At 35.1% G+C, this 218,895-nt stretch overlaps 39 protein-coding genes, 3 long non-coding RNA genes, 2 other non-coding genes and 5 pseudogenes across 52 annotated transcripts; 32 read left to right on the top strand and 17 right to left on the bottom strand.

The window, feature by feature from the left end:
* The first annotated feature begins 1,085 nt into the window (after nt 1-1,085).
* LOC106412065 (plasma membrane-associated cation-binding protein 2-like) lies at nt 1,086-1,983 on the top strand. Its single transcript, XM_013852953.3, has 2 exons — nt 1,086-1,246; nt 1,429-1,983. The coding sequence occupies exons 1-2, from the start codon at nt 1,232-1,234 to the stop codon at nt 1,831-1,833; spliced, it is 420 nt and encodes a 139-aa protein (XP_013708407.2). The 5' UTR covers nt 1,086-1,231; the 3' UTR covers nt 1,834-1,983.
* Nucleotides 1,984-16,030: 14,047 nt separating this feature from the next.
* LOC106415591 (protein NRT1/ PTR FAMILY 6.3-like) lies at nt 16,031-20,596 on the top strand. Its single transcript, XM_013856343.3, has 5 exons — nt 16,031-16,325; nt 16,520-16,697; nt 16,787-16,826; nt 17,001-17,575; nt 19,507-20,596. Exons 1-5 carry the CDS (start codon nt 16,214-16,216, stop codon nt 20,369-20,371), a joined length of 1,770 nt encoding a protein of 589 aa, XP_013711797.2. The 5' UTR covers nt 16,031-16,213; the 3' UTR covers nt 20,372-20,596.
* Nucleotides 20,597-23,961: 3,365 nt separating this feature from the next.
* Nucleotides 23,962-26,543, bottom strand: BNAC08G41550D. Of its 2 annotated transcripts, none has more exons than XM_013852719.3 (3): nt 26,268-26,543; nt 25,460-25,607; nt 23,962-25,325 (listed from the first exon to the last, which is right to left on the bottom strand). In XM_013852719.3, the coding sequence occupies exons 2-3, from the start codon at nt 25,562-25,564 to the stop codon at nt 24,201-24,203; spliced, it is 1,230 nt and encodes a 409-aa protein (XP_013708173.2). In that variant the 5' UTR covers nt 25,565-25,607; nt 26,268-26,543; the 3' UTR covers nt 23,962-24,200. The 2 variants fall into 2 exon arrangements, with proteins under 2 accessions (XP_013708173.2, XP_022563281.2); XM_022707560.2 differs by having other exon boundaries at nt 25,460-25,601; nt 26,268-26,539.
* A 4,255-nt stretch (nt 26,544-30,798) lies between these two features.
* On the top strand, nt 30,799-32,796 carry LOC106415065 (flavin-containing monooxygenase FMO GS-OX5). Its single transcript, XM_013855681.3, has 5 exons — nt 30,799-31,437; nt 31,525-31,595; nt 31,660-31,812; nt 31,982-32,200; nt 32,289-32,796. Exons 1-5 carry the CDS (start codon nt 30,891-30,893, stop codon nt 32,676-32,678), a joined length of 1,380 nt encoding a protein of 459 aa, XP_013711135.2. The 5' UTR covers nt 30,799-30,890; the 3' UTR covers nt 32,679-32,796.
* Nucleotides 32,797-33,024: 228 nt separating this feature from the next.
* On the bottom strand, nt 33,025-35,690 carry LOC125591318 (annotated as a pseudogene).
* Nucleotides 35,691-35,868: 178 nt separating this feature from the next.
* Nucleotides 35,869-37,877, bottom strand: LOC106414709 (WEB family protein At1g12150). The gene is made up of 3 exons (XM_013855314.3): nt 37,852-37,877; nt 37,510-37,677; nt 35,869-37,423 (listed from the first exon to the last, which is right to left on the bottom strand). The coding sequence occupies exons 2-3, from the start codon at nt 37,672-37,674 to the stop codon at nt 35,948-35,950; spliced, it is 1,641 nt and encodes a 546-aa protein (XP_013710768.2). The 5' UTR covers nt 37,675-37,677; nt 37,852-37,877; the 3' UTR covers nt 35,869-35,947.
* Nucleotides 37,878-40,850: 2,973 nt separating this feature from the next.
* Nucleotides 40,851-43,868, top strand: LOC106412148 (flavin-containing monooxygenase FMO GS-OX-like 2). The gene is made up of 7 exons (XM_013853042.3): nt 40,851-41,505; nt 42,353-42,423; nt 42,512-42,664; nt 42,743-42,825; nt 42,911-43,046; nt 43,161-43,337; nt 43,431-43,868. The coding sequence occupies exons 1-7, from the start codon at nt 40,947-40,949 to the stop codon at nt 43,644-43,646; spliced, it is 1,395 nt and encodes a 464-aa protein (XP_013708496.2). The 5' UTR covers nt 40,851-40,946; the 3' UTR covers nt 43,647-43,868.
* Nucleotides 43,869-44,529: 661 nt separating this feature from the next.
* On the top strand, nt 44,530-46,791 carry LOC125591317. The gene is made up of 4 exons (XR_007327264.1): nt 44,530-44,900; nt 46,028-46,101; nt 46,204-46,293; nt 46,597-46,791. It is a non-coding gene; the product is annotated as an uncharacterized LOC125591317 (long non-coding RNA).
* A 5,036-nt stretch (nt 46,792-51,827) lies between these two features.
* On the top strand, nt 51,828-54,534 carry LOC106413624. The gene is made up of 2 exons (XR_007327265.1): nt 51,828-54,091; nt 54,187-54,534. It is a non-coding gene; the product is annotated as an uncharacterized LOC106413624 (long non-coding RNA).
* Nucleotides 54,535-57,185: 2,651 nt separating this feature from the next.
* On the top strand, nt 57,186-60,825 carry LOC106415815 (annotated as a pseudogene).
* A 2,337-nt stretch (nt 60,826-63,162) lies between these two features.
* Nucleotides 63,163-66,708, top strand: LOC106415855 (annotated as a pseudogene).
* Nucleotides 66,709-71,995: 5,287 nt separating this feature from the next.
* LOC106415017 (acid beta-fructofuranosidase 4, vacuolar) lies at nt 71,996-75,890 on the top strand. 2 transcript variants are annotated; one of them, XM_013855616.3, is made up of 7 exons: nt 71,997-72,454; nt 72,869-72,877; nt 73,393-73,637; nt 74,130-74,747; nt 74,854-75,266; nt 75,356-75,443; nt 75,538-75,890. In XM_013855616.3, exons 1-7 carry the CDS (start codon nt 72,055-72,057, stop codon nt 75,754-75,756), a joined length of 1,992 nt encoding a protein of 663 aa, XP_013711070.2. In that variant the 5' UTR covers nt 71,997-72,054; the 3' UTR covers nt 75,757-75,890. The 2 variants fall into 2 exon arrangements, with proteins under 2 accessions (XP_048621298.1, XP_013711070.2); XM_048765341.1 differs by lacking the exon at nt 72,869-72,877 and having other exon boundaries at nt 71,996-72,454.
* A 1,677-nt stretch (nt 75,891-77,567) lies between these two features.
* LOC106414972 lies at nt 77,568-78,967 on the top strand. Its single transcript, XM_048767038.1, has 7 exons — nt 77,568-77,576; nt 77,656-78,024; nt 78,113-78,172; nt 78,236-78,348; nt 78,418-78,486; nt 78,568-78,619; nt 78,690-78,967. The coding sequence occupies exons 1-7, from the start codon at nt 77,568-77,570 to the stop codon at nt 78,837-78,839; spliced, it is 822 nt and encodes a 273-aa protein (XP_048622995.1). The 3' UTR covers nt 78,840-78,967.
* LOC106414971 (thylakoid lumenal protein TL20.3, chloroplastic-like) lies at nt 78,912-80,918 on the top strand. The gene is made up of 7 exons (XM_013855559.3): nt 78,912-79,316; nt 79,424-79,609; nt 79,687-79,716; nt 79,824-79,930; nt 80,202-80,236; nt 80,333-80,461; nt 80,551-80,918. Exons 1-7 carry the CDS (start codon nt 79,156-79,158, stop codon nt 80,740-80,742), a joined length of 840 nt encoding a protein of 279 aa, XP_013711013.2. The 5' UTR covers nt 78,912-79,155; the 3' UTR covers nt 80,743-80,918.
* Nucleotides 80,919-81,314: 396 nt separating this feature from the next.
* On the bottom strand, nt 81,315-84,045 carry LOC106414968 (NAC domain-containing protein 7). Its single transcript, XM_022708010.2, has 5 exons — nt 83,600-84,045; nt 82,583-82,770; nt 82,237-82,508; nt 81,843-82,118; nt 81,315-81,682 (listed from the first exon to the last, which is right to left on the bottom strand). The coding sequence occupies exons 2-5, from the start codon at nt 82,740-82,742 to the stop codon at nt 81,371-81,373; spliced, it is 1,020 nt and encodes a 339-aa protein (XP_022563731.2). The 5' UTR covers nt 82,743-82,770; nt 83,600-84,045; the 3' UTR covers nt 81,315-81,370.
* Nucleotides 84,046-92,635: 8,590 nt separating this feature from the next.
* On the top strand, nt 92,636-94,911 carry LOC106414507 (hsp70-Hsp90 organizing protein 1). Its single transcript, XM_013855152.3, has 7 exons — nt 92,636-93,339; nt 93,425-93,716; nt 93,782-93,867; nt 93,941-94,164; nt 94,257-94,323; nt 94,416-94,475; nt 94,608-94,911. Exons 1-7 carry the CDS (start codon nt 92,821-92,823, stop codon nt 94,719-94,721), a joined length of 1,362 nt encoding a protein of 453 aa, XP_013710606.2. The 5' UTR covers nt 92,636-92,820; the 3' UTR covers nt 94,722-94,911.
* On the bottom strand, nt 94,841-99,007 carry LOC106412468 (probable disease resistance protein At1g12290). Its single transcript, XM_048765340.1, has 2 exons — nt 95,192-99,007; nt 94,841-95,063 (listed from the first exon to the last, which is right to left on the bottom strand). Exon 1 carries the CDS (start codon nt 98,318-98,320, stop codon nt 95,648-95,650), a length of 2,673 nt encoding a protein of 890 aa, XP_048621297.1. The 5' UTR covers nt 98,321-99,007; the 3' UTR covers nt 94,841-95,063; nt 95,192-95,647.
* Nucleotides 99,008-100,185: 1,178 nt separating this feature from the next.
* LOC106412162 (disease resistance protein RFL1-like) lies at nt 100,186-104,177 on the bottom strand. The gene has a single exon (XM_013853054.3). The coding sequence runs from the start codon at nt 103,069-103,071 to the stop codon at nt 100,417-100,419; it is 2,655 nt and encodes an 884-aa protein (XP_013708508.2). The 5' UTR covers nt 103,072-104,177; the 3' UTR covers nt 100,186-100,416.
* Nucleotides 104,178-104,376: 199 nt separating this feature from the next.
* LOC106411942 (probable calcium-binding protein CML13) lies at nt 104,377-105,203 on the bottom strand. Its single transcript, XM_013852811.3, has one exon. It carries the CDS (start codon nt 105,087-105,089, stop codon nt 104,511-104,513), a length of 579 nt encoding a protein of 192 aa, XP_013708265.2. The 5' UTR covers nt 105,090-105,203; the 3' UTR covers nt 104,377-104,510.
* Nucleotides 105,204-107,399: 2,196 nt separating this feature from the next.
* On the top strand, nt 107,400-108,354 carry LOC106413622. The gene is made up of 2 exons (XM_048765339.1): nt 107,400-107,565; nt 107,660-108,354. Exons 1-2 carry the CDS (start codon nt 107,506-107,508, stop codon nt 108,254-108,256), a joined length of 657 nt encoding a protein of 218 aa, XP_048621296.1. The 5' UTR covers nt 107,400-107,505; the 3' UTR covers nt 108,257-108,354.
* A 1,288-nt stretch (nt 108,355-109,642) lies between these two features.
* On the top strand, nt 109,643-114,922 carry LOC106453373 (SNARE-interacting protein KEULE-like). Its single transcript, XM_048765338.1, has 21 exons — nt 109,643-109,902; nt 110,643-110,701; nt 110,794-110,875; nt 110,967-111,045; nt 111,135-111,185; nt 111,281-111,377; nt 111,509-111,541; nt 111,659-111,784; nt 111,867-112,058; nt 112,171-112,254; nt 112,345-112,443; nt 112,520-112,596; nt 112,801-112,897; nt 113,183-113,308; nt 113,400-113,495; nt 113,580-113,699; nt 113,773-113,847; nt 113,939-114,138; nt 114,233-114,323; nt 114,434-114,523; nt 114,618-114,922. Exons 1-21 carry the CDS (start codon nt 109,830-109,832, stop codon nt 114,669-114,671), a joined length of 2,001 nt encoding a protein of 666 aa, XP_048621295.1. The 5' UTR covers nt 109,643-109,829; the 3' UTR covers nt 114,672-114,922.
* Nucleotides 114,923-120,065: 5,143 nt separating this feature from the next.
* Nucleotides 120,066-122,994, bottom strand: LOC106412236. Its single transcript, XM_013853143.3, has one exon. The coding sequence runs from the start codon at nt 122,527-122,529 to the stop codon at nt 120,259-120,261; it is 2,271 nt and encodes a 756-aa protein (XP_013708597.2). The 5' UTR covers nt 122,530-122,994; the 3' UTR covers nt 120,066-120,258.
* Nucleotides 122,995-125,449: 2,455 nt separating this feature from the next.
* LOC106413791 (protein cornichon homolog 4) lies at nt 125,450-126,776 on the top strand. Its single transcript, XM_013854534.3, has 4 exons — nt 125,450-125,726; nt 126,052-126,233; nt 126,323-126,445; nt 126,533-126,776. Exons 1-4 carry the CDS (start codon nt 125,655-125,657, stop codon nt 126,567-126,569), a joined length of 414 nt encoding a protein of 137 aa, XP_013709988.1. The 5' UTR covers nt 125,450-125,654; the 3' UTR covers nt 126,570-126,776.
* Nucleotides 126,777-126,853: 77 nt separating this feature from the next.
* LOC106416284 (ATP-dependent Clp protease proteolytic subunit-related protein 2, chloroplastic) lies at nt 126,854-128,789 on the top strand. Of its 2 annotated transcripts, none has more exons than XM_013857142.3 (9): nt 126,854-127,001; nt 127,098-127,141; nt 127,258-127,330; nt 127,574-127,691; nt 127,776-127,913; nt 127,991-128,107; nt 128,217-128,285; nt 128,358-128,453; nt 128,546-128,789. In XM_013857142.3, the coding sequence occupies exons 1-9, from the start codon at nt 126,952-126,954 to the stop codon at nt 128,681-128,683; spliced, it is 843 nt and encodes a 280-aa protein (XP_013712596.1). In that variant the 5' UTR covers nt 126,854-126,951; the 3' UTR covers nt 128,684-128,789. The 2 variants fall into 2 exon arrangements, with proteins under 2 accessions (XP_013712596.1, XP_013712597.1); XM_013857143.3 differs by having other exon boundaries at nt 126,869-127,001; nt 127,577-127,691.
* An 893-nt stretch (nt 128,790-129,682) lies between these two features.
* Nucleotides 129,683-136,225, top strand: LOC125591316. Its single transcript, XR_007327263.1, has 2 exons — nt 129,683-130,073; nt 136,015-136,225. It is a non-coding gene; the product is annotated as an uncharacterized LOC125591316 (long non-coding RNA).
* LOC106415207 (pentatricopeptide repeat-containing protein At1g12620-like) lies at nt 133,559-136,172 on the top strand. The gene has a single exon (XM_048765337.1). The coding sequence runs from the start codon at nt 134,100-134,102 to the stop codon at nt 135,987-135,989; it is 1,890 nt and encodes a 629-aa protein (XP_048621294.1). The 5' UTR covers nt 133,559-134,099; the 3' UTR covers nt 135,990-136,172.
* A 1,809-nt stretch (nt 136,226-138,034) lies between the features above and the next one.
* Nucleotides 138,035-140,370, top strand: LOC111208528 (pentatricopeptide repeat-containing protein At1g12300, mitochondrial-like). The gene has a single exon (XM_022707605.2). The coding sequence runs from the start codon at nt 138,309-138,311 to the stop codon at nt 140,172-140,174; it is 1,866 nt and encodes a 621-aa protein (XP_022563326.1). The 5' UTR covers nt 138,035-138,308; the 3' UTR covers nt 140,175-140,370.
* A 666-nt stretch (nt 140,371-141,036) lies between these two features.
* LOC106415209 (zinc finger A20 and AN1 domain-containing stress-associated protein 1) lies at nt 141,037-142,185 on the bottom strand. The gene has a single exon (XM_013855847.3). The coding sequence runs from the start codon at nt 141,746-141,748 to the stop codon at nt 141,269-141,271; it is 480 nt and encodes a 159-aa protein (XP_013711301.1). The 5' UTR covers nt 141,749-142,185; the 3' UTR covers nt 141,037-141,268.
* A 2,284-nt stretch (nt 142,186-144,469) lies between these two features.
* Nucleotides 144,470-148,069, top strand: LOC106415208 (transmembrane protein 64). Of its 2 annotated transcripts, XM_013855846.3 has the most exons (6): nt 144,470-144,729; nt 144,943-145,060; nt 146,006-146,685; nt 147,048-147,284; nt 147,374-147,591; nt 147,671-148,069. In XM_013855846.3, exons 3-6 carry the CDS (start codon nt 146,437-146,439, stop codon nt 147,843-147,845), a joined length of 879 nt encoding a protein of 292 aa, XP_013711300.1. In that variant the 5' UTR covers nt 144,470-144,729; nt 144,943-145,060; nt 146,006-146,436; the 3' UTR covers nt 147,846-148,069. The 2 variants fall into 2 exon arrangements, with proteins under 2 accessions (XP_013711300.1, XP_048621293.1); XM_048765336.1 differs by lacking the exon at nt 144,470-144,729 and having other exon boundaries at nt 144,741-145,060.
* Nucleotides 148,070-150,970: 2,901 nt separating this feature from the next.
* Nucleotides 150,971-151,044, bottom strand: TRNAV-AAC. The gene has a single exon. It is a non-coding gene; the product is annotated as a tRNA-Val (tRNA).
* A 120-nt stretch (nt 151,045-151,164) lies between these two features.
* LOC106411727 (copper chaperone for superoxide dismutase, chloroplastic/cytosolic) lies at nt 151,165-152,963 on the bottom strand. 3 transcript variants are annotated; one of them, XM_013852538.3, is made up of 6 exons: nt 152,576-152,963; nt 152,469-152,495; nt 152,282-152,354; nt 152,050-152,184; nt 151,608-151,831; nt 151,165-151,525 (listed from the first exon to the last, which is right to left on the bottom strand). In XM_013852538.3, the coding sequence occupies exons 1-6, from the start codon at nt 152,804-152,806 to the stop codon at nt 151,259-151,261; spliced, it is 957 nt and encodes a 318-aa protein (XP_013707992.1). In that variant the 5' UTR covers nt 152,807-152,963; the 3' UTR covers nt 151,165-151,258. The 3 variants fall into 3 exon arrangements, with proteins under 3 accessions (XP_013707992.1, XP_022564638.1, XP_048621292.1); XM_022708917.2 differs by lacking the exon at nt 152,469-152,495 and having other exon boundaries at nt 152,531-152,963; XM_048765335.1 differs by lacking the exon at nt 152,469-152,495.
* On the bottom strand, nt 152,874-154,282 carry BNAC08G41140D. The gene is made up of 3 exons (XM_013852539.3): nt 154,003-154,282; nt 153,502-153,617; nt 152,874-153,401 (listed from the first exon to the last, which is right to left on the bottom strand). The coding sequence occupies exons 1-3, from the start codon at nt 154,108-154,110 to the stop codon at nt 153,020-153,022; spliced, it is 606 nt and encodes a 201-aa protein (XP_013707993.1). The 5' UTR covers nt 154,111-154,282; the 3' UTR covers nt 152,874-153,019.
* Nucleotides 154,283-155,881: 1,599 nt separating this feature from the next.
* On the top strand, nt 155,882-157,447 carry LOC106401701 (transcription factor bHLH55-like). The gene is made up of 3 exons (XM_048765334.1): nt 155,882-156,304; nt 156,377-156,745; nt 156,841-157,447. Exons 1-3 carry the CDS (start codon nt 155,981-155,983, stop codon nt 156,919-156,921), a joined length of 774 nt encoding a protein of 257 aa, XP_048621291.1. The 5' UTR covers nt 155,882-155,980; the 3' UTR covers nt 156,922-157,447.
* Nucleotides 157,448-158,132: 685 nt separating this feature from the next.
* On the top strand, nt 158,133-159,627 carry LOC106413620 (glyoxylate/hydroxypyruvate reductase HPR3-like). The gene is made up of 2 exons (XM_013854361.3): nt 158,133-158,646; nt 158,877-159,627. The coding sequence occupies exons 1-2, from the start codon at nt 158,209-158,211 to the stop codon at nt 159,399-159,401; spliced, it is 963 nt and encodes a 320-aa protein (XP_013709815.2). The 5' UTR covers nt 158,133-158,208; the 3' UTR covers nt 159,402-159,627.
* Nucleotides 159,628-160,535: 908 nt separating this feature from the next.
* LOC106411998 lies at nt 160,536-162,376 on the top strand (annotated as a pseudogene).
* A 7,786-nt stretch (nt 162,377-170,162) lies between these two features.
* LOC106411999 lies at nt 170,163-171,537 on the top strand (annotated as a pseudogene).
* Nucleotides 171,538-172,309: 772 nt separating this feature from the next.
* On the top strand, nt 172,310-173,746 carry LOC106414565 (expansin-A7). The gene is made up of 3 exons (XM_013855201.3): nt 172,310-172,544; nt 172,786-173,101; nt 173,228-173,746. The coding sequence occupies exons 1-3, from the start codon at nt 172,382-172,384 to the stop codon at nt 173,538-173,540; spliced, it is 792 nt and encodes a 263-aa protein (XP_013710655.1). The 5' UTR covers nt 172,310-172,381; the 3' UTR covers nt 173,541-173,746.
* Nucleotides 173,747-176,790: 3,044 nt separating this feature from the next.
* Nucleotides 176,791-179,347, top strand: LOC106413619 (calcium-dependent protein kinase 26-like). Its single transcript, XM_013854360.3, has 5 exons — nt 176,791-177,046; nt 177,307-177,975; nt 178,054-178,350; nt 178,419-178,775; nt 178,959-179,347. The coding sequence occupies exons 2-5, from the start codon at nt 177,381-177,383 to the stop codon at nt 179,246-179,248; spliced, it is 1,539 nt and encodes a 512-aa protein (XP_013709814.2). The 5' UTR covers nt 176,791-177,046; nt 177,307-177,380; the 3' UTR covers nt 179,249-179,347.
* A 121-nt stretch (nt 179,348-179,468) lies between these two features.
* TRNAG-UCC lies at nt 179,469-179,540 on the bottom strand. Its single transcript has one exon. It is a non-coding gene; the product is annotated as a tRNA-Gly (tRNA).
* A 346-nt stretch (nt 179,541-179,886) lies between these two features.
* Nucleotides 179,887-180,895, bottom strand: LOC106413930 (dehydration-responsive element-binding protein 1F-like). Its single transcript, XM_013854660.3, has one exon. It carries the CDS (start codon nt 180,677-180,679, stop codon nt 180,074-180,076), a length of 606 nt encoding a protein of 201 aa, XP_013710114.2. The 5' UTR covers nt 180,680-180,895; the 3' UTR covers nt 179,887-180,073.
* A 3,581-nt stretch (nt 180,896-184,476) lies between these two features.
* LOC125592039 lies at nt 184,477-186,311 on the top strand. The gene is made up of 5 exons (XM_048767037.1): nt 184,477-184,740; nt 184,838-185,077; nt 185,180-185,839; nt 185,887-186,144; nt 186,300-186,311. Exons 1-5 carry the CDS (start codon nt 184,477-184,479, stop codon nt 186,309-186,311), a joined length of 1,434 nt encoding a protein of 477 aa, XP_048622994.1.
* Nucleotides 186,312-187,069: 758 nt separating this feature from the next.
* LOC106413715 (ribosomal RNA processing protein 36 homolog) lies at nt 187,070-188,956 on the top strand. The gene is made up of 10 exons (XM_013854462.3): nt 187,070-187,182; nt 187,260-187,385; nt 187,473-187,672; nt 187,768-187,834; nt 187,913-187,965; nt 188,062-188,116; nt 188,195-188,269; nt 188,360-188,480; nt 188,595-188,641; nt 188,720-188,956. The coding sequence occupies exons 2-10, from the start codon at nt 187,278-187,280 to the stop codon at nt 188,813-188,815; spliced, it is 822 nt and encodes a 273-aa protein (XP_013709916.1). The 5' UTR covers nt 187,070-187,182; nt 187,260-187,277; the 3' UTR covers nt 188,816-188,956.
* A 946-nt stretch (nt 188,957-189,902) lies between these two features.
* LOC106413618 (thionin-like protein 1) lies at nt 189,903-190,371 on the top strand. Its single transcript, XM_013854357.3, has 2 exons — nt 189,903-190,182; nt 190,307-190,371. Exons 1-2 carry the CDS (start codon nt 189,903-189,905, stop codon nt 190,369-190,371), a joined length of 345 nt encoding a protein of 114 aa, XP_013709811.2.
* A 2,984-nt stretch (nt 190,372-193,355) lies between these two features.
* LOC106414825 (thionin-like protein 1) lies at nt 193,356-193,828 on the top strand. The gene is made up of 2 exons (XM_013855408.3): nt 193,356-193,635; nt 193,764-193,828. Exons 1-2 carry the CDS (start codon nt 193,356-193,358, stop codon nt 193,826-193,828), a joined length of 345 nt encoding a protein of 114 aa, XP_013710862.2.
* A 2,785-nt stretch (nt 193,829-196,613) lies between these two features.
* Nucleotides 196,614-197,102, top strand: LOC106414924 (thionin-like protein 1). Its single transcript, XM_013855507.3, has 2 exons — nt 196,614-196,908; nt 197,038-197,102. The coding sequence occupies exons 1-2, from the start codon at nt 196,614-196,616 to the stop codon at nt 197,100-197,102; spliced, it is 360 nt and encodes a 119-aa protein (XP_013710961.1).
* Nucleotides 197,103-200,326: 3,224 nt separating this feature from the next.
* On the top strand, nt 200,327-201,787 carry LOC106414861 (thionin-like protein 2). The gene is made up of 2 exons (XM_022707834.2): nt 200,327-201,084; nt 201,282-201,787. The coding sequence occupies exons 1-2, from the start codon at nt 200,748-200,750 to the stop codon at nt 201,341-201,343; spliced, it is 399 nt and encodes a 132-aa protein (XP_022563555.1). The 5' UTR covers nt 200,327-200,747; the 3' UTR covers nt 201,344-201,787.
* Nucleotides 201,788-206,193: 4,406 nt separating this feature from the next.
* LOC106411581 (serine/threonine-protein kinase PEPKR2) lies at nt 206,194-208,761 on the bottom strand. Of its 2 annotated transcripts, none has more exons than XM_013852370.3 (4): nt 208,546-208,761; nt 207,465-208,297; nt 206,876-207,172; nt 206,194-206,785 (listed from the first exon to the last, which is right to left on the bottom strand). In XM_013852370.3, exons 2-4 carry the CDS (start codon nt 208,225-208,227, stop codon nt 206,421-206,423), a joined length of 1,425 nt encoding a protein of 474 aa, XP_013707824.1. In that variant the 5' UTR covers nt 208,228-208,297; nt 208,546-208,761; the 3' UTR covers nt 206,194-206,420. The 2 variants fall into 2 exon arrangements, with proteins under 2 accessions (XP_013707824.1, XP_022564695.1); XM_022708974.2 differs by having other exon boundaries at nt 207,465-208,248; nt 208,546-208,753.
* Nucleotides 208,762-208,982: 221 nt separating this feature from the next.
* Nucleotides 208,983-211,786, bottom strand: LOC106412080 (pentatricopeptide repeat-containing protein At1g12300, mitochondrial-like). Its single transcript, XM_048765329.1, has 2 exons — nt 209,645-211,786; nt 208,983-209,437 (listed from the first exon to the last, which is right to left on the bottom strand). Exon 1 carries the CDS (start codon nt 211,579-211,581, stop codon nt 209,659-209,661), a length of 1,923 nt encoding a protein of 640 aa, XP_048621286.1. The 5' UTR covers nt 211,582-211,786; the 3' UTR covers nt 208,983-209,437; nt 209,645-209,658.
* Nucleotides 211,787-211,992: 206 nt separating this feature from the next.
* On the bottom strand, nt 211,993-214,553 carry LOC106412542 (putative pentatricopeptide repeat-containing protein At1g12700, mitochondrial). Of its 2 annotated transcripts, XM_013853448.3 has the most exons (3): nt 214,291-214,427; nt 212,511-214,193; nt 211,993-212,422 (listed from the first exon to the last, which is right to left on the bottom strand). In XM_013853448.3, the coding sequence occupies exon 2, from the start codon at nt 214,127-214,129 to the stop codon at nt 212,555-212,557; it is 1,575 nt and encodes a 524-aa protein (XP_013708902.1). In that variant the 5' UTR covers nt 214,130-214,193; nt 214,291-214,427; the 3' UTR covers nt 211,993-212,422; nt 212,511-212,554. The 2 variants fall into 2 exon arrangements, with proteins under 2 accessions (XP_013708902.1, XP_013708901.1); XM_013853447.3 differs by having other exon boundaries at nt 212,511-214,553.
* Between the last annotated feature and the right edge of the window lie 4,342 nt (nt 214,554-218,895).

The raw sequence follows: 218,895 nt of genomic DNA, 5'->3' as shown, positions 1-218,895 counted from the left end.
TATTTTATCAATTATAATCAAAGATGTGGAAATTAAAATATTAAAGCTGAAAATATATTTATATGTATTGAGGAACTTGCATTTGTCCCTTTTCCCCTATAAAGAACTATAAATTTGATATACTTTCATCTACCATTTTTAGCTATTAATTCCACCATTCGTTAGAGGAAAAATCAAAGGGTTAATTACAATCCAAACATAACTTGGAATTAAAGTTTTTTTTTTTTTTTTTTTTTTTGATAATCCAGGTATCCGGACCTAAGTCCGACTATCCCACCGCGTCCAACCGGAGCTGGAGGGTCCTGGCGACCAAACGGAAACCATGTTAAATCCGCTGTGGCCGTTAGCATTATGCTGTCTTTATAGTTCATTCAAAATCTTTAGTTTCGATGCTTGGTTTAAATTCGAAACGACCACAATTAAATTTCACTGGACAATTTAGTCCCCACAACATCGACTCCAATAAAATTAAAACATGCTAGAGCTGCTAAAAAGTCAACATCCATAGTCTACGAAAACAAGGTTTTATATTATAGGGTTCATTGTCACACAAAGTGAAGAGAACATTGATCAATTGGCTAGCAATATACTAAAGCTACTTCCTCGCCGGCATTGATCAATGCAAATTTGACTGATAAATTTTATAAAAGACTTTAAGAACAGTAACATGAGAAGTTGTTTGTAACGTATAGTTTTATAAGAGTTTAACGTTAGTAAAACGAAAAGGTTTGTTGTAACGTTTACTGAGCCACAGCAGAAGCAAAACACACACTTCTCAAAATATTATACTTATATAATGTTTGTAAAGTAGAATTCCTTTTTATGAACATTGAATTAAAGTTCTTAAAAAAGAAGAAAAAAGAATTCAAGTTCTTAATTAGTCGAAAATATATAACAATTTAACTTTTTCTAATAAAAACAATTCACAACTTGACGACTATGATGAGGTTCAATATCTATGTGGCATGAGGTGGAAATTAGTACATAAACACTTTTATATATAAGGAAAAGATGCTTTCATGTGCAATATTCATCATCGTGATTCGTTAAAAACATTCTAGACAAAATAAATTATTTTTGACATATATATTAAAAATAATCGTAAAGCAATTGCTTTTACTATAAATAGCTCTCCTCGACTAAACATCTTCACTCACCAAAGCATCACATACACTATTACTTCTCTTCTCATTTTCTTTATAGTTTTCCTCTTTGCCTTTGTCATTTCGAAATGACCAACGTTGAGGTATGATACTTAACTTAGTCAGTTTTATTTTTATTAATCAGATTCCTATCTCTATCTTTAATTATTTGTTAAAGCTAGTTAGATTTGATTTAAAAACTAGTTATTTATAACTATATACATATCATGTATAATGTCTATCAACAGCAAAATGGTTTTAGTACTAAGCGTGTGTTTGCTTCCAGGTGGAACAAGTGATTGCTCCAGCAGCAGAGAAAGTTGAGGTACCAACCAAGACAGTGGAGGAGCCAGTTGTGGTTACCGAACAGGCGGAAGAAGTCGTGGCCTCTGCTCCTGCTCCAGCCGCCGTAACTGAACAAGAATCCGAAGCACCAGTCGAAGAAACGAGCAAAGAAGTGGTTGTGGAAGAGACAGAGAAAAAAGATGAAGAAACTGAGAAGAAACCAGAGGAGCCAAAGGTAGAGGAGGAAGAAGAGAAGACAGAGACTCCGGTCATTGTGGAGGAGGCAAAAACAGAAGAGAAGGAGGAGGTGACTGAAACTCCGGCGGTTGTGGAGGAGGAGAAGAAGGCTGAGGCAGAGGAAGTTGTGGCTGCTGGTGAAGTCGCCGCCGAGAAGACCGAGGAGTAAAGCGGAAGAAACTATATATTACCTTTGGTCTCATTTCGTTATCTTATTAAAATATTTTATTTTATCAACATTTCATAAGTTTCTATCTTTATTGTGTTTATTATGATGAAATCAGATGTTTGGATAATTTGATGGTTGCTATATTGTTTACATGCTTGGTCTAGCTTCTTCTTTTTTTGTCAGCAAGAAACTACTACTTGCCTACTTGGTCTTAGCTACAAAGTCCAAGCCAGGGCATGGAATATTAAAACCGTTTTTCGTTTACATGGAACCATTTACTCTTTAATTTCCCTCATTAAAATTACTAAGTTTTCGTAAAATATTCTTAGTAAATGACTTTCTGTGGCGTTTACTCTTACAATAACCAAAGCGAATTTGGCACAAGAAAAGGACATATTAACTGTATGTATAACACAATGACGCCTAAGAATCTAATCAACGAAACTGAGTGTGTGTTTTATTCTTCTAATCATTCAGCAAGAGGAGTGCAATGATACAATTCTTGAGTGCAACAAGACCTCTTCAATTCGTTTTGAAATTTGGAATAGAACGAAGATGCCAGCAACCTAATCATCCTTCGAATTAGTCAAAAGAGAATATAATTGATGATCCAAGTGATATACAAATCCTCAAATTTCTTTCCGTTTTTCAAAATGAAAACATAATCCGACATTTCCAAAAAGAACACCGACCATAAATGGATCATCACAGATGATTGTTCCCAGGAGTTTTTGAAAGAGTTATTCAAAAGTAAAGATAATAATTTCCAACATACCACTAACTAACAAAATATTCGTAGTATACATGAAAAAAACCATAGAACTAGGGCATTGATCAACAAAAAAATACTGAATAGTTTTAAAATAATGTTCGGCTCAGCTCACTTTACCGTATTGATCAGGCCTATCTCTTAACGAAATCTATGTGTTGCTTTTACTATAAAAGCCTAATTCCATTCATTAACTGAGCATGACTGGTGTTCAAAAAAAAAAAACTGAGCATGACTCGCGTTTAACTTAGAAAACTAGATTCATGACTCGGGTACATTTTTTGTTTTATATATTTTGTTAGAAATTTAATTTAACTTTTGTGATTTTTATATCATATTTGTGTTTTTTTTTGTAATCATATTTTTGTAAAATATTTAACTCCCTGATAACTGCTTCTGCCAGAAGAAGTTATAAATTACAACGTAGTTAGTGTTTTAATATAATTAGATGCAGTTATATAAAAATCAGTTTTTTTTTTTAAATGGACTCAACTAATATCAATGGAGCATGTTCCTCTTTTAATAGTATCGATAGCGCTTTACTAGGATATGGGTGCGGAACGTCATATTTGCCGGCAGTTGCGAAAGAACAAATTAAACCTTCGTTACAGACTGAATTGTGAACATAATATTTTACGTAAAATAAAATTTACGTAGGAAAAAAGGGTTACTTAGGGGTAGCGGACTTGATAAATTCAATCACCGAAAAGAACCAGATAGATTTCAACAAAGATAAATATTGGGCTCATTTGTTAATAACCGTAACAACTAGATTGATGTGGCCCATCAATAAGAGCGGACAGACTTATCAAAACAAGTTGAAATTCTTTAAAAGCAACTGCAAATCAAATCTTAGATGCGAAAACTCGATGGAGATTTTAAGTTGTAACATTTAAAGATCACACTACTGCAATAAAATATCCTAAAATATGAATCCCAATGTTTATTTAATAAATAATAAGTATATGTATTCATATCATGTTCATGTTTCATTGACGACAATTATTTTCTTGTGCGTCATTGTGAAGTGGAAAATCTAAAATTTCAACGACGCTGAAGTATTATGTAGTTGCGGGAAGTTTTAATTAATGGTAGAACGTTGAAATGTCCATGTAATGTGAGCTTCTAGCTAGTGTCTCTTGGATAACTCCTCGAAGCGCCAATGGAGCTACGCTACGCGGAAACTTGGGATTTCTATGAAAATTTGACTCACAAGTTTGATCTATTTCAACGCTATTATATGAAAGAGACTAGAGAGAATAGTTGCCGAATATTTAACGTTTAAAAAGTGTTTCTAACTATATTATTTTATTGAATAGAGAAGTTATTATTAAAGTGTAAAAGTTGAATCTTACAAACTAAGGTAAAAGTTCAGTACTTCTTGATTATAACAAAACGTAATGCATATGGTGTCTACTATTACCCATATATTTATATTAATAATTTTTTTGGTCTCCACAATTATACGTAGTTTACAAAAAACAATTAGAGGTATATTATATATTAAGTACGTAGAAAAGTTTGTAAGCTTTAATTCACTCTATATATGTAGTTTGTAGGTTAGAAATATATATTTCACAAGTCAATATTTTGATCAAAATGTATTTTCTGATTTAGTTATTCACTTATTCTACTGCTATCATCCAAGTGAACTTGAGTGAGTTATGGTAGTGGAGTGCATGCGATCCTCTGAGGTGAGAAGCTTCGGTTGTGTATTTATCAATTTTATCATTAGAAACTCACTAACACTCCTTTCTGCTTGAATTTTGTGGAGAGTGTCAAATGTAAAAATGTAGATTAAAAAGCTGCTAAGTTATGTTCGGGCAGTTGGAGGAAATCGTTTTTTGTTTGTTTCGTTTTCTTCGTGAACGCAATTTCGAGTGTTTCTTTGTTTGCTTGGCTCGGCTTGATCTCTCATCTATGTCTTTCAAGTTTGTATTGTTACTTTTAGTCATGTTCGATTCTAAGCTGAATGGTTAAAGTATCGATTGTTTTTGTTTTATGTTTTTATTTTATTTTTGCTGTGGACCAAACTTAGAAGTTCTACATTTTGTTTTTAACATTTTTTAAACTTCAATTTTCATTTCATGAAATGGTATTTCCATAACAAAAAACAAGAGTTGCTAAGTTTAAGCCGGTGTAAAATGAATTCACGACCCACTTGCTTAAAGTTTTCAGTTTATTCGGAGCATCCCCGAAAGACATTCTATAACTTCAAATATAAAGTTTTTTGCTCTCCAAAAAAAGAACTTCAAAACTTCAAATTTGAAGTTTTGAGGAGTGAAACTCTATATTTGAAGTTTCACTACTCAAAACTTCAAATATAGAGTTTCACTTCTCAAAACTTCAAATTTGAAGTTTCATATTTTTATTTGCATTTTGATCCCTATAATTACAAATCAGATCTATGATTCATAAATATTTTCTTGTTTATTGTTTTAATCCTTATAAAAATTATACCTCATAAATATTTTAAGTTTTGTTTACAAAATTTAAGTTTATACATAAAATTAAATAAAACTTTAAAATAAGATTTAAAATATTTAAAACTAGATTTAGATAACAAAAATATACAAAAAGACTAACAAAAAAGATTTTTAAAAATTGCATGAAGACATAACTATTACACAAATTTAAATATTACAACAACACCAATAGTGAGGTAAGATTGAACCGGAACCTTCAAAATTTCTAAATATTGTTCAATTTTTTTTTTTGTGTAACTGAAGATGGTTGTTGTTGTTGATGATGATATATTTTGTATTTCTTGTTTATATGAATATATTCACGAGTATTAATATCATCGATAAAAGTTAGTCTTTTAGCAATATTTTATGTTTATCTTTACTTTCTTGTTCTTAACTAATGTATTTACAAGTATTAATATCATCCAATTTCAACAATTTTTATCTCTAATCTACAAATTAAAAATGAGGATAACCATTTTTACTTCAAAATGCACTAGTGGATCATATATGCATTACGAAAATCACTTTATAGAATAATATGGTATTTGGATTGAAGTTTAATATTAATTAAGTTATTTTGTTTAAAATTTTATATTTTAATATAAAATTTTATTAATTAATACTGTTGTAAAATATGTTTATATATGTGCTAGTTATTTACAATTTTTTTATGAATTCAAATTAGTTATGATAAAAATAAGGACCATATTAGAAAATACAAATAGTTTTAAAGTTGAGTTTGAAGTTTTGCTTTTGAAGAAAAACACATTTAAACTTCAAATATAGAGTTTTGGAAACTTCAAAATATAGTTCATTTTTGGATTTTTGGAGATGCTCTTAAATGATACCATTTTGTAATTTTGAAAGCTAAAACAATGTAAACGTTAAATAAACTAAAATAAATAGTGACAACTTGATTTTAATTTCCATGAATACTTTTGACATTATTTAGGTGTCTTTTTGAATATTTCTAGCAAACCTATAAAATTGGCTATGTTTTGGGTTGATCAAGTCTCCTCCTACTTTTATAGGCTAGTTAGTATTTTCGTATTGGCTTTTCACAAATGGGTGTCTTCAGTTCTCTTGTATATACTTGAACCGAAACAAGACAATAAGATCGATCAAATATATGTTTTAGCATCACTTTTTTTTTTTTTGCATCAAACGGCTATTCTATTACTCAAACTTGAGGTGGTCTGGGAAGAGAACAACCAATAAAACATAAAGGTCTATGAAGAGAACGTATATAATTGAACCGAAACAAGACAATAAGATCGATCAAATATATGTTTTAGCATCATTAGCCTTTAGAAAAAAGGTATTACTTCAAGACGTGGAAACTTCATTGCAAGCTCGTACACATGAAATCCAGCTATAGGTTATCGGTTATGTCTCCTTTTTACGTGGGCTATAGGTTACATCTAACGCACAAAATTTGACTAATATATATATTAGCCTCAATATTTTAAAGAATTCTTTTTCAAAGAAAGAAAGAAATATCTTAAAGATGATTTGTAAGACAACTGTTCCCAGAAAAGACTAAGTATAAATACTTCACAAATTTTGAAAATAATCACAACTCTTTTAAAGTATACTAGATTTTAACTCGCCCTTAAAAGAGCGGGTATATTTTTTGTTTTACATTTTTTTAGAAATTTAATTTTTATATTTGTGTGTGTTTTAGTCATATTTATGTTTTTTTGTATAATATTTCTCTTAAATGATTAATAAAACGTTTTAATAATTGGATTAAATAGTTGGATCACACGTATATTAATAAGTCATGTTCTTATTTTAATAGAATAGATTGGCCCACCGTAGAACTATGCATCTATAATGACCAACAAAAAGTAGCAGTAGCTAAAAATCGTGACCTTGCTCAAAATAGTAGCTTCTCGACCACTAAATCATATTGGTAGGTTTATATGGAGACACATTAGTTGGGTAATTCTTCGGTTTCAAGGTTTTGGTTTCCTGATGTGGTAGTCAATTGATATAAGTTAAAAGTATGGTTTAAATCATATATAAGCATTCGTCTATATAAATTATGAACCATTATGTAATTTAATTCGAAAAAGTTTGACAACAAAAGAAATAAGGGATTGTTGATCTTGGAATTTTCCGCGTCTTAGATATCAATTTTTCGTATGTAATTCTTAATGCTGATGTGTTATAAGAAAGTTAAGGAGAGACAATAGTTTGCCTAAATAGCTCATGTTCTCTATACATAGTATTAAAAAGGCAGTGTAGATTCACAAGTTAAGGAGAGACAATACTTCTGCTTGGAGAAGCGAACCTTTTCATCCACTACCTCCTTGTTAAGGAGTGTTTCCCTTCCAAACATTAAATGGAAGTGTTCATCCATATCTATAACCGTTTTGCTATCTTGTGAGTAGCGGCTTGTTCGGGGCCTGAAGATGCAACGGATTTCGTTTCGACGATATTCCGAGGTGCGGATTGGGTGCTAACGCCACCTCTTTATGTGACTATTCCTCAGCTGTCCGACTTTGTCGTGAAAGCTTTATCGACGCATTCGAGCTTCGTCTTGAATTCGCTGTCATCTTCTCATGAAGAACTATCTTGTTTATTTACTTGTGTTATTGTATTTTATCTTTTGAATCAAAGAGGATGGTCCATTCACTCTTTTTATTGTAACTGAAAGAGTTGAGTTTGAATGAAGTAATTTGTGTTAAAAAAAAAAAAAAAAGATTCACAAGTTCACAACATAGGCAATAATAAGTTTTGAAGTGGGTAAGAATCTGTAACACTCAGCTTTCCAAAATTTAAATAATAAAAACTTCAAAGAGGATCTCTTTTGTCTGAATGTGTTGGCCAAATATTAAGGTGCTTATTTCCTGGTGATATCTGGATACCTATATAGAATCTTCTGTACCAGTTAAGGTGCTATTTGCTTACCCTCTTTTTATAAGCAACCCTTCAGTTGAGCATTTTGTCCGTTCATATATCAGATAGTATAATTGACAACTATGCAATATATAACAGTCTAATACCCTTTCTCTACTACTATTTTTCAAAATACAAGATATAATGATAATCATAACAGTTATATATATACAGGTTCACATGTTTACGAACGACGATATTACAGAAAATATATTTTATAACACCAATAAGAGAATGGGACCATTACCATTGTTTATAACTGGAACAATGCCTTGAATGTTTGTAAAGTGGATTAAGAATCGCTTCTGGTTTTCTTTTTCCGCCTAATTACCAATTCATGTAATAATACCATTTTCTTTTCAATTCATGCTTCTAACACTTGATTAGTTTTCACAATGTGAGTGTAGCCGTAAAATAAAATACGTACTGATTATTCTAATAGATCCAAAATGTTACACCGTTTAGATTTGGTGAAATAAAAATAGTTACGATAATTCATAATTCGACATGCTTGGAGAATTGATCTCTGACCTAAATCTATAGAGTAACTCCTCTGCAAGTAAAAATCAATAAATCATATTCACTACTTGGGTCTTTTCTGAAAATGTTGTTATTATTATTCATCAATATTGGACTCCCTACCATATTTCCTAATGTAATACTAACATTAACTTTCTCATATACTTCTCCAATTAAAAAAATTCAATGTTGATTTATTTTTGTTTACATGAGTAATATAATGCACATTCATTTTTATAATTTCACTCATATTTATGGTTTTTTAAAAAATTAAGAAAACCAAAATAAAAAAAATCATAGCATCTGTAGTTTTTTTCCTTAATATATACTAGGATCCAATCCGCATTGAAACGCGGCTAATATTTTTTCTTATTTTGTTTTACCAAATCAATACAAATGATTGTATGTTCTTATCTTATGTTAAATATGGTTCCAAAGATCAATTGAAGCAAATATCGAATTGTTAATATATTATGGTACTCCTAAATTAGATAAAAAAAATGTAAATGTTGATCGTGTATAGTCAAATATTTAATTACTATCGTTTTGTTTAGATTTAATTAATTGGTTTGGTTCTGTTGTGATTCAAGTTAGTTAGAGTAATCGGGCTGTTGTTATTATTGTTATGACATATGATATATCAATTTTAGTAAAACTATTTAAAATTTAAATAATTTTTTATCATATGAATAAAAATATGACTCTAATTTAGGTTGTGACTGTATGTCACTTTTAGAATAAATAAGAGAGTAAGAAAATCATTTACTCTAAATTTTACCAATCGGGTAAAAAAATTCCACCTATTTGTTCTAATTATTGTCAGAAGAAAGTAAAATACATAAACAATTTTACTCCGGGTCAAACAAGAGTAATATCTTTGTTGTAAAAAAAACAAGAGTAATATATTTACTCTATTTTATTTTCTCTTATTTTTTATTATTCTTTTCACCTTTTTATTTTTTTCTCATTTACTCTATATTTTCCAATCATACTCTTAATAGACTAGATTAACAGTTAATAACTAATAAGATTAGCCATCAGTGTTTTACCTTATAGGAAATTCCAATTTTCCATTGTGTGAACAAAATTATTTCATCAGCATCATCATAACTGTCGTAAAAAATACTAAAATAATATTATTAAGTCAATCATTCCGAGTGGTATTGCCAACTTATAGAAGAATAAGTTGTAAGAAATACTAAAATAATATTATTAATGAGATCATATGGACATTAACAAAAAAATAACACTCTCCTTTTAGAAGACTACTTTTGTTCCAAAATATTAATTATTTTCATATATCGATAAATTTTTTATATTTATTAGATATTGTGTAACCAATTAATTATGCACTTTTTCACTATTAGTTGAATTACATCTAATTTAAATATTAAATAATACTTTTAAAAATATAACTTTTTTTTTGTCAGTGACTTTTTCAAATATAACAACTTTCTTAATTGTTGTGCTTCCAAAACAACTTTTTTAAAAAGTTGGCTCTTCTAAAACAACTTACATTGTGAAACTGAAACATAGGGAGTAACGTTAGTTAACATGTACTTCTTAAACCTCTCTAAAATCCAACACGTCTTGCCCCTTTTCAACAAAATATATATATATATATTAGTTATTTTTGTTTTATGAAAAGTATTGTTTTAACTTCTAGATTTCTAATGTATATATCATACCCAATTCATATTTTCCCCCTTATTTTAAGCTAATAACTTACAGTTTAAACCGGGTATATTTATCCAATGGTATATTAAAGTATGTTTGTAAGACAATTGAATTCCATATAAAATACGTTCAAACAACACTTTTTACTAAATATATGAGAATAACAAACTATGGCATGTTGACAATAAACAAACAAACTATGGCATTTTTATTTTTATTTTTAAAACTAGGACATTTAAACTGCTATTACATTTATGAATCTGAAAAAATGCTAAAATCTGAATTACATTAATTAAACTGAAATGTTGAAGTATTATAAATCTTGTGCATATTCCATATTGTCTATTACTCGATCGAGATTTAATTTCTAAAAACAGTTGACGAACTTATTTTTTTCGTTTATGAGCATTGTAAACGTTTTTACAAACGACCCCAATTAAATTGTCTTTGCCTAATTAAATTCAGATATAATTAAATATAATTGTCTTTTGAGAGCATCAAAAAGACCATAATAATAAAGTGTTTGGTTCGTTTCCAAAAGTACGACGTACTTTTAATTTTATTTCCTTTTGCAGTGATGTAAGGCATCATTCACTTTCGATTCCTCTCTTCACATTATCTATTCGTAATCTTTCCTTCTCTTCTTTCATCCATTTTTAAACTAATCTGTATATATATAAATGTAATTTCAATGCGTCGGCTCTCAAAAAACATTTTCATGTACAAATGTGTGTTCGTTAGGTTCCAGACAGTTGCAATATTCGAATCTGAAACATGTAAACTGACACCATGTAATTCAATAAACTTTGTGGAGTAGAAAGAAACACAACAAACTTATTAATCCTACGTCACTACTTACACCTTAATCAATACATTCTCACATGTGAACTGACACCATGTAATTCAATAACCTTCTTTTGTATACATATACCATTAGTAATGGTAATACATCTAGTTCTCATAGATGCATTCAAACATGAACTAAATGTTTTCGTGATAATGTTGTTGATCCAGTGGTAAAGGAGTGGTTTGTAGGCACTATCTCACTCAAACTCAATTTCGTTTGCATGGACTATTAACCACATTTTCTTTTACCAAAAACAAAAATAAAATTACACCAAAAATTAATAATGCGGGGTAACTTAGTTTTGTCCCACAAAGTCAAAAACATTATTTCAAATTTTCGTTATTTAGGATTTGACTTTTTATTATGATGAGAGAGCTTGTGCCGCCCATCCGTCATCATCTAATCTAGTTAACAGATGTTTCTTTTATTTTCTTCGCTTTAAATATTGAGTCCGACTAGAGACACCTAGATTATAGAATAACTCAACTACGGTTCATTTAACTGGGTGAGTATCATTTTAATATTGTTAAATTTGAGTTCGAAGCTGGTACTATCTTGTTAAAGATTATCTGAAAATCACAAATGAGTTCGATATTTCTAAATGTGATTAATTTAACTAGATAAATTGTGTGTTTTGTTGCTGAGAGCTTCGCGTGCGAATATGAGTATATGACTAACATGATTATATTCATAAAACGATATTTTTGACTCCTCAATTTATCTTGATTTTACATTCAAATAAATCGGTAAGCAAAAAAAAGAATTAAATTAAATCTAAAGTGTAAATAGAAGTAAGTCATTCAGTAAGAAATTGTGCACTTTTTAAAAAACAAAATCTCGCAGAAGCGATCATATAGATACTTAATGTCATTTTGCTTGTGGTTTGCAAAGGCAAACCATAACTTCTCATTGTAATAGTTTGTTAACAACTTTATGACCTTGTTCTTTCTCAAAAAAAAAAGAAAAAACTTTATGACCTTGTCAAAAAATCAAAATCAATATGCAGTATATTTGAAATGTAGAATCTCTTATAATCCTTTCGCAAACTTGGTTAAAATCACTTTCACAACTGTCCCTTGAAATTATGAAATTCTTTTGTATTTGCAAGTGCCTACAATGATTTAACCGGGGGGTGGGGGAACGTTGTTGGTTAAAAATTACAAATCATACTTAATGAAAACAAAACGTTATGATTTAATTTTATTTATAAAAACCAAACTGAAATGTGACGTCAGACAGAAAAAATATAGTTATTGTTTCACCATTTTGTGACAAGTGGATGTCCTCCATACCATCCAAATGAGTCACATATTTCTCCTAAACACGTTGTTTACTAATTTCATAACGATGAAATCATCAATCCAAGACGCCGAACCGATAACTTTAACATAATCCTCTCTATAATAAGAAGAAACCAATTTCAAAACATACATATTCACAATATTGTTAAACATTCTATTATTGAGCAAGTTGTCATTCCAATGTTTAGTCAACCATGGCCTTTGGGATCCTCCGAAGGATTCATACCCATATATTTAATTCGATACTCTTCTGCTTTGTGATTCAATCAATCCGTTTATAAAATTGAATCTAAATATTTTTTTCTTCATTCGTCATCTGCTAGAATATAAATATCACATAGTTATTATCAGATCATTATGTTTGTCAATGTTACACATTAGACTCTACGGCTTTATTTAAATTATTTATCGAGTTAACACAATATTTTGCTAACAAAAATTATGTACCTTGGCTGACTTTGCCTCGAGATTGCAATGTTACTGCAAAAGTGTTGGTAGCAAATTATCTCTCTCCGTTTTTTCCGTTTCTGAATAAGTGTCACTTTGACATTTTTCACGCGGACTAAAAAAGTGGCGGAAGTATATGAAAATTGTTATTAATTATATCTTTCTGACTAATAGTATTTGAAATAAATAAAATTATTTATAAAACTAATGCAGTTTGCAATTAATTTTCAGCTGAAAATAAGTATAATTTGCATTAAAATTGTAGAGTGACATTTTTTGTATAACAAGAAAAAAAAAGTTAGAATGACACTTACTATGAAACAGTATCAATCACTTCAAATCATGTATTCACCTTTGAAAAGTCACTTGATTAAACGACTCATTTGGAGGTGAAGTTGAGTTTTTTTCTCCGACATGAGATTTTAGGAAGAATAATGATTTATGCTTTAATAAATATCATTGCATATTGCTGGTTGATTATTTATGAAAATTAATAAGAAAAAAATCTTCCCACTTCTGAGTAGTGACTGAATTATACGAATGTTATATAAATTATAAATCTTTAACTTTAATAGTTTATAAATAAATAATTTTTTTTTTGCAACAAACGACTATTCTATTACTTAAACTTGAGGTGGTTCGGGTAACCAGACCGGAATAAATAAATAATGTTTTGCTTACACAAATAACGTTTTATCATTTATCGTGACAAGTTAGATTAATTAACTAAAACTTAAGCTAAAATTAGTACTACTATATAGTTTTTCGTTTATTTATTTTTTGGGTGTTCGTGCTAATTTTATTATGGATTCATCCTCTTGAAATGACCGAGTCAACTCTGTGGGAGAATCTCTGGCTGTCCCACAACTCTCACGTGCCAAAAAAAAGCTGGGACCTGCCTGAGATATACCTATAAGTTAAAGTAGCTCCGCCCAAAAATTATGATCCATCAATTTACATCTTTATTTTCCATTTTAAAATTTAAGATTATTATAATCTATTTTTTTTAATTTTTTTAATTTTTCTTTTCCAGATCATATATTTATCAATTTAGTTCAATATAGAAGATAATAAATTTGGGTTCATTACTCGTTCTCCCTCTTCTTTTTGGATGGGACTCTTCATTGTCACTTGTCACCTTTGTTCGCTGTTCCGCAATCTTTGGATGTGTACAAACTAATGGACTGTTGGGAATATTTACATATATAGAATTATGAACGCTTTTGTCCAAAAGAAAAAAAAAGAATTATGAACGCTAAAAAGGTGCTTGTTTATGGGTTTTGAAAATTTGGCTGCCCGCTTATCGGTGATTCAGAGATTGAGAACACATAATTCACGACAAAGAATCTACAACAAAATTGTCTGAATTTTATATTAAAGTTTAAAGTTCATTTATTAGTTTTAGAAACTAAGATAAATTAATGTATATTTAGTTATTCTTTGTAATATAGTTTCTTACTTTTCTTGGAGTGTTTCAAAAAATTGTATTGGATATGTTACATAGACCTGAAGACTGATCAATAAAACCAGTTAACTTACTTTCTCTGCACAATTTTAAGATAAATTAATTATTTTATTCCTGTATTTGTTCTAAATATTGTGTTGTTCTCTGTTGTTTCTTTCTCTGTTTTATGCTGTTATTTTCTCACGAGAGAAAGAGAACCATTGAAGTTGCAAAGCTCAAAAGAAAAAATAAACACTTGTGATTATTATAAGACACTTTACATTAATTTATTTCTCTTTAAAGTTAGATAATTAAAAAGTTAATATTAATTATATTGCAACATGATTCATTTTAGTGGCGTTTAAGAAGCATACATTTTGAGCCATTAAATCTCAAGCTAGACTTTCCCATTAACACAAAGGAAAAAAAGTTGGTACATTAATGTAATAACAATTATACAAATATTTAGTTTCAGTGTTGTATCAAATACCTAAGTTAACTTTTATTAACTTCCGATAAGATATTTTGACAGATTTTCATACGATTTTATGGAATTCTCAAGTACTACTTGATAAAGGTATAATTTGAAAATGTGCAAGTATTTCTGAAAGTTCTTTGCATGTCATTTTTTTTTGTTTTACTTTGGATTAGAATCGTTTGTTTACCTGTGAAAGTGAAATTATTGCACATGAATTTAATTTGAGGGATATAAAATCAGAATAAAGATTTTAAGAAATTATTGCACATGAATTTCAATTGAGGAATATAAAATTAGAATAAAGATTTTAAAACAAAATAGTATCCATACACCAACATGATAATAAATGATATATATATCAACTAGGTTTTCACTTTTGTAAAACCTACCACCAGTTCTTTTAAAAAAAAACAATAAAATCATGTTAATAACTCTGTTTCCAAAAATAAGATTTTCTAGAGATTTCATGTTTATTAAGAACATAATAAATGTAGACAGCTTAATTTATTATTTATTTTTTACACATTTTTCAATTACTCTCTACCAATTAAATCTAATCAATTCAAATATTTGTAATTAATGTTTCTCAAAAGTATACAAAGTATCTTAAAAATATATAAAATATATCTTTGTGAAACAAGAAAAATATCTAGAAAATCTTAGTTTCGGGAACGAAGAGAATACTATGTTACAATTTTCAAAGGAGGAAAGAAACAAATCTAGCATTATCTAAAGACATGCTCTGAACAACAAAATGGACCTACAAGAGCTAGATATTTAGCAAACGAAAAAGAAATGTACAATAATGCAAATCAACAATAACTAAAATGTTATTTAGCATAATATGATAAACATGAATTTTACCGCCTCAGCCAATTATTTTGAATTATTATTCATATCTCAGCCGTAAAATAAAAAAAAATTGGTAAAAGAATATAAAAGACATATTTTATGAAAATAAAGAATACTCGAATAATGTTTTTTTTGTTTTTGTTTTTACATATTTATTGCCGCATTTTGTCAGAGACATAATAATGGCTCATGATGGTGAGTAAATTGATGCGTCTGACAAAATGATTTTTAACTAAAAAAATTCATTAAAACATCTCTAATGTACACCTGTATATTTTTTTCTAATAGGGGTGGGTCTTCTAATTCGTATAGAGTCAAACGAAGCGGTAATATTTGGCTTTGATCTGTCAGTTTTCTCTTTCTACCTATTTATTACTTTTATATGATAATTCTCTCCCCAATCAAACAACACTCATCAGAGTCACGCATGTCTCACTTTTTTTTTAATTTTGTAGTATAAAACTAAATAAAAAAAATGTTTTCTTAACTCGGGAAGTTTCCCAGTATAAATAGAGGTATCAAGAGTCCAAAGATGAACACCTTTAAAATCACCAAAGAAACCAAAAGCTCTAAAACAAAACAGCCTTTTCTCTTTGCTTGTAAACCACTGTCCCCAAAAGAACAGAAGTTCTAAGAAAATTTTTTTAAAAAAATCTTCCATCAATCTTCAAGATATGTCTCTACCTGAAACTAAAACACAAACCCTTCTCGATGCTTGGGACTTCCAAGGCCGCCCAGCCGATCGTTCTAAGACCGGTGGATGGGCCAGCGCCGCCATGATTCTCTGTAAGTATAATCACATACAATAAAAGTTGGAGAGCAAAATCTACCAACAGTATATATGCAAAAGACAAAAACAAAGGAACAGTTATGGCCGTTTAGTACGTTATATATGTTTATTCTAAATGGGTTGGAGTTTCTTCTTGTGGGCATCATTTTTTCCTGGATCTATCTAACTTCTTGTTGATAATTACTTGAAGGTATTGAGGCGGTGGAGCGGTTGACGACGTTAGGTATCGGCGTTAATCTAGTGACGTATTTGACGGGAACTATGCATTTAGGCAATGCAACGGCGGCTAACACCGTCACCAACTTCCTCGGAACTTCGTTCATGCTATGTCTCCTCGGTGGCTTCATAGCGGACACCTTTCTTGGAAGGTTAGTATATAAATTTAAATAAACTCATTACGTTTTATCTTTTCTTTTTAGCTCATGTTGATTGAGTTAATTAATTTTGTTTCATCTAGGTACCTAACCATTGCTATATTCGCCGCTATCCAAGCAACTGTAAGGACCTTACAAGTCCCTTTCGCCTTGCCAAAAATTATAGCCAAGAAAATCAAGAAATTGTAATTATTGACTAGTTTAATAATCGATCAAAATATAGTAAACGACATAAGTCTTTATTTTTGTTTAATTTTGCCAAAAAATTAATTTTTATGTGATGACTTTGACTATTAGGGTGTTTCGATCTTAACCCTCTCAACTATCATACCGGGACTGAGACCACCAAGATGCGATCCAACGACCTCGTCTCATTGCGTACAAGCGAGTGGAATACAACTTACGGTCCTATACTTAGCCTTATACCTTACGGCCCTAGGAACCGGAGGAGTGAAGGCAAGCGTCTCCGGTTTTGGGTCAGACCAATTCGACGAGACCGAACCGAAAGAACGGTCCCAAATGACATATTTCTTCAACCGTTTCTTCTTTTGTATCAACGTCGGCTCTCTTTTGGCCGTGACGGTCCTTGTCTACATACAAGATGATGTTGGACGTAAATGGGGCTATGGCATTTGCGCGCTGGCAATCGTGCTTTCACTAAGCATTTTCTTGGCCGGCACTAATCGCTACCGTTTCAAGAAGTTGATTGGTAGCCCGATGACGCAAGTTGCGACGGTTCTTGTGGCGGCGTGGAGGAATAGGCGGCTCGAGTTGCCATCGGACCCGTCGTTTCTATATGACTTGGACGATGTCATTGCGGCTGAAGGTTCGATGAAGAGTAAACAAAAGTTGCCGCATACCAATCAGTTCCGGTATGATTTCTATCTCTGATATATTAACCCTGTTCATTTCATTAAATTTTAAACAGAATACTAAAAGAAGCAAATCCCACCTAAGATGATATTTATTCGAAAGTTCTTAGGGTGGAGTTCTTATCGGAATATAAGAACTCGTCTTAACTTTTAACTAAAAAAGATAAAAATCGGTTCTTAAATAAGAGTTTTAAGAACCAGTTCTTAATTTTTTTTAGTTAAAAATTAAGAGACGGGTTCTTATATTCCGATAAGAACCTCACTCTAAAAACTCCCAATAATCATGCTCTAACATTCCTAAAGGTTGAAATATTTTTAACATTCAAATTTGACAATTTCTATTTTGTTAAAAAGGTTAGAGTCGAATAATTGAGATGTTGGTTAACTGAACGTGATAGTATAGACTCGGGAATGTGAAATTAAAAGTGGGGGCTGTGTGGGTATGAAATAACTCGAAAAGGTCGTGTCCTTTAATTAAAAGGGGACCACACATATTTTCATTACATGCCTACTTGGCATTAGAATCCAGTTTAAAGGGCTTGAATATTTTTATTATTATGGGGAAATAAATATTATCATAATAATATTAGAACTCGACCATACAACGAAACTGGTCCATGACATGAGTTTTACAGCTAATTACAATTTTTTTTTTGATTTTTTCCCTTGCACTTGTATCTGTGTGTGTACCTACGTTAGATAGCACGTCAAGTTCAATACACATAGGTAAGAAAATAAGAGAAGTCATTAGGGATGTGCAAGTGGAGTAGTATTCTCCATCTTTACTATTTACATAGAAATGGACAATCTTAGAAAATTTCAGACCTTCTGTTGAATTAATTGTTCACCACAAAAAGAGAGTAGCTTTAGCCACAAGTTGTGGTGACATCATATTTCAATTTGTTTGATTTTATCAGTATATTATTATTGTATTCAGTAGATTCTCTTGCTTTAAAGCTTAAACATATGGACTCATATACCTGACTCGTGATTCTTCCCCCCCTGAGTACAGTATTTTTTTTCTTTTCTGTTTTGCCAACCATGTACTCCCTCCGTTTCATATTGTAAGTAGTTTTAGAAAAATATTTTTGTTTCAAAATCTAAATAGTTTTCGTATTTCTAAGTAACTTTTACATTTATTGAATATAGTGTGACCAATCAAATTAAATATACTTATTTTTTATTGGTTAAATTATATCTAACCTATTTATTATAAAATACTTTTTAAAAACATAATAATTTTCTTAATCTTCGTGCTTTTATCCAAACCACTTATATTATGAAACAGAAAGTATCTTTTATGCATCAATCCCTATGCATGCCTAGGTAAACACACTAGAATCCAAAGGAATCAAATTACTTTTAATTCTAGACAATTTATGAAGAATCTTTTTACCATCTCTAGATATTTTTCTCCTAGTTTTGGAATAATAGGAAGAAAAAAAGAAACGACAAGTTAGGGAGACATTGTTTTGTCTTGTAGCAAGAACGATCATGTTTCGTGTTGTAAGACCTCCACTACTTTACACACCTCGACCGGGCCAGACCCATGTTAGGCTTCAGAATCCTATGGTCACGTGCTTTGCGTGCTCTTTGTTTCGTTCAATTTGTCTATTTTGAGAATTTCTAAGTTTACTGAAAATTTTAGAAAATCTATTACCTTTTAGACCTTTTCCTTATTTAAAAGATTTTTTTTCTTTTAAAAATAATTTGCATATAGGCGCATATTGCTGTTTCTTGCTACTTTCAAAAGATTCCACGTAACTATCTTATCTCTAGAAGTCCAGATTATTCACATCATGTTGATACGATGCTTAAGCAATATATTTTTTTTATTTTTCAAAAAGAAGATATGTTAGGCCTATTTTTAACCCAACAATCCACTTCCTGTTATGTTCTAATCATTCCTTGTATTATTTTTGATGCCATAGGTCGTTAGATAAAGCAGCGATAAAGGACCAAGAAATGGCAATGACCCAAAACGTACACAACAAATGGACACTATCAACAGTAACTGATATTGAGGAAGTGAAACAAATTGTACGGATGTTACCAATTTGGGCAACATGCATCCTCTTTTGGACTGTCCATGCTCAACTAACGACATTATCGGTCGCGCAGTCCGAGACCATGGACCGTCACATTGGGAGCTTTGAGATTCCTCCAGCCGCAATGGCCGTATTCTATATTGGTGGCCTCCTCCTAACCACCGCCGTCTACGACCGTCTCGCGATTCCCCTATGCAAAAAGCTATTCAACTACCCCCACGGTCTGAGACCGCTTCAACGCATTGGTTTGGGTCTCTTACTCGCAGCCACGGGTATGGCCGTAGCTGCTTTGGTCGAGATCAAACGTCTTAGAACAGCACATGCCCACGGTCCAACAGTCAAAACCCTTCCTCTAGGGTTTTCTCTACTCATCCCACAATACCTTATTGTGGGTATCGGCGAGGCGTTGATCTACACAGGACAGCTAGATTTTTTCTTGAGAGAGTGTCCTAAAGGTATGAAAACAATGAGCACGGGTTTATTGTTGAGCACATTGGCTTTAGGGTTTTTCTTCAGCTCGGTTCTCGTAACCATCGTTGAGAAAGTCACTGATAAAGCTCATCCGTGGATAGCTGATGATCTCAACAAGGGCCGTCTATACAATTTCTATTGGCTTGTGGCAATAATTGTTGCTTTGAACTTCCTCGTTTTCCTTGTTTTCTCCAAGTGGTACGTCTACAAGGAGAAGAGACTAGCTGACCTTGGGATTGAGTTGGAAGATGAGCCAGACATTCCAATGGGTCATTGATCTAATGAAGATGAATAATGTGTCTATGTTGATATGTTTGAATTTGATTTTAAATTTTGTCGTATATTCCATGATGTTTTTTTCAGTTATCTTTTATTTCTGAGTCCACAAATAATGCCCCGACCGATAAGGGATAAAGGTTAATGTTTTCCCATTTGGGTTTGTAAAAAAGCAGAAATTGTAAAATTTCTAAGATTTAACGCAATTAACGTCTTTTTGTTTGAATTTCAAGTTGTTTGATTCTTTCAAATAGTCCTTTTTGGTAACTTGGTGATTACTGGTCAAGTGACATTAATAATTAGGGAGATAGTCCAAAAATATCATTAAAACTCTGTGAGTCTGTGACAATGATCAAATATCATTTATTATGGTCCCTTACATTACACTAGTTCATTTTATATGATATTTCAACTATGCTGACGATCGATGGGATAAGAATTATTGGGGTCACACACGGCCAGTGTGTGCTATGCGGAGACATATATATTACTAAATATTTTACAATGATTACTTACCAGCATGGAAAATTCAATTTCTTCATATGCAACATAGAGTGAGCTAGCTTGTTATAATTTGGATTAGAACACCTAAACTAGTGGCGATATTTTAGTTTTAATTAAGATCTTATAATCAAAGCATTATAAATATTTATATTAGCAGTTAAGTTTTTAAAAAGTTTATATTTTATATAAATGGAGAAGAAACAAAGATTTTGATAATTTCCGCAAACTATTATGTATTCCCTCTGTTTCATAACAAAATATTATTTTACTTTTTATTTTATTTTAGAAAAATGTCATTCTACATTTCTAATGTAAATTTTCATATTAAATCTCTTTCTTGTTCTTTTAAATAACCAATAGCTGTTTAGTTAAAATATTTTTTAAAAAAATAGTTGTATGATAAATAAGGATATATTTATATATATATATATATATATATATTTGTCATCAAAGATATATTAATATATTTTATTATTTTTTTAATCTGTGTGAAATGTGTATAAGTGATATTTTTTTTTGAAACTAAGGGAGTATATTTTTAATGGGGAAATCACATTCAATTAGCACAAAAGAATCACAGCCAATATCAGCTAGGTCTTTCCCCACTAAAAAAGATCAACAAGAATAGTCTTCTATTTTCTTTAGTCTACAGTTTATTGTTGTGAGAAGTTAAGCAAATAACTCTGCTATAATTATCTTTTTCCGACCAATTAATGAGTGGAATTATTTGCGAACTGGCTTGATGTCCCTAAAAGATAGACCCATCATGCATTTGTTCCATAATTACAGAAGAGCTAAATATCTGGAACCTTGTTTTGCAATTTCTCCATGTGCTTACGATATAAAATAGTAAGGAATGCTCTGTGCACGTTTATTTGTCTCCCAACTCGAATCTAGTGTTCCGATATAAAATGATAATTTAATATTATGATTTCTCAAATATGCCCACCCTTAGTTCCCAAAAAAAAAAAAAAAAAATCCCCACCCAATCACGTAATTTATGATTTTTTAGTATACTTCCCTTTTAAATAAAGTAGGAAAAAAAATCATTAGGAACTTAAACAAAGATGAATATGTGAATGAGAAATAGAAGTGTTCTAAAAATCGAACGAACGAAACAATTTTTTTTCAAACCGATTTATTAAAAAATCAGTCTAGGCATTCAAAAATCAGCTTGGACGTCCGCCTAAACAAACTTTCTCTATAAGGCGCATAACCCGCCTAGCAATTTTTAGAACATTAAAAAATATAAATTTTCGACACTCACATAAACTAGTAAAATAATCTCAAATTGGTTTATTGAGTCAAATATTATTTGCTCGACACTACAAAAGGAAACAAAATATTAGATTGGATATCCTACTAATTAGTCCTTAGTCCAATAAGATGATTAAAGTTCCCTAAATAATTAATATAATATTTTAAAACTTTGGTCAGAATATACAAAAAAAATAAAATCATGGCAATAAAATACACATACAAAACAAATACAACATAAGAAAACTCTCAACCCAAAGTGGCATAATCAGCATGGCCGGTTAGAACACTTAACTACGGGTATGAATGGTGACCGCTAAGAAGGAATGAAACGAGAGGGAACACTGCATTCCTATTTATTCTTTTTTTTTTTTCACCATTCACAAGTAACTTTTGATATATAAGGAACACATACAATTCCTCTTCATTCCTCTTTATTTAGGGAATAATAGAAGAAAAATATTCTCTATCAATATTGGCAAAGAACAAAATGGAAAAAAAAAATGGCAAATCTCTATTAACGCGAGTTGAACTATACAGAAAATTAACATTTTTCTTGACTCTTTTCACGTCTTGCTTCCACTATATATGTGAGAATTATTCTATTCACATAACCTAATACAATCAACTAAAGTTCTACAGCAAGAGGTACACACTTTTTTCTTACAATTTTTAAGAGAAAGTTATATGTATATAATACACAGTATTAAGATAGAAAATAACATGAATATTTTATTTGTGCCTGTTAGATATCATGTCAGGTTCAAGAAACACTAGCGGATCACAACGTCGTGGACTTCAATCCAGTGGTGAGGCAAGAACCACGACTGATGGCGGAACAACTCGTGAAGGACAGGTATTTATATTCGCACTTTTTTTTTTCTTAAATCATTGTTGTATTACTATGAAACATGTGAATTAATTATAGGAATTGTGAAGTTATGCTTGAACTCGTCATTGCGGAGCTAAAAGTCGATGACTACCGTAGTAGAATGCCAGATGTGGCAGCAAGAAAAAGAATTGAAAAAATACTTCGAGCTGATAGGTGAAAAGATCTATTGGAATCCAGAGATAACTAGCAAAATTGGTTACTTGCGTAAACTTTGGAATATTCACGGTCAATTGGTAAACAATAGTTTTTAAATTACTTTAATTAAAAATACTCATTCCTTTTAGTGGTTACCATTCATTACAATATTTTGTTTCATTCTTTCTCTGCATTTATTCCTTTTAATTTGTTCCTATTCATTCCTTTTGATTCTTTTTCCCTATTGTTTCACTTGTTCCCGAAAAGATCACCAGTCGGACCCTACTTGAAAATTTAAACCGAAACTAATCCACACAAGTTTAAAACGGCAAGAAATTTTAGCACTAAGTAATACACATTAAATCATCATATAATCTTTAAATATATTAGATATGATGATCAGCTACCAGTAACATATGCGATATTGATGAACAACTCTACTGATAGTGATTCTACGATGAATCTCCCTCTGAAACTCTTGGATAGACGGACGGTTCTACATTTTCGATAAACAGACTCTCTCTGCAATAGACGATTACAACGAATGGTTCTGCCTACAATATTCTGGAATTCTCAATATGTTTTGGATCCTATAATCTGTAAAAAATGTGTAGTTTGGAATTCGAATACAAATCTAAACCTGCTTCTACAGTTTAAAAACGGAATTATGAAAATATTACAGGCCTCTGATACTAATGGGCCATGGCCCATAAACTATAGTTTAATGTTGGATTACGAACTATTGTGCGTTTCAAGATTCCAACAACATAGACTGTTCCAAACTCTTTTTTTTTTTTCCAAACTTCTAAGAACGCATTCAAATTTATTCCTATCAAAACGTTCATTTACAAACCAGTAGCTACTTAAGTAACATTTTGAGAAAGAATGAGAAACATAATGTCATCGGCTCACTAGCTTTTTCCTCATACAATAATCAATGTCCTTAGTTAAACAAAAAAAAGACTGTTAAAAGATTACACAATGAAGCAATTGAAAGATAGAATCTGAAACCCATGAAGATATATAAAACTCATTCATGTTTTCACCTTCTTTTACCGACGTACCTCTGCGACACCGAACGTTTGTTTCTTGTGTTTGCTCCGAGTTTGACATCTCTCGTTTTCCCCTGCATCTTCTTGTACTCTCTTGATCTCAAAACCGCTTCCAAGATGTTCATGTCTTCACGGATCTCGTGCCTTGAGAGGGACGCTAAGCTCGGGACAATCTCCTTCTGAAAGTTCTTCATTCTCCTTCCTCTCCTCAGCTTGAGTCCAAACTCTTTCTTGTCCTCTCTTGTGATGTTATTAAGCTTATCCATAGCCTTTGATGACACGCAGAACTCTTCTTCCGTGTTGGTTTCTCTTATTCCTAATGTGTGTAGCTCATATGAATCGCAGGAGCAGCATCTCGGTTCCACGTTACCCTTATCGACCTTATCTTGACAGTCTTGATTTTGATATGAAACTGCTGATATGTGGACTAAGGATTCAGCTGCCATTAGCATAACTTCAGAGAACTCTTCCTCCTCCTCCTCATTACAAAGTTCGTTCTCTAGTAAGACAGGAAACTCAAGCCGGGTACGGCAAGAAGGATCCAGTGAACCTCTTCTTAAGTTGTTTTCAGTGGTGCAGCAAGAAGTATCTGAAGCTGGAGACTCTGTACCGTCCTTTTCATGTACATTTTGGCATTTAGGAGAGCTATGTGACGTAGGACCATCATCTACTCCACTCTTCTCGCAGCTTGTTTCAGTCTCTTCGACGTAAGGACAGTTGAGATCTTGTAAGAAACAGAAATGAGGTTCGGGTTGGGAGACCAACTCATCATCCGGGGTTCTATTTAGATCTAGTAAACCTGCACTACCATCATTTACAAGAGGTTGATCCACCACCTTTAGACTGTATGAGCTGATCTGACCAGCTAAGCATGATGGTTCTGTTTCAGTACCATCCTCAGTTGTGGGAAGCTCTTCAAGATCAATAACAATTTTTGGGTCTCTCTTGCCACTCCAGTTTGTGGCCAACGCTTCTTTCTCCTTATTAGCTTCAAACGCTGAATGAAATCCAGTCTCTAAATGAGCATAGTGATCTCCAGGAAGACGAAGATCGATATCTTTCATCTTCATAGACCCATCAACAGACATGGAGGTCTTGCTATTCACCGGATACACCTGAAATAAAATCTTATCAAGATTTTATCAAATTAAATTTTATCAAGATCATATATTCTAACGTGTGTGTTTTTAACAAGAAACGTCAAAAAGGTCAAAAACTTTGGACTAGACTAGAATCTGAATAAGCTAACCTGTCTCCCAAACAGGGTGACTGGATTCTGATTAAAAGTCTCTTTATACGATACATCATGTTTCTGTGACAACACTTCTTCTTTGGACAAACCGAAGAAGTACATGGCTTTCTTCCTCTACGATCCAACTAACTGTTTGGTCCTGTCCCTATCAAATGCGAACAATGGAGACGCAGATGGCATAAATGAGGTGATCAATACCTTAAATCAAACTGCTCATAGCATCGACATTGACTAACACACACATTTAGAAACTAACAAGAAAATGAGCTACTAGAGCGTACACATGGAAGCTTTATTCTATAACTTATAACGTTTGAACCAAGGAAGTAAAAGTAGAACAACAAGAGCAATGTTCATCAAAATTAAAACACACAAAATTAGAGTTGATCTTAAAAACCTCTATTGAACGGAACCTTCCTAATTTGCATTTACTAATCATTACCACAATCAAAACAAAGCTTCCATAAACGGGTTTACAAGATTATATGATTTAAGTATTTATCTAAAAACATGCAAATAAGTAGGAATCCTATAATAGAAGATTCCATAAACGCTTTGATCAGAAAAAAGAACCATATATAGCAGAGGTTGGTTCGTTATTCACAAGAACAATACATATGTTTTCGTAATCCAGATTTAACAGTTAGAGAGAGCTATAAGGGGAAAAGGAAAAGCATCAACCAACTTCATGACGAACAAAAAGCATAGTACAACTTGGGACTTCGTATATATATATATAAAATTATATAAATAAGAATCTAATAATTCGATGAACTGTTTTTTTTTTCTCAAAATAAATAATTACCCTAAAAATGGCTTGAAGCTTTCCAATGGTAAGATTGAGGAAGCAGATCTGGGAGACGGGAAAAAAAAAGAGAAAGAAGAATAAAAAAAAGTATTACAAGAAGAAATGGTCAGGTACGAATGGTTAGATTATACATACACACATACACACATATATAACGTGTATCTGTCACTATCACATAATATTTATAAAAATTATTTAAAAAACTAGATCAAGAGGAGCCAGAGAGATAAGAGAGAGGAGACTCTCAAAAATCTGAAAGAGAGAAAGAGGGGTCTTTGGTTAGTGTGCAACATCAGAGGAGGTGTCTTTTTCTTAATTTATAAATAACTTTTTTGTTTGGTTATTATTATTTTCGACAAAGATTTTAGGATTCCTTACCTTTTTCCTTTGTTTTCTAATTGTGACCCAATGGGGTCTGTTTTAGTCATTTAGTGACAAGTGACGACAATAGCAGTATTTAAAAAAATATATACATATATATATATATAACTCGAATTATTCTAGTATGTACTATTAATAAAAGTGAAATGAGAACAATAATTAAAGTATACAGACTACAGTATAATTTTTGTTGCAGCTGTCGTGAAGTGGAGATTTTGGTCAGATCTGTATGAGTTGAGGTAAAGAGAGACAGTAGAGCATACATAGTTTGGAGACAGTAGAGGAGGCTTTGTAGGTTGTAGCTAGGCATGAGCACGGATCGGATATCCGGGTTTTTTTAAAGTATTTGTGATTTGCTTCGTATGTCACGGATATCTAATTTTCGATTTGGTTTGTTTCGGAAAAATACGGATATTCGGAAAAACGGATATCCGGAAAGTAAATAGATATTTACGGATATTTACGAATACTTACGGATATCTCATATGTTTTGATTAATACAAATAATCTTAAAAATTTGATACAAATTTGTTTTGTAAAATATTTTTTTGCATGATATATATGATAAAAATTAAAAGTAGTAGTGAATCTACATATTTTATAAATTTTTTTGAACTTAGTTAACAATTATAATAACATAAAATTTAAGAAAAAATTATAATTATCATAAATGTGTTCTCTTCTTTTTATGTAATACTTTTATATAAGTAATAATGTGAATAAAATTTATCAAATCATATGTTAGAATAATAATTATATAATTTTATACATTAAAAACTTTAAATATAATCAAGATATACATGTATTTATATATTGTCGGATCAGATCGGATATCCACTTCCTAAAATTTTAATATTTGTGATTTGCTTCAATTTTAACGGATATTAATTTTTAATATTTGCTTTGATTCGAAAGTTTACGGATATCTGGAATTTTCGGATAGAATCAAAATGAATAACGAATCAAATCAAATTTAACGGATAAAATGTTCATCCCTAGGTGTAGCCCACTCTCCAGCTTTTACCATTGCCCCACCATTTATTATTAATATCATCATCATAAATTATTATACTATCTCTCGTTACGATCTTAAATTTTTTAATAATAATTTGTAGAATTGGATAGGATCCATTTTGCTCGATTCTACCGTGTTACGCGTTGTGAGTACGTATAATTCGGAAACATTGTTACCATCTTATTTTGCGTTTTTTAAGTATTACAAAAGGGTATTTTACATCGTAAAAAAAAAAAAAACCGGGACAGAATAGCCTAGTAGTAAAACACTAGAGTGAACTGGATCCCAAGGCACACGGGTTCGACTCTTCCGGGATTTGAGAGAGCGCCCAGTGAACAAAAAAAAAAAAAGTATTACAAAAGGGTATTTATCTTGGCTCTTGTACGTTTTTATTGATATGTGGGTTTTTTTTAGTTGATTAGTAAAATCTAGATTGAATACTCATTGAGTTTTTTAGGAAACATTTTTTTTCCTTTTTTGTAAAAAGACTTTCAATTAAAATTAACAAGGTACAAGATGTGATTTGTTAGATCACATAGTTTGACAAAGTTTGATACACAAAGTAGATAAAGAAATAGCTATAACCTAAGAAAAACTTAGTACAACTCTTTAGTCCAACCAAACTAAGAAAGATATTAGTGCGCTTGATAGGAGCGTCGACTTCTATGGCCTCATTTTCCTCTTCTACGAACTGTCAACCATTCCATATCTTGGTACTTTTGTGTCGGTTTGATCAACCGACCCCCTCTTGTCATGCTTCCAAATTCATCCATTTGTTCAGTAATATGAAAATCACTCTCCATATTACTAACTTCTTGGATTGACTCGATTGAAAGAGGGGTCATGTTTAAGGGATCATTTCCTGAGAGTGTTGTACCCTCATTCATGATAATTTCTGATGGAACGTCGTCCATAACTTGTGGAGAAGTATGAGCAGATGACGTACCTGCTAGTGTAGAAGATAGAGCAAACTTTACATCCAAAAGTGATTGACCGAAAGTAGTAGAGCTATCTTTGTGAGAAATAGCTACCTGAAGAGACAAAGAGTCTGTAGTTGCTGGTAAAAAATCAGTGGTCGTTGAAGACGCTCCTGGATTCCCGAATTGTAGGGGAACATGTTGAGGTATAAGTACAGTTTTGTGAGGACCAAGTTCTTGTCCTAGAAATTGATCTACTGCCTGATCATGCATCTCACTCATGATATTATTAGCCTTGATACTCTCTACTGGCACCTTAGGAGTGACACAATCCTGTTGGACATCAGAATCAATATTAACCAAAAAAGAGTATATATCAACGACTGGAATATCCACATCCTTGTGCTCAGATCGTTTTTCATTTGTGGGAGGAGTCTTGTCTTCCTTTAATAAACACCTCTTTGCTTTGTGACCTAGACTCCCACATCTTTCACAAGTTGATGGAATCCAAGAATAGATCACATCAACTAAAAATATGTTACCAAGCTTGTCATCTAATGCAATCTGTTTGGGGAAGTTCTTGTCTAGCTCTATTTCCACCAAAATCTTAGCCTCTCCAATGTTGAAGGGATCCAGTCTTGGCTTATGCGTAAGCATGGGCTCTCCTAGACCTGAAGCAATGTGGGAGATTCTGAGTCTAGAGTAGCAACTGGTTGGGATATTTTGTAGAGTCACCTAAGCTGGTACAGTGGAGATTTCAGGGATCTTTAAAGATCCTACGGGATTCCAAGGAGCCACAAACATTAAGCAATCGTCTACATGCCAAACACATCGCTGAATAATCCACTGTCTGGTCTCTTTGTGTGGAACATGGAAGAGGTAAGAGGATTTTCCTAGTTTCCGACTAACAATTTTACGGCTTCTACCCCAAAGACGGTTTACAACAGCATGTGTTAGATCATCTGAGGGAGCATAACAGCGATGAAATTGCCCAATTACATATTCTCCTACGTTCTCAGGGCCAAGTTGAAGTACCTTAGTTGGAATGATGATCTCAGGGGTGCCATCGAGTCTGAAAGTTGGTCTGGAAGCCCGATACAGGTTCCTCGTAGCCGGGTTCATCCTTCCAGCCCATAGAAAGCATAGTGAGCCATCTTCCTTTAGTTCTGTAGGTGGCAATTTTGTAACTGGTAGGTTCGGTGAAGGAGTTACAGTCTGCAAAGATTTCTTCTTTTTATGGATGATACTTTCCTCTAGTGAAGGCCAAAAATTCTCAATCTGACCCTGCACCAACTGTGGATCATAGCTACGAGGCGTTGAAGGCTCAGGTGGTGTACAAGGAGGAGAAAACTTTAGAACAAGTGGCTTTGACCACGCTCCTATAGAAGGTACGAAAAGTGCAGGTTCTTCTTCCATGGTCTCTTCGGTTTGGTGAGGAACAACTGATTGGGTTTGAGGATCCGCTAGAGACTGACTCGCTTTTGGTACCTGGTCAGAGTTTGCAGGAACAATGCCAGAGAACCCAGTGAAGAGGCGGAGGAGCTGTGGTCGACGAAGGAGAAACAGAGTCATGGCTGTTATTACAGTGCGGTGGCGGAGGAGTTGTGGTCGATGAAAGAGTAGCAGAGTCGTGGTTGTTGTTGCAGTGAGACGGCGAATCTTTCTTACGGAAAGGAGATATTTCTGGCAGATCTATGCGTGAAGGTAAAGAAAAGAGAGATTGTTTTAGGAGATGTTTCAGCTATAATACTGGAGAAACCGGCGACGTCTCCGCCATTGCGGAACGTCGATTGAAGAAGACGATTTGATTAGGTTTCTAGAGCAAAAGTTGGGGACGCGTGTGTTTAGATACTATAATTCTCAAAAAAATTTACCTAAATTTTTTTTTAGGAAACATTTTGAAATCAGAATCTATTGAAGTATATGGAAATGTATCGGAAACGCATGTCTTTGAATATTTCATTTTGAAAACGTAAACACTGGCCAATTTGTCATTTGATGTAGTGATTACTTATTTTTAACTTTTTATATTTACCATGTTATTATTATTTGTCAACTAGTATTTTGATATTTGTTATCATTTTGGTATATAATGATTTGACTTACAGTGAAACTAGATCCATTGCTTTATCAAGTACAGTTTTATTCTTTCAACCCGTTTATACACATGAAAAAAATATTAAAGATAATGCTTTTTTTTGTCATCATTCATCAACATGCATTATTAAAAAAATAATAATCATTTATGATATAATGATTGCCGCCCCCTCAGACGATTGGAGCCTAACAATTTCTTAACCAACAACAATGGCACCCTCTTGCAGTCCAATCAACCCACTCCACGTGGCAGTGATCGGAGCAGGAGCCGCCGGACTCGTAGCTGCGCGAGAGCTACGCCGGGAATCACACTCCGTCGTCGTCTTCGAACGCAACACAGAAGTCGGAGGTCTCTGGGTGTACACACCTCAAAGCGAACCGGACCCGCTTAGTCTCGATCCGAACCGAACCGTAGTCCACTCTAGCGTCTACGACTCGCTACGGACCAATCTCCCGAGAGAGTGTATGGGTTACAGCGACTTCCCTTTCGTTCCCCGACCAGAACACGACGAGTCTAGAGACCCGAGAAGGTATCCTACACACAGGGAAGTCTTGGCGTATCTTCGAGACTTCGCGAGAGAGTTCAAACTCGTGGAGATGGTTCGGTTCGGGACAGAAGTGGTTCTTGTCGAGCAAGATGGTCGGAAGTGGAAGATCCGATCAAGAAACTCCGATGGGGTGTCCAGGGATGAGATCTTTGACTCTGTGGTCGTGTGTAATGGACACTACACAGAGCCTCGTGTTGCTCAAATTCCTGGTAATTGATTAAAAAGTCTTAAATCTTTCGTTGACTTTTGAAGTAATATATGTTTGACTTATGTGAAATGATTTTGAGTGTTTTTAGGTATAGATCTATGGCCAGGGAAGCAACTTCATAGTCACAACTACAGAGTTCCTGATCCATTCAAAGACCAGGTATGTTCTTACATAACTTATAAGCCTTTTACTGATTGTTTTATTGACCTGACATGTTCGAAAGGTTGTGGTAGTGATAGGAAACTTTGCTAGTGGATCAGATATCAGCAAGGACTTAACAGGAGTGGCTAAAGAAGTCCATATCGCAGCTAGGTCGAAACCGTCTGAGACATATGAGAAGCTTCCCGGGGCCGACAATCTATGGCTTCACCCTATGGTAAAGAAAATGAAAGAAAAAAATTATCATATCCAATGTTCAAGAAATCGCTAGGTTAGACGCTTTTTTAAAAAAAAAATATATTCTAAAAAAATATTTCGTTTAGGTCCGATATTTTTGAGAAACTGATCATATTAGAAGTGTCATGATTCAATATATGTTTGTGCAGATAGAAACCGCATGCAAAGATGGCTCCATTGTTTTCAAGAATGGTAAAGTTGTACAAGCAGATACTATTGTGCACTGCACCGGTTACATATATCACTTCCCATTTCTCAATACCAATGGCTATATCACCGTGGATGATAACTGTGTTGGACCGCTTTACAAACATGTGTTTCCTCCTGCACTTGCTCCGGGGCTTTCCTTCATCGGTTTACCCTGGATGGTGAAGTCTCTCACTCATTCTATTCTACTTACTCTAAGCTTCTTTGTGTGACTAATCATCGCCTAATGAGACTTTTTTCCTTATTCAGACATTACTATTCACTCTGTTTGAGCTTCAAAGCAAGTGGGTGGCTGCAGTTTTATCCGGTCGTGTCACACTTCCTTCAGAAGACAAAATGATGGAGGACACTAGCGCCCTCTATGCAAAGCGTGATGCTAACGGGTTTCCCAAGAGATACACGCATCGTCTTGGTGTCGTCGGTCAGGCTGAGTACCTCAACTGGATAGCTGATCAGATTGGTGAACCACCTGTTGAACAATGGAGAAACAAGGAATTAGAAGATGGCTATGTAAGACTTGCCACACAATCAGACACGTTCCGTGATAAGTGGGATGATGATCATCTCATTGCTGAGGCTTATGAGGACTTCTTGAGACAGAAGCTGATCAGTGCTATTCCCTCTCAGATATTTGGGTGATTGATGCCTTTACCAAATGATTGATCTATATCTATGTGTTGTTCATGTGATGTTCAACTTCACCATTTTCATTGTCTTTATACTTATTATATTGGAATAAAACAAACAATGTTTTATACAGATTGAATAAAAGCACTATTAGAGCATGATTATTGTGGGTTCTTAGAGTGAGGTTCTTAGCGGAATATAAGAACCCGTCTCTTAACTTTTAACTAAAAAGATAAGAACCGGTTCTTAAATAAGAGTTTTAAGAACCGGTTCTTAACCTTTTTAGTTAAAAGTTAAGAGACAGGTTCTTATATTCCGTTAAGAACCCCACTCTAAGAACCCCCAATAATCATGCTCAATCACATCAATCCTATTGTTATGTTTCATGTTGTAAATTTCAATCATATCGGAGCATCTTAGTATCCAAGTTTCTCGGCTAGTTCTTCGTGACCAATTAGCATTCAAAGGGTAGCTGATGAGAAAGATCTGCAAAATAAGATCAGTGGAGACCGACTTGACTGAACGAGAGAATTTGGAGTCATGGAGCATTCTCTACAGGTTCAGATTCTGAGAAAGTGTTTTCCGTATATATCATCATCCTATTGTCCACCCAAGAAAAGGACATGTAGAGCAGATCATGAAGGTTCGTTTCAGTGCAGAGACATGTACCGAAAAAACAATTTCCAAAACAAACTAGAGAGATAACAGATTTGTTCATAACATTACAAGTAAAACCTAAACAGCAAAAGTATACAGATGAGCATAGTGAGAAAGGGCTTAAAGAAGAGCTTGCTCAGTCGTGTTTAACATCTAAAAAATTTCCAAAACCTTTCGCATAGCAATGCCTATGTTGTAATTTAAGGGCAGTCCAGAGAAGCCACATTGCCCTTAGACATAAAAAAAACGTGTTTCAACTAAAAAAACCCAGTTAACTTGTAAACACTAACCGGCACTTAGTTGGATGAGGCATTTAAGAAAGCATGTCTAGAAAGCTTCTGTCCAATCTACCATCCGATAAAATATCCATAACCATCTTTACAGTGGAAGCATCTGCAGAGAAGCCACACCTCTTCATTTCTTCGATGAGTTCAACTGAAATGCTTACGTCACCATCTCGGAGATGTGCCCTGATGAGAGTGTTGTATGGACCACTATCTGGCGCAATCCCATCCTCTTCCATCTTCCTAAGCAACAGTCTCGCTTCAGACAGCGACCCTTTCTTACATAGTCCTCCAATCATTATAGTATATGTTATGACATTCGGCTTCACTCCTTTGAGAGGGAGGCTACCGAAGAGATCCCAAGCATCATCGACCTTACTAGCATTGCACATCCCGTGAATGATGATAGTATATATACCAATGTCAAGTTCCGTCTTACACTTGTGCATCTTTTCAAGTATTCCCAAAGCCTCTTCTACTTCTCCATTGTCACACAACCCATCCAGCAAAATTTTGTAGGTAACAATACCAGGATGAACACCTTGAGAGACCATCTCTTGGAAGAGTTCCTTAGCGACATTAAGTTTTCCTAATTGAAAAAATCCTTGGATGAGAGTGTTATAAGTGATTGTATTGGCAACCACTCCTCTCACAGACATTTTGCGGAAAAGTCTCATACCTTCATCAACCAGTTTAGCCTTGCAGTAGCCGTTTATAAGGATACTGTAAGTCACAATATCAGGATCGCATCCTTTGCTAACCATCAGATCCAGCATCTGGTTGGCTTCATCTAAGCGCTTTTCGTTGCACAGCCCATATATCAATGAGTTATATGTAATGGTGTCAGGATCGATGCCTCTTGTGATCATCTCATTGTACAACTCTTCAGCCTCGCTAAGCTTTCCCTCTTTCACAAAACTATCAATCAAAGCACTGAAAGTGACAATGTTTGAGGTGATTTCCTTGCTGATCATATCTCTCAGCAACTGTGCACCGTCATCCCATCTACCAGCACTACAGAAGCCTCCTATGATAGAGTTGTAGGTAAAGACATTTGGTTTGAAACCTTTGGTTTCCATTTCCTTGAAAAGGCTATCGATAATCGTACTGTATGTGACTACGTGAGGCTTGACCTTTCTATGCTCCATCTTTGTGAGCAGATCCAAGGCCAAGGCAGTGTTCCCAGACTTGCACATTCTGTTCACCATAGGTAAACTGATCGGCTTGACATCCTTTATCCATCATTCGATCTATTAAATCCACTGCTTCAGACACTCTATCTTGGAGACAAAGTCCATCGACAATAGTGTTGAGGGTGATGAGATCTGGTACATGTTGACTTTGGACCATACGATCAACTAACTCCACAGCTTCAGAAACTCGACCCTGGAGACATAAGCCATTGAGGAGTGTGTTAAACGTGACAGTGTTAGGCTCATGCACAAGTTTGAAGATCTTCCCCATAGCGGAAAAAGCAAAACCAAGTTTACGACGCCGGCAGAAGCAATTGATCATAATGTTGAGAGTGTAGATGTTATGAGCAATCCCATTTAGTTCCATTTGCTTTCAGAGAGCCAACACGAGATCATACTGTTTCGTTCTGGCTACTGCACTAAAAAATCTACTGAAATCGACGAGTGTAGGAAGAGGACGAGACCCAGTCATGGTTTGAAAGAGGGCAACAGCATCATCTTTCTTGATACCAACAATCCCACTTCTCAATTTCTCTTTGTAAGAGAGATTTCTATCGCTGGTGAGACCGCTAGAAAAGACACGTTCGCAGAAGAAAGCATTTCTCAGAGTACCTGTCTGAAATGAATGGGAACGAACCGATCTCAAAGTAGTAAGATGCTTCCATCTCTGTGTCCTCAACATCATCGCTGCTTCGGTTGAATCGTCCTCCTCTTAGGGCACACCAAGATAGATTTGTCCGAGTGAGGTCTGGAAATTTTCGGAGAAGAGAACAAAGAAAACCGGTTAGGTGAATAATTCCGGTTCAATTTAAATTTTGTGTCGTGTCGTTGTTTACGTGATTTTAATTTGTTTTTGGTAATGTCGACTAAATGAAACGACATCGCTTCAACAGATGATTACACCTTAATGAAACGACGTCGCTTCAACAGATGATTACACCTTTATATTTTGTTTACTTAATGAGGATTTCTCGAGACAGAAGCTGATTAGTGTTATCCCTCTCAGATATTTAGGTGATGCCTTTACTAAATGATTGATCTATATCTATGTGTTGTTGTTCATGTGATGTTGAACTTCACCTTTATAATTTTTATTTTGGAATAAAACAAATGTTTTTTTATACAAAGATTGAATCAAAGAAAGACACTAAGCATGTTGTACATTTTCTTTTTGACGCCATCTCTTCAACTCACTTTCCACTACGCTCTTTGCAGCTTCTGCTGAGTCTGCTGCCTTCTGAGCCAAGTCCGTTGCGTGCTTCATCTCCTCTATAGCTTTAAGGCTAGCTCCAAGCTTGTTATCCGCTTCTGCTTTTCTTTTATTGATCTCTTCAAGCTCAGCTGCTATATCTCCCAACTTCTTCTCCACTGCTTTCTCTGTCTCCCCTGCTCCTCGTTTCAAAGACTCAAACTCTTGCACTGTGATCTTTATCTTCGAACCGGACGATTCTTCGTCCTGTTTCTTGCTCTCTTGCTTCTGCGATATCATCTTCATCTCCTCCCTAACCTTCTCTTCAGCTGCTTTAGCCTCTTCCACTTCTTTTATAACAAGCTCTAGTCTCTTCTCTGCTTCCTCCGCAGCTATCATCGCGGAATCGGTTTCTTTCTTCAAGTTCTCTATCTTTCTATTCATCTCTTCAGCTTCGTTTCTTGCTACCAAAGCTTCTTGCTTCTTCTCCTCGAGTCTCAAGCTCTCTTCCTTGAGAGCTTCCACCTTCTTCCTCTCCTCAACCTCTAACCTCTCTGCTTCTCTCTGCTGCAGCTCTTCGCGCTCTCTTCTCATATCTTCAAGCTCCATCCTTAAGGAATTCACCAAGTTTCTTAGAGAGCCTTCCTCATCAGCAGCTTCTTGCAGTTTCATCGTAGCCTCGTTAAGCTCGTTTGTAATGATCTTGACCGTGTTCATCTCAGATTCATGAGCCTTCTTCATCTCTTCTCTCAAAACCTCGATCTCTGAGGTTGTTTCAATCAGTTTAGCTTCAAGATTCCTTGAGAGCTCAGGCTGATACTCTTTCCTCAACACTAGTAGCTTCTTCTCTGCCTCCTCAACTGCCGTTTTGTAACATTCTCTTAAGTCATCTTTCTCCTTAACGATATTAGCATACTCTTCAAGATTCTGAGTGGCTGCTAGCTTGAGCTGATGAATCGCGTCTTTCATATCACCAATCTCTTTGGAAAGCTCGTTGACCTTGGCTGAGTTTACTTGTAGCGCACGTTTCGCTTCTGCGGCTTGGTTTAGTGCCGTGGCTTTCAAGTCCATAGCGGAGTCAAAGCTCTGTTTGATTTTGTTGAGCTGCTGCTTTGCGGCGTCGAGTTCAATGGTGGTGGAGAGATATTGTTCTCTTGCAACGTCAAGCTCGTGGTGGTGAGGAGGAGAGCCATGTGACTTGTCATGCTCAAGCTGGTCTTCTCGCTGTTGGACTGTTTCTTTGGTGTCAATAGCGGATTGTTTAGACTTGTTAACAGCTTCGAGCTTGTTGGTAAGCTCCTCCATTGTCTTCTTGGCGTTTGAGAGATCGGAGAGAGCACGAGATCTTGTGATCTCAGCGTTGTCTAGCTTTTGTTTTATCTTGAGGAATTGCTTGTGGGCTAGCATTAGCTGTGTTTCTTTGTCGCAAACGCTCTGAAACATTTTTAAAAATGGTTTTCTTGCTATTCAAGGCATCTAGGAAAATGATACAACACGTTCTTGATTCTTGGATTAGTTACCTCAGAGGAGAGACGAGACCTTCTTGTAGTACTTCTTTGTCTTGAGACTACTTCACCAAACAAGCTCACCGCAGCTTTCACCGACTGAAACGGGGCTCTTGTGTCTATCTCTCCGACCTCGGTCCTCGGAGATTCTGGACCCTTTTGTACTCTAATGTTCGCCATTATCTACAACCAACACATGCACACCATTTTCAATCAATACATAAACTAAACAAAGGCCATAATCCTCACATGACCGTCATATTCAAGCCTTTCTTGTGTATCTAATCCAATAAAGAACCAAGAGTATTTTTATATAAACGATGAAGGTTGCATAGAATGAATGGAGGAGACATGTACCTTGTGATCAGTTTCTCTTTCTTGGTGTTCCTCGTTGGTGTTTTTGTTATCGTCTTCTTCTTTATATAATCCCTTCTCCTCTACAATTAGGGGGCTTTTGATTGGTTGGTATCATTTTTGTCTCTTCGGTCTATATTTAGAACCTTAGTTACTGGCACGACACCTTTCTTTCTTCTGTCTGCACCCACGTCTCTGCCTGTCTCAATGTCCTTTACTTGTTTATTTTGCTTCTGACTTTTAAGAGCCAAAGATTGACTTTCTATTTTATAAAAACCAAACTAACTACATTCTCTTCATGTTAATTCTCCACGTCGAATAGTAAAATTGAATATATATTAAAGTTATGCAGTATACTCGAAGTCTTTAAAAGTTATAAGTAATAGGGCACGATCAATCTAGTCTGTCTTAACCACGGGCTCCAAACAACGACTCTATTGATATTCCCCCAAAGAGGGACACAAAACAATAAGCCATCGCAAGGAAGGAAGTTGTAAGGTATAGGATAGTTATTATTCTTCAAATAAGGATTATCTACATGTAACTCGCGTATGTCTATCTTTGGATCATCTTTGAGATTGACGCCTACCGAATAAATCTTGGGACCAGTCCATATAGGGAGTTGAGGACGGACGAGAGACAAGTGGTTTAAAAGTGTGTTCCACTGTTTGCAAACGGTTTTGCATCGGAGAAGAGATAGAGGAGGAACACGGTAGAGTATCTCTTCCACCAATTCACATGGAAGCTTCATCTTCACAATTTGGTTTTCCACTGAGAAATTAACCTAACAACACATGATACAATCTATGTATAATTAATAAGTTTAAACATATCTTATAAAAGATAAGATAAGTTTAAAAATAGACTTGAAAAGAAAAAAAAAAGGAAGGGGAAGATAATTTATAAAAGATCCTTTACAAAAAGGTATTATTAAAAGAGAAATTAATTAAGTTACATATTTTAATAACATAAGATATGTTTAAACTTTTATTAATAGCGCTTATAATTGATTAGCTGCCTAGCATGACTGGTTGGGTTGTAAGAGTTGGTTTTAGCTTTAATATTAATCTACAGCTTTTAAATACGTATACGAGTCCAAAATGTTGGGAAAATATTTTGGTTTAGGGGACTAAAAAGGAAGAATCAAGATCTCTGAGGAGTTATATATGACTATGAATATCATAATATTTTTATTTTTGTATATAATAATTACATACTGTAAGCTAATTGGTGGATCAATCTTTGTGAAATTTCAAGAAAAAGCATGCGATCAGTGTGGTGGGTGTTAGTGTTTTGTCGAAAAAGACGAAAGTGTCGATAAAGGAAGATAAAAAGATAGACATCGATTCCAAATATTCAAACTTAATTACTTGGGTAATGGATTTGTTTGCAACTTGATGGCTGTTTGTTCATATTTGGCGTCTATCATTTTCAAAGTACAATGACGTAGACGGTTCATATTTGCCGTCTTCTGCATCGCAGTATGCTGAGCGTCTCTTATGTTGAGGGGGCCCACGAATTTTGACAAAACTGTCTTCAATTGTTGCAGAAGAAAAAAACTTATATTGGGTATATGCTGTACTGTTTTGTGGGCTCCACGACGCATGGCGACCCACAATTGGTTCTGTTTTTAATTTTTTTTTTATAAATCAGAAAGAATAAAATAAAAATTAAAAAACTAGAAACCCAACCACGTTTCTGGGATAAAGGTGCTATTATATTTTTTACTAATTTGATAATATATCTAGTCTAACCTTAAAAGACTGTAAAAGTAAGTTCTGTATATTTTATGTTAAAATTTATATTATTTATCGTTACAATAAAAATGGATCTTAGTTATCTAATCGGTCTTTCAAACTGAGAAAACTGAAATTTTCTTTTCGACTAATAAAATACATGCTATTTTTTTTTCCCGTAATTAAGATGTTATGAGAGAACGGAATGTAGTTTTTTAGAGAAAAACTAAGTATATAGTTTTCAAAAGACAATTAAACACTGATCGGGTACATTAACCGGAAAATGGTGTCTAATTTATGAATAAAAACAGTTCCTTTCTGTATGCAATGATATTGGTTAATACGTTGTGCATAGTGATAGTGGTGTGAATATTTTATTTCATGAATCTAATAGCAATTATTTAATACTGCATATATTTATATAGAAAGTTTCTTTGTTGGTATGCTATGTTGGATAGTACACATGATCCTGGACACTGTTAGGTGGTAGATACATTGGGCTGCATGCATTTTAAAAGAAGTAACCAAAAATCTATTTACATTGAATATTAAAAGCTTTTTATTACTTCTTTATTTTTTAAATCAAAGTATTGTGAAAGCAGATTCACTTGTTCAAGTGATTTAAGGTTTCTATACACTGTCTCTTGTGAAATCCCATAAAATGAATCATTGCAAGCTTTTATTAGTATACCGAAATTCTGAGTTACTGCATGTATGATTGCCTATCAATCTCTCATGATTATTCGTGCTGTTCCTAGCTAAGAATATCCATTTGAAAATTAATAGAACATTATTTCATATCATTTACAATACCAAGCCAGCCTACAATCGATGATGATAAAAAGAGAGCAAAATCAGCTAATCCAATTCTATCACAAAGAAACATTTTTTTTTTTTTACTTTAGAGCTTCAAATGCAAAAAAAAAAAAATCTACAACACAATACATATAAAGCAGGGAGAATAAATCATTAAATAACTAAATATGATATAATTCGTGATAAATTACATTTTTACTACTCCAGACTTCAAATTTGGTAATGATTAGCTAAAATTACTCCTTCATAATTTAACAAAAGTGTATATTCTCTTATAGACATGCATGGTTGAAGCATGCTCCATATTAATTGAATTTAATATCTGTTTTTTTGCTAAAAGATATAAAATGAATTTAATATTCACACGAGAGATTATGTAAGAATTGTCTACACTGAACTGGCACGTCTTCATTAGAGGCACCTTTTTCCTCGTCTATAAATTTGCACATCGTTAAAATCGAAACACACCATCACCTTTCTCTTCCTCATTATTATTACAAACGCTTCATCTTTTACTAGATCACAACACTTCACAATAGCCTAAACATGGCACCTGGTAGCAATCATCCAACCGCCTCTCGTCACGTGGCAGTGATCGGAGCAGGAGCCGCCGGGCTCGTGGCTGCTCGTGAGCTACGTCGTGAAGGCCACTCAGTGGTCGTGTTAGAGCGGGGGAGCCAAATCGGAGGCGTGTGGGCTTACACCTCTCAAGTGGAACCTGACCCGCTAAGCCTAGATCCGGCCCGACCCGTAGTTCACTCCAGCCTCTACAAATCCCTACGCACCAACATCCCCAGAGAGTGCATGGGTTTCACCGACTTCCCTTTTGCGACCCGACCACACGACGGGTCGAGGGATCCGAGAAGACATCCGGGTCATAGCGAGGTTCTTGCTTACCTACGAGACTTTGCTAAAGAATTCGATATAGAGGAGATGATAAGGTTCGAGACGGAGGTTGTTAGGGCGGAGCCAGTGGCGGATGAGGAGAATATTGGGAAGTGGATAGTTGAGTCGAGAAGCTCCGATGCTGTCTCCGACGAGATATACGACGCCGTCGTGGTTTGTAACGGACACTATACTGAGCCACGCCATGCTCTTGTCTCTGGTAAATAACAAACCTTATTCGTGTCCTCAGATGACGTGTTTTTTGACACTTGTTCATTTCTTTCTTTTGTTTACGACATCCAAATTTATGTTACGTTACATCATTTAATATGTTTAGTATTATTTGGTTTTTAATTTGTTCGTAATTCTTAAATATTTGCTTTTTATGCATATTGGCTATACGTAAACGAAAACATTTACAGCAAATGAATATATTTTTTTGAAAAGTAATGTACCAATTAATTTCTCACTACAAACATAGAGATTTTTGCTAATATATATATATATATATATATATATATATAGTTCTGTATTTTTTTTTATCAGACTTTTTTTGGAGAAATTTCATGTTTACTATTTTCATAATACCACTTTTCATTTTTATTACCTCTAAAGAGACATTTTCAAAAATATTTTTTTCATTAAGTGGCAAAAGACTCTTATACTCTTGTTTTCTACATATATAATAAATTTTTATTTAAATAAATTAATTTTTTTTATATTTTTGAATTATACTTTTTCAAATTGGAACTTTTTTATAAATTTTTTTTTTGATTTTGTTTCTTTTTTTTTTCAAAAATTCTTTTTAAAAATCAAAAAATTTGTTTGAAACTATTTTTGATTTCTTAAAATATGTTTTAAGTATTTATTTATATATTTATTAGAATTATAAATTTTACATTCCAAAAATCCTACCCCTTCAACTCTAAACAAGTCTAGATTAGTTAATTAGTCAGTGTAAACATGAAAATTGGTATATTAACGTAGTATGTGTGGCAATTTTCCAGTTTTTATTTGTGCAATATAGAAAACAGAAGTACAGAACAATTTATCTTTGGTTTTTGCAGGCATAGATTCATGGCCAGGCAAGCAAATTCATAGCCACAATTACCGTGTTCCTGATCCATTCAAAGATCAGGTATTTGCACAAGAATCTCATCACTATACTGAATCTTGTCACCTCAAATCAATGTTACTCCTCGCTCAGCTCTTGGATCGCCTTGCAGGTAGTAATAGTGATCGGAAGCTCAGCGAGTGGCGTTGATATATGCAGAGATATAGCAAAAGTCGCTAAAGAAGTCCACGTATCGTCTAGATCGACTTCACTGGAGACCTACGAGAAGCTTCCCGGTTACGACAACCTATGGCTTCACCCAACGGTACTAACTAGTTAACTAAACCAGCCAATCCCTTGGTCTATAAGACCATCATCTGATTCCTCGCTATGTCCATTACAGATTGAAACTGCCCGCGAAGATGGTTCAGTGGTTTTTAAAAATGGAAAGACGGTTTACGCAGATACCATTATGCACTGTACAGGGTAAGGCACACTTTGTAGCTCAATCATATAAGAGAGGTTAAAGATCGAAAGATATCATTGACCTTTTGGATTTTGTTATGGTCAGGTACAAGTATTACTTCCCGTTTCTTGACACGAAAGGTGAAATGACAGTGGACGATAATCGTGTTGGACCGTTGTATAAGCATGTATTTCCTCCGGCTCTTGCCCCCGGCCTTTCGTTCATCGGCCTACCATGGCAGGTTAATAATCTTATAATAATGTTTCTATTATATTCTTTGTTATTATGTGAAAATAAATATCTTTGTTGTTTTGCATATGATCTCATAATTTGGTTTATAACATATGGTTTCTAGATTACTCCTTTTCCGATGTTTGAGCTTCAAAGCAAATGGGTTGCAGCGGTTTTATCTGGACGGGTATCTCTTCCATCGCAAGACGAGATGATGGAAGACACTAAGGCTTTCTACGATAAGCTCGAAGCCTCGGGCATTCCCAAAAGATATACTCATTTGATGCCAGATGACTCCCAGGTACGCACAAGATTTTTACCCACTACTTTGTGCTATCTAGATAAAATGAAATGATTGAGACTAAACATTCGTTTGGTGAAACTCTTGTCGCAGTTTGAGTATGATAATTGGCTTGCGGATCAATGCGACTATCCACGGATAGAGAAATGGAGAGAAGAAATGTTTTACATCGGTTTCAAGAGAATTTATGCACAATCCGCTACATACAGGGATAATTGGGACGATGATCACCTCATCGTAGAAGCATACAATGATTTTGTTAAGTTTATGTCAAGTTATCCAGAACTTTTGCCGATGCTGAAAACCTAAAATTGATGATATGACTTTGGAGCTTTGTTGTGAAGACGCTGTTTGCGTATGTGTTTTGTAAGTGTGCGTCTTGTGGCTGTTTGTGTTCCGAGAATGCGAAAGGTAGAGCAATAAGCTCATAACATAGCCTAAAAAGAATGTATATATGGGGCTGCATGTAAAAGATTATAGTATGTTGCGTGATTTCGGGAATGTGTAATAATAAGGGGATCATTTATAAAACTCTGCCTACAGACGGAGGAAAAAAGTAGTTTGTCATTGCATGATTGCTCACTCATCACTCATGACATCAGTTTCCACTTATCACGAATGGACCCACTAAAACTAATACAGTTTTGACTTGTATGTGTTCCAATAATACAATTTTGCGTCATTATAAACAAATTTAACTATTTTTGAGTAAATTTATATGAAGTTTTGACTTATATTAGAACTCTTGGCTAATACGTGTCCTTTCTTTTTGTTGGTTTATACATTTCTGAAGGAGGTTGTTTATACATTTTTGAGTTGATTTGACTTGTGATCTATTTTGATAGTTTTTTTAATGTACGAGGAAATAAATGGGCAGAAGATATTTATTAGGGCCCAAACGTTATTTTTTCTTCGTGGATTTGGCGTGTTGGCCCACTGTTGAATTTGTTGTTGGAACAAAAACCCTCTACGCCAATATGAGGGTTTGGTTTAGTTTGTCTGTCTTAGTTTCTATCTTGATTTTTTTTCATTCGAATTAGGTATAAGCTTTTGGGTTTTGAGTGCATTTATCTGTCTTGTCCCTACATGTGATTGATGAGATTTGATCAAGTGGTGAATAAAAAACTGGGTCCCTTACGTTTTGTGGATATTTTTATTGAGTGGCCTTAATAATTACCTCTTTTCAATAAAGTGATCGAGACGACTTGGCGTTTACTGAATTCACGAGAATGACAAACAAAATTCAAACTCAATAGCATATTTCTTTATTAGCAAACTGTAAACTAAGCTTCCTTGGTTGCATAGTGGATCTCTCTTTGTGCGTGAGTCAAGTCAAGTGCAGGATGGGTAGTTGCTTCTCTATCCAAATATCAGGCGATTCAGTATTGGACCGTGTTGGTAGCTGCTTATGCGGAGAGGGCAATCATATTCTTAACCTTGAGAAGAATTTGGTGGCTCTGGAGAAAGCCATGGTAGAACTCAAGGCAAGGCGAGATGATGTGTTAACAAGGGTCCGATTTAGAGAAGCCAAAGGTCAACGAAGGCTAAGCGCGCGAAGTCCAGGTATGGCTTACTAGTGTTGAGACCATCGAAAACCACTTTGATGATCTAAATAATAATAGAACTATGGAACTCCAAAGGTTGTGTCTTTCTGGTCTTTGTTCAAAAAACTTAATATCTAGCTTCCATTATGGGAGAAGGGTTTCTATGATGCTGAGAGAGGTTAAGGATCTTCTCAAACCTAATGGAGATTTTAAAGCTGTTGCGGCTGAAGTTGTTGTGACTGGATGTGTGGTGGAGGAAAGGCCTCTACAACCAGTAATTTTTGGTCAAGAAACGATGCTGGAAAGGGCGTGGAAGCACCTTATGGATGATGAGACTGCAATTATGGGCCTCTGCGGTATGGGTGGAGTAGGAAAAACAACTCTTCTCACACAGATAAACAATAAGTTTCGTGAGGCAGTTGATGGTTTCCAGATTGTCATTTGGGTTGTGGTGTCCAGTGATCTACGGGTTCACAAGATTCAAGATGATATCGCTAAGAAGTTAGGCCTTCGCGGAGAGGAGTGGGACATGAAAGAGGAAATAGATAAGGTCACTGATATACATGCTAAGTTGAAGAATAAAAAATTTGTCTTGTTATTGGATGACATTTGGAGGAAAATCTATATATAATAGCAAACTCACAGTGATGTCAGCATTTTTTATAGGAAAATAAAATTGAAATCGCAGGGTGGAGATTGTTGCTGTGATTCAATCTAATGGATGAAATTTTAGATTCATTTAGACGTCTGACGTCATCAATACTAACGCAAATTGACGCAAACAGCATCTCTTCGTTTCCTTTTTCTGAATAGTCACTTCTCAGAAGACACAACTTTTCAGAATAAAATACTTTTAACAAATTTATTTATGGTTTCTTAATCTCATCAGATCATCATTGTGCTTAGTTTCCATTCAATTCATCTTCCTTTCTTCGAATTTTCTCTTCTTTGTGTAGATTTTTTTTATTTAGTATGGAATATCTCTTATCTGTCACCGCCAATAAACCTAACTGATGAGTCTTTGTTCCTGCCGTTGATCTGCATATGAACTTTGCTGAATTTTTCTCTTATTCTCTTTTTTTTTTCTGATTAACTACCACTCTTTTCTCTCCCCAACCCACTGATTATTTACTTTATCATTCTCAGAGGCAGAGAACATATCTTCTTTCTCAAAAACTCAGTGATCTCTTCTGGTAACGTTTTCCATCCATAAAATCAGAGTAAGTATACCTGTAAGATCCATGATTCAAAACGCAGTGGTTGTTTTTATGTAAAAAAAGAAAGAAAACACTTCAAATGTTCATTTTGATTCCTGTTTGCAGCCGGACAAGTGGAGGAGATACATATCGATGTGTTTCCTTCTCACCGAACAATCACGGTTTCGACTCGCCTTTGAGACCAGATTCAATCGGGTAAGTTACTCTTTCTTTTGGTATCATCTGTACATGCGAGAAAATCTGTCACAGTGAAATTTAGGAGAACTTTGTTCTGGTGTATTGGATACTCTCTCAAACTTTCAGTAAGTAGTTTGTTATACCAACAAAATTGCTCAGTCCGGAAGATTATAACCTTCCAGGCATGGGAGACCTCTTTTGTTCGTCTGTAATTCTATTAACAATAGTGCTATCATTTGTCCAAATACTGTGTTTTCTTTATTACTTCGTATGTGTTATCTGTTGTGATCTTTTGAAGTTAAATGAACATATTCTCAAAAGGTGTGAACTTCAAGTCCAAAGATAGGCGTCGGTAAACACAAGATGTGCATGGATATTGCGAAGCTGTGATAAAATCTCATCAATAATATTTGAATTTGCAAGGAGGCTTTTTTTGACAAGAATTTGATAGTGTGCAATTACACTTTTGTAAAGTGAAGCTTAAATAAATGACAAACGATCTAGAACTAACCGTCACATATATAGCCATTATATAAAATTTTGTCTGTTTATCAAGTAGCATGCGAAATTAAATTTTTGATAAGATGAATTTTTTTGATTAGAAATCTAATACCCATCTAAAATATACTAGATCTTGATCCGCGCAACCGCACAGGTTTTTGTTTTCATTTATTTTTATATAAATATTTTGTTTTCAATTCTAAATTGCTATATATTATAATATATGTGTCTATCAATTTTTAAAATATAATAAGTTTACTGTATATTTTTTCATTGAATAGAATGTTTCAAACTTTCACATGTATTTGTATATTCTTCTATAAATATATTTTTGGATTATTATTTCATTATTAAAATCATAACAATATATATAAAGATTAGTAAAATATTGTTTTATTGTCATATTCAAAGATATTGTAACATTTCACAAATTTATAAAGTTTTTAAAAAATTAAACTTTTCGCTTCATAGATTTATATTATCGAGTAAATAATTAAACATTTAATTTTTGTTTAATTTTTAAAATAAACTAGATAGTTTAAAATTTGTTTTCATTGGTTTAAGGTAGTAAAGATTAATCATTGTTAGATAATATGATTTTTGTTATTTAAAAAAAATCTTTCTAATTTTAAAAGTTAACATCGACAAATATTTAAATATTTAGCATATAGAGGTATAGTATTACAACATTAAATTATAACTATTTAATTTATATTATCTATGAATCCAATGGATCATCTATTCTTTAAATCCAATTATTGATAGCCCAATAAAAATTTCTGGTAGACCCAAAATTTAAATGATAAGATTAGATATTAAATGTAATATGACTTTCTAGGAATGAGTCCATTTTCTGAAAAAAAATCATACATAAATCAAAGTTGTGTCTTCTGTTTTAATATATGAGATGTAACAAGCAAGATAACTGGTCACGGTAAATCCAGCAAAATTAACCTGTGCAAATTGTAATTTTTAGGATAAAATTACATATAGGATATATACATATTTGTGTTGAATACTAAAATATTATTATTATCTTTTTGAAATCTAGAGTTAAAACTAACCGATATGAATAGAAAGACACACAGATTTTAGAAGGAAAAACATAGAAAGCGTCTAAACACTTACGAAGTAAATAAATTATAATAATTAATCAGTATCTGAATCAGATTTAAATTATAATTATAATAATTTTAAATAATATTATTTTATTTTTAGTTAGACAACTGATTTTATTGAAAATATTTAATCGGTTCGATTATCGTACATGATTGAGTTGGTTATTTTTAATATGTGTACATTAGATTTAGATTGTTGGAAACTTTTATTAAAACCAATTGTTTTAAAATATACTTAGATTACTGTTGTTAGTTATACTAAAATAATTGTCTTTCTATAATTTTCTTAGATTAATGTTGTTTAAATCTATATATACTAAAATTAGTATTTACTTTCTTTAATAAAAAATAGAAAATAAGATGGAAGTATGGATAGGTTCGAAATTGTATCATCAAACCAAACATAAAATCTACTATATTTTGTAAATACTTTTTATTTATTTATTCAATTCTATAGAACTATAAATAAAAATATTGGTGGGTAAAAATATTATTTTTAATAGTTTTAATTTTTTTAATATCTGTTATGTTCTTTGAGATTATATTTCAAAGGGATATTTTTGAAATACTATGTTTTTCTCTTTGTGATTTTTAAGGTATATATTATATCACATTTTGTTTTTTGTTTTTTAATTTCCATTTTATATATGTTATTTGGAAAGCAATTTATCAGAAAAATAATTAAAAATTAAAATTCAATTTTGAAACAAATTATCTTAATATATATATTATGTTGTTTGAATTTTGTTTTAAAACTAACTTTATATTTTCAAATATGAATCTTATTATTTATGAAATTTCATTTTTAATGATATCATATATACATATATATATAGAATATGACCACTATTTCCATTTTATAATATGTGATTTCAAAACCAATATAAAAAGAAACTAAAAAATAAAAAAGATTATCAAACAAATGTTAATAATGGCATTACTTATATTATGACCACGTTTTTGCATTTTATAAACATTTCATTTTATATATGTGATTTGAAACCAATATAAAAAGGAAACAAATTATCAAAAATGTTAATAATGACATTACTTAAAATTTTTATTATTTGTTAATGATATAATTATAATTAACCATTCTAATAATTGAGAGAATGACACGTAAAAACTGATTTTTCAAATAATATTATAGATATAGATGTATAAAATACCATTTATACATTTTTCATAACAACATTATCTTAACAAAAGGCATTTGCGAATTTGACTTTCCATTAAGAGCTCTTTCATAATGTTATTATAAATTATATCATTTTTTTTATAAATTATACAAGATTTTGAATTTTGTTATACATTATATATTATACACTTTTTACCGATGTTTACAAGAAAATATTTAAAGCTTTTGTCTTTTGAACTCTATTTATTTCAATTTGACAACTTCTCAACAGTAAATCATTAATTTTAAATATTCTTGATTCAAAATATTGATAAACAATAGTATCATAGTGTGTTCAATTCCAAACTAAAAAAACATGTTTTGAAAAAATAAAAATAATTGTGATTCATTTTGTAGAATAAATCTTTTCTTAGATATTTAAGTGAATCGTTAATTGGGACCATTTTAATAGATATCTGTAATTTGTAGGTGAATATTTGAAACAATTTAATTAAAACGAAAAGACACAATGGTAAGAGAAAAATATACAAACTTATATATTTCGATAATTTCATTTAAATCTATGTAACTTTTAAGATGAAACGTCACATTTAAAGATGAAATACAGAACCTTAACATTTGTTTGGATTCCAGAGTATATAGTTATTATATGATAATATTTTAACAATATATTAGGAATTGACACATCATTACAAAAAGATATTCCATTGCATATGTAAAGACACATAATTATAAAAAAATACACTTATTGAAATATTTTAACAACTTATCAAAAAATAATTGGTGAGAAGACAAAACTTTCAAAACTAATAATTGTAGAAATACATATTGATTGGGATGTTTTTAACTGCTTACTTTCCCATTAGTTGCATGTTAGAAAAAAAAAATAATCTCATTTTTTTTACGAAAAGACTTATTAAAAAAGTTGTAATAACTTTTTAAAAAAATTATTAAGATATTATAACTACTTTTTTAAAAGTTATAATAGTTGCATGTTAAAAATATTAAAAAAAACTTATTTGATATTTTCACTATTTTTTTTTTAACTTTTCCAATAGTCACATGTTGGAAAACAAAATTAATTTCATTTTGATGAAAATAATTATTTTTATAATGAGAATACACAACTCTTAAAATAATAATTATGAAAAGCATTTCTTAAGATATCATAACTATTTAAGAAATAGTAACTGTTTGTTGCAACATTTGATAACCAACCATTGTAACCCAATTAACCATTGAAATCTTTAAGGTTTAACCATTGTAACATTTGGTTTCTACATAAAAAGCTCAAAAGAAGTGTGCATTAACAAAATGCAATAATAAGAAATAGTGAAATAAAAAAGAAAAGAGAACAAAAGAGAGAGAAATTTACAACCCAAAAGATTTATAAATTTTATTTAGAGAAACTATTATCTTTTACATTTTAGTCTTTCATAAGAGATTTGATTATTCTCCACATATATTTTTGTTACCTAAAACTTGACAAAGAGTTACAATGCTTGTAGTTTCGTTGAATACTTTTATAACAAATTCGTGGGTTTTCCTAAACATCGAATAAAGAATATAACATGTTTCGTCCCACTAATTTTATCCTAAGTTTAAGAGATACTTCTATGTTAAAAGTTAACCATTTTGCCATAATATTTGAAGGATGGTATACATGATTTCTTAAAAAAATTTAAGAAACATTAGAAATTACTGTAATTATTTGAAATTAAACAATTAAAAATAGACAACCATTGTTAAAGCTTATTTTCTTCAGATATTCGTCTTTGGTTATAACCGTTTGTGATACTAAAAATATTTTTTATAGTTGTAGTTTAAAGTATTTTTATTTTATTTCATATAACAACAACTCAATTGTAGGTTTTTGTTTGACAATGCTCTCAAATTAAGATTTTTTGAAATAATTTTTATATTAATTAAAAATTATCTAAAGTAGTGTAGAGTTGAATTCCAATTCACTGAGAGAATATTAAAATCATTTCAATTGTATAATAAGAGATGTATAAAATGATCCAAATACCAAAATCATTTTAAATAGAAATCTACATAAAAAAAGTAAACCCTCATCAAATGGTAATATTCCTAATATAAATTTTAGTATATATACTTTATTTAGTAACCACTTATTTAATTAAAATAGTATCTTTAACACTTATTTTTCATAAAAATATTATATTCTAATATTAAACATTTATTGCACGATATTTTCTTGTTTCAAATTTGAATGGTTATTTCTCAGTGTACACATTTGAACACTAAAGGTGGCCAGTTTGAATTATTTCTTTAAAGTATTCAAATTTGTTTAGAGTAATTATTTTATTTTTCTGCAGAATATAATGGTGGACGGTCTGACACGCAGTGCTCGAAAACAACTGTGACAAAAAGTAATAAAGTAGTTTGCAGAGTCTTAGTTGAATATGTATTACATCTTGATTTAGAAAAAAAAAATATTTTCTTTCATTTGTATTCCCTTAATAATCCCATAATTTAACATACAAGTTCTTCGGTAGTCTAAAATATTTTTTTATAAAATTTATTTTCCATCAAAATTTATATATTTATAATCTTCGACACTGTAATTTTTGTTTTGTAGATTTACATCAATCTCGTATAACTCACTGTTTAGTACATTTTATTTATATGTTACTAACAATGTTGAACATTAAATTTGAAGGATTGCATAGTATTTTTGGTACATTTTATTTCTAATCGATATGTAATAATTTAAAAATATTTTGAGTTATGTATTTTCATTTTAAGTATATCATTTATACTTTTTTTTTACAATATTTACTTTTATATATTATCATTTTACTTACCATTTTATATAGTAATTTAAATATTTCTATTTTAATTTTAATATAAACGGCTTCCCCCGTAAATCGCGGGGGTCCAAATCCTAGTAGATTTAACAGAAATTGGAGTCCCATTTCCGACAAAGGAAAATGGATGCAAAGTAGTATTCACCACTCGTTCCAGCGAAGTATGTGGCCGCATGGGGGTTGATGATCCAATGGAAGTCCAATGTCTAACAGACAATGAAGCGTGGCATTTGTTCGAAAAAAAAGTCGGAACACTCACGTTAAAAAGCCACCCACGCATTCCTGAACAAGCAAGAAAAGTTGCCGGAAAATGTCGTGGCCTACCGTTAGCTCTCAACGTCATTGGCGAGACCATGTCAAGCAAGAGAACTATACAAGAATGGCAGCTTGCAATTCAGGTTTTGAACTCGTATGCTGCAGATTTCTGTGGCATGGTTGACCAAATCCTTCCTATTCTAAAGTACAGCTTTGACAATTTGAAGGGTGACCGGATCAAATCATGCTTCCTATATTGCTCTCTTTTTCCTGAAGATTATTTGAATAGAAAAAGAGAAGTTGATAGACTACTGGATATGCGAGGGATTCATAAGTGAAAATGAAGATAGAGAAGGAACAGTAAACCAAGGTTATGATATAATTGGTATCCTTGTCCGTGCATGCTTGCTGCTGGAGGAAGGAAGTAACAAATCAAAGGTGAAAATGCATGATGTGGTTCGTGAGATGGCTCTATGGATATCTTCTGACCTTGGAGATAATAGAGAAAAGTGTATCGTGAGAGCCGGTGTTGGGTTATGTGAGGTACCGGAAGTCGAGAAGTGGAGTGCGGTGGAGAGGATGTCATTGATGAATAATAAGGTTGAAAAGATATCTGGTAGTCCAAACTGTCCCAAACTAACAACTCTATTCCTCCAAGAAAACAGGCGATTGGGAAGTATCTCTGGTGAATTCTTTATGTGCATGCCAAAAGTAGTTGTTTTGGATCTATCACACTTGCCTCTTTGTGGATTGCCGGAGGAAATATCAGAGTTAGTCTCCCTAAAATATCTTGATTTGTCAAGATTAGGCCTGCGACTTCGGTTTTCCGAAACCGAACCGAACCGTCGGTTTTCTGTTAACCAAAGTTTTTAAAAACAATTCCGAAATAAACCGAATGAAATTTCGGTTCGGTTCGGTTCAGTTATCGGTTTATTTCGGTTTTTAATTTTATTTCCGAAAATAACCGAATTTTTAAATTTTCGGTTAATTTTGGTATAATTTTTCCAAAATATTTGGATATTTTCGGTAAATTCGGTTATTTTTGGGTTATTCGGTTATTTTCGGTTCGGGTTTTCGGTTATTTTCGGATATTTTTGGTTATTTTCGGTTTTTAAATTTTTTTTTTTTGAAAATCATAAACCGAACCGAAAACCGAATTAATTTTCAAAACCATACCGAATTGAACCGAATTGAAAACCGAACCGAAAACCGAAAAAACTGGTTCGGTCCGGTTCGGCCCATTCGGTTCGTACAAAAATCCCAGGCCTAGTAGTCAAGATCAATGATCTTTCGACTACCTGTTGGTCTCTGGAAATTGAAAAATCTAATACATTGAGGGTATGAATATTCGGAGAATCCATGGAATATCTAAGTTGTCGACTTTAAGAACATTAAAATTACTGGGTTGCAAACAACTTAAGTTTGCCGAAAGCTGGAAGGAGTTGCTTCTCTTGAAAGATTTAGAAGTTCTAACCATTGAAATCGAGTCGGAACTGGTTTTGGAGAAACTGTTTTTCTCGCACATGGGGAGGAGATGTATTCAAAAGGTAGTTATCATAGGCATTCCGGAAATATCAGTAAAAGGTCTTTGCTGATATTTGACGTGGTTGTTGTTCGCTCCAAACCTTATACATCTAAGTCTGACGAATTTAGGCCAACTAGAAGAAGTAGTGAGCAGAGAGAAAGCTGATGAGTTGCAGGTACAGGATATTATTCCTTTTGGAAATCTAGAAACTCTAGCGATGCTGAACTTGCCTGCGGTGAAGAGCATCTACTGGGCTCCCCTGCCATTTCCATGTCTGAGGGAAATGACCATAGACCGATGTCCGTCACTAGCAAAGCTTCCGCTAGATTCCAAAAGCGTAGCTGAAGTTGAAAGATTTGTCATAAAATGTGAAGCGGCAGACTGGATAGAAAGGATTGAATGGGAGGACAAAGCCACGAGACTCCGTTTCCTGCCTTCACGGAGAAAGGTACAGTATATGTCTTCTCCTCTCCTTTCACTATCTCATTTCCAAATATTTTATTTCCAAAACTGAGGAAACCTTTCCTTCTTTGATTGGTTTAGATGATGACGTACTACGAATAAGGCAACCCAGTGAGGCAAGTTGGTTTCCAATAAACCATCATACCGAATATGTGTCTCAGTAGAGTCTTACTCTGCTTTTTCTACTGTTTTGTGTCCGTCATAGTACACTCCTGAAAACCATCAGACGTGTTTCAGACAGTTACTCTCCTTTTTTTTTTTTTGCTTCCTCTATGTCAGTTGATTTGTATCGAAACTTCTCGTTTCTGCAAACGTTGTGGTTGTGTTTTGGAGTGTGTGTGTGTATGTTCATTGTAATGTATTTGTTTAATCTATAATACATAGCTATGATACTTCAAGTGGGAAGCAAATGAAATGTCTCGTTATCCATAAGATGGTGTGTGAAACCCATAATAAACGAATAACTAACGGTCTTATCTTCTGACATTTTTCGGATGAATAAAACATTTCTCTTCCCTTAATGGGCAGATATCAATGGCTGGATTTGTTAACTCAGATCGACTGATATGCCATTCTTCAGTAGCATTATGTGTACATTTGTTTCTATCTGTTTATGTATTTCTAATGTATGCGATCTTTGAACCGCGTAGAAGGGACGACTGAAGACGGTCGCCGCTGGATTCTGTCTTCCTCTCTTCCCTCCATTAACTTCAGTCTCCGGAGATCTATTCCTCTTCTCCATCTCTCGGAGCTGGTATCCGTCTTTACTTCTTGTAATGTCTATAATCACCTGTTAGGAAACTATGCTATAAAAAGTTGCTGAGTTCTTAGCTGATGATGCAATGACTCTGCTTGCTTTAGTTCTTAGCTGAATAGTATTGTTTTATGGTTTATACAGAATAGTTAAATGTGGAAGTATAAGTAACAAACTGTGTTTTTGATGTATGTGTAACTTTGTTCATGGATGAGATGGGGTTCCTTAAAGTTCTGAGCTTTATATTTTTTCTGGAATGCTTTACTTTTTCCCCTAAGTGAGAAGAATGAGCTAGATGCTGTATCAGCTTTTAGCGAGATTGTTCCTGATACAGTCTTTTTTTTCTATGACTTTGAGAGGCAAGTTACATCTCTACTTCATGAAACTTTAGTTACTCCTATTTCATTAAACCAGAGTCAGAAAGATTGTATTGAGTTTTTGTCTGGATCGAGGATACAATAAATGCTAAACTTAACATCTTAAACTCTTTAGTATTGGGCTCGTAACCATCCACGAGATACAGAAATTGAATCTGCTATCAAATCCGGAGACGATGCCGGTTTGGCCTTGGTCAAAAGATCATATAGCTACATTCACAAGCATGGTTACAAGTCCAAGCTTATGGCTGCTGCTGTCCGAAACAAATAAGACTTGTTCAGTTCTTCTCGGGTTAACTCAACCCCCGCTTTGACCATCAAAATCTGATTCCATTCTAACTCTCAGTGTTATCCTCAATCTCAGGGTTGATTATGTCATTGCTTCATTAAAGGTACTGCAATCTCTCAAAGACTCACCTGCCTTTCCTGACGATGAAAAATACTCATTCGTTCGGAAACTTTCTCCTGATACCGCAACACACTACAACTTCACCAACAAAGAGGTTAGTTCTGATTACTAAACCTTATAACCAACACTTCTGGTTAGTTTAACCGCTGTCTAATCATTTTTGTTTGATTCTAGTTTAGCTGATAAAATGGGACCACCTAAGCTTGGCTTCAGCTATTATGGGTCCTTGCACCCGTGGAGCTTTTGTCAGCTGGTGTGGAAGGTTATGCAAACCTAGCTAAACGTATTGAAGAGCTCTTTGGGAAGATTTGGGCCACCTCCAAATGCCTAAAACGAAGCTTTTATCTTCGTTACTAAGGATCTTAAATCAATAAGAGAAGTTTTGCCGTCGCTGAAAACCTAAAATTGATGAATATTTGTTTTGGAGGTTTGTTATGTGAAGACGCTCCGTGGGTATGTTTGTGTAAGTGTGTGACACACTGTGTGTCTTGTGGCTGTTGTATTTCCAAAATGTAAAAAAATGTAGAGCAGCAAGCTAACAATATATCCTGATAAGGATGCATATCTGGGGTTTACATGGAAAAATAATAGTATGTGGAGTGATTTCAGGAATGTGTAACAATAAGGTGATTGTTTGTAAAACTCTGCCTACAGATGGTGGAAAATGGTAGTTTGTCATCGCATGACTGCGCACTCATCACTAAATCAAATACTAATATGCGTTCCAGTAATTCAATATTTTCACCATTATAGACACATTTAACTATTTTTCTGAGAAAATTCATATGAACTTTTAACTTATATTGGAACTCTTGACGTTGGTTTATACATTTTTGGGTTAATTTCACTTAATTTATTTTGATAGAGTTTCTTTTGACGAATCTGGAAAATAATAAAGAAGCTGATGATATTCGTTCGGGCCCAACCCTTTTTTCTTCGTATGGATTTGGTTGTGTCGGCCGGTCTTTGTTGTCGAACTACAAACCTTCTGCGCCAGAAGGAAGGTTCGGTTTAGTAAACATTCAGCAGTATCACCACGTCATGCTTACTTGTCAAACAGTCAAACCCAATTTCGCAGGGTTCATCGTGAAACAAGAAATAGACCACACGGTATTGAATCTCGAGCTAACGAGAAGAAGAGACAATCCGGCAAACGGATCGTAAAAATGAGAATTTTCTCGAAAATGAGAAACTCGTTACGTAGTTCATTCGGTTTTCGATTTTATGATGTGAGCTCGCATGTTTCGTTGGTGATGCAGTCTCCCTTTCTCTGTGTTTGATATTTAATTCCAGCTCACCTGATCTCAAACGGATAATACATATGATCTTTCTTTATAGGAGTTAACTTGTGTTGATTAAAAAATTGATCTTTGCCTTTGTCTGTCTTTAGTTTCTATCTTGTTTATTTCAATCGAATTAGGCTATAAGTTCACGGGTTTTGACTTTATACGTAGTGACCTGCTATGGTAAGTTTCTATCTTGTTTATGTCTTGTCTCTTCATGAGCTGCGCGCGATGACAAGTTGTTTCTACATCTCATTTGCATATCAGTGTGAATAAAAATTGGGCCCCCTAAGTTTTGTATTTATTGAAATTGCCTCATTTTCAACCAAAGTGATAGAGTCCACTTGTTTTCTTATATCCCGACGACTTGACTTTAGGCATAGTTCCTTATTGGCAAATTTTAAAGTAAACTTCCTTGGTTGCATTGTGGAACTCTCTTTGTGTGTCAATTCAAGTGCAGGATGGGTGGTTGCATCTCTATCCAAGTATCATGCGATCAAGTGCTGAACCGTGTTGGTAGCTGCTTCTGCGGAAAAGGCAATCATATTGGTAACCTTGAGAAGAATTTGGTGGATCTGGAGAAATCCATGGGAGTACTTAAGGCAAGGCGAGATGATGTGTTAACAAGGGTGGGTGCAAGGGGAAGAAGCAAAAGGTCACCGAAGGCTAAACGAAGTCCAGGTATGGCTTACTAGTGTTCAGACCATCGAAAACCATTTTGATGATCTAAATATTACTAGAACCAGGGAACTCCACAGGTTGTGTCTTTTTGGTGTTTGTTCGAAAAACTTTAAATCCAGCTTCCATTACGGGAGAATGGTTTCTCTTATGTTGAAAGAGGTTGAGAATCTCAAATCTAGTGGAGTTTTTGGAGCTGTTGCGCTTAAAAAGCCAGTTGTGAGATGTGTGGTGGAGGAAAGGCCTCTACAAGCAGCAATTTTTGGTCAAGGAAAAATGCTAGAAACGGCGTGGAACCGCGTCATGGATGATGAGACTGGAACTATGATGGGCCTCTACGGAATGGGCGGAGTAGGAAAAACAACTCTTCTCACACAGATCAGCAAAAGGTTTCGTGAGACAGCCCATGGTGCTCAGATTATCATTTGGATTGTGGTGTCCAGTGATCTACGAGTAGAGAAGATTCGAGATGATATCGCCGAGAAGTTAGGCCTCCGCGGAGAGGCGTGGAACCTATGGAGGATAAGAAATTTGTCTTGTTGTTGGATGACATTTGGAGGAAAGTTGATTTAACAGAAATTGGAGTCCCTTTTCCTACAAGGGAAAACGGATGCAAAGTAGTATTCACTACTCGTTCTAGAGAAGTATGTGGTCACATGGGGGTTGATGATCCAATGGAAGTTCAATGTCTAACAGACAATGAAGCGTGGGACTTGTTCGAGAAAAAAGTCGGACCACTCACGTTAAAAAGCCACCCAAGTATTCCTGAACAAGCAAGAAAAGTTGCTGAAAAATGTTGTGGCCTACCGTTAGCTCTCAACGTCATTGGCGAGACCATGTCATGCAAGAGAACTATACAAGAATGGGATCTTGCGGTTCAGGTTTTGAATTCGTATGCTGCAGACTTTTCTGGCATGGAAGACCGAATCCTTCCTATTCTAAAGTATAGCTATGACAACTTGAAGAGTGAACACATCAAGTCATGCTTCCAGTATTGCTCTCTTTTTCCTGAAGATTATTTGATAGAAAAAGAGAAGTTGATAGACTACTGGATATGTGAGGGATTCATAAGTGAAAAAGAAGATAGAGAAAGAAGAGTAAACCAAGGTTATGATATAATTGATACTCTTGTCCGTTCATGTTTGCTGCTGGAGGAAGAAAACAACAAATCAAAGGTTAAATTGCATGATGTGGTCCGTGAGATGTCTCTATGGATATCATCTGATTTTGGAGAAAACAGAGAAAATTGCATCGTGCGAGCCGGTGTTGGGTTATGCGAGGTACCGAAAGTCGAAAAGTGGAGTGCTGTCGAAAAGATGTCACTGATGATTAATAAGATTGAAGAGATATCTGGTAGTCCCAATTTCCCCAAACTAACAACTCTATTCCTCCAAGAAAACATGCCATTGGCAAGTATCTCAGGTGAATTCTTTAAGTGTATGCCAAAACTAGTTGTTTTGGATCTATCTGAGAACTTGGGTCTTAATAGATTGCCGGAGGAATTATCAGAGTTAAACTCCTTAAAATATCTTGATTTGTCAAGAACAATGATCTTGCGACTACCTGTTGGTCTCTGGAAGTTGAAAAAGCTAGTACATTTGTACCTAGAGGGTATGAGGGATCTTCTGAGTATGGATGGAATATCTAAGTTGTCAAGTTTAAGAACATTAAAGTTACTAGGTTGCAAACAACTTAGGTTTGACAAAAGCTGGAAGGAGTTGGTTCTCTTGAAACATTTAGAAGTTCTAACCATTGAAATCAAGTCAAAATTGGTTTTGGAGAAACTGTTTTTCTCACACATGGGGAGGAGATGCGTTGAAAAGGTTGTTATCAAAGGAACATGGCAAGAATCTTTCGGATTCTTGAACTTTCCGACTATTCTTCCTAGCCTCAAAGGTTCTTGCTTCTTAAGTCTCTCTTCTGTGGCTATAAAAGACTGTGGTTTAAAGGATTTGAAGTGGTTGCTGTTCGCTCCAAACCTTATACATCTAGCTCTGGTGAATTTAATGCAACTAGAAGAAGTAGTGAGCATTGAGGAAGCTGATGAGATGCAGGTACAAGGTATTGTTCTTTTTGGAAAACTAGAAACTCTACTGATGAGTGACTTGCCTGAGGTGAAGAGCATCTACGGGACTCCCCTGGCATTTCCATGTCTGAGGGAAATGGACATAGAACAATGTCCGAAACTTGGGAAGCTTCCGCTCAGTTCCAAAAGCGTCGCTGAAGTTGAAAGGTTTGTTATAATATACAGATCGGCAGATTGGATAGAAAGGGTTAATTGGGAGGACGAAGCCACGAGACTCCGTTTCCTGCCTTCACGCAGAATGGTATATCCTCTCTCCCTTCACTATCTCGTTTCCAAATATTTTATTTTCAAACTGAAACCTTTTCTTTGGTTGGTTTAGGAAGACAACCCAGAGAGGCATCTTGATTTGCTATAAACCATCAAACAGCATCTCTTCAATAGTGCACTGTTCAAAACTATCAGACAAACAGATACGTGTTCCAGACATGTTACTCTCCTCTCTTTTTTGCTTCCTCTCTGTCAGTTGATTTGTATCAAACTTCTTTTTTTCTGCAAACGTTGTGGTTGTGTTTTGAAGTGTGAGTGTGTGTGTTCATTGTAATATATGATGCTTGAAGATAGTCTTATATTCTGACATTTTTTTTCGAATAGATAAAAATGGCGGGTGCCACCTTAATGGGAAAATATTAACGGCTGGATTTGTTAACTCAGTCAACGGTTTGCTGAGAAACAAAATATGCAATCCACTTTGCATCTCCTCCTTCTGCAACTCTCTTTGCTTCGATCCAAGTACTAGCCCTCTTTTTTTTTTTTGCTTTATCTAATTCTTCAGTAGCATTCTGTGTACATATGTTTCTCTCTGTTTATGTATTTCACATGTATGTGATCTGTGAACCACACAGAAGGGACGACTGAAAACGGTAGCAGTCGCTTCTCTTCCCTCCATTAACTTCAGTCTTCATGCTTCTGCCAGCTCTTCCTCCTCCTCATCTCCATCTTCTTCATCCCAATTTGGTCTGAAAACTGATGATACAATGGCTGTGCTTGCTTTAGTTCTTAGCTGAACAATGTTGATTTATGGTTCATACCAAATTGTTAAATGTGAAGTGTAAGTACCAAACTGTGTCTTTGATATATGTGTGTAACTATGTTCATGGATGAGGTGGGGTTCCTAAAGTTCTGAGATTTATATTTTTCTGGTTGATCTATCAGCTTTTAGCGATATTGTTCCTGATACAGTCCTTTTTCGATGACTTTGAGAGGTAAGTTACGTCTCTACTTCATGAAACTTTAGTTACTGCTATATCGTTAAACCAGAGTCAGAAAGAATGTATTGAGTTTTTGTCTGGATCGAGGATACAAGAAATGCTAAAGTTAACATCTTAATCTCTTTAGGATTGGGCTCGTAACCATTCAGAAGTTACAGAGATTGAAACTGACACCAAATCCGGAGAAGGTCCCAGTTTGGCCTTGGTTAAATGATCATATAACTACATTCACAAGTATGGTTATAAGTCCAAGCATATGGCTGCTGCTGTCCGAAACAAACAAGACTTGTTCAGTCATCTGATCTTGGGAAAAATAAAGCTACATTTGCCAACTATGGATAGTCTCCGTAGTCTGATCTTGTTGAATTGTGAAATTTCAGAGATAAAGATAGAGAGGCCATCATGGAACACAGATCCGACAAGCTCATGTTTCTTCAACCTCTCCCAAATCATCATTCATGTTTGCTCTAGCCTAAAGGATTTGAATTGGCTGTTGTTTGCTCCAAACATTACTTATCTTATGATTGAGCAGTTAGAGTAGCTAGATGATATAATTAGTGAAGAGAAAGCCACATGTGTTACTAAGGAGCAACAGCAACTGCATATGACTATTTCTTTCCAGAAACTACAGATTCACTTGTCTAATATACCGGAGCTGAAGAGTATCTATTGGAGTCTTTTGTCTTCTTTATGCCTACGTGGAATCTACGTAGAAAGGTGTCCAACGTAGAAAGATGTCCAAAGCTGAGAAAGCTTCCCTTGGATTCTACAAGTAGCATTGTGGGTGAAGAGTTTGTCATACAATACGAGGAGAAAGATTGGGTCGGAAAGTCTTGACTGGAAGGATGAAGCAACCAAAACTCCGTTTCTTACCGTCCACAAAACTGATGCATCCTTTCTCCTAGTCTCTCTATTTTTACAAACACAAATAAATAAATTTACATTGGATTATACTTTACAAAAAGTTTATACCACAAATATAGACTTTAAAAATCAAAATAACCAAAATGTTTCATTAAAGAGGTAAGTATACATTTATAGCTATAGGGTTAACTAATTCAAACCTTAAGGTTTACAGTTAGGAGGTGGAGATTTGGATTTGAGATTTAAAATTTTATAAAATAAAAAATAAATATTAAAAATTTAAAAATAGTTTCAAAAATTAGTTCCGAATTTCAAAAAAAAAAATTTTAAAAAAACTTCGAAAAAAAAAATTCAAAAAAAAATTATAAAAAGTTCGAATTTGAAAACATATAATCTAAAACTATAAAAAAAATATTTTTTTTATTTTTTTATATATCTAGGATATTAGTGTCCTTTTACCTATTAAATAAAACATTGTGGTCATTTTCCTTCTTGTGGTCTATTTTTGTGACTAAAACTTGAAAATAGTCTATTTATGAGAATTGCCCTATACTTTACTTTATATTTCTTCTCCCGTTTCTTTTGTTGCAGTTTTTTCTTTCACAATAATCGTCAAACAAGAATTTCTCTTCAAATGATTCTATTAAAACAATATATAACATTCTATAACTTTGTATTTTTTTTTTTGAACTGCTATAACTTTATATTGTTACAGTGGGTTGTTATTCTTTGTTATTTGAAGACGGTGTGTGGGTATGTTTTTGTAAGTTTGTGTTTTGTGGTTGTTGTGTTTCTAGAATGTGAAAATGTAGAGCAATAAGCTAATAAATAATGTATCCGTATAAGAATGCATATATGGGGCTACTTGTAAAAATAATAGTATGTGGAGTGATTTCGAGAATGTGTAGTAATATGGGGATCATTTGTAAAACTTTTCTATAAAAAGGGAAAAAAATAGTTCGAAATTGCATGATTGCGCACTCATCACTCAGACACCTGTTATCAGACGTATAATGCATACTAGGTTTATTTAAAAAGCAGATTATAATGCTCTTTTGGTTTCTTGGAGTTAACTTATGATTGAAAAAATTGATCTCTGCCTATATCGGTCTGTGACGTCTGTCTTAGTTTCTGTCTTAATTTTCATTCGAATTAGGCATTAAGCTTTCGTGTTTCGAGTGCATATATCTGTCTTTTCTCTTCATGAGCCGGGGTGGTGAATAAAAATCGCCCCCCTTGTTCGACACTACTAAGTTTTGTATTGATTAAGTAGCCTTAAAAAATTGCCTCCGTGTTCGTACCAAACGTGATATAGACGACTTGCGTAATTGCTTGAAAAAAGTCACCTCTATTTTTTTTAATTCCGATGACTTGACTTTTTTCTGAATACAGAAGAAGGACAAATAATATTCCAGTTCTACAGCATAGTTCTTTATTGGCAAATTGTTCCTTAGTCGCATATTTGATCTCTCTTTGTGTGTAAGTCAAGTGCAGGATGGGTGGTTGCATCTCTATCCAAATATCAGGCGATTCGGACCATATTCGTAATCTGGAGAAGAATTTGGTGGCTCTGGAGGAAACCATAAGAGTACTCAAGTCAAGGCGATATGATGTGTTAAGAAGGGTGCAAGAGGAAGAAGGCAAGGGTCAACAAAGGCTAAACGAAGTCCAGGTATGGGTTACAAGTGTTCAGACCATCGAAAATCACTTTGACGATCTAAATATTACCAGAACCAGGGAACTACAAAGGTTGTGTCTTCTTGGTGTTTGTTCGAAGAACGTAAAGTCTAGCTTCCATTACGGGAGAAGGGTTTCTCTCATGTTGAAAGAGGTTGAGAGTCTCATATCTAACGGAGTTTTTGATGTTGTTGCGGCTGAACCGCCAGCTATGAGATGCGTAGTTGAGGAAAGGCCTTTACAACCGGTAATTTTTGGTCGAGAAACGATGCTAGAGAAGGCGTGGAATCGCCTCATGGATGAGGAGACTCAAACTGTGGGCCTCTATGGAATCGGTGGAGTAGGAAAAACAACTCTTCTCACACAGATCAACAATAAGTTGTGTGACGGAGTTGATGGTGTCCAGATTGTCATTTGGGTTGTGGTGTCCAGTGATCTACGGGTTGAGAAGATTCAAGATGATATCGCTGAGAAGTTAGGCCTTCATGGAGAGGAGTGGGACTGGAAAGATAAAAGACATAAGGCCTATGATATACAAGCTCGTATGAAGAATAAGAAATTTGTCTTATTATTGGATAACATCTGGAGAAAAGTGGATTTAGAAGACATCGGAGTTCCATTTCCGACAAGGGAAAACGGATGCAAAGTAGTATTCACCACTCGTTCCAGGGAAGTATGTGGCTACATGGGGGTCGATGATCCAATGGAAGTCCAGTGTCTAACAGACAGTGCTGCGTGGGATCTGTTCAAGAAAAAAGTCGGACCACTCACGTTAAAAAGCCACCCACGCATTCTAGAACAAGCAAGGAAAGTTTCTGAAAAATGCGGTGGCCTACCGTTAGCTCTCAGCGTCATTGGCGAGACCATGTCATGCAAGAGAACTATAAAAGAATGGGATCTTGCGGTTGAGGCTTTTGCTGGCATGGATGACCAAATCCTTCCTATTCTAAAGTATAGCTATGATAACTTGAAGGGTGAGCAGATCAAGTCATGCTTCCAATATTGCTCTCTTTTTCCTGAAGATTATTTGATAGAAAAAGAGAAGTTGATAGACTACTGGATATGTGAGAGATTCATAGGAGAAAACGAAGACAGAGAAAGAACAGTAAACCAAGGTTATGGTATAATTGCTTCCCTTGTCAGTTCATGTTTGCTGCTGGAGGAAGGAAGCAGTATATCAAAGGTGAAAATGCATGATGTGGTTCGTGAGATGGCTCTAGGGATATCATCTGATTTTGGAAAAAAAAGAGAAAAGTGTATCGTGCGAGCCGGAGTTGGGTTAAGTAAGGTACCCAAAGTCGAGAAGTGGAGTGCTGTGGAATAAGATTGAAGGGATATCTGGTAGTCCCGAGTGTCCCGAACTAACGACTCTATTTCTCCAAGAAAACAGCGCGTATATCTCAAGTGGCTTCTTTAAGCATATGCCAAAACTAGTTGTTTTGGATCTATCTCAGAACGATAGTCTTTCTGAATTGCCGAAGGAAATATCAGAGTTAGTCTCCTTAAAATATCTTGATTTGTCAAGAACAGATATCTGGGAGCTACCTGCTGGTCTCTGGAAGTTGAAAAGGCTAATACATTTGTATCTAGAGCGCATGAGGAATCTTGAGAGTATCGATGGAATATCTATGTTGTCGAGTTTAAGAAGATTAAAATTACTAGGTTCCCATCGAGTCCAATTTGACAAAAGCTCGGAGGAGTTGCTTCTCTTGAAACATTTAGAAGTTCTAACCATTGAGATCGGGTCAAATATGGATTTGGAGAAGCTGTTTTTCTCACAAATCGGGAGGAAATGTGTTCAAAAGGTTGTTATCAGAGACATTTTTTACTTTCCGACTGTTCTCCGTAGCCTCAAAGGTCCTTGCTTCCTAAGTCTCTCCTATGTGACTGTAAAAAACTGTGGTGGTTTAAAGGATTTGACGTTGTTGTTGTGCGCTCCAAACCTTATACAACTACACCTGGTGGGTTTAGAGAAACTAGAAGAAGTAGCGAACATAGAGAAAGCTAAAAGGATGCAGGTACAAGGTATTATTCCTTTTGGAAAACTAGAAACTCTAGTGATGCTTGAATTGCCTGAGGTGAAGAGCACCTACTGGACTCCCCTGCCATTTCCATGTCTGAGGGAAATGCACATAGAACAATGTCCGAAACTAAGAAAGCTTCCGCTCAATTCCAGAAGCGTAGCTGAAGTTGAAAGGTTTGTCATACAATATGCACCGGAAAATTGGATAGGAAGGGTTGAATGGGAGGACGAAGCCACGAGACTCCGTTTCCTGCCATCACGCAGAATTGTATATCTCTTCTATCCTCTCTCCGTTTTTACTATCTCATTTCCAAATATTGTTTCCAAAACTGAAACCTTTTCTTTGGTTGGTTTATAGGAAGACAACCCAGGGAGGCATGTTGGTTTCCGATGAACCATCAAACCGAATCTCTGTCTCAATATCGTACTGTTGAAAACCATCAGACCAACACATACGTACGTGTGTCAGACATGTTACTCTACTTTTATTTTTGCTTCCTCTCTGGTTGATTTGTATCAAACTTCCTAATTCTTTTTTTTCTGCAAACGTTGTGAGTGTGAATGTGAGTGTGAGTGTGAGTGTTCATTGTAATGTATGATACTTCAAGTGGGACGCAAATGAAATGTCTCGTTATCCATAAGATGGTGTGTGAAAGTCCTAACCATAATAAATTAATAGCTAAACGATCTTATTTTCTGAAATATTTGGGATAAATAAAAATGGCCGTGCCGACCTTAAACTGAAATATTTGGGATAAATTAATGCTAACGATCTTGGAGCTGGTATTGAATCCTATTTTGGTCTGAAAACTGATGATACAATGGCTGTGCTTGCTTTAGTTCTTAACTGAACAGTGTATGAGTTATGGTTCATACCAAATTGTTAAATGTGAAGTTTAAGTACCAAACTGTCTTTGATGTATGTGTGTAAATGTGAAGATCCCGGTTTGGCCTTGGTCAGAAGATCATATAACTACATTCACAAGTATGGTTACAAGTCCAAGCTTATGTCTGCTGTTGTCCCCTGCTTTGACCATCAAGATTCTGATTCCATTCTAACTCTCAGTGTTATCCTCAGTCTCGGGGTTGATTATGTCATTGCTCCATTAAAGGTACTTCAATCTCTCAAAGACTCACCTTCCATTCAAGATGATTAAAAAGACTCCGTTTGGAAACTTTCTCCTGATACTGCAGCACACTACAACTTCACCAACAAATAGGTTAGTTCTGATCACTAAACCTAACGAGCACTTCTGGTTAGCTCAACCGCTATCTAATATTTTTTGTCAGCTGGTGTGGAAGGTTATGCGAAACGTGTTGCAGAGCTCTTTGGGAAGATTTGGTCACATCCGAATGTCTAAAACGAAGTTTTTATCTTCGTTACTAAGGATGTTAAATCAATAAGAGAACTAAACTCCATGTTAATGAACCTCTTTAGTTTCCTTATCTTTTTTTTTGTTTCCTTGTGTCTTGCTCAATACGGTTCCTTGTGTGAGACTTAGGCTACAAGTTAGCTGAACTAGATTAATCGTCGTCGTGTTCTTTGGTCTGAAACTTGTGGATTAGACACCTACATCCATAAACTTATGTGTGAACCAAATAATAAGTTGAATGAAGACAAAGGGCCTGTTTGTTTATCTATCTAAATGAGCCATCTGGATGAAGATGAGAGTTTTGTTTGTTTATGCACTAAAAATGCAACTCATCCAGATGGATCATCCGAATGACTTTCAGAAATTTAGGCTTGATTTTAAAGTCAATCCAGCTGAACCAATTTGGATCATTTGAATGAAGATGATTCATTCAAAATGGTATAATGTCTATTATGCCCATAATGTAATTCACAAATTACAAACCTAAACATAATATCATTTTGTCACACACGAAAACTGACAAAACCACAAAAACGCGTTTTTCCGCGAAAACCTAAAAACTAATTTTTCATGTCAAAACCCCAAAACACATTTTTCCGCCAAAATTGGAAAACGCGTTTTTATCCAGCTGAACCAATTTGGATCATTTGAATGAAGATGATTCATTCAAAATGGTATAATGTCTATTATGCCCTTAATGTAATTCACAAATTACAAGCCTAAACATAATATCATTTTGTCACACACGAAAACTGACAAAACCACAAAAACGCGTTTTCCCGCGAAAACCTAAAAACTAATTTTTCATGTCAAAACCCCAAAACACATTTTCCCGCCAAAATTGGAAAACGCGTTTTTATTCCAAATTTGCAAAAACGTGTTTTCATGCGAAAATCACAAAAACATGTTTTCACGCCAAAACCCCAAAACGCATTTTCCGCTAAAACACAAAAACATGTTTTCCCGCCAAAATCGCAAAAACGTGTTTTCCGCCATAACCTGTTTTCCCGCCATAACCTGTTTTCCTGCTATAACGTGTTTTCCCGCAAAAATTGCAAAAACGCGTTTTCACGACATCACGCAAAAACCCCAAAAATGTGTTTTCCCGCAAAATATCGTTTTTCCGTCAAAATGAAAAATCTTCTTTTCTCGCCAAAACCGAATTTTTTTGTTTTCCTGCTAAAACAAAAAAAACAGTGTTTCCCCACCAAAACCGAAAATCTCATTTTCCCGCAAAAACTGCAAAAATGTGTTTTCCCAACAAAATCGCAAAATCTCGTTTTCCAGCCAAAATCGAAAATTTTTGTTTTCCCGCCAAAACTGCAAAAACGCGTTTTCCCGTCAAAATCGCAAAATCTCGTTTTCCGGCCAAAATCGAAAAATCTCGTTTTTCCGCCAAAACCGCAAAAATGCGTTTTTCCGCCAAAACCACAAAAACGTGCTTCCCCCCCCCCCCAAATCGCAAAATCTTGTTTTCCGGCCAAAATCGAAAAACCCTGTTTTCCCGCCAAAACCGAAAATCTCGTTTTCCCGCCAAAACCGCAAAAAAAGCGTTTTACCGCCAAAATCGCAAAATCTTGTTTTCCGGCCACAATCGAAAAAACATGTTTTCCCGCCAAAACCGAAAATCTCGTTTTCCCGCCAAAACTGCAAAAATGTGTTTTTCCGCCAAAACCGCAAAAACGTGCTTTCCCGCAAAAATCGCAAAATCTTGTTTTCCGGCCAAAATCGAAAAACTCGTTTTCCCGCCAAAACCGAAAATCTCGTTTTCCCGCCAAAACCGCAAAAACACGTTTTACCGCCAAAATCGCAAAATCTTGTTTTTCGGCCAAAATCGAAAAAACTGTTTTCCCGCCAAAACCAAAAATCTCGTTTTTCCGCCATAACCGCAAAAACGTTTTTTTCCCGCCTCAATCGTAAAATTTCATTTTTTGGCCAAAATCGAAAAGTGCGTTTTTCCGCTAAAACCAAAAAATCTTGTTTTCCCCCAAAACCGCAAAAAAAAAATCGTTAATTTTGAAATAATTCTAATGTAAATATATTAGATTAAATAATTAAATATAATATAGTTAAAATTAATATCAAATATATGATTGAATCAATACAAGGGTATTTTGGTAATTTGTTTACTAAACTCATTTAGATAGAAATGAAAATAAAGAAACAAACATAATATTCATTTAGGTGATTCATCTAGATGAGCTATTTAGATGAACAAACAAACAGTCAGAAAAATCTGAATGGATCATCTTAATAAATTATACAAATGAATCATCTAGACGGAAATGATAAATGGTTAAACAAACAGCCCCAAAGAAGAGGATGAACATAAACTTGTCCGTGTCAGTCATATAGTCATATACATTATCTGATCTCTAGTCACCTCTTTAATTTTCAAATTCTAAAGTTTAGTAATTTACACATAACCACAAACGTAAATTTCATTATGTAGTATAATATGATTGTGCTTCTCTTTCGACCACGTGTGTGATTGTAAATTGTTGTGGGTTCGTATCATTATGAATAAAAACAATGGAATAATAGCTCGTCTTCAATGCGATTCATTCAAAGTCGAATAATTTCAGTGAAATGGAGTGATTGACTGATTGCATATCCTTCTAAATTATTGAAGGATAATTATTAGTACTCTTTTGAAAAAAAATATGAAGGAAATTTTGAAGGTTCTCAAAATTTTCTTGGACTATGTTTTTCATATGTTTTCTAGAATTATTGTTTAGAAACAAATCAAAGATGGAGACATGGCACGTTATATCTGCCAGAACCTATCGGTCTTTTACATGTGGATCTAGTTTTCCCACATTGCAACAATCATGCAATATCTTTTTTTTTTTTTTTTTTTTTTTTTTTTTGATAATCCAGTATCCGACCACTTTGCGTGATCGACTAGCCCACCGGGCCTAAGCCCAAGCCATTACAGGATTTTTAAGCGTCCACTTAAGGGCCCCTGGTTACGCGAAGTGGTCTGGAGGGCGAGAGGCAGCCCATGTAAATACCCCTCGTGGCCGGGGCTCGAACTCGGGTGGCGGGCACCTCAGCCGAGGTTCCTTTACCACCAGACTACGAGGCCCGGTTATCATGCAATATCTTGTCTTCTCCAACTTTGTGTTGTAACGTAAAAGAGTGTTAAAATCCTTTGAGATGTGTTTGCATTTTATACCTTTGACAGAATTGTCGACTAAGGTTAGCTTCAAGTTTATTGCCCGGACGGCCGGACCGGAAAATTAGGATTTTCTTATTGTTTGCTCAGTTCACTTCAACAAAAATAGTTTGAGAAGTGAGAACGAAAATTTTATTTACAAAGTAAAAATGAAGAAAATGAGAACGTGATTGGAGCAAGAGTTAACAGAGACAAAATAATTAAATTTCAGATCTTACTAGTTTGTAATTGATATTGGAATAAGTTAGCTTTCAATCTTAAATCCCACATGCAATTGATATGTGGCTTGAAGAGGTTTCACGTGTTATAATAATTGTTTAGTCGTCTTATAATCGGTGTTGGTTCATTTCTTATCAATTATTGGACATGGGTTCCTACTGCCCACTTTTGCGATGCGACAATGTATTATACACTATTTCATGTGCTTGACCAACCTAACAAGTGGTGTTAAATGTATATTTTAATTGCTTAACTATCCAAATGGAACTAAAACTATATTTCCCCATATTTCCACCAAATCAATGGTTCAAAACTAATTAGCTGTTCTTACTGGCCACTAAACTTTTGTTTTATGTTGAATCGAGTTAATAATGTTTAGAGATTATTTGTTGTCTTTAGAAGAAAAAGAGTTTTTGTTTAGCAGTTAAATTAGTAGTTGGCCGGTCATGTTTACGTGTTTCTCGTGTCTCTCTATAAATTATCCTGAATTCGATATTAACTACTGCCTTTAGTAATATAATATCAATGCCGACCAAAGAAAATATAAGTTTATAATGTTAATATTACACTGAAGTAAAAAATCTTCGAAAAAGGAAATAGGAATTACAGTTATATTGTGAAAGAACTGAACATACATGCTGTATTTGTATATGTTACAATGTATGTCAACCTTGCCAACACATAACTGTCGAAACTAAAATCTCCAATTTCAGAAAATGTAATGGATTTAGTAATTAAAAAAAATAATTTATTCCCTAATGAAAATGTATTCCTTGGTCGAGAGGTACACATCGCGCATTGCATTTTGAATTTCTATAGAAGTACGTGGACAAATTCAATGTAAAACCATTCAACCAAACGGATAATTAACAGATAAGAACGAATAAAATTGTTTTCCGTATGAAATTTATTTTATTTTAGTTTCAAACTATATTTTATTTATTAAAAATATTTTTTTTTTTTTAATTTTTTTTTTTTTGAATGAATGTAAAATTTTATTCAATCAAAACTTTAATTACATCAAATGCTACTGTTTTGATCTCCATATACATATCAATAGACTCTTAAAACTCTATTTTTCTGTATGTCAAAAAGAAAACTCATGTAATTCTTGAACCAAACAACACACTCAAGCCTTTCTCAAGGTATATTTGCCCCGTCCCTTTCACAGCAAGAAGCTTCAGTCTTATCACTTTATCAACCCATTTAATCAGCAGCAATTCATCTCTTGGTTGCTCTCCATGCCGACGAACATTGCGTTCCCTCCAAATACTATGTAGCAACGCTTGAAAAGTATATCTGATAATGAATACTTCAGAGGGTGTGAAACTAGAAGTTGATTGGGAAATCAATTCCACAATCACACTCCATTCGAGAGAGAAAGCTCCCTTCATAATCCCACCTATCAATGACTTCCAAATTTTCTCCGAGTATCATCGGTCTAATTTTAATAAGAGAGTTCTTTTTGTGAAAATAATAGTATAGATAGATTTTAATTTTTTTTTTAGTTTTAACTTTCGTAAGTCAATCCATTGTATAATGGTTAAAAATACTTTTAATAGAAATACAGAAAACAAGAAAAATAAAATTTGTTTCAATAATGATTTAGGCACGGCATTATTACAGACAGACCTACCTCTTTTACTTTGACATTCGTACACAATTCTCTTTCTTCCAGCGAAGCAGGAAGACATAAATCTTCACTTAAATTATAATTTTAAATATTATTTTCCGATTATAAATATATAAGCCATTTGCTCTTTTTCGTGCATCGAAATCTCAAACACAAACAAAAAAAAACTCGAAAACGAAAAAAAACAATGGCGAGCTCCGATGCTCTCTTGCCAATCTCCGCCAGAGAAGAGGACCCATTATTATCCGCCGGGTCAAGATCCGACCCTAACGCGGAAACCCATCGCCGTAGAAGGCCCGTTAAAGGTCTCCTCGCCGTCTCATTTGGGCTTTTGTTTATCGCCTTTTACGTCGTTCTCATCGCCACACACGACGGATCTAGTAGATCCAACGACGTTAAAATCGAAAGCGATGAAACAGCGACGACAACGTCACGTGCACGTCTCGCCGGGGTGTCGGAGAAAAGCAATGGTCAGTTGTGGAAGCTTTCCGGTGAGCGAAATACGGTGTCGTTCGCTTGGAACAACAGTGTGTTGTCATGGCAACGAACGGCCTTTCATTTTCAGCCTGAACAGAATTGGATGAACGGTATGTGAAAAATTAGTTAAAAGAAAGAAAAAAATCTAATTGGTTGATTTTTATTATATGTTGATTTGGTTGAAAAAGTCTTTCCTCTTTTTGCTACACATTCTAAGAATATTCATTCTTCCTTTTTTTCCACATATATTTCCTTTTCCACAATCTGGGAGAGAATATTAAAATCTTCAAATTTCCAAATTATTCAACAGTGATTATTTCATTCAAATCTATCAAATTTCATTCAAAGAACATTATATAGTTTCATTGCATCATATGATCTTGTAATGATTCTAAGTACATATGATTATGCTAATTAGTCTCTAATTTTGTTCTAATATTTCTGTTTGTTCTTTTGTTTTCTTCTTCCTCCGTTTATCGAATATGATGTTGCTCAATGGCAAATCTGGGCTTTTCTTCCTGCAGATCCTAATGGTAAGTTTCACTTTCCTTTCTTTTTTGTTTATTTTATTTTGTAAAAGTGAATTTCTCTTACTGTAAATTATGTTTATTTCAATACAAAATCTGAAATTTATAAGAAATAATTGGAGGGACAAGAAGTAGTGGATCACATAACGTCATCACACGCAATCCACGTTATAGCCAAAAGGCTCACAGACAAAATCAGAACAGAGTTACCTCACAACCAATAGCAAAAATTTATTATCTAGTTTAAATTGATTTTGCCACTTCATATCTCACATGAGATCCACATGCTAAAGAGATTGTACAAATCACTGGTTGCCACATAAAAGTTATCTTGCTTGATAAATCCTTGTGAATGCAAAGTTTGGATCTTATCTCAATTTGATTAAAGCCAGTGGGGTATACTAAACTATGCTATTTCGATTTGATACCTAGAACTTTGTCGTCTACTTAAAACACTCACTATTTCGGAGTTCTATTCATTTTGACCACCCAATAAAACATATGTTTTGCATTTTGTCCAGGTCCATTGTTCTACAAAGGATGGTACCATTTCTTCTACCAGTATAATCCAAACGCAGCCGTATGGGGTGATATTGTCTGGGGTCATGCCGTGTCTAAGGACCTAATCCATTGGGTCCATTTGCCCATAGCCATGGTAGCTGACCAATGGTATGATGCCAATGGTGTCTGGACAGGCTCAGCCACATTCCTCGATGATGGCTCTCTCGTCATGTTGTACACTGGTTCCACCGACAAATCCGTTCAGGTATGCACACTCGAAAGATTTTAGCGTAACATTCAATTTTAAAGTGTTGAAACAAAATCAAAATAACAGTTTCAAAACAGTATAGCCATAGCTAAGCTATAGCACTATATATATTATATATCAAATCTAGAAAAGTACTTCTTAATTTGCTCTAGAATATAAAAGCTCATGAAACTGTAATTAAAATAAAATTTAACAAGTTTTTTTGTAATATTCTATTTTAACGAAACAACCGTAAGAAAAATGGGTGAATCCAGTGATATTTATATAAAACTATGTGTACAGTGTAGTGAACATGTGATAATTTTAATATGTTTTGAAATCACAAATGGGACAATACTTGACGCCAACATGTTGTCTAGATTGTGTCATGAACTGTTAGGCAAATAGTAGAGGTAACGATTATACAACCAGATTTTGGTAAATTAGTTTTCTAACATGTAAATTAGGTTTAGTGATTGTATTAATGATAATAATTATATAACGTTTCAGGTCCAAAATCTTGCATACCCTGAGGACCTCAACGACCCACTCCTATTGAAATGGGTCAAGTACTCAGGCAATCCGGTTCTAGTACCTCCTCCTGGCATTCTCCCCAAGGACTTCCGTGACCCAACGACTGCATGGAAGACATCAGATGGAAAATGGCGGATCACAATCGGTTCCAAGATCAACAAAACCGGAATCTCACTAGTGTACGACACAATCGACTTCAAGACTTACGAGAAACACGACACATTGTTGCACAAGGTTCCAAACACCGGGATGTGGGAGTGTGTTGACTTTTATCCAGTGTCTAAGACCGCGGTCAATGGGCTCGACACATCGGTCAACGGACCAAATGTGAAGCATATCGTGAAGGCTAGCATGGACGACACCAGGTTTGATCATTATGCCGTGGGGACGTACTTTGATTCGAACGGAACATGGATCCCGGATGATCCTACTATCGATGTTGGGATGAGTGCTAGTTTGAGATATGATTACGGAAAGTTCTATGCTTCAAAGACGTTTTATGACCAGAACAAGGGTCGGAGAATCTTGTGGAGTTGGATTGGTGAATCTGATAGTGAAGCTGCTGATGTACAAAAGGGCTGGTCTTCTCTTCAGGTATGTTCTGTTTCCTTGACGTAACGTGCCGTGAAAGTTAGGTTGTTTTGATATGGTTGCTTGTAACCCAAGGTAGTGATAATTTTTTTGGTTATACTATGATTAGGGTATTCCAAGAACCGTTGTTCTCGACACAAAGACAGGAAAGAACCTGGTCCAATGGCCAGTTGAAGAAATAAAATCTCTTAGATTAAGCAGCAAGCAATTTGATATGGAAGTCGGTCCCGGTTCAGTGGTACCGGTCGATGTGGATTCCGCAGCTCAGCTAGACATAGAAGCGGAGTTCGAGATCAATAAAGAGTCTCTTGACAAAATCCTTGGAGATGCTTCGGTGCTGGCTGAGGCTGAGGAGTTTAGCTGCCAGAAGAGCGGAGGCGCCAGTGTCCGTGGTGCTTTAGGACCGTTCGGATTCTCGGTTCTTGCCGACAAGAGCTTGTCGGAACAAACTCCGGTTTACTTCTATGTGGCTAAGGGAAAAGATTCTAAGCTCAAAACTTTCTTCTGCACAGACACTTCAAGGTATTAATTTTCTTAAAATTATTATAAAGTAATGTCTAACCGTACTAGTATAGTATTCGATTATGAAATATAACATTTTTATGTAACAGGTCAACTTTTGCCAACGATGTCGTTAAACCGATTTATGGTAGTTCTGTACCGGTTCTTAAAGGGGAGAAATTGACCATGAGAATATTGGTAAATTTACTAATCAATATAATTTTATATATACTTATGAAATATAATTTCATATTACAGTGTGGACTGAAATACCTTATCTATTTTTGAATAGGTTGATCATTCGATAGTGGAAGGATTCGCACAAGCTGGAAGAACATGTATATCGTCAAGGGTATATCCAACAAAAGCCATCTACGGAGCAGCTAAGCTTTTTGTATTCAACAATGCCATTGATGCGACTATTACGGCGTCGTTCAAAGTCTGGCAAATGAACAGTGCTTTTATTCACCCTTACTCTGAGGAAGCTGTCCGTGCTCTCTCCAGCACCTGATTATATACCCATTACCTCCAGCAATTTATTTCGATTTTGTAGATTTTACTTGTAATAAATATTGTTTTATCCGTTCTTTTACCATTTTAGCCATTGTTTAATTATATTCGAGTTTCATATTTGATTTCATCATACTTTTTTTTTTTGCGCGACGTTTTATATTAAAACTAGTAGTTACGCGGTGATTAATTCATTGTTCTAAAATGTTTTGATTTGTATCGGGAACATGACCTATTGATATATGTATGGTCAAACTATTTTAATACAATTACTAAAATCTCTTATTAATCATTTAAGATAAATATTATATAAAGAAAAATATATATATGACTAAAACCATAAATATAAAAATTAAATTTCAACAAAAAATATACCCGTCCTTTTAAGGGCGGGTCAAAATCTAGTTTTCAATTAAAGTAAATTATTATTTTGATCCATCAAAATTTAGCAAATACTTAATTTTAACATAGTATAAATTTAGATGTAATGAATCTATGTTATTAAATTTATAGTTTTAAATAACAATTTTGTTGACATTTCATGGTTAATTACCTAAGTTTTTTTTTAAAAGCACACACTAAAAAAAATAAACCTACATTACTTCTTTTGATAGTTTGTTGAATTTTTTATTAATGTTTTGCAAATTAAGTTTGCTTTATTAGAAAAACATTTTCTTGACTTATTATTTAATTCTTCCAGACAATTTAAAGGTTTGCAAATATATTACTTTTATTTTTTTAGATAACTGTGACAACTATCCAATAAAAATGTTAGAAATTGCAAAATTAATTTTAGAAATTTGTTTTAAAACTAAAAATTATTTATGAGTTAACACATGATGTGACTTACCCACATTCACCACTTAAATGGTGTAGATTTTCAGCATCAAAGATCAAGGTCCTAATTTTTGGTGTATATTTTAAGTGGCTCTGTTGCTAAGAATGTGTTAAAATGTCCCTAAAGGACTATTATAAAGTAAATAATTATTTCACTTTCTAATTGTCACACGTTTTGCATCACTTTTGTCATCCATCGTTTTCAACCTTCGCCAAGTATAATGTAGAGCAGATATGTCCAAAATTTTCTCTGATCTCTCATATATTCTTCTTTAATCAGCTTTTATTTCTTATATAAGTCTGCAGTAAACAAAAATGATTTCTAAACTGAACAATACACAATTTTATGCTATATTATTACTCGGCTTTTGCAGAAAAAGTTATGAACTCATTGAGTTAAAAAAAAAAAAGGTACCATGAATACCTGCAGCAAAATCCTAAAGATTCCTAGAATTTCTCCACGTAGAGCCAATCCAACTGTAGCTTTGAGAAAAGTTCAAAGATGACTGCATTCCACTGTTATATATAAAAAAAAATTGTCGATCATGAACTTTTAAGTATTTATCCAGGTGATGTATAAAACTTTGAATTGGGTATTAGACAAAAGAAAGTAGATATGAAAGATGATGAAATGATCTGTTGTTTGATAACGGAGAAAATAGAAAAAGCAAAAAAAACACATAAACTAAATTTGTACATAATATAAGAAATTATATAAGAGAACAAAACAGTTTGAATTCGTGGTTAGTTAACTTTGACCTGATCGTAATATTCTGAGAAAAATTAGGAAGAAGTACCTAAAAATTAGTAATCGAAAATGCTTTTTCTTTAGTTGATTATTTTTAATTCTTTTTGTAAAATATTTTTCATTTGTCAAAATTTCATTTGTCAACTGACTTGTGCTTTAGTATACAAGAGATTAAAAGGAAAGGGATTATGAGCCGAAAACAATGCCCAAAATCAGAGTTCATACAGATGCAGAAAGTATGTTAATAAAAATGAAGTATATTTGTCAAAAATTGTTAATTATATTGGGCCTGATTGGGCCATATAATTAAAATAGAAACGAACCTTTGGACACGGTCAGAAGGTTTGGGAACAGAGCTTTTGTTGGCTCATCGTCGAAGTACTGGAACTGTTCTGTCTTCTTGCCACTACAATGCGTTCTCTTCAGTACTTCCCCTCCGTCTCAATCTCCTTCAGAACACAAAAAGACGTAAACACCCCTCTCCTTCCTCGCTTATCTCCCACTAAAACCCGTAATTATCCTCTACCGTTGAGGGTAGCGACGTCAACTGACGAAATCCTCCCAAACGCCGTCCGCCGGAAAACAGACATCAACTGGAGAGGAGGGTTCAGTCTCGGCGTAGACTTAGGGTTGTCGAAGACAGGAATCGCGCTTAGTAAAGGCTACACCTTTCGACCTCTCACGGTAACTTCCGAAAGTCCTCGATCTCTGTGCGTTTTACGTTAATCTTTTAAAAGGTTTAGCGAAGTGATGATGTGATTTTGGGTGTTAGGTTTTGAAATCGAGAGGGCAGAAGCTCGAGACGAAGCTGCTAAAAATTGCCGAAGAAGAGGTATGATTCGAAAACGTTTATTAGAATTGGAAGTGATTTTGATTGGAAGTGTGTGTTTTGCAGGAGGTTGATGAGTTCATAATCGGGTTGCCGAGATCTTCTGACGGTAAAGAGACGGTTCAGTCTAATAAAGTTCGATCTGTCGCGGGAAGGCTTGCTGTTCAAGCTGCTGAGAGGTGAAGCGTACTCACTTACACACATAATAGATAGATCAAAAGTTGTGAACTTTTTGGGTTTTGTTTCAGAGGTTGGAGGGTTTATGTATTGGATGAACATGGGACATCATCAGAAGCTTCAGACAGAATGATTGTAATGTTAGTTCCTCTTCTCAGTCTCTCTCTGTTATTGGTTAATTGTGTGGATGATTTGAAGCTGGTGATGTTTGAACATTTCAGGGGACTCGGCAAGAGTGAAAGACAGAACAGAGAAGATGCGTACGCTGCTGTGGTGAGGCAATGAGAACACCATCTTGAGTAGTATCTATGGTTGTTCTTATCGAGTGTTTCTTATGTTGTAGATATTGTTGGAGAGGTACTTCTCTACACAAGGTCTAGGAGCCGAGATTATACTTCCCAAGAGTTTAGACCTCCAAGAGAAGATCAAGAACAGTGCACCTAAAGATCCTGACTTTTTACCCGGAAAACTCGAAGAATATTACAAATTCTAAAGCAGTTTGCTATCGTTCGCAATTTCTGTGATTTCGATTCAGTATATAAACACAACAATAAGTTTTTTTTTTGGCCTATGATCTTGTTAGTTCGGTAGTTCATCTACCAAAAGATCCTATTTTTACTCTGTTTTTGTGTGTTTATATTACAAGGCAGAACAGAGTCGAGTAAACTGGTGAATACAAGTGACATACGTGTACACATCTTAGCCCAATCAAAGTGGATAAAGGAACTCTTTCACACGTGCGAGATCATCTCTTGTGTGATAAAGCTGAATGTACCATTTCTACTCTGCAAAGTTTGAATCTTTTAACAATGGCTCTCTCTTCGCTCTCTCCTCTCCCCATGAAGTCACTTGAAACTTCACGATCCTCATCTTCCGTCTCAAGGTCTCTTTACCATCTTCCGAGACACCCATTGAGGCGTTTACAGCTAAACTCCCGTTCAAGACCAGAAAGAGATTCGTCAGATTCTAGGTGAGATTCGATCACTTCCATCGCAAAAACAGAGTCTTTGAGGTTCCCTGTTTTACGCAAAGTTTGGATTTTTATGAACGTATGGCGTTGCATTGTTGTTTGAAAAGGGAAGATTGTTGCTCCGGTGGAGAGCCGAAGACGTGGAAGAGGTTTTTATCTGGAGCTTTAGCAGCGGCGGTGGTAGTCTCGACCTCAGGGTTTCCAGCAATGGCAGATCTTAACAAGTTCGAGGCGGATATACGTGGCGAGTTTGGGATTGGATCAGCTGCTCAGTTCGGTTCTGCTGATCTCAGGTATCATAATTGGTTCTTGTCTTAATGTTTTTAGAGAAACTTCATTTGGCTGAGATGAACTCTGTTTATTTTTGCAGTAAAACAGTTCACTCCAATGAAAATTTCAGGTAAATATTTGAAATTGTTAATAATCAAGAAACCATCAATCTGAAGAAGCAAGAGTTTGTTTTTTATGTTCTGAACCATGTGTACACTGGTTTACTGATTGTTGCAGAAGAGCCAACTTCACTTCTGCAGACATGAGAGAGTCTGACTTCAGTGGTTCGACCTTCAATGGCGCCTATCTTGAGAAAGCAGTTGCATACAAAGCTAACTTCTCAGGTACTCTCTCTCTCTCTCAGCTGTGCTATCACTTAGCCTTCCCTCTGCAGTGACTTTGAGATTTATGGTATTAGACTTAAGAGAACATATTCCACAGATAATAATCAGTTGTTCACATGTGACCTTGTACTAGAATTTTCTGAACTCAGTTCCTTTGCCTCCACAAGCATTCTGACATAGTTGCTGTCTTCTCTGTGTTGCATCTTTGTTTGAGCATTTGAGACCTTGACGATGTCTATTTGAAAAGTATGTTTTTTGTTTTATTCTTCAGGTGCTGATTTGAGTGATACATTGATGGACCGGATGGTAAATGACACACACTTGTGCTCTGTATATACACTACTTTCATATGAGACATTCTCCTTTCGGTTAAAGGAACCATTCTTTTATGGCAAACTTTAGGTGCTAAACGAGGCGAATCTGACAAATGCGATTCTTGTACGTTCGGTTCTAACACGTAGTGACCTCGGTGGCGCCAAGATCGAAGGCGCAGACTTTAGTGACGCTGTGATTGATCTTCTTCAAAAACAGGTAACGTTTCATCATCCATCCATAGCTGTCCATTAGCATAAGGTGAACAGAGCTTTTCACAAGTGGTTCTCAAAATTTTGTGTTTGAAGGCTTTGTGTAAATATGCGAACGGGACAAACCCATTGACTGGAGTGAGCACAAGGAAGAGTCTTGGGTGTGGAAATAGCAGGAGAAATGCATATGGCTCCCCTTCGTCTCCTTTACTCAGTGCACCACCTCAACGTCTGCTCGGCCGTGATGGATTCTGCGATGAGAAGACCGGTCTTTGTGACGCCTCGTAGTATCAGTTTGTTAAGAATTTAAGAACATGTGTGTGGTTACAATGCAGATGTAATAACATTTGTTTCTTTATATGTTGTCTAACATTAATCGTCTACTGTATGTTATAGTATTGAATTGTAAATGACCGGAAAGAAAGTGAATGGAAACACTGAACAAAGGAGATAATGATCGCTTTTATGCAAGTGCAAATAGATTTTGTTGAAGAATCCAACTATCTTTTAACATGGAAAACATTGTAAAATAGTCGCAGGATATAGAATATATATAAGTTGACAAATAAATAGCTCTTTGTGAGTAAATATATGTGTCTATATATGCATTTTGCAATTTATTTTAAAAAATTAGAATAATAAGAGACAATTGTATATAAAAAGTATTGGAGTTATAAAAACTTATTGTAGACAATTGTATATAAAAATACACATTTAGATTAGAGTTTATATTGTTAATCATGTATCGAGTACAAGTATATATATATGCATACATACGCAACGTATATATGCATATAAGTTCAATAATGTAGTAAGAATCAATCTGTACCATCATCATCTACACTTGATTAGTCTTCGTGTTTACGTATATCGATATAAGTATATATGCATTTATATGATATGGTTCTCTATGTGCTCACTTCCATAGATCAATCTGACAACTCGAAGAAGTCGAAGCAGCATATTCTTCTCCCATGTCTGAACCCCTTTTTTGATCTTTTTCTTCATCAATTTGGTACTCCACGTTGCTTGTATCTTTGGCATTGTTCTGTAGAGAAGCAGAAGCTGTGGTGGCCTCCTCGTTGCTTAGCTGAGACGCAACAAATTTATCGAGGGATCTCCAGTCCGTGACCTGGTCCATCGTTTGCCCGTTTCCACTATTCATGTATAGAGAGCTGAAACTCTTATTCCCTTGATTCATTTGTTCCTCATGCACCTGATTTGACTGCTGCAAGTTAGCAACATGAGTTGAGTTATTATCGTTGTTGCTTGTTCCGTAAGAAAGAGAGTTGCAATTAATATTATCTAGTTGGGATCTTAGAGCTTTCAAGCTGAGGAAGCTGGAGGAATGATAAAGGAGATTCAAGAAGAATATGGTGATGTTGTACCAAGTGGCTGTATTGTAGTTCTAGCTCTTGCTTGCATTGCAAGTTAGGGCTGGTGAGGGTGTAAGCAGATGCATTGAGGCCATATGCCAAATGCTGTTGGTGCTGCTGATGAGGATTGGGGACAAGCCGCCTTAGACCGTTTGTCTCGAGCTCAGAGGCCATAAAAGAGAGCTGCTCGTCATACCAATGTGAAGGCGATGAGTCATAATCTCCCATTCGTCTAATAACTGCGGGCAACCTCTTCTTGAAAACCCTACACACAACCCATCCTTCTTCCTACAACCAAAATAGTGGAATTAGCTCAAATGGGTTTAGGAGATCATAGATTGAGATTGTTTAACATAATATTCACATAAATTGCAAAGAGAAGTTATGGTTTAGGGTTGATTCATACCTGAGGAGCTCCATTTTCATCGGTTTCTAAGCGGTATTCGTGCATGATCCAGTCGGATTTTTGTCCATTTGGGGCTCTCCCCATGTAGAACACAAGTGTTTTCCTCATACCAATAAGACTATGCCTCAAGTATATAGCCTTGTCTCTTCCTGTGGCTTTCCAAAATCCTGCTTTGGTTGCTCTATTGGTTCGAGTCCCTGTGGGATACTTCTTGTCTTTATGGCTAAAGAAGTACCAATCACTTTGCTCTTCATGTCCAATTTTGCACAACTCTATTTTTCAAGGAATGATATCAGTTTAAAAAATTTTACTAGGAAATTACAAAAGATAATGTGATTTGGCAAACCTAGAAGATCCCACGGTTCAATCTTGTAAAGATCAATGTCTTTTATGAAATCAATTTCTATTCTCTTCGATGCAACTTTTTTTCTCAGGTAGTAGTCTACAAGTTCTTCGTCCGTTGGGTGAAATCTAAAACCCGGAGGGACGTGGGAAAACGAATTCATCTTTTTGTCTTCTTGATCGATCAGTAATCTGCTTATAAGAAAATTAATAATTACCAAAAAAAAAATGAAAACAAAATAATGTAGTTACGAAAATAAGATATAATATGATTTTGATTATGATTTTGCGTCTTCAGTACCGTCTATGCTTAGACTACAAGAGAAGAAATTCTACATTCATAACTGACAGAACTACCGTCACACATTTATTTATTACAAGAAATAGTTTTGTTACATCAAATAATACATGAAGACCATTCACATGGTAAACTATCTTTCTTCGAGAACGATTTAAATCATTTTTATTTAGATTCATGGTATAGAGAATTGAATTTTTATTAAAAACTAAAAGCAGTAACATATTAGCCGAAGAATTCCCAATTACCATATGATAATAGTTAAGCTGAGATAAGTAGATGCATGCATTCCAAATTTATATGTACTAGATGGATTACTTAAAGTAAATTCCTGCTTAATTATATTGCTACATCTGAATAACACCAGCGTGGATATTTTATCACATGTAAGTATATATAAACCAAACAAGTTCAGATGATGATGGTTTTTTTCACACACACAAAAAAAAAAGAAAACTGGTTAGTTGTTAAATTTATTTAAATTAATATTTTAGATTTAGCTGCTATTTTGCTTTGCTTGTAACATCAGCAAACATTGAGTATGATGAGATGATAAGATGATGGTAGTCAAGGTGATTGATGAAGATGATGATGATGATTATGATGATTAAGAATTCAAAAGAAAAAAACTTATATCAAAACAAGAACAAAAACTCCCAAAATTATTTGTGAAGGTGAGGATCGGAGATTGAATTTAAAGTAGACAGAAAGTTAGGGTTTTACCTGAAGAAACTCTAGATTCAAGATGATTCAGCTGGATACTTTTGAAAACCTTCTAACAAAACTTTATAATTTTAGTTATTTTATGCCCTTCTCATCATAAGTTGGAACACTCCAGCACAAAGAGAGAAGTATTACTGAAAGAAGAGTGGACAGGATTTGACAGTGCTCCTCGGAAATAGGTTACTGAAAAGAGATATCAGATCCCGAGAGAGAGAAAAGAAATGATAGAAAGAATGGGAAAAGGAGAAGAGAGTAGGGTTAAATAAAGAAGATCAATGGATGAAGAAAAGAAGAAGAGCGCACACAAGACACATAACAAAACATGACAACCGTGTCCCAATAATAATCTATTGTATTTTACCTTCTTTCTCTCTTTCCCCATCAATCATACTTTCTCTCTCTGAGTCCTCTTGCATCTAGAGAGAGAAAGAGAGAGGATACTTTATTTGTTGCAAAAGCTTCGGGGGGGAGAAGAGAGAGGAGGATAAGGGCGTAAAGTAAGATTTAGAGAGAGATAGGGAGGTGGCAACATCAATTACCACCCACCAGCTCTTGATGTGTATGCTTTATCATCAATATTAAGGTTCTTTTTTGTTTGTCCTCACATTATCAGCTTATTTTCTTCGCTTTATAGTTTGGACTTCTTTTATGTCCAAACGAATGTTTAGTTTTAAATCCTAAATAAAAGCAACTCAAATAGTTATGAATCAAAAGATATTGCTAGTTCGATGGTATAGGTTTACGAAAAAGATCTTCGTCGAAAAATCTATACATTCAGAAAATTTTCAGATATCTTTCTTTTCGATAGGTACTGTAATTATCGAACCTTGCGGCACACAAAACACATAACACACTTCCGTTTTTATTCAACTGCTTGGCTAGATGTTGATTTTAAACCAATTATCGACTATGAGCCTAAAGAATTATCGACCGTCTTAAGTTGAAACTTTTTTAAACAAAAATTTGACCCTTGATTACTCATTTTTCAATCCAGTTTTAATAAGTTTGTGTATACAACAAATACGCCAAATCATTGATTATGTGTATATATATATTACGTAAATATTGATCAAGATAGGATGCATTCAATGAGAAACTCTAGTCTTGATGACCCTGAAATTACATTCACATGGTTAAATTTTAGTGTAACATAAATGTAACACATATTTTTGGTAGAGTTACATTTCTTACAAATAACACATATTCTTATAACTGAATTCAGATCATAACACCTAAATGACAATGATAGAACCACCATGGCTTTATAATCGATGGAATATCAAGTCTTCTATTTCATGATACAATTTCTCATAGTATTTATTTTTCAACTGGAAAAAGAAAAACGCGTTGTAATATGACTATGTATCAGACGATATTATTTATTTTTATAATGAAAGGTGATCAATTTGATTTCTATCTTGGGGATTACATAACACTCAAAAGGAAAGTGACATAGGCACATTTATTAATAATAGAATACACGACTTCTCGACGTTGAACCCAAAACGGGAGAAAGGATGTGCAATTATATCCTTTATTCTTTTTACAACATGCATTTGTATCCCATAAAAACAGAAAATCTTTTAACAATAGTTAAAAGACTTTCATCTCTTATTATTTTTATTAAGAAAGAAGGAGAGAATATTGAAAAAAAAAACGAATTGTCTTATAGAGTTTGTATTGTGCAATTTGTTTTAAGATAATTCTGTAAAACTAGTCAGCTTAGTTGATCTCGGGTTAGACCCGAAGCGGATCCTTGGTAAAACTGCAACTCAATGACTGACCATACAAAATTAAATTAAACACAGCAGGTTTAAGTGGAACGCGGGACCCACAAAACGGAATGATGTGCTGACGTGGCGGCTGCTGGTCCGGCGTGAGTGAGTCCTCTATCATTAGTGTCACGATTTGCTGTTGCAGGCGCGTTGGTCACGTGTAGAGCTGTAAACTTGGCGAGCCCATGTCCATTTGTCCATTTATTGTTTGCGGACAGAGAGTGACCATGTCCATTAAGAACCATATCCATTAAGGACCATACCCACTAACACCCATATTTTCATGGACTGCCATGAGATCCATAATGACCATATAAGAAATTTTAACATTTAATTTATATGCCTACAATTATATACACAAGTTCATAAAATTAAAATTCATCCATAAATTTAAAAGTACAACAATACATAAGTTCATAAGTACAACAATTCTGGTCTTGGCGGGAAAATCGATTTTGCGGTTTTGGCGGAAAAACTTAATTTTGCAGTTTTGACGGGAAAAATCGATTTTGCGGTTTTGGCGGAAAAACTTAATTTTGCAGTTTTGACGGGAAAACTCGATTTTGCAGTTTGGTGGAAAACTCATTTTTGCGGTTTTGGCGGAAAACTAGATTTTCTGATTTTGGCAGAGAAACTCGATTTTCGGTTTTGCCATGGGGTCCATAATGACCATATAAGAAAAATTTTAATTTATAAGTCTACAATTACATATACAAGTTCATAAAATTAAAATTCATCCATAAATTCATAAGTACAATAATACATAAGTTCATAACTACAACAATTTCGGTTTTGGCGAGAAAAATCGATTTTGCGGTTTTGGCAGGAAAACTCGATTTTTCGGTTTTGGCGAAAAAATTCGATTTTCCGGTTTTGGCGGGAAAATTCGATTTTGCGTTTTGAAGAAAAACTCAATTTTGCGGTTCTGACGGAAAAACTCGATTTTCTGGTTCTGGCGGGAAAATTTGATATCAAAATTTAAGCGAAAAAATCGATTTTACGATTTTAGCGGAAAACCTTAAATTTTAGAAATCCTTGGTTTTGTGACCATTGGACAGTCCACGTCCATAAAGCCCAAAACCAACAAAGACCATTTTCTTAATGGTCTTCCACATTTTGTCCAATAAAAACCAATGGGAAAAATGGGTTTGTCCATATTAAGCCCGTTTGTATATGGACATGGGCAACCATTGGACGGCCCGCTCATTTAACACCTCACGTGGATCCCATCCCGTTTTCCGTTCTCTTAAACCCTCATTAATTTTGTTTTACCTTGTCAAATTAACAATTACACAATATAAACATGTGTGTTTCGTACTACCTTACCTCCGTTTTCCGAAAGTAAAATTTTTTAGACTTTTTTCTTATTCCACAAAGATATATTTTCTATATTGTTAAGATACTTTTTTTTATACTTTTGAAAAACATTAAATGAGAATATTTGAATTGATTAAATTTTATTGGTAAAAAGTTATTGGAAATTGTATAATAAAAAAAAAAAAAATTATAAATATTTATTAAATACTTAATAAGCATGAACACTCTTGAAAATCTTAACACAAAGAGTATAACACAAATGAATTTTGCTAGTTTGAGTTAACATAGAATTCGTAGAGTATGTAATTAACCATGTTTTATAAGTCATTTGACATGGAATTACCGGTACTTGCTTCAGCTAAACAACTATAAATATATGTAATATTCTCATATTTTTAGAGCCTAGATAGTTCTTATATATGTATACTCCACACTTTACGATCGATGTATGAATTGAACACAACATATCGTTATACTTTAATTTCCAACCACGATGCCAAAAACCCCTTACAAAAATGTGCGACTTATGAATTTCGTAGACATGTTTTTCTTGCATACTTTCCTTCTAGAATGTCTAACATTTATCCGTGGATATTAGATGTCTTTCCTTTGTATAAGTTTGATTCTCTTTAATTCAAATCGCATTATGGAACGGACATATGTAAAAATGTCTCCCGAGTTTCAACGACCGAGAAAAAAAAAACCTCCGCACATATTCTCTTCTAGTATTGTAATAAATATACATTCCAACATTTTATTCAACTAAGAAAATATAATTACAATGAAAAATGGTTTCCCCTGTTAACTGTATCAACATCGTGTAATCATTGAAGTATTTAACTAATGAAGTAACCAACTAACATGATATATTTTTAAAATACATATTGGGTAAGTTCTATTTAGAATATAGGTAGATTTTGTGTTTAGGTGAGCTTATCAAATATCGGATGGTTATGCGGCTGATGTTAGGGACTTCGGGGAAAAGATTTGGTGTCTAAGTTAATAAAACTGCAATAAAGAATTACAAAATAAAGTAACAGAAAGGAAAATGGAAAGATTTGTTTATGTGCATACCTTTTTTTTTTTTTTTTGCTTTTGTGTGTTGTTGAAACGAAGCATAGAAGTGAAGCATAAGTAAAGACCGTGATCCAAAAGTGTTATTTTTGGTCCTGCTTCGCCTCTTGTCCATTAGCTATTTGATATTGAAATAAAATTATATTAAGTAATTCCACACTTTCACTCTACATACTAAAAATGTGTGTGTTCTGTGAACTTTTAGTAAGAAGGTGTCTCGCGTTCACTGGTTGATTACTAGAATATAATGGTCGGTACTAATGCATAAAATAATGAACTTAATTTCATCAATTTATTTTCTTCTGAGGTCAGTTAATGTATATACTAATATAACTTTAGGTTTGGATAGGTGAATGGTGAGCTCTCATTGGGCTACCTACCATAAGTTGAATATTAAAATAAGATTAAAATACTAATTTCCATGATCGAATCCAAGTTTATACGTTACAATTAACCCACAGAATGTCCAATATAATATTTTCACATAGATCCTGCTGAAATTGCAAGTTACCACTCTGAATATATATAATAAAGCTATTATTGTAATTTTGGGTTCTAGAAGAACAATTTATATGAATATCTATTGGCACTAGTATTTTTATTTTATAGACATGATAGCACGCTAAAAAAACATTTCAAGTAAGTTTATTAAAAAAAAAAAGTTGAGTGTATAAGAAACCTTCAAGACAACTAATTACACTATCCTATATACGCATGGGCAAGGTGGCAGAATTTTTTTATTAAATCTAAAAATCTAGTTACCTGCAAAAACATCCTGCCAGTACTATATTATCTTATAACCTACAATGATTACCATGACACATTAAGTAAGTATAAGGTCTGATAAATGAACTCTTTACATGTTATTGTATAACTGAAACTATTTGAGCGGTCCAAGTCCAAGGCTTTTAGTGTTAGGGTTTGGAGGGAGTTTGCGCATGAACACGTTGTATATATCCATTCGACGAGATACATTTCTTCGCAACTTGTCCCACAACCCTAATCATTACGAGAAGCCCTAAGAATTGAATCACGTGGGAAAGTTTGTTCCTTTTGTCAGTTTCTTGTCCCATGTGAACACACTTATTACATGTGAAATCACTTAAAGCATGATTAACCCGGAGTTCTTAGGATGATGTTTTTAGCGGAAGTTAAAAAACGGTTTCTTAACTTTTAACTAAAAAAGCTAAGAATCGGTTCTTAAATAAGGACTTTAAGAACCGGTTCTTAGCTTTTTTAGTTAAAAGTTAAGAAACAGTTTTTTAATTTCTGATAAGAACCCCACTTTAACAACTCCGGATTAATCATGGTCTTGCATGTGAAAGATTCTACCAATATCCTACTTAATTAATGTTTCGTTTGATCTAAAAAAAGATCTTACGGTTACCAATAGTTATGCTGTCGCTAGCCAGATGCCAAATCGGTATAGTTATTCAGCTAATTTACTACTAGAACTGAGACAGATCAAATATGAATCAAAAATTAAAAAAGGAACAAATCTTGCATCAACGCTGAATCTCTCATGGTATATCAAAACGAGGACTAAGTAATTTCAATAATTCATTGTGACATATGTGGTTATCAATAGTAATGATTATTGTGTTACCAGTGATCCAAATTTCCGAAAGAATTGATACATATATATGTGATATAAAAGCATGCATATGTGCGAGAGATCAAATTTCATCAGATTCCTCAAAATGCTTTCTTGAACTACTCTACTAGTATTACTCTCTCTTTCTAAATAAGTGTCACTTTGACATTTTTCACATTAAAAAATTTATAAATTGACTAGTATATCCCTATTTATTGTATGATTAATTAAATAAGATTGATTTAAAAAAATAATTGGTTATTCAAAAAAATAAAAAATATATTTAATGTGCAGAATTACATTAGAATTGTAGAATGACACTTACCTTAAAACAAAATAAAAAACTTAAAATAACACTTATTATAAAACATAGAAATTACATATTATTTTTGTCAGATATTAAATGAGAATTTTAGTTTCAAAGTATACTCTGCCTCAGCAAATAAGTTCTAGGCCAACCACTATTTGTAAATGTAATTAATAAGTGCACATTAAATTCTATTTTTTTGTTAATAGCACATTAAATTATAATAATCACTTTCTCAGTTTCATTTTAATTATCGTTTAAGTTTATGTATGTAGATTAAGAAAATATTTAATTTTACATATTTTTAAAATAAAAACATTATTACCTATACACCTGGCCACATTTCAACAAATAAAAAAAAATAAATTGGAGAATATTGCTGATAAAATTTGTATTGAAATTCTAAACTTATTTTAAAATGAAAATTTTACTATATAACAACAAATAACCGAAACAGAGGGAATAGTAAAGCAATATCATTAATTATTATTCATAACAATAATCTAAATGAAAGGTTAAAACAATAATCTAAATGCATAACTTTAATCATTATACAGTTATACTATACACCAAACGATTACTTATTTTCATGGCATATGAATCATTGAATACGAAAATTACTGATGATTTGCAGTTCGACCAATACTTACTCAAGGAACTCAACAAATAATGAGCCCTAATTAGTTTCGATTGTAATGTCACTGCTCATTGCAATATATAAAATAAACGATGTAGATAGCAGAAATTTTAATAATTTGGAATTGATGTTTTGATTTGTAGGAAAACATCATCAGCAACCATATGATATATATATATATATATATATATATATTAATATATATCATAGTTTGTTTTTTATCATCTATATATTTATTATATGAGTTGACTGCATGGCCGATCATGGGTATAGGCCAGTCAAGTATTGAAAATATGACTCTCAATTTTTTTTTTTAAAAAGGTTATATAAAAATAAACTTCTAAATTTATAAAAATGTTTTTTTGTTGAAATATTTATTAGATCGTTTACAATCCCCAAATTTTCAAGGCTAGGCTTGGTTGACTTGTCATTATGTGTGACTGTAACAGTCAACCTCTCTCTTTTTTTTGAAAAACGGTCAACCATTTTGCAAAAACAAATATAACACCGCCCTCATGATTTCACAGTCGGCAGCTCAAGCCGTGTGACTAATAATTACAAGTTATATTTTATTTATATCTGTCCATTTACATATACTTTTATATACTTTAAAAAAATGTGAGATGTTATACAAATGGGAGGTATGATTGCATTTTGGTTTATATGTCTTCTTCGGGACAAATAATACGAATTATAGCAGTCATCATAAGCAAAAGAAAAGAACACAAATTAAAGGAGACTCATGTTAAGAGAAAAAACAACATAAGTTTCTACATGATGTATATACATTATACACCGACGCAAAGTTAAGTGAATTGAAAAAGTAAGTCCTAATAAATCGCAGTAAAATGGTGAAATTTTACTATCCCAGTCGGATGGGAGATTTAGAGAAGATATAAAAGAATATGCATGCGATAAAGAGAAAAGGTAAGGAATTCAATAGCAAGACAAGACCGATGGTTTTGCCAACGTGTGAAGGTGCGTGATTACCTGCCTCTTGATCCAATGCCGCCATCTTAAAGGGCATGATACAGAAGAGTTGAAACCGTACGTATCTTCTCTAATATCTCTCTCTCTAACCCTCTAATTTATCTGGTATATATAGTCTGTTCCCCTTTGTGCATATCATTATCTAGCTTCAACCGAACGTTTAACCATGGTTTATTGAACTCGTGCAGCCAATAAAATGATTATAAGATCTCAAGAATTCGTATTTCAACAATAACAAAATCAAGAACTTCTGTTGCTTCGCAATTAGATTCGTAAACTATTTAGGTACATATATTCCATATCAATTTAAAATAAATTAGTTTAAAGTCTTTACGAGATCAGAGAAAGAATTTTTAACGTTAAACCCCCTCAACTAAGTTTGTTTTGAGTAAAAACCTTCAAACTAAGTATTTAACGAAAAAACCCCAAACTAACTTTATTTAATGAATTAAACACTAACATGTCATAATTACCATTATGACCGGTAAATCTTTAGTTTACGGGTTTCTACATTAAGTAAACATAGTTGAGGGATTTTACCATTAAAAATCAAAAAAATAAAATAAAATCAAAATTTTATAATATTATCTAACTTAAATTTTCAAAATTAGCATTTTAATTTTTTTTTTGTAAATATATGTGTTTGATGTGTTTTTAACATCAACATTATATATGTATAAATTAAAAATGTAAAAACCCAGAAAATAGAATAAAAATTATCTAAATATTTATTATTATATTTTTATTAGATAAGATATAATTTTTATTACATTTTCTTATTTTAACATTTTTAATATTTTAGTAATTTTTTTACAGGTAAATCTTTAGATAATTTTCTTGTTTTTTACATTTTTAAAAATTATCTAAAGATTTATTATTACATTTTTTATTAGATAAGATGTAATTTTATTACATTTTCAAGGTTTTTACATTTTTAATTTATACATATATAATGTTGATATTAAAAACACGTCAAAGTCATATATTTACAAAAAAAAATTAAAAATGCTAATTTTGAAAATTTAAGTTACTAATTTTTAAATAATATTATAAAATTTTTATTTTGATTTTATTTTTAATGGTAAAATCTTCAATTATGTTTATTTAATGTAGAAACCTCTAAACTAAAAATTTATCGGTAATAATGGTAATTATGACATGTTAAAGTTTAATTTATTAAATAAAATTAGTTTATGAATTTTTTTAAAAATATTTAGTTTGTGGGTTTTTACCCAAAACAAACTTAGTTGAAGGCTTTTTAACGTTAAAAATCCAAAAAAAAACACACAAAAGAATAAGCTAACTTGATACGGAAGTTATCCTAATGAACTATATAATCAAACCGGGGCAGAAACCGTGGGTCAACTGATAGATAACCGGATCTTTCGAAACCGACGTCGTTTCAAAGCCCGCGACGAGGATAAAAAGTAACCAACCACGTAACAAACTCTTCCCTCGCATACAAACGGTCCTTCTCTCTCTCTCTCTCTCTCCCAAAACTCAAACTAACAAGAAACTCTCTCAACCATGGCGGACGACGCCGCCAAAGCTCTAGGAAACGCCGCCTTCTCTTCCCACGACTTCACCTCCGCCGTAATCCACTACACCTCCGCAATCGCTCTATCCCCAACCAACCACATCCTCTTCTCCAACCGCTCCGCCGCTTACGCCTCTCTCCGCAACTACGCCGACGCTCTCTCCGACGCAATCAAGACCGTCGAACTCAAACCTGACTGGGCCAAAGGCTACAGCCGCCTCGGAGCCGCTCACTGGGGGCTAAACCAGTTCCAAGAAGCCGCCGCGGCGTACACCAAGGGTCTCGAGATCGATCCCAGCAACGAGGCGATGAGATCAGGATTAGCCGATGCAAAGAAGAAGCAAGAGATGAAGGAGAGAGCCAAAACGGCGAACAAGTTAGGGACCGCTGCGTTCAAGAATGGCGACTTCGAAAGTGCGATTCAGCATTACACTACAGCCATGGAGATGGATGACGAAGACATCGCATACATCACGAACCGTGCCGCTGTTTATCTTCAAATGGAAAAGGTATTATTAATCTTTTGTTAGTTAGGGTTTATAGTAATAATTAATAATCAATGTGGTTTGGTTTGGTTTGGTTTGATTGAATCAGTACAAAGAGTGTATAGAGGATTGCGACAAGGCGGTTGAGAAGGGTATAGAGCTTGGATCAGATCACAAGATGATAGCTAGAGTTTTAACTAGGAAAGGGACTGCTTTTGTCAAGATGGCGAAATGCTCTAAAGACTATGAACCTGCCATCGAAGCTTACCGAAGAGCTCTTAAAGTGCACTGTAGTAATGCTGAGGCGTTTAATAAGATGAAGGAGGCTGAGAGAGCAAAGCAAGTATGGGAGCGGAGGGAGTATATTGATCCCAAGATCAGTGATGAAGAGCGTGAGAAAGGTGAACTAATCTTGTCTTGTGTGAGAGAACCACAAAAACTGATGAAGAGTGTTTTGTAAATGCAGGTGATGAGTTCTTTGAGAAGAAGAAGTATGCTGATGCGATAAAACAGTACACTGAAGCAATCAAAAGGAATCCAGAAGATCCAAAGGTAAGTAACCACTTTGTCATTCATATGTTTCTACGGTTTGATTTCATATTTTGACTGTTTTGAATAATGTTAGGCGTATAGCAACAGAGCTGCTTGTTACAATAAGCTTGGTGCTTTTCCGAATGGACTAGAAGATGCGGAAAAATGTATTGAGCTTGATCCGAAATTCTCTGGAGGATACATCAGAAAAGCTGAAGTTGAGTTCTACTTGAAGGAGTATGACAACGCAATGAAAACATACGTAGAAGGGCTTGACCATGATCCTAATAATCAAGAACTGCGCCATGGTGTTACAAGGTATACACACACACACACACACACACACACATGCATGTATATGTAAACCTTTATCTATTGCTTGCCTAATGTGGTTCTAAAATATTGTGCAGCTGTATACAAGAAATTAACAAAGCTAACCGTGGTGGTGTTACTCCTAAGGAATTGAAAGAGAGACAGGTTAAGACTCTAACGATTCTCTATGTATATATGTTAAAGAAAATCAGGCTGTGAACTTTGGATATCCTTTTTTTTTTACTTGTGTTTTGTAGGCAAAGGGGATGGAAGACCCAGAGATCCGAAACATCCTCACAGATCCTGTGATCAGACAGGTAAAGAAAAACAGACTTTCATCTTTTCAACTTGTAGAGATTGTGATCCTGTTGTGATAGAACTGACTATGTTTGAGGAATCAGATTTGTATGCCTCTTTGACAATGTAAAACCTTTCTTTTCTCTAAACAGGTGATGTCTGATCTTGAGGAGAATCTGAGTGCAGCACAGAAGCAAATGAAGAACCCAGTGATTCAGAGCAAGATTCAAAAGCTTATTGGCGCCGGGATTGTCCAGATGAAGTAGTCTCAGAAGGGTGGAAACATCAAATATCAGTTTTTGCATATTCATTTTTCTTCTTTCTTTAATATCCACATTTTGCAACAGTTATAAAATTGTAATCATTTTTTTGCAAGCTCTTGTTATATAGAACGTTTACTGACATCATTCATTTCAATGACAGTGAACTCGTCTTGATTAAATATGAGTTGCTTAAACATTTCTTTATAATCCAAGAAAACTATTCAAAACAGAGAACATATGTACACTGATGTAGCTAAGCATTATCTTCATGATCCTTGGAAGCGAGCTGGTTGTGTAGACACTTTGAGAATCCAATGGAAGCTTTCTCAACTCTCTCTGGACACTCTGTTACAAAGATTGTCTTTAGACATGGAAAAGGCAACCCTCAAAGACAACCTTTGAAACTCAACGTTATTAGTGCTAAGCAGATCATTGAATTCGTTATCGGTGGTCAGGACATTCATAAGCCATACCTGGACTTGAGAGAGCCTTTTGCAACGTCATGTAAACTCTTCTTTGCACATCATCTTCTGCAGCGATGCTAGATTCTCGGAGAGGATGTGAATGTAACTCCCATTGATGCAAAGACACTGAGAGACTTGATTCACCACTTGATCACATGGCATCAAGATCCAGAATCAACCTCCCACTGCTGCCAAGAGAAAGCAATAAGGCCTCACAAAACCAAGATAAAACAGCCTATATATTCAACTCTAGGCATTAATCTCAAACGATAATTCAGAAAACATGGAGGCAATATAAAAGGGTAACAGATACAAATCCAGTGAACTCTTAAGGACACACAGTGTGGTAGAAGAAAGGGAAGAACAATACAAATGATGAAGAATGGAAAAGAACAAAGTGAAACAAAGGCAACATGAAAATGAGAGGAGGAGTGACATACAAGACATTTGGAAGCTTTCTCTTGCTCAAACATCATACAAAACCAACTTGCATGAAGGTAAGAAACGGAGTCTCGTAGCTTCATCCCCCCATTCAACTTTTTCTTTCCATTCTTCATCTCCGTACTCTATGACAAGCTCTTCACCCGCAACACAACTCTGAGAATCCAACGGAAGCTTTCTCAGCTTTTGACAATCGTTTTGTACATTGATCAGACTCAAATAAGGAAACGGCAAAGGACTCCAGTAGATGCTCATCAGCTCAGGCAAATCCCACAAATGTAGATATTCTAGCTTCCTAAAAGGAACAATATCAATCCCTGCAGCTTCCTCTTGGCTTATTATCTCTTCTAGCTGGCTTGAGTTCCAAACACTTAGATGAGTGAGGTTAGGAGCGAACAAAAGCCACGTCAAATCCTTGAGACCATTGCAACCAGCGATCAAAACTTTGGACAGGTGAGGTAAGCATGGACTTGTCAGCATTGTGTTCCTCTCTATCATTATCTCCCGGATCCCACACCCTCCTATAAACACTTCACGGAGATCTTGTATCGATGGCAGACTCAAAACTCTGACTGACTCTTCCTCTATGTACTTGATAGATAGCTTTTGAAGACATCTCACCAACCTGTGCGAGCACAAGAGTTGTTTCAATACTGAACTTGACGTGATCTCTACGGTCAGAACTTCTAAATGTTCCAAGCGTTCCAACTCCTTTAGTAAGCTCATGGTTGGCCACATTATGAAGTTAAGTAGCTTCAACGTCTTCAAACTCGACAGATTCGATATCCCTGAGACACCTTCAAGGCACAGCATAGACTCTAGATTCAGATGCATCAGCCTTTTCAGCTTCTGTAAACCAACGGGTAATCTCACAATGTTGGACTCTGACAAGTCAAGATAACGCAATGAAACCAGCTCTGATATTTGCTCAGGCAAAGCTTTGAGTTCGACGTTCCACGAAAGATCCAAAACAACTAGTCTTGGCATAGACCTGAAGAATTCACCGGAGATGCTTACAAGACATCTGTTGTTCTGAAGGAGAAGAGTTGTAAGGTTAGGACACTCATGATGACTCTCATGTATCTCTTTGATCTTGTTATTCACCAGTGACATCCTTGTCACAAGTTGCCAGTTCTGGACCTTTGGCACTTCGTTTAACCCAACACCAGCTCGTACGATGTAACTTTCTTTATGCTTCTCAAGATCAGATGCTATCCACAGTGCCATCTCTCGAACCACATCATGCATTCTCACGTATGACTTGTTGTCGTACTTCCCTCCTTCCTGTAATAAAGAGGCGCACACAAGGGTGCCTAGTATCTCATACCCTTGGTTCACTGCTCTTTCTTTACTCTCAACCCCATCAATGAACCCTTCACATATCCAATAATCTATAACCCTCTCTTTGTCTATCAAAGCATCTTCAGGAAACAGAGAGCAATACAGGAAGCAAGATTTGACATTTTCACCTTCAAGATTATCATAGCTGTACTTCAAAATGGGGAGTATCTTCTCCTTCACGTCACTAAAATCCGCAGCGTAAGTTTTCAAAACATCAACCGCATGGTACCATTCTTGTGTCGTCTTCTTACATGACATTGTCTCTCCGATTACATTCAACGCTAGAGGCAAGCCACGGCATGCTCCAGCGACTTTTCTTGCGATCTTGGGAATGTCAGGATGTATATCAAGTGTGTTTTGTCCAACTTTCTTCTTGAACAAGTCCCACGCATCGTTTGTGCTTAAACATCGTACCTCCATTGGTTCATGGACACCCATACTTGTACATACGCCTAGAGAGCGAGTTGTGAATACTATCTTGCATCCGTTTTGGCTTGTTGGATTAGGGATACCAATCTCGGTTAAATCTACTTTCTTCCATATGTCATCCAAAAGCAACACGAATCTCTTCTTGCTTAAGAAATTGAATATGTCTAGTGCCTTTTGGTTTTCCTTTTTCTTTTTCCATTCAACACCTTTGTATCCTATCTTGTTGCCAATCCTGTGTTGTATCTTGTGGACTTGTAGATCACCAGAGACCACAACCCAAATGACTATAACAACCCCATCATGTGTGTCACACATATCAACAAACTTATTGTTGATCTGTGTGAGAAGAGTTGTTTTCCCTACTCCACCCATACCGTATAGACCCATGATCTTAGTTTCATCATCCATGAGGTGGTTCCACGCCTTTTCAAGAACTGTTTCCTGACCAACGACCGTTGGGGTTAAAGGTCTTTCCTCTCCCACAGCTCTAGCAGCAGGACTAGCCACCTCTTCAAAAAACCCTTTAGATTTCAAGTCTTTAACCATATTCAACATCTTGAAGACCCTCTTTCCGTAAAGATAGCTCAATCTTAAATTCTTGGGGCCAGCCCCATTAAAACACAACCTCTTAAGTTCAACATCTCTACTATTATATAGACCATTGAATTTAGATTCAATAGACTCGACTCTCTCAAGCCATACCTTGATTTGATGAAGCCTTTGTAGACCTCCTCCTTCTTCTGCTGCATGGACTTTCCGTAGCAGATCAGATCGCACCGCCTTGAGATCTTCCATGGCTGTCTCCAAATCCACAAGATTCTTCCTGAGGTTTTGGATATATTTAAGTTTGCTGCAGAAGCAGCTACCGAGATGGTTCAGCACTTGATCGCATGGTGCTTGGAGCTGGACAGAGACACAACTACCCATCTTGCAATTGATACACAATAGACAGATTCACAAATGCAAATTAATCTTGACGACTTGCAACTAAACTTGCAAAAGGTAGGAAGCATCTTAACTCCTCTCCTCCACCTTGTAATTTGGTGGAAATTGTTTAAGCGAGTCAAAGTCTTGCTTTGTAGGGTCACTTTATGCATATGGTTGCATCATATTTTTTTCTGTAATATAGCAAGATTCCAAGAATAAGACTATTGTAGACGCAAATACAGTAGCTATGTCACTTTCATCTCTATACTAAACAATAGGTCGCCAACAAAATTTTAAATTTTAATGAATAAAAACCCCAATCCAGCAGTGACCCAAAACTTAAAGAGGGAAGTTAGTGGTAAAAGGAAGAGAAACATACGAATTCAAGGGTTCATGTATAAGTGACATTGACAAACAAAGTGCAGAGGCTTTCTCAGGGTTTAGACTACAGTAGTTACTCGTGAGAGATGGAAGTTTAAGACAGAGAAGGAGATTTGAGTTTGAAATCATTCTTTCTCCAGAAAAGCAAATTAAACTAATTGTAATTAAAGTATCAGTCTTTTTCTTCACTGCATCCTTTGAAGTTCTAATGACAAAACACATTCGATGCAAACAGAATGTGAATTGAGCTGGAGTGAAGCCTAAAACGCGAAGCTAAATGAATACCCAAATGTTAAAAACAATGGCACGAAGCAAGGTTTGGTTTTCGATCTCAAGCCTTAACCATCCATCGAAGCGAGATGGGTGTTGTAGTTTGTAGGTTCAGATTCCTCCCACCGAGTAAGTCTCGCCGGCACCGATGACTGTCACCGTGTTACAATCTCTTTTGGTTACGACTTACGTAGAAGATACAGAGCCCGCTATCTATTAGGGCCCAAATAACTTTCCTCTAATAGGGCCCAGATAACTTTCCTTGTCAGTTAATCTTGTTGTAATTAAATTAGAAGACATTGTTTTACACTACGTTGATGAAAACCGAACGGTTCTGTTTTCATTTTCATTCTCTTTCTTGTTGCTCAAGAAAACAGAGTCGTTGTAGGTTCATGCCACTTTTCTTACCACACAGTACGAGAAAACGTTTGGATAATGTGGACAACAGAGTTCACATCTTGTAGATTATTTGTATAAATATTTAAACATCAAACTCAAATAGTAATAATTCAGGAAACGTGAAACAAAAGGAACACACCAATGCAAATTCTGATAAGGGAAATAAATATATATAACAACGTCTGGACTGTCTCGTGTGTCACTAAATCCCAATCTTGCAAGTGTTGACCAACTAGCTCTGCTAAAGCAACATATCTGCGAAACTATACAGAGTCTAAACCACTTCATCGAGAAGACTTCAGTTCAGTTTTCAATCAATGAAAATGATTTGTCTTAATTCAACATCAGAGAAAAATGAGAAGTCTCTTTGCTGTAATATCTTGATCAAGCTAACCTGTGTTCTCTTTAATATGTTATATCCTAGATGTGCCAACATATATGTATGTATAAACCATATGTTTCCCTTGAGACTAGCCAACAACAACAAATCTCTGATTGTTTCGTTTTAAGGATTGATTCTTCCAACAGGCAAAGAAGCTCGGATACACTACTAGCCTTTGCAAGCCATAATGATTGGCTTAAGAGCACCAAACTAAGAAGAAGAAGAAACATTTGGACTTTCCTACAAGAAAATTGAAAGACGGTCCTCCTCCTAAAGTTGTTCACAGAGACAATTCATCAGACAAGTAGTTGCACGAGTTGTCATTAGACTGACTTTGCAAGCAACAAGATCCATAATGGAAGTATCTACTATAATTTATAAACCCTAGACTCACAGACCAAACACGAATCCAGAAACCATAGTATCGGAGACATAAACACCATCACAATAATAGTATTATTGCTTCGGATAAATTTATGACAATATGTTTTTGTTAAAAGCGTGGAATAAATGATGATTTTATTTTAGGACAAACGAGAAGACACCAGAAGACATAATCATCAGCTTAAGCGAAACAGAGGTAGAAGAAACAGAGTAGGCAAAATACAATTTCAGAAGAAAAAAAAAAAGAGAAACAGAAAAAGTTTAAAAGATCATCCGGTCGTCAAGCCTCCTTACACGAAGGCAAGAAACGGAGTCTTGTGGCTTCGTCCTCCCATTCAACTCTTTCCAACCACTCTTTATCATCGCACCCTATGACCAACTTTTCAACATTGACGACGCTTTCAGAATTCAGAGGGAGCTTTCTCAGCTTCGGGCAGCCCTTGCGTATGTGGAGCCATCTCAGACGTTGAAAAGGCAGAGCATTCCAATATATGCTCTTAAGCTGAGGCAACATCATCAAGGAAAGCTCTTCTAGTTTCTGGAAAGGAATAATATTATTCTCTAAAACACTCTCAGCTTTCTCTTTGCTTATTATCTCCTCTAGTCGCCTTGACATATGCACATCAAGAAGAGTAAGGTTTGGAGCAAACAAAAGCCACGTCAAATCCTTTAGACCATTACAATATCTTATTTGTACAGTTGTGAGGTTTGAGAAGCATGGACTTGTCAGGCTTTTGTTCCATGGTGTCTTCTCTATCTTTATCTCCTCCAGCATTTCACAACCATATATGGAGATGTCACGGAGACCATCCAAAGCTGGCAAAACTATTACTTTTACTCGCTCAAGTATAAGCTCTATAATACAAACATGTTGGATGCATCTTCCCATTCTGGGGTCATCGAACAGTTTCTCCCCAACCAAAGTACATGACGAGATACTTACGCTTATATACTCTATATGTTGTAAGAGCTGCAGCTCCTTCATTAGGCTCATATCTAGCCGCACTTTGGAATGTAGTAGCTTCAATGTCCTCAAGCTTGACAATCCTGATATCCCTTCTAAACTCTCAAGGCTACTCGTCCCCTCCAAATTCAGATGTGTTAGCATTTTCAACCGTTCTAAACCAAAACATTCTGATATACTTGTATCTGACAAGTTCAGATATCTCAAGGAAACCAAATTGCTCACATCCATTCGAAATCCACTGAGACGATTTAGTGATAAATCCAAAACCAGTAGCTTTGGCATAGACTGAAAGAATCCATCTGATATCTCTACGAGTTTGTTGTTTCTCTGAAGGAGGAGAGTTGTAAGTTGAGGACATTCAGGGCTCTCAGATATGATTTGAATATCATTTTCCATCAACGAAATTCTTCTCACATCTTTCCAATTCTTCACTTTGGGTATTTCACGTATCCCGGCACGAGCTTGTACGATACATTTTTCTTTATTCTTTCCAAGATCTGAGGCTATCCACATGGCCATCTCCCGTACCACATCATGCATTGTCACTTCTGATTCATCCTCATCATCTTCCAACAACAAACATGCACGGACAAGGGTCTCGAGTATCTCATAACCTTTGTTCATTGCCATTTCTCTTCCTTCCTTCTCATCAATGAACCCCTCACCTATCCAATACTCTATCAGTTCTTCTTTATCAATAATGTCATCTTCAGGAAACAGAGAGCAATACAGAAAACATGACTTGGTCATCTCACCATCCAAACTATCGTAGCTATACTTCAATATCTGAAGAATCTCATCTTCCACGCCTGAAAACTCTCTGGCAGATGAAGTCAAAACATCAACTGCTAGACGCCACTCTTGTAGTGATCTTTTGCTCGCCATTGTTCCACCGATGACATTAAGGGCCAATGGTAGGCCACGACATTTCCCAGCGACTTCCCTTGCGAGCTCGGGAATGCCTGGGTGGCTTCCCAACGTGTTTTCCCCGACTTTCTTTTTGAACAAATCCCAGGCTTTGTCCGTGTCCAGACAACGGACTTCGATCGGATCATCAACCTCCATGCGTCCACACACATCTCGAGAGCGTGTGGTAAATGCTACTTTGCTTCCATTTACTTTGCTCGGATATGGGACTCCAATCGTACTTAAATTCACTTTCTCCCATATATCATCCAACAATAACACAAACTTCTTCTTCCTAAGAACGTTGTGGATGTCTTGGCCTCTCTTCATCTCACTTTTCTCGTCCCACTCTTTCCCCAGAAGCCCTAGCTTTTCACCGATGCTCCCTTGAATCTTATGGACTGTTGCATTTTGTGACACCACAACCCATATCACAACATCAAACCCACCACCTCTTTTAGAAAACCTATTGTTGATCTGCGTGAGAAGGGTAGTTTTGCCAACTCCACCCATACCGTACAGACCCACAATCCCAACTTCATCTTCCATCAGACGGTTCCATACCATTTCCAGCATTGTTTCCTGACCTATGGTTGGTTGAATAGGCAACTCTTCACCCTCAGCTATAGGAGTTGCGTCAGTCACCTCATCAAATTCTCGTTGTTGACGGATAAGACTCTCAACCTCCCTCAACATTACCATAACCCTTTTCCCATAAAGATAGCTCTTTTTCACATTTTTAGAGCAAAATCGACAGAGACACAACCTTTGAAGCTCAACGTCTCTAGTATTAAGAAGCTCATTATATTGGTTTTCCATTGTGAGGATACTCGTAAGCCATACCTGGACTTGAGCAAGCCTTCGACGATGTCCAGTAAACTCTTCTCTGTCTACCCTCCCTTGAACATCATCTCTCTTAGCCGTGAGAGTTCCCATGGCTTTCTCCAGTGACGCTAGATTCTGGGGGAGGTTGTGGACATAACTTCCTTTGAGGCATAGACATCGGAAGACTTGATTCACCACTTGATCACATGACAATGAGACAGAGAAACAACCTCCCATGGCTGCACAGACGAGAGAGATTCACAGAACAAAACAAGAAGTTAAGCAGCAAATATTTGAAAGGAAGAAAATATTTGAAAAAGATGTTTGCATGAGCGAATGAGTTCAGAGATCCTTATTTATCCACCATAGAAACCAAAGTATTCAAGTCTCCTCCATCTGAAATGATCCTTATTTTATTACATGTTTCTTGAAGCAACCCCATATTCTTTCCTATTATTCCACGTTTCACATAAATGACATAATATACCCCACGCAACTTCACTGATAAGACATCCAAAATGAACTAAACGTGGATAGCTCAACGTCAAAATGACGAAAGAGCTGCCCAAACATACATGTTTTTCCATATGGCTCTTGTCTGGTTCAAATGGGGAAGTTGGTTTACTCATGTTCATTTCGTTTTCCTCCACCATCTACAACAAGAGTCAAGAGCACAACAAACATTGAAAGTGCGTAATGGGTTTAGAGATATTGTACCGTTGATTTTATATCTCTTGAAGCTAAGAGATCTTGAATACACTAGCTGTCTGTAGCCGTCATAAGTCAATCTGCAGTTTGTCATGAAAGTGTTTAATGGGTTTAAAGGATCATTTCGTCTTACCCCAACTCTAGCCAACTCGAAGTCAGTGATCTATCTGCCTAGCAATTAGATCCATCGCATTTTAACTCTAGACTTACAAACCAAAACCGAACCAAGAAAGCATAATAACAGAACAAAGACCATCACAGTTCATCAGGTAAACAGCTTTTCATTCTCCTCTTGATTCCTTTTTTAAATCTCTTTTTGGCGGGACGCTTCCTTTCAACGGTCAGAGTACCGATTTGTTTTGATCTGGCGATCCAAGTATTGTCACTTCGCAGTTTAGCGATGCTAATGTTGCTATCATTGTTGCTTATGTGTCAAGTGGGGTTTATTATCATTATTATCAGAGATATTACTTGCAGAGATTTATATCAAACAGTTCAAATAGTGAAAATTCACCAGAATATACAGAGCATGCAATCCATCTAATCAAATTATGAAACTTGCATGATAGCACCAGATTAAAAGTACTGTTTAGTTTTACCATCTATATAACACAAGTACCATAACAAGAATCCAAGTATCTCCTAGTCAAAAACCAAAGGCCAAGACAAAAAAAAATATACCATAACAAGAACTACAATGTCAGGGCGTAAGGAACTTCCATGTTTGTTCATTAAAAGAGCGAAAAGTGAACACATTGGGCATAAAGAGTGAGACTTTACGTAAAACAGAGAGATTAAACATTCTTAGAATTTAAAAAAAAAAAAAAAGGGAAGTAGGAATCAACACCACACAACATTCTCATTAGAAAGGGAACAACAAAGTTAGTACTTACTAATCCCAAGGCAATTCGCTCGAATCAACAAACCCAAACTTCATAAAAAATTCAAACTTTAAAGCAAATTAGATCTCACTTAGCAACCATCCTGGCAATGAAATCCTCATACTTGATCTTCCCATCGGGCCCCACATCCACCTCCTTGATCCACTCGTCAAACTCGTTAGGCTCCAGCTTCTCCCCGATACTTGTCAAGATATGCCTCAGATCCGCCACTGCCACGAACCCGGTGCCTTCCTTGTCGAGCACCTTGAAGGCGTCGCGGAGCTGGCGATCGAAAGGCTCCGTCTTCAGGTGCTTCGCCATCAGATCCAAAAACCGGTCGAAATCGAACGGAGCCGTTAGGTTTTCGGAGTCGGTGATTGATTTCAGCTGGGCTTGGGTCGGGTTCCCGCCGAGTGATCGCATGAGGATCCCGAGCTCGGTCGGCGCGATTTTGCCGTCGCCGTTGGTGTCGAAGAGCGTGAAGGCCTCCTTCATCGATGAGACCTGGTCGTCGCTCAGTCCGTCCTTGCCCATTTTTCTCGATTTTCCGGGTTTTCGGGTTAGAAGCCGGGTCTGGATTTCTCTCTCTGTGTGTATAAAATGAGCTTCTTTGCTTTTTCTTCTGTACAGCGACTTTGAGATCGGAGTGTTAGACGAAAGAAGCATCGATATGGGCCATACGGCATATTAAGATTTAAGGCCCATTTAATTTATGTAAATCTGGCCCAATTATATCTGTAATCACTCAAATCATTTAATCATCCAACATAAATGTTGAACTCGAATTGAAGATTAGGTGGGTGAGGATTACGGGTAGGCACGGATTTAGTATTCGGATTTTTGGAGATATTTGTGATCCAATCCGTTCTATCCGAATAATTAGTTATCCGATCTGATCCAGATATTAGGTATTCCGGATATCTCATTCGATCTGTATAAATAAAATAAAAATTTTAATAAATAAGGATTTAAAATAATTTAAAATAATAATATTTTACTATAAAAATTAAAAATTAGTTAATTAAAAAATTATAATAACTAATATAAAAATTAAATAAATAAATATATTGTAAAACTTATATAAAATATAATATTTATACAAGTTATATATAGTATTTTAAAAATAAACGTATATATGCATATAACGATCGGATCGGTAATCCATTTTGTTAGTATTTATGTTTTTTCGTTTCTTACAGAAGATATCGCATATTAGTGTTCGGATATTTGTTTTGCTTCATAAAGTTACGGATATCCGTATTTTCTTGTTTAGATCAAAATGAATAACAAATCAAATAAAAAATTATGCATATTTTGCCCAGCCCAATAGATCCCTGTTTGGTGTCCTTTAAATTCTTGTTAATCGTTATGTTTGTTCTTTTTTTGTCGCGGCAAATTCCCCTAGCATTAGGTTTTCTTCTTCCTCGTTATTTTCACCTCGTTTGGTGTTCTTTAAATTGTTGTTAATCGTTATTTTCTATCTCTTTATTCGCAGAAAACTTCCCTGGCATTAGATTTTCTTCTTCCTTGGGTGTAGTCTTTGTATGGTGCATCTTTTGAGCTTAGTAGTGTCGTGTCTACTTCTTGGTGGTCACTGTTGTTAACTTCAAATTTTTAGTCTCTTCCAAACTTGTTTGGTGTAAAACGTCTAGTGTTTGTGTAAGTTTCCCTTGTTTGGATTCTATCTCGTTTGTTTAGCCGTTTGTATTCTATTTAGTGTTTTTATAAGTTTCCCTTGACTGTTTTAATGTTATCAGATGACGAAAAATAAATGTTAAAATGTGTTGGAAAGGAAAATCAATTGCTTAAAATATATAATTCCACCATACAACAAATGATTAAGTTTGAGAAAGTGGGGGTAAAAAGGAATAAACATGACCTAATATTTCTTTAAACCACAGCCTGTAGAGTCGTTTTCAAAGTGACATAGGAATCATAAAAAGCTTATATTTGTCCCACATATTTGGATCTATGGGGCACAAAGACAATAGGTTAAACGCATTGGTCACCATCAATGGATCTATGGGGCACCAAGACAATAGATTAAATGCATTGGTCACCATCAATGTATATTGCATATGATATCATCATGTGATTTAAAAGGCACCTTCCTCCCACTTGAATTATACTCACATGTTTGAGTTCTCCATGCTTTATCTTTCTTTAGTGTACTTTGAAATGTGATTCACTTGTTATGCATTATCTTTGACAATCTCCATTATCACTCGATGAAAAGTATCCAGCACTACTTATCAACGATCAATGAGACATTATCTATTCTATTTAACAAAGAATGGATTATCTAAAGTATCATTCAACTGCACAATAACCCAATCACAAACAATATACTAAAAGGGAGAGCATTCCAATTTCGTTAAACAAACCAGTGCCAAGTGATTATGGTTTTAGTTAGGTAATCTTACAATAGCAAGTCAATTCAACTAAGAATGGTTAGCATAATAGCATTTAGTATTGGATAATATTACACAAGCCAAATGAAATATTCGAAACTTAGTTACTTAACAAACAAAAAGCAGTAGATGAACCGCTTTGGACTAAATATAGACTAGTTAGTTTAGATCTCGTTATAATCCCACCTCTAAAGCTATAGACATCTTTGCCTGGAATCGTGTCAACAACACAACCCTATCTTTAGAAGGGGAGAATAACAAAACAAATCATCTTTTAAAAATTATATATCACCCCCTCATATTACACAGTTTCTAAATCTCACCCTTATAAAGAATGTTAAGAATAAAACTACTCTATCTGTCTCAGTTAGCTATTCATATATGCATTATCTAGGCTCATTTTGAGATTTTATTGTTATTTATATTCCAATTAAGGATAAGTAAACAGTTAATTTTGGATGTACTTGATTAATCCAATAATATTGGGGCTAAAATAAAAACTAGAGCTAAAATACATGGGCCATATCCAAATCTCCACCCAATAAAAAGACGAAACGAGACTTTCCTTGTCGTCAAAGTCTTCTATAAAAAGTAACATCATTAGGCTAAAACACAAACAACACGAAGATCCCAAGAAACGAGAGAAAGAAGACAAAGAAGAAGAAGAAGAAATGAAGTTGGTTTGGTCTCCGGAGACTGCATCTAAGGCTTACTTAGACACCGTTAAATCGGTACGTTATATGTCTTAAAGATTCATGTCTTTCTTGAATTCTTGATTCGTTATTTTAACGATATCTCTTACGTTTTTGTTTTTCTAATCTTCAGTGCGAGAATCTTGAAACACCTGACGCGGCGGAGCTAATATCAGCGATGGCGGCCGGATGGAACGCGAAGCTAATCGTCGAGACATGGTCATACGGAGACGCAATAGCCTCGAGTATCGGCTTAAACGTCGCGAGCCAACACGCAAACGCGAAACACATATGCATCGTACAAAACGCAAGATCGGAATCAGCTTATCTCCAAGCCATTCAAGAATCTTCAACTCCCTTGAACTTACCGGAGACGATCATCGCCGAAGAGCCCGAGAACGCGATGAAGGAGATACAAGGGATCGATTTCTTGGTCGTGGACTGGCGGAACAAGGAGTTTGCAGCGGGTGCGTTGAGGAACGCTGCGTTTGGAAGCAGAGGAGCGGTTGTGGTTTGTAGAAACGGGTATTCGAGAAGCTCTTCGGGGTTTAGCTGGAGAAGGGCTTTGAGAGAGAGGGAAGTTGTTAGAACGGTGACTCTTCCGGTCACCGGAGGTATTGAGATTGCTCATGTGGCGGCTAGGAGCTCGGGGAAGAGTGAGAAGAGTAAGAGGAGGTGGATCACACATATTGATCAGAGGTCAGGAGAAGAACATGTGTTTAGTATTTAGAAAGTAAACTTTTATGACAGAGTTGTGAGAAGTGTGTTATTTGGATTCTTGTATATCACTTTGTACATATATAAGACTCCATAGATGCTGTTGTATCATACTTGTTTTAGATCTCAGCACCAACCAATGATATATAAAAAACGTTACATTGGTTGAAAGATTGAGCAAGACTGTAAAATCTTTGTTTGTATCTTATCAGTTTCACTCTCTCTTGTAAGACTATGAAAATCTTGATTAAAAAACTGGAACAAAAGCCTGATGGAAACGATAATATAAGGTAGAAAATGTTTAAAAAATCATTACAGAAAATCAACATTTTACTCAGCCATAAGGTTTTATAAAATTTGGTTCCAACATCTCCTTTAGTACATTTACATAAAATAATGCTGAACTAGAGGCAAATGGTTGATTACTTTTTTTTTGGAGAAAACAAATGGTTGATTACTTTCAATTTTCATGTCTTTTATTGGCCCATCTTCCTGTCTGAAAGAAAGAACCATGTTGCTTACAAGGTGAAAGGGCATTAGCTTGGTTTCTCACTTTCTTTCACAATGGTCTTCTTGTGTTAGAGATAAGGTATCATGTGACGAAGTAAACTAAAGGCAGAAGGATCAGAGATAATTCCACTAGTGTGTTTTCATGTGAATGAGCTTGAAACTTGTCAAAAAGTGATCCATTGGGTCAAAGTGCATTTATTAAAAAAACGGCCATTGGAGACATTTATTGACTCATGTACAAGAAGAAGAATGATCATTAAGATAATCCACACATTGGGCTCATAAACAGTTCTTGGGGACCGCTTGAGCCCATTAGAGTGGAATAGATAACTTATGCTTTTCGTTGGACCTGAACGCCTAAACTCAAAGGTAACTAATCAAATATTGGAGCCTGGAATGATTAAAATCTAGCCCAACTACCTAAAACTGAAACTGAAAGAAATCACAGGTGACGCTTGTGTTTGACGTGACCTAAGTTCCCTGCGGCTGCGGTGTTGGGCTGTCCGGATCCTGCTGAGCGGTCCGACCAGTCAGTGCGATCAGCAATCTCAAATCAGCATATTTTTTTTGGAAAGTTTACCAAAAATAATAAACATTGACGTCGTTATTTATTTAAAATAGAGTTTCGCACGAAAATGAATTAAATCAGTTGACGTAGTAAGATTTACAGAAGTAATTAGGAGGTCCACAAACATTTAAACGTTGGTTAACGGTCTCGTCAAAGACTACAGCAGCAGCGATTGTGGGGGCACGTTGGTCAATTGACTAAAAACCGCGATCAAACGTTAACTTCAGAAGACCCGGTCCAATTACCGATTCAAACCGTCGGTTCGGGTCAACACGGTCTAAACTTTATCTTCACCAGCCATCGCGGTTTTCGAAACAGAGAATTTAGTTAAAAAATAATTTTAATTTAGTTATTATAAAAAATAAAAAAAAGTAGCTTTCTCTCCATCGGTCTTCGTCTCGTCATTTGTCGTTCGCGATCTTCAATCTCTCTCTCTCTGGTCGACCTTTTTTGTTCGATTCGTCGATCGGAGATATTGACCGGAGTCAGAAGCTTGTAGATCGCAGCCATGTCGTACTCCGATTCCGATTCGTCGTCTCAGGCCGCCGACTACAAGAATTTCCGGCAGATTACACGCGAACGTGAGTTCTCTCTCTCTCTATATATCAGATTTTATTTGATTGAATCTGTATTGACTCTCGTTGATTCCGATTGACTTGTCGATTTAATTTCTGGATTTCTGGTTCCGGGTTATGTGGAGTATCCATTTTAGTCATTTCGTTTTGATTCTGTGTTCTACGCTTCATGAGAACGATAAAGTTAAGATTTTTTTTTTTTTGAGGTTTTATAATTGGGTTTGTCCGAAGAGAATACGCGAGTTCAATGGCTAAGACTTGTAGCGAAATTGAACATTTGGAAAGCTGTTTGTGCTCAAATCTTAGAATTCAGATTTAAGAGTAGGTTTATGAATTGGTATTGTGGTGGTGGATGTGGTGGATTTGCGAGTTATAGCAAATTGTGGATCTATTTAGAATTGACCAGCATGGTTGTTGACGAGGCTAGTGGCTAGAGCTAAAAATATGCTGATGTAGTTCACCAAATCATGCTTATGGACTCTTCAAAGAGGAAACTTTTGTACGTCTGTGATAATAACGATGAAAGGATTGATTATGTTATGGTGTATTCCTAGGCTTTGAGTTCGTTTAATTGTAGTCACATTGTAGAGTTATAGGTAGTGTATTACATGTTATGCATCCTTGGCTCTATATTTTCTTCAGGCTTTGGCTTGTTTATCACTGCTTGTTTGCTCTTAAGGCGCTACAGTTTTCTTCTATGCTTTTGTGAGGTTTTATCTGATCTTTTGCGCTTCGTTGTTTCCCAGGACTCTTGTATGAGATGCTTAGATCTGCGAAGACAGGGAGCTCAAAATCCACCTGGAAGGTATGTTTTTGTGTAGTTCCCCGTGGACTGGGTCTAAGCTTGATACCTATTTGTCTGCTAAGTTTCTCCTTTTTTCTTTTCTTGTATTTTAGGTATTAATCATGGACAAACTTACTGTCAAGATAATGTCGTACGCCTGCAAAATGGCTGATATCACACAAGAAGGAGTTTCATGTGAGAATTAAGTATTTTTGTAAGAATTTTTGTTCCGTATGATGCTTTATTTGGGACAATCTTAACGGGTATAAGCTATCATTTCCTGTAGTGGTTGAAGACATTTTTAGACGAAGACAACCTCTACCTTCAATGGATGCCATTTACTTCATCCAGCCAACTAAAGAGAAGTAATTTATCTTTGATGTTTCCTAGCTTTTTTCTAAAATATTTCATTCACTATTTCATCTTATATTACTTTTTGATGGTGTATCATCAGCGTCATCATGTTCTTGTCAGACATGTCTGGGAAATCACCATTGTACAAGAAGTAAGGAGATGATTCCCTCTTTGTAATCAGATCTATCCTGAAGACCCTTTCTTTATAACACTGATTTTTTTCTTTATTCCTCTGCATCTGTGAAGGGCATTTGTTTTCTTCAGTTCACCCGTTTCCAAGGAGCTGGTTGGCCACATAAAAAAAGATTCGAGTGTATTACCTCGGATTGGAGCATTGAGAGAGGTGTATATTGCAGAAAAATTACACTTTGTAGTGTATACTGATTGTTTCTTTCAACTTAATTACTTAGTATGTGTTATAGAGCTACGATAGTATCCATATGGATAACTTATTATTTGATTTTCATTTTGCAGATGAACTTGGAGTTTTTTGCCATCGATAGCCAGGTATGATCATTCCAAATCTCTTGTCTTCATGGAGTGCAACCTGTGGTATCATGTTGTTGTTGTATGTTTCATAATGTGAAAGAGGGTCGCAGATGACGTTAACAAAAATTAATGCAGGGTTTCATCACGGATCATGAGAGAGCTCTAGAGGATCTTTTCGGTGATGAGGAAACTTCTCGAAAAGGCGACGCGTGCTTAAATGTGATGGCTTCTCGAATTGCCACAGTCTTTGCTTCACTGCGGGTACTAAACATTATTCTCACGATTAACGACTATTATCAGGGATTCAGGATATGGCTCTTCTGAACCACTTTGGATTTTACAGGAATTTCCAACAGTACGATACAGGGCTGCAAAGTCACTGGACGCATCGACAATGACAACTATGCGCGATTTAATTCCCACGAAGCTAGCAGCTGGAATCTGGAATTGTCTAGCAAAACACAAACAGTCGATTGAAAATTTCCCACAGACTGAAACGTGTGAGCTGCTCATCCTCGACAGATCCATAGATCAGGTTTAGAACTGTTTTCGCATTTGATGGATCTTTCAGTCTACTTATGGTGTTAATGCTTCGTCCTCTACATGTTTTATATGATTAGCATCATTTACTTGTTTTGAATGTCTAGATTGCCCCTATTATACATGAGTGGACTTATGATGCTATGTGCCATGATTTGCTGAACATGGACGGAAACAAATACGTACACGTGGTAAGTTCAACTCTTTGCTGTATAAGTTATTGTGATTTATTTGGTGGCTCTCTTCCTGGATACTCCATGTGATGTTTTTTTAGCTTTTAGATTTCAAGCAAGTCAGGTGGACAACCGGAGAAGAAAGATGTGCTCTTGGAGGAACACGATCCTATTTGGCTAGAGCTTCGACATGCACATATAGCAGATGTGAGTGTTATACCTAGGTATATTTCTCGTTGATAATGGAAAAAAGTGAATCCGTTTGACCTGCGTTTTCCATCAGGCTAGTGAAAGATTGCATGACAAGATGACCAATTTCTTATCAAAAAACAAAGCCGCTCAGCTTCAGCATGGTAAGAGGTGGGTATTACTATTACTTTGGCAGCGTATATTGCACTTCCCCTGAACTGATAGAACCAGATTTTACTGTATGTCTGCTTGTTTTTCAGTTTGATCATACTCTGACATAACTCAGCGTTAATCTAGGGTGAATACTTTATTTGATTGGGGAAGTACTCTCTTTGTCTCTGCTATTTAGTAATTTTCTTCGTTTCTTATTTTTAGAGAGGGAAGTGAATTTTCCACGAGGGATTTGCAGAAGATGGTTCAAGCATTGCCACAATACAGTGAACAAATTGACAAGCTGTCTCTCCATGTGGAGGTAGTTCCTTAGTTATGAGCAACGCCCCCTTGTCTTTTCTTGTTGCATCCACCTCCAGTTTAAATGTTATATGCCTCTAGTTTGTATTCTGTAACTCTTAGAAAGTTCAACTTTAGGGGTGCAAGACACAAGACACAATTACTCTATACATGTGCATCATGTAATTGACATTACCCAGATATTGTATCTAAAGAGCTATCCAAATTTGTCGTTTTTTTTGGCTTTTCATTATTTTTATTTTTTTGTCTGAGCGTCGAATTCAGGTAACTTTTGTTATCGTTGCAGATTGCTAGAAAAATCAACGACCTTATCAGAGAGCAGGGACTTCGGGAGCTTGGACAACTTGAACAAGACCTTGTCTTTGGTGATGCTGGGATGAAAGATGTGATAAAATATTTGAGTACTCAAGAGGTTTGCATCTAGTTAATAGTTGTTGGTGTACTGTAATATTCCATGAGATATTGAGCTGTTGACCTATATGTATTTTCGAACTTCTGTACAGGAAGCAAGTCGTGAAGGTAAGTTACGCCTGCTGATGATCCTCGCAACAATTTACCCTGAAAAATTCGAAGGGGAAAAAGGTCAAAATCTAATGAAGGTAACTTGGTGGGATTAACGTTTCTTGGATCTTTGTTTGGTTCCCATCCACCCCCATCTAAGGCTTTATTCCTTTTGTTTCTAGCTGGCAAAACTCCCTTCTGACGACATGAGCGCTGTGAATAATATGAGATTGCTTGGTTCAGCCGTCGATGCTAAAAAGAACACTCCGGGAGGTTTCACTTTGAAGTTTGATCTCCACAAGGTAACATCTTATCTCTGAATGTTCCATAATGTGTGTGAATCTTCCTAAACATTCTTTGTTAATGGGGCTGCAGAAGAAACGAGCTGTCAGGAAAGAGCGCCAAGAGGAAGCAGCATGGCAGCTATCTCGTTTTTACCCCATGGTTGAGGTGCACTTCGTCACCGCCCTTGAACTTCGTATGGAGCATTACTCAAAGATTTTTTAGCATCACAAAAGTTCAATTTGTTGGAATTTTGCAGGAACTCATAGAGAAGCTTAGCAAAGGAGAATTGCCGAAAGAGGATTACCCATGTATGAACGACCCGAGCCCGAGTTTCCACGGATCAACCTCGCTTTCTTCATCAGCAAGTAGTAATCAAGGTCAAGCTGCTCAGTCCATGAGATCAAGACGCACACCAACTTGGGCTAAACCTCGAGGCTCAGATGATGGATACTCAAGGTAACCTCGTTGTTCATATGCAGAATCCATGGCCACATTGTTTCAGAAAGCGAAAAACAAACTTCTAATCTTAAACTATTTTTCCTTCTTGCAGTGATTCGGTGTTGAGACATGCGTCTAGCGATTTCAGAAAGATGGGACAGCGAATATTTGTGTTTATTGTTGGTGGAGCGACGAGGTCAGAGGTAAGAGGCTAAAGGAAAAAACAATCTCACTGTTGGGAATTATAAGCAAACCATATAATCAAGATGCATGATGAATGATCTCTGTTCTTACTGAGCTATTTGTTTTTCAGTTAAAAGTATGTCACAAACTAACCACGAAACTCAAAAGAGAAGTAATCCTCGGGTCCACAAGCCTCGATGACCCTCCACAGTTCATAACGGTAAGCCATTACACACATACTTCACATTCGGAGATTTGGTTAAACTATTAATAAACCTCTCAGTTGAAGTAATTTATCTTCTTGTGTCCCACAGAAACTGAAGCTCATGTCTGCAAATGAGCTATCCATAGACGATCTCCAGATATGAGAATCAAGATCTCAAGTCAAATCCTGGTATTTGTTCTTTGATCTCCTATTCTAATTTGTAACCAAGTTAAAAGACATGTAAAAGGGATAAAAAAAATCAAATCAGATTTTGAGATCATGACTGTAAGTTTACCCTTATTGTTTGTCGTCTGAAGATGTAAAGCAACTCATAAGGTTGACTTCGATATCTTTTACTATTGTCTTGTTAAATTTGATTGTGTAAATTACCCTAAATCGTTTGTTTTGCTCTCATAGTTTTTTTTTTTAAATGCCCAAGATAGAAGATCGTCTAAAAACAACAAGGTGTTGACAGGAAAGCTGAAGTTAGATGCTAGTATTTAGCTTCAGCTTTCCTCTCGTCTCTGTTACTGACACCAAACTCTTGACATGAGAGATATAGCTATCCACATTGATCTTCGTTTGCATCCCGCATAGTTCATGTACCGTTTCTTCCCGAAAACTGGCCCCTCTTAACATCCCTATCACCCGTTAAAGCACAAACGGATAAATCAGATTCAATAACAAAACATGAACGTCGCATATGGACCTAATACACCCAACATTTCCACTTGTGTCACGACCATCGGTCTCATACTACATCAACATATCAAAAATTAAGCAAGCAACCAACCAACTAGTGTAAATCCATGGAAAAAAATTATACAATTAATAAAAATGACGTAAGTCAACATTGTCATTCATTAATCATGTAGTAGCTAGGTCGTATATAAATGTAGTTTGTTCTCATCATCAGCTCCAGAATTCATTCAGTCGTAACTTTTGTTAAACTGGATATGTAATATAAGTAGTTCTAATTGAACTACTTCATAATAATAACAATACTTCTTATTCTTCATGTTTCTTTCATTATTCTGCATGTTTTCATATACTCAAATCAAAAAGCATGACATCTTTCGCTGTCATTATCTTCTCTACAAACAGAAAATATGTTCTGAAGTTTTAGGCATCACCTAGTAGTTTGGATTTCAATGTATTATCAAGGCTGCGTTATCGATTTTACCACCACTAGTTTGGATTTCAATGTTAAATCCTTAGGCTACATAAATTTTTGAAAGAAATACTTTGCTTGAATTCATATTGACTAATTATTATCGCTAATATACTTAATCATTAGACTACTTATATATAAAACCATCATATGGGTAAACAATTATAGTAGTATTAAATTGTGCAAATTGCGAAGGAGATAAACGTGCAAGTCTTTTAACGAATCAAAACTCATGATGTGAGCTGATTAAGTGATTAATGATACACAGGAAAAATGTATTTACTTATATAGTCAGTCTTGGTTCATCATTTTCTTTTAAATAAAAGAAACCTAGATCAAATTATTCCTTCACATGCTCGATCGTGCTTATCTAGGGTTACTCATATATATATATATATATATATATATATTAACTTGTTCAATGCATGCTTGGAGATATACCTTCTCTTTTATCATTATGCTTTCATACACACACACATATATATATTCATTTTGTAATCGTATCATGAGGAATTATAACTGCTCTTTCCAAATAATATATTTTAATCCATCGTTATATGGTCGTATCATGAGGAACTATGACCGTTTACAGTATTCATTTTGGTTAACATTTACTTAACAAACCGTAATATTCATGCATGTTACAAATATCACAAACAAACAAAAAGATAACAACGATCTTACATGAAAATGGATGTAGGTATTTTGATGTTCAAAATAATTTAACATACTGGCTAATTAACTCAGCGGAATAGTCTAACTATATAGGTAGGTTCTTCTCTGAACTTGTAAATGAACAAAGGTCTATTATTAGTTTATCTCACTTTTGAATATTCCAATCAAAATTGTAAATTTGGTTATTATAGATAGATGGTTCTCGAACCAATTTATAATTAATATCGAGATAGTGTAAAATAGAAGCAATCATTGGGATAGTGTTATAGCATAAGTGTTTGCCCTAACTAGATTATTGTTATTTGTTATTGCAATATCTATGGACACAATGATTTTCTCTATAAAGATTGTTTGCTTTAATAATTAAAAATCAAAATGATGTTTTAGCATCTGAAACGTGGTGATCATCATTCGTTATTACCAAAATGATACTTTTATTTTGTTGGATGAATTTTTGTTAAGAGGTTTAAATATAAATGGAATTTGTTGAAAAATATATCTAAAAATTTGTATTTCTAAATGCTAAATACTTTTATTGGTTGAATTTTTTTTGAAAAGTTAGTAAAGGTAATAACACAGCATGCAAAATGTGTTAAGTCTGGAAACTAATAAAATGTATTTGGTAAAACAGAATATTATCTTTAGACTTCAGAGTTCATAGTATGTTATGTTTTGCGTAGTGATTCAAAAAAAAGTATGTTATGTTTTTTTTTTGTAATAGTCGGTACGTATTCAAAATATCAGACAGTGTGTTATGTTAACGTTACATATATAAACAAAATACAGATGATGTCATTCATTGGGAAACTAATACGTCATAAATTACCGAGGCGCCAAGATTCCGGTCAAGTAAGTAAGAGACTGTTAAACCGCACGTGCCAAACAACACGAGGAAATAATTCGGAATTTTGTCAATGCAAACGACGCAGTATCATTTCTACACTATCTGCTGCGTCTCCGGCTACTTTTTGTACTCATAAACTGTGCAGTTTTGAGTATCAATGGCAGTGTGCATATGCATTACCAAAAATTCAAAGCTGCCCGTACATGAACGTAATGATCTTGGAGCCACTGATCTTTCCATGTGTATGCTCATCAGTCATCAATAGCGCAATCAACGGACAAAAATGCTCTTTTTAGTCTAAATATTGGTTTCAACCATCAAACTAAGGTAAATTCTTGAGGATACATAATATCCTAATTATACGTTATTCCATATGCAATATTTATACAATTGTCCTTTCCAAAATATCTATATATATATACGGCTATCTACATTTTTATAAACCGAAAATGTGTTTTCTTCTACTGTTACGCAACGCATACCTTATACTACACGTCAACAACATACCTAAACAATATTCTAAGAAGAATCTGCATTCAAGTATATGTTTTTTTTTTGAAGAAAAAGTATTCAAGTATTTGTTTCATGAAAATGATTTCATTTGCACTAAGAGTATAATGTAAGAAAACGCATGAAAAACGTTTTGTGCTGTATTTTAACTTTATTTTGTTAAAAGAGTTTAACAACTTTAGCTTTGTATATTGCTTATAAAAATATTGTCCTCTTGTAAATCATTTAATTTATTTATTCGTGTTCTTTACTCCTTTAACTTTCTAAAACCTTTTAACGCAAAAATAAAATAAAAATACAAATACCTGTACACATTTATATAATCTTTAATAGAAATTTGGTGAGAAGTCAGCATTGCCGACAGGAAAATCTGCCTCACCACCAAAATGGTGAAAATACAAAACCAATAATTACGATAACTTTTGCTTAAGTTGCAATCACATGAGTACATAATTACAACAACTCATTTTCTTTACACAATTACAATATCCGTCAAAAACGTATATTTTCTTAAGAAATTATTTTATATTGAAAGTAAACTAATTTGGTATGGATCCATAACTACTGAGCTGCGAGCTAGTGCCTATATTTTCCAATTTTCTTTCAAATGTGCTTGCAGAAAAAGTGACAGACAATAATTTTGAATTCTAAGCTTTGTTTTTGTTAATTTTCTAAGTTTAAGTTTTGAACGTTTTGAGATTAATTGTTCGATGAAGTGGTTGAGGTGAATCTAATGCCTGCTATAAAGTTCAAAGTTATATACTACAAGGACAAAAGTAGTATACTTTACTATTTGTGGGGTATAAATATAATTATTGATCTCTACTTTTTGGGTTCCTTGTTAAATAATTCAAGTTAAAACTTAAAAACCTGTTTTCCCTTAAATCAATAGCCTATAGATTCAAAATTGATGAGTTAATAAGCATTAACTTGAATTAAGGGAAAACATGTTTGTAAGGGAAAACATGTTTTTAAGTTTTAACTTGAATTACAGGCTATTAACTTAAATATATACACGCATATGTACGTATGCATGCATGTGTGTCAGTGTGTGTGTGTAAAAAAAGAGGTACTTGACTTATCTATTTGCCTATAGCTTAAATAGAAAAATAGCATCTAAATCATTGTATTTCTCTTTACCATTTCTAAATAATTGTTTGTTTTTCATTGATTTCACTGTTTTTACCTAATTTGTGTAATTTATGAAATCTTGCCACTAGATTTCAAATAATGGTACTATTGATAAAGTTATGATTTACAAGAATATAAATCATGGGTTACAGATGTTTCTTTTCAAAAAAATACCCCACAAAGTACATACCATTGGCTCGTAGAAATAAAGAGGAAAGATATCTACCTTTTTAACTATTCATGGCTGTAGAAATTCATGTGTGATTAAACTTAAATCATTTTAGATCACACAATTGCTAGTAAAAAAAAAAAATATATATATATATATAACAAGACTTGTAATAAGTAGCTTCATCCATAAAACATCAAATAGGGTAGGTAATATCAACACATATTTATGAGTTAAGGGTGTAGGGTTTAAGAAGCGTTCTTCAACATTTGTAATTTGACAAATTTCACTTTTCACTGCTTCAAAATGAACTTGTATACAACAACAAATAAACTATGATTTTGATGTAACCTCCCACTGAATAGTTAGAAAATAGATTGATAAGTACTTAGACATATATATAGTTGCATTGTCGAAATCATAATCACGGTTGAAATGAAATCAAGAGCCGATAATTAGGCTTTGTTCTTCAGCTACTCTAGATGGCAAAATGTGCATCTTTTCTTTTTTTTTTTTTTTTCTTTTTTTTTTGCTAACCGAGTATCCTGACCCCACCGAGGTGGTCCAGACTAGAGACCGAAGTGAGCATGGACGCTGCCAGGGCGTCACCATGTGGCTCACCGAATAACAGTCTTCGGTCTCGGGTGCTGCAGCCCACATGTAAATTTCCGCAGTGGCCAAGACTCGAACCCAGGGGTGGACACTCCAGCTAGAGCTCTTATACCGCTAGACCAAAGCAACTTGCTTCAAAATGTGCATCTTTAGTCTGTCATTGATATCAACAAACGTTATCATGAAGAAAGAACATTAAACTTTCAAAAGTTAAGTTATTTTCTCGAAAAGTAAAGACATGTTTTTAAATCATGATTAAGAATATGAATTTCGATGAAAAAAGCTAGAGGGATCATTACATTTTGTACCAATACAAGAAGAAGCCAAAGCTGTCATTTATTAGAGTTTCTAACTTCTAACCGATACATCCATGGTTAGGACAAGGAATGTTTCATGGTGATGAAACTTTGTATGATCACAAGACTACAACTTTGCAAATTTGAAATAACCGAAAAATTATGGTTATATATAGGCTAAAGAAATACAAATACTCAAATCACATATGGATGATATGCCATCTCTTTCTCAGCTTCTAAAGAACCAAGTACAAATTGAATATTAATGATCTAGTAAAGGGTAATAATAGCAATGAAAGAAAAGAATCCAAATAATCCTACAAAATGTCAAACTTAAAAAACTCACACAGAGGATGTATCAACAAGAACATCATTAAGCAAATTGTCATCACCATTAGCCATAGCAAGCAGCTCTGCATCCCTATCCTCCTGATTAGAGAAATCTCTTCTCTCGAATTTCGAATTAGCCGATATAAAGATCAGCTTCTGAGCTCTATCTATAGCCGCATGTGACCGTCCATGCGAGTTTACCCATTTCAAAAGAGAGGAATTGCATTTGAACCCACAAGTAGTTGCATGGAGGAAAATGAGCCTTACAGCAACTTTCCCTAGTGACCTGAACTCGCTAAGATACGTCTCCCAAACAAGCCTACTGCTTTGAGGATTAGCTATCCTCATCTTACCAGAGACCGGGTCACGCTCTTTCATCTGAACCGCCCTTGCATACATAGGATCAAGCCCTTCGGTTCTCCACTTCATAAGTTCCATCAACGCAATGTGTGCCTCGTCTCTAGACACAAGCCTTGTTATCAACTTATCCACATCTTTCTCTTGCTCTGGTGTCAAACATTTGAACGGAGGAAGATACTTCCCGGTGCTATCTCTTATCAAGTAAAGAGGGTCTAGTATGAAAGCAGCAGCCCAAGCTGGATGATAACTCTTCTTGAATCTTCTCTCAACGAGTTTCTCGACAAGTCCTTCTCCTACGTTGAACTTAGAGTCCCAATCTTTAATCTTAGCTCTTAGCTCTTCCCATAAAGGAAGGCATTGCCCAACAAGCAGCTTCTCTTCCTCTATTCTCCGAGCCATCTCTTTGACTAGCGTGATCAAAGCGTGGACCGCCTCCACCTCGTTCCAAAACCCTTGGTCTCCAACCATCTCTCTAACCTCCCGAGCCGTATGATCCTCTATTAAAACAGCCTTACAAGCATCATCATGCATTACCATCTGAATCGCTCTAGCGGAACTCAACACATCCTCAAGAAGATTAAACAACGGCTCCAAGAAACAAGCCTTACTACTAGTACTACAACTTAACGGTAACCGAAGCATTATAGATTCGCCGTGTTCTTGCAACTGATACTTACAGTGTGCATTACGTATCTGCGCCGTGTTGTTAACGAACTCGGCGAGCCTCACGCAGTTTTGCGAGACGGATTTGAACAAAGGCAGCTCTTTGACGAAGTCTTTGATCAGACTGTTAAGCCCTTGGAACTGACACGACAGGTTGACCATCCACTGATGCTGGCTCTCAAGGCTCCTCAGCGCTTTAGTCTTAAGCTTATCAGAAACTATCCCAACGCACCTCTGAGGTGAATTACCACAAATACCCTTCACAGTCTCCAACAAAACCTCCTCCGCGTAGTTCGACGGTACAACTCCGTTCACCGGAACCGCCCTTCTGTACAGACTCGTCCCGTTTGGTAAATTCACGACCAGATTCACTAGTCCCTCTCCTGACTTCCACCCGTCCGATGAGATTTGGAGGAACATGGCGTCTCGGATTCTTGATTCGGACTCTGACTTAGCTTCCTCGTACTTCACGTCGAGTCTCGTCGTGGCGAAGTCCTTCTTGGAGATGATCGGTAACCCGACTTGGGTGAGAAAAGCTCGAAACTTCGGATGCTCCAGACCCGATAAAGAAACAGAGCCGCAAGATTCGAAGACCCAGTCGGAGAGAGAGCTCAGAGCTGACTCTATCTGCGACCTCGTGAGAGACTGCGAGTGAGACGGTTTGGGACTCTTGAGCTTCTTCACGCTGTCTTCGAGCATAGCCAACGGACCCAAATCATCTTTCCCGCCGGAGAGCATCAAATGCTGCCCCTGCGGCGGAGGAGGAGGAGCAGAGTACTCGACGCAGAATCTAGAGGGATCCACGACGGTTATCGGCGTCACGTGGTAAGAGTGTGGAGGAGGGTTGAGACGAGAAGGAACGGCCGCGCCGGAGAAGTTTCGTTTCCGGTGGTGAGAAGGGGAAGAGGAGGAAGAGGAAGGAGAAGGGTTGACGTTGACATTGACGGAGGAGTTGAAGTTGGGACACGTGCCGCGTTTGAGATGCTCTGAGGCGGTGCGGGAAGGGTTAGAGGCGGAGAAAACGGCGTCGCATAAGGAGCAGCGGAGTTTCACTGCTTTGGGGAGGTTAGTGTCGGTGTTGCGCACGAGGATTGGTTCGAGATGAGTCCAGTACCACGCGCCTTTGCCTTTAACTGCTTTGGTCCTCACCGTCATCAACCCTTCGTATCTTTTGTTCAAAGCTTTCGTTGTTAGCTCGTCGGTCGTTAACCCGTCGATCGCCGTCTCCGGAGGTGGCGTGGGAGCGTTCGTCGTCGACATTGGAAAAGATCGGAACTTTCGAGGTGGGTTTTTTTGAGAGAGTGATGTTTTGTTTTCTTGTTTCTGTCTTAAAAAGGGGTTTAAGCGGGAGATGTTGCTGCCTCGTAAAAAACGTGTGACATTTTTTCTTAACCGGGAAACTCCGCCGGAAGACGGTTTAACTTCGTCGTCCGGAGGAGTTACGTTTCCGGTGATCAAGAGAAATTCGCTGCTCTATAGTTTCTTTCTAATGTCACTCACACTGGTCGCTCTTTTTTGCTAATTCGAAGAAAGAGGCAGTGGGGGGAGAAGAAGATGAAGAAGAGAGTTCAGACAATTGATAGAAAGTCGCGCGTGGAGTGGACGTTTTTTTAAAAAAGGAACAAGGTGAAAGCAGAGCCCCCACGTCGTACGAGAACCCAAGCGTTACATTGGCTTATACACTCTCTCACTTCCCCATCATTGGAGCGTTTTGTTCACGCGCTTCTAAGTGGTTTTCGGACATGTTTTTTCACCTTTTCTTGTCTCTTACTTTATTTATGTTTACTACTGAAACTATTTGGGACCTTAATTTAATGCATTTTAGATTTTCGTAATCTATACTTGTTTTTATACTATTTCTAAAATACATTATTAGATTTTACCACAGATGCTAAGTTCAAACTTTGTTGACAAAAGAAGGTACTGTTTGAGAAAGATGAATTTGGTTTACAGAGTTTAGTTTACTCATGCAAATTACAGGACTCTTGAGCCTTTCTTTGTTTAATATCGTTATAAAATTAAAACCGGTGAGTGGGATTTTCCATTTGTGGCTTTTTGTCTACGTGGGATGTGTTCAGATTCTGGACATGTAAAGAGTGTATAGTCGGAATTTAATTTTGTTTCTAGGTAGACAGTGTGGAAGACATTAAAGGGGAGAGAGGGTATGCAGTGTTGTTGACCATTTTGTTCTCGACTCCCATGGACGTTTCTTGGTAAATGATTTTTTTGTCTTTGAAAGTTGAAAGAATGTAGACTGTAGTTTTGTAATTCGACTGGAAATCATTTTAGAGGTTCTCATTTCATTACCAACGATGCTGGTTCCTACTTCTTACGATTTTCTAAAACGTATATTATTTGTTAAAATCTATAATATTTGGTTGCTTGGTTTTGTTTTTTTCATTGATTTTGTGTGAATGTTCATTATCATGAGTGTCACGGCCGTCGCTAGCCGTTTGAACTTTCAAGTCATGAGTATAACCACACACCCCTGTGTACTCTTCACAACATTCACATTTTTTTCCCTTTTTGCTAACAGAAAACAAAGAACATAAGCACACACAAAAATACCAGTGCGGCTATTTAATCTTCAAAACAATGTTCATTAAAAAATCACACTCGTGGTATGTCATCGTTCACCATACATTCCTACATTTTTTTTTTGGAATCTTGTTTTTAAAGGATGGTAGAAACACCAATATAAATCACACTTCACGTATCGCATGTGACGATGTAGAACATTACAAATAACAGTTCACAAACGAAGATAGCACAACATTTTTCGAGAACAACATAGAATGTTGCACGCATAACATTTTAAGAACATTTTGTCAATTTCAACACTGTAAACACACTTGATCAAAAATCTTGGCCACTGTTTTCCTTGGACAAAGATAACCAGTCAGATAAAATTTGATTTTAACGTTCTCTCATCACTCAAATTATTCAAAATACTGGGGCCCCAAGCGACATATTGTCTTCAAATTATTAAGCAATAGTATTTCGTAAGAAAATCTCCAGTTATAACGCCCAACTTAATCTTACGTATTTGGAACAAAACACTGTAAGATACAAAATCAAAATGAAGAAAACTAAAACCAATAATTAAAGTAAAAGATGGAGGTTAGTAGGAGTCATGTTTTAATTGGTCAATATATAATGTCGTATGAAACCACATGTCACAACTGTCTCCCACTTTCTGATGTATGCATGCTTATACATATGTGAATGATCCATGGATTCTAACTTCTTTACATACATATTCCGCCGATATTGAAGGAAGAATTCAATTTTGTTAGCATAGAATTTAGATCAGTCCAATCTTAAAAGATGGATAGTACATTTGTAAGAATGATCTTGTCTGTTAGATACCAACCACCCAAAATCCATGCATTGAAACATATAGTTTATTTTTTTGTAATAAAAATATCATGCTGTGAAACACATGATCAAAAGACAAGGAGATTTGAAATGTAAATGTTTAGTAGCAACAGTAGACTTAGATATATTAATATATATACGTTTTACATGGAATGGGATAGCTTAATAATTCGGTAAATGAATATTTCTCTGGATTGCAACTTATAACTAAATGAGTAACTTTTACCACAAAGTAACTACTGACACAAATAAGAAAATCTGGATCTTCGTTTTCCAATGAAGTGACATTCTTCAAACAACGACCTACTCATTTTAAAATAAATTTATTGACATTAATCATGTGATAACATAATTTGCTTGATTCATAAGCTTATATGAGAGTTTACATTTCTCAACCACTCCACTATATAGTGTTAGAACTGAAATAAATAAAACCATATTGTAAGACACTATATAATTGTCACTAAGAAATCAAGGACACCTTTCTATACTGATAGCGATAGTAAGTAATTATCTACTTAGTGAACTGGGATTGTTTGGCTAGCCCCTAGCCTTGCAAAAGAATCTATCCTAAATAATTAATTTGACAACTGTTGAAATAAAGTTATGGTATTTTGTAAACTGGTTACAATCACCGACTCATCGCATGATTTAAAGGTTTCTGGGCCCCATTCTTTTTCCTTCTTAAAAATTAGTTATACGACTCACATGCAAACAAACTATTAGAACGAACTCTACAGGCCCATGGGCTTATAAAAAGCCTACTGATATATTAAACCGGCATGGAACGGATCGAGTAAAAGAAAACAGTTATGACCAGAATCGAACCGGAGCATCGGGAAACAACAGAACCGGAAAGTCTCGTGCCTTCTCTTGTTTCCGACCAGAATCTCGTAACCGAAGCCAAACTGACCGAGGACTAACTTGTTGTCCTAATCGAAGTTTAGTTGGAGAAGAACAAGAAACATCGGGGGGGAATAGATCGGGAGGCAGAAGGAAGGGGGAAGATGGGAGATATTTGGACATGGCTTATATCCTTCTTCTTCCTCATCGCTCTTGTCGGAATCATCGTCTATCAGGTTCCAATTCGATCCGGTTCTCAAATTTTAAGGCAAAACTAAACCTAAAAGTTAGAGGCTTTGTGCTTTGCCACATGATTGTTATTGGGAAAGTTTCAACTTTTGGAATGTTAGGGTCAATGTTATTAGTTGCATTGACCCGTTGTAACGGAGTCTATGTTGTAGTGTAGTTATGAGTTTAGACTATGTCCAGAGGAGTCACTGAGATTGATATGCTTATTGATCTTAAGCTTGATTAATTACACAATTTGTGTTAGAAAGAGAAGAAACTAAAAATATTTATCTCTTTTTTTTTTTTTGGAATCAAACTCTTTTAATTTTGCAGCTTGTTTGCTTAGCGGATCTTGAGTTTGATTACATCAACCCTTACGACTCTGCATCGAGGATAAACTCCGTGGTTTTACCGGAGTTCATTGTACAAGGAGTTCTATGTGTATTCTATCTCATTACAGGACACTGGTTCATGGCAATCTTATGCCTCCCTTATCTCTACTACAACTTCCAACTGTAAGTGAAGTCTCTCTCTCTTTACACAACTTACAGTATCTCCAAACTACATGGTGATGATTCCCATTCGGTTTCTCTAATTTGTTCAGCTACTCGAAGCGACAACACTTGGTAGATGTCACAGAGATCTTCAATTTGCTTAACTGGGAAAAGAAGAAACGGCTGTTCAAACTCGCTTACATAATCCTTAACCTCTTTCTCACTATCTTCTGGTAATAAAGAAAACATCTCTTTGTTTAGCCTTCTTCCTTATAGATCAAGACAAGCTAAAAGACTTTTTGTCTGTTATTTTTCCGTAGGATGATTTATTCAGCGCTGGATGATCACGAGGACTGATTGACAAGACACAGTCCATTAATCTTCTTTTGTGTCTTTCCATCTGATTAACACTGCGCTTAAAGATACAGCGCTGTGCTTGTGGACATGAGAAAAACGAAAGAACAAAGTGTTTGTTGTTTGTAAGATTAGTGGCAGAAATATTTGTATTTTTTTTTCCTTTTAGAAACATTATTTTTCAGACAAGAAGTCGGAAGTTCAAAGTCACTTGTTGTCTCATTAAACCAAGTAAAAGAAAAAACTAATTTAACCAAGTACAATTGCACATGTAAACCAACCGGTTAAGGTAAACCAATATACATGTAATTGATATTTGATAGACCCATTCATCTTCTCCAACAAAATACCCAATCTGTAAACACACTCGACGAAGACGACGACCATGGCGGTCTCGTTTAATACAACTCTTCACCAGTGTTCTCTGAGTTCGAGGTTCTCTAAAGCTTACATAGTTTATGTCTCTGATTCTACACACGCATACACTTTCATCTGATTAAGTTTTTTTTGTTGTTGTAATGGTTTGTGCAGCTGTAGCATCAAGCTTTATTCTGGGTTGAAGCCTCAATCTGCAAGTTCGTTCCTTTTCTTCTTTACATGCCTGAAATTTTATTTTTTAATCGAATTGGGTTTAAGTGAGATGGGAGTGAACTGATTTAGTTCGTGTTACCCCTGTCGGAATCTGTTGCAGGCTTTTTGGCAAATGGGTATCAGAACTTGAATAAGGAGTTCTATGGCAGGATCCACAAGAGTCTGGAATCCGGGTAATGTCCACCTTCTTCTATTTGGAGAATTGATTCTAGACTTGGCTTTTACTTCTAACACTTACAAAAATGTATGCCTGATTAGTGGTGAAAGTTCCTATAATGAGTTATAAAACGTGAGCTAAGACTTGTAGTACAAAACGAGATGTGGGCTTGTTGATTACATGATGAAAGTAGGTTTGCCTTTGAATGTTTTGGTTCATTTCTAGTCGCCTGAGTGGTGTGGTTTATGTGCTGTTGCAGGGGGACTGGGAAAGCGAGTAGGTCGAGGGTGAAGATGATGCCAATAGGTACACCGAGAGTGCCTTACAGAAACAGGGAAGAAGGAACTTGGCAATGGGTTGACATATGGAATGCCCTTGTAAGTATATTGTATATTCAACTTGTGTATACGTTTCTTTATGGCAATTAAAAAAGAGTGATACTTTGATTATTTTTGTTGCAGTATCGAGAGCGTGTAATCTTCATTGGACAAAACATTGATGAAGAGTTTAGCAACCAGATACTAGCAACTATGTTGTATCTTGATACTCTTGATGACTCGAGGAGGATTTATATGTACCTTAATGGACCAGGAGGGGATGTGAGTTTCTCTCTCTTTCATTCTTTGCTAACACTTGTCTAAAGTTTTGAAGATTAATTTTGTAATTTTTTGAACAGCTTACTCCAAGTTTAGCTATCTATGATACGATGAAGAGCTTGAAGAGTCCGGTGGGGACACATTGTGTTGGGCTTGCGTATAACCTTGCAGGTTTTCTACTTGCTGCTGGTGAGAAGGTAGTCAAATCATCTATGCATCCTGAAAACCATACTGAACTTATATGCTAATCTCACTTGGAAGTTGAATTATTGTGTGTGTAATCATTTTGTTGTTTTATGTGGAAAGGGTCAACGGTTTGCGATGCCATTGTCGAGAATCGCCCTCACGTCACCAGCTGGTGCAGCCCGTGGTCAGGTAAATTTAGCTAGAGTTATGGACTATTAATGATATTCATTATTTTATTTACATGGTGAAAACTACACACAGGCTGATGATATACAAAATGAAGCAAAAGAGCTTTCAAGGATAAGAGATTACCTCTTCAACGAGCTAGCCAACAATACAGGGCAGCCTGCGGAAAGGGTTAGTTTTGTTCTTTTGACATATTAATAACTAAACAGTAAACATGTAAACTTGTGAGTGCTTATGATGATGATGAATGAATGATGATGCAGATCTTCAAAGACTTGAGCAGAGTTAAAAGGTTCAACGCAGAAGAAGCTATGGAGTACGGGCTGATCGATAAGATTGTTAGACCACCGCGCATCAAAGCGGACGCTCCTCGCCAAGACGAAACCTCAGGTCTCGGTTAATCTGTTTGTTTGTTTTTGGTAATGTAATAACGTCTTTGAAGTTTTTTATACAATGGTTGAAGTCGTTGGTTCTTGTTACCGAATAAAAATCACATATTTTTTTTCATTTTCTTTGATTCCACCTAATTTCTGGCTTCTACAAACATTTTAAAAGTCCTATGTAAAAAGATATAAAGAATCGGACATAAAAAAACCGCCATTGGAGAAGCTGAAGCGAAACTCTGGCTTTCTTGGTTCTGTTATATCCTTGAGGACCTGTGTGAGAATGACCGACTGAGATGTTATTTTTGGAAGTAAAGGTTCTTTTGTGATCGTCAACAAATAGTATACTGAAACTGTGTAAAAGTAAAACCGAACGTTGTCACTTTCAGTGCGTTGATCGATAGTTTTGTGAAAGAGGGAAAGCTTTCTGAGGCTAAAGAATTGTGCAATGAGATGATCAAAAGAGGCATAGAGCCTAATACCATTACATATAATTCTTTGATATATGGGTTGTGCAACGAAAAACGCTTAGATGAAGCCAACCTGATGGTTAGCAAGGGATGCGATCCTAGTATCGTGACGTTTAACATCATTATAAATGAATATTGTAAGGCTAAACTGGTTGATGAAGGTATGCGACTTTTCCGCAAAATGTCTCTGAGAGGAGTGGTTGCCAGTACAGTCACTTATAACACTCTCATCCAAGGATTTTGTCAATCAGGAAAACTTAATGTCGCCAAGGAACTCTTCCAGGAGATGGTCTCTCAAGGTGCTCATCCTGATATTGTGACTTATGGTATTTTGATGGATGGGTTGTGTGACAATGGAGAAGTAGAAGAGGCATTGGAAATACTTGAAAAGATGCACAAGTGTAAGATTGATCCTGGTATTGGTATCTATACTATCATCTTACACGGGATGTGTATTGCTAGTAAGGTCGATGATGCTTGGGATCTATTCTGCAGCCTACCTTTGAAAGAAGTGAAGCGTATAATATAATGAATGATTGGAGGATTATGTAAGAAAGGATCTCTGCTTGAAGTTAGCCTGTTGTTTAAAAATATGGAGGAAGATGGGATTGCGCCAAATGATTATACATACAACACACTAATTCGAGCTCATCTCCGAGATGGTGGTGACTTAACAAAATCAGCAAAACTTATAGAAGAAATGAAGAGATGTGGCTTCTCTGCAGATGCTTCCACTGTGAAGATGGACCATCTCCGAGATGGTGACTTAGCCAAATCAGCTGAACTTATAGAAGAAATGAAGAGATGTGGCTTCTCTGCAGATGCTTCCACTGTGAAGATGGTTATGGATATGTTATCGGATGGTAGAATGAAGAAAACCTTTTTGGATATGCTTTCTTAGAATATTTGGATCTTAGTTGCTAGAGACAGAAGTCCCGGTTAGTGTTTCGATGATGTGTTACTAGTTGAAATTCGGAGACTTCACAACCCGCATGGTAAGACTTCGAGCCATTTTTTTTTAACTCTCGGGTCTCTCACAGTGACTTGAAGTTATATTTTGGAGAACAGAAACAAAGATATTTATTGTGTGTTTTTGTGTTGCAATTATGATGAAATTGCAGGGATTCTAGGAACTTAAGGAGCTTATAGATACCTATAAAGGAGGTCCTCAATAATGAGCATGTGATTGAGAACTTGTTCTTGTTTTGTACCCGTTTGTTTTTTTCAATTTCGCTTTGTCTTTTGTGTTCTAAGCTATTAGCATAACAATAAGCCTCTCTTTCTTTATCTTTTTGCTTTCTTTAATGTAATTTGATCTCTCTTTTCATCTCTAAATAACTTTTTTCATACCTTAATCTGTCAATCTTTGTTGATTCAATCTGTATATCCTTGTGTATGATCTCTAAAGTGAACTTCACTTCATGGTGATAGCGAATTCAAAGGATGACTTCAAAATATTTCAAACAACTCCATGTACAATAAATTATTGTTTGTTTTTTTTTAGTATTGTATAAACACATGAAATAATTAGTAAATGTCTTTAATGCTTCAGACCCGAGTTTCATCTGTTTCAGACTTGGTCTGAGAGTTAGAAACACGAAAAAGGCCCAACACAGGAGCTATCAAGGCCCAAGAAAAGACGAAAGATCCACATAGACTCGGAAATGTGTATAATTTAACAGCTCCATTTATTGGTGTCAGCTTAATAAATTAGGGCGAAAACCATCCAAGCGGGAAGCAGTTAGAGAAGTCATCCTCCTCACGTCACGCACGCAAAGGCCACTCTCTGCCTTTCGTCTAGTAAAAACCTCTAGGCTTAGCAAACTCCACCACTCTGAGCTCAATTATTTTGATCTTTCAATGGCGAAGAAGAAGACTGTACGTTTGAGAAGCTCTAGAGGCAAAATATATGAGATTGATGAAGTGGTCGCATCCCAATCCAAGTTGATAGCGAATTATTGTGAAGGAGGCGATATTCTGATTGAAGACGTCGAAGACGAGATTCTAGATTTAGTGATCGATTACTGCAAGAACCATGCCCGCGCTTCCTCCGAAATGGATTTGAAGAGGTTGGACGACAGATTCATACATTATAACCGGACAGACCTTTACCCTATCCTTATGGCTGCAGATTACCTTAGCTTCAAAGGTTTGGTTGATCTCTGCTTCCAAACCATCGCAGATTCAATCACGGCCTGCCAATCACCGAGACAGATTCGCTCGAAATTCGGCATCGTCAGCAGCGGTTTTACACCTGATGAGAAAGAAGCCGTTTGGATGAGGAATGCTTGGGCTAAGGTTGATGATGAAGAGGGTGATGATGATAATGATATTCTATTTGATGGCATACGTTTAGGTGGGGACCTCATGCCTGATTCTATGATTGAGCAGATACTCACGAGAATGCCTGCCAAATCTATAGCCATGTGCCGATGCGTGTCGAAAACTTGGGCGTCAATAATTAGTCGTCCATCTTTCACAGCCTTGTTTTCGAGTCGAACAAGGACTCATCTATTGTTTGTATGCACTCTAGACTGGCCCAGTCGAAGATACCACCACGGGAATATCTTGACGTCACCTTTGCCTCGGACTCGAGAAATCTTCGGTTATTTTCTAGATGTCAATCATCAGACAGAGCTACGTCATAAAGTTGGAGATCAAACTTTTACCTATGTAAATGGTTTGGTCTTCGATATGCAACCGTCTTTTTGTGGAATACACAACCCCAGCACCGGCATGTCTTTTACCGTACGCAATTCTGAAGTGGTAAGAGGCAGCATTGGAGCGCAGAGTTACTTCGGTTACGATCCTATCAGCAAAACGTTCAAGATTTTGGCAATGACAACAGCAGACCTGATATCTAGAAACCATTGTTGTCACACAGTAAGGGCTTGGGAACGTTACTCGTGGAGAAGCATCAGTTGTGGAATAGAGCATTTCCCGATGAAGTGGAAACCGGTATGCATAGCTGGACATATATTCTATCCAGCTGCATCCAGGTCTGATGCGCCGTTTTCAATGGTGATAGACTTTGACCTCAATGCCGAGGAGTTCAGCTCAATCAATTACTTTGATATTCAAGCTTCTTCGGAGGCAATTTTGTTTGACTATAATGGGAGTTTGGCTTCTTTTGTGCTGTTGGAACACCTGGTAAGCTTTGCTTTGTGGGTGTTAGAGGACCGCGTCAAACAAATTTGGGTGAAGCATATTCATGTGATCCCAAATCTTCCTCTGGATTTTAGTGGGTATGGCTTTAAATTTGTGGGAGTGATACACACAAACGAAACAGTGTGGCTGCAGAGTACTGCAATTGTGGGTCCTAGTTGGTCTCTTCCCACTGGGATGTTCTTTAACACCGATACAAAGACTGTGAAGGAGATCAGTTTCAACCCTTTTGATAAATCTAAGCGTAAAAGGTTTGGAGTCTCGGTAGGTCACATAGAATATATGAGAAACCCGTGGGAGGAGTATGAAGCAGTTGCTCTTTTGAAGAGCAGCGAGGATGAGGAGGAGGGTGTTAAAGGCAATATCCGTTTCATCCAGGAAGGAGAAGAATGTATTGTCCTTTTAAGATTTTGAAGCTTGTTTTATTTCTGCTCTCCTCCTTGTCTCCCTTGAGTGATTGAAGTTTTTTTGCAGGTCCAACCACAATGGCTTTAACAGTCTATGGCCTTAAGCCTGGTACATACAGTATCAGTGTGAATGATGTCGTTCTAAAAACGTTTGATGTCGCTCTAAAAACATTTGATGTTCATCAGAACATACCTTTCACAATCGAAATCATTGATGATAACCAGGTTTGTCTTTTTGTTGTGTGTGTGTGTGTATTTTACTCTCTTTTATGCAGTTATTGAACTAATCAATCATTTGTTAATATGTTTTCACAGATTCCTCTTGCTGGTGAAAAATCAATTTTTGATAAGTCAGTGTCTATAGTCACTGATGGGGGACATGTTGTTTCTAAGGGTAAGAAAAATTGAACAACCATCTAGAATTGTTAATCAATTCTCAGTTCTCAATAGACTAATTACAACAACCTTTTGGTGCAGGTGTCATTAAGCTGCCATTTTTAGGATCAATAAGCTTAATTTCAAATGAATGATTTATGCAAGTGTTGATTACAATCGTTATCATGACGCTACCATGATTGGATAGTAAGAACAAAATTAAAGTGTATTTCTATAAGTGAAGTTAAAAAGATACAAATCACTCATTTTGCAACTCTAAAAATTATATCAGGATTCTCTACCAAAATTTCTAAAGCATACTTGAAACCAGGATATTCTTTTGCGTTTCACAATATGATTAACACCGTGAGTTGCATTGAATATCTTTTTCAATGATGAATTTGAATTAGCGTTGTTTCTATGAAGCTTTAAGCTTCTATTTTTATACAAACCGGAAATGATGGGGGTTAATAACCAAGAATGAGCATGAACCGGGCTTGAGGTGTGAATGATTTGATTGATCCCAATATAGTGATATTTAGTTCCTTAATGGAGCTGTCAACAAATTATAAACTGAAATTGTGTAAAACAGAACTAAAATGAAATCGGACATGTTACTACGACATATCTCCTGTAATTATTAACATTTGAAAATGAAATAAAAAAAGAAAAAGAAAAAATGAAATCGGACACGATATAACGCGGTCTGCTTTTATACAAACCAGATTCGTACCGCTTCTATAACCAAATTAGATTAATCCCAGAACCGAGACGTGATAAAAAAAAAAACAGAGACAACACACTTTCCCCTGTCTTCTTCGTCGTGTTCTTGACCGGGATGATCTACAAAGTTAACGATGGAATGTTTCTGCTGTAGATGAAATTCGTTCGGTGTGTGAAGATGTATTTGTGGTGAAAGGCGAAGAATCATCAAAGTCAGTGAAGACGGGAGTGGAGTAGTTGTTCTTCTTCTAGGGGTTTTCCAGATTTGTAGATTTGAAGAGAAAAAAACAAACAATGTTGTGTCGGAGATTGGTGCTTGTGTCTCGTATCCCCCTGAGTCCTGTTGGTACTCTTGCAACTCCTTTGCTCTCTTTTATCATTTCCTCATGTGAACGAGGCTACTCTGGTCTCGGCAGCGATAGAAAGATCTCATCTTACAGAGAGAGACTGAGAAGTGGGATTGTTGGTATCAAGAAGAAGGATGCTGTTGATCTGTTTCAGTCCATGATCCGGTCTCGTCCTCTTCCTACGGTCATGGATTTCAATAAACTGTTTAGTGCAGTAGCCAGAACGAAACAGTATGACCTTGTGTTGGATCTCTGCAAGCAAATGGAACTGCAAGGGATTGCACATAGCATTTACACTCTGAGTATTATGATCAATTGCTTCTGCCGCCTCCAGAAACTCGGTTTTGCTTTTTCTGTGATGGGAAAGATGTTGAAGCTTAGGTATGAGCCCGACACAATCACATTCTCAACTTTGATCAACGGTTTATGTCTGGTGGGTAGAGTTTCCAAAGCTGTGGAGTTAGTTGATCGTATGGTGGAAATGGAGGTTATACCAAATCTCATCACGCTCAACACTATTGTCAATGGACTTTGTCTCCAAGGTGAAGTGTCTGAGGCAATGGCTTTGATCGATCGAATGATTGATAATGGATGCCAACCCAATGAACGTACCTATGGTCCGGTTTTGAACAGAATGTGCAAGTCAGGTAACACTGCCTTGGCCTTGGATCTGCTCAGAAAGATGGAACACAGAAAGATCAAGCTCGATGCAGTCACATACAATTTCATCATTGACAGTCTTTGCAAAGATGGGAGCCTCGAAGATGCACTCAGCCTTTTCAATGAAATGGAAACCAAAGGTATCAAACCAAATGTCTTTAACTACAACTCTCTCATTAGAGGCTTCTTTAGTGCTGGAAGATGGGATGATGGTGCACCGTTGCTGAGGGATATGATCACAAGGGGAATCACCCCCACCGTCATCACTTTCAATTCTTTGATTGATAGTTTTGTGAAAGTGGGAAAGCTTACTGAGGCTCAAGATTTGTACAACGAGATGATCACAAGAGGCACAGATCCTGATATCATTACATATAACTCTATGATAAATGGGCTGTGCAATGAAAAACGCTTAGGTAAAGCCAACCAGATGCTGGATCTGATGGTTAGCAAGGAATGCGATCCTGATATCGTGACTTATAATACCCTTATAAATGGATACTGTAAGGCTAAACGAGTTGATGAAGGTATGAGACATTTCCGCAAAATGTGTATGGGAGGAGTGGTTGCCAATACATTCACTTATAACACTCTCATCCAAGGGTTTTGTCAATCAGGAAAACTTAATGTTGCCAAAGAACTCTTCCACGAGATGGTCTCTCAAGGTGTTCATCCTGATATTGTAACCTACAAAATTTTGCTGGATGGATTGTGTGACAATGGAGAAGTAGAAGAGGCTTTGGGAATACTTGATCAAATGCACAAGAGTAACATGGAACTTGATATTGGTTTATATACCATCATTATTCACGGGATGTGCAATGCTAATAAGGTCGATGATGCTTGGAGTTTGTTCTGTAGCCTACGTTCGAAAGGAGTGAAACCAGACGTCAAGACATATACTACAATGATTGGAGGATTGTGTAAGAAAGGATCGCTGTCTGAAGCGGGCATGTTATGTAAGAAGATGGAAGAGGATGGGATTGCGCCAAATGATTGTACATACAACACTCTTATCAGGGCACATCTCCGAGATGGTGACTTAACAAAATCAGCAAAACTTATCGAAGAAATGAAGAGGTGTGGGTTCTCTGCAAATGCTTCAACCATAAAGATTGTTATGGATATGTTATCGGATGGTAGAATGAAGAAAAGCTTTCTGGATATGCTTTCTTAGAATATTTGGATCTTAGTTGCTAGAGGTTAGTGTTTCGATGATGTGTATCTGGGCTTACTAGTTGAAACAAAGCTTGATTGATGCCCCTTCAGTTTGTAGTAATGAATGGCATTAACATGTACAATCGTAGACCAGTCTCTACAAAGTCGTCTCCTTTTGTATTAATTTTCACTACCACGTCTATTTACACATACAAAGCCCACAAAAATAATAAACTATGATCCTTACCAGCTCCCCATATTGCTCCTTCCTTCACCATTCTCTTTGGAATGTGTTAATGCAAATCAGTGTGTTGAATACATGTATATATGAGAACACACTTACTAAATGGCAGAGAGCTAGTTCGATATGCCGTCTGATGGCTGCAGTTTCGGTTTTAGCATTCTGAACAACACAAGAGAGTGCACCTTCTTCTATTAACAGTGATGCCAAGTCCATTTTCCACTCCAAGTGCAAGTCTTTCTTGCAGCCAGAGTCTTCTGATTTGATCAGCTCTCCTCCATCTTCTTTATTGATTCCATGTAATCATTCTGATTCCTTATATTTTCCTCCTACAGACATAGATAATGACGGAATCAGTACACCAAAGGGACCATATATCTCAATAGCAAGGTCATGTTCCATCACAAAAGAACTCGTGTACCTCTAGGGCATTGGCATATCTCTGTTCAGCCTCAGAGATTTGGTTATGTTGCCTGTACGGTTATTCTCTCTATTTCATCAACGAATGCTTTCTGCTGCCTTTCCTTTTCTACAGTTAGATTGTCTAGTTGTACCTCAAGCCTAGTGCTAAGAGCTACAAAATGGGCACAAAAAATCGGAGAGTAACTTGGCCCCAAAGGAATCTCTAAGCAATCTAGTTAGCTTTTAATCACGAAATGAAACATGATTAGTATTTTCAGCGAGCGCATTGATGCATTTTCCCAGTGCACTCAAAGAAAGATTGATAGACTTGGCCTCCTCTAATCTATTTCTCGGTTAATCTGTTTGTTTTTGGTAATGTAATAATGTCTGAAGTTTATACAATCTTGAAGTCATTGATTCTTGTTACCGAATAAAAATCACATTTTTCATGTTAATTTGATTCCACTTATTTTCCGGCTTCTACACCTTTTTTCTAAGTTCTGTGTAAAGGTTTCTACAAAAGCAATTTCATTTTTAAAGTTAGTGAAACTTAGGGTGATTATTTCAAAAAAAAAAAAAAAAAAAAAGTCAAATCCAGCTTTAAAAGTTTTACATTTTAATTTTAACAATATAACTTGAGAAAATATTACATTCTAATAGAAAGTACATAAAACAAATAAAAATAAAAACTAAATCACAAAATTTAAATAAAATATAAAAAGATTCATTACAATTGTTGCTAGAATGCTTTTATCTGTAATCAGCTAATGCAATTGGGATTGATAAATGAAGCTCTTTATTTTATTTCTAGATCACAAGATAAAAAAATAGTTAATTAATATTATTAGTTTATTTTATATTTTGCATAAAAAAATTGATGACTAAAATGATAACATTAAAAATTAATAAAGTTATTTAAACACAGATAATTGAAAAACCAAAAGAATATGAATTTTAAATATGAAGTCTTGAATAGTGAAACTTACAATATAAAGTTTCACTGTTCATAATTTTAAAATTATAAGTTTTGAAGTTTATTTTAGAACATAAAACATTCGTATTTGGAATTTTGAAGTTTTTATTTTGGAGATGATCACAGAGACACATATAAAGGGAGTCAGTGCAGAAGCTGAACTGAGATGTAACTTGTGCTAATCTTGGCATTCTTGTCTTGTTGGAACTTGGCAGCCTAGCAGAGCTGAATGTACAAACCGAAAGAAAATGGTCCGGTTTAATGAATGATTGGGGTTGATAACCAAAAGTGGTATGAACCGGGCTTGAGGTGTGAATGGTTTGTTTGATCCCCCTATGAATACGTCAAACCGGATTTGTTACTACGATTTGTACCGGAGAAATCGCGCGGTCTGGTTTAATAAAACCGGATTTGTACCGCTTCTGAAAGCAAGCAAATTAAATTTCAGGAAACAAAACATGATAAAGTAGAGATTCTCCCGAAGAAGGAAGAAAGAGTGAAACCTCTCAAATAACAACACACTTCCCTTGTCTTCGTCGTCGTGTTCTTGGCCGGGATCTACAAAGTTAACGATGGAATGTTTCTGCTGTAGATGAAATTCGTTTGGTGGTGAAGATGTATTTGTGGTGAAAGGCGAAGAATCATCAAAGCCAGTGAAGACGGGAGTGTAGTTGTTCTTCTTCTTCTAGGGGTTTTCCAGATTTGAAGAAAAAAAACAAACAATGTTGTGTCGGAGATTGGTGCTTGTGTCTCGTATCCTCTCGAGTCCTTCAGGAGGTACTCTTACAACTCCTTTGCTCTCTGGTGGCAGCAGCGATAGAAAGATGTCTTCTTCTTCTTACAAAGAGAGACTGAGAAGTGGGATTATTGGTATCAAGAAGGATGATGCTGTTACTCTGTTCCAATCTATGATTCAGTCTCGTCCTCTGCCTACCGTCGTTGATTTCAGTAGATTGTTTAGTGGCATTGCGAGAACAAAACAGTATGATCTAGTGTTGTCTCTCTGCAACCAAATGGAATTGCAAGGGATCGCACATAACAACTACACACTCTGCATTATGATCAATTGCTTCTGCAGGCGTCATAATCTCGGTTTTGCTTTTTCTGTGATGGGAAAGATGTTCAAGCTTGGGTATGAGCCCAACACAATCACATTCTCTACTCTGATTAACGGATTGTGTCTTGAGGGTAGAGTCTCTGAAGCTGTGGAGTTAGTTGATCATATGGTAGATATGAAGGTTATTCCAAATCTCATCATACTTAACACTATTGTCAATGGGCTTTGTCTCCAAGATAGACTCTCTGAAGCAATGTCTTTGATAGATCGAATGTTGGCTAATGGGTGCCAACCCGACGCAGTTACATATGGTCCGGTTTTGAACAGAATGTGTAAGTCAGGGAACACTGCCTCGGCCTTGGATCTCCTCGGAAAGATGGAACTTAGAAAGATCAAGCCTCAAGTAGTCACATACAATATCATCATTGACAGTCTTTGCAAGGATGGGAGCCTCGAAGATGCACTCTGCCTTTTCAATGAAATGGAAACCAAAGGAATCAAAGCAAATGTCATTACCTACACCTCTCTCATAGGAGGCTTTTGTAGTGCCGGAAGATGGGATGATGGTGCACAGTTGCTGAGGGATATGATTACAAGGGGAGTCACCCCTAACGTTGTCACTTTCAATGCTTTGATTGATAGTTTTGTGAAAGAAGGACAGCTTACCGAGGCTAAAAAATTGTACAATGAGATGATCACAAGAGGCACAGATCCAAATATCATTACATATAACTCTTTGATATATGGGATGTGCATGGACAACTGCCTAGATGAGGCCAACCAGATGCTGGATATGATGGTTAGCAAGGGATTCTATCCTGATATTGTGACGTTTAATATCCTTATCAACGGATACTGTAAGGCTAAACAGGTCGATGAAGGTACGAGACTTTTCCGCAATATGTGTTTAAGAGGAGTGGTTGCTGATACAGTCACTTATAACACTCTCATCCAAGGGTTTTGTCAATCGGGAAAACTTAATGTTGCCAAAGAACTCTTCCAGGAGATGGTCTTTGTTGGTGTGCCACCCAGTGTTGTGACTTATAGTATTTTGCTGGATGGGTTGTGTGACAATGGGGAACTAGAAAAGGCTTTGGAAATACTTGATCAAATGCTCAAGAGTAAGATGGAACTTGACATTGGTATATATAGTATCATCATTCACGGGATGTGCAATGCTAGTAAGATCGATGATGCTTGGGATCTATTCTGTAGCCTCCCTCTCAAAGGAGTGAAGCCTGAAGTCAGAACATATAATATAATGATTGGAGGATTATGTAAGAAAGGCTCGCTGCCTGAAGCGGTCTTGTTGTTTAGAAAGATGGGAGAGGATGGGGTTGCGCCAAGCAGTGGTACATACAACACACTAATACGAGCTCATCTCAGAGGTGGTGACTTAACAAAATCAGCTGAACTTATCGAAGAAATGAAGAGGTGTGGGTTCTCTGCAGATGCTTCAACCATAAAGATTGTTATGAATATGTTATTGGATGGTAGAATGAAGAAAAGCTTTCTGGATATGCTTTCTTAGAGTGGTGGATCTTAGTTGCTAGAGACAGAAGTCCTGGTTAGTGTTTTGATGATGTGTATTTGGGCGTATTAGTTGAAACAAAGCTTGATTGATGCCTTCACTCATGTTCTTGTTTTTTATCGCTTTATTTCTTCATGTGTTTAGAGCTACAGATTCAGTTTGTAGTAATGGAATCGCATTAACATGTACAATCGTAGACCAGTCTATCTACACATACAAATCCCACCAAAATAATACACTATGAGCAAGACTGCTTATGTCTTCTCTCGAACAGGTCTCTTGTGATCCTTACCAGCTCCCCATATTGCTCCTTCCTTCACCATTCTCTTTCGAATGTGTTGATGCAAATCAGTGTGTTGAATACATGTATATGTGAGAACACACTTACCGTGCTGTGCTAAATGGCAGAGAGCTAGTTCGATATGCTATCTGATGGCTGCAGTTTCGGTTTTAGCATTCTGAACAACACAAGAGAGTGCACCTTCTTCTATTAACAGTGATGTCAAGTCCATTTTCCACTCCAAGTGCAAGTCTTTCTTCAGCCAGATTCTTCTTATTCTTTGACCAACTCTCCTCCATCTTCTTTATGGATTCCATGTAATCATTCTGATACTTTATCTTTTCCTCCTACACACACAGATAATGACTGAATCAATACACTAAAGGGACTATCTCAATAGCAAGATCCTGTTTCCGAGAGATAAACTTACAAAACTCTGGACATCAGATGGGAGCCTTACAACCATCAGGTACGTTATACAAGTGTCTCGCATCAAGTACAATAGCAGAAGCAGCATTGAAAGTATTTTAAACATCATCAGCTCTGTCGCTATCAAAACTACACAATTTATAAACCATAAGCTACACAAACCCCCCAACTTCCATTGATTCAAACTTTAATTTAACCAACAACTTTGTGATAAGACCAAACTTTTTTATTACAGAACAATAAATCATGAAACCACAAAAGCAGAATCCTAATTTTTTTCCCCTAAGAAACACTTAAGCAAATCAAATCATAACAAAGAACAGAAAAAGAACCAAACACCAAGACTTGACATGCTTGAAAACAGAACACGATTTCTTCTTCAAAATCATATCTTCTCCACTTTATCAGCTTTCACAACCGGATTCGCCTTAGCAATAGCCTCTCTAGCCGCTCCTTTGAAATCAAACTCGCAGTCGTGGCTCTCCGGGTACCTGTGGGCTCCACAGAAAGTGCTCCCGCACCTGCACTTGAACCCCGTAACCCCCACCTTCTTGTTACAGCTCAAGCACCTCGTCCCCCTCGGCGGATCTGAGGAAGCTACGGAGGAATCTCCGCCGCTCGCCGATGAGGATGGCTCCGGAGCGGTCTCCAGGCTCTGTTGCGGTGGTTTGGTGTGGTGTTTGTTAGGGTTTAGAGATTTGTCGACGGCGGCTTTAGCGGAGGCGGCTTGCTCCTCGGTGGCTCTGATGTCGCGGTAGCACTTGGAGCAGAGGTTCATGTTCGATGGTGATCCGAAGAAGCCGCAGCCGTTGACGCAGAGCTTCGGCTCTGAGGGGGAGAAGCTGTCGTTTTGCTCTGAACCCATTATCGAAAATCTCCTAAAAACCTGTTGGAGGAAGAAAAAGACACAGACTTTGAACCGAAGAACAGATGCAGAGATGGAGAAGAGCTATGTGGTTCTAAATCAGGGCTTCACGGTTGGGGTTTTATTTGTAATCTTCTTTTGACATATTCTCGCCGAGAAAATAAAGTAAAATGAACATATCCGTAAAAGAAAAATAAAAGGTAGATTTCTGGCTTGTTACTCAAGCGAAAGACTTAAAAAAAATTTAATATTAAAAGAAGTGTCGATGTGACGAAACTGCCCTTGATCGGAGACGGAGAACGCTAGCAAAGACCTCTTTGGATTCGTTAGAGAGAGAGATTTGATAAGACAAAAGTACAGAAACCAAACCAAAGTGACTTTTTTTTTTTTGGTACTTTTACTTTTGTCTTTTGTCTTTTGTAATTCTGTGCCCGAATGATTCCGCCGTATATGAAGAAGGCGCAGGGGAGATTTAATGCATCTTCTGGTTATAGTCGTGCGATGATACACAACTGGGAGGTAACGACGTCATCTTTTGATAAATCGAACGGTTACGTAGTGATTGATAACTTTTTATTGTGTGATATAAAGTTGAGTGAGTGATAGATAATGGGTGGGGTTGTCGGACTTTTACTGGGTGTTTGGTGACTTTGTGGTTTGCGATAAAGCTGGTCTAGTTTTTAGTGTATAATAATCGGTTTATTTGAACCGGGTTTGGTTTGTGGAGCCAGCTTCGCTGGTTGACGACGACAGAACATGAAGAGTAAATAAATAAGGAGGGTGGCGCGTCAAGCTCTACATGTTTAGTTTAGGCAAAATCACTATTAAATTTGATGAGTGAAGAGGTGTCTTGGCAACAGTGTCACGCCATCTTTAACGGGAGCTCTTAAGTGGAGTTTTTAAGGTATTTAGTAATTAAAGAAAAAGAAAAAAGGAAATTAAGTTAAGCAACGGATCCTAATTAGGGGTTTTAAGAACCGCCTCTTGCGAGACACGTGTGGCAACGAGAGAGTTTTGCGTTTAACTTCATCTCTCTCTCGACGGTTGCACCGATTGATTTCTCTCTGTTGATCTTCTCTCTCTGTTGCTCTCAACGTGAATCACTGCCTCTCACCGGCTGTGTTGAGAGTGTTCGCGGTGGTGACGACGGCGCCGAGAGACATGATGGCGAGGGAGACGACGGGAAATAGATAGAGTTGGGAGAGAGGATGAGGACGACGTAGCCAGTGGCGGTGGCGGCGTCGATGGAGCTGATTTGGGTTGGGATTGATCGAGTTTTGTTGTTGGAGGAGGTCGCTTAAGGAGCTCTTGCTAACTTGTGCTACCACATTAGTTTGCTTGTGTTTGAGGACAAGAAGATCGGTGTTTGGTTATCTTAAGTTTTGAGTTTAGTGTTGCTTTGTCCGGTTTTATTTTTCGCCTTGTGTAATTCTGAGAAAAGAATTCAGCTTTATGGGCTCTGATTCATTGGCTGGGAAAATGTCGATACGGACCTATCTTTTGCTATGTTTAGGTTTAACACTGTAAATATAATTCCCATCTAATCGACTTAACATTTGGGCAAAGTCTAGTTTTTTTTATTCAGATCCCTTAAGACCATCTTGCTATCTTGTCCTTCAGTTTTGTTTGCTTAAATTTCACGGAATGAAGTATGTTGTTCTGTGTTTAGTTATCTGAAGTTTTTTAGTTTAGCTCTATTATGTCCAGCTTCATTTTTTTGTCTTCTGCTGTGATGTATTTCTGATTCCTTGTGCTTGTGCTTCCACACTAGTTTGCTTATGTATCAGGAAGATTTTAACTTTCGAATAAGCTTTTATCTGATACTGTCTACGTACTGTCTAAGGGATCCTATCTCATCTCAATTCTTTGTTTGAATGCAGCAAGATGCATATGTGTTGTGCAGAATATTCCACAAGAATAACATTGGGCCACCATGCGGGAACAGATACACACCGTTCATGGAAGAGGAATGGGACGGTGAGGGAGTAGCTCTGATTCCAGTAGTAAACGATAGTGTCAGGGTAGAGCCACTGCCAGTAGCAGGGGTGAACCCAGAAAAATATTTATGAGGTGTCAGAAACTTTTAAAAGTGTCATAAAGGGGCTTTGAACCCAGATTTGTGGGTTCATTAATACCCTTTTCAACCAAACCGCCACTGCCCATTAGTAAACATTGGTGATAAAATATGGATTAGGCCTGGGCATTTTATCCGGACCCGAACACCCGAACCGGAACCGACCCGAAAATACAGGTTCGGATCCAGGTCCGGGTCCATGCTAAGTATCTATTGGGTCTTTTTTTTTGGACTCGTGGGTCTCGGTTCGGGTCCGGGTCCTACCCGAGACCCGTTCGGGTATCCGAAGTACCCGCAAATAATTGTATATACTAGTTATATTTGGGTGATTGGGTATATTTTTGGCATTTCAGATTTTTTTTTTAAGTTTCGGGTTTGGATTTTCGGGTATAATTGTAGGTTTTTGGTGAAATTTTAGATTTTTAGAAAATATCATTTGGGTATTCGGGTATGTTTTGAGTTTTCAGGTCTGATTTTGGATAAATTTTTGGGTATTTTTGCGGTTCTTCAGGTATTTTTAGAGTTTTCGGATCCAGTTCGGGTACTTCGGGTCTATTTCGGGTCCTAAATACCCGAACCGACCCGGATCCGAAATATACCCGAAAATTTTGGGTATTTAACGGGTATTGAAATTATAGACCCGAACCGACCCAGACCCGACAAGACCCGACCCGGAACCGACCCGACCCGGAACCGACCCGAAAAGTTATAGATACCTATATGGATCTAAATTGCTAAGACTCGAAGGACCCGGACCCGACAATACCCGACCCGAACCCGACCCGAAGACCCGGATGCCCAAGCCTAATCTGGATATTATTGTTTTCTGTGGTGTCAAGTGACTCCACAGTCCTCCATGTGGGTCCGCCCCTGGCCAGTACTCAATGGAAACATTCAGATGGACCAGGTTTGTATACTTCCTCCATAACCCCTAACCTGCTTAGCTTCATTTCAATATTTGTTACATGCAAAAGCTCTGTGTTGGAAGTGAATCTCCTTCTCTTAATTTGCAAGATATTATGTTTCTTACTTGCAAAAACTGTATGATGAAATGAAGCTGCTCTAGTCCTGTTTGGACTAATCATTAACCTCATTTTATTGTGGTAATCCATTCGGAAAGCAAGGGACTCATTAACATCAACGAGCCACCAAGAGAGGCTACTCCAGTGGAGTGTTTCTGCATCAATCCCGAACAAAGAACCAAGGAGTAGCGCCCGTTCCAAGTCCATTCAGACAAGGTTCTGTTTTTAAGCTTCTTGTGTGAATGTTTATGTATGTGTGTGAAGTTCTTGAGAAAGTTTATGACTTAAGTTATGTTAATGTATCAACCTACTGATTATAGGAAAGTAGTAGATGTAGTCATATTTTTTTATTGTAAATATCTTTGAAAAACTACACATGTTTTTTTTTACGAATCATTAATTAAAAGACTAGCATTGGAGCACAAAATCTAAGTGTGTCTTAACTAAAATTCTAACTACATTTTATTAATTAAATAATCATTAAGAAACCCTAATGGAGTTCCTTGGTTAATCATGCTCTAATCTACCGTATGCATCGCATCTTGCCAAAAGCCTTAATGGCTAAGTGGTTCACAGAAAACTGTTTGCTATTTGCCTTAAAACCAAGATTACTCAAAATTTTAGATTTTTATCTTTGATTTCTTTTGCTGGACTCCACACAAACCACCAGATTTCTTTTCTTTTTTTTTTGCTTTACACACTATTTAACTTACCTTGTGCATAGAAATTTCGGACTCGTATTTGAACTTAACTTCGTCAATCAAATATTTGTGATCAGTCCTAACTTCAAGACTATTTCTTTCAACTTGGTTTTGTTATTTTTTTTATCCTAGTCTTAACATACCATCATCTGAAGGATATGCTAATTGTGATAGTCACATATGTTATTCGAAGACTTCATTATTGTGTGTTAACTTATTATTTCTCTATTAGGGATATTCTTTTGAATTTGAATTTGCTTCGAAGTGTCAACTTTGGTCGCTTTTCATTGTATTGCTTCTCCCATTCTTTTGTATACGCATTGCTGTCAAGGCAACTAATGCCCGTTTCATTCTTTACAAAGTATGCTTGATAAAATTATATAATTTTTTTGCTAAACTAATAAAATCAGAATTTCAAATACCGTCTGACCCGGAATTTCGAATTTCATCTTTTTTTCAGTCATAATAAATCCTTCCAAAAAGATACAGTAAGTTAAAAACGCAGACATGTAGTTATCGTGAAGACAGACGACAAGGCGAATATAAAGGCAAGTGGTGAGCAAAACAGCCAAGTAGTAACAAATCATCATAGGTCGTGTCCGACTGCGACACCGGTTTAATAATTTTGAAAGTAAACCAACATTAATTATTGGGATATAATTGTTTAAAGGGGCCTGGAATAAAAAAAGGTAAGCGAATAATTCAGATTCTTTTTAATCGAATCTAATAAACCCAATTCGATCCAACGGTCTCATCCTCTCTCATCGTTACTCTTTGATTTTCTCGGGAAACCGAAGGAAAACAGAGGTGCATAACGTACCTGACGGAGACCTTTTAAGATATTTTAAGCGTTTTGTGCGTGGTTTTGGCGGTTTCATCTTCGCTCGATCTATGACGTACAGCGATGGCGCCGATGAGACGGTGCCTGAGCTGAAACTGATCATCGAGGATCCCGAGAATGGAGATTATGTGAAATTAAGAGGAGGATCTGATGAAGAAGAGGAAGATTCTCCGGCGGGATGTTGGATAGGGTCGGTGACGTCAGTGTGGTTCTGGGTTAAATTGATCTCCCTCGTCGCTTTTTTGGGTTTATTGGCATTTGTAATTATCAAATGGATTGCTCCATTTTTAATCGAAAAGGTTTGTTTTTTCCAAGAAAGTCTAATGCTTTTTTTTTTTAATGATAATTAGGGTTCTTGTGTGTTTAATTAGATCGAGCATGTTTTAGGTTTTTAAGCATTCAAAATCGAAATCTCGGCGCTGTAAATCGTATTTTAGAAGCTCAGACACTGTATTGAACCAAAGTAGTTCTACGTGTATCTTGTGTCTTTAATTTTCATCAGTTATGTTTGTAGAAACATTGTTTAATGTTTTGAGGCGTGCTTGATGTTGTTATTCTCCATTATTTCACCAGCTTTAAGTTTAAATTATAAACTTTATTGATGAAAAATGAAATTTATTATCCTTAATTATAATAGATGTGTCTATGAATTACGTTTCAGGAACTGATTCCATTTATAAAGTGGGTGAGAAGCACATTCAGCATCCCGGTGCTCGGTCTTCTCCTCTTTGCCTCAGTTGCTTTGTTCCCAAGCATTCTTCTTCCTTCCTCTCCTTCCATGTGGATGGCTGGTCTCACCTTTGGTTATGGAAACGGCTTTCTGTTGATTCTGTCAGCTGCATCAATCGGTGTTACCCTTCCTTTCTTAATCGGACATCTCTTCCTCCACAAGATGCAAGTAAGCATCATCATCCCTCAATTACTTGCATCTTTATTGAGCTTGTTGTACCTTTGGATTATCAATTTTGGTGGGTTTCCTTCCTGTAGGAATGGTTGATGCAGTACCCGAAAAAAGCAGCCATACTTCGAGCCGCAGGTGAAGGAACATGGTTCCATCAGTTTCAAGCAGTCACGTTAATCCGTGTCTCTCCGTTTCCTTACATGGTTTACAACTACTGCGCATTGGCCACTGGAGTTCACTACGGTCCTTACATCTTAGGCTCTCTTGTTGGAATGGTTCCTGAGATCTTTGTCTCAATCTACACGTACATATCCTCTGTCTATGTTCTATGTTAAGACATGTTCCATAGAATCCTGAATTGGTGTTTTTTTTTTTTTTTGTAGGGGAATAATGCTAAGAACACTAGCTGTTGCATCAGACAAGAGACACGGTCTTTCCGCCGTGGGGATAGTAGTGAATGTTCTTGGCTTTTGTGTAACTGCAAGCGCGACTATAGTCTGCACAATCTATGCCAAGAAGAAGCTTAGTGCGATGCAATCAGAGGAAGTAGAGACATGATAAAAATCCAATACGTTATTAACTCCTTTCACCAGCCACAAACGCTTAACCATACTTACCACAACATATCACCATCTAACACAAGCTTGGAACTGATCATATAATATAAAGAGAATGTTTTTGTTGTGTTTATTTTCATTTGAAAATGAATCTCCTCTTTTTTTTTTTTTCTTGTACTGTGAATATATTTATATATATATATATATCAACTAAATTTTGAATTTCTTGTTATGCATATCTTATTAGATAATCTAATTCTTCATCTTTTTCCTTATATATAATCCAACTCATGGAGTTTATGTCTGTTTGCATACAAACATAAATAAATGTGACGTATAAATATTAGATTTTCGATAGAAAGCGTGACTGAAAATTGAAGTGAGACGTTTAATGATAATACAAAGGCTAAGTGATAATTGTACAATGGACATATTAAATTAACAAAGTATAGTGCTCTTAATAATGTCTCCCATCTTGATGAGTGCATGTCCTCAATTGATTATTCTAGATGGATATTGCCTATTGATTTCTCCTCTTGCATGTTTTTATTTTATGGAACACTTTATTTTAGGGTTGGACTTGGACACATATATTTGATTGGTTCCATAAAAAAAAATACTTGCGGTTGATCAAGATAAGTAATAAGTATCTACAATTGAATTCCAAATACAAATTCCAGTATCAAATCTTAATTTTTCAACTACTTAACTTGGTTGGGCTTGTTATGAGGTATAATTATTTAACTAGACAATAATTAATATTTCACATTTTTTTCTTGAAAATTGCTTATTTTGATAAAAATATTTTTGTAGAAAAATGAAAATATATTTCTTCATAGTATCTAAACAGTATTTGATATAATACCATTTTTCTTTATTTCTTAACTTTAAAGAACAATTTTTTTAGTAATTGTTGGTTCCTTCTAGATGGAGGAACCTCATTGGGTTTGGTTGGTGATGACACTATATAAAGTCTTTTAACCTAATTTGTGTGGTTAGAGTTGACACAAGAAAGAAAAATGTTTAAAAAAATTCATTACAAAAGAGAGAAAATGAGAGAAGAAGACAGATTTCGCTGGGTTTGTCAAGACAGATTTGGAGGGTTAAACGCATCCTGTTTGGGCTGATATTTTGTGTGAAGCTTCTTCAGTCAGTGGGTTAAAAGTTCACCGAAGAGATTTGGATTTCAACGGTTGGATCTTCTGTTGTCTGGGTTTTAGTGAAGCTGGTTGTCATATTCAACAGTGTTGTCTTGAATGTTTGGTAAATCCGACGGTTGGATCTTCTCTGATTGAGCTGAAACTTGGCAGAGGTGTTTTTGACTTGTTCATCTTGGATTTGTACGGTAGGATTAGTCTCTGGTTGCCGGAATCCTAGTGAGTTGAGATCGTCTTGTGGCTGCCTGTTTTGAAGCTTTTGGTGTTGCTCTCTTGTTGTTGTTATTCTTGTGAATGGAGATAGCTCTTTCTAGCTAAAGTCTCTGTTTTGTTCAGGGTGTTGAACATGGAGGATGCAGTCGTACTCATACCCATTTATATAGTGATTTTTGAGTGGACTACTGTCCCGTTGGTTTTTCCTTCTCACATCGAGGAGGTTTTCCAACGTTAAAAAGTGCTTGTCTCATTTAGTTTTCTGCTTATAATATATCATGCTATCGTCAAAGTATTTTCCTTACAAGTTCACACACAGTCAGGGGAACACGATCGGCCGTTACATTTCGATGCACCTCGTTCCTGCCCTTTCCCCAACAGTAAACTCTTGATATGAAATAACCAAATATTGAAGTCATTATTCTTGCAGTCTTGTAAAGGAATCAATAAGATTTTCCATTTGTTGGTGTAAGACCTTTAGAATCAAAATCACAATGCCTAAACATATCTTTTGTTATCAAGCTGGTCATGAAATGTGTAACAGCCTCGATAGATGGAGACAAAGGACCGAAAGCTTCAATTGAAGAAACTCTGAATATTCTTCCTTCCAGGAGAATACTCATTAGAGTAATGGTAGCTAGCTGAGGTTGTTCTCACGACTTGATCAACGAAACTGTTGTCTTAAGATGTAGCTGAAATAAAAGAAAGCATAGTTTATTGAAAATAATTTTCTTAAGTAAAAGTGAAATATACATAAATAAAGAAAATAATAAAAAGTCTAAAAATAAGAAAAAATATATAAAAAGTACATGATATTTGTCTTCTTTCTGAAGTTTAGTAAACTTTTATTACATTTTATCTAAAACAAATCAAAAAGTATGTGATGATTTGTTTATGTCAATGTCAGATTATTGTTGAAGAGTAGAAAAAAAACATTTCTAGCATATATCACATATTCTTGGTATTCAAAATTCTATGATTTAATCTATACTATTAGGATCATATGTCCTTTTTATCTTATCCTACCCTTTCTTTACTAACATTGCAGGTTTCATTAAGGGCAATCAAGTAATATTAATAATACATCTATATTGGCCCATTTTTTCGGATCCAGCCAACTGTCCACATCAGATCTCTCTTGGGCCATTTGGACCGATTAAGAAATCATATCCAATTCTCACATTTTTTTTTTCATTTGGGCCATTGAGTCTAAGTTCAAATAATTTTTTTTCAACCATTCTTAATTATTTTTTTTCTTTTCTTAATATAATTTAAGCATTCATAAAAAAAAATTGTTTTTTTCATTGAAAAGCATAAATTTTTATTAAAAGTATAAAATTATTTTAATTAAAAATATTAACCACATAAAAAAAATTAATTTATCAGAGTTATACCAACTTAATTCATTAAAAAATAAAGTTTAATTTTTTAAACATAAATAGTCATTTAAAATGAAATACGATAAAGAAAGATAAAAAATTTAAGTCTTTTATAAAATAAAACACAAATATATGAAATATGACATTTACTAAATATTTGTTAATTGAAAAAAAAAACGCGGATCAAAATCTAGTTAATACTCGAAAGAATACATTATGTGGGCCAGACTGTTTAAGGAACATTTGTTTCCAAGTGCAACCCAACATTAGTTGCCCTTCATGTGGTTGGACGAGAGCTATTTGCATGGGGCCATCAAAACCTTATCCAAATCATTTGGTCAATAGAACAAAAGAAAAGAGATAAAACGTTAAAAGATTGGCTTCGCCCGGGTTCGAACCGGAGACCTTCAGTGTGTTAGACTGACGTGATAACCAACTACACCACGAAACCTGTTGTTTCCCTTTAAAACAATAAATTTTATATACATATACGGAATCTTAAAAGTTTCACCACTAGCCTGTCACTCACTATATCACGTTGATGAGTTTGGTACAATACAAAACGGTTATCTTGTCGTTTGAAGTCACACTTAAATTTTGATCCAAAACAAAGACTTTAGTTGCTACAATACGTAATGATGTAGTGTCCACTTTTATTACTGTTACTAAACGCTACTGGTCACGAAATCACTGTTTGTAGCTTCCCAAATGACAGTACCATCACAAGTACAAAGCTTTTTGTAGTTTTCTCCAACTCCTGCGCTTCTAGCAATCACTGCAGCTGTCAATCCCGGTCCTGACTTCTTATCCTCTGTCTTGTAAACCACCAAAGCTCGCCCTATAAGATCAGCAACCTTGAGCTTCTCTTTCTTTCCAGAATAAAACGCCTCTCCGCTTTGGTCTGCCTCTAGTGTTCCCAGGTCGCCCAATGGCTGTCAGAAAAAAAACCAAATGGTTATATAAGAGAATGTGATGCTATTTGATGTTTTTTTTGTTAAAGTGAGCTCGAGTAACCTCTGTGATTGTAGGATCTTGAAATGGGTTGTACAAGTTCCCTGTGCTAGCTGCTCCGTTTGTGAGATCTCCATACTCGTTGATAGACCAACTGTGGTTTCCGGGAGACAAGCCTGTGAAGTTGGCTTCAATCCTTGCAAGCTCCATACTCACCTGAGCAAATCTTACTACCCCAAAGATGTCTGGGCCTTTGAACTCCGCCACTGCAGCCGAGACTAAGAAGTCTGCCAACACACATCACAGAGTAAAAGTAACAAATGAGAAAAAAGAGACTGTCGATGGAAAGACAGAACATGAAGTGGTAAATCCCCCAAATGAAACATCACACAAGCCCAATGTAACAGCTCTTACATGTTCTATGAAATGAGAAAAGCTATATTCTTTCTATTGATTATCAAACTCTTCTCTATCACCAAAAACCAAAGGTGTGTAGATAACTAACCTTGAGGAACACCTTGGCCAATCAAACGAGCTTTTCGACTGGTTTGCTCCAAAGCTAGACTCATAGTCTTAACAGGGGAAGATCCAAGTATCCTCACAACTTGGTTAGCCAAATCCATATCCACTTTTTCAATCCCTTTCAAAGATCAAATGCAATTTACACATGACAAACGAAAACAACAGTATAAATTTACCAAAATCATAACCAAAACAGAACAATCTCAAGAACCTACCTTCAATGGTTTCTAACTTGCTCTTCACGGCGTTAACACAACCCTCACACTTCATATCCACCATAAACTCAGTCTAGCAACAGCAACAACAACAACAACGACATATTCAAACACACAACATAAGTTCGCAATAGCTGAATCATATCCATTGATTCGAAATCCAGATAGGGAAGAGAAAAAGACTTACAAGGAGCTGAGGCATGACACCATCCTCCTGCATATCAAATCAAGAAAGTTAAAAAGCTAAACTTGGAAAGTGGGTATCTCAAAAGTCTGAAACTTTTTCACTAAAACCTGAGAGAGATTACTGCTATCAGAAGCTGGGACGGTCGTCATGGGAGAGCTAGCAAAGCTTCGTGCAAGCCCCAAGCCACGTGGAGACGGTCGGGAGAAATTGAGAGATTGAGGTTCAAGGTTGGTAGGGGAAGAAGAAGAAGAAGAGGAGAAGGCGATCGCGTTTAGAATCGCAGACGCAGCAACTACGGTGGCTGTGGTCGTTGCCACTGACCGTAGAATAAATGCCATTGCTTTCCTTCTTCAGCTTTTTATTTCTGATCCCATTTACATTCATAATATATTTTTATGTTCTAAATGACAACAAATCGGTTGTTCTTTTTTTTTTTTTTGCTTAAATAAATCGGTTGTTCTTACAAGATTTGAGTTTGGTACTATATTATCTTTACACAAATAACATTAAATAAATTTAGCAGAAAAAGTCTAAAAATACTAATTAAAAGTTTAGGCAAAACCAGGAGGGAGTTCAGGATCTTCTTCATCATCATCACAGTTGATGTTGTTGTTGTTGTTGTTGTCAGTGTAACTAACTCTGTTGTTAGTGCTACTACTACATGCTGCTTCTCCTTTGTTTTCTTGTACATAAATCAGTTCTTGCTTCTGTTTACTTGATGGACCAAACTCGTTACCTAAATGGAGAAGAGTCGAGGAGGTTGGGATGTTATGTTCTGATTCTCTGGTGTTGGATGGTCCCTCTTGAACGCCTCCAGGGTTAGATAATGAAGTGTAGACAGATTGCACGGTGTCTCTGATCTCGTTCTTCATCCCGTCTTCTGATCTTATAATCCCCCACAACCCATCTGAGAGTTGGCTCAACATCTTGCTCCTACAAGAAACAAAGAATCCAAACTTATCATAAGTCATAACGAGTTTACAAGAGCAAGAGTCAGTGAACAGAAGGAACAAATTCTCTTTTTTCAACATACCCAACTTCTTGGAAAATGGCATCAGAGAGTTGCCTGGTTTTCATAGTTTGAGCATCCGGTCGATTCAAAGCTCTTGACTCCTTGACAACTGATATCATCTTGTTTCGTAGTTCCTCCTGCAAACAAGTTACCGCTTTAAAAGAGAGCAACCAAGTCTTTTATCTCAAAATCCTACAAGGGATTGGTGTAGAAGACCCATCAAAGTATCAGCAGCAACTTGACTAATCACACTCTCCTCGAGGAGCTAAGATAACCAATAGAAGTAACGTAACATCAAGGCTCTCAATCATCAAGCAACTTCCAGCAATACACTTATCCTAAAATCAAGATAAAGAACCAAACTTTCTTAATCTAAAATTGATGGCTACTGTAAAGAAATCTCCAAACTTTCAATAAGATAGTATCGAATAATCAAAATCAAATTGACTATAATTCAATTAGATCGATGAAGACTGAGGCAAGTCAAATCACATTGTTGAGAGAGAGAGAGAGAGGGATTACGTTATCCTTGAGGCGGCGTATGATTTGGAGGCGGAGGCTGTCGAAATCACCGTCGTCCTTAAGCTTCTCTATAACATCTTCCTTGCTTATCTTCCTCCTCGGAGCCATCGCTGATTTCTGATTTTTCTTTCTTCTCTATTATATTATTCAGCTTCTAATTTGGTCACGATAATAAATGTAAATAGCCCAAATAAATAAATAAGATAAATTAGGTCTGCTAACCATTAAAAAACCATTTCTTTTGAGAGAATCAATAAAATGGATGTTCTCTATAAGAATACCTATAGATCCTACTTGGAACCGGCCAATGTTATACATCAAAGAAATCTTTTAAAAAGATTTGGAACTTGATCAACAAGATGGTGGTCAAATACAAATAGTGTTACACGAGGAAAAAATAAGATGGTTCAGAAGAAAATTTCTTCGGTTCTTAATCTTTGTGTTGTAATGTTTTCTAATTTTAGTTTTGCATTTAATTATAATTTTATTATTTTATATACCTTTGTTGTAGCTTTACATTTTACTTAAATAAAATAGTTGTTAAAAAAAAAAGCTTGTCCACGACATGGTAATGACCATTTCCGCAGTTATGATGATCATCAGTTCATCACCATTTCCACATAAACCATCATGATCCTTGCTTGATATCAAATGGACCGCATCTCTATATGATGCAAAATGTAAGACCTAAACCTAAGTCTTAATCCCTTTATTAATTCATTAAAACTCCAGTAATTATTGCAAAAATCATTTCGCTAGCCATTGCAATTAGACTCTAATGTTACGGATCTTTTGTTTAGATACCATACCATCATGACCAGAAAAAAGAAATAAAATTTTATTTTCTTGTACTATTTGTCTTTTTGATATAAACAACTATTCAACTTTTCTCATGAATTGACATAAAATCATATAATACCAACTTTTTTCTTTGATGAAAACTGTGGCCGCAAAATATAAACTATATAGGTCTATGATTAAAATGTTATTAGGCGGCCTACGAAATATATAAATATATTTCAGCATCCTTTAGTATTCATGAAAACGACAAACCTTTTTATAATACAAAGTTAGTAACGTTAACTATTATATGAATTAAATCGATTGGGAGATTTGATTACTGGTTTCGTGACTAAATACACTCGTCCTCGGTTCTTTGATTCCTCAATAATTTTGAATATAATATGATACCCTGCATATACAAATGATCAACATTATAACAAACATTATGATATCTTGCCACTATAAGTGTTTCTAAAATAAAACATTTTGGTCGGGAATGTAACGTTATAATTATTTGATGATGGGATCATACCGTGATATTTGGATCTATCACATAACAAGTATACAGTCAGATAAGGGTTATCTGTTTAGCATGCAACGTATAGTGCCATTTATATATATCAAATGCAATGTTAGATTTGCTATTCTATAATCATAGTAAAAACACTTAACTTAATTTGTTTTTGTAGTTAAGAATTAAGATCATTTATCAGTTTAAGATCTAACTGTCGGATGAAACATGCAGGAACGCTTCACACACACATTTTAAACGTATGGATTGGATCCTTACGTAAATTTACTAAATTGATAGCCGCTAAGTGAGCAGCTTAACCCTTAAATAAATTACTTTATTTAGTATCACCCACTCCGTGACAAATAAATACATAAATAGCAATGCTATTATAGCATCAACCACTCACTCGTGGTGGCCTATGTAGGACTGCACACTCGAATCAGTGGGAGATTGTAACGTTGTATTATTGGAGGTGCGAATCTGCCGTCACATCTGTCTTTACCAAAGAAGAAAAAATAAGCACACGAATTTTTTTTTTTTTAACTTGGATATTATAAAATGATACCATTGCTATTTTGATATCCTACATCTTTCTTTTGGATAAAAAAACAACTCATAGCACCCAAAGATCCTCCTAAAGCCAAAACAGTTCCACAGCCAAACAGATTAAAGCATCACCCTATGGATTTTGCATCTTCTTCATTGTTCACAGCAGATTTTGCCTATGAAAATGAGCTAGATCTCTCGAGTTTGATAACTCCTTCAACGTTTATACCATTCCAAGAACCTAACCCATCTATTCCGACCATTCATTGTGCCGGTGCTGAAAACGATGGAAGACAGAGAATCCGTGAGACAACCACCACCGATGAAATCATCACAAACGAAGATGTTGAGCCGAAGAACAAGAAAGCAAAACGTAGAGAGATTGAGAGACACCGAAGACAAGAAGTCACGTCTCTTTTTGGGAATTTAAGATATATATTGCCATCTCAATACATTAAGGTATATACATTTTACCTTTCTTAGTTATCATATTTATTAATTAGATTCTTATATACAGTAATGAGTAAATAGGGTAAGCGTTCTTCATCGGATCACGTTCAAGAAGCTGTGAATTACATCAAAGACTTAGAAAAGAAGATCAAAGAGATCAGCTTGAAAAGAGACCGAATAAAGAGATCTCTTTCTCATTCATCTTCAACAGGAGAGTGTTCTATTAGATCATTAGAATCATCATATTGTTCTTGTGATGGAGACACGCATATAAATGTTAAGGTCAGGACTTGTTTGGTCGGTATCGAAATCGTAGCAAGTTGCTGTTTCAGACAAGAATCTTGTCTTTCAAGTATTCTTCAGTTGCTGGTTCAAGAACAATGCCTTGATGTTGTTAGTTGTATCTCATCTAGACTGCACCCAAGATTCATACACACCATTGTTTGCGAGGTAATTTTTCTTTATTGTATTTTATTTTCATTGAAATTATGAAGAGAAAGAGAATAAATATAAATTAATTAGGAATTATTCTAAAAAAAATGCAGGTGGAGAAAGGAATGGAAGTTAACTCCTTAGAACTTCAAGAAAAGTTGATTAAAACAGGAAAATTATATCACATCATGTGACTATCCTCCAGCTGTAATCGTAAAAACTTCTTTGATGCATTATAGTTTGGTCTTGAATTCGCTGTCACCAACTCAGAAAAATCTATCTTATTTAGTTTTGTATGTTATTGTATATTATGCTTTTTTTCGAGAGGATGGAAAATTCCCTCTATCAGAACAAGTTTTAATGTGTGAGAGTTAAGTGGTGTTCCAAAAAAAAGGAAAATTATGTTCATATGGATGCTAACATACTATATGCATGTTTGTATTTCTTTTTGTTATGAAACTTTATTTATATTAATTGCGTTTTAAACCGAACATTGGTTTATGATTACAAGATAAAGATTCAAATTATATAGTTTATTATTTTATTAAACAATTTCCAATGGATTATTCTATTTGTTCTTCAAAATAGAATAACTCTATAATAAAATTGAGTTTTACTCTAATAATATTTATTTATAGTAAAAAATAGAATGATGAATAAAAATAAATGAACTATTTTATTATAAAAATAAACTTTATTTATTGTAACCCTTCTATTATAGATGAAAAAATAAAATAAAAGTATAAATATTTTCTAAATTTTATTTTAAAATTAAAAATATAATGAGACTGGAGATGCTAGCGGATTTAACCACGGAAGGCCTCACCGACTGTGTACCTTACTCGTAACCTAAGTAATATAGAAAGGAGGGCTTCATCGACTACACACACACTCTACAGTCCTCTCAGATCAATGGCATAATCTCCGGTCGTCCTCGTTCACCGGCCACCGACTTTTATTTACATGGACGACGAGCTTCTGAATTGTAACTTCCACGTTAAAAAGTCAAACTGAAAATGTCAAAAATAGGAGTTTATCCAAGGCTTTTGCCAATTGAATTAACATTTTTATTCATGTTCAAATGTCATCCAGTCATCTGAGAGCTGGCTCAACATCTTACAAGAGATCTAAACTTAGAAAGAAAAGAAAAAAAAAGGAGTGGAACACTCTTATTTGAGAAATTGCACTATCCTTTTGAGAGATACATTTAACAACATTTGTCAAAATTTAATAGTATATATTTTATTTTATTAGGTGTTCAAAGAAATATTTTATTTTATTTCAATATTAATATTTAGTTTGATAAATTCAAAAGATTTATCACAAATATTAAATTCAAAACTTGAATTATTTATTTTCTCAACATAATATTAATTCTACGAAATTTAAAATTGTGACTTTAACCAAACGAATAATGGTTTTGTAAGTAATATAGTCAAGATTCCGAAGCGAGTCACAATTTCAATCTACAGTCAAAGTCAATGGCGGAAGAATCTCCGCTCGTCCTCGTCCACCGGCCACCGACAATGAAATACATGGACGAGCCTCTGACTCGTTACTACCGGATTCTCACCACCCACACCTCATCAGACCCACTCCCGGTCTTCCTCTCCCGTCACGCCTCCTCCGTCAGAGCCGTCGTCAGCATCGGCAGGTTCAAGATCGACGCCGACTTCCTCTCCCGCCTCCCTTCTCTCCAGCTCATCGTCTGCACCAGCGTCGGCACCGACCACGTCGACCTCCCCGAGTGCAACCGCCGCGGCATCGCCGTCACAAACGCCGGCGGAGCTTACTCGGAAGACGTCGCGGATTACGCCGTCGGTTTGCTGATTAGCTTCCTCCGTCGCATTCCGGCGGCTGATCGTTACGTCAGGTCGGGTAAGTGGGCGAGATGCGGAGAGTTCCAGCTTGGAATCAAGGTTTGAATCTGATCTTATTACAGTGTGACAACTCTGTTCAATCATTCTAGGAGAAAGACGAGACCTTTCTTATCATGAATCTTTCTTGATACGAGAACTTTCTTATCACGAGAAAGACAAGAGAACTTTCTTATCAGTAGAAAGACGAGAACTTTCTTATCAGTAGAAAGACGAAAACTTTCTTATGATGAATCTTGTTTGTGATGATAGTCTGTTTTTTTTTGTTGCAGTTAAGTGGGAAGCGAATTGGGATACTTGGACTAGGGAGCATAGGGTCTCTCATCGCTAAAAGACTCGAACCCTTTGGCTGCATCATCTCTTACAACTCGACACGTCAGAAACAGAGCATCCCATACCTTTACTACCCGGACGTTGTCTCCTTAGCAGCAAACAACGATGTCATCGTCCTCTGCTGCGCTCTGAATGATCAGACGCGCCACATTGTGAACAGAGAAGTGATGGAGGCTCTTGGGAAGAAGGGGATTATAATCAATGTGGGACGAGGAGGGCTGATTGATGAGAAGGAGATGGTCAAGTGTCTGGTGGAAGGTGTGATTGGTGGTGCTGGTTTAGATGCGTTTGAGAAAGAACCGGGAGTTCCTGTGGAGTTGTTTGGTTTGGACAATGTTGTCTTGTCTCCACATTGTGCGATAGCCACGCCAGGGTCTTTCGACAATGTTGTGGAGCTTGCTTTAGCTAACTTGAAGGCGTTTTTCTCGAACCAACCTTTGATTTCTCCGGTTCGGTTAAATTGAGTTATCGTCCGATTTCATCAAAGGGGGCTACTTATATCAATCTATTTTTAAATAAAAATTATTGAACTACATGAGAGAGAGAAAAAGGGAGAAATTTATTGTTCATCATCGACTCCTATATTATAGGAGAGACACAGAGAATATCAAAATCAAGATACTAGTGTGTTTAAGAATTAAATTACTTATAAATAATTTTAATGATCAAAATAATGATTTTTACAGTTTATTATTTTTGTTTTTAAATACTTAGAAGTCAAACTGAAAATGTCAAATATACGAGTTTATCCAAGGCTTTTGTCAATTACATTAGCTGGCTCAACATCTTGCTCCTACAAGAAATCTAAACTTATTATTAGTATATGCTTGTCATAAGTAATAATAATTTACTAGAACAAGAGCTACTGGACAGAAGGAACGATTCTCTTTTGAACATACCCACTTTTAGGAATATGGTATAAGAGAGTTGCCTGGTTTTCATATTTTGAGGATCCAAGCTGTTGTTTTGTACGTTGTTGCAAATGAGTTGCCGCTTTTTTACTAGCACTAGTTACAAGCAGGGCCCGGCCCTTGGCATCCCATTTGTTTTTGAAAATTATGGTTAGAGGTTTAAGGCCTTTTTCAAAATAATTAGGGACCTTTTCTTTTACAGATTTTTAATATTTACTCATACTAAAAAAAATTGCAGAAGCCCAATATAACATTGAGCCGAGTACGCTATGGAAGACACATGCAGACTAGAAGAAGAAAGCTTTAGAGAGACGTTCATCAACACCTTTAAAAGAACAATCCCTATTGCCTCACACAGGAACCAAGTCTAAGAAGTCTTTATTTGTTGTTGGTGGAAACGACAATGGATTAGTCAAGTTGCTGGTGGTACATGATAATACTTGTTGTTCATTAACTTTGATGGGTATTTACACTAATCAACTCAAACAATAAACTTATCCTAAAAACAAGATCAATGAACAAACTTTGTCTAACTAAAATGATAAGTCCGGTAAAGAATCTCCAAACTTTAAAGACTGAGGAGGCAAGTCAAATCAAATCACACCTGAGCAAACACTCTTTGATTTCTAATTTTCTTTCTTCCAATTGGTGACAACAATAAAGGCACCAAACAAACAAATAGTTTGGTGGGTGGTGGGTCCACACAACGTAAGTGATATAGATAGACTCACTTTCTGAGGAACCTTATCAAAAAATAGTGTCAATGTCTGAATCTCCACTCGTCCTCGTTCAACGGCCACCAACATTTGATTTCATGGACGAGCTTCTGAGTCGTAACTTCCCCGTTCTCACCACTCACCACACCTCGTCGGCTCCACTCCTGAACTCCCTCTACCGTCATGCCTCCTCCATCAGAGCCGTCGTCACACATTGCCATGCTCAAGCTTGACGCCGATCTCCTCTCCCACCTCCCTTCTCTCCAGCTTCTCGTCTGCACCAGCGTCGGCACCGAGCACATCGACCTCGCTGAGTGCAAGCGCCGCGGCATCGCCGTCACCAACGCCGGCGAAGCCTTCTCGGAAGACGTGGCGGATTGTGCGGTCGGTTTGCTGATTAGCGTCCTCCGTAAGATCCCGGCGGCTGATCGTTATGTCCGGTCCGAGAAGTGGGTGAAATTCGGAGAGTTCCAGCTAGGGATCAAGGTTTGTTCGAGAAATCTCAACTCTTTTCAATGATTATAGATAAAAAGGCGATAACTTTCTTATCGGGATCGATGATGCTCTGTTTTTGTGATGATACTCTGTTTTTTTTGTTGCAGCTAAGCGGGAAGCGAGTTGGGATACTTGGACTAGGGAGCATAGGATCTCTCATTGCTAAAAGGCTCGAACCCTTTGGCTGCATCATCTCTTACAACTCGACGAGTCAGAAACAGAGCATCCCATACCTTTACTACCCGGACGTTCTCTCTTTAGCAGCAAACAACGATGTCATCATCCTCTGCTGCGCTCTGAATGATCAGACGCGCCACATTGTGAACAGAGAAGTGATGGAGTCGCTTGGGAAGAACGGGGTTATAATCAATGTGGGACGGGGAGGGCTGATTGATGAGAAGGAGATGGTTAAGTGTCTTGTCGATGGTGTGATTGGTGGTGCTGGTTTAGATGTGTTTGAGAAAGAACCGGGAGGTCCTGAGGAGTTGTTTGGTTTGGACAATGTTGTCTTGTCTCCACATTGTGCGATAGCCACGCCAGGGTCTTTGAACAATATTGCGCAGCTTACTTTGGCTAACTTGAAGGCGTTTTTCTCGAACCAGCCTTTGATTTCTCCGGTTCGGTTAGATTGAGAGATCGTCCGGTTTGATTAAAAGGGCTATAATAATTTAGTTATTGAACAATATGATTGAGTAAGGGGTGTATTGTTGATCATTGACTCCCCTATATAGGAGAAGACAACATACAAAAATCAAGATGCTAATGTGTAAATTGTTGGAGCGACCTGTGGAGGTTTTAAATAAAAATTTAAAAGTACTTTAAGATCAAATAATGATTTACAGTTTACAAACTTAAAAGATAGTTAGATGTTCAACTGAAAACAATATATATTTTTTTGACATCCAAAAAATGTCCATAGTATAAGAGTTTTATTTGATGCTTTTGCCAATTGCATTAGCATTTTTATTCATAGTCAGATTTCATCTCCAATGTTTTTTCTTGTTCTTCTTCTTTTAACTTTTTTTTAACACTTCTTTGTTAAATTGATATGTCTCCATATGGATTTTATATTTGTGATCTCTTGACAGGAGAGGAAATGCGAGGTTGGGACCGGCGAGGTAAGCGGACAGAGAAGGGTGAAGCCGTGACTCAGAGGCTCATCTATAAAATCTATAGCCGGAGGACGGAGAAACTAAAGACTCCTCTTCCATATCAGAAACCTAACTCTTTGTTTCTGTTTTTGTAACTTCTTGTCATTTATATAAAGCTTGATTGTTGAACTGGTTACGAAAAATAATTTTGACAAGTCGTTTGATAGATTATAGACTTATAGTGTAGATACGTGTGAGGATGTGAGGAAGCTCTATAACTAGGTCTTTTTTGTTTTTACACTAATTGGCTCTTATACTCACTTTACTAGGTTAAGACCCGCGAATTACGCGGAATCAACATTATATATATAAATTATTATATGTATTAAATATTTTTACATATTATAAAATAATAAATATATATTAAATAATTAAAAATCAGTAACTATTAAAAATATAATTAAATTGGTGCGAACATATAAATCAATTGTATTAATCCAATTTTTTTTTCATTTGATAGGATATGTTATTAAATTTAAATGATACTAACATAGATAATATATTTTAGTATATTTTTAATATTAATGTCTATTAAATGATGATTTCTACTCATATAGTTTTTTGATCATTTGTATCTTTTATAAAAAAAAATTAAATTACTGATAACAAAATTTTCACTGTGGGATTAATAGTTTTAGTAATTTATAATTAAAAAAAAATAAGTTGTCAATGATCGTTCAAAACTTTTATCAAAAAAATTGTTCAAAGTAAATTTTGAAACTAAAATATTGTATTTTATATGGTTTATAGTTTAATTTAAAACGATATATATATTAATCTTATTAATTAATTAAATTAGACTTTTTACTTATATAATTTTTGTAATCATTTGTATTTTGTTATAACAAAAATTTTAAACCATGGATCATAAAATTTGAATGTAAGACTTTTAACAGTTTTAGTAATTTATAGCCGTTTGTAAAAATTCAAAATATAACATATATATAAAAATCTAAATTTTTATTATATGGTTATTGTGGTTTTTTAATTTATTTAATAGCTTAAAATTAAACAAATATGATATAGAAGATACACTATTTTTTATCAAATCTTTATTATTCAAAATCATTAATTGCCATATATACTTTAGCCACATTAGGCAATTTCGTAAATTTTATTTAAGGAAATAATAAAATACATTAATGATGAATTTATTGTTAGTTTAATAAAAAACTTATTATATAATTAGATGGACCAACATATTTCTCTAATGATTCTAAGAATCATTCTATTGATGACATGTGGTTACAAAAAGATATTATAATGCTTCTCAAATAATATATAGGGGATACGTCCATGTACGTAGGTCTATCTATATCTATATAATATACACCAAAGTTTTTCCCAGTTAGATATTTACGTAAAGACACATCATAAAAGTTGGGCTGTGCTGTGCAAGCTATTTTGATCTAACTGCTGGATAAACAGTTAAAACGTGTTGGACGACCACAACATCACGAGAAATTATATAACAACCATCTCTAAAGATCTTGAGTCGATCATTTATTGTTATTTAGATTTGAGATGTGAGTTCATAAGCTATGGCATGATATTAGAAAAATAGATTGACCCAAGTAGAGTATATATTAATAAAAGATTGTCGATCTTAAGCAAATGGAGTGATCATTTTAGATGTAACCCTCATTTCATTCCTCATTTCTTTCCTCTGCAAGTTAAAATAGAGAACCATGTGTATGAGTGTATCCAAAGATATATCCTAAAATAGAATTTTTGAGAATTTTATTTTAAAAATACAACATTTTGATCAAAAAATCTAAAAGAACACTCATTTATCAATAATTTTTTTTGTTATCCTAATTTCTAAATCACAACCCCAAATCTACAATATTTTTCTGTAAAAGTGAAAACTTTACAAAAATAGGAGTTTTGAGAATTTTATTTTAAAAATACAAGCTATTGAACAAAAAAAACTAAAAAATACTCATCTATCAACAAAAATTCATGTTATCCTTATTTCTAAATCAAAACCCCAAATCTACAATTTTTTTCTAAAAAATGAAAAAATTCCTAAAATTGATTTTTTTGGAAATGTTATTAAAAAAATGCAACCTATTGATCAAAATATATAAAAGAATACCCACCTACCAACAAAAAATTCTTGTTATCCTAGTTTCTAAATCACAACCCCAAATCTACAATATTTTTCTATAAAACTGAAAACTTTCCTAAAATATAATTTTTGGGAATTTTATTTTAAAAATACAAGCTTTTGATCAAAAAAATCTAAAAGAATAATCATCCAGCAAAAAAAAATTCTTGTTATCCTTATTTATAAATCACAACCCCAAATCTCCAATATTTTTTTTATAAAAATGAAAACTTTTCTAAAATAACTTTTCTAAAATAGAATTTTTGAGAATCTTATTTTATAAATACAACCTATTGATCAAAAAATCTAAAAGAATACTCATTTATCAACAAAAATTCTTATTATCCTTATTTCTATATCACAACCTCAAATCTACAATATTTCTCTATAAAAATGATAATTTTTCTAAAATAGAAATTTTGAGAATTTTATTTAAAAAATACAATGTATTGATCAAAAAACTAAAATAATACTTATCTATCAACAAAAATTCGTATTATCCTTATTTCTAAATCACAACCCCAAATCTACAATACTTTTCAATAAAAATGAAAACTGTCCTAAAATAAAATTTTTGAGAATTTTATTTAAAAAATACAACGTATTGATCAAAATACTAAAATACTACTCATCTATCGACAAATATTTTTGTTATCCAACAAAAACAATTCTTGTTATCCTTATTTTTAAATCACAACTTCAAATCTACAATATTTTCTATAAAAATGAAAACTTTCCTAAAATATAATTTTTGAATTTTTTTTTTGAAAAATACAATATATTGATCAAAAAATCTAAAAGAACATTTATCTATCAACAAAAATTCTTTTTATCCTAATTTCTGAATCACAACCCCAAATTTATAATATTTTTCTACAAAAATAATAACTTTCCTAAAATAGAATCTTTGAGAACTTTATTTAAAAAATGCAACATATTGATAAAAAACTAAAATAATACTCATCTATCAACAAAAGTTCTTGTTATCCTTATTTCTAAATCACAACCTCAAAATCTACAATATTTTTCAATAAAAATGAAAACTTTCCTATAATAGATTTTTTGAGAATTTTATTTAAAAAATACAACATATTTATCAAAAAACTAAAATACTACTCATCTATTAACAAAAATTCTTGTCATCCTTATTTTTAAATCACAACCCCAAATCTACAATATTTTCTATAAAAATGAAAACTTTCCTAAAATTATATTTTTGAAAATTATATTTTTAAAATACAGTATATTGATCAAAAATCTAAAAGTTCTTGTTATACTTAATTTCTAAATCACAACCCCAAATCTACAATATTTCTCTAAAAAAATGATAACTTACCTTAAGTTGAATTTTTGAGAATTTTATTTAAAAATACACCCTATTGATCAAAAAATATAAAATAATACTCATCTATCAACAAAAAAATTATGTTATCTTAATTTCTAAATCACAATCCCAAATCTATAATATATTTTTATAAAAATGAAAACTTTACGAAAATAGAATTTTTAAGAATTTTATTTAAAAATACAATCTATTGATCAAAAAATCTAAAAGAATACTCATCTATCAACAAAAATTCTTTTTATCCTAATTTCTAAATCACAATCCCAAATCTACAATATTTTTTATAAAAATGAAAACTTTCCTAAAATAGAAATTTTGAGAAATTTTATTTAAAAATACAACATTTTGATCAAAAAATCTAAAAGAATACTCATCTATCAACAAAAATTCTTGTTATCCTAATTTCAAAATCACAACCCCAAATCTACTAAAATTTTCTATAAAAATGAAAACTTTCCTAAAATATATTTTTTTAGTATTTTATTTAAAAATAACATATTGATCAAAAATATATAAAAGAACACTCATCTCTCAACAGAAAATATTATATCCTAATTTCTAAATCACAACCCCAAATCTACAATATTTTCCATAAAAATGAAAATTTTCCTATCATCCAAGGTTTTTGCCAATTGAATTAGCATTTGTCATCCAGTCTTTTGAGAGCTGGGCTCAGCATCTTGCTCCTACAAGAAATCTAAACTTATTAGTATCTTTGTAACCATTTACAAGAACAAGAGTTACCGAACAGAAGCAACAATTCTCTTTTCAACATACCCGACTTCTTGGAATATGGCATCAGAGAGTTGCCTGGAGATTTCGCTATAGCTGTGATCTAACAACTACCATAAGATGACACTCTCCTCAAGGAGCTAAGATCAACTTGAATGAAACCATAGAAGTAACTCAGATACATATTTGTAGTCTCTCCAGATCATCATTGGTTTGCTTTGATGAGTGATGAAATCAAATTCAAACAATACACTTATCCTAAAAACAAGATCAATGACCAAACTTTCCCTAGTTAAAAGAATCTCCAAACTTTCAAGACCGAGGCAAGTCAAATCAGATCACATTTCTTTACATGACTAAGGTTCCCTAGACCGATGAACGAGGCAAGTCAAACACAGATCTCATGTTTGTCAATCAACTGAACTGAGAGCACCCACATCTAGGCCTGGGCGTTCGGATACCCGTTGGCATTTGGGTCGGGTTTTCCGGGTTTTCGGATTTTCGGGTTTACGCTTCTAGGTCTCGTACTAAAATTTTATTAGTACGGGTCGGGTTCGGATAATAACACTTCGGGTTCGGTTCAAAATTGTATTGCATCATAAAACCCATAAAGTAATCATATATCGTACGGATTCGGGTTATATCGGTTCGGTTCGGATATAACCAAAGTAAAAAACAAATTTTTTGAAGTAAAACATAAAGAAAAACATCTAAATTAAATAAAAATTAATCTATCACATATAAAATTGATAAAATAACAATAAAATGTTAAATCAAGCATGAAAACAAACATCATTTTTAAAAAAATATGTATTGCCTTATAGAGAGTAAACTTTTTATTTCAATGAGCAAATTATAAAATACTTATTTATAACTAATTGTGTACTTAAAGCATTTATTAGAATTTTAATATTTATTATTATATATAATATTACCACAAATATTGAATTTAATAATTGGAATACTTATATATATTTCAAAATTAATTTTGGATTTTTCGGGTTACCCGTTCGGATTCGGTTAATAACACTTCGGGTTCAGATATTTTTTGTACCACCCTACAAGACCCGTTCGGATAGTTTTACGTTTCGGGTCGGATAACGGGTCGGGTTTTTCGGTTCGGGTTCGGTTCGGATTTCGGGTTCCGGATTTTATGCCAGGCCTACCCACATCAATAAGCTCTACAAGTGTTCTCAACTTAAAAAGAAAAGAAAAATTAAATTAAAATAGGAGAGAAAATGAGAAATGTGTTCATATGAGAACACTTCATCATGTTTTGAGAACACCATGAGACACATGTCCATTAACGAAGTGATTTTTTGTTTAAAGGAAATAAGTAAAAAATAGAATCTGAATAAATATCCCTTATATATTAATTGAGGAACATTTGAAAAGATGTAACCTCAATTTTGTATTAATTAAAAGAGGTCCCAATGCATAGGTGGCACTCAATTAGGTAGTCAATTACATTCAATTGAAAAATAAGTAGGTCCACATTTGATTTTTATATGTTGTTAGATACATAAGTTGGTCAAACTATATGATATAATGATATGATATGATATTTTCTTTCCTTAAATAAAACCTACGGAATTACCATAAATGACTAATATATATATGACAATTAATGAGTTTAATAATAAAGATTTGATAACAATGTATATCTCCTCCATCATTTTTTGTTTAATTTTATATTATTAAAATAAATTAAACAATCAAATTAGCTATAAAAATAAAATTTAGATTTTTTCGTATATGTTATATTTTGAATTTTTAAAAACGACAATAAATGACTAAAACTATTAAAATTATTATGTTAAAAATTAATGATCAATTGGTTTAACATTTTTATTATAAGAAGATACACATGATTTTAAAACCATATGAGTAAAAAATATCATTTAATAATAAAATAAATATATATATATATATATATATATATATTAAACACTATATACCATAAGATTACATAAATATTTTAATATTAAAACTTTCAATGAATTTTCAAGAACATTTATAAATTATAAATTTATTAAAGATTTCAGATTGAAAATTTTGTTATCGATGATTTAAATATTTTGTTATAAAACGATATGAACGATCATAGAACTGTATGATTATAAATTCTTATTTAATAAATAACTATACAAAATATACTATTCCTAGAAAAATAGGTTGGTTCATCTTAACTTATATTACACTTTTTATTAAACTAACTATCGAATTGATAAATAACGTACCAAAAAATATTTTGCACTTTCCTTAAATAAAAGCTACGAAATTACCTAATATGATTAACGTATATGTGAAAATTAATTATAATGAATAATAAATATTTGATAACAATTTTTGTATCTTAGTTCTTTTTTTAATTTTATATTATTAAAATATATTTAAAAATCACATTAAATATATAATAAAAACATTTATAATTTTTCTTATATGTTATATTATGAATTTTTCAAAACGTCTATAAATTATTAGAAATTTGAATATCCTCACTCTGAAAATTTTGTGATCAATAGATTATTTTTTTGTCATAATAAGTTACAAATGATCATAAAATTGTATTAATATGAACTTTTATTTAATATTATAAGAAGATACACATTATTTTAAAACCATATGAGTAAAAAATATCATTTAATAATAAAACATATATATTTATATATATATATAGATTATACTATATACCATAAGATTACATAAATATTTTAATATTAAAACTTTCAATGAATTTTCAAAAACATTTATAAATTATAAACTTATTAAAGATTTCACATTGAAATTTTTGTTATCGATTATTTAAATATTCAGTTATAAAATGATATGAATGATCATAGAACTGTATGATTATAAATTCTCATTTAATAAATGACTATATAAAATATATTATTCTTAGAAAAATAGGTTGGTCCATCTTGACTTACATTATATTTTTTATTAAACTAACTATCTAATTGATAAATAATCTACCAAAATTGTTTTTGCACTTTCCTTAATTAGAAGCTACGAAATTACCTAATATGATTAACGTATATATGAAAATTAATTATTATGAATAATAAATATTTGATAACAATTTTTGTGTCTTAGTTCTTTTTTAATTTTATATTATTGAAAGATATTAAAAAATCACATTAAATATATAATAAAAACATTTATATTTTTTCTTATATGTTATATTTGAATTTTTCAAAATGTCTATATATTATTAGAAATTTGAATATTCCCACTCTGAAAATTTTGTGATCAATAGATTATTTTTTTGTTATAATAAGTTACAAATGATCATAAAATATAACGCATATGAATTTTTATTTAATAAATATTCAAACTAAATAATATATATATATAAACACTAATGATTTAAAGCAACAAGATTGGCTGATCAATTTAGCCGTCCAGTTGAAATCTTTCAAAAGTATGTGAAAGATTAAAGTCAAAGTAAATATTGATTTAGAATAGTAGTTATATTTTACTAACCAAATACCGAAAAAAACTGAACTGAACCGAAACGAAACTAACCCGATATCCGGGTTGAACACCCGTAATCCAAATGAAGCCAAACTATTGTTTCATTCTCCAAAATATAATAAAAATAATAACTTAATCCCGCGCAAGGCGCGGGTCTTATCCTAGTATATTAGTATTTTGATTCCGTTGAGAACACTTTGTAGAATTTGTTGATGCTCTACCTTCCTATTTCACTATTTATAATTTCATTTCCTCTAATAATAAAAGGCAAAAAAGTTAACCAAACAAATAAATAGTTCGGTGGGTCCACTTAAAGATTGACTACAGTCTCTGAGGACAGACCCCTTTATCAAACAGTATCAATGTCGGAATCTCCGCTCGTCCTCGTTCACCGGCCACCGAATCTAAACTTCATGGACGAGCTTCTAAGTCGTAACTACCGGATTCTCAACACTCACACCTCATCGGATCCGCTTCCAGTCTTCCTCTACCGTCATGCCTCCTCCATCAGAGCCGTCGTCACACATTGCCATGCTCAAGCTTGACGCCGATCTCCTCTCCCACCTCCCTTCTCTCCAGCTTCTCGTCTGCACCAGCGTCGGCACCGAGCACATCGACCTCGCTGAGTGCAAGCGCCGCGGCATCGCCGTCACCAACGCCGGCGAAGCCTTCTCGGAAGACGTGGCGGATTGTGCGGTCGGTTTGCTGATTAGCGTCCTCCGTAAGATCCCGGCGGCTGATCGTTATGTCCGGTCCGAGAAGTGGGTGAAATTCGGAGAGTTCCAGCTAGGGATCAAGGTTTGTTCGAGAAATCTCAACTCTTTTCAATGATTATAGATAAAAAGGCGATAACTTTCTTATCGGGATCGATGATGCTCTGTTTTTGTGATGATACTCTGTTTTTTTTGTTGCAGCTAAGCGGGAAGCGAGTTGGGATACTTGGACTAGGGAGCATAGGATCTCTCATTGCTAAAAGGCTCGAACCCTTTGGCTGCATCATCTCTTACAACTCGACGAGTCAGAAACAGAGCATCCCATACCTTTACTACCCGGACGTTCTCTCTTTAGCAGCAAACAACGATGTCATCGTTCTCTCCTGCGCTCTGAATGATCAGACGCGCCACATTGTGAACAGAGAAGTGATGGAGGCTCTTGGGAAGAACGGGGTTATAATCAATGTGGGACGGGGAGGACTGATTGATGAGAAGGAGATGGTTAAGTGTCTGGTGGATGGTGTGATTGGTGGTGCCGGTTTAGATGTGTTTGAGAAAGAACCGGGAGTTCCTGTGGAGTTGTTTGGTTTGGACAATGTTGTCTTGTCTCCACATGCTGCTATGGAGACGCCAGGGTCTTTGGACAATATTGCGCAGCTTGCTTTAGCTAACTTGAAGGCGCTTTTCGCGGACCAGCCTCTGATTTCCCCGGTTCGGTTAGACTGAGAGATCGTTCGGCTTGATCAAATAATCGATCTTTTTTTAATTATTGAACAAAATATGATTGCTGTTAAAAAAAAAGAGCAATGTGATTAAAAAGGTGTATTGTTGATCATTGACTCTCCCCTATATAGGAGAGAGTCAGTTATGCTTTTGAATAATTTGGATTGTTGTAAGTAACTCGTTGCCAGTACTAAGAACAAACTATTCTACTAGTTTAATTAATTGTATATTTAATCATATTACACACCACTTCTCTATCAAACTCTATAACTTTTAAAGTCATAGCATGTAATTTTCATCATGCCTTTCCGTAAAATACTTTTTATTGAACCATAATACCTGTAATAGTTTTCACATGAATTGGTTTAAAACTAGGAAGTTCGTATGTTGCCTCCTCCCTGACATACGGTAAATAGGTAAGTATTCAAGATCACAAGCTCAAGCCTTGGAGATGAAACTTCTTTTCTTTTAGCTAAAAGAGATGAAATTTGTTGATCTGCTCTCTAAATCCGATGAAATTATAACCCAAAATTCACAACCCAATAGTTACATATATATAATTTGACAAGTTGACAACATTAGAACGACAATACAAAAACTAATTTACATGCTTTTTTGTCGACTATATATATATATATATAAACTAATCAATGAAAAGAAATTCATTACAATTGTGTAAATGCCGTACTATATATATAATATACATAGACGCACGTAGGGGATTAGATAAGGTCGGTACAAGAACCACTTAGAACCTGCTCGCACGTCAAAGTGACAAATTGTACCATATTCTAAAACTTCACTTAAACAATAATTTGACTTGTTTTCTCTAGTTCTTATTCAAAGGTGATCTATTGCAAATAATCAATGAAATGAAACAAATCCCAATCAGCACGGACAAAAGTCTCCAATATAAAATGGAAAAAAGGATCATGGCCCTCACGTAGTAACTACCACTATCGTTGAATAACCCCTCTATATAAGTTTGTCCCTAATTCGATTACTTCATCAACAAACAAACAAATAAAAAAAACCCCAAGAAAACCCATCAAGGCGAAAAAGAAACGAAAGATGGGTCTAATCTCAAGTTCTTGGAGCTTTAAGAAATTCTTCGCAATAGTTTTTGTCGCCTTCGCCATCTCCGGTGAATTCGTTGCAGGATATTACAGGCCCAGCCCGTGGAGATACGCTCATGCTACTTTCTACGGCGACGAAACCGGTAGTGAAACCATGGGTACGTTAATAAAATTGTCCATTCTCATGTATATGTGCTAATGTGTATAATACAATTTTTTCGAAAATATATATTTTACTCACCATATCTTCTTCTTAACTTAAGGTAGAGAACTTCTCAAAAATTATTTTTCAAAGTTTATTCCTATAAGTCCGTCACTGCCCGATAATAACAATATTACTTACATACAACTCATACATACAATCCGTGACATAACAACTACGTATATATATATACGCAGGTGGTGCATGTGGGTACGGAAACCTGTTTAACAGTGGCTACGGCTTGGACACGGCGGCGCTAAGCACGACGTTATTCAAAGACGGTTACGGATGCGGCCAATGTTTCCAAATAGTCTGTGTGAACTCGAAACATTGTAACTATGGACGCCCATCGACGGTGGTCACAGCCACCAACCTTTGCCCTCCTAATTGGTACCAAGACTCCAACAATGGTGGTTGGTGCAATCCTCCTAGAACCCATTTCGATATGGCTAAACCGGCTTTCATGAAACTCGCTTACTGGAGGGCCGGTATCATCCCTGTTGCATACAGAAGGTATATATCTCATTTCACAAATATTTGTATAAATGTTTATAATCATCTTACTATATATATACGACACTAAGATAACCATTCTCCAAAACGTGTAACTAATGTATGCTATGCGGTTGATATATGTAGAGTCCCATGCAAAAGAAGTGGAGGTATGAGGTTTCAATTCCAAGGCAATTCTTATTGGCTTCTCGTCTTCGTCATGAATGTCGGCGGCGCAGGAGACATAAAAAGCATGGCCGTGAAAGGTAGCCGGACGAATTGGATAAGCATGAGCCACAACTGGGGAGCCTCTTACCAAGCTTTTTCCTCTCTCTATGGTCAGTCTCTTTCTTTCCGGGTTACTTCTTACACAACCGGTGAAACCGTCTACGCTTGGAACGTTGCTCCGGCTAACTGGAACGCCGGTATGACTTACAAGAGTGGCGCCAATTTTCGCTGAAATTATGGTTTTGACCTTGAAAAAACAAATGGGATTTCTTCTTTTCTCTCTTTTTTTTGTTTTGTTTTTGGGATGTTTACAAGTTTCGGTGGCCTTTGTGTTGTTACTGGCCCGGCTTTAAGTTATACATCTACATGAATGTATAAAATATGTATGCAATTGTGATATAACTCTTCATAATCGGAGTCATGATGATGAAGTCAACACTACTTCTTCTTGATCAAGGTACTTTCATTTCGTTGAATTGTGTCATGTGCATGTGATAATTTCTAACAGTAACCACATTAAGCAAGTGTGTGCAAATAAAACATTATGAACCAGAAAAAACAACTAACAATTGGCAAGTAGCAAGTTTACAAAAAAAACGCTAGAGTTTTTTAAAATGGTTACTTTAATCTATCACAATGAATTTCTAAGTTCTATATAACTAAAGACTTAGACCGCTAAATCATCTATATGGACAAAATACCCTTGTTTGTTTTCTGTAAATTAAGAGTTTATAAAATACTTTCTAAAATTGTAAAATGGAAGAAGACCTTATTAATTAATCTCTCAGATTTCTCACGTTTTATACTTTATAGTAATAGCTAGACTCCTTAATATTTTGTCATCCTAATATTGACCTGCTATGTGTTTTGCTAGCCTAGCCTTCTTGATGTTTGTAGTATTCATTTGCTTTTTCCATCTCTTGTTATAAGAAAAAAAATATTGTTTTATGTTGGGTGGGACTTATACGAAAGATTCTCGGAGGAGGTTTATATCATGCAGTAAAGTTAATTTTATTGATTCTTAGATTAATCAACCAATGACGGCGAAATTATCAGGTGGATACATATTAGATATGAAACGGTTTTCTTCATGTATAATTTATCACGGTGAGGGACGTGATGGAGAGGTTCCAACCTGAAACCAATGGGCTTCAATATTTCTAAAACTATTGCAAACGTTTTTGTTTCCAACAAAGGCAAAATAGTTGTATTAAATATTCGTAATTCAAGTCACAAATTACGCGGAATCTCCTCGTGCTAATTAATTCCTCAGCATTATATACTCTGTGTCTGAAAGATTAGTTTAAATATAATTATAATCCTTTCAGACTATGCTTGTACAGCTAATCAAACATGAAATACAGATGGACTTCTCCCTCTGGTTCTCAAAATCATAGACAAAGTCAACTAACTCTAGTGATTTATCATTAAACTATAGTATTGTGAGGCTAAATAAAACTAAAGTAAATTCAATTAGTTTAGTAGTCAACACGGAGTTTCTCAGACAGCGTCGCAAAGAGGAAACAAATGTTGACGACAGCTAGGTCCCCGTTTGATTCATACGGTCAGTAAAATACCACGTGGCATGCTTTAACTGGTTGTTGAGCTAACTATCGTCATAAAAGCTAGTTGGTATAGGTCCCATCTTTTTTCGCGTTGGATATGTTTCCTTTTTTTCCTCCAGACAAATCCAAAAGGTCGAATAATTTAGAGGGAAGACTATACTATAACATTGAATGATCTACCGAGAATATTTGATTCAGACTTGTAGGGTCCGAATGGTGACCGCGGAATTGGTAATATTAGCGGGACGGAATTTAAGTGCGGTACGGTCTAACTGCGGTTCGTGCGGTTTGCGGGACAAGTGCGGTTTTGACAAAATTAGCGGTGCGGAATTGTGTTGATTGGTGAACATGTATAGTTTGCGGAATTGAATAATAAAAAAAATAATATTAAACAAAAATATCAATGAAATCAATATAGTTTAAAGTTAAAATAATTTATTTACTGTTATTGATGTTTTTTTTCCTTATTTAGAAAATTTCAATACCAAAATTTATCTGAATTAAAAATTTAAATTACATACATATTAAAAAAGTAAAATACAAAAAAAACATTATGGAATATTTTGATTTTCTCACAACATATTTGCAATATTATCTCTTATTTGCACCATTTGTTCTCCGCGTGTCGTATAAATTGCCAGAACAGCAGTATCATGATAAAGTAGGATTACGTGGAGCGGGTCAACCCGCCCCGCATAACCCACCAACGTGCAATAATATCATAATTGTTTTATACATAATTTTAAATAAACTTTTAATTTACATTTATGTTCATATAAATTTAGCTACTAAAATTATTTAAAAATACAAATTTAAAAATATTGTAAAGATTATTAATAATTTTACTTAAACTAAATTTAACTAAAAGAATTAGTATATAATTTATATTTTAGGTATTTGATATAGAAGTGCACATCGCTATTAAATTTTCAATTAACTACAATAAGATTGACTGCATTATTTAGAATGCATAGCTACTATATAAATTTACTAAAAGATAACTAATTTAACAGTATAACAATAATATGTATGTGTATTAGTATATATAACGTTACTTAGTTGAAATTTAACATATTTCCAGTTTAATTTAAATTCAGTGCATTAGTATTAATTTTATAACTAATTTTACTTTTTAACATAGGAAAAAACAATTTATTTGAGTCAGTTCAGGAAAAAAAAATATTGGAAACGGTTGAATCAAAAAATGTTACGTTTTTTAGGTGTAGAATGAATGTTAGTATAGTATTGTCCAATAGGTATTTATATAGAGTTAAAATATTATTTTAAAAATCGAAAATAAGAAAAAAGCTATTGACCAGTGCGGATTTCATTGGACCGCTGGTTAATATATGCGGTCTGCTTTTGAGAAGCGTTATTGCTTTTATAAGCCTATTCTCTCTGTTATTTTTTGAAGTGCGTTTTTTGTTTTACTGTATACAAAAAAACGCATTTGAAAACAAGATAGTGTGAATGGTGAACCGAGTGCGGTTTTCGAAATACCGCTTTGAAATCCGCGAATCAGTTGTCGCCAATCATAACCGTAGAGATGGTACTGGTAAGATTTTTTAATACATACTCCCTCCGGATACGAATGTATGATGTTCTATCTTTTTATTTTGTATACAAATGTATGATATTTTGAGATATAATTAATGTATTTATTTTTAAAATTTAAACATAAATTAAAAAGTAAAATTATGAGTGGTGAAACTTTATTGATATAACCAAAAAGTAACAATTAAAATAGTGTATTTATTGTTTCTTAATATGTGTGTAAAACCTTAAACATCATATATTTAAATCCAGAGGGAGTAATACATATATTAAGAACTCCAATGGGAGTTTTCCCATTGGAGATGGTATAAGTGGATGGATAAATGGTTTCTCGCGTCGCGAATGGTTAAAATTCTAAAATAAAAAAGAATGAGGTGTAATTAGAATTAAACAAAAACAAGTGGTCTAAATTGTAATAAATAAAAATCATCTCGCTAAGTAAGAAGAAAACGTGGAGCTGGTTCTCCCGGTAACCAGTTGACACGACATTGTTTTTGAAAGAGGCTAAAGAGAGAGATAGATTGAGAGAGACTAGAGAAGACGACTAGGTCTGCTCTATTCGCTGCGACCTATACCTGTTACTTTCTCTCCGACGGATTCCTCTTCTGCTGTAAAAAGGGTAAAACTTTTTCATAAATTTTCAATTTTTTTTCATGAATCTCCGCAAGTTTTCGTCTTTGTTGCTAAATTCGAGATGGGGATGCATTATCACGATTCAATTCGAGGGTTTGCGTATTCAATAGGACTTTTGAGCTCGAAATCATTTTATCTGGGTCTCAATCAAAAATTTGACTTATTTGTTCTGTTTTCATCCAAAGCTGAAACCTTTCCATTTTTAGTTGCTTGGATCTGAGGTTTAAGGTCTTTAAACTATTACAGATCAGAGGATGCTATAGCTGAAGAGAAGGTTGCTCTATAGCTGAATCACAAGTTAGGTTTTTGATCTTTTGGATATGGGAATGGACTTAGCTGATAAGGAGAACACAAGCCCACCTTTATTTGAATTCTGCAACTGCTACAAAGTTGCAACCCTCACCCAAACCATTCTAAACCCGGTTAACGTCTCCAGCTTAAAAGACCGTTACGTGCTTGGGGAACAGTTAGGCTTGGGTCAGTTCGGTGTGATCAGAGTGTGTTCTGATAAGTTCACTGGAGAGAAGCTTGCTTGCAAGTCCATCTCTAAAGACAGACTTGTTACGCAGGAGGACATGAAAAGCATCAAACTCGAGATTGCCATCATGGCTAAGTTAGCTGGCCACCCTAACGTTGTGGATCTAAAAGCGGTTTACGAGGAGGAGGACTATGTGCATCTTGTGATGGAGCTTTGTGCGGGAGGTGAGCTTTTCCACAAGCTTGAGAAGTATGGAAGGTACTCGGAGGTTCGTGCCAGGTTGCTGTTTAAGCATTTGATGCAAGTGGTGAAGTTTTGTCATGATAATGGTATTGTCCATAGGGACTTGAAGCCTGAGAACATTCTCATGGCCACAGTGGCTTCTTCCTCTCCTATTAAATTAGCTGATTTTGGTCTTGCAACCTATATAAAGCCAGGTAAGATAGATAACTATCTCTCTCACCTTCATGGACGTTGTTGTGTGTTCTAAGATGTGGTTTTTTGTAATGAAACAGGTGAGAAGCTAAACGGGACTGTTGGTAGTCCGTTTTATATAGCACCGGAAGTGTTGTCAGGAGGATATAACGAAGCTGCTGATGTATGGAGTGCAGGGGTTATTTTGTACATTCTTCTCAGTGGAGTGCCTCCCTTTTGGGGAAAGACTAAGTCAAAGATTTTTGATGCTGTCAGGGCAGCAGATTTGAGGTTTTCTGCAGAGCCGTGGGGTAATATAACCTCATACGCCAAGGATTTGATCCGTGGAATGCTATGTGTTGATCCTTCCCAGAGGCTAACGGCGGATGGTGTTTTAGGTATGCCATCCTGATCTATCATTTCAACTTGTTGGAATATAAGGCTTGAAATGATGATTTGTGTGCAGCTCACACTTGGATGGATGAGTTATCTGAGCCAGGACAAGAACAATATGGTCAAGATGGGGTTGGATGTGAAGGGTTGGAGAGTGGTGGATGTTCTTTCTCCATAGAGTATGTTTCTCGGGAGCAAGACTATAGCTTTAGCATGGGGCAGTTAGAGGAATCGATTGATAACGATTGTAGATCATCATTCTCCTCTTTCTTACCTGCGGATAACAACAACGTAGCGCTGCCAACTTCTGGTTTTGGTGGGGAACAACTTGAGTCAACACTCCCATCTATGCCAAGCTTTACCTTCTTTAGTCCGAGTCCAGCGACAACACAGAACAACAATACTCATGAAACAGATGAGAAACTTCGAGGTACTTCCTCCTTTTTCACTCTTCCTGGACTGCTATGTATAGTTATATAGAGTTTCCATCAGTATTAGTATTGTTGGAAAGAGTTTGCATTAGTATTATTATTTTTTATCAGTGTTTGCAGTGGAACCACAAAAATCTATTATGTGAAAGAGCTGATCCAATAATCTTGTCCCCTTTTTACAGACTCAAGCCCGAAGAGGTTACTGCCTTCACCAGATTCTTGTTCACAGCCTGAGAAGCGCGAGGAAGAAGGTGAGAGTCAGATAGAAGCAGCAGGAAAGACGGAGACAAGAAGGGAAAGAGGAAACTGGTCAAGGATATCAGGTCTGCACAGCAAAAGAAACAGGACCATAGGAATAGGTGAGCTAGACCAGTTGGTGGTTGATGTTGCAGTCACTGAGTCGATAATCCGATGGGCATCTTGCACTCATATTCCCACGGCTCCATCTCTCACATTGTCACTTGTCTGCTAGTAACAAAGAAGACTCTTATGAGCATTAATTATTCTCTGTACACAACTGATTTTGGTCTTGTTTTGTCTCTGTTCTTTAGTAAAAATCTTTCCATGGAAACTGACCGAACTGTAAAAACAACCGGAGATGTCCCAGAAATAGGGTGTGGTTTGAATTTAATTTACAAAAAGGTATTGCTTGTGATTAATCGAAAATGATTTTGATGAAGATCAAAAAAGGATGCGTCTGCCGGGAGTCGAACCCGGGTCTATTGCTTGGAAGGCAATTATCCTAACCGTTGGACTACAGACGCTGAACGATTGGTTTGTTGATGTTTTCATTTCTAATCTATAACTACTAAGTATATGTAAATAAGAACACACAATAAACAAAATAAAACATGTAGGCAGAAGTTCATAAGTAGAAACTTGGTTTTCTAACACACCCTCACCTGTTTTTTTTAAATACACGGTCTTCATCATAGGTTACTGGATCATTGTCAAGGTTGAAGCCTCTTGGGCTTAAAATATAGATTCTCCAAGCTTTTAGGTGGTGTAATCCCCTTTTCCACCATCTCTTGAATATGTTTGTACTTGAGTTGCATATAGGCATTTCAATAACAATTACGAATTAGGCGTATGCTTTTGTTTGTATATAGATTCATCAAATCATTTTATAAGATCTTCTTATACTAAACAATACAAAATTATTCCATCAAGGAACCTTGTAACTCAAACAAAGGATCTACACCTCAGAAGATAAATCTTAACAACTCGCATACTATTGCTAGCACACATTTTATATAGTATATATTCAAATATAATGTAAATAAAATGTGCGTCCCGCTTAATAACTGTAACTCCACAGTGATGTGTCTTCACAACACATCTCTTCTCCCATGTAAGCATTAGAAGTCATGCCTTCCATATAAGATCGTGGCGGTGACATTAACGGCTCAGACGCCAGTCTCCTCATCGTCGTCGAGACTTCTTCTTCTTCCACATATCCATACATATTCCTCTCCTCCCATCCCGAACCAGAGCCCAAATACACCTCATTGCCGTAAGAGGGCAAAACCGTGATCCCACTCTCGAACTCCGTCGGCCTGAACATCTCTGCTGCTTCCGCAGCCACTCTCCTTATGACATCTGGATCGGTTGATTCCGGCACCGGAAGACGCCAGGCGGAGTCGGCGAAATTCAAACACGCGGATCTCCCGCGCAGAGCAAAAGCCGCCACGTCGTGTGCACGCGCCGCCATCTCCGCCGTGGGATAAGTCCCTAGCCAAATGCGGCGTTGGTGCGTCGGCTCTCGGATTTCGCAGACCCATTTGTCGCCGTTCCTACGCCGTATTCCTCTGTAAACTGGGTGACGTGTCTCCTTGAACACTATCCTCCCCGCACGCTTCTTCGGCCTCATCTCCGCCAGCATAATATCATCGTTGTTATCCATTAGAACGCTAGTTCGTCGGTAAAAAAGAAAAACTAACTCTCGGTTTAACTTTTAGAAAGTGAAACCACTGTTAAAAAAATCGAATGATCTCACTGGGTAACTCTGAGAACAGTGGTTTGTTTAAAGATTGTTCGAATTAAAAGTCTTTTTGTTTGTTTGTCTAAGTTATGCTTGTGTTGTTTTTTTTTTTGGTTGGGAGTTATGAAGCAGAGAAGTGAAGAAGAATATATATAGGCTACGGTTATGGCTTTATGGGACTCGCATAATGCGAAATCTACGCGCGTAACACACCGTTGTTTGTATCAAGGCTTATTGCCATGTAATCATTATGAGTGTATATTATTAGCTTTTTAGACCATACTCACCTCTATTTTTATTTCTATATTTTCCTTTAAAATAAAGAATTTCTATTAAACTATTTTCAAACCACCTCTATTTTAATCTATATATTTTCCGCTAAAATATAAAATTTCCATTATGAAAGTGAATTTGCTCCAATGTATGCTTGTATAATAGAGTTTCTTTATTTATACAGAAAAATATAACGATGTGTTATTTTCACTTCTAAATATAGAGACGAAAAATAACATTATTCTATATTTTCCTCTATAATAGAGAAACTTTATTATAGAGTCATACATTAGAGTAAATCTACCTATATATTATAAAGATCTCTATTTTAGAGGAAAATATAGAGACATACATTGAAAATGCTCTTATAAAAATGGATTTGCTCTAATGTATGCTTTTATAATAAAAGTTTTTTATTTATAGAGAAAAATATAAAAATTTGTATTTTCATCTCTAAACATAGAGACAAAAAATAACGTTCTTTTATATTTTTTTCTAAAATAAAGAAATTCTATTATAGAGTAGTTATACATTGGAGCAAATCTACTTTTATAACAGAAATTTCTATTTTATAGGAAAATATAGAGGATGGTTTTAGTGTGAGCTTGACCCCATTATATTAAATAACCATAATGGTCCGGGACCCTCTTCGTTACCTAATTGGACGTTTTAGTAAAATGAAGAATTAATTATACAAGGCTTGTCCCCCATAATAGTACTAATTGTTTATTAATTATTGATGTTTTTAACAAGAGTACAAGACTGAGTGAAAACTTAAGGTAAAGGAGGTACAGCTGTACTTCCCGCTACCCGGATTCGAGCCTTGGACACAACAGATTTAACGTCCCTTTCGTTGGGGTGCTGAACCACTTTCGGGGATAGTTGGAAATGTGGCTGCCCAGATACCAGAATTATCAAAAAAAAAAAAAAAAAAAAAAAATTCTTATTATTAAATCTGGAAGTTGGTCCAGCCGGCTCCTACGTTGGACAACAAATATTTTAATTGAAAAAGATATTATTTCTGCATTTGTTTTGTGGATATACAACACGTGACTGTATTCCATATGATTAAACTATATGTAACACGTGGGATTTCCGTGGGAACTATTTCTTAGTACTACTATGTTTAATATATGCATAATTCATGTGTCCATTGATTTTACCCTTTATTTTATCATTCAAAATACTTCAAGATATTTAGATTTCATGTAATGTAGAGAATAAACCGATTTGCTTATGGTTTCTTTATCTTTTCTCTAATCCATATTGTCGTGTTGTCATATATATCTCTGTAGTGACTAGTGAAGAATTTATAGTGACCGTAAATAAATGGGAGACTCGATCTATGTTCTATGACATAAACCTACATAGAGAATTTTCACTATTGAAATTCCACATTAGACCATTAATACTCTACATATGTGTATCAGTATATACATTATAGCTTGTTAATTTTTTCTTATAAACTGAAATTGCTAGTTGTAGTCTTCTACTCTCCATCATCACTTAATTTCACACCACTTTCGCGATTGCATCTTGAAAAATTTCATCTAATTTATACAACATCTTATGTGAATTTAGTATATTTTTAATTTTTGAACAGCGAATTTTTATATATAAATAAGTACAATAAGAATGCAGGGTGAATGCAATGTATTTAAAAAGAAAAAGGGTGAAAAGACAGTTTGGTTTTGGATCCGGCGTACGGCCGACGCGTGAGCGTCCGTGCCGTCGCCGGAGCCCATTTTCTTTTGGTTAGAAACGTTCCCCGACTTCTTCTTCACCTTCTCTCTCTGTTCGTTTTGTCGGAGCTCTGTCAACTCGGGGAGTGAACAGACACATGCGGTGGCGCGGTGGCTGGAGTAACGACGCGACTGGGTGAAGGGTGAGGTGGGGTGATGTTGGTTTGTCAGATTAGGGTTTCCCGGGAGGTGGAGGTTTCTACAGATCCATCGCCGCCGGTCTAGTTTCCGGGAGGCGAGGGCTTCGTTAGCTCCGCTTTCGCCGGCTTCAGTTTCCGGGAGGCGGAGGCTTCGTTAGCTCCGCTTTCGCCGGCTTCAGTTTCCGGGGGGTGAAGGCGTTCTTTGCTTTGCGCCGCCGGCGTTTAGTCCCCTAGGTTTGTTAGGGTTTGTTTTTTATCTTTGGTTTTTGCGGTTTCGGTTTGGTCTAGTTGGAAGAGTTCTCGTCGGAAGACGATCGAAGCTATCTGATGTTGAAGGGTTGGTTGTGCCGGCGAAGCTTTCTTCCCAGTTCCGGTGACGAAAGGAGGCGGATGAGATCTCGGGTTACCGATTGACTCTCTCCACTATTGGGAACTCGCGGTTGGAAGCGTTTGCGGCGAAGAGGTTCTGAAGCCAGTGAGTGACGATTTTTCCGGTGGATTGTTGGGTTGATCACCGGTGATGGCTGGAAGCGGGGGGACGCCGTGAGCGAACGAAGGCGCCGCTTTTAGTTTTTTCTCTAGGGTTTCGTTTGGTGGGCCTTGGGCCTTTTGTAATGCTGGACTTGGCCCATAAAATAATAAAATTAAATGCAATGTATTTACTGTACTCACTCAAAACTTGTATGCAAGTAATAAACGATTGTGACGGGTGTGATGACGATGATGTTAGATTTGTTAATAGTAATAATAATTATTTATACACAAAAATGTGAAATAAATATGTAAGCAAGATACTATAGTCTATATATAAAGTGTTCAGACAAGAAAACATGTCGGCCAATAAAGAATTAAGGTTTCGTGCTGTCTCGTGAGTGTCACATGCGCGTAACCTTCGTCTCTCTTTTTAATTATTTTTCTCTCCCTATTCAAATTTGTCTTAAGCAATATTTAGGTGAACAAGTTTAGTATGCAATTATAGCCAATCATTTGTAAATCACGTGTGTATCACTATTCCCTAATATTTTACCGAATTCATTACAAGTAACCATGTTTCTGGATTACTGTTTTATAAGATATCAAACGGTAATAAATAATTTAATATCGCGTGTCACGTACGCGCCCCCAAATCGGCAAAAAAAAAGGCGAAACTTAAATTTCAAGCTTCAGATTCTCGTCGTCGATCTAACCTTACTGGAGTCGTCGCCGGCGCCGTCTGGTTTCTTACAAGACAGACCTCTCTCCTTCTACGGCTACCTGCTCCACCCCTTCCTCTTTCACGAACGTTGACAGAGATGAATTGCAGAGTTCTGAAACTGGGCCGAAGTCCTCTGACGTAGTCGCTGGTGTCGAATCCGACCTGCAACATGCTTCCTCTCCGGATCCTCGCTGGCCATATCTTGGAAGATGGTCAGCCAATCAAAAACCTGCCTCTCCAACGTTACCGCTTTCGTCGGTGAAAGAATCAGAAGTATATGCTCCCTCTGCAACTTTCGCTAATCCTTCTGCAACAACAGACCCACCTCCTGCATTTGTAAGAAAAAACCCTCCTCCTGCTTTTGAAATCATGGACACTCCTCCTGCTTCCGTAACCATCGACCTCCCGCCTGCCTCTGCGCCTCTCATTGATGGACTCATTGATGTTAATGAGGTAGTACTACCACTGGTACCTACTGGTCTCGATGAAGTTTCTCAAAAAGGTGACCTCGACGAGGAACCCGCAAAAGAAACAGTCTTCGTTCGTTCTATGGGAGCGTGGTCAAAACCACTCCTCTTTACCCCTCCACCTACTCCTCCTGAACCTGCTACTCCTAAGCTCGGTGTCTCAGAGGTAGTAAAAATCCAAATAGCTTCCTTCTGGCCTTCAATAAGTGAAGCTATCAATGGTCACAAGCATAAGAAGGAGCAGTTGACGTATCCTGCAACAGAAAAAAATGCCTCCTCCTGCTCTCAAAGCTGATGGTAGTCTTCGATTTCCATGGGCTGCTCGCATGAACCAATCCTCGAGAAACCTTTTTCGTGCTACTGAACCGACGTATCGACTTGATGGAACTCCTGAGGTGACAATTCCTTCTAAAGTTCTTAAACTAGGGCCTGAGAATAAGGAAGAATACGTTGTAGGACAATTCCATAGGTGTTCCAACCCGCCTGGAGGTCTTATTCATGCTGTCTTAAATAGATTATGGGGACGAGAATGTAAGATATCTTGCCGGAAATTAGGAGAGTCGTCGTTTTTGTTCCATATTCCTCATGAAAATACTCGCAAATAGGTTATTCAACGTGGCGTGTGGCATGTGGATGATTGTCTCCTATTTGTGGCCCCTTGGAGTCCTGTAAACTCTTTTAAAACCCCTGAGATTTCTACATTACCGGTGTGGGTAACCCTTAAGAATATTCCTGATTCATGTTTCTCTAGATTAGGTATCAGCCACATAGCATCAGGTTTGGGAGAGCCAATGCTTACGCATAAGCCTCGTCTAGATCCAACAAATATGGAGGAAGCTAAAATTTTAGTTGAGGTTGAATTAGATAAACCGTTCCCGAAGCTAATTGCGCTTGATGACAAACAAGACAATATCTACTTGGTAGATGTGGAGTATTCTTGGATTCCTAGCGCTTGTGAAAGATGCGGAGCACTTGGCCATAAAGAGAAGAGGTGTTTACTTCCTCCTAAGCCACTTGGATCTGCTGCTGTTATAAAAGAAAATCATGATACCAATGAAGAGATCCCAACGGTGGATATAGTTCTGTTGTTGCAAAACACCCCTAGTACACATGTCAACCACTTGGAGCCAAACTCACAATCACCTTCTGCCCATAGAGTACATGAGACTCCAAAAAACTCTTCTGTTACTGCTCATCCCGAGGATGCAACTTCTGATCCGATCACACATTCGCATAGGTACACTCCACCTCTTGCTCAAAGTTGGGTACTACTTTGCCTATGTTAGCAGCCACAACCGCTGCGCCCTCTCAGTTACAAATTATGAAAGAAATTCCATCACAAGTTAACATTTTGGAAGTCTCTCACGCTTCTGAAAATGAGCAACCCATTGGTCGTCACTCGCCTATCACTCAAAACCATCATCATTTCCACATGGAGCCGGAGAGTCCTCTCGCTTATGGGAAAGAGACTGGTGTAGATGTGGTTGGAGAAACTTCTAGTTATAACCTAACTAGAGGAGGAAGACCAATAAAACCAACTCAAAAGTTTCAAGATATGGAATGGACAAATGTTAGTGGAAGGGGTAAAAAAGGTCGACGCGGCCGAGGGAACCATTTCCACTAGTTCTTGTCTTTCTTTTTCATTCCTATTAGGATGCATTAGTGGATCCTCCTCTCGGGTTTTGCTTTTTGCTTTAACTCTTTTCTTGTTGCAAACTTTATCAGACTTATGAGTGAAAACTCATACTTGTATTACTTATGCATTTTAATATGAAAGCTGTTTACAAAAAAAAAAGAAAAAAAAAAAGATATCAAACGGTATTACTATGAGATCGTCTGGACGAGGCAGACTCTCCGCTGACGGGGAAATCCATACATCTTCAGAGAAGATTTTCAACTGCTCTTAAAATTTATAGGATGGATTCTTCAACGTTAATTTCAACTTTTTTTCCATGCTTTCGAAAGCGGTCTCTAAGATTACAAATAAAGGTTTTCTATGGATTTATTTTTCTCTTAGCCACTTTTATCCTTCATTATATCTTAGTTATGCTAGCTTATCAACTTACCGTGTCGAGTATCCTTCCGATTAACAATCGATCTAGTCCACGTTAGAAAAAATTCCGACCGGGTCGCGACCAAGTCGACTTTTGATAATATCTTCAATTTTGAGCTGTTGAATTTAGGTAGTTCTTGTAAATCTCCCGATACCAAAAAAAAAAGAAAAATTCTTTGGAGATTATGGAGTTGATTATGGTGTTATAGTTTACTGTAGAGAACCAAAAATATGTTAAAAGCCAACAAATATTCAACCAATCAAATTTTCATTTGCTTTTTTCTTCTTTCTTAAAACCCATAGCCAGATCCGGCCCGTTATCTTCTAATATCTCTAAACTATCAAGTTACCTGTAGTAAACCGAATGGTACACTGTTCTAACCGTTTAAATCCGGTTCGATTTGTGATAGAACCGAATCCGAAATTGAATCAAATAAAAAACCCTAATTTGATTTTAATTCTATTCACAGTTGTTTTGTTATTTTCATTACTCCCTCGCTCCTCGACTTGTTGCGCCGTTCTCGTTTATCGTCTTACAGATTCTCTGTGTTCAAAGTAAGTTTATTAGTTTTGGTTTTCGATTACATTCCATGATTAAGAAGCTGGTGTTAATTTTATTTCCGTGTGTTTAGGTTTTCACGTGATTGACAATGAAGGGAGGTAGTAAGTTTGAACCGAGCTCGAGTAAGATTGTTTTTGACGACAGTGAAGATGATGAAGATGAGCAGTCGTTATCGTCTATGTCTTCTTCAGATGAGGTCTGTCGGAAGCTCTTACAGTATTGCTTTGTTTGTTGATTTTATAATTTTTGAACAGTTTTTTTTTTCTTTTTAATTGGGAATTAGGAAGAAGAAGAAGAAGAAGAGAAAGGGAAAGAGTTGACATTGGAGGAGATACATAGACTGCGTGCTGATGGGTCTCGTCCTCGTCCTGCTGTTCCCGTGAAGCCATCGTTCTCTCAAGTTAAGAAGAACACTGGTCGTGCTGCAGACAAGAACATAAAGTTCTCCGAGGCCAAGAAACCTGCTCGTGCAAACAAGAACAGGTAACTTACTCATTGTTTGGTAGTTTCTCTTGTTTTCTTTTCCGTTGGTTTGATTGTCTTTTAATCTTTGTTTGTTTCATTCGTGATGTAAATAGACCAATGGAGTTAAGTTCTAAAAGACCAGTGAGTCGTTTTAGAGAGGTTATTCAAGCTCCAAAGAAGGTACCAATAATAAGTTCTGAGTATTGAGAAACTGTTTCTTTGAATCTTCTCCTCAAGAGTTTCTTTACTTGCGTCCAGGTGGTTCGTGATCCTCGTTTTGACTCATTGGCTGGAAGCGTTGATCATGAGGGGTATCTATCTTTCTCTTGTGAAACATGAAAGTAGTTTTATAGGTTGATCATTGTTCTTGTTTGAGGTGAAGCTAAGTTTTGTGTTATCTTTTGTAGGTTCAGGAAGAGATACAGTTTCTTTTTCGAGGAGAAACTTCCTGTAGAAAGAGAGGTATTTTGATTGATGACGCTAAATGCTGATATTAAAAGTTTTTCCAATTTCTCACGAAGCCATTTGTTATGTGAACAGGAACTGAAAAAGAAGCTAAAGAAAACAAAGAATCCAGAAGACGTCGAAGAACTCAAGGACCAGTTAACTTATGTTGTAAGTGGTCCTTTGTTTTTTTGCCCCTCCTCTTGTCCAGCTGCTGGTTAATCTCTAATCATATGTTTCTTTGGCTTTGCAATACCTCAGGAGAAACTGTTGAAGTACGATCCGTCAACAAACAGCAAAGGAAAGTCAATACTAACAGAGCACAAAAAGAAAGAAAGAGAAGCTGCAAAGATGGGCAAAAAGCCTTACTATCTCAAACAATGTATGTTCTTAGTTTTCTAATCCAAAACTCCCGAGTTTGCGTTGAAAACATTTAGCAGTTTCGAGTTTTTATTTGCCAACAGTTTACTGATTCGTTTTCTTTTATCTTATGCAGCTGAGATCCGAAAGCAAGAACTCATCGAGAAGTACAACAGTCTCAAGGTATGTAAAATCAGTTTTGACTCCAAAGTTTTGAAACTTTATAATCACACTGAATCACTTTTTTGATGGACAATCCAGGAATCTGGGAAGCTTTCATCGTTTCTTGACAAACGGAGGAAGAAGAACGCAACAAAGGATCATAGGTACATGCCATATCGTCGAGCCGATGCCTGAGAGCAATAGAGAGAGGGACAGTATTGCTTTCAGACTTATTTTTTACGTTTGGTTCATGAAGGGCTTTGTGATGAGAATTGAAATCCAAATGTAGCTTTACCTTTTTTTTTGTTTGCTTAATTGAAAGCCATATCACGTACTGATGCTCAAATATTGTGGGTATTTTACGGGTATTGAAATTATAGACTTGTCGGTTCGGGTATTGTAAAATATTTGGGTATATTTTGGATCCGGGTCGGTTCGGGTATTTAGGATCCGAAATAGACCTGAAATACCCAAACTGGACCCAAAAACTCTAAAAATACCCGACGAATCGCAAAAATACCCAAAAATTTATTCAAAATCAGATCCGAAAACCCAAAACATACCCGAATTTTACCTGTATATCCAAATTATATTTTCTAAAAATCTAAAATTTCACCAAAAACTTACAATTATACCCGAAAATCCAAACCCGAAACTTTTAAAAAAATCCGAAATACCAAAAATATACCCAATCACCCAAATATACATAGTATTTACAATTATTTGCGGGTACTTCGGGTACCCGAACGGGTCTCGGGTAGGACCCGGACCCGAACCTAGACCCGCGAGTCCGAAAAAAGAAGACCCAATAGGTACTTAGCATGAACCCGGACCCGGACCCGAACCTGTATTTTCGGGTCGGTTCCGGTTCGGATCTTCGGGTCCGGGTAAAATGCCCAGGCCTAATATGTATCATTTTAGGATGAGCGTATAGATAGATAGATATCTAAAAAATTTATACGTTCTCTTTATCATATCTTTCAACCACAAACATACTAATATTAGGAATATCTAGATTCTGGATGTAAGAAGAAAAAAAAATCCTTATAGATCTAAATGAATGAATGAAAAAGATTCCTAAATGAATGAAATTATATTTAGTAACCTACTATCCCATCACAGCTAGCAAAATCAAAACTAATTTGTTACGGAATCTGAATGTTAATTATAACATCCCTATATAAAGAAGACCTAGTAACCTGGTTACACAAACCAACATTCATAATTAACAAACAATTTCCATCAGCTTTTATATCCTCAAGAAAACATGGACAGCAAAAGAATGGCTATGTTGGTGGTGATGATGTTGGTGATGGGGAACATTTTGTTTGAGGCAGAGGGTATGGCTTTTACAGATTGTTATAAAGGCTGTTTTGTGATGTGTGCTGCATCTTCTAGCGGATTCAAGAAACTGTTCTGTCCTTTCTCGTGTATCAAGGCCTGTAAACAGCCTACACCTTCTTCTGAGGCAACTCTAAATGAAATTGACCAGACTGATTATTTTTGTAAACTCGGATGTGCCACTGATCGTTGTGCTTCATCCTCCTCGATCCATGATAAGGGTATGTTTTCATGTATAATACAGTTTAATCATGTGGAACTAGGGATATTAAGTAGTGATGTCCTAAAATGTTTGGAGTCTAATTAACTTTCTTATGGGTTTTATTGTTTTTTTGATATGGGCAGATCATGCAGAGAAAGTTTCAGTATGTGTGGATTCATGCTCAGATATATGCTCCCGCAAGAACTAAAACACAAATTAGTTTGTTATTGTATACTTCCATGAAAAATCAATGTCTAAATTAAAAGATTCGAGCCTGTTGTGTCGATTAAATTCTTAAATCCAAGTGATAACTGATTTTTTGATTTGATATATCTTGTGTTACAAGCAAGTAAATTGACAAAAAAAAACATTGATGTCTAAAATAATAAGGAAAAGGAAGTTTAATAATAGTTTTTGTTTAGTCAAAAAAAAGTTTTGTAGATTATCCAATGTGTTTCACGTTTCCATCAAATTGTGTTGCAATATATGTATATATATTCGATCGCCCATTTTACTATATATGAATCATAACGAATTACTATATAGCCCGACCGGGAATAATTATCATCGTCAACTATTTGCATTTTCGTTATAGAGAAAAATCTTATGATTATCTGTGTCACCAATTGAAAAAATGGAACCCATGCATCTCCCAAGAGACTACACATTTCGTAAGACTAAACACTGTAAATCATGTATATCTTCAAAGTATGTTACATGCATCTCCTAATTGCGATACCTGCTCATCTCAAATTAGTTGTGTTTAGGTTAGGGCCTACTCAACATTGTTACGAACCATTATCACAAACTTGAATCTTTTAGAGTTAAAAAAATATACATATAAAATATATCTAAACTTTTTAATGGAAATAAAATCTTCCATGGTTTAAAAGTCAGACAACTTTACATATAATATGAAAATTCTTATTATCTTATTAAATATGAACACTATTACTATTAATTTTTATTTATGTATAAATTAGATCTTACATGAACAAATATTACTAGAAATTTTATTAAATATATGGAAATCCACATATATATAGTTATGTTTCTTCTTAATATTTTTTTTTTGTTTTTTCATACCTTAGTTGCAATAATGAATTTATTCGTCATGTAAATTCATGTTTTTTTTGGATTTTAATTAAAATTATACTTAACATGACGTACAAACCAATTTTAATAACCTATATACGGCGAGAATGTTAAAAAATGAAATTCTCATTCTTAATTGACGAAAATATTAATCACCTATATATCGTTGTTGATTAAAAATATAAATAAATATTAAAAATATCATATTTATACTTTTAAAAAGTAAGCAAATAATCAAAATAAATAAATATATAAAATCTGTTTGTTTAAAAAATATCTACCAAATAATTCACATTTAATTTTGAAAAACTAAAAATATGTTATAGCTTGCGAAAAACATAAAATATTATATTATATTATATTAAAATTTAAAATGATTTGTATCTGTGAATTCGCGGATAACTTACAATTATACGCATAACATGTGCCTATTGATTTTACCCTTTATTTTATCGCTCAAAATTCTTCAAGTTATGTAGATTTCATGTAATGTAGAGCATAAACCGATTTGCTTATGGTTTCTTTATATGTACTCTATCATGATAACGCATATTGTCTTGTTGTCTCATAGATATCTCTGTAGTGACCACTGACCAACGAAGAATTTATAATCAACCTTAATAAATGGGAAACTCGATCTCTTGTGAAACATGAAAGTAGTTATAGTTTGCTCATTGCTCTTGTTTGAGGTGAAACTTAGTTTTGAGTATCTTTTATAGGTTCAGGAAGCGATACAGTTTCTTTTTCGAGGAGAAACTTCTTGTAGAAAGAGAGGTATTGATTGATTGATGATGCTAAATGCTGATATAAAAAGTTCTTGCCAGTTTTCAGTTTCTCACGAGGCCTCTTCTTTTGTAAACAGGAACTGAAAAAGAAGCTAAAGGAAAATCAATACTAACAGAGCACAAAAAGAAAGAAAGAGAAGCTGCAAAAATGGGCAAAAAGCCTTACTATCTCAAACAATGTATGTTCTTAGTTTTCTACTCAAAAGTCCCTGTGTTTGCGTACTTTCAAGTTTTTTTTTTTCTGAGTTGTATTCTTTCATCTTGTGCAGCTGAGATCCGAAAGCAAGAACTCAACGAAGAGTACAACAGTCTCAAGGTATGTAAATCAGTTTTGACCCTAAAGTCTTAAAACTTTATAATCACTGAATCACTTTATGATGTATAATACAGGAATCTGGGAAGCTTTCATTGTTTCTTGACAAACGGAGGAAGAAGAATGCTACGAAGGATCATAGGTACATGCCCTATCGTGGAGCCGATACCTCAGAGCAATAGAGAGAGAGAGATACAATATTTCTTTTAGACTGAATGTTTACGTTGGTTCATTAGGGGGTTTGTGGCACTCTTTGTGATGAGAATTGAAATCCAAATGTACTTGTTTTTTGTTTGCTTAATTGAAGCCATATTAAGTACTGATGTTACTTCGACTTTGTTGTGGTTCTCTCCAGACACACGAAAGAACCACATAGTTAAGAGTAATCAATATTTGGACCAAAAGTCTACCTTGATTTCAATACAATAAAATTTGCAAACATATTTTAGAAAAAAATGGAGTATAAGTATCATCTTAGGTGATATTGTTAGTTTAATTGCAGAGTTTGAGTTGATCCGTTTCAGGTGGATCACTCCGGGGAAAAACAAAGATGCTGATGCCTTAGCAAAGCAAGCTTTGTTACTTGAAACTATTGTAATGAACTCCAGCTTAGGGATCTTTAAAGTTTGAATGAAAGTTTGTGTTACAAAAAAAAGTATAATTTTAGGAGATGAACGTATATGTATCTTAAAATTTTATACGTTTTCTCTTTATCATATCTTTCAACCACAGGTAATATTAGGAATATCTACATTCTGGATGTAAGAAGAAAAAAATCCTTATAGATTCAAAATGAATGAATGAAATTATATTTAATCACTTACTATCCCACAGCAGCTAGCAAAATCAAAACTGATTTGTTACGGAATCTGAAAATGTTAATTATAACATCCCTTTATAAAGAAGACCTAGTAACCTGGTTACACAAACCAACATTCATAATTAACAAACAATTTCCATCAGCTTTTATATCCTCAAGAAAACATGGACAGCAAAAGAATGGCTTTGTTGGTGGTGATGATGTTGGTGATGGGGAACATTTTGTTTGAGGCAGAGGGTATGGCTTTTATAGATTGTTATAAAGGCTGTTTTGTGATGTGTGCTGCATCTTCTAACGCATTCAAGAAACTGTTCTGTCCTTTCTCGTGTATCAAGGACTGTAAACAGCCTACTACACCTTCTGAGGCAAATCTGAATGACATTGACCACACTGATTATTTTTGTAATCTCGGATGTGCCACTGATCGTTGTGCTTCATCCTCCTCGATCCATGATAAGGGTAAGTTTTCATGTATAATACAGTTTAATCATGTGGATGGATATTAAGTAGTGATGTACTAAAGTGTTTGGAGTCTAATTAACTTTCTTATGGATTTTTTTGTTTTTTGTTTTGTTTGATATGGGCAGATCACGCAGAGAAAGTTTCAGTATGTGTGGATTCATGCTCAGATATATGCTCCCGCAAGAACTAACACACAGATTAGTTTGTTATTGTATACTTCCATGAAAAAATCAATGTCTAAATTAAAAGATTTGAGCCTGTTGTATCAATTAAATTCTTAAATCCAAATGATAACTGATTTCTTGATTTGATATATCTTGTGTTACAAGCAAGTAAATTGACAAAAAAAAAAAACCATTGATGTCTAAAATAATAAGGAAAAGGAAGTTTAATAATAGTTTTTGTCTGGTCAAAAAAAAAGTTTTGTAGATTATCCAAAGTGTTTCACGTTTCCATCTAATTGGGTTGCAATATATATTCGATCGCCCATTTTACTATATATGAATCATAGCGAATTACTATATATAGCCCGATCAGGAATAATTATTATTGTTAACTATTTGCATTTTCGTTATAGAGAAAAATCTTATGATTATCTGTGTCACCAATTGACAAAATGGAACCCATGTATGATGCATCTCCCAAGAGACTACACATTTGTAAGACTAAACACTGTAAATCATGTATATCTTCTAAGTATTTTACATGCATCTCCTAATTGCGAGGCCTGCTCACCTCAAATTAGTCGTGTTTTGGTTAGGGCCTATTCAACATTGTCACGAACCATTAACAAAAACTTGAATCTTTTAGAATTAAAAAAATATAAATATAAATTATACCTAAACATTTTAATGGAAATAAAATCTTCCATGGTTTAAAACTCAGACAACTTTACATATAATATGAAATTCTTATTATCTTATTAAATATGAACAATATTACTATTAATTTTTATTTATGTATAAATTAGATCTTACATGAAAAAATATTACTAGAAATTTTATTAAATATATGGAAATCCACATATATATATAGAGTAGTTATGTTCCCTTCTTAATAATTTTGTTTTTTTATACTTTAGTTGCAATTATGAATTTATTCTTCATGTAAATTCATGTCTTTTGGATTTTAATTAAAAAATTATACTAAAACATGACATACAAACCAATTTTTATCACCTATATATGTTAAAAATGAAATTCTCTTAATTGACGAAAATATTAATCACCTATATATGGTTGTTGATAAAAAAATATTAAAAACATTGTATTTGTACTTTTAAAAAGTAAGCAAATAATTAAAAAAACAAAATATATAAAATCTGTTTGTTTAAAAAATATCTACCAAATAATTCAGATTTAATTTTGAAAAACTAAAAAATATATTACAGCCTGCCAAAAAAATAAAAGTATTATATTATATTATATTAAAATTATTTGTATCTCCAAATTCGCAGATAACCTGGTTACAATTATATGCATAACATGTGCCCATTGATTTTACCTTTTATTTTCTCACTCAAAATTCTTCAAGTTATGTAGATTTCATGTAATGTAGAGCATAAACCGATTTGCTTATGGTTTCTTTATCTGTACTCTATCATGATAACCCATATTGTCTTGTTGCCATAGATATCTCTGTAGTGACCACTGACCAACGAAGAATTTATAATAAACCTTAATAAATGGGAAACTCGATCTCTTGTGAAACATGGAAGTAGTTATAGTTTGCTCATTGCTCTTGTTTGAGGTGAAGCTTAGTTTTGAGTATCTTTTATAGGTTCAGGAAGCGATACAGTTTCTTTTTCAAGCAGAAACTTCCTGTAGAAAGAGAGGTATTGATTGATTGATGATGCTAAATGCTGATATAAAAAGTTCTTGCCAGTTTTCAGTTTCTCACGAGGCCTCTTGTTTTGTAAACTGGAACTGAAAAAGAAGCTAAAGGAAAGTCAATACTAACAGAGCAGAAAAAGAAAGAAAGAGAAGCTGCAAAGATGGGCAAAAAGCCTTACTATCTCAAACAATGTATGTTCTTAGTTTTCTACTCAAAAATCACTGTGTTTGCGTACTTTCAAGTTTTGTTTGCTGAATTGTTTTCTTACATCTTGTGCAGCTGAGATCCGAGAGCAAGAACTCATCTAAAAGTAAAACAGTCTCAAGGTGTGTAAATCAGTTGTGACCCTAAAGTCTTAAAACTTTATAATCACTGAATCACTTTATGATGTACAATACAGGAATCTGGGAAGCTTTCATCGTTTCGTGACAAACGGAGGAAGAAGAACGCAACGAAGGATCATAGGTACATGCCCTATCGTCGAGCCGACGTCTCAGAGCAATAGAGAGAGACAATATTGGTTTCGGACTGAATGTTTACGTTGGTTCATTAAAGTGTTTATGGCACGCGTTTTGATGAGAATTGAAATCCAAATGTAGCTCTACCTTTTTTTGTTTGCTTAATTGAAAGCCATATCAAGTACTGTTGTTACTTAGACTTTGTTGTGGTTCTCTGCAGACACACGAAAGAACCACATACTATAACTAAGAGTAATCAATATATTTGGACCAAAAGTCTACCATGATTTTACTACAATTATTAAATACAGTAAACATTGCAAACATATTTTAGAAAAAAAATATGTTTTCTTGTATCATTTTAGAATGAACGGTATATATATCTTAAAATTTTATACGTTTCCTCTTTATCATATCTTTCAACCACAAACATACTAATATTAGGAATATCTAGATTCTAGATGTAAGAAGAAAAAAAATCCTTATAGATCTAAATGAATGAATGAAATTATATTTAGTAACCTACTATCCCATCACAGCTAGCAAAATCAAAACTAATTTGTTACGGAATCTGAATGTTAATTATAACATCCCTATATAAAGAAGACCTAGTAACCTGGTTACACAAACCAACATTCATAATTAACAAACAATTTCCATCAGCTTTTATATCCTCAAGAAAACATGGACAGCAAAAGAATGGCTATGTTGGTGGTGATGATGTTGGTGATGGGGAACATTTTGTTTGAGGCAGAGGGTATGGCTTTTACAGATTGTTATAAAGGCTGTTTTGTGATGTGTGCTGCATCTTCTAGCGGATTCAAGAAACTGTTTTGTCCTTTCTCGTGTATCAAGGCCTGTAAACAGCCTACACCTTCTTCTGAGGCAACTCTAAATGAAATTGACCAGACTGATTATTTTTGTAAACTCGGATGTGCCACTGATCGTTGTGCTTCATCCTCCTCGATCCATGATAAGGGTATGTTTTCATGTATAATACAGTTTAATCATGTGGATCTAAGGATATTAAGTAGTGATGTCCTAAAATGTTTGGAGTCTAATTAACTTTCTTATGGGTTTTACTGTGTGTTTTTTTTTATATGGGCAGATCATGCAGAGAAAGTTTCAGTATGTGTGGATTCATGCTCAGATATATGCTCCCGCAGGAACTAAAACACAAATTAGTTTGTTATTGTATACTTCCATGAAAAATCAATGTCTAAATTAAAAGATTCGAGCCTGTTGTATCGATTAAATTCTTAAATCCAAATGATAACTGATTTATTGATTTGATATATCTTGTGTTAGAAGCAATTAAATTGACAAAAAAATTATTGATCTGAAACAGAGAGTCTAAAATAATACTGAAAAGGAAGTTTAATAATAGTTTTCTTTTTGGTCTAAAAAATGTTTTGTAGATTATCCAATGTGTGTCACGTTCCCATCTAATTATATATGAACCATAACGAATTACTATATAGCCCGACCGGGAATAATTATTATCATTAACTATCTTATGATTATCTGTGTCACTAATTGACAAAATGGAACCCATGCAGGGCGTGACTGACTATAGGCTGATCAAGCACATGTTTGGGGTCCTAATGTGTATAAGTAGTTTAAGGACCAATTTTTTTAACAAAATGTGGTTAGTTCTACTGGTATTTGTCTAATTCTTTCCTACAAAAGGTTAGGGGTTCAATTCTTTGCCCCATAAATTTTAATGTTTTTCCATTGATAAGTAATTGAAAGGCCAAAAATATATTTTGTGCTTGGAGACCCAAAAAAAATCAGGCACGGCCCTCAACCCATGTCACATTTCGTAAGACTAAACACTGTAAATCATGTATATCTTAGGTTACATGCATCTCCTAATTGCCAGACCTGCTCACCTCAAATTAGTCGTGTTTTGGTTAGGGCCTTAGGCCTATTCAACATGTCACGAACCACTGAACAAAAAATTGAGTCTTTTATAATAAAAAATATACATATAAAATATATCTAAACTTTTTACTATTTTTTAACTTTAATGTAAAATATATAAAATTCGATGTTTCTAATTATCACGATACGGTAAACAAGAAGTTGAATCCGGACGACACACTTCGTGTCCGTTGTTAACCGGCACTACCGTTGGCGTATAATATCTGAATGCAAAAGACACTGAAAACATAATTATCCATTTGTATATACACTCAGATTAACAAAAACGGACGTATATCCGAATCAGAAATACATAGAAGAAAATAATTATCCATCAAGTATCGTATCACCATACGATAGTATACCATGATTTCTCGTTCACTATGACAACTAATACAGAAAAAGATTCCGCAATTTATTTATAAATAACCAACACTACCAAAAACAATTTTTCACAATAAAAATAACTTGATCAACTTTACAATAAAAACAAATGGAAAGCAAAAAGATGGCAATGTTGATGGTAATAGTGACACTAGTGGGAAGCCTTCTGGACAAGACAAATGCTCAATCTAGTCATTTTAGTGTTTGTTACTCAGATTGTCTTGTGGTGTGTAAATCTCATACTACATTTCCAAAATCTGTTTTGTGTCCATTCACATGTCTCATGACATGTCTTGTTCCTACTTTACCATCTCCTTCTCCTTCTCCTTCTCCTTCATCTGATACTATTCCAACAAACAAAATCGATGATACGGAATACTTTTGCAAACTTGGTTGTGCTACTCATCATTGCGTGTCTCTTTCTTCTTTCCAAAATCCGAGTAAGCTTTTTTTTTGCATTTCATATTTGTTCGAATAGTAAAATATAATCATTTGTACGTGTCAATTGTAAGAATAAGGTATAGTGGTAAATCTCGCATGGTTTAGTAAGATATTTTTAGTGATAATTGCATGCATATTCACTTTGCTAGATACAAATTTTACCTGACTGCGGCTGTAGATTACTTTGATTAATGTGAGTTTCAATTTTACTGGATTTAGATTATAGAAACAGATAAAGCGTTTTTATTTGTGAAAAGTATATTAATGTTGATATAGGATCCAATAATTTGTATCCCAATCACTTTACTACTTTTTTTATTATCATTGTAGTAGTTTGAATATTTTTAAAAAATCTATTTTAGCCATAGTATAAGTATTTCAAGAAAAGTTTATATGTATTTCTGGTTTTTGATGTTGTTGTGTTGGGGACAGATGTGGAGAACGTTGCAAACTGTGTGGATTCATGCTCAGACAAGTGCTCTTAGGAGAAGAGAAACGAAATCTATTATTATCATCGTTTTAACGAAACCGAGTTATTCATTTGTATTGATGCTATATAAAAACCAAACAAATAAGTGAATAAAACTGTGAACACAAAATTATATTTAATTTTAAAATTGTCTTTTTTGTCTATTAATAGTGATCTCATATAGGCTTCAGCGTTCAGATACCCGGTCGGGTTCAGATCAGATATTTTAGATTTTCGGGTATTTCGATATAGGGGTCTAGAATCCGTTCGGATATTTTTACATATCGGGTCGGGTTCGGGTATTTTTAGTTCGTGTTTGGATATTTTGGATCAGGTTCGGATATTTTATTTAAAAAGAAAAAATCAAATTCCTCACTACTCAAGTTTCTTCTACTTAAAATTTTACAATTAACTTAAACTGATTTTTAAAAAATTAATAAGTTGAACGATTAATAGGTTCGGAAGCAAAATTTTAAAAATAGAAAAACACTAATCTAGTTGTGGTTTTGAGAATTTAAATGCAACTTTGTTAATGCATGAAACAAAAAAACTTGACATGCATTTTAAGTGCATAGCAAATTATTTTGTCCACAACTATATGTATATTATATGATTTTAAACCATGTATAACATCAATATAAATATATTGAATAAAATAAGAGAATTAAACTAAAAATATAAAGTTAAATATACATATGTTCGGTTATCTTCAGATACCCGTTCGAGTTCGGATATTACCCGTTGGAGTTCGGATATTCAATCTCTCCTTAACTCAATATAGTTGTTGGGCATTTTAATCCATTTTCGGAATCCAAAGAACTATACATATTAACTACAAAAAATTTAGAGACTGAGGCGAATGTTTTATTATCTCAATATGCTCAAAACTGGTCTTGAACCCTGGTCTAGAAATTATATTACTTTTTGGGCAGAAATTTGAGCAAATAAGTTATAACGGTCGTATGCTAAATTTTAAGAAGGTTTCATGATTTTAAATCCCAATATTTGATTACATATATATAATTGCTATTTAAAATCTGCATTTCATAATATTGAATGCATGCACATTAGTTATAATTCATTTTTATGAGGTTGTATGAAAAATGGTAACAAAATATATCTTGATATTGTTCTATTAAGAAATTAGATGGACACATATGCATATTCCAGGAACAACATATTGTTTTATTCTTGTGTTATTATCGGGTCGTTACTTTCTAATTGACTGAATTTAAACGCAGTAGAATACTGACAATCAATGAAAGTATTTCTTTCATAGTATTACTGATTCATACATCAAAGCAAGAAAAACAGTAAATTCATGTACTTAAGTAAATATATCTGAAAACAACTTGCACATGCAAACTTATACCTCATAAACGGAATGATATAATCACCCAATCAGAAAATAAAATAAAATTAAAGACATGTTAACTATTACAGAAGATTATTTCTTTCTTTTCTGTCACCAGCTTATACAGATGGTTCCACAATCCTTATATAAACAAACATTAACAATAGACATTAACAACATCCACGATTAACAAACAAGTTTCATCGAATCTTATAATCATCTCTTCAAACCAAAAAAAAGAAAGAGAATGGAAAGCAAAAGAATGACCATAATGTTCATTACACTAATGATAGTGATGATAATTGGGAACTTTGTGGTTCAAGCAGAAGCTCAAGCGCAAACTTATCCTTTTAGAAGCTGTTTCCCGGGTTGTATTGTGAGTTGTGCCATCGAGAAGAAGTTTCCAACTGGTTTGATGTGTCCATTCACTTGCTTCATGACTTGTCTTCCTCCTCCAACATCAAATACTCCTTCTCCTACGTCACAAATGATTTTGGCAAACGAAATCGATCATACTGATTATTTCTGTAAACTTGGTTGTGCTAGTCATCGTTGTCTTGCTCTTTCTTCTCTCCAAAATCCAAGTAAGTTTTTGTCTTTTCTTTTAAAAGAGTTATATTGTTTGGTTAACACAAATAACATTTTCTTTCTTGATTATATGAAAACATCTTATTAGTAATAATCATATATATGTAGATGTAGAACACATAGTATCTGCTATTACAGATCTTAATTGAATATTTTTTCACTGATGGTTTCTTGTTGATTCTGGAATAAACAGATGTAGACAAAGTTGTGGATTGTGTGGATTCATGTTCAAACAGGTGCTCCGGCAAGAACTAGAAGAGACTTTATTAAATGTTCTTGTTAAGATAAAAAAGTTCACTGTCTGAGTATCAAAATATATGAGTTAGTGTAGTTTGTAAAACTACAATATTCAATCCAAATAAATATGTATTTCCACATTGAAATTATTTGTGTTACAAGCAAATCAATAGATGAAAATACTGAAAAAATGATAAAAAGAGAGGATGTTTGAAATTATTGGGCCAATTTATATAATTGTAATATATAATGAATACTTCCCTCTACTGTATGCAATAGAATCTATCGACAAGAATAACAATATATCTTTTCTTGTCGAGTATGTACTCATCTACGTAAATCTCAGATCCCGATTACAAATGGTAACTTGCAGTGGAAACTGTAATGTTGGCTCTTATATAGGATCCAATAATTTGCATTCCAGTCAGTTTCTACAACTTTGATGCAATTTATACAGCAGTTGCCAATATGACAATTACATTTCACAAACATTAATTGATTTTTATTTCAATGGATAATATATGTATATATACATATAATATATATATATATATATATATATATATTTTTTTTTGTATTTGATGTGTTTCTTTTCTTTTGTTACAAGCAAATAAGTGAGTAAAACTGTGAACCCAAAATTATATTCAGTTGTAAAATAATAAATAGTTATCTATGAGTAGTTGTCTCAAGCATATAATTTTATTTTGGTTCAATATAAGCAAATAAGTTTTTTGGCTAAAAAAATTAAGCAAATAAACTATAACAGCAGCATACTAAATTTTAAGAACATGTGATAATTTTTACATTTAAACTTGAATATAGATACATATATCTTCAGCACAAGTGACAAGTTTTAATTTAAAACATGTATGGCATAATATGGTATGCATGCATGTAAATCATTATTTATTTTATGAGAGATTGTATGGAATATATATAACAAAATATAATATATCTTCACATATTTTAAGTAAAAATTAGACGGTTACTAATGTAAACGACTGAATTTAAATTTAATAAAATATATGACCATCAACGAAAGTATATTTTTCATACACATTACTACATATTTTTTTTGAAAACACTATTATACAGATGCATGAGACATCAAAACAAGAAAAAAAAAAGATTCATGTATTTAAGTAGGCGTATATCTAAAACAGTTTGCACATATTTATGTTAATGAATTTAGCTCACAAACGGACAAAAATATAATAACCAAATGGGAAAAAATCAAACAAATAAAGATAATGCATACATTTCAAACACTATTCCACAGACGTATCATTCATGATACGTCAAAACAAGAAAAAGTAGATTCATGTATTTAAGTAGATATATCTGAAAATAGCTTGCACATATTTTGGTTAATGCAAACTTCTACCTCACAAACAGAATAATATAATCCCAAAATCGAGAAAAATAAAATTAAAGATAGTATAAGCCACCCTGCACTTACACCTAATACATAACATTGACTATAGAAATGCTAGTAGCTATTACAAAAGATTCTTTCTTTTTGTCAATATCTTATTATACATAAGGTTCCAAATCCCTATATAAACAAACATTAACAACCATAGTTAACAACATCCACCATTGGCAAGCAAATTCCTCAAATTTTATAATCATCTAAAACAAAAGAAAGAAAATGAGAAGCACGGGAGAGACCATAATAATGCTCATTACAATAATGATAGTGATGGCAATGGGGAACTTTGTGGCTCAAACACAAGCTCAAGACACACTCTCTTTTAGAAATTGTTATCCCGGTTGTATTGATCGTTGTGCCATTGAAAAACAGTTACCAAAATTACTTTTGTGTCCATTCACTTGTATTCTTACTTGTCTTGCTCCTCCAACGTCAAATATTCCTCCTTCTCATTCTCAAATTATTTTGGCAAAGAAAATCGATCATACTGATTATTTTTGCAAGCTTGGTTGTGCTACTCATCATTGTGCTTCTCTCTCTTCTCTCAGAAATCCGAGTAAGTTTTTTCTTCTTTCTATTATACGAAAATATCTTATTAATCGATAACCACATATACTTGGTATCTTACTTCTTGTCAAAACGTTATATCTACTATTATGAATTGTATTTGAAAATTTATATATTTGATGGTTTATGATTGTTGTTTTTGGAATGAGCAGATGTAGACAAAGTTGGAGACTGTGTGGATTCATGCTCAAACAAGTGCTCCAACAAGAACTAAAAGCGATTTTATTCAATGTTCTTATTATGAGAAAAATCGATATCTAAATAGTAAAATATATTAACTAGTATAGTTTGTATCCCTACAATATTCAATCCGAATAAATTTTTATCTTGATTGAAATTATTTGTGCTACAAGCATATTAATATATGAAACTGTTGACCTGAGAATTATAAAAATAAGGATGTATATTATTGTGGCAATCTAATAGAACTGTAATAAACCATGCATAACTGATCTGGTTCGTTCTCCCCACCACCTAAGCTCACACCCCTACCATCTTCTCTAAGTTTGGTGCTTCTAAATTTTTAATAAATATTAATTTATTAAGTACGAGCCTATTTGGTTTTAGGACCGAGTCTGAGTATAGTTGAGACAACTATTGATAGACACTAAATTTTAACATCGAGCTCTCTTCACTCCAAAATGGTGGAGTGAGTGTGTAATGTAAGTTAGGTTTTTTTTTTTTTTAAATCTTTTGTAGAGACATACTCATCTAGGTAAACCTTAGATCCGGATAACAAAGGTAACAGTTGCAATTGGCCTCAGTGGACATTGTAACAGTGGCTTTTGTATAGGATCCAAAATAATTTTATTCCAATCACTTTTTACCACTATGATGTAATTTATACTTTAGTTACTAATCTCACAATTACCTTAAGAAAACATTAATTAATTTCATTTCAAATGGTAACTAAATTATATATAATATATAGTATAAAAAAGAATTTCAAAATTTCTTTTTTGTATTTAGATCTCGGAATTTAAATACATACATTTATTTAGCAAAAGTTATAATTTAATTTAAAAATACATATATGTCACAGTAAAGAATGCATGCAGGCACGTAAAACGTTATTTATTTTATGAGACATTGTATGCAAAATCTAACAAACTATAATATATATCCCCATTGTTCTTGTATAAAAATTGGACGGTTACTACTACAGTAAACAACTGAATTTTAATATAATGTTATATGTGAGCATCAACGAAAAGTAATTTTCATACACATTAATACATATATTTTTGAAAACACTATTATACAGATCATATGCATCAAGCATCACAAGAAGAGGTATTCATGTATTTAAGTAGATATATTTGAAAACAGTTTGCACTAAGTGCCAGTCCACTCTCTAGCACTAACTGTGTTCTTTCCGAAGACAACCAAATCAGCCGATAGAGTTTATCAAAAAAAAAAAAAAAAAGTTTGCACATATTTATGTTTTATTCCAAACCTTTACCTCAAAAATGAGGAATAATATAATCAGCAAATAGGAAACAAAAAAAATTAAAAATAATAATATTGTATTAGCCGTTCCATAATCACACGTAACAATGTTACTGTAGAAATGTTAACTATTATAAAAGATTCTCTTTTCTGTCAACAGGTTATACATAAGGTTCCAATCCCTATATAAACAAAGATTAACATCATAAGTTAGCAACATCCACGATTAACTAACAGATTACCTCAAATTTTATTTTCAAACCAAAAGAAAAATGGGAAGGAAAGAGTGTCGTTAATGTTCATTACAATGTTGGTAGTGATGGTAATGGGGGATATTGTGGTTCAGACACAAGCTCAAAACACAATCAATTTTGGAGTTTGTTTTCCAGGTTGTGCCACTGAAAAGTTTCCAAAATTGCTTTTGTGTCCAATCACTTGTCTTGGTGCTTGTCTTCTTCCTCCATTGATTTTGGCAAAAGAAATAGATCGTATTGATTATTATTGCAAGCTTGGTTCTGCTACTCATCATTGTATTTCTCTTTATTCTCTCAGAAATCCGAATAAGTTTTTTTTTCCTTCTTTATAAGAACTATTTTGGTTTGCTCAACACAAATACATTTTCTTTCTTGATTACATGCATGAATGAATTTATTAATAACTGATAACCACATATATAGATTTACTTAGTATCTTAACAGTTGTCAAAACATAAGATCTATTATTATGGATAGTAGCTGATAACTGATAGTTTTTATTGTTGTTTGTGGGATGAGCATATGCAAAGAAGGTTGTGGACTGTGTAGATTCATGCTCAAACAAATGCTCCAACAAGAACTAAACGCAATATTAACTATTTTTGTCAAGATAAGAAAATCAATGTTTAAATATCAAAAGATATGAACTAGTATATTAGTATAGTTTGTATCACTACAATATGCAATTCAGATAAATATCTATTTAATAATTATTTGTGTTACAAGCAAATCAATAGATGAAACTGTTGAACCAAGAAAAACAAAATGACAAAAATAAGTTGTTGTGACAATACTATTGTGGCAATCTTAATGAAATGATAAAAAGCGAAACTTGTTTAATACTGTTGTGACAATCTTATATCATTGTAATATATCATAACTAATCAAATTCGTTCCCTCCACCACCGTAAGCAATAGAACAATCTCGACAAGATAACAGTACTATCATGACACGTTCACACCGCTACCAGTTTCTCCATAAGTTCTTAACATATATTATTGCATAAAGCACAAACTTATTGGGTTTAAGAGACCAGTATGAGTATAGATGGGCACAATTATAAGAACGTTGGCTATTCTTATCAGTGTCTTTTTATTCCATTTCACTGCAAGTTCTATTGCATCATCAACTTTTTTTTTTTTTTTTTTTTTTTGAAGTCTATGACTGTTGATAACTCCGACACAATCGAATCAAACATTTTGGAATATTTCTGTATTTACATGATCTGTACAACATAGTCAGGAATGGAGAAGGGACAATCAGAATCAGATGAAATCAAATCCAACTATTAGAGAGCTATTATGATTTATGACATAATACCGTCACTAAGATCATATGCGTGACTTTGAGACTTGGGAGAAGCCTATATGTGTGTGTGTGAAGCTGGTTTTGTCAGAAGGCTTGACATAGTGTATTAGTCGTGGTCAGGTTAGAAGAGTGTTGCTGTTCAATGGGGCTGCTTGTGGGACTACAGACTCTGCTTCTCTTTGGTTCTGAGATCCTCACGTTGGAGATCGCAACCACAAGCACATCGACCACACCGCTCTCATCTTCTTCCTCCTCTGTGTTGGAGAATGAATCAGTCGGTGAATCAGATGTTGTCTTCTTCTTCTCTCTGTTCGCTCTGTTTAGGTCAATTTTCTCTATTTGGCTGCGAATCTGGAGGCATGGAGGAGGTCCTGTTTGATTCTTGTGCTTCGACTTGATACACATCGTCTTGAGTGTCCGGTCTGTGTAGAAGAGTATCCATGGATGCCCTGAAACACACAAATCACGATACGGTAATTAAACAACGACAAACAAAGGATCCAGCAACACTGCATGCTAAATAGACATATAAGTCTTACTTAGCACTTCATCCGCTGTGATTCTGGAAGATTCTTCCCTTGTTAGCATTCTTGCCAACAGATCACGGGCTGGTTTGGACACTGACTCCCACACTCCCGAGTTGAGATCAAGCTTCACTTTCTTGATTGCTTCGAAAATTGCATCCAACGAGTCTCCCTTAAACGGGAGCACACCAGATAAGAGAGCGTATAAGAGGACTCCTGCACTCCAAATGTCGACTTTCTCTGAATAGTTTTCAGAGAGAACTTCCGGTGCAACATAAGCAGGACTACCCGCCAATCCAGAAAATGTTTGACCTGTACAAAGCATATTAAACCAATATATTAGTAAAACCTTGACAGCTCAATTAAGATACAGAGAAAAAGTCAAACTATGATCTCAAGTAGAATATGTCAAGCGCTTTATCTCTCATGAAAGAAGAGGAACCATAACTTGTCAAGTAATATTAACATAACAATACTTTAATCACAATAACTAAAATCATGTACAACAACAACCTTATCCAGTCACTACACTTGACAATTTTATAAAGACACCACAAATCATTTAAACTGCATACACAAATTACTTAAGTCATTCCTGAATTACCTTTTGCAATTCTCATGGCAAGTCCAAAATCCGCAAGCTGAATCTTCCCAGCAGCTGTTAGGAGAATATTCTCAGGTTTTATATCTCTATGCACAACTCCCATCTCGTGGCAATATTTGATAACTAGCATGAGGTCCTTGAATATATTAGCTGCTCTCTGCTCAGAATATTTTCCCTCCTTGACCATCTGATCAATCAAACGTCCCCCGGAACAGAGCTCCATCACAAGATGGAAACAATCAGACTCTTCATAAACAGCATGCAACGTGACAACCCGAGGATGACCGGACAAATGCTGCATTATCTCAACCTCCCTGTGAACAGTCTCCTCCCCTTTCTTCAGAGTTTTACAAGCAAAGTCAATCCCGTTATTCTTCGACCTACAGATCCTAACCGACCCGAATTTACCTTTCCCAATATTAGGACCAAAAACATAATCATCGTCAATCTTATTCTTCCTGCCAGTCTGCGTGGAAACGTCAATGCACCCAATCTTCCTCTTCAAACCTCTCCCTGACGAAACCAAAGAAGACGCGCCACAAGGAGGCGCGGTAGCAACGCCGGCGAGCCGTCTCTTGAAGGAGCCAACGGACTCCTCGTCGACAGTATCATTCTCCTTGCACCGCTTCTTAAGTCTAGCGTAACCCTCTAGCGAAAAATGCGACCTGAAGTTGGATGATCGTGAACCAGTGGCACATGATGACAAATCCTCTTGTAAATTCTCGGAACCCTCAGTTTCGCTACCTTTCCGCTTCTTCCTCATCAAATTAGCCAGCAACCAACCCTAACGAGCATCAGAATCGCTTAGATAAGAAAATAACTGAGTCTTCCTCCTACAAAACCAGAACAAACTAATCACTCATCAGAGAAAAACCAAAACTTTAACACACCGAATCAACAGATGTGCACATCTCTTAACAAGTACACTAATCTAAAGAGCAGTGAAGGAGGAGGAGGAGAAGCAGAATCTCCCACCACAGATTTTTCCCGCGAAACACAAAACTTTCCCGGAATACCATATCGAAACAGCAAAACCATACACTCAATCCCTTGATCGAACTACAGAAAGAGGATAACGAACCTAGAGACGAAGCCGATCAGAGGGACTGATGGGATGCAATTGAGCGAATCGAGGCGAAATTGGCGATAAAACCAGAGAGGAAGCAGAGAATCGAATCCTGGAGAAATCAAAAGTGCAGCGAAGATCGAAACCCTAGAAATCTCGATAATTGGGGGAAGAGAAGAAAAGCTAAGCCTGAATCATAAATGTAGCAGATCTTCGTTAAGAAGAAGGTTATAACGAGATTGCGTTTTTTTATATATATCTCTCTAAACCGGCTCCATGTCGGCCGTCTGAAAACCGGTTTATTATGATTTTGATTGAACCTTCTCCAGGCTTGAGATTGCGTCACTTTGTTTCTTTTATTCTCAACTATGGACTAGTTTTAGTTAGTGCAAATTATTATTTATTGTTTTTACGTTTTTTACTGTAATAATATATGTGCATTGTAGCATATATTAACAAACAAACAAAATAATCATTTAATATCTATAAGGCAAAAATACTGTATGTATTGTTGGTGTTAATTTTCACAAACAAGAACACCTGATGTGTTTTCCATCGTGTCTGGATGGCACGTGATGACTTGGTTTCAGATCAGATGGAGATTGATGACTATGATTCCCAACTTTTCGGCCGGAAAAAAGATTGGTGGAATGAAACTCGACTAGCTGCCAGTGCTTGATGCTCTGATGTTATCAGGTACCAGTGATGCTGTCCAGTCCAGACAAGAGTGGTAAGGGAAGGAGACAATGGTATTGCTTCTGCATGGAATATGAAGTTGATAGTCCAGATGGTGTGGCTCATGACCGTTCAGTCCTTGCCTATGGTTTTGCATCCCCATGGAGCAATTCTACTTCATATGGTCAAGACTCAGAGATATTCTCTTTACCACCTCAGCTTTCTAGCAGAGCTTCAGATTTTTGAATACAGATTTAAATAGATTAACAGATACACACAAAGTGGAACAAGGGAAGGGCTTAGAACTCATGAAATCTATCGTAGTTCTAAGGAGTCATTAGATGAGGCGTTCAAGAGCAAGGGAATTGGCTCAGTTGTAGTTTCTATCTTGAAATTTTACAAACCTTTCCTAAAAGCATAAACAGAGCAAAACACACACCTTAGATGAGGCGTTCAAGAAAGCATATCCAAAAAGCTTTTGTCCAATCCACCATCCGATAACATATCCATAACCATCTTCATGGTGGAAGCATCTGCAGAGAAGCCACACCTCTTCATTTCTTCGATGAGTTCAACTGAATTGCTTATGTCGCTGCCTCTGAGATGAGCTCGTATTAGTGTGTTGTATGTACAATCATTTGGCGCAATCCCATCTTCCTCCATTTTTCTAAGCAACATCTTTGCTTCAGGCAGTGACCCTTTCTTACACAATCCCGAAATCATTACAGTGTACGTCTTAACATCAGGCTTCACTCCTTTCGAAGGTAGGCTGCAGAACAGATCCCAAGCATCATCGACCTTACTAGCATTGCACATCCCGTGAATGATGATACTATATATACCAATGTCAAGTTCCGTCTTAGTCTTGTGCATTTTTTCAAGTATTTCCAGGGCTTCCTCTAGTTCTCCATTGTCACACAAACCATCCAGCAAAATACCGTAAGTCACAATATCAGGATGAGCACCTTCAGAAACCATCTCTTGGAAAAGTTCTTTGGCAACTTTAAGTTTTCCAGATTGACAAAACCCTTGAATGAGACTGCTATAAGTGACTGTATCTGCAACCACTCCTCTCAGAGACATTTTGCGGAAAAGTCCCATACCTTCATCAACCAGTTTAGCCTTACAATACCCGTTTATAAGGATATTATACGTCCAAATATCAGGATCGCATCCCTTGCTAACCATCAGATCCAGCATCTGGTTGGCTTCATCTAAGCGCTTTTCGTAGCACAGCCCATAAATCAAAGTACTATATGTAATGGTATTAGGATCTATTCCTCTTGGGATCATCTCATTGTACAATTCTTCAGCCTCAGAAAGCTTTCCCTCTTTCACAAAACTATCAATCAAAGCATTGAAAGTGACAACGTTAGGAGTGATTCCCCTTCTGATCATATCCCTCAGCAGCTGTGCACCATCATCCCATCTGCCGGCACTACAGAAGCCTCCTATGAGAGAGTTGTAGGTGATGACATTTGCTTTGACCCCTTTGGTTTCCATTTCATTGAAAAGGATGAGTGGATCGTCGAGGCTCCCATCTTTGCAAAGACTGTCAATAATGACATTGTATTTAGCAGCATCGAGTTCGATTTTTCTACCTTCCATCTTTCTGAGGAGATCCAAGGCGGAGGAAGTGTTCCCTGACTTACACATTCTGTTCAAAACCGGACCGTAGGTAAATCCGTCGGGTTGACATCCATTGGCCATCATTCGATCTATCAAAGCCATTGCTTCAGACAATCTGTCTTGGAGACAAAGCCCATTGACAATAGTGTTGAGTATAATGAGATTTGGAATAACCTTCATTCCCACCATTCGATCAACTAACTCCACAGCTTCAGAAACTTTACCCACAAGAGACAATCCGTTAATCAAAGTTGAGAAGGTGATCGTGCTAGGTTCATAACCAAGTTTCAAGATCTTTCCCATAGCAGAAAAAGCAAAACCGAGTTTCCTACGCCTGCAGAAGCAATTGATCATAATGTTGAGAGTGTAGAGATCATAAGCAATCCCTTGCAATTCCATTTGCTTGCAGAGAGCTAACACGAGATCGTACTGTTTTGTTTTGGCAACTAAACCAAACAATCTGTTGAAATCTATGACTGTAGGAAGAGGACGAGACCGAACCATGGACTGAAAGAGAGCAACAGCATCATCCTTCTTGATATCGACGAGTCCACTTCTCAATGTCTCTCTATAACAGAGATTTATATCGCTGGTGAGACCGCTAGAAAAGCCTCGTTCGCAAACGAAACACGAGAACTCGTAAGGGCTGTGGAACGAAGAAGTTCTCAGGGTACCTGCAGTCTCCAGGAGAAGAGGCCGAACAGATCTCAAAGCTTTGGCACTCCGATTCTGAATCATCAACATCATCGTCTCTCAACCTGAATCGTTCCTTTCCCCCAGCTCAAAGCTCTCACACTCTCTGTCTGTATGTCTCTAGGGCTCTAAACCCTCACGCAGCTTTCAGTGACATAGACCAAACCGGTATAATTTCTACCCATAACCGGTCTGAACAAACCGAAATCCTTATTGGCCGACTTTTGGTTTGATCGGAAAACCGAGATAATTGTGTTCGATTCAGGCTTTGACTCCATGTTGGTCTTTATTGCCCGACTTGGTTTGATAAAAGCTCCGATTTAACTTTTGCTCTTTTTTTGGTTGGACCAGTTTCAATTTAAATAGAAACAGATGAATGATTTTAAATTTTTAATATCAGGACTCAGGAGGCATTAACCATTCAAGATCGGCTAAACTGGACATGACACTTGAAACAACTTATAATCTCAGATCAAAATCTTCCATTGCCAATCTCCAGATGATGAAAGTCTCTGACAATTCGAGGTAATACAAAAGACTGGTTGCAAGTGAAAGATGATAGATATGGATTTACAGAACCTGATTCCATTCCAAACCATAATATAAAAACAAACAAACGCATAATAAATTTATATATATATATATATGATATCATATCACAAACAATGCATCATACTAGTGGTTTACCTTTGGACCCTTAAGTTCCTTTGATCAACTGTTATGTGGGTCACTATTAAGCAAATCTGTTTCTTTTAGACTTCCTCGTGATCCAAGTTGCTACTCTTGAGGATGTACAACCATTTGTCTACGCATGAGCAGTGGAAGTGATGGCCACCCACAAGGAAGTTCCCTTAGTTCTTCTACTCCGTCTTAATGATCAATTAGTTTACAAAACCTGTTCGTTTATCAATTAAATCAATTATTGGCCAATCATAATCAACCTTAGGCCTAAGATTAGTCCTAACCAAAAAAATAAAACATACCTCTTTTTCAACGCTCTGAGACAATACACAAAAACAACAAACCACTAAGAAAGCATATCCAAAAAGCTTTTGTCCAATTCACCGCTAGATAACATATCCATCACCATCTTAACAGTAGAAGCATCTGCTGAGAACCCACAACTCTTCATTTCTTCAATAAGTTCTGCTGATTTGGCTAAGTCGCAATCTCGAAGATATGCCCTGACAAGAGTGTTGTATGTACAATCATTCGGCGCATTCCCATCTTCCTCCATTTTTCTAAGCAACGTGTTTGCCTCAGACAACGACCCTTTCTTACACAGTCCCCAAATCATCACCGTGTACGTCTTAACATTAGCCTTCACTCCTTTCAAACCTAGGCTACAGAACAGCGTCCACGCATCGTCCACCTTTCCACTCTTGCACATCCCCTCAATCATAATCGTATACATAACAACATCAAGCTCCATCTTACTCTCCTGCAAATCCTCAAATATCTCCAACGCCTTCTCAATCCTCCCGTTCTCACACAAACCATCAAGCAATATACCATACGTCATAGCATCAGGAACAACACCACACGAAACCATTTCTTGAAAAAGCTCCTCAGCGATCTTAACTTTCCCGGATTGACAAAACCCTTGAACAAGGATGCTATAAGTAACTTCATTAGCAACCAACGCCCTCTCAGGAAACTCTCTGAAGAGCTTCATAGCCTCATCAACTCTTTTCACCTTACAATACCCTTTCAAAAGACTATTAAAAGTCACAAGATCAGGACTGCAGTTACTCCCAACCATAACATCCAACATCTTGTTAGCCTCGCCGAGCCGGTTCTGCATGCAAAACCCATCTACCAACGAGTTATAAGTGATAGTATTGGGAGCCACACCTCTCGTGATCATCTCCTCGTAAAACTCTTTAGCCTTCTCAAGCCTCCCTGCTTTAACACAAACATCAATCAACACATTGAAAGTGACGACGTTAGGGACCATCTTCCTCCGAATCATATCCTTCAAGACCTTCGCACCTTCATCCCATCTACCAGCTTTACAAAACCCACCTACTAGAGAATTGTACGTAACAACACTGGACCTGATCCCTTTCGTCTCCATCTCATTGAGTAGATTAACTGCATCATCCATACACCCATCTCTACAGAGACTATCAATAACTGTACTGTACGTAACCACATCAGCCTTCACATCACTTTCCTCCATCTTCCTCAAAAAATCCAAAGCCAGAGAAGTATCTCCTGATTTGCATATCCCATTGACTATAGAACCAAACGTAACCGTGTCTGCTTGGCATCCATTCTCCACCATTTTATTAACCAAACCCACAGCTTCGGAGACTTTGCCTTCAAGGCAGAGTCCGTTGATGAGAGTGTTGTATGTGGTTGTGTCAGGGCTAAACCCGAGCTTCATGACTTTCCCCAAAACAGAGTAAGCAAAACAAGTTTTGCAACTGCGACAAAAGCAGTTGATCATAATGTTGAGTGTGTAGGTGTTATGTGCAATCCCTTGAAGTTCCATTTGCTTGCAGAGATGTAACGCTAGATCATACTGTTTTGTCTTGGCAACGCCACTGAACAGTCTACTGAAATCGATGAGTGTAGGAAGAGGATTAGAACTAATCATTGATTGGAAGAGATCAACAGCATCATCTTTCTCGATATTGACGAGTCCGTTCCTCAATCTCTCTCTGAAACAGACTTTCACATCGGTAGTTCCAGAGAAGTCTCGTTTGCAGCAAGACAATAAGGTATAGAAGCTACATAGCGAATCAGTTCTAAGCGTACCTGTCTCCAGGAGATGAGGCAGAACCGATCTCGAAGCTTTTAGATTAAGTGTGGTCGACTTTCTGTAGAACAACATCATCGCACACAACGCGTTCGTCGAAATGCCGCAAAGAACTTGTGCCGATATGTTACCGCCCTTTTTGGCGACTGATGACAAATTATACAATCAATTCAAGTTAACAAAAATACTATTTTAATGTTATACTAGACTCTCGGCGCGGATATGAATTTTCAGTTTTTAATTATTTATTTTATTAAATGATGTATTTGTAATATTCGTTCATATTATATTCATTAAGTAAATATTTTTTTTTGCATCTTAAACTATCTATTTTTTTACGAATCTGTGATATCATATAAAAAATATAAAGAAAAATGAATATAGAGTTAATTAGATAATTTTTTTAAAAAAAGAAATTTTTCTTTCGTGTGCGATATCATATAAATAATGATCCGCCCAGTTAACAAAAATCATGATTATTTTATGTGTAATTTTTTTTTTTTTTGACAATTTCCTTAAAACTATATTAAATTTTACATATTTTAATTAGAATATTTTTAATATCTTTACTTTTTTATTTGAAATGCAACTCAATATTATTTTTAACAATTATAACAAAATATTTTAAAAATATTTTTAGAATTTGTTTGAAAAATATGAAAATTACATTTTAAATTAAAATTATCCTAAAATATGATAAGTTTTGATGTAAACGAAAACTCAAATTATGTCAAAAATAATGATATTCAATGATAATAACAATTTTAATTGATTATTTTTTAATAAATACATTTACAAAAATATTGTTTGAAAGAAAATTCTTATCTTTCAAATATAAAATGAAAATATTATAATTAAATAATAAAAAATATAAATAAGAACCATAAATTTAGCAAATGAAAACTGAGTTATATTATGCTAAAATTTTCTTTCTAACAATTTATCAAATGACAAATGAGTTATGAACAAATAATACCATATAATTTTTAAAAACATAGCCATTCTTAAATATGTTTTGAATAAATAATTATTTTTAAATTTAATCAACTGAAAATAATATATGTACAATTGTGTGATTCAAATTCTAGTTTTATTGATGCATGTTATATATTAGTGCTGCATGTTTTAGGTAACATTTTAATGATGCACGTTTTTAAAAATCTCCATTATTAAAATTATGCACGTAAGGATAACTCATGAGTTTTTTTTGGTTGATTAAATGACATTATGTTCAAATTTATTTAAGAATATTTCATTAAGGTAACTGAAAAAGACAAACAATAAAATATGAAGTTTAAATTTATTTAAACATATTTCATTAATGTAACTGAAAAGATAAATAATAAATTATGCAGTTTTATTCGTTTTAGGATATTTCATAAATGCAACCGAAAAATATAAGAAAAAAAAATAGGGAGTTTAATGAAGTAAGATCATTTTCAAATGTGTACTTCTCTTTTAATAATATATATAGTATATGCTTTAGTTTCAATGTTTCATGATCTCATGCACACATGTGATGAGATGTTAGAGCTAGCATACAATCACCACAAAGGATTGTAATTTGAAATTGTGTTTATCTTAATATTCTAAAACTAGTTTCTACATGAAATAGAAAATAGTTACTAGAAATTTAGAAGATGGTAGTAAATATGTTTGTCTCTATAATATAAAGCAAAATTTCAAAAAAAGAAAATATATAATATAAAGCATAGAGTTAATTATTCGTTCTCTAAAAAATAAATAGTATTTATTATACTTTTTGTTAGGGATGGGTTATGGGTAACCCATTAAATTTGGGTGGACGTTATGATAAGTGCAAAATCACGTGGTTTTGAAGTGTGAGCAAAACAAATTAGCACTTTTAGTTTTGGAGTTATCAGCTTCAATTTTATTATGCTTTCCAAGTTTTAAACAGATCTACTTACGTTACAACAATAAAGAAAACGACGCCATGCAACTATATACTATACGTTATCTACATGAATTGCAAGTGGTGTTCATGTTTCCCTAGGCCCTCAATTTATGACGAAGTCTTGTTAGTCATTGCTTACCTCATTGCCAATTATTTTACTTCTCCTGTAATTTTCTTCTCCAGTTGCTTATATTTTTCGTTGTCTTCTTAAGAAAACACTAATTGATGCCATAAGTGTTCTAGAAGTATTTCACAACGTAAATAATATACCGCCGTATAGCCTTGCCCATGTACGTAGAAATTATCAGCTGATATGATCAAATTTTGATTACTGCTCTGTAGTTTTTGGAAGTATATACTATTCATACTGCACACGTTATTTTTTTACTTTTCTTCAATCGTCCATTTTAGTGATTATAAAAATATCATATCTCGTATTTTGGTTTGTATATTAACACCCAATAAGAACAACCACATGTACACATGTATATCAAATTCACTAGTTTATGAGTTCTGTTCTGAAACCTATCGCTTATGAAGGAAAAGTAACAACCAAATTCACTCTGCATCATAAGCAAATCAAGATTCAAGAGTGTCTTATTTTTGAAGATTAATTAATCTATTAACTTGATTAGTCTTATGTAATACGCATCGTTTCGTATATAACATATTTTTTAATGGTATGGCCTAAAACTTTTCTGATTTAATTATCGGAAACCCTACAAATCCACTAGACCACTCCTGTTTTTAACTATCAAGTAACGCGGCTTGAAATTCTTAAGCACACCAATATACTTCCACTGTTCTTCCTCTGTTCTCGAATTCTCGAAAGTATTTTATAGAATATGCATGCTTATTAATAAATATTTATAATTTAATTTATTTTTTATTTTATTATATATTTTTCAATAATTTTCCACATAGAATTGATTAATTCAAACATTTTTAGTTAATGTTCTTCTGTAAAAAAGTACTTTAACAATATAGAAAATCTATTTTTGTGAAACAAAAAAAAATCTAAAAAATCTTATTTTGGGGGAACGGAGGGAGTATAAAGTACTAGCAAGCTATATTATAGGAGAAGAAAACTAAAAAGTAGAAGTCTACCCTATGGTTTGATATGTGACTCCTCCCCACGACTGGCGTTTTACTTTTATGAAAGGTCAAACCCTATGGCCATGGGGACAAACAGACACTCACGACCAAATATGTCATCCATTTGTTTTTTAACCTTAATGATTTTGTCAGTTAAAACTTAGAAAACACATATTGTTGGCTCTTCCACATGTTGATTATCTCGTTAATCGTCGTAAAATGTATATTTTTGTCCAATAAAGGTGACCTTTTCCCTATTAGAAATCATATATACATTTTTTTTCTGAAGGCTTTCAAGTCATCTATACATGTTAAGATTAGTTTTACTTATTAGATTCTCTAGAAGATAATACTAAATTAAAGGTCGTTTACCTATTCTCTTTTGTTTACTTTGCAGAGATGTCCGTGTTTTGTTACATTCATAACAGGGATAGTTGATAAAATGCTAGGATCTCCAACTTTTCTGGGTTCATATAAGTTTCAACGTGTTTCATGTACTTTTAAAGCATCGATAATTTAATTTCTTAGTTAGTTCTTTTTATTTTCTATGTATTTTCTTCAAGTAAAAGAATATATATTTAAGGGCTTGCCACATGCGTACGGAACAGACAACGCTAACGAACTTTCTCCACAATTCTCTCGAATCCCTCGTGTTCGTGTTGTGTAGCTTCAAGAAGTTTTAATTACTTCATAAAGGAAGCTTTAATTATAAAGTCTTATTTTCTTCTAATTATACGTTTCTATATATATTATTTTCATTCTTTTTGTCGTCGTATTACCTTTTCTTTTTCTTTTCCATATATGGATCTGTAATGAATATGTAATTATATATTGTTCACTGACAAAAATAAAACTTCTGACAGCGTTCATCATTTTTGTCGCTCAGCATTTTTCTATAAACCTGCAAGTTAATATATTTCTCACTTTATAGGAAAATAGGGTATCTAATTGTTAGAAAGTTTTAGGCTAGAGGTTCTCCTCAATCGATATATAAGTTAAAATCAATGCTTATTAACGTTCCTAAAAAATGCTTATTAAGAAAAGAAATATTAAAGTTCAAAAAAAAAAAATATATATATATATATATTATGTAGTCACGGCATCTACAAGGAATGGATATTGGTATATGCTATGAGCCTATGAATTTCTAAATTGTAAACGTAAATAATAATTGTAGAAGGGGAGAAAAAGAACACAAAATAGCAAAAATATAAGAAGAATGATAATACGAAGATATCTATCACGTGGCCACCTTTCTGTGGCCAATAAGTTTGACCCGAGAGCTTTAAGCTCCGTCCAATAATTAGTATTTTATGATTCATTAATTTCTTTTTAAACTCTAAAAATTATGAATTCAGGTGTTTTATAAACTCGAATACTCGATCATCAAATTTGCATGCCACCAAATTCGAATATTTAAGCCATAATCAGAAACAGTAAAAATATAATCATAAAAATAAGATGGCAAAACAAGTTGAGCTACTAGATAATATTAATGTTTTTGTGTGATATAAAAATATGGGCAATTCTCTCGAATAATCATTTTTAAGTTTTGCCACAAAAATAGCCCTCGAAAAAAATGACCAAAATAATC

The sequence above is a fragment of the Brassica napus genome, chromosome C8 (assembly GCF_020379485.1).
Source record: "Brassica napus cultivar Da-Ae chromosome C8, Da-Ae, whole genome shotgun sequence".
Lineage (NCBI taxonomy): Eukaryota > Viridiplantae > Streptophyta > Magnoliopsida > Brassicales > Brassicaceae > Brassica > Brassica napus.
Note: the sequence above shows the minus strand (reverse complement) of the source record. Positions and strands in the feature narration are given on the sequence as shown.

What these genes read in the sequence shown, in the direction of transcription:
- LOC106413715 (XM_013854462.3), top strand. Translation starts at nt 187,278, where the DNA reads ATGAAGGGAGGTAGTAAGTTTGAACCGAGCTCGAGTAAGATTGTTTTT. An exon ending in CTATGTCTTCTTCAGATGAG is followed by an intron (nt 187,386 to 187,472) that starts GTCTGTCGGAAG and finishes ATTGGGAATTAG; the next exon opens with GAAGAAGAAGAAGAAGAAGA. An exon ending in GCTCGTGCAAACAAGAACAG is followed by an intron (nt 187,673 to 187,767) that starts GTAACTTACTCA and finishes TGATGTAAATAG; the next exon opens with ACCAATGGAGTTAAGTTCTA.
- LOC106414825 (XM_013855408.3), top strand. Translation starts at nt 193,356, where the DNA reads ATGGCTTTGTTGGTGGTGATGATGTTGGTGATGGGGAACATTTTGTTT. An exon ending in CTCCTCGATCCATGATAAGG is followed by an intron (nt 193,636 to 193,763) that starts GTAAGTTTTCAT and finishes TGATATGGGCAG; the next exon opens with ATCACGCAGAGAAAGTTTCA.
- LOC106413620 (XM_013854361.3), top strand. Translation starts at nt 158,209, where the DNA reads ATGGCGGAAGAATCTCCGCTCGTCCTCGTCCACCGGCCACCGACAATG. An exon ending in AGTTCCAGCTTGGAATCAAG is followed by an intron (nt 158,647 to 158,876) that starts GTTTGAATCTGA and finishes TTTTTGTTGCAG; the next exon opens with TTAAGTGGGAAGCGAATTGG.
- LOC106453373 (XM_048765338.1), top strand. Translation starts at nt 109,830, where the DNA reads ATGTCGTACTCCGATTCCGATTCGTCGTCTCAGGCCGCCGACTACAAG. An exon ending in GCTCAAAATCCACCTGGAAG is followed by an intron (nt 110,702 to 110,793) that starts GTATGTTTTTGT and finishes CTTGTATTTTAG; the next exon opens with GTATTAATCATGGACAAACT. An exon ending in TCGACAGATCCATAGATCAG is followed by an intron (nt 112,059 to 112,170) that starts GTTTAGAACTGT and finishes TTGAATGTCTAG; the next exon opens with ATTGCCCCTATTATACATGA.
- LOC106412236 (XM_013853143.3), bottom strand. Translation starts at nt 122,529, where the DNA reads ATGTCGACGACGAACGCTCCCACGCCACCTCCGGAGACGGCGATCGAC.
- LOC106415209 (XM_013855847.3), bottom strand. Translation starts at nt 141,748, where the DNA reads ATGGGTTCAGAGCAAAACGACAGCTTCTCCCCCTCAGAGCCGAAGCTC.
- LOC106415065 (XM_013855681.3), top strand. Translation starts at nt 30,891, where the DNA reads ATGGCACCCTCTTGCAGTCCAATCAACCCACTCCACGTGGCAGTGATC. An exon ending in CTGATCCATTCAAAGACCAG is followed by an intron (nt 31,596 to 31,659) that starts GTATGTTCTTAC and finishes CATGTTCGAAAG; the next exon opens with GTTGTGGTAGTGATAGGAAA. An exon ending in ATCTATGGCTTCACCCTATG is followed by an intron (nt 31,813 to 31,981) that starts GTAAAGAAAATG and finishes ATGTTTGTGCAG; the next exon opens with ATAGAAACCGCATGCAAAGA.
- LOC106415017 (XM_013855616.3), top strand. Translation starts at nt 72,055, where the DNA reads ATGGCGAGCTCCGATGCTCTCTTGCCAATCTCCGCCAGAGAAGAGGAC. An exon ending in AGGGCTGGTCTTCTCTTCAG is followed by an intron (nt 74,748 to 74,853) that starts GTATGTTCTGTT and finishes TACTATGATTAG; the next exon opens with GGTATTCCAAGAACCGTTGT. An exon ending in TTCTGCACAGACACTTCAAG is followed by an intron (nt 75,267 to 75,355) that starts GTATTAATTTTC and finishes TTTATGTAACAG; the next exon opens with GTCAACTTTTGCCAACGATG.
- LOC106411581 (XM_013852370.3), bottom strand. Translation starts at nt 208,227, where the DNA reads ATGAGGAAGAAGCGGAAAGGTAGCGAAACTGAGGGTTCCGAGAATTTA. An exon ending in TGCCATGAGAATTGCAAAAG is followed by an intron (nt 207,173 to 207,464) that starts GTAATTCAGGAA and finishes TGCTTTGTACAG; the next exon opens with GTCAAACATTTTCTGGATTG. An exon ending in CACAGCGGATGAAGTGCTAA is followed by an intron (nt 206,786 to 206,875) that starts GTAAGACTTATA and finishes TGTGTGTTTCAG; the next exon opens with GGCATCCATGGATACTCTTC.
- LOC106412148 (XM_013853042.3), top strand. Translation starts at nt 40,947, where the DNA reads ATGGCACCTGGTAGCAATCATCCAACCGCCTCTCGTCACGTGGCAGTG. An exon ending in ACGCCATGCTCTTGTCTCTG is followed by an intron (nt 41,506 to 42,352) that starts GTAAATAACAAA and finishes TGGTTTTTGCAG; the next exon opens with GCATAGATTCATGGCCAGGC. An exon ending in TGATGCCAGATGACTCCCAG is followed by an intron (nt 43,338 to 43,430) that starts GTACGCACAAGA and finishes CTCTTGTCGCAG; the next exon opens with TTTGAGTATGATAATTGGCT.
- LOC106414861 (XM_022707834.2), top strand. Translation starts at nt 200,748, where the DNA reads ATGGAAAGCAAAAGAATGACCATAATGTTCATTACACTAATGATAGTG. An exon ending in TTCTTCTCTCCAAAATCCAA is followed by an intron (nt 201,085 to 201,281) that starts GTAAGTTTTTGT and finishes TGGAATAAACAG; the next exon opens with ATGTAGACAAAGTTGTGGAT.
- LOC106401701 (XM_048765334.1), top strand. Translation starts at nt 155,981, where the DNA reads ATGGATTTTGCATCTTCTTCATTGTTCACAGCAGATTTTGCCTATGAA. An exon ending in TGCCATCTCAATACATTAAG is followed by an intron (nt 156,305 to 156,376) that starts GTATATACATTT and finishes ATGAGTAAATAG; the next exon opens with GGTAAGCGTTCTTCATCGGA. An exon ending in TACACACCATTGTTTGCGAG is followed by an intron (nt 156,746 to 156,840) that starts GTAATTTTTCTT and finishes AAAAAAATGCAG; the next exon opens with GTGGAGAAAGGAATGGAAGT.
- LOC106412162 (XM_013853054.3), bottom strand. Translation starts at nt 103,071, where the DNA reads ATGGGAGGTTGTTTCTCTGTCTCATTGTCATGTGATCAAGTGGTGAAT.
- LOC106413930 (XM_013854660.3), bottom strand. Translation starts at nt 180,679, where the DNA reads ATGGATAACAACGATGATATTATGCTGGCGGAGATGAGGCCGAAGAAG.
- LOC106411942 (XM_013852811.3), bottom strand. Translation starts at nt 105,089, where the DNA reads ATGCTTCTTTCGTCTAACACTCCGATCTCAAAGTCGCTGTACAGAAGA.
- LOC106414971 (XM_013855559.3), top strand. Translation starts at nt 79,156, where the DNA reads ATGGCTCTCTCTTCGCTCTCTCCTCTCCCCATGAAGTCACTTGAAACT. An exon ending in TTCGGTTCTGCTGATCTCAG is followed by an intron (nt 79,610 to 79,686) that starts GTATCATAATTG and finishes TTATTTTTGCAG; the next exon opens with TAAAACAGTTCACTCCAATG. An exon ending in ATACATTGATGGACCGGATG is followed by an intron (nt 80,237 to 80,332) that starts GTAAATGACACA and finishes GGCAAACTTTAG; the next exon opens with GTGCTAAACGAGGCGAATCT.
- LOC111208528 (XM_022707605.2), top strand. Translation starts at nt 138,309, where the DNA reads ATGTTGTGTCGGAGATTGGTGCTTGTGTCTCGTATCCTCTCGAGTCCT.
- LOC106413618 (XM_013854357.3), top strand. Translation starts at nt 189,903, where the DNA reads ATGGCTATGTTGGTGGTGATGATGTTGGTGATGGGGAACATTTTGTTT. An exon ending in CTCCTCGATCCATGATAAGG is followed by an intron (nt 190,183 to 190,306) that starts GTATGTTTTCAT and finishes TGATATGGGCAG; the next exon opens with ATCATGCAGAGAAAGTTTCA.
- LOC106414972 (XM_048767038.1), top strand. An exon ending in ACACCTTTCGACCTCTCACG is followed by an intron (nt 78,025 to 78,112) that starts GTAACTTCCGAA and finishes TTTGGGTGTTAG; the next exon opens with GTTTTGAAATCGAGAGGGCA. An exon ending in AAGATGCGTACGCTGCTGTG is followed by an intron (nt 78,620 to 78,689) that starts GTGAGGCAATGA and finishes CTTATGTTGTAG; the next exon opens with ATATTGTTGGAGAGGTACTT.
- LOC106412080 (XM_048765329.1), bottom strand. Translation starts at nt 211,581, where the DNA reads ATGATGTTGATGATTCAGAATCGGAGTGCCAAAGCTTTGAGATCTGTT.
- LOC106414924 (XM_013855507.3), top strand. Translation starts at nt 196,614, where the DNA reads ATGGACAGCAAAAGAATGGCTATGTTGGTGGTGATGATGTTGGTGATG. An exon ending in CTCCTCGATCCATGATAAGG is followed by an intron (nt 196,909 to 197,037) that starts GTATGTTTTCAT and finishes TTATATGGGCAG; the next exon opens with ATCATGCAGAGAAAGTTTCA.
- LOC106413622 (XM_048765339.1), top strand. Translation starts at nt 107,506, where the DNA reads ATGAAGTTGGTTTGGTCTCCGGAGACTGCATCTAAGGCTTACTTAGAC. An exon ending in ACTTAGACACCGTTAAATCG is followed by an intron (nt 107,566 to 107,659) that starts GTACGTTATATG and finishes TCTAATCTTCAG; the next exon opens with TGCGAGAATCTTGAAACACC.
- BNAC08G41550D (XM_013852719.3), bottom strand. Translation starts at nt 25,564, where the DNA reads ATGTACTTCTTCGGTTTGTCCAAAGAAGAAGTGTTGTCACAGAAACAT. An exon ending in TCACCCTGTTTGGGAGACAG is followed by an intron (nt 25,326 to 25,459) that starts GTTAGCTTATTC and finishes ATTTTATTTCAG; the next exon opens with GTGTATCCGGTGAATAGCAA.
- LOC106411727 (XM_022708917.2), bottom strand. Translation starts at nt 152,806, where the DNA reads ATGGCATTTATTCTACGGTCAGTGGCAACGACCACAGCCACCGTAGTT. An exon ending in TGGCCAAGGTGTTCCTCAAG is followed by an intron (nt 151,832 to 152,049) that starts GTTAGTTATCTA and finishes GTGTGTTGGCAG; the next exon opens with ACTTCTTAGTCTCGGCTGCA. An exon ending in AAGATCCTACAATCACAGAG is followed by an intron (nt 151,526 to 151,607) that starts GTTACTCGAGCT and finishes TTTTTCTGACAG; the next exon opens with CCATTGGGCGACCTGGGAAC.
- LOC106413791 (XM_013854534.3), top strand. Translation starts at nt 125,655, where the DNA reads ATGGGAGATATTTGGACATGGCTTATATCCTTCTTCTTCCTCATCGCT. An exon ending in TCGGAATCATCGTCTATCAG is followed by an intron (nt 125,727 to 126,051) that starts GTTCCAATTCGA and finishes TTAATTTTGCAG; the next exon opens with CTTGTTTGCTTAGCGGATCT. An exon ending in CTCTTTCTCACTATCTTCTG is followed by an intron (nt 126,446 to 126,532) that starts GTAATAAAGAAA and finishes ATTTTTCCGTAG; the next exon opens with GATGATTTATTCAGCGCTGG.
- LOC106414709 (XM_013855314.3), bottom strand. Translation starts at nt 37,674, where the DNA reads ATGGCGAACATTAGAGTACAAAAGGGTCCAGAATCTCCGAGGACCGAG. An exon ending in GGTCTCGTCTCTCCTCTGAG is followed by an intron (nt 37,424 to 37,509) that starts GTAACTAATCCA and finishes AAAATGTTTCAG; the next exon opens with AGCGTTTGCGACAAAGAAAC.
- LOC106412468 (XM_048765340.1), bottom strand. Translation starts at nt 98,320, where the DNA reads ATGGGTAGTTGTGTCTCTGTCCAGCTCCAAGCACCATGCGATCAAGTG.
- LOC106415591 (XM_013856343.3), top strand. Translation starts at nt 16,214, where the DNA reads ATGTCTCTACCTGAAACTAAAACACAAACCCTTCTCGATGCTTGGGAC. An exon ending in CAGCGCCGCCATGATTCTCT is followed by an intron (nt 16,326 to 16,519) that starts GTAAGTATAATC and finishes AATTACTTGAAG; the next exon opens with GTATTGAGGCGGTGGAGCGG. An exon ending in GCGGACACCTTTCTTGGAAG is followed by an intron (nt 16,698 to 16,786) that starts GTTAGTATATAA and finishes TGTTTCATCTAG; the next exon opens with GTACCTAACCATTGCTATAT.
- LOC106413619 (XM_013854360.3), top strand. Translation starts at nt 177,381, where the DNA reads ATGGGAATGGACTTAGCTGATAAGGAGAACACAAGCCCACCTTTATTT. An exon ending in TGCAACCTATATAAAGCCAG is followed by an intron (nt 177,976 to 178,053) that starts GTAAGATAGATA and finishes GTAATGAAACAG; the next exon opens with GTGAGAAGCTAAACGGGACT. An exon ending in AACGGCGGATGGTGTTTTAG is followed by an intron (nt 178,351 to 178,418) that starts GTATGCCATCCT and finishes ATTTGTGTGCAG; the next exon opens with CTCACACTTGGATGGATGAG.
- LOC106415207 (XM_048765337.1), top strand. Translation starts at nt 134,100, where the DNA reads ATGTTGTGTCGGAGATTGGTGCTTGTGTCTCGTATCCCCCTGAGTCCT.
- LOC106415208 (XM_013855846.3), top strand. Translation starts at nt 146,437, where the DNA reads ATGACGTACAGCGATGGCGCCGATGAGACGGTGCCTGAGCTGAAACTG. An exon ending in CTCCATTTTTAATCGAAAAG is followed by an intron (nt 146,686 to 147,047) that starts GTTTGTTTTTTC and finishes ATTACGTTTCAG; the next exon opens with GAACTGATTCCATTTATAAA. An exon ending in ATCTTTGTCTCAATCTACAC is followed by an intron (nt 147,592 to 147,670) that starts GTACATATCCTC and finishes TTTTTTTTGTAG; the next exon opens with GGGAATAATGCTAAGAACAC.
- LOC106416284 (XM_013857142.3), top strand. Translation starts at nt 126,952, where the DNA reads ATGGCGGTCTCGTTTAATACAACTCTTCACCAGTGTTCTCTGAGTTCG. An exon ending in TTAATGGACCAGGAGGGGAT is followed by an intron (nt 127,914 to 127,990) that starts GTGAGTTTCTCT and finishes TTTTTTGAACAG; the next exon opens with CTTACTCCAAGTTTAGCTAT. An exon ending in CTGGTGCAGCCCGTGGTCAG is followed by an intron (nt 128,286 to 128,357) that starts GTAAATTTAGCT and finishes AACTACACACAG; the next exon opens with GCTGATGATATACAAAATGA.
- BNAC08G41140D (XM_013852539.3), bottom strand. Translation starts at nt 154,110, where the DNA reads ATGGCTCCGAGGAGGAAGATAAGCAAGGAAGATGTTATAGAGAAGCTT. An exon ending in TACGCCGCCTCAAGGATAAC is followed by an intron (nt 153,618 to 154,002) that starts GTAATCCCTCTC and finishes ACTTGTTTGCAG; the next exon opens with GAGGAACTACGAAACAAGAT. An exon ending in GCCATTTTCCAAGAAGTTGG is followed by an intron (nt 153,402 to 153,501) that starts GTATGTTGAAAA and finishes TGTTTCTTGTAG; the next exon opens with GAGCAAGATGTTGAGCCAAC.
- LOC106414968 (XM_022708010.2), bottom strand. Translation starts at nt 82,742, where the DNA reads ATGAATTCGTTTTCCCACGTCCCTCCGGGTTTTAGATTTCACCCAACG. An exon ending in TGAACCGTGGGATCTTCTAG is followed by an intron (nt 82,509 to 82,582) that starts GTTTGCCAAATC and finishes CTTGAAAAATAG; the next exon opens with AGTTGTGCAAAATTGGACAT. An exon ending in AACTACAATACAGCCACTTG is followed by an intron (nt 81,683 to 81,842) that starts GTACAACATCAC and finishes GCTAACTTGCAG; the next exon opens with CAGTCAAATCAGGTGCATGA.
- LOC106414507 (XM_013855152.3), top strand. Translation starts at nt 92,821, where the DNA reads ATGGCGGACGACGCCGCCAAAGCTCTAGGAAACGCCGCCTTCTCTTCC. An exon ending in GGAATCCAGAAGATCCAAAG is followed by an intron (nt 93,868 to 93,940) that starts GTAAGTAACCAC and finishes GAATAATGTTAG; the next exon opens with GCGTATAGCAACAGAGCTGC. An exon ending in CAGATCCTGTGATCAGACAG is followed by an intron (nt 94,476 to 94,607) that starts GTAAAGAAAAAC and finishes TTCTCTAAACAG; the next exon opens with GTGATGTCTGATCTTGAGGA.
- LOC106414565 (XM_013855201.3), top strand. Translation starts at nt 172,382, where the DNA reads ATGGGTCTAATCTCAAGTTCTTGGAGCTTTAAGAAATTCTTCGCAATA. An exon ending in AACCGGTAGTGAAACCATGG is followed by an intron (nt 172,545 to 172,785) that starts GTACGTTAATAA and finishes ATATATACGCAG; the next exon opens with GTGGTGCATGTGGGTACGGA. An exon ending in ATCCCTGTTGCATACAGAAG is followed by an intron (nt 173,102 to 173,227) that starts GTATATATCTCA and finishes TGATATATGTAG; the next exon opens with AGTCCCATGCAAAAGAAGTG.
- LOC125592039 (XM_048767037.1), top strand. Translation starts at nt 184,477, where the DNA reads ATGGACACTCCTCCTGCTTCCGTAACCATCGACCTCCCGCCTGCCTCT. An exon ending in CTGGAGGTCTTATTCATGCT is followed by an intron (nt 185,078 to 185,179) that starts GTCTTAAATAGA and finishes ACTCGCAAATAG; the next exon opens with GTTATTCAACGTGGCGTGTG. An exon ending in CACCTCTTGCTCAAAGTTGG is followed by an intron (nt 185,840 to 185,886) that starts GTACTACTTTGC and finishes GCGCCCTCTCAG; the next exon opens with TTACAAATTATGAAAGAAAT.
- LOC106412542 (XM_013853447.3), bottom strand. Translation starts at nt 214,369, where the DNA reads ATGATGTTGTTCTACAGAAAGTCGACCACACTTAATCTAAAAGCTTCG.